At 39.2% G+C, this 261,242-nt stretch overlaps 1 protein-coding gene across 15 annotated transcripts; it reads right to left on the bottom strand.

Moving 5' to 3' along the window:
- Positions 1-36,657: 36,657 nt before the first annotated feature.
- mef2aa (myocyte enhancer factor 2aa) lies at positions 36,658-260,428 on the bottom strand. 15 transcript variants are annotated; one of them, XM_087981267.1, is made up of 12 exons: positions 260,285-260,381; positions 223,829-223,969; positions 168,035-168,215; positions 158,701-158,904; positions 85,097-85,234; positions 80,754-80,973; positions 77,441-77,494; positions 55,812-55,996; positions 54,348-54,371; positions 51,873-51,987; positions 49,478-49,604; positions 36,658-41,712 (listed from the first exon to the last, which is right to left on the bottom strand). In XM_087981267.1, the coding sequence occupies exons 3-12, from the start codon at positions 168,086-168,088 to the stop codon at positions 41,403-41,405; spliced, it is 1,431 nt and encodes a 476-aa protein (XP_087837393.1). In that variant the 5' UTR covers positions 168,089-168,215; positions 223,829-223,969; positions 260,285-260,381; the 3' UTR covers positions 36,658-41,402. The 15 variants fall into 15 exon arrangements, with proteins under 15 accessions (XP_087837393.1, XP_087837390.1, XP_087837392.1 ...); XM_087981264.1 differs by lacking the exon at positions 260,285-260,381 and adding an exon at positions 259,697-260,201; XM_087981266.1 differs by lacking the exon at positions 260,285-260,381 and adding an exon at positions 243,097-243,189.
- Between the last annotated feature and the right edge of the window lie 814 nt (positions 260,429-261,242).

Raw genomic sequence — 261,242 nt, 5'->3', positions numbered from 1 at the left:
TAGCCATGTTATTAAAATAAACCCGGCGCTCGTTAATATAGGCAGGTTTTCATTAGCTAAGGTGAGCATGAGTCACACATTGGCCCAGTTGTAAAAGCAAGCTAAAATGTCTTTGTGAATAAATAGGCTAAAGTTCTGTTGCAGCACCTTTTAAGTAATATTCTCTTCTTGCCTTTGGCTCTCTGAATTCTTTTTGGCAATTGAGATATTGCAAGGTAATTCTTTTATCCAGCTCTGCATCAATCGGCGTTATTGAACATTCTGCCAATCCAAAGCAACTTTTTTCTGAATTTGACTCGAGATTTCTTGTTGCAATAAAAACTATTCCTATAATATTCAATTAGTTTCAAGGATTTACTCCAGACAACAGAGAAACATTTCTCTGAACATTTATCAGAATCTGCAATTCATCAAATTCATAACAATCTGTTCCAATTTCCCTCCCATCTCAGCTTCTAGAGGAGATCAAATCATCTGATGTTAATTAACTGCATCAATAAATAATTTGTTGCATTGAAAAAAAATTATTTGATTATCAATGGCCTTAATAAAACCTCCATCACTGAATCAGTTTAGATGTGGAACAATATAGATGCTTGAATATGTTGCTCCTTTACAACATCAGTACATTTTATTGTATGGTGGTTGTTTATAATGTAACAGAACACCAGATAAAGAGAAATCTGAAGTAAGTGTTATGGACCAGACCAAACTACACCACCTCAAAAAATATTAAGAGGATAGCCTAGACCCTAACCTTTCATTTTAAAGGCAATGTGTTACATTCCAGATGCAACACGATTGGAGAAACTACCACTCTTGAAGTAAATCACACTTTATTTGTATACTATAATTGAAAAAAGGAATTGGAATAACAATAGAATTGGAAAGCTTAATAGAATAATAGATAATTTAACTATTAAACAGTAACTGCTCCAATATAGTAAAAACTCAGAGATAGCGTGGCAGGAAGAGATGTACTGCATTTTTCAAAGCCAGCTTCAAGAACCCAGCAACTTCCACTGAAAAATCAAAACTAAAAATCCTACCTCTGGGCGAGCTGGACTCCACCCACTCAGGCTGCTTCTATTGTTCCAACTTTTAAAAACCCCAAGCCCTCTGAAGCTGTTTGTTGGAATCAAATAATAGCTCGGTGCCCCTTAAAAACCTCCCTTCAAATTAAACCAGGACAAAATATACATCTTAAAGCCATGTTATCATCATACAAGTCAAGTATTAATGTGGAAATTGAAAGTGAATGCAGCCCAATTTATATATGATTATATTTTTAATTTTGCTTCATTAAAAAGACTGGAAGATTTTGAGATCTGCCAGGTAGAGCCTGCAGAGATTCCATTCAAAACCTATATCTGACTGGCATATACTTTAAACATGTAAATCAAAATCATACAATGCCCACAGGGCACCAACTGCCACTTTGGAGGCAATACAGGATTGAGTGTGTTCTCTGTCTTTTTGCATAGTTTCAGATGATTAGCCAGCTAAATTCAGAAGCTTATAGTTCATTTAATGTTGTGTTGGGCAGGGCAGAAGTTAACTTCCGACATTTTGGAAGTCTTCACTCTTACCATTGACCAATTTTGTTGGTGTGACGGATCCAAGACTGCATTGTGTTTTGCTTGTAGCTGAGCAAACCTACACTTACAAGCCCCAGGTTCCCCGAACACTTCAGGAAATTGGATAGTGAATCTGCCTGATAATTATATCAGACTGTTGTTCAGATGACACTGGCTGCTGGTGAGACAAAGCAGCAACTACTCTTGACGTAATTTCTTGGATCACAAACCACCAACAGTGTATTGGTCATGTAAGATACAACACAAAGACTGGGTTCTCATGAAAACAAATGATTAGATTACTTACAATGTGGAAACAGGCCCTTTGGCCCAACAAGTCCACACTGACCCTCCAAAGAGCAACCCACCCAGACCTATTCCCCTACACCTAACACTACAGGCAATTTAACATTGCCAATTCACCTAATCTGCACATTTTTGGACTGTGGGAGGAAACCCACACAGACACAGGGAGAATGTGCAAACTCCACACAGACAGTTGCCTGAGGCAGGAATTGAACCCAGGTCTCTGGCGGTGTGAGGCAGCAGTGCTAACCACTGTGCCATGTCTTGAACATTTGTTAGTAAGACCAATTGGCTGAATTTCATTCATTCAGAAGACTTGGCACAGGAGTAATTAACAATGTCCAAGTTCTGAACATGTTGGATAAAGTGGAATTCTCTGTTGTGGTAGCATCAACACTATCTGAAAATTAGGTGATCAACTATCTCACAACTCTGATCAAACCACTCAGCATTTTACAGAACATTTTGGATTTGGAATTGAAATCTTTAAAAAATGAAACTGACTATGCCATTGGACTCTCCCTATTCTACATGCCTGATACAAGTTTACAATATATCTGCTATCGGTTGAGTGTTTATTAAAGTTGAAAACAGAATGTGAAGTTCCTGCTTTTTTAATATCTGACAGGTTGGCATGAAGATATGACATAACTTTTCACTAAATTTCGCACTGTGAACTTTCTAGATTTATTTTTGCAGTTTATTCCCAAAGGCTTGTCTTCCAGGATCTGTTTTTTGGTTTGCAGAAATCTTCTGTAATAAAAACAGATCTGCCTAGCAATGCAATGCTAACTTTAATAAAAATGGCTTCAGAATGTTACAACATTAATCAGTAAATGTCTAACTTCTGTCGGCAGATGGCTGTGGTGTTCTCTGAACTGTTCTACCTCCATCTGGTGGTAAACTCTGAAATCAAGTTAATTTATTCTGATTTAACAGACAATGAAGATTGTTATGTCTAAAATGAAAAACATAATCATTTCATGATTTGGAGGTTAACTAATATTTTTAGATTAGAATCAGTTTAAACATTATGGCACAGACAACAGCACACGGGCTAACACCTTCAACATATTATCTGGCTGACATCAATTGTTAAAAGTTAACCTGAGAATGTAACTTTTTTAAAAAAAGTTTTGTGATTTACATATGAAAGAAGTGAAACTAACATGCGAGACTTAACAAACAATCAAGGTGTTTTTCAATGTATAATTTCAGTTACATCACACTAAACATTCGCTATAAATTCTGTATCTTGCAATTGTGTACTCCACAACCACTTGATGAAGGGGCAGTGCTCTGAAAGCTAGTGCTTCCAATTAAACCTGTTGGACTATAACCTAGTGTTATGTGATTTTTAACATTATTATTTCAAGTGTTGATCCTGAACTTTGAAAGTCTAATCAGTGAAAGTAGCCGTTTTGTTTGAAACATAAGAGTTAATTAATGCAGATATGGCACGACCAAACTAATCTGCCTTTTATAATCACGTTACAGCCATAATGAACTTAATCATCAAATTATTCTCAATCAATTAATCCAATACTGACATGGATATGAAAGAAGGAGAATGTCACGAGTAGAGGACTCTTGACGTAGTTTCTTGGATCACAAATCACCAACAGTGTATTAGTACAAACCAGACAACACAAAGACTGGGATCTCATGACATTTATTAGCAATACTAACTGTGATCAGTTAAGGATTTATTATAGATGAAAACTGAAAGTGAAGTTTGTGCCCTTTTAATAGCAGGCAGGTTGGCATAAACATATAACAACTTTTCATTAAATTATGAAGTTCAGTGAAATTTTCATAACTGGTCTGGAGCTCATGCAATGACAACATAGTCCCCTTTTCCCTTTAAAGAAAGGGAATCTTTTATTCTGATAACATGTGCAAGGATGCACACAAATACATTGAGTTCATTTTCATTAAAATTCATGTAAATATGAATCTTGTGAGGACGTTGATGGGGGCTTTCTCTCTGTGAACTCTAGTGAGTGATCCCACACAGTTTTATACTGCTCACCTTGTTATGTGGGCACCATGACTATCATGCCACTCTCACATTCGCCAGTGGTGGAGGACTCACCTTTCTGCTGGCAGGATTTTTGATTATGGCATCATGTTTAAAGTCCGACTGTGCACCAGGTCAGTCGCTGCCAGTCAGGAACAGCCTTTCATAGTTGAGAGAAAAACGAAAGAGAAAGGCTTATGAGGGCACATCCGTGGCACAGGTGCAGATTCGTAAATATATTGTTACTTTTCATTATCACCTTTCTGATCGACTCATTGTAACTGCAGCTTCAAGAATCAAGCTATACATGTGATGCATTCTTAGAGCCAAACCCAGTTGGAAACCTGTCAAAGGGCACGCTACTCTTTCCCTAATGCCTTTTGTAGCATAAAATATCATCATTGTTCAGGACTGACCATGACTCACCACCCCCAACCCACTTGGAATGACAACCCTGAATGACATGTGACCAGACCCTAAACTGATCTGTATGCAGCTCCGACTGACATGGAACCAATCCCCCTCCAACTCCACCCACCTCTAACGCCTGACCAACGGTGTGCAAGTCCCTGGACTGATATTGGACAATGCCTTGACTTAATGTGCCCAACTGATGACAGTCCCCCTTGATTAAAGACGATCTCCTTAGGCTTTGAGACACAGCCATGTAGTTGAAGCACATTCACTGTGTACGTCATGTAGAGGCTGGCACATGTGGTAGGTCTGACACTGATCTAACGCAGTGCCTATCAGAACATATCTACTCCCTTTGACCAAGGAACCAGAGGATCAAAACTGTACACAATATTCCAGATACAGTTCAAATCATGCCCTTGTATAATTTTAAAGAGCCTTTCCTATTGTTATACTCCATTCCCTCTTAAATAAAGAACAGTATTAATTTTGCCTTGTCCACTACCTGATCATAGAGTCATATAGCACAGAAATAGACCCGTTGATCCCTTAGCTTTTAAGTTTTATGTGTGAGGGCTCCCATATCCCTCTGTGGTACAGCTTTCTGCAGTCTATCTCCATTTCTAAGGGTGGATGGTGGCTCAGTGGTTAGCACTGCTGCCTCACAGTGCCAGGGACCTGGGTTCAATTCCAGCCTCGGGCAACTGTCTGTGTGGAGTTTGCACATTCTCCTTGTGTATGTCCAAGTGCTCCAGTTTCCTCCCATAGTCCAAAGATGTGCAGGTTAGGTGAATTGGTCATGCTAAATTGCCCACAGAGTTAGTTGCCTCATTCAGGGGGAATGGGTCAGGGTGGGTTGCTCTTCGGAGGGTCAGCATGGACTGGTTGGACCAAAGGGCCTGTTTCCACACTGTTGGGAATCTAATCATTTTAATAATATTTAGCTCCTCTCTTCCTCCTGCCAAAGTGTATAATCTCACATTTTCCTACATTGTATTCTGCCTGTCATAGGGTTCTCCTCCATTGGGATGACTATCTTTCAGTATAGATTGTGCTTTGGTCTTATTGTTAAAACATCAACTTTGAACTCAGGTGGATAATGAGGAATGCCTTCACAACCACCAAGAAGAGTGTGGTTTGCTCACATAACGTATATCATATATTTGATGAAGAGTCACTGGACTTGAAATGTTAATTCTGCTTTCTTGCCACAGATGCTGCCAGACCTGTTGAGTTTCACCAGCAATTTCTGTTTTGTTTCAGATATACCGTCTGCCTTTCTGTCCAGTCTTTATGTTTATTAACAATGCTAACTATTTACATTGTTGCAATATCACAGACTTGCACACAGTCTGGGTGCTGTGCTCACAGATGTCACGCTAGATTATGCGTACATAACTGACTGTTTGTACGCACTATATTGACTCCATTGCACTGAGAGCCTGACTGAAAACGAGGGGAATACCTTTACATTGCCCATCACAAAATGTGATATGATATAACTGTCTTAGAGGTGCACTGCCGAACTTGTCTAGAATCTAGGCAATAACGCAACAGCTATTAGAGCTTTGTTTTATTGAGTAGAACAAAGAACAACGAACAAAACAGCACAGGAACAGGCCCTTCTGCCCTCCATGCCTGTGCCAACACATTTTGCCCTTCCATACTAAAACTGGCTTCACTTACAGGATCCATATCCCTCCATTCTATTCCTATTTATGTATACGTCCAAGTGTTTTCTTGAATGCTGCTATTGTGTCTGCTTCCACTGCCATCTCTGGCAGTATGTTCTAGGCACTCACCAACCTCGGTGTGAAAAACCTGCCTTGCACATCTCTTTTAAACTTCTCCCCCTCGCTCCTTGCAATTGTGTCCTCTAGTAATTGACCCCTCCACCCTGGGAAAAAGTCTCATACGTTCCACTCTATCCAGGCCATTCACAATCTTATAAACTTCTTTCAGGTTGCCCCGCAGCCTCCAGCATTCCAGTGAAAACAAACCCAGTCTATCCAACTTTTCTTCATCGCTAAAATTGCCCATACCAGACAATATCCTGGTAAACCTTTTCTGTACCTCCTCCAAAGCATCAACATTCTTCTGGTGGTGTGGTGACCAGATCTGTACACAATATTCCCAAGAGTGGCCTAATTAAAGTTCTATAAAGCTGCAGCATAACTTGTCTATGCTTATATACTCAATGCACGTTGCATTGAAGACAAGCATGCCATAGACCTTTTTCACTACCTTATCTAGCTGCAGTCACACCTTCAGCGAACTGTGAATCTGTACACCCAGATGCCTCTGCATATCAATACTCCTAAGGGTTGCGCCATTCTCTGTAAAAAGTTCCACCTGTCCTTGACCTTTCAAAATGCATCACTTCACATTTGTTGGGATTAAATTCCATCTGTCATTTTTCTGCCCATGCATCCAGCTGATCTATATCCTGTTGTATCCTTTAACAATCCTCCTCACTATCCACAACTCCACCAATCTTTGTTTCATCTACAAACTTACTAATTAGACCAGCTACATTTTCCTCCAAAACCTTGATGTAGATCACGAACAGCAGAGGTCCCAGCACTGATCCCTGTGGAACATCACTAATCACAGCCCAGCATTCCGAAAAGCATCCTTCCACCACTACCCTCTGTCTCCTATGACTAAGCCAGTTCTGTATCCATCTTGCCAGTTCACCCCTGATACCATGTGACTTCAGCTTTGGTACCAATTTGCCATGAGGAATCTTGTCAAAGGCTTTACTGAAGTCCATGTAAACAACATCAGCTGCTTTTCCCTCATCAATCACCTTCGTCACCTCCTCAAAAATCCCGATCACGTTAGTGAGGCACGACCACCTCTGCACAAACCTGTCCATCGCAAATAAGACCATTTGCTTCTAAATGCATATAGATCTTGTCCCTGAGAATGTTTTCCAATAATTTCCCTACCACGGATGTGAGGATCACAGGCCTGTAATTTCCTGGGTTGTTCCTGTTTCTCTTCTTAAACAATGGGATAACATTGGTTATTCTCCAGTCCTCTGGGACCTCACCTATGGCCAAAGAGGATACAAAGGTGTCTGTCAATGCTCCAGCAATTTGTTTTCTTGCATCCCTCATTATGCTGGGATAGATCCCATCAAGGAGGAGAAAGTGAGGTCTGCAGATGCTGGAGATCAAAGTTGAAACTTTATTGCTGGAACAGCACAGCAGGTCAGGCAGCATCCAGGGAACAGGAGATTCGACGTTTCGGGCACAGGCCCTTCTTCAGGAATGAGCAGAGAGTGTTCAGCAGGAGAAGATAAAAGGTAGGGAGGAGGGACTTGGAGGAGGGGCGTTGGAAATGTGATAGGTAGAAAGAGGTCAAGGTGAGGGTGATAGGTCGGAGTAGGATGGAGGCGGAGAGGTCAAGAAGAAGACTGCAGGTCAGGAAGGCGGTGCCGGGCTGGAGGGATTCGGCTGAGACAAGGTGGGGGGAGGGGGGATGAAGAAACTGGTGAAGTCCAAGTTCATCCCCTGTGGTTGGAGGGTTCCCTTCTTCAAGGACCGCAATTTCCCCCCCGACGTGGTCGACGGTGCCCTCCACCGCATCTCCTCCACTTCCCGCTCCTCCGCCCTTGAGCCCCGCCCCTCCAACCGCCACCAGGACAGAACCCCACTGGTCCTCACCTACCACCCCACCAATCTCCATGTACAGCGCATCATCCGCCGTCACTTCCGCCACCTCCAAACAGACCCCAGCACCAAGGATATATTTCCCTCCCCTCCCCTATCAGCTTTCCGTAGAGACCACTCCCTCCACGACTCCCTTGTCAGATCCACACCCCCCACCGACCCAACCTCCACTCCCGGCACCTTCCCTTGCAACCGCAGGAGTTGCAACACTTGCGCCCACACCTCCCCCCTCACTTCTCTCCAAGGCCCCAAAGGAAACTTCCATATCCGCCACAGATTCACCTGCACCTCCACCCACATCATCTACTGCATCCGCTGCAGCCGGTGTGGCCTCCTCTATATTGGGGAGACAGGCCGCCTACTTGCGGAGCGATTCAGAGAGCACCTCTGGGCCACCCGGACGAACCAACCCAACCACCCTGTAGCACAGCATTTCAACTCCCCCTCCCACTCCACCGAGGATATGCAGGTCATTGGACTCATCCACCGCCAAACCACAACAACGCGACGGTCGGAGGAGGAGCGTCTTATCTTCCGACTGGGAACCCTCCAACCACAGGGGATGAACTTGGACTTCACCAGTTTCTTCATCCCCCCTCCCCCCACCTTGTCTCAGCCGAATCCCTCCAGCCCGGCACCGCCTTCCTGACCTGCAGTCTTCTTCTTGACCTCTCCGCCTCCATCCTACTCCGACCTATCACCCTCACCTTGACCTCTTTCCACCTATCACATTTCCAACGCCCCTCCTCCAAGTCCCTCCTCCCTACCTTTTATCTTCTCCTGCTGAACACTCTCTGCTCATTCCTGAAGAAGGGCCTGTGCCCGAAACGTCGAATCTCCTGTTCCCTGGATGCTGCCTGACCTGCTAGATCCCATCAAGACCCAGGAACTTATCTACCTTAATAAGTTATAAGATGCATAACACCTCTTCCTTTTTAATAGCAACTTAGCTTAGAAATTTGACACTCCTTTCCCTGAGATCACCCACCACCAATCCCTTTTCTTTGGTGAATACCAACAGGATGTATTCATTCAGGACTTCACCTACCTCTTCTGGCTCTGCACATGTAGATTCCCTCCTTTGTCTTTGAGTGGACTAACCCTTTCAATGGCTACCCCTATTGTCAAAGAGCCTTGGGATTCTCCTTCCTCCTCTTTGCTAATGACTTTTCATGATTTGTTTTAGCCCTTCTAATTCTTTGTTTAAATTCTTAGCTACTTTCCTTATATACTTCAAGGGCTTCATCAGTTCTCATCCTCCTAGATTTTATTTATGGTTCCCTTTTCTTTTTGACCAAGGTCACATCCCCGGCCATCCAAGGTTCACGTAACTTGCCAAACCTATCCTTCATTCTCGCAGGAATGTGCCACTCCTGAACTCTTATCAACTGCTGTTTGAAATACTCCCACACGTCCAAGGTGCATTTCCGCTCAAACAGCCACCTCCGATCAACATTCTCCAGTTCCTGCCTCATTGTTGTAGTTCACCTTCCTCCAATTTAACACCTTCACCCAAGCCCTGCTGTTATCGCAATCCATGAGTAATTCAGCTTCTTGAGCTTATTCTGCCATTTAATGCAATCATGGCTGATCTCATCTCAGCCCCAAATTCACTTTTCTGCCTGTGCCACCTAACCCTTTAACCCATTAATAATTAAAAATCTGTCTATTCCCTCGTTAAATTTATTCTATTCCGTAGATTCACCACGCTTTGAGAGAAGAAATTTCTTGCCATCTCTGTCTTAAGTTGACTAATACTTATCCTAAAACTATGATCTCTCATTTTAGATTGCCCCACAGGAAGAAATATCCTTTCTATATCTAATTCATCAATCCCTCTTGGCATTTTATATACCTCAATTAGATCTCCATTCATTCTACTAAACTCCAAAGAATATAGAGTCAAGATTAGAGTGGTGCTGGAAAAGCACAGCAGGTCAGGCAGCATCGGAGGAGCAGGAAAATCGATATTTCGGGCAAAAGCCCTTCATCAAGAATTCCAAAACGTTGATTTTCCTGCTCTTCGGATGCTGCCTGAATTGCTGTGCTTTTCCAGCACCACTCTAATCTTGACTCTAATCCCCAGTATCTGCAGTACCCACTTTCGCCTCCGAAGAGTATAGACCTAAATTGTTCAATCTCTCTTCAGAAGACAACCCCTTCATCTCTGAAATTTATGAAAATCTGGCCCAAAATGTCACAAGAATTATTCTCACGATGTCTGCACATAAAGGGAAAACTGGCCAATCATGGAAGCTCATGATTTATTGTTAATATGGTGAGTTGCAGTTTACTGTGTTAGAATATATGCCTTCATTTAGTGCACTTTATCTGCTAAATCCACTTGGAAACAGTCTTCCATGCTAAAGGAAGAAATAATGGTGTTGTATTAGTCTGCATTGCCTGTTTGGTCATGACTCTAATAAGAAAGAAACCATTCATCTTTTTAACATTAGTTGTAAAAATACTGGAGCAGAAATTAAAAGTTGTTTACTGAGGAAGGTGCTTGAAGGCAGAGAGTCATAACCTGAAACCTTCGGCAATACATTCAGATAGAATTGACAATCCTAAATTCACAGCCTTGTCTGAATTCATCATTGGATTATTTCTGTGTAACCCATCCCATGTATCACTCAGTGACAGGAGTTAGCGTAACTAGCACAGATTGTTTAAAACCTTTTAGACGATAAAAAGAAACCTTTTGAAAAGCACAACATTAACTAATACATTTGATAAGCCAAAACTAATAAACTTAATCTGTCAAACATTTAACAATCCCTCAACAAATCATTTCAATTCCTTCAAAACATTTGTAGAGAACACTTTCTTTATTTCACCAGCAGGAAATTCCTCGCAGTTTTCCAGACGTGCATTCCTTGCCTTTGGCCTTGCATCAAACATGGTCCAGATTTATTTAAGATGCAATCAAAATGCATACACACACTAAAACCTTTTTTTTTTGCCAACAGATATCTGTTTTGAAGTTAAATTTCTGTGCAGGTCTGGATTTTAGCAAACAGCTTTTTGAAAACAAATTACCTTAATGTGTTGGAGAAAGTGGCATTTCTTTCTTCAGCAAATTCCAAAAGGCCCGGTGACCTTGAGACTGGCATTTTACAGATCGAGCCAGTGATGCTATTACTAAAATAAACAACATTAGGAATGTTCACTTTCTAATGGGCTAAACACATTCCAAAGTAAACAGACTGAATAGGCTTCAATGTTTAAAAAGTCTTGAACAAATGCAGCAAAGGAATGTGACCCACTTAACAGCAGGAAGCTTCTTCCAATGTGGGCTAAGATGCAATAGCACCAAGAAGGATAGCCACTGAGATCTGTAGTATCTGGCTGCTACTCAGTATGGTACTGGGGATTTGAGAAAGAGCCATTTTTCTATGTATGATTAATCAGAGAAGGAGTGGCACCAACAAATGTGGGGTGTTGTTATAACTACATTTGCCCTTTTGCAATGCTTTTATTTAACAAAAACTGTAGGGCACACTTCTAATGGAGTATGAATGTGCACAGAGCTATTTAAAGTCTTGCTCCTTTTCACTAGAAACTGCATGCATGCTGCATTGTCACACCATCATGTTGGGAGGTATGTGAACATGTTGGTTATCTGATTAACCTTATGAGACTCCATAAACTGTGTATGTGAGCATGTTCCATATTTACTATGATTGTACTACGGTAACAATCACAGATTAAAGCACTTTAGAAAAAAGGTGTTATTAAATTATCAGTAACATCACATGACCAATGTTATTTGAAGTTTACCTAAGTGCTTTTAGACTATCCACATTCTCGTTACCTCACAATATGAAATATATCACTGTTCTCTGGTTATAGAGATTCATAAATAACATTTTATGCTTTTTCTATTTGTTTTGTGGAAGATAGCTTGAATATTTGGTAAAATTGGCTTCAATATTTTTGCTGATAACTGCGAAGTCATTTCCAATTTGTACTTTGTAAATACATCTAAATTGAGTTATACAAATTAATTCCCATTAGTAACAATACATTGCACCTGAACAGAAATAATTAAATAGGAGCCATTCCTTGCCTTTGGCCTTGCATCAAACATGGTCCAGATTTATTTAAGCTGCAATCAAAATGCATACACACACTAAAACCTCAACAGGTTATAAAGCTCAACAGTAATTTCTCACGTTTTTTTCCCCACTCACTTTTATTTTTTACAACTTTTGATAATTATTTGCAAATTCTTTTTTTCTTGTATAAATATGGATTTTCTACTATGGTTTTATCTACTTCCCCCTACCTGGGATCATGGAACATTAATGCAATCATAACTGGCAGTTTGACTTCATTAAATTCATATGCGTGAGCTCCAGGAGATGGAAAGGAGAACAAAATAAGATTCCCCCTCAGAGGTTCTGCAGGATCTACATGTTGCTACTTTCATAATGAAGAACTAGAAATTAGTAAGGCATTTGTATAGTCTTACCACACCTCCTTAGGGTTAGTGGCGCAGTAGATGGTGCTCCTACCTTTGAGCAATTAAGTCCAGGATTGGGTTACCCTTCAGGACTTGATGGTTAAGGAAGGTACCCTCAAAATAAGGCCAAACAGGTCAACCATTAGCCTGTACATCCTTCTGACATTCATCAATGACTGGCAGTAGGAGTGGGAAAGATTCCTGGCCAGCGACATGATAGAAAGAAAATTGCAATTGTAAGGCTACAATTACTGTTCTTGGATACACTCTACAACATAAATATTGTCACAATAACTCCAATGTCCTGAATGAACTCTGACTCACCACTACTATCAAACTTCCCAGGACATCATAATGCACCTCTTAGCTAATGAATTAGCTTTTGAAGTAGAATTACTGTAATTTATTTAAACTCATTTATAAGAAATATATAAACATATCTTTGCCTCTATCATGAAGGGATAACTCCTGGTCTTGATTACTTATCAGTTAAGAAGATGGTGTTTTTCAGATAAATAAAATTTAAGAACAGGAAACTAATTTCCTACCTTAAGACGATGGGTTATGGGTTAGAATAAGGTATTAAGCATCCACTTCTTGCCCACTCTTGAACAGTGCCTCATAACATCGTGGATGAGTAAAGCATCAACAAACTTGATGACTGGCCCTTAGGCCTATTAAGGCCCTATCTGCCTAAATAATTGGCAATTATGGGCTTCAATCTGCCTTGGTGGCCATAAAATGCTGGGGTAAACAAGGAAGAAAAACAAAAAACATGCTGGGGTGGCTGCACAGGTGATTACTGGTGGTGGTTCATTTCAAAAAACTCAAGAGTCACAGTAACTTTGATGGTGGGAAAGCTGCTCATTTGTGCACGATAACACTTCTGAATATAAAAGAAAATGAAATGCTGCAGATCAGCAGGCAGGCAGCCCACAGCGTAATAGCCTTTCATTGAAAAAGTGGGATTTGGGGGTTAAGCACTAACATTGTGAAGTCTACACTCTTATAATGAATGTTAGCAGACATTATTAAACAGAACTATTTATAAGGCGTGGTAAACGAGGAAATCCTGCTGAAACCTTACTATCTCAGGTACCCAGTTCCGTGTCATCCAGCATTATTCTGACACAGTTTACTTTGAACATGCTCAATGTTCATTCATAGAATAAAGGTATAATTAACCTTTTACTCCACAGGTTCTTTTATGGTGTTCCATTTAACCATGAATGTTGAACTCTTTACTCATAGTTGCCCTCTTCTCCCCACCCAATATGTCTCTTTGGCTCAATGCATTAATCTCAAACAGCGTTTTAGGTCTCTTGAAGGTTGTATACAAAGTATGTCCTCCCTGTTATTGTCTGGGAAAGTGAGACAGTGTGGGAGGGGAGGGAGTGCGGGTAGGGTGAGATGACAGACTTGCTGCAAGCAAGAACATTTCTGGAACTCAAACAGCAAGTAGAATTGCATCATCATTGGAGAGCAAAAATCCAAAATAAGTTTCTGTTATTCACTTTGTTCTGCAGGCTGAATGATTATTTGGTTTATTTTCCCATATATTTCTAAGTCTTTTCTTCAAAAGATCATCCTCATTTTGCAGGGTATCGCTATCCTTAACAAGAACTTGCTAGTGCATGATAGTCTCCTGCAAAGTTAAACAAAGATTATTGTTCTCTCTTCTAAGACTTTTTTTTCAACTGTTAAAGCCATCACATGCTGACTGTAGCAGAATAGCTTCCTTAGCCAGTAATGCCTAATGGCCTTTTAGCTCTGAGTTTGTTTGGATCAAATGTGTAAAAACATTGCCCCTATCATGGGTTTTTTGGAAATCTGATGTAGTCTTTTGTTTTCATGTTGTATGACTGCTCATAGCTGGACTCATGTCTCTTTGAGGTAATTGCTTATGTGTATGACAGTTCCCAATGTTGCTTGAGTTTAAAACATTCTAGGGCAAGTTGGTCAGCTCCAAAACCTCTTAATTATCAAAATGGACTTAATCCAAATTTCTCTTCAGTCCCTATTTTTCCTCAGAGAGTTTCTTTTATTAACTGTTTGAATGTCCTCTTGAAAGGCATTTTAAAGGTTTGAGTTTGTTTTTTCTCCAAACATGTCAAGTTTGTGGGTTCTTTTTTTCTCTGTGCCTGTTGGTAATGGTGGATTGAATAGAATTGACTTCAGATCTCCAGCTGCCTGAAGCTCCAACGTTCATGTGTCTGTGTTGGAGCTGTGAGAGCTCTTTCTTCAATGACTAATTATCTCTTCCTAACTTTGTTCAATGATACTAAACTAATCTACTTAATTAGATTTGTTCACGATTGAAGCTTTGTTCAAGCTTTCAGAGAACTTGTACAATGACACATTCATTTCAGAATTCTCACTGTTTCACTCATTTTATTTATGGAACCTTTATTTGGAGGTCTGTCTAAGATCTTCACAAATAAAATATATTCATTATGCTCATTTCAAATTCATGACAAAATGAAAAATGCCAAATTTCAAAGTGCAAAGTTTAATTTGTCTCATTACATTCCCAAGTCAATCATCTCTTGAAAGTAGTTACATGTTCTGCTGTATTTACTTCAGAATGAAGTTAGAGCTGTGTGTAACTGTATTTGATGCTTAATATTTCCACTGCAACTGGAAATTGTGGACCAATAAGTTTTCACCATCAGTAATTTTCCACTAAAAAACAGACATGGTGGGGGAGTGGGGCTGCGTTGGCCAATTCAAAGTCCAGGCAGATTCCATAAATGATCAGCCTTCTTGACTATTGTCCACAGTGGGAAATCTTCTTAATACTCTGGTAACAGTTCCACTGATGAACTTGGGGGAGCTTTAGCCTGTTCCCTTTTTGTGACTTCTTTTGAACTCCTGGACTTGAGCCTAAGGCTGTTCGAAGAGCCACTGACATGCCTGACGTTCCACATATCATTCTAAAGGTAAGCGTAATAATGTTCTCATAAATGTTGTAAGTTTTGATGTTGTTGTGTGTCATTATACACCTTGTTTCTTACTGTAGATTAGTCAGGAAAATAAAATATAAGGGGAATCAAGAATTCCACAAAACTAACCAAAATGATGACATTAGTGTGTCTACTGGTCTCTTATGTTGGGACGTGAAGGTAAAGGGATAAATTTCCTGCAGGGTCATAAAGTAATCGAGAAGCAGAAGTTTATTGAAATCATGTATGCTATATTACTTTTCAATCACTGATGTAGTATGTCACAGAATAATAGAATCCCTACAGTGTGGAAGCAGGCCATTCTGCCCATTGAGTCCACACCAATTCTCTGAAGAGCATCCCATCCAGATGCACCATACTACACTACCCCTGTAACACTACATTTCCCATGGCCTACCCACTACACTGCACATCCCTGGGCAATTTAGCATGGTCAATCCACCTAATCTGCACATCTTTGGACTGTGAGAGGAAACCAGAGCACCCAGAGGAAATGCAGACATGGGGAGAATGTGCAAACTCTACATAGGCAGTTACCTGAGACTGGAATCCAACCCGGGTCCCTGGCACCGTGAAACAGCAGTGCTAACCACTGAGCCACTGTGTCACTCTTACAGTTGTGTGTGGTATCAATAACTATAGTAATAACTAGACTACATTATCAGTGATCACAGCAGATGCCAGATCACATGGAAGAAGGACAAGAGTGAAACAGATTCTAGTGAAGTCCTGCTCTATCCATTTTATAAATAGTTTATATAATGTTCGTCACTAGAATGGTATAGAGCCCCCTTCCGTCAAAAAAAACAAATCCATTCATGATATTTACTTGAATGATTATATCTTGCAAATGAGCAAACACAAACACTTCATTAAACCATGTATATCGCAGAGTTAAACCATCTCACATAAAATGTTAGTTTTCATACAAACACAACTTGGGATAAGAGGTGGCATTGCAGTAATGTCACAGGACATGTAATCTAGAGCACCAGGTCAGCGTGATGGGGACAAGGGTTAAAATCCCACCAAGGCAGATGGTGACATTTGAATTCACTAACAATCTGGAATAAGAAGTTAACCAAATGGAGATCATGTGATTACTGTCAATTTGTAAAAACCATCTGGTTCAGTAATAGGGAAGGACATTTGCCTAAATGTGACTCAAGACCCACAGCAATGTGGTTGACTCTTAACTGCCCACTGGGCAATTAGGGATGGCCAATAAATGCTATCTTAACCTGTGTTGTCCAAACCATATGAACAAATAAAAAACTTAAAGTTTAACCATGAACTGCCATTCAGAAAGGTGTGGTTAGTGATTTGTTAGAGGCTCTTTAAGATAAAGTTTGATATCTATCCTTTCATGAGTTTAGTTAGTTTAAGCACACAGCCGCTAAAACAATGTTGGATAGACATTAGTTGATCTCACATCTGAAGGCCTGGTTGAAGCTTTCGTACCACATCTAACTTCTGAGGACAACACTTTCATTTCACAACATACCACAAATCCCTTTAGGTGATGCAATCAATGAAGGAATGCTTTAAGTTTCAACAATGTCTCCTTCACAGCAGTTCACAATTCTTCATATTCAATATCAACTCTGTATAATAAAATGGAAATGTGCATCTCCTTCTCCCCCAGGGATATGCCAAAAGGTGATTTTAAGTGAAATGAGATCTTTTACAGGGTCTATTTGGTTCCTTTGTGCAAAGGTTGTGCAGTTAGCTCAGCTTTTATCATGAATAAAACCTAACAGCTTGTCACAGTGCTCACTGAGCCAAGTGGAGTAAAGATCAAACATAACTTGCAAGCTGCCCCAGCACATCTGAAACCAACAATCAACATCCTGAGTGAACAGGCTCCTCATTGTAGGCTTACGATAATAATGGTTCACGTATTTAATATACCGCTGTAATTTCTTTCCAACCTCCGGCAGTTCACTGATATAATCCTTTGTAAACAGCCTGCTGCAATGAAAGATTTAAAGCACACAGGACATCGTAATCATGACACAGAGCTGCTTTGCCATAAAGGAGGTTATTTTTCTTACCAGATGCATAACTTAGTGGCACAAAATCATATTTTTGAATATGCAAGTCTTTGAATCAACAAATGCCTGTCTAATTAACGCTTCATTGATTTATGAATATGTTTTATGAAGTTCTCTCAGACTGTAGCAAATTGAATTCTCCTTAAAAAGAGCACATTGATTAATTCAATCAAACTTCAAGTACTGCCAACATAATTAAGGTAAAGATTACAAACCTTTTTATACATTGTATGAAAATCACACATCTGAGATCTATTTTAATGACTTGGACATTTCTGGCTAAGGTGTGCTTATTATCAGAATAATTACAGTTCAGGCTTGAGACTGGTGAACTTCAGCTTAACACTTGCATGAATTGAGGAGTGACCTTATAGAGGTTTATAAAATCATGAAGGGCATGGAGAGGATAAATAGACAAAGTCTTTTCCCTGGGGTGGGGGAGTCCAGAACTAGAGGGCATAGCTTTACGGTGAGAGGGGAAAGATATAAGAGGGACCTAAGGGGCAACTTTTCACGCAGAGGGTGGTACATGTATGAAATAAGCTGCCAGAGGAGGTGGTGGAGCCTTGTACAATTACAACATTCAAAAGGCTTCTGGATGGGTATATGAATAGGAAGGGTTTGGAGGGATATGGGCCGGGTGCTGGCAGGTGGGACTAGATTGGGTTGGGATATCTGGTCGACATGGACAAGTTGGACCGAAGGGTCTGTTTCCATACTGTGCATTTCTGTGACTCTATGACTCTAATTGGGTAATGGTTCCTTTGATGTGGAGGTGCCGGTGTAAGACTCAGGTGGACAGAGTCAGAGGTCAGATGACATGAGCTTATAGTCCACCTATAGGTCTGTTTGAAATCATAAGCTTTCAGGTTAAACTGACAAAGGAGCAGCACTTCAAAAGCTTGTGATTTCAAAGAGATCTGTCGGACTATATCTAGTCAGAGGTCACATGACACCAAGTTAATAGTTGATCACGCCAGGTCATCTGTCTTTCATCTATGATTGTGGTTTCGACATTATTCTGTGATTTCACCAAAGGGCAGCAGATGAATATTTGCCAATTGCATTGGAAGCAGGTCAGAGAAGGTTCACTTGACTTATTCCTGGGATGAACAGGTTATCCCATGAGGAAATGTCGGATAGGCTGGGTCTTCACCAACTGTAAATTAGACAAATCAGAGGCAATCCCATTCAAATGGTCTGGAGGGGGCTCGACATTCTGATACTGAAAGGATGTCTCCATTTTGGAAGAGACGAGAGCAAGGGGGCTACAGTTTGAAAATAAACAGGCGTTGCCTGTTTAGGAGAAATGAGAAGAAAGTCTTCCTCTCAGAGGGTTGAGAGTCTGTGGAGCTCTTTCTCAGAGAGCAGGAGAGGCATTAAATGTTTTCTAAGAAAGAAGCGATAGATTTTTAACTGATAAGGTAGAGTCATAGAGTCATAGAGATGTACAGCATGGAAACAGACCCTTTGGTCTAACCTGTCCATGCCGACCAGATATCCCAACCCAATCTAGTCCCACCTGCCAACACCCGGCCCATATCCCTCCAAATCCTTCCTATTCATATACCCATCCAAATGCCTCTTAAATGTTGCAATTGTACCAGCCTCCACCAGTTCCTCTGGCAGTTCATTCCATACACGTACCACCCTCAGCATGAAAAAGTTGCCCCTTACCCTAAACCTATGCCCTCTAGTTCTGGTCTTCAGAGAGTATCAGACAAGAGGAATTGAGCACACAATTATGAATGAATGGCAGATCAGGGTCAATGGGCCAAATGGCCTAATTACTATGTAGAATCCCGACAGTGTGGAAACAGGCCATTCAGCCCATTAATTCCACACTGACCCTCTGAGGTGCATCCCAACCAGACCCTACTCAATCCCTGTAGCCTTTCATTTCCCCATAGTTAATTCACCTAGCCTGCATATCCCTTGACACTATGGGCAGTTTAGCATGGCCAGTCTACCTAACCTGCACATCTTTGGACTGTGGGAGGAAACCGGAGCACCCAGAGGAAACCCACGCAGACACAGGGAGAATGTCGAAAGTCCGCACAGACAGTTGCCCGAGGCTGGAATCGAACCGGGGTCCGCAGCGCTATCAAGCAGTAGTGCTTCCACCGAGCCATTTTTATATGTTTCTCACAGAGTCAGTGGGGTTGGGGGGGGGGGGGGGGGGGGGAGAGGGGTTTCAAGGGCAAAGCAATTGCCTTTCATTGGCCGCCTTTTTGAATCCATCCATGGATTTCCACAGTCGGGGTAATTGGAGGCCCTCACAGCAGATGGATTAAACTAGTTTCTTCGACCAAAAACTAGCCTCCAAGGCCACCCGTTTAGGAGGCAGGTGATTGGGAAGCTCACAGTTAAGGTTGGATGTTTAAGTTAGCAAACCCAAGGGGTGAAGTCAGGATCTTAAGGATGCAGCCACTTAAAATAAAATGTCCACATGGGGAATTAGTTTGCCCACTGCCATTCCAAAGACAGTATTGGTTCATACTCTTCTTGGTAGCTTGTGAGGAAAACTGGGATCCTGTTTGATGGGTGGCAGGTGCAGATGCTGCTGCATGAAGTGAGCATGAAAGATTGCTCCTTTGGATTTCTTAAAAATTCATTCATTCACAGGATAAGGGTATCACTGGCTAGGCCAGCACTTATTGCCTATCCTTTAGTTGCCCAGGGGGCAGTTAAGAGGCAATCACATTGCCGTGGATCTGGAGTCACATGTAAGCCAGACCAGGAAAGGATGACAGTTTCCTGTCATGAAGGAGATTACTGAACCAGATCAGATTTTCCTGACAATTGACACTGGTTTTGTGGTCATCGCTACACTCATAATTCCAGATTTTTAATTGAATCCAAATTCCACAATCTGGCAGGGTGGGATTCAAACCCAGACCATTACCGGAGTCTCTGAATTTATAGTTTGGTGATAATATCACCAGGCCTTTGCCTCCCCACGTGTCTCCTCACTCTGAAGGGCAGCAGTAGATGGTGGCCAAAGACCTTTAAGACCTGGGTTGAAGATGGCAAACACCAAGGAAGCTGTAACATGCTTTGGCTACACACTATACCTGAGACAGGACAACAGACACAAGCTTCTGTTCCACAGAATGCTGTTTCTAATCTGATAATAACATTCAACGGTGATGGATGCAATTAAGACCTCATGCATCCTTTATTGTTCACCATGTGTATAATACTCCAGCACTGTATTTGTTCAAAATGGAAATATATCAGTGGGCTATGTGTGAAGGCTACAAGTGTCAATGGGACATTGTGTCAGCAATGAAGCCCTAATTTATGAATATTACAAATGACCATTTAATTACACCTTGTGGCAAACATCTGAAAGCACTATGAAGCAATTTTCAAACAAGTTCATTGTTACATAGATATTTGGAGTGGAATTGTTGACAGATACTGCTTAATCTGCATTGTCTCAACATTGTCGTGATGATAGGTGTCTGGTCAGCTGACTGGAGAGTTAGTGAGGAGCCCATACCAACACTTTAACGCAACACCCACTGAATCTAACACCAGACAAGCATTGACATGGCCTCCAGATGGAGGCCATGTCAATGGAGAATCACCCACCCTCTGACTGCTACTGACCAATCAGGAGCTGGTTACTGCTGCTGCAAGGCTACTGGGATCATGGAGGATCAACAACATGGGTGGGGATTGTAGGAGGATGGCTGGGGCTTGGGCATCAGAAGTTGGTTGGTTCTAGCCCTGCTCGAGAAGATATTTATAGTCACCCTGTTCAGACAAGTTATGATACACCTCTGGAGCAGGTATGACTTGCTAGCCCAGAGGTATGGACACTGCTAATACACTACAAGAGCCCCCAGCCCCTGCTCTATGTCCAAAATCTCAATCAGGCTAATAGCCTTTGATCAGTAGACACCCCAACAGCACACACCCCATCTCTCTCTCGCTCTGATAAGCTGCAAACAAGTCTGACTTTGCAGGGGGTCTCAGGCCAGTGGATCCATTTGCAGTGTGATTAATCCCAACAACAGCGATCTGATGCTGTTGGTTTTTTAATTTAGCATGTTAGAGGATGCCCCATATTATTCCATGGATACATACTATGTTTGCAGATGTGTTGAATCAAGTCAAGTGACCATAATCTTACCACATAGGGCTGTTCTCTCTTGGAGAGAGAAAACTCATGGTGGTTTAACCTGAGGGTCACCATACCTCAGGTGAGGGAAGAGATTGAGAAGGAGAATCCTTTCATGGTAACCTCAGCCAGTAACAGTAATTGAACCCATGCTGTTAGCATCACACTGCTTTGCAAACCAACTATCCAGCCAATTGAGCTAAACCACTCCGACACTCTTTAATTTTTGGTAATCAGCCACTTAAGGGTCTCAATTTGTGGTGAGGCAGTAGTATCAATCATTGGTCTTCCAACCATAACTTAAGTCTCTTCTCGGTCAGGTGGGACTTGGACAAGGTGGACAGGTTGCTGGTAAACTGGAGGAACACTATTATTGTGGTTCTGTTCGCCGAGCTGGAAAGTTTTGTTGCAAACGTTTCGTCCCCTGTCTAGGTGACATCCTCAGTGCTTGGGAGCCTCCTGTGAAGCGCTTCTGTGGTGTTTCCTCCGGCATTTATAGTGGCCTGTCCCTGCCGCTTCCGGTTGTCAGTTTCAGCTGTCCGCTGTAGTGGCCGGTATATTGGGTCCAGGTCGATGTGTTTGTTGATGGAGTTTGTGGACAGCTGAAACTGACAACTGGAAGCGGCAGGGACAGGCCACTATAAATGCCGGAGGAAACACCACAGAAGCGCTTCACAGGAGGCTCCCAAGCACTGAGGATGTCACCTAGACAGGGACGAAACGTTTGCAACAAAAATTTCCAGCTCGGCAAACAGAACCACAACAACGAGCACCCGAGCTAAAAATCTTCACCCAAACTTTGAACACTATTATCCTTGCAAGGAGTTCTGTTGTTCCACTTGGGAGAGTTTAAACTACTACAGCACGAGGTTAGGAACCAGAGCAGTAGGTCAGCATGTGAAGAGAAGGTAGAGATTATTAGGCTGATCAAGCTGGACCAGTTTAACAAACAAGGCAGCCCTATAAAAAGTGTATTGAGTAAGACAGCAGGGAGAAACAATAAAAAGGATGAAGGACAGAATGGTGAAGAAAGCCTTTGGGCTATGTGACTCAATACTCTGACTAATAAAAGGCAGCATACTAAACACCTTCTTCACTATCCTACCTACCTGCGACTTCACTTTCAAGGTGCCATGAACCTGCATTCCAAGGTCTCTTTGTTCAGCAACACTCCCTAGGACCTTACCATTAAGTGTATAAGTCCTGCTAAGATTTGCTTACCCAAAATGCAGCACTTCGCATTTATCTGAATTAAACTCCATCAGCCATTTCTCAGCCCATTGGCCCTTTCAATTCTGTACATCTCTATGACTCTATGTTTGCCTTCATTAGTCAGAGTATTGAGTATTGGACTTGGGAGGTCATGTTGTGGCTGTACAGGACATTGGTTAGGCTACTTTTGGAAAATTGCATGCAATTCTGGCCTCGCTCCTATCAGAAAGAGGTTGTGAAACTTGAAAGGGTTCAGAAAAGATTTACAAGGATGTTGCCAGGGTTGGAGGGTTTCAGCTATAGGGAGAGGCTGAACAGGCTGGGGCTGTTTTCCCTGGAGCATCAAAGGCTGAGGGGTGACCTTATAGAGGTTTATAAAATCATAAGGGGCATGGATAGGATAAATAGACAAGGTTTTTTTTCCCCCAGAGTAGGGAAGTCCAGAACTAGAAGGCATAGGTTTAAGTTGAGAGAGGAAAGATTTAAAAAGGACCGGAGGGGCAACATTTTCACACAGAAAGTTGTGCGTGTATATAATGAGCTGCCAGAGGAAGTGGTGCTCGTTGGTACAATTACAGCATCAAAGAGGTATTTGGATGGGTACATGAATAGGTAGGGTTTAGAGGGATATGGGCCAAATGCTGGCACATGGAATGAGATCAGTTTAGGATATCTGGTCATCATGGACTTGTTGGACTGAAGAGTCTGTTTCCTATTCTGTACAACTCTATCCTGCCGTAGAGCATTTAGCCAAAATTAGCATTCTTTATACAAATGCATGGAGTGTAAGGAAAAATTAAGTGAACTATAGACACAGATTCAAATTGGAAACAATGATACAGTTGGCATTATGGAGACATGGTCATGACTAGATCTAAACATACCGGGTGAATAGGTTTACAGGAGGGATAGAGAAAACGGCAGAGGAGATGGATTACCATTAAAGCTTAGAAACAGAATCACTTCTATGGTGAGGGAGGATGTAATGAGGGGAAAGAACCCAATGGAGACCTTATGGAACCATAAAGGAACTAAAACCATGATAGGTATCATATATAGATAGCCTGGTAGCAGTTCAGAAGTAGCCAATTATATAAATGCTGAAATTAGGCAACTATGTAGCAAAGGCAGCGCAGTATTAATGGGGGATTTTAATCTTAAATTTGCCTAGCGGAGACTGACAATCACCTGCAGAAAGGCTGTGAATCTCTACAGTGTTAGGATAGTTTCCTATGGCAATACATCTCTGATGCAACAAGGGGACAAGAGGTATTAGATCTAGTATTGAGCATTGAGTTGATTTAATCAATGACATGGTCGTTTGTGAGCATTTATCAAATAGTGATCATAATATAGTCGAGTTTCATGTAGCATTTGTAGGAGATAAGCCATGAATTTTAGATTTAAGTAAGGCAGACTTTAATGGGATGAGACAGAAACTGTCCACAGTAAACGGGAAAGCTCTGCTAATAGATAAAACAACCGAAGAAGAGTGAAGTGTGTTCAAAGGAATATTTAATGCTATTCAGAAGCTGTGTGTACCCATGAAAAGGAAAAGTTCCACATCACAAAGGAAATGGCCACAGACACCCAAAGAGGTAAGGGACAGCATAAAATTCAAACAAAGGGCTTGTGGAATTGCAAAGAACAGTCCCGAAGACTGGGACAAATACAACGACCAACAAACGGCCACAAAGCAGCTTAAAAGAGCAACTCGAAAGGATTATGAAAGGAAACTGCAAGGGGCATAAAAGATTTTATAGTTATAGAAAGAGAAAGCAACTAGTTAAGAGTACTATTGTCCCACTGAAGCCTGAGAGTGGGGATGTGGTAAATGACCATGGGGAAATGGCAAACATCCCAGATGCTTATTTTGTTTCAGTATTCACAGCAGAATTCTGAAACTTGCCATAAATTCCAAAGAAATTAAGAGAGGAGCAAGGACAGAGTCTAAATAAAATAAGTTTAGTTAAATCGTCAGTCATGGGCGCACCAATGGAAGTAAAATGTGACAAATCCCCAGAACATAATGGTTCCCATCCAGAGGTGTTAAAGGAGGTAGGAGAGCACATTGTCAGTGTCCTCACCATAATCTTTCAGAGTTCCCTGGATTTGGGAGTTGTACCTCCGGTTTAGAAATTTGCTCATGTCACTCTGCTCTTTAAGAAGGGTGATAGTGGGAAACCTGGGATTTCCAGATGAGTTAGCCTGACATTTGTGGTGGGGAAACTGTTGGAGTCGATAACCAGAGTACAGTAACCAATCACCTTGTAAATTTTCAGTTAATCAAGGAAAGCCAATATGGATTCATGACAGGTAGATCATGCCTGACAAATCTCAGAGATTTTTGAACAGGTACCAAAGGTGGTAGACAGTGGTAAGTTGATGGATAGCATTGATATGGGCTTCCCACACAGGAGACTATTAGCAAAGATGGAAGCCCATAGAACTGAGGACACATTACAAAAATGGATAGGAAATTGGTCCAGTGACACAAAACAGAGTTGGAATAATGGGTAAGAACTCAAATTGACAGGATGTGACTAGTGGTGTCCCACAGAGAACAGTGCTGGAGCCTCAGTTTTTCACAATATTCATTAATGGCCTGGATAATTGCATAAAATGTCAAATATCCAAATTTGCTGATCCAAATGGGCAGCGTTACAGCCAGTGTTGACAACAGCATTAAATTACAACACAATATTCATAAGTTAGTTGAATGGGCAATGCTGTGGCAGATGCATTTTAATATAAGCAAATGTTAGATTATCCTTTTCAAATCAAGAAAGGATAGAGCAATGCATTTTTTAGAAGGTACAGAGTTAAATCCAATAGATGTCCAATTAGATTTGGGGGTTCAAGTGCATAAATCTTTAAAATGCCACAAATAGGTTTTAAGTAGTCAAGATGACTAAAGGCATGCTGGCCTTCTGATGTAATTAGAATTCTGAATTACAGGGAGGCCGATGTTATTCTGCAGTTATACAAAACCATAAATCATACTCCACTTAGAGTCCAATGAGCAGATCTGGGCACTGCACTTTGGGAAGGATGTTTTGGCTCTGGAAGGAGTTCAGTGCAGGTTTGCAAAGATGATATCTGGACTTCAGAGGTTACATAATGAGGAGAGATTAAACAAATAAGGTCTGTATTCTTTGGAATATTGAAGGTTAAGGAGTGATCAAGTCTAGATCTTCAGGAATATTAACAGGGAAAGACAAGGCAGATAAAGATAAACTATTTCTACTGGTTGAAGATTCCAGAACTGGGGCAAGGTCTAAGAATTGGGGGCCAGGAAATTCAGGAAACATGTTAGAAAGAACTTCTACGCACAAAAATATTGGAGGTTTGGAACTCCCTTCCTTAAATGGAGAATGGTGAAAATTAAATTATTAAATTTAAATCTGAGATAGAGCTTTTTATTAAGCAAGGGTATCAAGGGATATGGGTCCAAGGCAGGCATATAGAGTTATCACCTTAATGAATGGTAGAGCAGGCCCAAGAGGCAGAATGGCCTATTCCTGTTCCTATATTACCATGTACCTGATTCTAGAGGAGCTGTGAAGTCAGAGGGGTTCAAGATTAACACAAACCCCATTTAATCTTAATCCACATAATTCAAATCATCTGAAAATTCAGCGTTTGAGCTTTAAAAGCCCACTTTGCTGTGGATTGTTGTTACTCAATCCAAACCCTTGGTGATAATTGAATTATCAAGAGTAGGTTGAAAAAATCCAATAATATATATTGAAATTCAGATAAAAAGTGTCAGTGACAGTATCTGGTGGTTTTCACATAGTTTTGAAGTGTTTGCATATAATTAGAAAAGATATGCAGCCAATGGCTCAGAATATTCTCGAATCAGATGTTTTTTTGGATGTAAGAATGCGGTCTTTCCAAAGAGTGACACTTCATGCACAGATGAAACATTGCAACCCTGCCAGGTCTATCTACACAAGGGCCAATCTATGTTGACGCTAACTTGTGAAAAACAAATCATGTTCAATATTATGAAAAGTCTTTGTAGATGACAGCAAACAAAGATGTCTAAATGCCTACAGAACTATATGGATGTCAATGAGTATTTACTAAAACTCCTGCACATATTCTACTGATAATTTATAAATGTTGAATGTTGTGGGATGATTAAATATTCTTGGTATTTACCTGCTAACTATTATGGTATAAGGTAATGATTCTGAAGGAGTTATTGTCGATGTTACATTGAGCTCCTCCCAATGTGGTGTCACACAGTCTTTGGGTGAAGACAGGTGAGTATAGAACAAGTACCTGAAGAGAGCAAATGTATTCTGTCCAGCTCCTGAAAGACCTTAGTAAGTATGTCCACCAAGTTAATGTCCATCATGCAATAAATTACCATGTTAAGTAAAACAAATACCTCTTTTGTTTACTCTCATCCTCTACTATTGAGACTGAGAGATGCTGTTGACTCAGCCTAGAGAAAGGAGAATTAGTGGTAGCAAATTAACCCAAACCCCAGGTTAGCTGTGGTGGTATCTGAAAACACAGCATGGTGCCAACTGTGAGAGTGTAAAGACTTCTGGAACCCCATGAAATGACAACTGTTATCAAATTTGAGAGATGCAACACAAGAAAAAGGAATCTAGATACAATGACAAGCTTAACACTTTATTAATTCTTAGTCCATAAGTTAACTAACTCTTGCTGTATTAGAATTTGGAGGTGCCGGTGTTGGACTGGGGTATACAAAGTTAACAATCACACAACATCAGGTTATAGTCTAACAGGTGTATTTGGAAGCACTAGCTTTCAGAGTGCTGCTCCTTCATCAGGTGACAACCACCTGTTGTGTTATTTTTAAGTTTGCTGTATTAGTTTATCTTCCTGATGTTCAAAGACTGTTTGACAAGGCAGCAAAAGTCAAATACCGACTTCAATTTGCAAATGATCCAATTGCAAGAATCGGGAAATTTTCCAGTCACCTACAAACATTGATGTAGACAAAGACAGTAAAAGCAAAGGAGGAAACGCTTGCTTCTGAATTTAACAATGTGCATGAATGAACCTTCCTTATGCATCACAAGTTGGAGAGCTTCCAATATTTCTGAAGGACAGAGATAATGTTGCCTCGAGATAAGGCAGCACCTGGAAGAAAGAAGAGAGAAGCCCAAACTTCATCACCACTTTTGTTTACACCAGGACCATTTCCTTGGCTGGATGAAATGGTGCAGAATTTCATCATTTGTGCCAACATTTCAGCATAAACAACACACTACATTTTAGATCTTAGGAAAGTTCCCACAGGACCATTTAGAACACAACTGGTATCAGTTTGTCAATTCTACAATTAAATTAAAAATAAATATTTCCAACAGTAGATACAGTTTTATGTTGTGAGAAAGTTCATTTTAGCACATTTTAATGTACTTAGAGTTTGGATATCTTCATCAATATCTGATTTAGAACATTAGACTGCTATTTTCATTTGGACCATTCCCCCGTGCCTTTGTTCCTGGCACATCTTCGGAGGAAACGCTGTCATAACAGAGTTCAGATGGAATTAGTGACTGCATTGCAAAGTAATCCATTCTGTGAAACACTTTGGGCACTTCAGAGAAACATAAAAATGCACTTTTAAGTTTGATTTTCCAACAACACCCACTATGCTAATGACCTATGTCTTTGCTATCCAGATGCCAAGAGGTTACAAAGTTTGCTGATTACTAAATTGCAGTAATTTGGTAACCTTGTGTGAACAGGAGATTATGTACTGGCATAAAACATTCCAACTAGGGAGCCAAAAGTTCCAGCTTGCAGAATTTTGAGACCAAGAAGTTTAGAAGTCAGGATTTATGGTCTTTGGATATCAGCAGCAAATATTTATAAATAGAGCAACTCCTGCTGTGGTTATTTAGCTAAATCAATGCTTTTGTCATTGCAGCAGCCAGTTGTTAATGATTTATTGGCAAAATTACATGAAGAGGGAATGATGTGATTCTTGACACTTTGATAATCTCCATAAACATTGGAAGCTCATGTAAAAGTTACGGATGGGCAACAAATGCTATCTGTTGCCAATGATGCTTGCATCCCACACAGAAGGGAAACGCGCAACTTTTCGGGAATAGATTTAGGAATATTATGTGTGCATATTTTTACAGACTTTTACACACAAACTGAGGAGTGAAGGATAAGGTATTGTTTATCCCAGAACACAAGATCAGACATGACCTTACTGAATGAGTGAACAGACGCGAGGGGGTTACATAGTCTGGTCCTACTCCTGGGTTCCTGAAACTTGAGTCAAAATCCTTTCAAGTTCTGCCCTAAATCTCCAGAAAACATTCAAGTGAGCTGAAGGATCAAGTCCTGAACTACACTGGCTCCATCAGATGCCCAAACCCTGGTGGATGCAGACTGTTCAATCTAAGATGCAATGCAAGACCCAGCGATTCACTTTGTTTATCAGTGCAAGCTGCCTCCTTCCATCTGTTGAGCCATCTCTGCTCCTCCTAACCAGCTGACAGCAAAACACACGCACGGCTTGGTGTTAAGTTGCGATTTTTTCCCATGTTCATTTTAAATCATTTCCACTTCCAAGTATATATTCATTTAAACTGACATTGACCTTAAAACATGCTCATTAGTTAGAATATCCCACAGAGAAGCAGAGAGATGAGGGGTTTTAGAAATCCATAGTTTTCTACAGTAATTCACAATCTGCCGATAGCTGGAGGTTGATGGTATTGGAATTCCACATAGTAAATTAATAAGGTAATAAAAATGCTTTGTACAAAATGGAATGCCAGAAGCAGTTACTATTTTGAATAAAGGTATTAAAGCCTCTGCCTTTGTTGAATTTATGAGAGATGTGTTCGCATACAAAACTCAAAAAATAATCCAGTCCCTTTTGTTTTTTTATTGCCCTCTATGCTGCACCACCTTCATTATTATTTGATAATGCAGTGTATAATCTATTCGGTGGATGAGTCAAGAGTGAATCTTGCTTCCAACTTCAAATACCATTGATTTGCACATTCAGAGAGAAAATTGCCAAATGTTCTTGTGTCGAACAGCAAATTAAATCCTTCCAAACATATTGCTGCCAGCTGGACAAAGGTTAGCTTATGAAGGAAGAGGGACTGAAGTTTTTTACTTATGAGGTAACTCCAGTTCCTCAGACAACATTACAACTTATGATTTTGAGGTATTTAGCTTCATATTGCGTTTATGAGCCAAGCAATTGCAAAACCGAGAGTCTGTATTTGGATTCTCTGTCAGGATTAAAGAACTCAATTCAAACAAGGAATTCTGCTGTTAGATGTTGATACTAGGTTTTGTATTAGTTATGATACCAAGATTTATTTGGAAGATGTCACAAAACCAGTTAATAAAAATCACATTTCTTCTAATAAAAATAGTACCTCATATACTTTGAGACACAAGTGATAGATCAGAGTATGTAAGCTGACCCACCATTGTATGACAATGTATGACAACACCATTCTCTGTACTAAAAATCATACTTTTGATTATAATTGGTAAATCCTCTTTTCAACAGCAACATGCTATAATTGTATTAGTAGTCAGCCTCACTTTTCACCCTTGAAATGGATACATTACTTCCTGGTATGTTAAAACTGGGTGGAAGGAGATGATATGTACTGTTTATAAAGATTCGAGGAGTATGAGACACATCCACCCTCTGTGACAAATGACGAGGATGCTGGCTATTCAAATCCATCCTGATGGTCACTTTTCTACTCAGCAAATAAGTCAACCCCAATTTGAGGGTTTTTGAGACCATTGCAAAGGTCAACATATATACCCAGAATTATAGCAAATTTCAAGTCATAATCACCATTCGATCATTCTATTTCAACAGGGACTGGTGTAATAGATCTGCTGGCAAGGACTGCAGCAGATTAAGGTAAGGAGCACACCAGCACCTTCTCCACAGCAATCTGGAATAGAGAATAGTAGACTAAACCAATCCAGAGGTGGGAAGTTCTATGGAATGGTAGCACCAGCTGTGATACTGTCCTGAGACCAAAGATTAATGTTGGATCTCAGGCTAGAATGGGCTGTAGTGGAACTGGGCGGGGGGGGGGGGGCGCACAGGGAGGCAGTAACAAGAGAACCACACGGCCCTCAACAGGAGTGCAAACATCGGACCCTGTGCAACTAGGAAACCGCAAACAACTTCTCAAAAGTATCAAGGGGTACTACAGTTCTCTTGTTGCCACCCTGCACTGGGAGTTCACAGCTGCTGCTGGATTAACACCGGTGGAGGCAGGATAAGGAAACAATGGTCATTAATTGACCACTTATGGCCCATATCAGGTGGCAGGGTGGTGGGAAGGCTGACCACAGGCCTTCCTGTCCTAGACATAACCAGGTGAAGGCAAAAAGATGGTGAGATCCCTTTTCCAGCCTTCTGCATGATTGAATGGACCCTGCCACAGAACCTGTCACCATGTGCGCGCGGGTGGTGGTGGTCTTTGGGGAGTGGGGGGGGAGGAGGAGGAGGTTGGAGTCCAGTGGGGAGTCCTCTTCAATGTCCACACCATTATTACTCTCCAACAACACCACTAAAACTGAGAATCCCACTGCCTGCTATACAACCTTTCTCTCTGCAAATTGGCGAGCAAAGTGTAAACAACTTTGGAGTGGTCTGAGAAAAAGCAAATACAAGCTGATCTTTATCTTCAAATCAAATGCTGCAGGTGAAAGTAGTGGCTAATGGGCAATCTGACCCAAGACATAGAGATTACTCAGTCTCTATTTGAAAGATAGATGTTTTCATCCTATTTTGATATATCTCTGAAAAACCTCCATCCTCATACTTTAAAAGTAACTGCAGAAATAAATTGGGCATGCTGCAATGACACCCTTCGGCTATTGATGGCGCTGTAATACCTCCACTGAGAAGCTGACAAATAGAATGCCACAGGGGGGCCCTAAATGTCAAAATAGGAATTAATGATGGGAAAATTAAGTGGAATATTTGTACACAGGTGTATTTTTTTTTACTTTTGCAACATATTCCTGTTATTTACAGCAACTCAATGTTTAAAGGTCAGTTGCTGATTCATGTACGAGTCTTAACCCCACAAATTATACAAGCCCTATCTGAAATGTTAGCCTCCTCTTCTTATTTAGGTGCTGACCTTGGTGTCCCACATCGAGATCAGTGATTCTTTCAATGGTTGACCATGAATCATGTGATTATGTTTATAATGTAATGCACTCTATCAAATCCTTATGGTGCTGTGCTGCAGGCTTCCACCACTTACCTCCATTATAGTGTGCCTTGTAAGCGGAGTATAAAAGAATGGTCATGTTAAAGAACTATGAGCTGGTCTCAGGTTGCATGGGATAGCAGCAATTGTGCTCCATGTTGGCGGTTAACATTTTGTGGTGTCCATATCTGTGCTGCCATAGCATTATATCTCAGCAACTTACTTAATGAGCCAGCTTCTGCATTCATTACTGCTAGGTGTGCTCACTTTAGTGTGCTCTCTATGAAGGATACCTGGAGTGTGAGGTAATGACAACAATCCTTGTAGCAGCTCATTAAATAGTACCTCAACTTCAGGATGCATCAACTGTGGTACATACACATTGTTTCCTATCTTCATTTTGATTTTGCAAAGCAATCTGTGACGTACTCATCATCAATTCTGTCAACATTTTTAAAACGTTGGCGCATATATGGTGACATTAACCTTTATATAGTTCATTCCTTCAAAAGCACGGCAGCCAGGATTAAAAGGATTTGGCAGAGGTGGACAGACTCCTTCTCCCATTTCAGTAGCACCTTTACTTAAGTTCTGAATTGAAAGGTCTAAAGGCATTTATTACACGTTTAAAAAAAAATCATGAGATATAGAACGGAAGGGGAAAGTGAGTACTGCAGATGCTGGAGATTGAGTAGAGTGTGTGGTGCTGGAAAATCACAGCTGGTAAGGCAGCATCCGAGGACCAGGAGAGTCAACATTTTGAGCATAAAAACTCTTCATCAGGAAGGTTGCGGCTCAGTCTTTTTCTATTATATTTGATAACATGCTTCAGTACATGTTGAAGAATCAATCACTTAGAATATTTACCTGTACTTTTCACATGGTTGCTTATGTGGTAAGTCCTATCATATCAGTTACAGCTCACTTTATGAAAATACATAAGAAAGACCAGTAAGCAGCTCTAAGGCGGGGATTGCAGAAACATTTGTCCTGTGAAGGATAAAAGCGTAAAAGGTTTCACACATTACCTCATGTATCCGATGGTAAACTCTTGAAGCACTTTAAGGGGGGGGGGGGGGGGTATTTGTGGTGATGGAGTGCCCCGGTACCTTGGAAATTGTGCCACGTCAAATGAAGAAGTACTGTCCGAACCCTGAGTCACCTGCACGTTTGCTGCCCTAGGTCACTGCCTTCAGCTAGCCTCACCACGTCCCATTGAGCCTCTGCGTTCAGCCCCAAATAAGAGTTCTCCCAAGCTCTTTAGCCCCTTCCTCCCTTTGTCCCCTCTCCATTATCTTGCAGATTTGTCTTCCATTCACCAAAGAGGCTCTTGACTTTCAAAAACATTCAAAGATTTCAATATAATTTCAGTCTCTAACATTAGAAAGCTCCCTAAACGTTTAATGCTGCAAGATTTCTCATAATATTCAAATGAAGTTAGCCACAGAGCAGGGCTGAGGCAGTAGCAATGAGGTTATTTGTCCTATTTTATGATTATAATGAAGCCACAGTGGAAATCCAGATATGAGAATATTACAAGGATCCAAAATACCCTCAATTATTAATGATACTAAAATACTGTGAAATATAAATGATTAGTCCATCAGTGCACAATTATCAATCGCACCATCAAATTCCACAGAACAGCCATCACAGGTGGCTGTGAATCTCAGCATTCATCAAAACAATTGAATGTTTGAAAGCTTGTAAAAGACATCTGCACGTTTCTTTGAAATGGACAATTGTCACATTGGCAATGGAGAAACATGTACATGTGTCTGGCTTCACTTAAGCTCAACTGACATTTGGAAGTGATGCAATGGTTAAGGAGCTATAAATCCAGCTCTTCTCCATGATACATTTACATCAAAAGAATACTGGTGTTCAACTGTAGCAGGTGGTTTCATTTATAGATTGGCAAAGGATAAAGCATTTTTAAAACTTAGCTTTTGGGTGGTGGTCCGCAGCAGTCAACCAGATGCAGATGATATTCCCCTCTTCAGGACAGTCCAATTGTGCGAAGGACCTGTATCAGAGGCACCTGGGTCTGCTTCTTTATAGGTGTAGCAGAATTCCTGTATAGCATCAGCCTGTGTGCCCTAACCAACACCTTGGTGCATATTTTAAACATGAGAATCTGATACAATTTTGGCTTTTAAACATTACTTCCTGTGGTGGACACCCCAAGTATACCTAAGTGCCTTCTTAAAAAATGTCACAGTCCACCTGGTACAGCTAGACTCTCAGCACAGGTTAGGAAGGGCACTCCAGCTACAGAGAAGGAATGGCTACATACTTGCAAGGCAGGATGATGCCTGACTCAGATAGGAAATTGTCATGATGCTCCTTATGTCTACTTCCTTTGTCTTGGTGGTAGAGACAGCAGGAGAAGCTATTGCGAGTTGCCGCATCTTGTAGACAATACACAGAGCTGCCACTGTGTATCAGTGGTGGATGGAATGATAGGCGCAGACTTAGCAAGTTTCTGGGTCCTGGATGGTATGGAGTGTCTTGAGTGTTGTTGAAACTATTCTCCTTCAATACTCCCATTATCCCTCCATCACATTCTTAACTGGAGTTGGAGCCATTTTGATGCTCCAAACTTGAAAACAGGTCTGTAAAAGCAGTTATTAGAGTCAATTAGGGAATTAGAATTAATCTTTCTCTGAACCTTCACAGTAACTGTAACACTATATTTTGCATTCTGTTCTATTACGCTTTATGTAATGATTTAATGTCCCCTTCATTACTAGTATACTGACTATAGTGTGGGCCATCTACACAATGCATTACAGCAAGCTTCAGTTGACTGTATTTTCCCAAACCTGTGATCTCAGTGAGCTAGAACAACAGCAGTAAGCACATGAAACACCTCCAAAGTCATACACCATCCTGTCGCCAAAATATAAAGTTGCTGAGTCCAAACCTGAAACTTCCTGCCGAACAGCTCTGTGGTGTACTGCACCAAATGAGTGCAGCAGTTTAGAAAGGTGACTCAGCATTCATCGCCAAGGAAACTTAGGAGGGACAATAGTGGAGAGGCAAGCAATGCCCACATCCCATAACTGAGTAGCAAAATAAGATGGCAGTCACCAAATGCTGACGTTCTAGATTTTGTTCACTGCCAATAAATGATGGAATGAAATTAACAGTTAATATTTACCGTCAAGAGTGTGGTGCTGGAAAAGCACAGCAGGTCAGGCAGCATCCAAGGAGCAGGAGAATCAATGTTTCGGGCATAAGCCCTTCATCAGGAATCAGATTGATAGAATCTCTGGTCCTGATCCCAAAGGCACAATGTACGCAAACTCTTAACAAGATGGAACGCTGCAGGAGTCCATTCCTTTGTAGCTAGCCAGTTAAACCCAGATGGATCCACTAAGTTAGCACTCAAGTGAAACTGAGTTCCTCGTAGGTTACACCTAGGGATGCCTGTAAGTGGTGGAAGCACTCTTAAGTTGGGAAGCCTATGATTTTCTTATGAGACCATGAGGAGCATGTACCTCACATTCCTTCCATTCCAGCCACTGCTCTACCACTTGGCCCTCAAACTCGAGGTGGGGGGAAAATTCAGGTCTGTATCTGCACTTGGAACAACTCTATGGTCTTCTGACTGGCTTGCTTACTTACTCAAAAAACAAGGGCTCACCATTGAAATCATATCAGAAGGGGGTTAGTTACGTTGCTTATTTTAACAGTCACACCAAAACTATTCCCCTGCCCTCAGCTTCCATCAGGTAGGTGGATTGGAAATTAGAGTACACTTCTACATGGATAATTCCCACTCAGAGCACCATTGATCAGCTGGCTGTAACAAACCCTTTGTTACCAAGCTAGCTGCTCCTCTGTAGTCTAGGGAAAATAAATTGCAGCTGTAATCTTTGAAAGCAATGAGGTATAGTACTTAGGCACTACAAAATAATTCACATTGCGATCTTCACCCTTGTTAACCTGTCCTCACGAACACTAGTATAACAACAGCATATTAGTTGTTTAAGATCAGCACAAAAGTGTTCGACAAATTTAGTCCTATTAACTTCTGTTCATTCTTGCTTTTTTTTATTTGTATATAGGCCACTCTCCTTAAAGCAAAGAGTTAGAACAATTAGGTTATCTCTAATGTGGCTTGGTGGTTCATTACAGGTTTTTAAATATATTCTGTATTGAACTTCAATTAGAAACACACACCCTACTCTTTGACTGACATGTTCCTGAAGCAGAGTCTATATTGAACTTGATTGGATAGGTTTATATTTATGCGGTGCTGTAGCAGAAATTAGAAATTCTAACTTCTTGCTTTGTTTTTAATATTTGATCATTTATTATATACGTTTCTGCGAGTCAATTCAAAAAATGAACTATTATGCTCTTTAATGGAGACTATCAGAGCAATCAAAAGATACACTATTGTGACAAAGTGTGTTATGAAAGGGTGGCCAGCCAAGATTATTTACAATTGAGAGGATGACCACAATTGAAATATTTACTCCATAATGTATCCTAAATAATTCTAATTCTTAAATAAACACATTCAAGGGATAAAACACATGTAAATTTAAATTATTAATCCTACTGATTTCAACTTTACACTGAATAACTGACATGGACTCGCAATACACAGTAAAAGCCAATATCTTTACTTGAGTGAGTGCAGGGTACAAATTTTTACAACAATCTCTAGCATAATTGTTATCATCCGATAAAAAGTTCACTTATTTTTGTATAATGAAGAAAAAAACAACACATTCAGGGAAATTGCAGGTTAACTTAAAGTCTCATCAATATTTGTTTCAATGATGGCAACAAAGTCCAGCTTGTGCTGCCAACAGGCTTAAAGTTTAAACCGTGAACAGCTCCGGTGATCTCTACAAGTAACAAACAATTACCAAATACAGGTACATCAGTTTTATAAAAGCCATTTTAAATATTTTGCAAAGCAGTGTCTTGCACAGCAGAGGGTAGAAAGTCTGTGCAAAAGAAAATCATGTCTCTTCCCTTTCTCTTTGCATACTTTGTTTAGTTTTCCATAAACAGTGTCCAGAGACAGGAAGTTTGAGTTCTCGTCTACTGTCTCTTGTGTGCAAATAAACATTGCCTTCATATATCCCTGGATTCCACAGATAAGCACTGCATTTAGGGATTGCTCTGGGCTGCATTAACCCAAATTATGCCATTTACACCTTTTTAGTTTCATAAAATATTTGAAGCATAATAGGCCCAGTACATCAGTAACCGATTAAATCTAAAGTAAAGGGTGTTTTTTTTTTAATTTACTCCTTCACATTCGTTGCCTGATATTAGGATTTAAATTTAAGTCCTATTTAAATTTCTACAAAACCCCAAGGGATTGTGACACCATTGAAGCTGATGGTAAATAAACATTATTTAAAATTTACCCTGAGAGTGATTAGTACTTTCTTACTGCCCACAGTATTGACATTTTACACAATTGAATAAAAATGTGACAAGTCTAAATTAAAATGTAATGGTTGGCAGTAATCCATTGTTATTGAAATCCCAGTTTCTACCAGGATGTGTGTGTTCAATATGTAGACTCAAATTCAAGGTATTCTCTGAATGTGCTGAAAAGCCATCCTAAGGTAATTCTGCATGCTGCACTTCAGTGTTACTGGACTTTTATACTCATAAAATCAACTGCTGTAGCTCATATTCCAGGTAAAAAATCTCTACAGTATTCAGCTGTATGTTTGTTACTGCTTAGGATACAATAACAAATCTATCACATGCATCTAGAGAAGTTAATTACATAATGCTTTCATCTCTACTATCTTGAAAAATCGACCTCAAAAGGTAAAGTTCTACTTTTCTCAGGAAACTGGTCACATGACTGTTTTTAAAAACCAGTAGATAAACAGTGAACTCCAACAGTTTAATGACTTGAGAATAGTGCAAAAGGTGTGCTAAAATTTCAGAACCTAACATGGGTGTTTCCAAACAAAATCCTTTTGGTTAGCAGGGGGAAAAAAAAAACCCCAAAACCTGGAGGATTAAGAATGGGCAGAAATTTGGCCTTGAATTTGCTGCAGAACCTATTTTCTGAGATTGCAGGATTCCCTCTCCTTACAAATATTAGATGGCAAGTAACACCAAAAAACATTTGAATCTCGCTGCAAGTTATTTGCTGTACCTTCCAGTAGCTGCAGTTTGCTACCACGTTAGCTCAAAAGTCCTTAAAGGTGTTACATGGGAAACGGCCAGCTCTTTTAAGTTTTATGCTTTTAAGAAGGGACAATGGCCATCAACAACAGAACTGACATGGTCTTTCAATAGAGTATTTCCCTTTATTTAGGTGACCACTTCCTCAAAGCAGCCCACAAACCTGCATTGCACTGGCTGAAAAAGGAGACCCTATTCCAACTTGATTATAAATCCAAACTAAAACTTTTTGAGTGTCTGTACAAATCATCAGGAGTTATGTGGGAAATTGTCTTAAGAAGTGATACATTTAAATAAGTTCTTTTTAAAAAGACTGATAATTAAACTAGTAAATATTTCTTAATGTAGACATAAAGATATCAACTAATAGCAATGTAATTCTTATACTAAACCATGCATGCCACTGACACAATTATGCAACACTGATGCCCACTACATAGGACACTGGTTATCATTTGTGAACAAAAGGTAAATGATGCCATCATGTAAGGCAAATTGCACACAAGGAGACACAGTAAATGTGAAGCAAACTTCCTACCAAATGTACAGAAAATTTCCTCTAACATGCATAATTCAATAAAGCCTATTTCTTTTCAGTCCTGCAGATTACACAACTCAGCTGCTTTTCTGCAGCTTAAAAGAGGTCTGTTCAGCAGTGAGTGAGCAAATTATAATTCCTACCATTGCCTCAGTAGCATTAGTCTCATTTCATCTATCTTTGAACACATTTTCAACGAGTTAATATGTGTAGGAACAAAAAAAAAAGTGGGTAGAAAGAAGTTAGAATGAAAAATATCATACTACTTTCAGTGTCAAATTCTATTGGAGGTCCAAACAGAATAAAATCAGCTTAAAACACACCTTAGACAAAATAATGAATTGATATTTGAGGGAAACTTGAAAATTCTTATCTACAAAAATTACCTAACCAAAAATGTTAGATATCCCTCTTAAAAATAATCAAATAATGAATATCATGCCTATATTTATTGCTAAGAACCGAAAAGCAGTATGGTCATATCATGAGTACATTTTGTAGGAATACAAGTCACTCAAAACAATTTTTGTAAATCCAGCATGAACCTTGATAGCCCGTCATGCTTACACACATTCTGCTTCACTCTTTTTATAAAATAAAGGAATGGAGTCTGTTATAAACCATGTAAAATGTCAATTCAGCTAAGTTTTCCCTATTATATGTTGGTAGATATTGATTGGCATGGATTCAATGCGACAAATGACCTCATATGTATTAATGACTCTGAACAAAACTGCCAAAGCCAAATTGCCCATTTTACATTAATAACTGGCAATCTATTAGCAGAAATTTAATAAGTACAATGTCATACCCTTGAAAGTTTCTCAAGCCGTTTGGAGATGGTTTTATAATGGAGAACATATGGCAGAATAAAGGGACCAGTTCTGACGGTGATGTCCCTAGAACCTGTTTGCAAACTGCATGTCTCCATGTAATATATTTTTAAAGGTATATTCACTAAATTACAATGGATGAACTAGCCATGAAATGACAGATTTTGGTTCCCTTTGGTGCCATTAGCATTGGCTCATTTGGGAGTCGTCAAGTCAGTCCATTCAAGGGGTAAAAACCTTACTCTATTGCTCTATTTCTACAAGTGTGCACTCAGGCCTTTCCCCTTTGATTGTCAAATCTATTGCACTCACCACTGAACAATCCTTTTTTTTAAAATATATAAAAGAAACCTTTTACATTTTATTACTCTCAAAAGGTACTCACCTGCACTACTCCCCTGCAGGTTTTTTTTTTATTAAGAACCACAAGTGTCTACTGTCAGTGAATTATCACAAAAGGCAGCTTATATCAGAAAAGTGTAATTGAATAAAGCAGTGAAATTCCATCCACAACAGTCTACAATATAAGGAACTTGTTTTCAAGTTTGTGCATGACAAATATAACATCAGGATTTAGGATCTGCTTTTTATATGTATAGTAAAGCATTACCATACAGCACAGAAATAACAATTATTGTACACATTCACTGCCATTGAGGAAAATAAAACTTTTACTACTTTTTGCAAATGCCATATATAATAATTAAAACCCAAGGAAGTACAGCATATTAAACAAAATAGTAATTACCAGTGGATACTCTACTCATAAGGATCTTGCCCTGTCAAGTTGGTGATAATCCACAAAAATATACTTTAATCTGGTGAACGTACAATACATTGTACACTGACACCAAAGGTGATATAGTTAAGATGCTATATACACAACATTTGGCTCAAATTCTCTTTACAATAGGTTAGCAAGTGTTCATGGCTTTTAAAGGTTTAGCCTGCATTTTAAAAAAGCAAAAATCTAAGCCAAGGTAACAAGATAAAACCATATCTATAGAGAGCATCAACATGCAACTTTGGCATACATAAATAATTTCATAGCTGAATGTGTTTAAAATTATACAGTTCTATATAGTCAATAATAAGTTGGGGTATTAGTTTTCTTTTAATAAAAATATATAGGTGATCTGAATCAAATTTGGATTTCAGACATTAACATAAAAGAGCTTTAACTAAATTCCAATTATAACTTAATATATTAAGTTTCTCTTAATGCTATATTCACCAACAGTCTCCTCATTTCTCATGCAGGTACTTAATGCATGTTTTCAAGGTACTTAATAAATTGTGTTGCCACTTTTACAATTTGTTTTTGCACATGCAAGAAGAACTGCTCACCTCAGCTCCATACCGTGCAATTTATAACACTTCTTCAAGAGACGGAGACCCATGCCAGCTTCAATATCATAAATTTATTTTATGTACAGTATTGCTCTCTTGTTTCTTTCTACAGCTTCAATGCTACAAAGCAGAAAGTTTAACTAGCCACACCATTTTTATACACGCACACAGGACACTGTCTGAATTGACAACCAACTGTCTTGTTTTTGCAAGCATGGTAGGGTTGAATATAAATTTTTTTTTTTTTTTTGCAAACCAGTATAAGATAACAGCTAATACAAATAAGTGCCAGACTGGGACAGTGACTAAAATTTAAATGTGGGACACCTGCAAATATACAATTAATTTGCACTGTAGAGTACCTGATTAACTTATATATTTTCCATGTCCTTGTCTTAGATATGTAAGGACAGTTTCTCTTGTAACAAAAGAGATACTACAAAACGGCAGCAAAAAGGGGGCTTTATGTCACCCATGTGTCCATCCGCATGCGTTTTACGGATGGGCTTTCTCGATCATCTGTGGATGGTCTTGCGAGTCCAATGGGTGAGTGAAAGTCACCCCGAGGGTCCTCGCGGTCACTTCCGTCGTACGAGCTGCTGGAGCTGCTCAGGCTATCGACGGGCGAACGTCCCGTGTCATGTCGGGACTGCTGAGGGAAACCTGAAGGTGTCATCCGGTCTCGAGGGGGCGAGGTTGGCTCCGATTTGATGTTAACGTTCTGGTTGGTATGGATCGAGAGGTTCGAACCCTGAAGTGACTGACTGTTAACTCTGCAGAAAATTAACAATAGGAGAGGTGAGCTTGATGACTCTTGCACATGATAAGCAAATAATACATTTCAAAGTTTGATCTGGCTCAAACTGCTTTTTTTGGTTAAGTGCTGCAAATCTCACAATTTTCATTTTCAGTTATATTTCTCCATTGAATGATAATAAGCTGAATATATGTTGGTCTACAAATTCTTGATCTCAAGTCATTCCACTGTGAGGACTAGGCATGTACCATCTACACACTTCCCCTCTGGAATAGTGAAATCAAACTGCAGACCTGAGATGTTCAATTTTTCAAAATTGTTCAACCTATGTATGTAAACTGAAATTACATTGACCCCCCGCTCCAACTTATTGCAGACCAAGATTTATAAAAGCAGCAGCAGTCAGTAAGCAAGCCCACCACCAGACAAGTGATAATCGGAGCCCAGAAGCATATCATATAATCATCGAATCCCTGCTGCAGTGTGGAAGCAGGCTATTTGGTCTATCGAGTGCACATCAATCCTCAGGACAGCATCCCACCCAGACCCACTGCCTGACCCTATATCCCTAATAATAGGCATTTTCTATGGCTAATCCACCTGGCCTGCACATCCCTGGACATCTTCGGACAATTTAGTAAGGCCAATCCACCTACCCTGTACATCTTTGGACTGTGGGAAGAACCCCCACAGACATGGGGAGAATGTACAAATTCCACACAGACAGTTGCCAGAGGCTGGAAACGAAGCTGGGCCCCTTGCGCTGTCAGGCAGCAATGCTAACCACTGAGCCACCATACCACTCAAAGTGGAGCAGCAAGGTCACAAAGACCCACAAGTGTAGGGGAGTTGAATCTTGAAATGACCCCTTGCAGACTAATATGATTGTAGTATTCAGAACTAAACAGGGAAAATGTAGCTGTCATGGTGATGCAGTACACTGGCTCCCTGCTGGGAGATTTCACATGTCATGAACTTACACTTTCAGCAGGAACTGGCTAAAAAAGCCACTAGGGGAGTGAGGAAAATAGCACAGCCTATTTGCCTGCTACAGGAATTTTCCAGCTTTGCACCAGTGCAATCTAAGAACAGATTAGTTATTGACTGTTTCTCAGTCATAGGGCAAAGGATCGGTTCAGGGGAAGATGACAGGGGATTAATTACCACAGGTAGAGCTTCCCCCTTTATACATACCAATAGGAAATTCTTGCAGTCCACTTGGAGAAACCTCATGAATAATTGTTCCTTTAAGCTTCCATGCTAAGTCAGACGATCTTACCTCTGTTTCTCTCCCTGAAGCAGATCATCAGTATCATTCATTGGCCTCAAAATTGCTAAATTGCATCAGTTTAATTCTGGTGCAATTACTTAAAAATGATTACAATGTCAAGAAACTAAGATTCTGGTGTTTCAGATAATAACCCACACTTTAACAGCTTTGCTCTCAGAACAGATGGAAGCTAGGTTTGAACTGGTCCATGTCATGAATGGTGGGTGAGTAGTGAGTACAGTTTGTGTCCAAGCTCTCTATATAGGCACTTCATTCCTGACAGGAAGGAAATGCATCAGTTATATATGTTTGTAAGCGTCTGTAAGGGTTAATACTGAAGAGTGCATTAAGCACAACCCAATATGATGATCTCACATAGACTAAGTGGGGGATACTCACACTAACAATATCTAACGTACTAATGTAACTGGTAACTAGTTGCTATATGCAATAAACTGCATCTTGTTTAAAATAAGAACCTCATCTCATTAGACTGTCAGGTGGTTTCTCTCCAACACAACAGACCAAGTAGATTCCTATCAGGGAAAAGGAATTTAGCAGAAAATCTTCATGGATCTTCCACCATGATGAGCTGTAGTGAGTAATCATATTACAATATCAACTGACCTTTAGAAGTTGGCACCTCAAGCATTTCACTTCTCAACACATTTTCATCCTAGGTCTACGACTTTACAACCTCAAAAAGCACACTATAAGGTTTAACTGGATTAAAATCTTTTATAAAGGATGTGTGGAACAACATGGAATCTGCTGCTGCAGAATTATCAGATACATTTCCTTTCCTTCATTCCTTTAAGGGATGTGGGCATCTCTGGCAAGGTCAGTACAGAGGAACCTCGATTATCCGAATTTCAGACTATCCGGACAAGACCGCACTGTCCTGATGCTTGGCTAAATTGTCTGTTATCCAGCGTTCAATTATCTGAACATTTGATTATTTGAACAAATTACTCCCTGCCTGTGTCGTTCAGATAATCGAGGTTCATCTGTATTTATGACCCACACCTTAGTGAGCTTGTACTGAGTAGATTACTAGTCAATTTCAAAGGACTGTTAAGAGTCAACCACAATGGAGAGAGTCTGAAGACACTTTAGGCCAGATCAGTTAAGCTAACAAATTTCCATGAACACCATTAATAAATGGTCACCATTGCTGAGACTACTCTCCAATAGCCCTCATTAATTAAATTTAATTAAAATTTAAATTGCACCAACTGATATGGTGGGATTTGAACCCATGTCCCCACAATGACCTTGACCTCTGGATCACTAATCTAGTAACCTTACCATTCAGCCATCATCTCCTCCTTACACAAGGAGGTAGGATTATTCTGGTCATGCAGTGATGTTATAACTGTAGCCTTTTATGAGCAGGTTTCAGACCATAACATTCTGCCTACAAATAACAAAGCAGAAAGCACTGTGTAAAATCTAAAGCCAGAAAGTACCTGCATTGGGTTTCCTTCAAGAGTTCTTCAAGAATAAGTAACAGAATCATATCGATTGCCATTTTTTTCCACCATTTTTTTATGAATATATTGTAACAAACCAAGACATATTGTAATATCACAAGACATTTATGTTGTCTGAGCTCAAACTGAACTTGATCAGTAGAATTAATTATAATCTTCTTACTGTTTCTTTATAATCCACGTGAGTGTAACATGGCTACTGTTGGATTTCTTCACAACTTTGGAGAAGGTTTCAGATTAAAATTATACTAAACTGCAGCTTTGGTTCTTGGAGACTAGTTTTCATGTCAAATCATGCAGGGTGATTTGTGACACTCACAGACAGCCATCAACCAAATTCCAGTTACCAAAAAGAAACGTTCGACTGTTCACAGTGTTTCAATCACACATTTATGGATGTTGCTAATTTTGTTTGGATAAAAATGATTTCCAATATTCTGTGGTCCTCACTGAAAATGTTGGGGATTTTTTCAGCCACTGCGCCACCTGATAAGATCAGAAATGGAACCAGAGAATGGCAGAAATGATTCGAAATAGCGTGGTGTCCCATTAGCCAATCCTAAGTTTCCAATCACAAAAAGACTGAGGCAATTGATTAGATTAGATTCCCGACAGTGTGGAAGCTGGCCCTTCGGCCCAACAAGTCCACACCAACCCTCCGAAGAGTGACCCACCCAGATTCACTCCCCTACATTACCTATGGGTAATTCAGCATGGCCAATTCACCTAACCTGCACATCTTTGGACTGTGGGAGGAAATCGGAGGAAACCCACACAGACACTGGGAGAATGTGCAAACTCCACACAGACAGTTGCCCGAGATGGGAACTGAACCCGGGTCCATGGCGCTTGAGGCAGCAGTACTAACCAGTGAGCCACCATGCCGCCCCTTTTGCATTGCAAATCTCTAGAACACAGCGATTTAAACAACGTGATTTAATTGGGTAACTGAGCAAGTTGCTCATGCCTGTTATCTAGCTAGACCCCACCAAAGTAAGGCAGAAGGCCAAAGACACAGACCCTCATTCAGGCCATGTATTGGCCAGAAGTTTATTTTGACTGCTTAGGCTGAGTTTTGGTAGTACTGACTATCATTGTCCAAGTGCTTTGTTGATGCTTTTCATTGTTTTAATTTGCTGTTGAACAGAAGATTAATCAGCCTATTCTATAGCTGAGTGGAATTCTGAAATGATTACCCTTTAGACATCATGTACACAAGCTTGTATGACTGAATCTTATATGTAATTACTTATAAATTTTATCCACAGTGCATTTAACACAGAATTAGCTCTCAGTACTTTATGTAACCAATTTCCTTTCAATGATGATCATCATGTTATCAAACATGTCAGTCATTCAAAATCACACAATTGTATGATGAAGCTGATCAGTTTGATCAGTTTACTTGCTGGGATTTGTTTGGAATAATCAACCAGGACATGGAAAAATTCCCTGCTCTCAGAATATTCCAATGAAATCTCTGCGCCCACCTGAGGGGGCAGTCAGCTGTATTCCTAGTTAGGTATCTACTTTGAAACAAAGTACTTTCAACAATGCAACATGCCTTCGTGCACAGCAGTGAACAGTTCGTCTAGATTCTGTACTCAAGCCCTGAGGTAGGTTTAAGTCACAACTCTCTGACCCAGAATTAAAAACGGCTCTAGAATACCCAATTTTAACCGGGAGAGTACCTAGAATGTACAATATCTCCATTCAAGTGTTATTCAATTATAACCACTTTTCAGGAGACACTCCATTTCTATTTATTTGACCTTGGAACACAGAGAAATGGAAAATAAAGACTTGAAGAAAGATATCAAATGTGAGGATTGTATAATACATTAGTTGAAGTGGATATTCCCTTAGGGTTCTTCCTCCTAATGATTGAATCCGAAGTGACATGAAGGCAATAAATATCTAGTGAACAGTCATACCCATCAGTCAAAGATTATTATTTACACCTGCATGTGGGGATGCAGTAAGTTGAGTACTGATATCAGATTGCAATACTTCTATTAAACAAAGGAAATGTCCAGCAACTTGGTTTTATTTTCAGAGCTCTTGGAGGAAGCCAAGGGTCTCTCATCTGTCAACCTGTACAGCTGATGTTAGAACACCGACTTATGCATTAAGACCACATACCTTATGTGGTGCTGAGATCTCATTCATAATGAAAACACTTATCAACAAAGTTAATCATCATTTGAGAGAACCTTATAGATTAAAAAATGGCACTTGGCCATTTTCTTTTACAAATTACTTCCATGATAGATACCAGATCACCCAAGGTGCCCTTAAATAAGATCCCATTACAAGTGTGCCAGGTGTTTGACTTTCAGATCATTTTCTTCAAGGAAAGCATTTTGGTTTCAAGTTTTATTGAAGCATGTTCCAAAGGAAATCAGTAATGTTGCAGCTCTAATCTCTGGAATTGAATTAATAGAATAATCGGAGACATAGGGGCAGGCTATATTTGAGCTAGCAACAGTGAAATGCAACCCATGCCCCAGATGGGAAAACTGAAAGTACAGGGAGTGAGCTTTGTCGCTATGAGCAATCTGGAAGAAAATCCACCATTTGTTAGGCCACCATTGAAAAGAAGAGAGAAGAAATGTGCAGGTATTTTGTGATGAATGCAGGACTTTACAAGACAATGACATATTAAAATTGATGCTCTGACTTAAACTGCAGCAGAATGTCCTGAAACAGGGGATGGGGGAAGCTCATACCAAACATCTGCCCAGCCTATATGATCTGGTTGTTATCAGGAAAGAAACCCAAACCAAAGCCAATTGAAATCAATTGCATTGTGTGTTTGTTCCTTCTTTTAATCTAGTCTGCTGTGTTTGCTGTTCACAATGCAGTCTCCATTACACTGGCAAGACCAACCACAGCAGGTGACTACTTTGTGAAGTAATTCAACTATTGGGTAAGAATGATCCTGACCCACTGCTTGTAATTTCAACGAGCCATTTTACTTCCAGATGAACATTTCTAGTAGAGGTTTGGAAAGAGGTTCCAAATCTCAATGCAAGCCGGAGGAATAGCATCTCATTACCCACGTACGTATTTTACAGCCTTCAGAATTCAAAAGTTAAGAGTCACACAACACCAGGTTACAGTCTAACAGATTTATTTGGAAGCACTAGCTTTTGGAGCACTGCTCTTTCATCAGGTGGTTGTGATTCACTCAACATTGAGTTCAACAACAGCAGGGTTTGATTTCTGTCCTACATTTTAATTACAAACCCTTTGACTACATGTTTTGTCTGTGTTGTTGGCTTTGCTTGCAGCAAACCAGACCAATTTTCTTCTTTTCACACCTAGCATTTACCCCTTTCCCTCTCCTTCATCACATTAGTATGCCCTTTGTCAGAGATTTACAGATCGGAAACAGACCCTTCGGTCCAACTCGTCCATGCTGATCAAATATCCTAACCTAATCTAGCCCCATTTGCCAGCACTTGACCGATATCCCTCTCAACCCTTCCTATACATGTACCCATTCAGATGCCTTTTAAATGCTGTAATTGTACTAGCCTCCACCACTTCCTCTGGCAGCTCATTCCATACACGCACCACCCTCTGTGTGAAAACGTTGCCCATTAGATCCCTTTTATATCTTTCCCCTCTCACCCTAAACTTATTCCCTCTAGTTCTGGACTTGAACACCTCAGGGAAAAGACCTTGACTATTTATCCTATCCATGCCCCTCATGATTTTATAAATCTCTAAAAAGGTCACCACTCAGCATTCGAAGCTCCAGGGAAAACAGCTCCAGCCTGTTCAGCCTCCCCCAATAGTTCAAATCCTCCAATCCTGGCAACATTCCTGTAAATCCTTTCTGAACCCTTTCAAGTTTCACAACATTCTTCCCATAGGAAGGAGACTAGAATTGCACATAATATTCCAAAAGTGGCCTAACCAATGTCCTGTAGAGCTGTAACATGACCTCCCAACTCCTATAGTCAATGCTCTGACCAATAAAGGCAGGCATACCAAAAGCCTTCTTCACTATCCTATTTACCTGCCACTCTACTTTCAAGAAACTATGAATCTGTGTTCAGCAACACTCCCAGGACCTTATATTTAAGTGTATAAGTCATGCTCTGATTTGCTTTTCCAAAATGCAGCACCTCGCATTTATCTAAATTAAACTCCATCTGTCACTCCCCAGCCTCTCTTGCTCGAGGTACCATCACACCATCTGTTCCACTCGCTCATCCTTCCCACTCTGTCAACAGTATAAAAAACACATTTTTCCAGCCCCTTTCAACATCGAAGTGTCATATTAGACTTGAGCACTGACTCTGACTCTCTCATCGCAGAAGCTGCCAGGCCTGCTGAGCTTTCCTTGCAAAACCCTTTTCTTGATGGGAGAATACTACATTCAAATGATCACAAAGGTCTCCTCCAGAGTCGGGAAATATGGAGGAAGGCTAAATGAGCTGAGCTCTGATCAGTTTAAGAGACTTTCAATGATATTGCTTACTATTAGAGAGTAGTTTCTAAGAAGATTGCACATTTTCTTTAAAGTAGATTTAAAGTAATTCCTATTTTGGAAAACATGGGCTAATGAAGACTCACAAAAGTATAGTGATTACAAATAGTGATTTATTTATGCATAGACTCAGTGTCTGTAGCCTTTAGGACTCTTGCAGCATCAAAGCTAAGCTCAATCATATCCTCATCCTTTATCCCACTTGGTATTCAAGCCAAGAGTTGCTGGCTGAGACCCAGCCACAGAAACCCTGCATATTTCTCCACATCTGTAGGCCAGGTACAAAGGCTTCTTGTAATGCTGCCAGTCTTTCCTAGTTAAGATCAGCTAACTCATCATGGACTAGGAATCAAACCCTAGGTCCATCTGGATCTGCATAGCTTAATATCACATTGCACTTAGCTAAAGATCACAGACATACCAATAATAATAGTTTTCAGGTTTTATTTTCTACTTACAAAGTTATCTGCAATATGAACAGGAATCTATAAAGCTGTATTAGCAAGGCCTGACTTACATTAGTGAGCTGAGGGTAGCTGGTCCAAGATGATGTTGCTGCCAAGCAGACACTGGCCCTAATGACAATGTCCCTGGTGAGCTGAATCCTGATAGTGTAGACAAGTCAGCGCTGGTTAGTGAATAATCTGCAAACGAAATGGAGGTAGGTGGGGGGGGGGGGGGGGGGGGGAAATCATTTTGTTACTTTTGGCTTCACATGAATGTGTACCTTTAAATAGCAACTACTCCAGTGAGTACTGAAAGGCAGAAGCTTAATTTCATTTCTTGTTCCCGATGAAGAATTATCTTGCAATATGACTGTGCATTAAATAACTTCATCAATTGTTAATTAACAGAAATGATTTGAAAAGGCAGTTCTACGGCTTAGCAGATAGAAAAAAACTAGAGACAATTCAGTCAAATTTCCAGGAGACTACTCCTGTATTTATATATTTATATATAATGAACAATTTGACTCATTAACAATTTTATTTCACTAGATTTTGGCTAAAATTGAATCTAACTTGTTACACATTATGCAGCTGAGAAAAATTGAGCTTTGTTAAAACAAAATGAAAGCAAGGTAACAACCCAATTTTATGAATATGTCTGATCTGAATGCTTTAGATGTAATAAGACTTCCACATTGAAAAGCTGCATACATGCCCGCAACTATGTTATCATAAACACATTCACCGTACCGTTCCCGAGACAATCAGGAACTCAGTCACTTAAAATGAACCTCTAAAAGATGGGTCTTGAACTGAAAAGGTCAGTGTAGCCAGCATTTAGTGCAAGATGCAATCTTTGTAAAAGGAGCAGAAACTCTTGTTGGGAGCGTTGATGTTGTCAATCAACTGACACTTAAATTGCCTGCTAATTTTCATAAAACAAATGGCCAAGTGTTTAGGCCCAGGAGATGTATGGAAGGTGATGGAAGGTGAGAGGGGACTGATTTGGGGGTCCCCAATTCCAGGTCACTTGACAAGGAGACAAAATTTATTGTGTTACCTTTCAGGAGCACAAGCAACAATCTTGTAGCTTTTGTTAATTTCCTGAAGCCCCATTAAGTTATGGTGGGCTCAGGATAATGGGTGTCAACTGAGTTAATGAGTCTAACTGGAATAATGCCAGCAGGAGATAGGAAGCCCAAACTCAGTCCTTCTCACAGTGATTAAGTGGGTCTGGTCACTATATTTCCAGCCACAATGGACTTCAATAAATTCAGCCCTTTGCCTGATCAGCAGTTGAATGCTAAACCCATTTCTGTTTAATCATCAGGTTGGTTTACATTATGGTAATCAACAGCCAGTACTAAAATATTATGCTAAAATCAGACATTAAACAGGTTTGTCTCACCAGCGTGTACATTTGATCATTCAACCACATAGAAGTGCTGTACTATTGTTGATCAGTAATATGATTGATCTTAGTAATAGGATAGAAAATTTGCACTAGTTTCACACTTTTTAGTTTTACAGCACTTAAGCACTTAACGAGCACCCGAGCTACAAATCTTCTCACAAACTTAAGCCTATGATTTATTTTAATATTTTTTAACAACATGTCAACATCATAACTTTAGAAAAATAGCATTTACTTTCCACAGCTCCATAGTCTGTAATATGCCAATTAAAAAATCAATGGAGAGTTATTTTTTGTAGAAATCCACCTATACACATTTTTAAAAAATTTTAAAGAGTATTTACAGAAAATTGGGGGTCAGAATTGAAAAAATGGCCATCCTTCTCCAGAAATTAGAGCATATTAATTTTCTCTTTTGCTAAGTTGGTTAATTAATGTTGGACTCTTTCTGACCTGGAGGCAGACATTTACAAGCAATGATTTGTATTTAGCTGGTGTAATTTATCATAGAATCATCATGGAATCCCTACAGTGTGGAAACAGGCCCTTCGACCCAACAGGTTCACTCTGACCTTCTGAAGAATATCCCACCCAAACCCAATCCCCATTACTCTACATTTACCCCTGACTCATGCACCTAACCTACACATCCCTGAACACTATGGGCAATTTAGCATGGCCAATTCACCCAGCCAGAACATCTTTGGGTTATATGTAGTACTGAGTACCTGAGTTCATCCATTTAGATCATCATTCCACAAGACATATCAATACTATAACTTTCCAATGATAATTTTTCAGATTTAGTTCACCTACACTATAAATCACCAGAATCAGCAGATCCCACATCAAAACCTTAACATGTTCATAGATAGATCCTCTCAGACCTAATAGCTAAATCACCAAAACATTCCATTTCTATATCTTGACTGAATACAAAATTCAAGCAGTGTCACTTACATTAATATTTACATTTGAAAAAGCTAATTTCTTTGTAGCTATACTTCAGTGTAGACAATAATGAATAAGCATGAATATTGTTTGATTACCAGTGTTGTATGTCGAGTACAACAGACCATGTGGTGGTAGACTTGGAGTAGTAACAGACACTACTGGAGTTGCAAGAGCCTGTGTTGACTGTGAACTGCTTATCCTCTGTACGTTCTAGAAATAAAAAAAAGTTATTTAACACAAGCATATGCCACTGAAGCACTTTCACGTAACATAGGCTTTTCTATGTGCAAAGCTGTGCAACAATTATTGGAAAAGCAAATATATTTGTTTCCTTCATTAAAAAAGTTGTTTTTGATCTACATTTCATTAGCCCACATTAAGTTACAGGATGAAGAGGCTCATTACAGAAGCAAGAAAACAGATTTGCATACTGAAGTTGAACGCCATTAAGGATTAATAATAAATGGAAATGTTGGATTGGGGATTGGTCATAGCATAAATCACCATTACATCTCATTTTGGACAATCAAGTTAAAAACCCATATGTAAGAGGGACCTAAATGTTTTAATGTTTACTCTGCATCTCATTTATTTGACTTGTAATATAGAAGAATTAAAGGTCACACTCCAATTCTGCTCAGCCTTACAAGCTATTTTAACAGAAACCGAAATAGCCTGAGTATTTAATTCTAGAACAGAAAGCTGCGAGAGTTGGAGACCATCATACTTTCACTGGTTTTGTCAACTCTCCACCAGACCACCAGGTGGAATGGTACACAGAGTAAAGATCAAGGGAAAGGAAATCCTTCCTCATGAAGATTTCTTCAATTGCAGAGCATCTTTGAAAGCATCCCATAACAGGCTTTTGTTGAATTGATAATGCTACCACTAGGACAATATTTCTAATGGAGAACAGAAGAAAATACAAGACCATAAAGAGAGCCAGAGCTTTGTTTTTGATCTGTGCTGGTTCTTTGCAGGAGTGATACAATCATGTGGCGGCTTCCATATTAGGCCTACTTTAATCTTTCATTATGTAGATATGCTGGAGTTGGAATGGGGTGGACAAAGTCAAAAGTCATACCACACCAGGTTATAGTGCCAACGGGTTTATTTGAAATCACAAGCTTTTGGATCGCTGCTCCTTCATCAGGTGAAGCTCTTGGGATTTCAAATAAACCTGTTAGATTATAACCTAGTGTTGCATGACTTCTAATTTTTCATTAACTCTGCATAAACAGCCCATACTGTTTTATTGGGACAGAATACTGCAATATAACTGAGGTTACTTCCAGAGTCCTGGAAAGAATACAGAATTGCAATATTCCATTAGCAGTTATGGCCATTGTGAAACAGCAGCACTAGGACTCCAAGTAACATGCAGTCAGCTGCTTGATAAGTTCAAACGGCAATTAGAAGATCCAAAAGCTAGTCTGTGCTGAGTCGACTGGACTCTGCATGGACAACACAGTCGTATTATCATTAGCTTCAGGTTTAACCTGGTTCCTGCTGAGCAACCCATGTCACTAAGGCTCACACAGGAATAATGGTCTACGCAGGAAAAGTATCAAACTGAAAGGAGGAAGTGGGGATAGAGTACTTAAAAAGTCTTTTTAAAACAATAATGAATGGTCAAAATACCTTATTAACAGTTAAACAGCAAAGACATTATTCCTGTAAATTATGTTAAATAAAATATCAATTCTAAAACAAAAACAGAATGAGTTATCATTAAACAAATTATTCTGTTGTAGTTGTTGGCTCAGTTGTTAAATCAAGTATTTATATACTGAAAATCACAAACAGCCCAACAGCGTGAAGAAAAAAGATTATGAAATATTTCATAATAAGTTTCAAAATGCCACATCCATTTAAACTGATAATCCTTCATGAAAAGGAAGGTATAAGCTGTCAAAAACCTTAAAGCTACTGATGGTGACAGAACCTAGTACTGACTAATAAGTACAACTGTATTTAGCAGATAAACAGCGTTATTTAATGGTGATAATAAATAATTATATTGAGGAACAAATCCAGCACTTTTAATCAAGTCCAAATGAATTTGATTTTACAATCAAAATACATTGATAGGACTTGAGCAAGACAACCGAGCAACATAATAATGGACATGCGTAAGGAAGAAGGGTGTCAATAACTCAAGCAAGCTGCACTATTAAATCTGGACAAAAGGAACTTACATTCTGACGTGTTAATGAATGCTATTTATACACAGAAATTAGTAAATAGGTGTTAATGAAGATTCTCTTACATGTTTTGAGCTCTGTTTACACTCAATAGCTAAAGAGTAATGAGGTATAGTTTCAAACTTTTGAGAGATTTAAAATTAACAGCTACTTCAAAAAACAGTGATTGAAATATTTTCTTTATGTGAGGGAACAATGCACTGACTTTCCACACAAACACTGAAATTAAAATGACTTTTCACTTCAAACACAAAGCCATGCGGTACTACAGTTGACAAGACTATATCGTACAAAAATTAATATTAGTTAAAATCTCTTCAAGACCAAGTATAATCACACATTTCTCCAAGGTGCAATCAGACTTACCATATCCAATTCATCCTCCTCTGACTGCAGAAAGCAGATATAAAATAAACATACTGTGTTATTGGAAGTGAAAATGACCCTGACACTACTCACAAAGAACTGCAGATGCTGGGAATCTGAAGCAAAAACTCAAATCAGTCACAGTGGATTCAAAGTGTGAACTCTGCTTTTCTCCTCAGAAGCTGTCAGACCTGCTGAGTTTCTCCAGCAATTTCTGTTTTTGTTTCTGATATTACTCATAATTGATCATCTAACAATACAAAGGTATTGATATCAAAATCTTAATTATTAGATTTTTTAAAAAAAATGGATCGATTGTTATACTGAAATGGAATTGCAGCACTAACATTTGGTGTTTGTTTTAGATTTTCATGGGACCCAGACACACTCCCTGGATTCCTTTACATCTTTTCCAATGTAGTCAGTTAATTTTCTCTATTAGACTCATATCCCTCAATTACAGCACCTGGGGTGTTCCATCCACAGTCTCCTCCTATTCAAACTTTATAAGCTGTCCCTCAAAGCTGTCATTTTCAAACAATAAAGTCAGCATTAACAGCACCAACCTTAACTTTCTGTTTTACCCTAAATTTGATGATAGTCATAGTATAAACTAGTCAATGTAAGTCCTGCACAAAGCAAAATACTGCAATAGTTCAACTTTAGAAAGGTGTATTGAGTAAAAGGTTAACTGAAAATGTACATGAGAACCTGTGTGTCATGCTCTCACTACAAAGCATATGCTGTTGCTTGCCTTCTGCTACCTTCAGGTTGTAGTTCTGTGTCCCATTCGGGCATTTGCTTTCAGCGAATCTGTACATGTGCTTTTGTGTTCCCTTTAACCCCACTTTGAATACGTTGCCAAGATTGCTTGCTTCCAGCTCCTGAGCATTGTCTTGACCATGTCCTAGTACCACTGTAACTAACTGCTGTTCCCAGATCCAAGATAGGATCTTGTCTTTCAGGAGATCTTGCATAACCATCTGTTTTGTTGTTGCCAATTCCTCTCGGACCTCTTCCTCTAACCTGCCCATGCAACTTTTCACATGCATCCACATCCAATGCTGGCTTATTTGGTCTACTATTATCCAGCTTCACCATCCTGTCCCCTCAATCCTGGACTCTTCTCAATTCATCACAAGCCTTTATCTTGGGCGTTATTTTGACTACTTTTCCTAGCCAAGCTCCCAAAAAATCTCAGGGTATTATGGTGCATGAAAGATACAATTGTGATGTAAGCCGATGTGCTATTAAAGAAGATCACAATTATTTTGCTGCATAACATCTTAAACATTCAATGGCATGACTTCTAAACCATTCTCATAACCTTGGAGCCAAAAGACAGAACATTTCCTTGTGAGGCATTCTGTCTATGATTTCCAAAGTAGCACAATAAAATGGAGTCACACAGCTATGGATGATGACACTGATATAATTTACACTTTTGTTTTCTAATGGACTCACCAGAGGTGGCATCATGCCTTTGCTTGTTGGTGGAATGACCACGCGTAGGTCTGGTTTACGATTGTTCATTGCAACATTTCCACCAGGAGGGGGCGGAGACTTTGTGGGCATGACTTTTCCTAATCCATTCCCACCTGTGGAGCACAGCAAGCCAGGCGAAGCACGAGGGTTAACAAAACCATTTCCTGAAATGGAATTTTAGAAAAAGATACATTCTTATATTATATTTTGATGCACTTGGGAGTTTTTCTTGCTTAAATCCAAAGATGTGCAGGTTAGGTGAATTGTCATGCTAAATTGCTCAGTGTTCAGGATGTGTAGGCTAGGTGCACTTGCTTGGCCGAAGGGGCGTGTTTCCACACTGTAGGGATTCTATGATAAATGTAAATTATTGATGGTCAAGAATCACCAGGCACATGATATACCCGGCTAGGTTAGATCAACACTGACTTGGGCTCAAATATTGAATGCATCAATGAGTGCATTTAGTGACACCATTGTTCCCAGCCAAGGTGGTGGTGTTAGCACAATTGCCTGTGAATCACATTTCGGGACCACACTGCTGCAAATGATTATTAACTTTGTGCACATTGTGTGCTGTTAATTATCATCTACTCCTGCATTTTGCTGGAGAATTCACACTGCTTTTAACAGGAAACGTTGCTATGCTCTCTTCCTAAATAGATTCCTAAAAAATAGACACTGCTTTTTAAAAGAGACCAAAAATAGATCTTGCTTGCTGCAAAATCCAACATTTGCAGCAAAACTCGCCAAAAGTTCTGTTCTGCCTCCAGCCCGTTAAGTGAGAAATAACGTCACAGACACTATCAAAATATTACATCTTGACTGGAATTAAAAATCTAACCGAGAATGGAACAAGAGAAATTTTCAATTGAAGTGACAAGGATTTGGTTTCACTTGCTGGTGAGTGTGCAAGCTTACTTTTGTTTACTTTCAGGGAAAGTGTGCTAATTTCTGGCACTTGGACATCGAGGGTCTTCCCCAGGATCCCGGAAGCTGACGTTCTACTCTCTGGGAGCTCTACCTGACAGAGGCATGGCTGGTAACGCAATGAGTCCCACCCACCCAAGGTTGGGAATGATTGCTGCATCCCACAATGCTGAGTGAATGATGGGGTGTGGGGGATAGTACACCTCAATTCCTCGTCAGTCCCTGGATCAGCACTGTGCTTTTGAATGACAGACCATCCGAAAAGGAGCTTGCAACGAAACCCCTGCAAGCACTTACCCATTATACCTCCCTCACGATGAAAACCCCCAACCATTGCTGGGTTAATGCCAGCAGCAACAGGATGAGAGTATGAAATGGGTGTTAATTGCCCAGTTTAAAAGGTCTCAATTTGTGACAGGTAGGAGGGCTGTCCATTGGACGTTCAGGCATGGCTGGAGAAGAGATGGTATCAGGGTCCCACACACCTGACTAAAATGCTCACCCCCACAAATGGCATTAAATGTCACCTGAGGTGCCTTGACTATCACTTTACATTGGTAACTTGCTACAAGGTCTTCTGCATTTGATGGCTTAAAAAAATTGGACCGTTCCTTTAAAGTTCAGCAAATGAATTCAATAAATCAAAAACAAATCTTTTCTGACTGCATCTGGCTGCCGACTACCTGTCAGAAAATAGCTGAGCTCCCCAGAAACTGTGTCCAAGGATCAATGGGAGGTTAGACTGTGGCTTTTAAACCAAACATTATCCCCAAAGTTAATTAGAAGGGGCATTCTCTAGCAGGGGAGCTTTCTCTTTTAAAATTAGCAATAATTAATTCTCTTTCTTAACTGAAGGTTTTGCCTTTTTTTTTTCCCCAAATAAAATGCTGTGTAGAACATTTTAGTTCATTCCTTAAAGATATACATCTATATCTGAACGTAATTTTATATCCCAGCTCTTCAGGGATGGAAAAGGTACAAATTAGAAGTTTAAGTGTTATTCTCACCTATGTCACTTTCAATGGGACAACAGTTAGATTAGAAAACTACCAACATTGATTTCGCACACATGACAGTACCAAACAACATCTTTCATTTAAAAAAAATCATTTATCACAGCAAACAAACAGTCAGTCACCAAATGAGATACTGCCAGGTCAAGAATTCCATAAACAAAATAACCCTTTGGCAAATGACGACAATTATGAGAATTCTGTGCTTCCCCCAGTGTTGGTATAAGTGAAGAAGCCTTTTTTTTAAAAAAAGGGAGCTGTCAACTATATAAAGAACAGATACATTAAGATTCTATTTCAATTCCTCAGTAATCTAAATTTCCTTTCTTTACAGAAATCATTTCAGTACGGAGCGTGTTACTGTTTCTAGTTTACATTTAAAATACAATGGTTTACATTCAGCAACTCAACAATAAATGGCTACAATTGCAAAAGAATGGTAAGTGAAGTTGGGGGGGGTGGGGGGTCAGTGAAATTAAAACAGGCAGCCTAAATCTTGCCAAAGAGATTTGAAACAAGTCTGAAATATTAATGTGGGAAAATGTAACTTTCTTCACCGGACAGGGAACATGGACAACAAGTTTATGTTGTGAATGACACTGAAGTAACAAAGAATGCAGACAGAGTTTTGTGCAATCGAAAGACAGAAAGGGCTGGAAAACTCAACTAATCTGGAGAAGTTGTGGAGAGAGACAGTGAGTTAACATTTTGAATCCAATATGACTCACAATCTTAACTCTCTTTCTCTCCCCATAGAAGCTGCCAGGTGCACTGAACTTTTCCAGCACTTACTTTGTTTTCATTTCAGATTCCTGGCATTCACAGTATTTTGCTCTAACTACAGACATTGACATTCAACAAATGTTGAACAACAAAGACCAATAGAATGTCAAAGCAATAGCAAAGTACAAGTCCAAGGAAGTCCTGGCTAACTTCAAGAACAGAGCTCTAGTCAAGCCACACCTTCAGCACCACGGTCAGACCTGGATTCAAAGAAGCACGGGAGAAAATACAAAAAGTGCCACAAAATAAATTATTTGTGTCAGAGGGCCGATTTACTCGGAAGGTCTGGAGAGAATTTTGCTTTTCAATCTGGGTAAGGGGTGTCCGATCTTACCATGGTACAAGGTTAATTTGCAATACCAATTTAAAGCGCACAGTGCAAGCAGGGATGAGGAGTACGTACTTGAACTGATAATAGATGATTTGCTATCAGCAAGTTCTTCATCTACTAAAGTATCTACAGAACAACGACTGCATGTTTAGCTCCAGTGAGCCACAGAATGACAATGCTCTAAAACCCCAAGCACCTTCGTGATTAAATCCCATCTACATATCCTATTTCTTTCTTCCTCCAATCTTTTGCTAGCTTTCAATTAGTATTCACCTCAACTGCTCCCTGTGGCTGCGAGTTACACTGTTTTCATTGAAATATTGCCTGAACTCCATATTGAATTTATTAGTTATTGCATTTATGGCCAATTTTTGCTCTTGGCCACAAGTGGAAACACCTTCTTTGCATCTACACTATTAAATCCCATCAAACTGGCTTCCATCAGGGCCTTCCTCAGTCTTCACTCTTCTAGAGAAAACAGCCCTAGCCTAGTAAACATTACTGTGTAGTTCAGGTGATCAAGTCTTAGTACAGACTTTTAGATGCACTGGTGCAGGCAATAACCCCAGAACTAAGATGCGCTGAATGTAGTTAGGAACTGTGATTACTTTGTGGTCTGGAATTCATTCAGAGTTCCCCTATTAAAATTTCACTATGTTTGTACAGCATAGTCTGAAAGAAGAGTGTGAGCTTCCTTAAAAGAAAGTTCAATTTATTTACATGAGCTACAATGAACAATCAACCATCAACATAATTGAACACTTGTTTGGTTGAAATGAACTGCACGACAAATGCAGGTTTGGTCAATTAAAAATGGCCTTCTTTTCCCCCCTAGACTATAACACTATGTAGATGTTTCATTTTTCCTTTTAGGAATCCATGTTTCAGGGTAGTAGGCACTAGTGTATTTGGATTCCTGGACTGGTTTGTTTTTTTTAAAAAAAAAACAGGTCATGAAAAGAACAATGTAACATTCTTTTCAAAAGACACTTTTTCAAAGGCATACGTCTTAAGCTAATACTTGGACTCCAACTGGAAACCACCTGACTTGGCTAACATTTTTTTTTAAACAATCATTTGGATTTCAGTTGGGCCATAGCTTATTGAGAGAGAGAGAGAAGCTATCCAGTTCAGGCTCTGCTTTTCCAAAAAACCCTTGCTGAGAGAACTGAAACCCTGATCTAGTTTCTCTCCCTGAAAAGTATCCAAAATAAAGCCCTCTGCAACAATTTCTAAGTTCAAGGTTCCAGAGACACATACCTGTGTTTGGTGACATCCACCTACATATCTCAGGACATCAACTGAAAACCATCTTGGTCATTTTTTTCTTTATTCATGTTTCCTTCAAAAGTTAAACAGTGAATAATTTCCACCTCCCACCCCACGCCAAAGTCAATCTCTGCAGAGAATGTTTCTTTTTGCTACCCAGTGCCTGTTTGCATGTGTACATGTTGGGTTATTTAGACTACTATATTTCAAACTTTGTGTTAACCAGCTCCGCATCTTTGCTAAATAACTCTTTTATGATAAGTCAATTGCCTTTTTTTTATTAAAGAAACCTGGCTGATAGATCTTTTATTCAGAATCTAAAATAGAGAAGATATATAATTGGCTAAATTACTTAAATATATGTTGTGACCAGTTCAGTAGAGAGGGGCAGTGAATCTCAGTTGTAGCAACAGGGTAGTGATCTCATTATACCATACCATACCATATATCATAGTGGAAGTGATGCATTTTGCTGGGATTGTGTTGCACTAAGCTCTAATATGAAACAGCAATTAGCAGCTTAGTCTTAACATCTTACGATGACCAAAACTAATCTGTATTGCTCACTGAGGTTCAAGCAAGTGGAAACAACAGCAATAAAATTTTATTATTTTGATGCTTGCTGCATTAATGCATCTTGCTAGACCCATTTGGGACCACAATAATAAACAAACATGAATATAATACGGGCCTGCTTAATAATAAAGCTGATCTGCATCATGCAATGAAGCATGAAAATAGAAACCTTCAAAAATATGCTGATTTTGATCTACACAACTACACACTAAAAAGGACAACGTATTGGTCAATTAAAAGATTTCAGTTCCAGGAAAAGCTACCCAGTATAATGAACACAACAATGCGTTTTTAAATAGTGATATTTGTTTGTATGTGTTAGCCCTTCATAGATCGCAAGCTATCAATATCTGGAAGGCAAAAGATTAATCATTTGAATTACTGAAGTGTAAAACAGGTAACATTATTTTCACAATGGGCTGCGCTGCATAAAATCTTATGCTAGTCCAGTTCTTAAATATCAAACTGTTTCTCTTTTAAATGCAATTTAGCATTTAAATGCAATGTCTATAGCTTTGCAACTCAAATGATCAGGACTTCTAATTTAACAGTTTTAAAACCAAGAACACCCTCAAGCATAGTTGGGCTTCATCAGTCTGTGGGGAGAGTGATTGTGAATCAATGCCATGCACTTTACTGCCATCTAGTGATCAAGATAGTGATCAGATCAAATTTCAAGAAAGTCACTAGAACTTAAACTTTAGTAAATTGAATGCTTTCTCACCTTCCCTTGTGATTTGATTTTTTTTAAATGGGGATTAGATCAACTATAATGTGAAGGCCTTTCTGATCTTGTTTATATATTTCTATAAAGTATGTTTTACATAGTAGAGGTTGGAGTATGGAGTACAAATCTCAATTATTGCTGAAATAAAAGACATTTTGTTAAAGCTATTCATCTTGCAATCATCATAACAATTTACAAGACATATCCAAGTAAAGGGAAAACAACATTTATAATGTATGAGGAGAGTGTTGATTGATGGTCAAGTAAAGATGCTGCTATAGAAATACATCTAGTCATGCACCAAATTTACATAGTCCTTTCTGCTTGGCAAATATTAACTAACAATATCTCAAGGTTGGGTATGATTTCAGATTTTCTTTTGCCCATTCTGTCAAGGAAAGTATATGTTGCCTGTTTGGACTGTCCTGAGCTTTTCTCATTTGCCTTTCCCAGAAGAGGCAGGACTAGCTCAAAGACAGAAAATAAAGTTTATCCTGTCGGTTGGGAGGAAAACTAATTGCGTCTGAGAGCACCCAAGGAGTAAATGGCAACATTAAATTCAATATTTATTTTCAACATCACTAATTAAAAAAAAAAATGAACAAGGTCAGGGTCCTCGCAAAATAATTTTGCCCAAGTCTCTGTTTTTGAACAGAGCAGTAATTTTATTTTATCATTGTAAACAACTGGTGCCCAAAAGAGATCATTGTCTTGATTAGTTTGGGTCTTTTAAGCAAACAAACAATCCATGATTTCCAACATCAGGGACAATTTTCAATTGTTTCTTCATCTTCTCGTAGAGTTGGCCCCAATCTCAAATTGAGTGACAACATTTAGGTTCTGATCCAACACAATCTAGCCTATCCCCAACCCTGCTTTGCACACTCCAACAGCATAACTGTCTACTGGATGTAAGTTTGCTCTGAGCTGGAAGGTTTGTTTTCTGATGTTTTGTCACCATACTAGGTAACACCATCAGTGAGCCTCCAGTGAAGGTTTCACCAGAGGCTCACTAATAATGTTACAGAGTATGGTGATGAAATGTCCGAAAACAAACCTTCCAGCTCAGTGAGCAAACTTACATCCAGAACCTCAACCTGAGCTACAAATCTTCTCAAAACTCAATAACTGTCTACTTCATGGTAATTCCCTCTAACCCTATAAACTCTGCCTTCCATTCACTCTAAGTGATTGTATTTCATCCTACTATGATCCACCTTCAATCGCCCACATCCCATGTGATGGAGTTTGCTTTGATTCCTGCACATAATATATGCATTGTTGTTGCTGCAACTTCAACCAATTATTGTATAACCAAACAGGATGGCATTAAAAATCAGCTCAGAGCAAACTTACATCCAGTAGACAGTTATGCTGTTGGAGTGTGCAAAGCAGGGTTGGGGATAGGCTAGATTGTGTTGGATCAGAACCTAAAGGTTGTCACTCATATTGAGATTGGGGCCAACTCTACTAGAAGATGAAGAAACAACTGAAAAATGTCCCTGATGTTGGAAATCATGGATTATCTGTTTGCTTGAAAGACCCAAACTAATCAAGACAATGACCTCTTCTGGGCACCAGTTGTTTACAACGATAAAATAAAATTACTTTTCCTTTCACAGAGCTGTTAACGACATTTTTCACCTTTAAACCAAACAATTATGAATTAATTGGCCACCAATTTTCTGAATTCACTTCTCACTATGCAAAACAGAATAGCAGCTCATCAAACAGTAGCACAGATCCCACAAACAGTCTTAATTTTAATGTTCTTCAATCTGCACACTACCTAACAAACCATACTTTCTACCCCCACCAAACTATATAGCCATGCTAACAGCCAAATCTTTACAGCATGCTACCCAACTAAAATGCTTGGACACTATCTATATATAATTCAAACAGACCTGCTGTTATTCTAGAATTTACAAAAAATGAACTATAATGCTCCTTGAACTGTTGATCAATCATTTTTATTCATGCAACTCCTTTTAGGATTAATTGTATTCTTACCTATTCACTCAGATATCAACTAATAGCACTTGGCTGAGTTTGAAGGTGTCTGTTTCACAAATCAGATATTTATTGGAGAACAAAGCCTTGGGGGATAGTGTCCTTACCTCTTGGCCAGGAGAACTGGGCTTGAGTCCCACCTGCCTGGTTGTGTATCATAAAAAATCTGAACAAATTGATTAAAATAACGACAGTGACATTCCTCAAGCTCTTGCAACACAGTGGTGGTGTCCCTGCCTCTATGCCAGAGGTCTGAGTTCAAGTCTCATCTGTGCAGGAAGTATCTTACAACATGCCTGAGCAGGTTAACTAAAACAGACACTTTCCTGAATGACAAAGCAAGGCTCAGTAGGCAAACGGAGGGACTAAAGATTGTAAAGTTCTCACTGATAGTGAGCTGCAGTTGCTGGACCAATTACCTTGTGTGAATTATTCCTTAAAAAAGGTTAAAATATAAAGATGCAATTGTACAAATAACTAATGAATAATTTCAAAAGACACATGTCTTTTTACATTAGCTTATATTTTCAGAGCTCAGGCCTGAGCTGGTGTGCCATGGAAATCTTGCATAGCGTTTACTCAGGTTAGAGAATTTTATTTTTAGACTGGTTTAATTTTGTGGCCTGGAAGGAGGACAGGGCAAACTGAACTGAAAAGAGTCCAAGATCAGCAGACAGTGGAGGCTGGGATGTAGACAAAATGGTACATGCTGAGTGAAGATTAGAGGCACAGAGGGGTAATCAGGCCACGTCCTGAACGTTGGCAAGTTTAGAGGTCAGGAAGTAGGCCAAGGATGCATGTTAAAAAGCAGTGTAAGGAAGGAAGCTAAGAAATAGGCCAGGTCTTTGCCAACAGATGACCACTATACATAAGCTTCTGTGAAGATGGCAGGGATGAAATATCAGAAATTTTCAGAAGCAGGAGAGAGGCAATTAACATTGAACAATGAGGGAAGCTTAATGTGGGTGAATGTATTGGCCAACGACATTTTGCAAGCAACTGGTTTTCAGTCAAATAGAGCAGATCTTATTGAAAGATGGCAGATCCTGAGGGGGCTTGCTAGAGAATCTAGATCCAGGGGCACAGTTTAAAAATAAATGGTTTCCTATTCAAGACCAAGATGTGGAGAAATCTCTTCTCTCAAAAGGGTCAATCAGTGAGAATCTCTTCTACAGACAGTAGGGGAGTCTGGGTCATTGAACATATTCATGCCGAGTTAGACTAGGCATTGTTTGATGAACGAATCAAAAATTTTGGAGGGAGGCCTTTATTTATTTGTGTATTCATTCATTGGTACACCGAAGAAAGAGTTAATTAGTAGACACAAACTTAAACTTTGAATCTCTCATCATTTCTGCGCACATTCAAGCAAATCACTTCTGCTTCCAAGCACCGGACCTCAGGATAAGGCTGAAACAAGAGCTTAAGCTTTCAACAATAAATGTCTAATAGCAATTCTATATTTATAGAATTTAGTTGGTCTTCCTTTGGAAGCCATTTGCTGCACACTCCGTTCCGAACAGGACAACCACCTACACTGCAAAGGTTCCCGCCAAAGTTACTGTACAATGGTTGGCAGAGGGGAAGACTCCAGCAGGGTGATCTAATAAAAATAACTGTAGCTCTAAAATTTGTTTTGTTTATTATCTTTGCTTGGTGACAATATAAACTCTAAAGATTACTTCATGTTCAGCCTTTCCATGCTGACCCACTCCTCTAACCGCTCTGTGGAAGTACCTTCACCACATGGGACTGCCGCAGTTCAAGGAGGCACCGTCCCAAGGGCAACAGGGGATCTGCAATAAATGCTGGCCTGACTAGTGATACCCACATCCCATGAAAGAATAAATAAAATGCCCCCACCATACAAGAAATCCTTTCACAGCTATCAACCAATGTTACAAATATAAAACAGTTGGCAGTAAACAATTACACAATAAAGTATTGATGTGCAGATAATCTGCTGATCGGAGTTTTTTTTCTGATGCTCAATTATGGTTCAAATGAGTCAGACTAGTTTTGATTGCAATTCACTTCATAATGAACTCTCTATCCAGGCACTGGATAAACCTGAAATGGTTCTCTACAGGACCTTATAGAGGGTATTATTGTGGAACCTAGGAATAAGTGAGGACTGCAGATGCTGGAGGCCAGAGTTGAAAAATGTGATGCTGGAAAAACACAGCAGGCCAGGCAGCATCCGAGGAGCAGGGGAAATTGACGTTTCGGGCATAAGCCCTTCTTCAGGAATGAGGCTGGTGTGCCAGGTGGGCCGAGATAAAAGGTAGGGGGGAGGGGATTTGGGGGAGAGGTGCTGGGAATACGATAGGTGGAAGGAGGTGAGGGTGAGGGTGATAGGCCGGAGAGGGGGTGGGGGCGGAGAGGTCGGGAAGAAGATTGCAGGTCAAGACGGCGGCGCTGCATCCGGGAGTTGGGACTGAGATTAGGTGGGGGAGGGGAAATGAGGAAGCTGGAGAAATCTACATTTATCCCGTGTGGTTGGAGGGTTCCTAGGCGGAAGATGAGGCGCTCTTCCTCCAGGCGTCGCGTGGTCAGGGTCTGGCGATGGAGGAGGCCAAGGACCTGCATGTCCTTGGCGGAGTGGGAGGGGGAGTTAAAGTGTTCAGCCAATGGACGGTTGGTGCAGTTGTCCCAGAGGTGTTCCCTGAAACGTTCCGCAAGTAGGCGGCCTGTCTCCCCAATGTAGAGGAGACCACATCGGGTGCAATGGATACAGTAAGTGATGTGTGTGGAGGTGCAGATGAATTTGCAATGGATATGGAAGGATCCCTTGGGGCCTTGGAGGGAGGTGAGGGGGAAAGTGTGGGCGCAAGTTTTGCACTTCTTGCGGTTGCAGGGGAAGGTGCTGGGAGTGGAGGTTGGGTTGGTGGGGGGTGTGGACCTGACGAGGGAGTTTTGGAGGGATTGGTCTCTCCTGAACGCTGATAGGGGTGGGGAGGGAAATATATCCCTGGTGGTGGGGTCTGTTTGGAGGTGGCGGAAATGACGGAGGATGATACGATGTATCCGGAGGTTGGTGGAGTGGAAGGGGAGGACCAGTTGGGTTCTGTCCTGGTGGCAATTGGAGGGGCGGGTTCAAGGGCAGAGGTGCGGGAAGTGGAGGAGATGCGGTGGAGAGCATCACCGACCATGTCGGAGGGGAAATTGCGGTCTTTGAAGAAGGAGGCCATTTGGGTTGAAGGCAAATACAATGTTAGCATTCATTTTGAGAGGGCTAGAATACAAGAGTACAGATGTACTGCTGAGGCTGTATATGGCTCTGGTCAGACTACATGTCGAATATCGTGAGCAATTTTGGGCCCTGTATCCAAGGAAAGATGTACGGACCTGGAGGAGGTTCAGAGAAAGTTTACAAGAATGATCCTGGGGGTAAGAGCTTGTCATATGAGGTGCAATTGAGGACTCTAAGTCTGTACTCAATGGAGTTTATAAGGATAAGGTGGATCTCACTGAAACTTAAAGAATACGGAGAGGTCTGGATAGAGCAAATGTAGAGAAGATATTTCCACTACTGAGAGAGACTTGGAGCTGGGGTGATCTAAAGTGAAGCCTTTAGAACTGAAATGTCTTCAGCTAGAGTGTAGAGAATCTGGAACCCGTTGCCACAGAAAACTGTGGAAACCAAGTCATTGAGTATAATTAAGACAAAGATAGATAGGCTCTTGATTAGTAAGGGAATCAAAAGGTTACAGGAACAAAGCAGGAGAAAGGGGTTGAGAAACATATCAACCATGATTGAATGGAACAGCAGACATAGTGGACCAAGAGATTTAATGCTGCTCCTACATCTTATAGTTCCCTCTCAAAAGTGAGATCAGCAAGGAGCTTATCAAGTTTCCCAGTCAAGACACAAGTAGTCTTCTATGGACAACTGAATGCATGCTAGGCCCAAATCAGGACAGAATGCAGGGTCAACAGCACAGTGGCAATACTACTGGACTATTTACTCTAGAGGTCTGGAATAATGCTCCATAGATAGCAGTTCAAAACCCACAATGGCAGCTAGGGAAATTTAGATTCAGTTAAAGAACAAATCTGGAATATAATGCCACAGAAAAGCAGCTAACACCAAAGACCCCTCCTACCCTGTTATAATCTCTTCCAACCTCTCCCCTCAGGCAGAAGGTACCGAAGCTTAAACACATGCACCAATAGGTTCCCTGCTGTTATTAGACTGCTGAATGGATCTCTCAAATTTCAAAGCTAATGCTGATCTTGATTGAGGTGCCGGTGTTGGACTGGGGTGTACAAAGTTAAAAATCTCAACACCAGGTTATAGTCCAACAGGTTTAATTGTAAGCACTAGCTTTTGGAGCACTGCTCCTTCACCAGGTGGTTGTCTGATGAACTTAATGGAGGAGCGGTGCTCCGAAAGCTAGTGCTCCCAATCAAACCTGTTAGTCTATAACTTGGTGTTGTGTGATTTTTAAAGCTGATCTTGCTTTTGGACAGCTTGGGTGCAGCCATACTTTGTATGCCTCACTCTGTCTAAACACCTTACCATCTGTTTGTCCTTGAAGTTTATGATCTGCCTGTACTGCAGGCAAAACAAAACTTTTCACTGCACTTAGGTACATGTGACACCAATAAATTTAATCAAATCTTCTTAATACACACACCACCGATCCAGAGCTATATTACTAATTCTTAGCTGCTGTCTGAAATGACCCAAGAACATTAGGTGTGCAATCTGGGGTGTACCTTCACCAGAAAGACAGCAGCAGTAGCAGCAAACAGCTCATCATTACTTGAAGGACATTAAATGATGGCCCTGTTGGCAATTCTCACATGTCAAGGACAAAAAAAGATAAAGAAAAGGTGGATTTTACCAAACTAGTGTTACTTGTCCCATGGTTACTGGGGTAGAGGGGCAGGTAGAGTGTAAGGGCAAGTGGGGAGTGAATCATTTGACACTGTCATTATAAGGATTACCAAAAACGCTCAGTTGCACAGGAAAGCAAGTTGGCATTGAATCCAGTAACATGCTCTCTTTAAACAATTCCAAATATTTAGCTCTCAGATTCTGGACACTGTCTTCTCCACAGGCATGTCCTCTTTCACCAGGCTTTCACATATGTAGACAGGACTGGACACAACTGGAATCTACACTTTGATACAAAGAAGTAACAAAGAGGATTGATGAGGGCAGAGCAGTAGATGTGATCTATATGAACTTCAGAAAGGCATTCGACAAGGTTCTCCATGGGAGACTGACGGTTAGATCTCATGGAATACAGGGAGAACTAGACATTTGGATACAGAACTGGCTCAAAAGGTAGAAGACAGAGGGAGGTAGTGGAGGGTTATTTTTCAGACTGGAGGCCTGTGACCAGTGGACTGCCACAAGGATTGGTGCTGGGCCCGCTACTTTTTGTCATTTACATAAATGATTTGGATGCGAGCATAAGAGGTACAGTTAGTAAGTTTGCAGATGACACCAAAATTGGAGGTGCAGTGGACAGCAAAGAGGGTTACCTCAGATTACAACAGGATCTTGACCAGATGGGCCAATGGGCTGAGAAGTGGAAGATGGAGTTTAATTCAGCTAAATGCAGGGTGCTGCATTTTGGGAAAGCAAACCTTAGCAGGACTTATACACAATGGTAAGGTCCTAGGGAGTGTTGCTGAGCAAAGAGACCTTGGAGTGCAGGTTCATAGCTCCTTGAAAGTGGAGTCACAGGTAGATAGGATAGTGAAGGAGGCATTTGGTATGCTTTCCTTTATTGGTCAGAGTATTAAGTACAGGAGTTGGGAGGTCATGTTGCGGCCGTACAGGACATTGGTTAGACCACTGTTGGAATATTGTGTGCAATTCTGGTCTCCTTCCTATCGGAAAGATGTTGTGAAACTTGAAAGGGTTCAGAGAAGATTTACAAGGATGTTGCCAGGGTTGGAGGATTTGGGCTATAAGGAGAGGCTGAACAGGCTGGAGCTGTTTTCCCTGGAGCGTCGGAGGCTGAGGGGTGGCCTTATAGAGGTTTACAAAATTATGAGGGGCATGGATAGAGTAAATAGACAAAGTCTTTTCCTTGGGGTTGAGAAGTCCAGAACTAGAGGGCATAGGTTTAGGGTGAGAGGGGAAAGATATAAAAGAGAACTAAGGGGCAACTTTTTCATGCAGAGGGTGGTACATGTATGGAACGAGCTGCCAGAGGAAGTGGTGGAGGCTGGTACAATTGCAATATTTAAGAGGTATTTGGATGGGTTTATGAATAGGAAGGGTTTGGAGGGATATGGGCTGGGTGCTGGCAGGTGGGACTAGATTAGGTTGGATATCTGGTCAGCATGGACGGGTTGGACCGAAGGGTCTGCTTCCATGCTGTACATCCCTATGACTCTCTAGGAGTTTCACTCTTCAAAAACAGCAACAAGGAAAATCCATGCTGGAAAAAATTTGAGGCAACAAAATTTAAATACAACTGAATCTAATTTATTTACTCAATGTCAATTTCTCACATCAATATAAAATTGAAGTAATTCTGAATGTGTAAATAAGATTTATTTGAATACTGCACACCCTTGGCAAATTTACTAAGCAAGTTGCAGCCAAAAGTGCAATTCACATAATAAAAATTTGCCACTGATATTAACCAAAAGTAGGGAATATTCTCTAAACTTTCAATCTGATAAAACATGGAATTTTCAGCTCAAAGCCAGAAGCACAAGTTTTGCCCAAAATTGGACTCGGGCCTCATCAGCATATTGCAGATGAGATGAGGAGGCAAATATACATTGCAAAGACAATTCTAAAGTTTCACAGAGACAAAGCTAGTTCTGGTAGGGGGGAAATAGGGTTTGTTCTCAGGCTGGAGGCTATGCCACAATTTCAACGGCAGCCTTCACAAACAGTGCTTCTCAAGTTGCACAGGGCCCTGTTTAACCTTAATGCAACAAGTCTGCTGAAGGTCATGTTCAGTGAAGGTCATGTTCACTCAAGTCCATTTTTGAGAAGAGGGCCTCAACTAAATGTTAGACCCCTTAATGCCATAGGGAAGGGGCTTAAAGCATTTTATTTAAGAGCAATCACCACACTTTTGGATTTTTTTTTCATATCTTCTACCCTATTGGATGTGTTTTAACCCACTAAATTTCGAGGTTTCTGCTTTACGGAAAATGATCATTCAACCCATTCGTGTGTTTTTGCAGGGGGATTTTACAATACTGAAATTATAAATTCCTCAATGAATCAGAAAGTCAAAACATTACTCAACTTGCTTCTCTCTTAAATCATGAGAGATTGATTTCTAGAGAACGAAAGAGCTGGGGTCTGTTTCTCAACAGCTCTGGCAATAAACAAGAACATGTGAATCTGACATCCCTGCTGACATACTGAGCAATTTTCAAAGGCTGCCTCTCCGTTCACTCGGAAGGTAAAAACAACAGCTGATGATCTACCAAGGTCTCACTGGGTCTCAGTTCCAGGATTCATCCTTAATCTGCACCTGCTGTTCCACTTCACATAGCATATAATGGGCACAGTCAGCTGGCAAGTTATTGTGTACCAGGAACGTAATGACATGACGTCACCCAAATGCTTGCTGGATGTTCAGAAGTTCTGCTCAGCTTACATGCTACTAGCTTCGCAATCAATAAAAGGCTTGGCATAGTCTAACACAAACCTGAAACCGTCATTTGAGTAAAGCAAATTCTGTTGAGTGTTTTAGAAAATACCATGTATATTAACTATATTAGTATGTTTATGCGTAACAACATTACCTTCTACTGGTCGGTCAATGTGAACAATTAACTATATAATGACTAACTTAAATAACAATGCTAATCCCCTTTATGCTGTAAATTTAATTACAGTATTAACAGAACATAAAAGTTGAGTTGCAAGGCTCAACCTTCAGAGTAAAAGTAAATGGAAGACAGGTGATATTGAAATGAACTTTGAATTTTGCCATTTCCTTTTTATTGTGGTAAAGTTGTCATTAATCTTACACAGCAGCTAAAATGAATACTGAACCAGTGCTTCCCAATTTCTTTTCTGCTGTGACCCAAATTTAATACTGCATGCTTGGTGCAACCGCAGAGAGAAAACTGCATTGGGGGTAAACAGTCAGTCATTTTGTGCTGCTGAGAGCTTGAACAGATTGCTGTTCATTCTGTGTCAGTGGGTTAAAATCCTGAACTCCTTTAGTAACGGTATTGTGGGCATACCTACACCAAATGGACTGCGACAGTTCAAGAACGCAGCTCCCCACCCCCTTCTAAAAGGAGGAGGGATGGGCAATAAATGCTGGCTCAGTCTGCAAAGCACACATCCTGTGAGTCAGTGAAATAAAAACAGAAAAGAGAAACAACAAAATCACCTCCCATGTTCTGGGTCTGTTGCTGTCAATGAGTTCACTGAATGAGGCCACAGGCACAAGCAAATAAAAAAAAACACATACATTTAAAGAGACCTCATAGCCAATCATGGACTGTCAAACTTGAGTCTCTGCTTCGCAACCACTGAGTGATGACCACTCTTTGGGAACCTCTCCTATGCGGTGTCCTGCTTCACTGTATTCTACAGACCTTTGATTAGCTTATTGAACTTTAGGGTTGTACTGAACATTAGATACAGGTAAAACAAGGATCTGTTTCACTCTGCTTCAGTACATTCAGGTCTTATTACTTGCTAGACTGACAAATTACATGATATAAGGTCAGAACAAACTTATTTTAAAATCAAGCTTGCCACTGGCTTGCAATGCAAGACTAAACTTATTAAATTCAGGTTATAACACCTAAAGATTTTCACTTCATGAGGTTTGCAGAGTTTTCACCAAAGGTTAACACTATGGATTTGGGGGTCAAATAGTTCAGATTTTACTGAATAATCACATTAAATAATCAAAACAGATCCATGTTAGACTCAAAGTGCTAGTCTCAAAACTTTGATCTGTTAAATGTCACTTTGCAGACATTCTAATTATAGAGCTTGCACCATCTGCCACATACCCATAAAAGTGCCAAACTTTATGATTACCTCCCTACAAATAAAGGCTCATTTTTAAAATGATCATATAATACTAGATGGAAAACACCAAATCCTCTTCCTAAGACAGACAACATCATTGGGTAACTTTCCAGGAAGAACAATTAGGTATTAGGCCATAGATGTTAAATAATTAGATGACTATTGGAGGTTAGGCCTCTGACACAATCTCAAGGCTGTGAACCCAGCTGAAGTTATGTTTGCAGTGTAAAATCACACTGACGTTAGCTTCTTTTAGCCTAGGATCCTGACCCAACTGCACTGAGTGGCCAACTTATAAGGCTCTGGACTGATATCAGAGGCTGCCCTTAACTTACAATACAGGGACACCCTGACTGAATGTGGTCTCCCTTGGTTTGAGTGATAACAGCTGATAACCATGACAAGTTTCTTGGCTTTGCAGCTAAATGGCAGGGCAAGACATAAGTGATGGGAGTTTGGTATTCTAGGTGCCAAAGTACAAAAATAAACGATAAGGCAGGGATGTTGTGAGCATCCAGATAGGCACAAAGTCAGTGAGTGCTAAGCGAGGAAGAGACCAGTGCTGAGATGCAGCATTGTCCAATCTGTGAGCTGTGCACAAAATGCCCTTGCTGCAAAATTTCAATACTAATTGTTAATGCATCCTAAACTGCCATGTTAAAATGCAGAAGCAGCCTGTAAGTGGATCAGTGAGATATCATGAAGATCCTGTGAAGTTGACAGGTGTCAGGCATTAGCAACTTTAGATTGTGGAAAGGTGGAGAGATGGAGATTTGGGGGGTGGGGGGGCCCTGGAATATCATTGCCTAATCTCCAAGATGGCAGCCTGGAGGGGCAAGAGATCAACTGAAGTTGCCAGGGGTACCTACTTATGTTTTTCACATGGGGTATTGTCAAAATCTAATTTTCTCATGGCAGGTTATAGAATAGGAAGCCGCACATTAAAGAGCAAATATGTTAACAAGAAATTTTTCCAGTTAAGAGCAATCTTGCCACTCACTAGACAGGATCTCATCTCAACAGCCAGAATTGTTTCAAAATGCAACAAGTTGCTCTCAACAACAAAAAAGTCTTGACTGACTTCTCATGATTCGCTCAGATTTCTTGCATCACCCACAGATCCTTTGCCGAAGCTGATAATGCTTCTCCAATAATTTCTGGGGTGTGTGGGTTTCTTCCATGCCATTATTGGAGTTCAGTTTATTAATGTATTGATAAAAATGGTTTACTTCTTCACAGGTGAAATGGAATTAATAAAGCAAATTTAAAATGTTTCTCTGCGTACCATTTTATAAAAAGTCAAAGTTAAATATGTGGCTTCCACATTTTTGTTCAAGTTTTCATGTGTTGATTTGGATTTTTATCTTCCCTAAAAGGCAATGGAAAAGTTGAGATTGGAAGCAGTGTGATAGAAACATTAATTAGATTCAAACACCTTATCTGAATTATAAAGAGGTTACATCCAAGAGAAAAATCCACCTGACATTAGCTAATGCAAAGCAGACCAGTGACTTAAGTAGTGCCTAGAAGTTTAAAGCATCAGCATAAAACTGAAAAAAGGTCTCTTACAAATGGTGGTGTGGAGTATTGCACTCTGCCGTTACAACATTTGGACTCCAATAATGCATATCTTTGGACTGTTGGAGGAAACCAGAGCACCCAGAGACAGGGAGAATGTGCAATGTCCACACAGACTGTTACCCAAGGATGAAATGAAATCTGAGAGGCAGCAGTGCTAACCACAGAGTCGCTGTGCCACCCCCTAGGATAACAGCTTTTGAAACATGGGTATGATGGAAGAAGCTTAGTATCCATTAAATGGACAGAAAGACAAGCTAATGGGTTGGATCACAAATAGAAAGTTCGGAATTGAAAATAAAAATTGCAAACTCAGAACAGAAAGAAAATTTGCGTGGGTGGTTACTTTTGACATGTGGACTCAGGGAAGCAAGATGATGCTACGGTGACTACTGATAAACAAAGCCAATGAAATGAGAGTAGAACAGTTTTTGTTTCATTTGAATCATATACTGATTGGAGGATAGGCTGTTAAACAAACTGAATTGATAGAGCCAGGTTGGGCAGCAAAAGATGCACAAATTAGGTTTTCAACAGATGGGTTGATATAGGGTAGGGAAGGACCACACAATGACGACTTAAAAAAATATGTAGTTCTGTTGACAGCAGAAATATACAATCAGCTTGGAAGGAAAAATAAATTACCAAGTCTATCAGCAGTTTCATTCAGTCTCAGGCAGCAGCTAGGGAGGAAGAGGGATCAGATCCGCATACAAAAATTTCTGCTGAGTCATGAAGTGAAATAGAAAATTGAACTAATGCCCAAAAACTGCAACATAAGTAGAACTTGATATTTTTACAGCTCATAAATAATGGCTGTCAACAGAAGAAACTTCAATTCATACAAATATTCTTACACAAGTTATGGAAATTTAGGCACAGATTTAGGCGCTGACATGTTCAAGGGGTTTTAAGGGAGAGGATAGTTGGAAATTTAGTGTGCAAACCTGATGCAATTAATACCTGGTATTGTAAGTTGCACATTATGGTATTGCACAAGGTTACATTGAATCCAGTTAAATGATTTCTGTAAGTAGGCCAACTGTTAATCATCAGGTTAGGAATGTTGATGACATAGGTTGCTGAAAAGGCACAAATTCTGGATATAATTGAGCAAGATCTGCCAATAGAAACTGCTGTGGAATCATTGGGTTGACTTTAATTATTTAGCTTTCATCCCTCGGGAGGGTAGAGCAGTGTAATACAATCAAGAGCCTTCGACTCTTTCCGATTGTCAAGGTAGAAAAGATTAAGGACAGTTTTCTTGTCTATCTCCTCCCAGTTGAAGCCCTTGAATGTCAAAGCAATGGCTACTTAAGAGCCTCCTGCCACCGCCACTGCTATGCAAAATCTACTGAACTTTAATGAGGGTGAGAGGTACCCTCCTGATCAGACACTCTGCCCACAGAAAGCACCCCTACTTGCAATTGGAGCTGTCCCTGAGAGGATGCCCCCTGCAACCCAAAACTGCTCTGGTCTGTATCAACTCATCTGCAATACAGGACCTTTGTTACAGTAACAGCAGAGGCTTTCAATGTGACTGAAGAATTGCTGGCTTCTGACTGGCAGTGACTCTTGGAGATGGAATGTTAAATAGTACAGAGGCTTTGACAGTAGGCAGAAATCTGCCCAAGTGATGCTTAACTGGGAATTAATCTGGGAGTTCCAAGAATGGCCACAGAAGGTTGTCCCAGTTTTCCAACCTATCACTGGCCACTATATAGCCATTACATCCAGTCCATTGATTGAGGTAACAAATCTATAAAAGACCCAAACCAAAGCTGTAAAATGCTGTGTTGAGAGACTGGGAAATATGGGACCATTTCAGATCTGAACTAAGGGAATCTTTGTGGTTGGAACGGTGCAGACTAGACGAAAGGCAGCAGAATCTGGATCAGCCGAAGCTTATGAAGGATGGAGAATGTGAGGCTAATGCAGCCAGGTTGGAGGCAAAAAAAGCTGGAATGTGATTTTCAACAACCAAACCATAATGACAAAAAATGGCCAAAGCGGTTTGTGGTGGCTGGTAATTTGACACTTCCATTGTCATTTTTCTTTTTTACACAAGGAAGTGATGCTGTGTTTCATGTATATTCTACTTTTAGACTGCCTATGTTGCCTGCGAGATGCCAACAGGGCAATATTCCAAACCAGACTTTGCATAAAAAATTACCGTGTGCAAACTGACTGCTACTGGCTATGAATGCTTTGTCTTATCCCAGAAATTTTAGCTGCAAATCTCTGCTTTTTAAAATTGGTATACCATGTATATGTAAAAGATCAATGGAGTGGAGCTTCCCTTATCAGAAACTAACAGTAGTACAGTAATAGTAGAGCAAGTGACATTGCTGCAGCTTTTCAGGTTTAGACCAGATGATGGTTGAAGATTTTGCAACAAAAGCTTACTGAGTACCATATTGAAGATACTTCATAAACCTTTTGAAGTTTAGAAGTGACTCTTCACATTCTCAAATGTGTATTTTCAAACAATAACTGTGCTTTCAAAATAAAGGTTAGTTAACAAAAGGCTTAAGCAGTAGAGGAATAGTAATTTCAATAATTTGTATACTGAACAAAAGTACATAATGAATGACAAACTGATTTGTTCTGATGTTACTTACAAACTCAAACTTTTACTTAAAAAGAACTGTACTTTGCATTTCTTCAGAAAATTATCACATCCTCAGTGTCCAACAGTGCTTTGAATGTGCAGGTTTTTTTTCTTTATTCATTTGTGGGATGTGGGTGTCATTAGCAAGGACAGCAATTGTTACCCACATCTAATTACCCTTGAACTGAGAGGCTTGAGGGACCATTTCAGATAGCAGTTAAGAGCCAACCATATTGCTGTTGATTTGGAGTCCTACGTAGGTCTGACCAAGTAAAGTAAACAGAATTCCTTCCCTTAAGGGCATCAATCAATCAGACATGTTTTACAACAAATCAATGCTAGTTGTCATGTTCCTCACTTATATTTTTAAATTTAATCACTATTATGGAGAGAGACAGAAAAAAAAGCATCGATTCTGAACAATTACCCAAACAAAATGGCAGCACAACAGCATAAATTTCTTAAACCAGAAGTTTCTGAATGCCTAATTCCAGCAGGTTTCAGCTTGCAGGTTGGAATTGAAAGGATGAGCAATATTTCATATAAACTTTGCATAGCAGAGTAAAATGGATGCTAGCAAGTCAGCTACTCATTTTATGCATTCTCCAGTTATGTCAAAGGAAATTAATGAAATTGCAGGAATTACAAAACAGACTACTGACTCATTATAACTCATGTAGTATTATCACCCAAAGTAGATACATAACCCTGAATGTAATAGAATTAATTCCCCTTTTCTACTGACAGTAGGTTACACTATTGAGCCCATTCCAGGTTTTTTTGCTTACCCACAGGGCTGGTGCCTGCACCATTCGGCATTGTAAGGTCACCCATCATTCCACCTATAATAAAACAGAGGACAGATCCAGTTATCAATCAAATGCATCAGAAACACATTCTCAATTTATTGGCAATAAAACTGTTCCTAAATGTACTTTATGAAGAGGTGTCAAAATAAATCAAGTTTTATATTATTGACTGAAAATACATTCCTCTTACAAAATCGAGTAAGGCTATTTAAAGTTGCATTGTGAATTGACAGCTTTTTAGTAGACTAGTACTTAATAGAATCTTCAAAAACAATGATATACGTTGAATAATATGTACGAGAAAACTCAAAGACACTATTTAGATTAGATTAGATTACAGTGTGGAAACAGGCCCTTCGGCCCAACAAGTCCACACCGACTCGCCGAAGCGAAACCCACCCATACCCCTACATTTACCCCTTACCTAACACTACAGGCAATTTAGCATGGCCAATTCACCTGACCTGCACATCTTTGGATGGTGGGAGGAAACCGGAGCACCCAGAGGAAACCCACGCAGACACGGGGAGAACGTGCAAACTCCACACAGTCAGTGTAATATATTTACTAATATATTACAGCTATATTTTAGACAGTGGATTTGGATCGGCTCAAGCTTGGAGGGCCGAAGGGCCTGTTCCTAGTCTGTAAATTTTCTTTACTCTTCTTTGCTCTTGTTCTATATACCAAAGTGCATGTACTACAAAATGGCTGTAATGTATCTAAGCTTTGCTTACAAAACTTCTTTTTTGATTAAATCACTATAAATTAACTGCAGATGTGAAATAAAATTAATATCACCAATTCTCTCCAACCGTTAGCTCTCATTACCACTTACTCAGCTTCTCTTCTGTCCTGGCCTCTTATCAATAATCCCCTTGTCTTCCTACCCCTTTCATACTTCTCTCTCTCCACACTCCATCTCTATCCACTTCTCACCCCACACCCTTTCCTAATCTTATCCTGCATAAATACCACTTTTCCCTATTTGTTATGTGTTCTGAAGAGCCACCAGACTTGAAACTTTAACTTTGCTTTCTCTCCACAGATGCTGCCAGACCTGAATTTCTCCAACAATTTCTCTCTATGTTGCATATCTCTAGCATCTGCAGTTGTTTGCTTTATTGGATTTGAATAGTTCACCTAATTTGATAATTTAAAAATCTACTGTACACCGACAGTGGGCGGCACAGTGGTTAGCACTGCTGCCTCACAGCGCCAAAGACCCGGGTTCAATTCCTGCCTCAGGCGACTGTGTGGAGTTTGTACGTTCTCCCTGTGTCTGCGTGGGTTTCTTCCGGGTGCTCCGGTTTCCTCCCACAATCCAAAAAAATGTGCAAGTCAGGTGAATTGGCCATGCTAAATTGCCTGTAGTGTTAGATGAAGGGATAAATGTAGGGGCATGGGTCTGGGTGGGTTGCACTTCGGTGGGTCGGTGTGGACTTGTTGAGCTGAACGGCCTGTTTCCACACTAAGTAATCTAAAAATAAACCTGTAATAGACTGTGCAGCTGTAATTTAAATATTCAAACATTTACTTAAAAAGAACTGTATTTTGCATTTCTTCGGAAACTTAGCACATCCTCATTATGTCCAATGGTACTTTTAATGCACAGTTTTTCTTTCTTTATTCATTTGTGAGGTGTGGGTGTCACTATAAGGACAGCAATTGTTACCCATGTCTAATTATCCTAGAACTGATTGGCTTGAGGGGCCATTTCAGATAGCAGTTAAGAGTCAACCATATTGCTGTGGATTTGGAGTCCTATGTAGGTCAGATCAGGTAAAGAAAACAGAATTCCTTCCCTTAAGGGCATCAAATCAATGCTAGTTGTCACATTACTAACTTTATATTTTTAGATTTAAATTGGAGAAAATGTTTGTACTTTTGTCCCACACCATTATCCTGGATATCTGGTTGAATGATGCCGTGACATAACTGCTACGTGACTGTCTCTTCTAACAATGGTGTTAAGTGACAGCTGTGGCAACTAAGTTTCTCACAAGATCCAAACATCATATGAATGACCAAATAATTGGATTTTTGATGGTGATTAAGGACACCACATAGCAGCACTGCACAGACTTGCATCAATTTCCAAAGTCTGTTCTGCTAACTGCATGTCAAGGATGTCACACATGTCATGGCCTGAGATGGTCAGTGCATTCTGGTGAACTGAACTAAGCCCATAAAAGTTGGGCTTGCAAAAGGACTGGTCCCATCTTACAAGGAGCCTTGGTTCCAAACCCACATATCAGTTTAAAAGGAAAGGCTGCAGCATGGCAATTATCACTTACTGGCAATCTAAAAGAACACTTCCAGCCCCTCAGTAGGAGGATCTGATCTGACACGATAGCTTGACATTTCTAGTAGTCCCACTAGGTCAACAGTAGGAGTCACTGGGACTGCAAACAGTCCCTCGGATGAAGAGGACATAGCAACAGAGATTGCAAGCCTGGCATTTGAATGGGGATGGATCAGGAGCCTGGAGGGGGAGGCTGTGGAATGCAGTGTGGCATTGCCTGAAATAGTTTTCGATTGTTAGCATTCTGGTTTCAAAGTTCAGCGTACATTCAGCTTGAAATATTACTCCAGTTCAAGTTTTAAAATGGAATAAAGCAGGGGGGGGGGGGGGGGCTTTTCTTCTGTCCCCATGCTCCCCCCATTCTGTTTTCTAGTCCCAAAGTTCTGGAAGTTCCTCCCTTCACTTGGCTTTTCCACACCATTTGCTTTACCACACCAAAATACTTTTTAAAACATACCTCCTTGACCAAACCTTTGATCATCTGACCTATCACCACCATGCATGGCTCAGCATCTAGTTTTGCGTTTTACTGCTCTCCCGCAAAGTGCTTTGGTTCTGTCCATTATGTTAAACATGTACAACTTCTTGTAGCTAAACCTTAATGGGCAGTTTTTCTAATACACAACCTTATCTGCTGGGAAGGCATATGAGAGATTAACTGTCCACAATTTTCTCAACTGATAGATGATGCATGAAAATTCATGCATGGCCCATGTCCAAATCTACCAATACTTCCCCCTCCAAAACTTTGGGCAAGGGACCAATGTTGTAAATGTGAAACCAGAAACTCACCTCATGACTTTTTTTGATGGGGATAGGATTTATGGCAATCTAAAACATTTTTTTTTTCTATTTCATATATTCACAAGTTCCTAATCCAAAGTAAAAGCTCGCTCATTGTGTGCCATCTTTCACAACACCTTCCAGAGATGTGGTCACATTCAATATCAATGTTTTGGCTGCAATAGTTAGATGTATAAAGTATACCTGCATTACCAGCACTGGGTGGTCTCTGTGGAGCCCCTGGTGACACAACGTTTCTGGGCAGTGTAGCTTGAGGAGGTGAAAGCATGCTGGTATCTGTTAGAGATGTGGTTACCAATGAATGAGTTACAAGAGAGCTGCTTGGGTGGCTGTAGGTTAGATTATTTGGGTTGCTCACTGGAACTGCAACTGGCATTGCAAAGTTTTGTGGCGGCAAACCAGGCTGCAAAGAAATCAAAAAACATGTTACTTCAATGCTAATATATGTCTCATTTCATTAAAAGAAATGGCAAAGATGGTCTGTGATTGAGTTTAGAGTGCTAAATGCTTTTAAACATTCAAAAATCTAGCATTTATGATGTAATCGCAATTTCCTAAAGTAGTATAATGAGCATGGATTTAAGCTCTGCCATACAGAAGTGAGCACAAAGGCAGAAACAAACACTTTTCATCTGCCCAGTCTTTTAAGGGTTGTTACTCCTGTCTCCATCTGATATGGGCGGCACAGTGGCACAGTGGTTAGCACTGCTGCCTCACAGCGCCAGAGACCCGGGTTCAATTCCCGCCTCGTGTGACTGACTGTGTGGAGTTTGCACATTCTCCCCGTGTCTGCGTGGGTTTCCTCCGGGTGCTCCGGTTTCCTCCCACAGTCCAAAGATGTGCAGGTCAGGTGAATTGACCATGCTAAATTGCCCGTAGAGTTAGGTAAAGGGGTAAATGTAGGGGAATGGGCCTGGGTGGGTTGCGCTTCGGCGGGTCGGTGTGGACTTGTTGGGCCGAAGGGCCTGTTTCCACACTGTAAGTAATCTAATCTAAAAATATAATCAACATAGCAATAACTTTATTCCTCCAAAATTGGTGTTAAGATGTACCTTTCCATTAATTCACAAGCACTGGCTACCTATACAACCAAGGGCAATTTTTTATTAAGTTCTCACAATTCAGGGAGTGACAACCAGCCTGTGTGTTTGCAATATGCTGTGGTGGCAGATGAGGTGCCCTTCCATTAATGAGCACTCTGGAAACTGACTTCCTAATATTTGAGCCAGAAATAAACATTCTGAAGGCATTTTCTCCTTTTGGTCTCAATCTTATAGAATTAAAAGTATGAAAACTGGAACAAAGATTTTATCTAATTACTGATCCAAGAACACTAGAACATGTGAGCTCCTGAACTGATGCACTTGATGTACCACTGATAATCAATGAACACCAATTTAAACCACAGAAATGGAAAAATGCATTTTATTACTGTCCTAGATATTTGTCAGATGTTATCAATAATTTATGGGCTAAACCTTTTCTAAAAGTGTGATGCTTCTTAAATGTTACACACTAGTTTTCATATCAGTGTACGTGTGGTTCAAAAGCATAGCATTTTTCCAGTTGTGATATTATCTATTTCCAAGAAAAGTCTTGATAAAGGACATTGATAATGTTCCATAAAATAAGGCCAATATTTAAAACAGAACTGAGAGTCTTCTAGTGCAGTGGTAGTGCTTCCCTTTCCCCCACCAGACCAGAAGGTCCAATTTCAACCTGCCATGAAGTTGTATTATAACATGTCTTAACAGGCTGATTAAAATAATGTAAAACAGAACTATACGTTGAATGAAATTATACAGAAGTTAGCAAGAATGGAAATGGACTAACTGAATAAAAACTCAACTTTGATATTAGTGCATTATTGTAACTTTACAGCACAGACGTGCTTGTTTCTCAAAAGCAGCACAGAAGTTAAATACAAAATGTGATATAGCACATGCCATTTGATAGACAACAGACAGATATTAAACTTCTTCACCAGGTCCTAAACAAGAAGTCTGCAATCATAAATACAATGAAATATTTTATGCAAATTTAAAATGGAATTTTTTTCTCAAGCAGTTTACAAGAATTTATGCAGAAATGAAAACTTTCCAAATAACCATTTGCAATTAAAATAATGAACATTTCAATACATCTGAGGAGGAAGATGGAGGTTCATTTGGATTTAATTGTATTTAGCCTGAAGGTAACTTTAATGGAATGAATTATATAGTAATTTTCTACAGTATTTTCAGAATTTGCAATAAAATCTGGAACAGTTGTTAAACTCCAATTTAAAAGCAAGTCACAGAGGCAATCCTAATTCTTCAAAACTTGGATTTAATGCATGCAATGAGGGTCTCACTTACTGACTGGAGAACCAGTGAGAGGTCCAAATCATTCTCACAGGGAGGCCAAACCACCATACTGAGTTGGCGCCTGAATCACTGGACTTTGAATTAACCCCATTCTTGCCCTGATTGGAGGCAAGGCGTGGGGGGGGGGGGGGGGACTTTAGGCATTCTCCCCTTTTTCCCCAATGAAGGGTTCCTTGTTCAGGCACAGACAGCAACCGCAATCCCCACCAACCACTCCAACACGGACATCCTGTCACGAGCTGGTGAGTTTTTCAGATCCGCTCCTCTCACCTCAGACTTAAATGCAAGAGGTTTTCTGCTAATGCAGGACTGAGGTGGAGCAACTTCTGGTGATAAAATGAGCCACGAGAGACTGGATTAACCTTGCCCTATGTTTCTAATGACAAAATTCTTGTGCTGAACCCTGGAAGTTAACTACATATTGCATTTGAGCACATTGTTACAAATTAAAATAACATTGCTTTGCTAATTTCCTTTTGCTTTTAGTCTTGCAGACAACAATTAAATAAACAGAAATATAAAATTGATATCGGAACATTGACAGATTTGTTTGGAAACTCCACATTCGAACTTCATTTAATTGCATCTTTAAACTTTGTTATACCGTGACATTTTTGATTACATTCTTTAAAAGATTGCTTTTGGATGAATCATTTTGAATGATATGAAATAAAATTTCACATTGGATCTCCTGGTCTGAAAACACCAACCTATGAGCAGCTGGCAATTTGACAACTATAAATCAATATCCCCTTGTCTTTGATGTCACGCCCAATCCCTACGATATTGCTTCCTCTTCTCCTGAGGAAGTGACTCATGCTGAAATGTAGATTTCCATACAACCACTTGGACTCAAGTATTTATTTCTCAAACATAAGGCAGGGCAATGAGTGTTAACAGATCCCAACCACATCCTCACTTCCCAGCCGCACATTTATAATCCCAACAATGGTTCGTGGATTCCAGAATCCTACCCGATATTTCCACATAATTTTACACCCTTGCCTGGCCCCTAGATTTGCTAGTTCAGCAAGAGATCAAATCCAGGAAATGAATGCTCTCGCAAAATTGATGCATTTATCCACTGAGCCAGAAGATATCATTTTGTGGTGTCAGGTGCAATTTAGATTCAGGAGTTATGTGAAAGTGCAGTCTTTTAGGTCAACTATTATGTAAACAAAATGACAATAATTGATAACCCCTACTTTATTGCAGAAAAGCAATCAAGATTTGAATACCAACTATTTGATTAACAAGATATACAACTGCACGAATTGTATTAAGTGTTGTTTTAACAAGGCCAATTATTTCAACACTTAGTTTTCAAAATATTGCCCCCTGATCAGCTAACACCTTTAACTTACATAAACAGAGGCAATCTTGGCTCAAAATAGTTTCTAAATATATTATTCTACCATCATGATCATTTGGCTCGTAACTTTTCACACAGCCAATACCATGGAATGTTTTATTCCGTTTTATATATAATCTAAGGGGCAGCAGCACAATTCAAGGACTCAGTACTACTTACAACTGATTCAACATTTGACTATGCATTCTCTGCTTCGCAAATGGGGTTTATGTGAAGGAATTTGGTGGAACAAGTTGAAATTTTACCATTGGATTTGTAAAACTTATCATTTACTGATTTTTAAATCAAGCCAGAAGTTGCAGCAGTTGAAGTTTCAAAGCCCAGGCTGGAGTTCCATAAATTTTCAGATGTGGTTGAGAAAAGACACATTCTCTCAAATGCAACACAACACCTTAAGGAAACTCTGGATCAGCTTGGCACACACTATGTTCAAACTATAAATGTTAGAGTGAATTATTCTGTATATTAATTCATAGGCGTTATTATACATTATAGAGATAATGAGTTGTGAGATGGAAAAATCACAATATTGCTGGAGGTGTGTAATAACTGAAATGACACAGTATGAACAGGGTGATTCATTCCAGCCACAGTAATTTGAATGAGTTAGTTCTGAATCAGCTCATGAAATTAGGTACGTGTTTTGTGAATTAGGTCTCATTCTGTGTTGCTTCACACTCCGTTCAGTTGTCTTCATGCAGCCTTCTTCAGTCAAAGAGCAGGCAATCAGGTAGCAAGGAAATCAAAGTCTTCTCAAGCAAAAGGACCACATGCCAAAATCTACTTACTGCGAGTTTGTGATTCCTCATCATGTTATCAAACTCTTCATTTATTTTTTTATATTTTTCCTCTGTGTGTGGAGTGAGCACGTATGATGAGTCAGGCTCTGGACTGTCGCAGCCTCTGTGTTCTTTCTTGTTAAGTGCCTAGCAGATTTAAAGAATCAACACAAAGAATACCAGATGAAGGTACTTACACCATAGCGCTTGAACATTACATCATTATCTTCATTAAGCTTTCTGTATTTGTCCTCCATGAGCGGACTGTGCTCAAAAGAATCATCTGGGTCTGGGCTATCACAGTCATTATGTCCTTTCTTTCTTAAGGTCTGAAATACAATTGGAAAATTCACACACAACTACAAACCTGCCATAACAATAACTGTTCACTGACAGAAATATAAAATTTACGATTCCCCCTTGCCACCACCGCAACGCACCCCAAAACTTATCCGATCTTAGTGGGCATCTTTATAAATCAGGAAGTAAGCCCGAAAGCAGCCACCTTTACAGTAAAGAGAAGAAAATGATATGACTACATCAAAATTAATTGTAGGAATGTTTTAACATTAAATAATAGAGCAATAAGTCAAAAACAGTTTTACCATCTTGCACTAATTTTCATTTAGGAAGCTGCAGAATGAAATTCATTCTATTCCCTTTCACTGAGCTATATGAAGATTACAGCAGCTGTTTAACAGTAGTTACCATAGTCCCAGAGGACCATAGGGCTGCTCCCTCATTAGAGGGAGACAACTGGTGAGGAGTTTAACCTGAGGGTCACCTCTGGTGAGGGGTGAGGTTGAAAAGGACTGACTTTCATGGTGACCTCAGCCAATGTGCGATTGATACCTGTTGGCATTACAGCAAACCAGGTGTAAACTGAGCCAACTGACGACACAGTTAAAACACAAATAAATTTACGAGTTCCCTTACTTTGGTCACATTTCACATCATGTGAAATTATATTCTTGGATTGTAGATGTGAATGGTTCAGAGTTGAAAGGACATGCTAAACACACTATTTAAGGAAGGGGCAAAATATATAGATGGTGAAGTCTGGTTTCTTGCTTTCAATATGCAAACTTGCTTTACACGGGTGAAATTCTTCATTATCGTACATTTTTAATACAAGCTGACAGCACCAAAATAGGTCACCACAAAATGGTTGGAGTCAATTATATGTACAACGGAGCATACTTGTAGCAGTCACAAATACAATTTTGAGTGATTGGAACTTATAAGCAAAAAGGAAAAAAAAAGTCATACATTAATAACTTATTCTGAAAGTTCTGGCAGTAGAGATTCAACTTGAACAGAAGTGAGAAAAGGTGACATCACATCAGGCTCCAATGATATATTCAAGCCAGTATATTCAGGCTCCGTATATTCAAGCCAGTGGAATTAAAACAAAGCATTGGGTGTTACATATACCAGACAAACCATATAACACTACCCATTTTTGCCTACTTTCTGAGACAAATTTCTACGCCTTGATGTCTTAATGCATACCAGAACTCTTTCGGAGTTCAGATAGCCCATAGTCTTCCCTTCCAGTCACTATGAACAGATGGAAAATGTAGTTAATGCCCACTATATTTATTTCCTTGATCTTGCAAATCAGACATAATTTACAAGAAAGGATTCTTTTTAAGAAAAAAGGCTACATACAATTTTGACATTTAGAAAGATTGCAGAGTTGGCAGCAGGTTGTTCCAGTTCCTGAACCACAAGAACTTGTATTTATTTAGCATAATGAATGCAGTAACAGAACAGAGTATTCCAAAAGAGTCTCACATGAGCACTAGCAACCAAAATTTGGCACTGGGAGATTAAGACAGGTAACAAAGCTTGGTCAAAAGGTTTCAAGGAGCTTCTTAACTGATGAGAGAAGAGGAGAAGTTTCAGGAGGCAAATCCAGAGATTGGCCAGCCAATGGCACAAAGATTAAATTTGGGATAAGTAACATTTGGGATAAGTAATATTTGGGAACAGAGGGTTGCAGAGATCTCGGACATAACAGATTGGGCTTTGGAATGGTGGGGGAGGCAAAGCCAAAAGCTTTGAAATTAAGGGCAACGATTTTAAACTTCAGGTGCATCCAAGCCATTGTATAAGACCAACTTCAGCAGGTAATTTGATGAATTTCAGAAAGCACATCCAGCATTTGCACAGCAATTCTAATTATTTAGGAGATAAATTATGAAGTTGGGTGGTTTATGATGGTTTGCAATGGGACAGAGTTTTTTTTGACAATAATAACCTCTTATTGTTTTGGGTATATAGCTATTATTTGGAAAACTGGATGTGCAGAATCAATAATACAGCCCAAGATGGAAGTAAAAATTAGTCCACTTTTAAAGGAAATATTTTCTCAATTTCCGTTGAAATGAATTGTTGAGGGAGATTCACAGCTCTGGATCTTGCCTGGTTTGAAGCCAGCTCTCTTGCTCAACCTCCCACTCTTCACCTCATTAATTGTACAGCTAGGCTAATGGACACTGTCCTTGTGGACTTGCACAGGCAGAGAAGTTGGTACTGCCCAGACCACGTGTCATTTAGAACTGTGGTGCCATATCTGAAGACCAGCTGCACACCATTTCAGATGCTCCAAGCTCGGATCTGACCATTGTTGCTTCTTTCCATTCATTTTGGATGTGGCTGTCTCTGACTAGGCCAGCATTTATTGCCCTTCCCAGTTGCCCAGAGGGTAGTTAAGAGTTAACCACATTATTGTGAGTCTGGAGCCACACATAGGCCAGACCAAGTGAGGATGAAGTTCCCTTCCCTAAAAGGGCATTAATAAAACAGATGGCATTTTCTGACAATGGATTCATGGTCATCATTAGATTCCAGATTTTTATTGAATTCAGCTGTCATGGTGGGATTTGAACCTGGGTCCCCAGAATATTCCCTGGGACTTTGTATTAACAGTCAATTGATAATATCACTAGGCAATCACCTTGTATTTTATTGTCATCACGAGGAATTGGCCTAGAGGAAAGCCGGCTCCCTGTTTTTCAGACATGGAGCTGAAGTGTTGGTAGTCAGGCTGATAGAGAGCAATACCTTTTCCTGTAAACAACCACAAGAGGCTACACCATCAGAGCAAGCCAGAATGGACCCAACTTGTCTGTATCCTGGGCGAAGCAGGATACCAAGCAGCTCAGGGAGAAGTTCAAAGATCTTCTGTGCTCCAGAAGTTAGTTCCACCATCTTCTCTGTTACCTCACACTCAAAAGGCCAACTAACTCTTCTACTGCACACACCTCTCCCTTTGGGTCATGGAATACAACTTTCACTATCGCATGCATCATTCCACTCAATGGCCCTCATCCACCTCATGCTCTGAAACTGCTAACCTATTCTGCCCTCAGTGCTTCCTGCTCACTCAATAAGGACACCTCAGCACCTCTCCTGCACCTAACACCACCACCAGCCACCATCTACCCACTTCTGACAAATTTAATCTCACCCTTTGTGGCATTACAGGAAAAGTTGGTCACCTCCCTGATTCGACATCTCCACAGGACTCCATCTGACTTACCTGGAATCCAGGCACTGGTAGCACTCAACTACAGGATTGACTGTGACCCAACTGCTTGGACATGAATTCCTGCAACCTGATAGGACCAAGTGCCTAAATGATTATGGATAACCTCCCAGACTGGAATAGGACGACCCACCTGACTGCTTGCATGGGGTCTCCAGACTGGGCACAGTACCCTTTCACCTTGATCTTTGCTCATAGCCATTTGCTTGAAGTACGTGCAGTGTTTGCATCAAGTAAACTGCTGGCACATGCTGCAGGTGTAATGTTGCTGCAATATAGTACTGTCTAATGGCATACCCACCCAATTGGCTGTTCAGTGCTCCCCACTGCAACAAGTTCCCTGCCTCACCATTTGCAGCTAAAGGCAATACAAGATGCAGAGCTGGCAGCCTGTGACTAGCACTAAAAACCCTGTGTGCTAACACAGCAATGTGAAGCAGACAGAAGTAGGTAGCGTTCAAGTGGATGAGCACTAAGAAAGCAGGCTAAGGGACACAAGATACATCCTGCACAGATGCGCAAGATGCAAGAATATCCCAATATACAAATCAACCTGGCGAAACATGCAAATCCATAGATATCCAGGAGCTCCAAAATAAAGAGTTAAAGGGGCGAAGTGATGTGAGACTTGGTCTGAGGGAGGTCATGATGATAGGTGGTGGCTGGTAGTTCACCAATGCCAACCTCTGTGGACAAAACAGTCAAGATCAGGGAGGATGATGGCCTTGGAGCAAGCAGGGACGTTGTGAGAAAGCAATAGCCGAAGAAGCAAATCAGTGAGCTGCAGCCACCAGGTATTCGTGCAGATTTATACATCAGGAATGTGTGCCATCTCATTTCTTGGCAGAGGAGAGAAGCACAGTGGTGCAGAAAATAAAATGAGTTGAGGCTTTTATCAGCTGCAAATGCATGGAAATAAGGTAACTGCTACTCAATGACGAAAGTCTAAAATTTCCTTAAGGTTCGGGGGGGGGGGGGGGGGGGGGGGGGGGCAGGGGAAAGAGGAGAAAAAAGGCTTGCAAATATTCTCAGTGGGATTTGAAGTTTTTTCATGCTCTCAGAATCTTCCCACCTTTCTTACCAATGTTCACCCCACACTGGCGAGGGGAAATATTTCTCCTCAATTTTTTTTTAAATGAGATACATTTCTTCACAGGAGACAAGATGAGAAATTGAAGGATTATGCTTTTCAAAGAAAAATTGGAAGATGAAGGGATCAAACAACAGAAGTTACAAAACAAAAGAACAGACACAGAGTTAGGAAAAGGACAAAAGAAACCGCTCTCCACATTGTAATCCAGGTAACCTACAAAACTCTCATTTCTGAACTCTGCATCTGAACCAATGGTGGCTCACTAATTAATATTAATTAGTATATTAGTAACAAGTGTTTTGTTTTGACCTCTTATTTGCATTACTGTGGAATATGAAGTTCCCTCTTCAGAATTCACCTTGTGCACACACAGCATAAGAAAATGGAATAAAAGTTAGCCATATTGAATGGAAAGAGCAAGCACTCCCCTCTATCTGCATAAATAATCAGATTATTGAGTGAATTTAATTCATAAAAGATGAGCTCAAATTTCAAGTACTTTATATTTGTCCTTATTCTTCTTTCCAAGAATCCTTTACATAATATGCAGAGAACACAGATTCCAGCTGTAATTTATGCAAATAAATGAACAAGATTTGCCAAGCTGCTCAGCTTGCTAGAGAGAACTAACTTGCAAGAGAGGTCAACAGCAGATTACCATAAAATAAAATCAGCTAGGCCTCCCTTCTAAATGAATATTGCGTTTCTCCTTTGCAGTGGGGATTTGACTTGTTGGCTTCTATTTTTAAAAAACAGAAAATCTACCTGTACATTGTCTCATTTTAACTTTGCAAAACCGAGAGCTGTCTCCAAAACATTACGAGCCAAATCCCAAATAAGTTCTGGAGCTAACCAATAGAGTAAAAGCATCAAACCAATGCAGTTAAATAGACATGTTTCCATACCACACCTGACCAACTTCACCTCCAACCTCTCCTTCCACCCTTTATCACAAACCTCACAACAGCCAATCCTCCACCCAGCTCCTGACCGTAGCTACTAATGCCCCCTTTGCCCCTTGAATACTCTGGTTCATCCTCAAGCATCCTATTCTTGATAACTTAGCCAGTAGCTCTGGGTCCCCAGACACTGGGTTCTGATGCCGTTTTTAGCCTTGCCTGCACATCCAACCAATCCCCAAATATTGAGAATTTAGTGTTCATTGGTAGAAACATAAATTTGATGCCGTGAGAAACTGCAAACTAATGGCTGGGGAACTGAATGGAATCAGACAGTACAGAAAAGGTTCATTGGTTCATTGAGTCTACACTGACAAAAGCTACTCTAAGATTGCCTTTTTAATTTACTTGTTTTTTCTGACCTACATTTACTGTGTACAGCTGTAATGTAACTTCTTTTCCTTCATTTCTCCATTCTGTAACTAAAGATTGTACCTAGGTACCTTTGTACCTAAGATGGCATTGTAAGTAGCAACTTGTAAATTTTTCATTTTACTCATTTGAGTACGTGTCAATAAAGCTAAGTCAATTCAATCTACACTAACTCCAGCAATTGACACATACCCTTGAAATGTGATGCCATTTCAATATTCATCCAAGTACTTGGTAAAGGTTGTGAGGTTTCCTGCCTCAAATACCCACCCAAGAGTATTGCTTCCAGATTACTTTTCACACAGATGCTGTTAGGAATGTCACCAAATCCCTTCCAAACCTCCTGCCTTTCACCTGAAAATTATGCTCTCCTGTTATTGAGCCTCCACTCAAGGGTCCCGGTCCAACAACTTTCCCTGTCTCCTTTGAACAGAAGGGAAGATCTCTCTATCTGAGGCTTCGATGCTTTTTTGCTTAGCAGTCTTGAGTCTGACACAGACTTAACATTATAGGAGTGGATTTCCCCCAGAGGTTTTATGGGTGTGGTAGACAGAAGGAGGAGTAGGTGGCAGGAAATGGGACATGTCTCACCCACTCGACTAATGTTTCACATGTAGTTTTGCAGACCCTTTAATATTAGTGCATAGTACTCAAATAAATGGTGCAAAAAAGTTAACTGATATTTGAATCAACCTGTGGCAATTAATAACAAGCGCCTGACTCACAGAGCATCCTACTTGAATGGCATAAAGGTTAATGGCCAATCCTATTCTTCTCTTTCAGCAGATTGTGAAAAGAAAAAGCTATGTAAATTTTGGTTGTTAGATAGTCATGGACAATTATTGTACACGCCATAGTTTTGCCATGCAGAAGGTCCTACTGTGAAACAAGAGGTCAACCTGAAGCCAGCAGCAAAGGCTACATAAAGAAGTGAGGACATGTTTACTGAAGCAGCTTTGCTGTCAGGAGCAGCTAGACAGCAGGCTCTCTGAGATTTCTTTTAGTTGGTTGGTCCACTCACTTCATTTATGGACATTAACTCAAAATGCAATTTCCAACATCATTCTTGCCAGCATTGCATATACTGCTACCTTAATCCCACACAAACGAAAAATTCGTTCTCTGCACAAAATGGAACTAATTTATATTCTTTTAAGTGGTCATTGTTTCTGTTCTGCGCACTTATTTCACTCAGGTTATTTTTGTATTAAAGAAAAATGTACATTTTCCCCTAATTTTGGCTTGGAAGCTTTATGACCCTGTGCTTGATTTGTTTTGAATAAAGCTTTTCAAATGTGATTGATCCTGCTTGTATCTAATTATATAGCACAGAAGACTAAGAAAAATGCAAATAAAGTAAACACTATTATAAATGCTGTTTGCAAAAGATTGAATGCATATTTATTGTTGCAAATGTTTTTCACAAATACCAGCTAAATCGAGTTAGATAAATTTTGACCTAACTGCTGCCTTGTGAGGAACGTACAAGACAGATCACTTTTCTTCCTCTTGCAATTTAATCAGCTGTTGCTGTAGCCATTTATACAATTGCTGCAGTTCTGGATATCCCACAATTCCATCAACACCCCTCAGCCCCCCCAAGGACTGAGTGACTTCCAGCAACAGCTCACTGTGGCAGTGCAAGAAGCAGGAAATCTGCATGTGCTTCTCAAGAGCTGATTGCACTGAGAGGGCCTGATTTAAATTGATTAATAACCTGTACCACTACATTTGTTTGGCCCAATATCTGCTAGTGTCTAAGGGGCACGTTGCCTGTATTTACTTCTTTAACCCCACATGGTAGTCAGATGGTAGTAGGAGCTGGGAAGAAAAGTTAATACCAAGGTTCATTGCTTGTAGTATGATCAAAGTTCACTAAAAGTTCTGCCTAGGCTAGTCATTATATTATTGCTGAAGAGCACAGCAATTCAGGCAGCATCCGACGAGCTCGTCGGATGCTGCCTGAATTGCTGTGCTCTTCCAGCACCACTGATCCAGAATCTGGTTTCCAGCATCTGCAGTCATTGTTTTTACCTGGTCATTATATTAGCCAGGACAAGCTTACGCAGGCGGTTATTCATGACAGACAGACAGGGAAGAGTTAAAGCTCTCTTTAATGAGATCCCAAACAGCTGCCTGATCACTCAATGCCTTGGCAGTTCCTCAGTCAAAATACTGTTTTTGCTTTGTGTCAGAGACTGGTGCTGGCATTGATGGGTCAGTTCTGAGTTTACTTACATTAGCAAAGGCATTAATGACCAGGCAGCTGTCCCAATTTGTATCCAGGACTCTACCTGATGGGGTAAAGCAATTGCTGGCACATTATTAACCAGTGCTTCGCTAGCTACATCATTGATCCCCAAAGAGGACTGCCCAGAGTTTAGGCCCAAACATGCTTTAACAGTATAAACTCTTTACACAATTGCTCAGAGTGAGATTGGTGGTCAGGACATTATCCCACTCGCATGTTTCAGAGCAGCATTGGTGATATCCTGGGAATAAGAGATCTGCTTCCCATTCACTGAAGTCAGAATCTGCTGGCACCTGCTATGTCTTGCAACTGTACCTACACAAAGACTAGGTCAAGTTGGAGAATTCCAATGATATCATACATAAAGGAACTGCACATACGCATATTATTGAAAATGTAGGAGTTCGGATCAATGTGGGGCTGGTGGGGGTGGATGCAAGTGAGGATGAGGGGGGTGCGACAGGAGAGTGAGGATCACAGGGTGGGCAGGAGATAAATTAGATGGGGTATAGCATGACGACGATGAGGAAAGGGGGAAAATGGGGGTGACTAAGGTGGGTAGTCCACATATGTGTAGTGTCAATAGACAACACACATCACTGAATGATCTAGGTGAAAAAAGAACAAAGAACTGCGGATACTGAAAATCAGAAATTGCTGAAAAAACTTAGGTCGTCTGGCAGCATTTAGCAGCTTGAAATCAGAACTGATTTCACTTCTGAAGGAGGATTCCTGGACCCAAAAGAGTCTGTGCTTTCTCTCCACAGGCACTGCCTGATGAGTTTTTCAGAATTCTCCAATTTCGAATGATCCAGGGAATCAGGGTAATGAGAAGAAAGTTAAATTCACTGACAGATTTGTTATCTATACAAAATATTTAATATAATACTAAGATAGTTAGCAGTGGGAGTTTTGGATCCTGGTTCTGACAACATTGATGTCTCAAGCTTGAATAAGCTATTGTCTATATTCAGTATTATGTAACTTGGATAACCCCCTAAAACATGGCAAACACTTTAAATTATTTTTGTAAACAGTGCCCCCCCTCACCTTTTTTTTAAAAACAAAGTTACGGATACGTATTTGTCTCGTGGAGATCTAAAATACTTTGTATTTGACATCACAGAATATCTTGCAGTCAGAAAAGATATCAAGACTGGTTTGTTTTATTTTGCGTGTTCCACCCATTGCCTGAAAACCATTCAAAAGCTCAGCTGTTTCTAAGGCACAGAACAGGCAGCCTTCCATTTTACAACACTGGTTCTCAAATTTCAAAGGCTCACGGTTGCAGCATATGGACAAAAATAAAAATTCCAGGGTGGGCAGGAGATAACGTAATTATGTAATACTATTTACACTCTTATCGGTTACTTACTTCTTAAAATAACAACCATTCTTTTGCTCAGTGCTAAATACTCATAGCTCCAATCTCAATACCAAACTGTATTTTAGAAAAATATGCATGACAATTTAACTCACTATAATCGCTAACAAAATTTTCAAGGCAAAAGCAATTCTATGCACATAAGTAATCCACCATGAGGAGCTGCATTCACAATCCACACACTGCATTGGTGTAAAGTACTTTGGTTTTGCACCAACTGTGCAATTACAGTGTAAATGTTGCTTGAATGTAACACCAGGAGCCGACACCAGAAGGAAGCTAAGACTCCCTACAGGAGGTTGCTTTGCTGTTGATCTGAGAGCCAGTTTGGACCTTGGCACCCAATTTACACTCCAAGATTAGCAGTCGTGTGAAGCTCTGCACAGACAATAAATTTATCGAGTGTGAAGGCACAGCGACTGAAAGCATAATTAACACCAACAGCAAGTACAGGCAATTCTTTGCAATTTGTTGACTCTTCTAAATTGCCATTTTAGGAGTGCTGGAAAGTGTCTAAGCCTGGTTACCCTTTAAGAGTACAGACTGCCTGCACATCATCCCATCACTCAACAAACACAATCTGGAATATTGTCGTCTCCTGTATATTATACTCATATCTCACACACATACATGATTATTTGAAATTACAGTAGTATATTATTAATTTTATTGACTCATTTTGTTGTACCAAATGCTTTATATTTTCCGGTTACTGATACCTGCCTGTTGTGTGGTTTTATTTGTGGTTTTGAGCCTCCAAAGCCTCCTTTCTTGCTAATTTCCTGTTTACTGATTCTCAAGCTGCCTTAGTCTCTGATGATTACTTGTTTATCATGCACCCTCTGTTCATGCCTAACAAAATATATTGTAACGTAACTGAAAATATGACATTTCACTAATTATGAATCACTTCTTGGTGTTTTTCGGGCATGCTGTTATGCATTTACAAAACATTACACCTGGCATAATTTCAATCATCTACAGAATTGTTTTCAAAAAGTTACTAGCGTTGCCTTTTGAACTGTCACTAAGATGGGGAGACATACATGGAGAATGTTAAACCTCCATGGTGGCAAGAGAAGGTCGGATCTTTGCAATTGCCAGGGACCACCCTCAGAGGCTGCCTCCTACCACAGGTTTTACCCTTCTTCCATCAAACTGGGGCCTCACAGCTCCACGAACCCAGGATCAATTCCAGCCTCCGATAATGTATGTGTGGAGTTTTCACATTCTCGCTGCGCCTATGAGGTTTCCTCGGAATGCACAGGTTTCCTCCAACAGTCCAAAGTTGTGCATGTTAGGTGAATTGGCCATGTTAAAGTGATGAAGGATGTAGACTGGATAGTGACGAAGGATGTAGTAGGTTGCAGAGAGACATAGATAGGATGCAGAGCTGGGCTGAGAGGTGGCAAACGGAGTTTAATGTGGACAAGTGTGAGGTCATACACTTTGGCCGGAGTAATCGGAATGCAAAGTACTGGGCTAATGGTAGGATTCTTGGGAGTGCAGATGAGCAGAGAGATCTCGGTGTCCATGTACACAGATGCCTGAAAGTTGCCACCCAGATTGACAGGGTTGTTAAGAAGGCATACAGTGTTTTAGCCTTTTATTAATAGAGGGATTGAGTTCCAGAACCAGGAGGTCATGCTGCAGTTGTACAAAGCTCTGGTACAGCCACACTTGGAGTATTTTGTACAGTTCTGGTCACCGCATAAGGAGGATGTGGAAGCTTTGGAAAGGGTGCAGAGGAGATTTACTAGGATGTTGCCTGGTATGGAAGGAATGTCTTACGAGGAAAGGCTGAGGGCCTTGAGGCTGTTCTCGTTAGAGAGAAGAAGGTTGAGAGGTGACTTAATAGAGACATACAAGATAATCAGAGGGTTAGATAGGGTGGACAGGGAGAGCCTTTTTCCAAGTATGGGGACGGCAAACACGAGGGGACACAACTTTAAGGTGAGGGGAGATAGGTATAAGACAGATGTCAGAGGTAGTTTCTTTACTCAGAGAGTAGTGAGGGTATGGAATGCTTTGCCTGCATTGGTAGTAGATCCGCCAAGTTTAAGTGCATTTAAGTCGTCATTGGACAAGCAAATGGACGTACATGGAATAGTGTAGGTGGGATGGGCTTCAGATTAGTATGACAGGGCGGCACAACATCGAGGGCCGAAGGGCCTGTACTGTGCTGTAATGTTCTATGTTCTATAAATTGCCCATATTGTCCAGAGATGTGCAGGCTAGGTGGATTAGGCACAGCAATACAGGGTTAGGGTAGGGGTGGGTCTGGATGGGATGCTAATCGGAAGGTCAGTGCGGACTCTATGTACTGAACGGTCTGCTTCCACACTGTAGGGATTCTACGATTCTATGAATTGCCTGGCAATCAGGTGGGAAACTGTGGAAAGCTTCAAATGAGAACCTGTGGTTACCTTCAGCAGGACCTCCACCTTACCAGGATCTACAGATTTCCTCAGTTGCTGTGGGACACCCCTTTCTCCCTTCCCCATAAGCAATGGGATTGTTGACTCTACTCCACATCCTTGACACTGTGTTAACAGGTTACTTCGATAATTAAAGATTTTTTACCCATTACCCAAAAAACTAAAGGGCAATTCAAATCTACCAATTCATCACAAAATAACTTCAATTTCTGTCAAATACACAATTAAGATTTCATGCAATAATCTGAAATGATTTGTCTACATGATTCAGTGAAAAGTCCAAATAGAAGGAAAATTAAGTAATTTTCAGAGATACTGGTCTAGATCTTCTGTTTCCTGTTGGGAGAAGGGCTTTTCCTCATTGCACGAGACCTGCTGCCACTCCAAACTTTCCCCTAGGTGCAAGCCAGGTCCTTATGCAGGATAGATGTTGGCAGAATCCCTGCAAAAGGCAGTCTACCTTTGCAGTTGTGCAAAGTTTAGCAGTGCAATTCTGGCCACTTGCTGTGGAAACAGAAGAGAATTGTTTATAACAGTGTGTCTGGCAGTGGCTATGCTGTGCTGAAAAGCTGCAAATGCCGTTTTTTCCCAACTTCAAAACAGGTTGTCTAAGAATGTGGGATCTCACCATAGGTTAAGCAGCTTTGACTAAAGGCAAGGAATATGGCAAAGAACTTTCTACAACATGCTAAGCCAGACTACTATCTTATCCTGAAGACAGCAATATTGTACCATTTACAAGCAGCGGGCAGTTAAGGCTCCCATCTGGCCTCCAACATCAAGATCCACTGAGTAGAGGCAAGCCCACTCTCAAATCTTTAATTGTTGTATTCCTGAGTCCTGAATGAATAATAACTGATAGAAGCTGATCTATCTTCATTCACATAAATGAAACTTCAAAAGGATTTGACTGACAGAGTACTGCTCCCACAATCATGTCCGATCTGCAGAACAGCTCAGCCACTGAGTCAATCCAACAACTTTAGAAGTCTGCCACAAAACTCAACCTAAACAAAATCAATCTGAATTTATGCAGTGCAGTTTTAAAACTGTGCACTTTTCCACTTGCTTAGTTGGATACCATTTCATACTTTCCCAACTTGATATTCACTTGATTAGATGAGAATAAATTCCCTACAGTGCAGAAACAGGCCCTTTGTCCCAACAAGCCCACACCGACCCTCCAGAGAGTAACCCACCCAGACTCATTTCCCTACATTTACCCTTGACTAAATGCACCTAACACTATGGGCGATTTAGCATGGCCAATTCACCTGACCTGCACATCTTTTGGAACATGGGAGGAAACCAGAGCACCTGGAGGAAACCCACACAGACACAGGGAGAATGTGCAAACTCCACACAGCCAGTTGCCCCAAGTGAGAATTGAACCAGAGTCCCTGGTGCTGTGAGGCAGCAGTGTTAACCACTGAGCCACTGTCATCCCTGACTAAAAAGATTCAATTCTTTTACTCTTCCATTCCCCCTCTGATCATTTCTCACTCTTCATTTTCCATGGAAGGTGATGCAAAGTAAATTGTGATTCCACAGGTGGAAAATAGCTCAGAGCAGCTATTTTTCACTTGAGCCTGTGGAGTATCAATTCCTTTTTGATCATAGGATCCTTTCACCATTTGATGTGCACAAATCCAAAGTGGTCCATGCACAGCACTGGACCATTGGAAGTCATGAACAAGTCTTTGGAAGTCAGGATCTTCTTGGTCCCTTATGCACAAACCAGGACCAACTAATTCAACACTAGCCAAAGATTTAGAATTCTGCAACATAAGGCCAGTATCACAAACCTGACTGTCCAAAAAGCAGGCATTTTACACTCTGGGCATTACTCAACATTTACAATTGTCTGTTGGTACACTGTCACATCAAATAACATGAGTCTCAAAAACTAGCATTCAGCAGCCATCCTGGACTGCACTCTTCATAATTCGACTCATGAATAGAATGGGCTTTTCAATTAAATTTTGACATGTAAATCCAAGCCCAGATGTTGGGGCTGCACAGTATATAATTTGTTTGGCGACAGGTTATGTCAAATCTGGGAATGGCACTAGTTTCCAGACACCCAACCTATAGCAAGTGTTAAAACACTTATAAACGTAAAACAGTCCATAAAATGTGATTTGAAGGAGATTGAGGGATCTTTGAACATTTTCTTAAATTATCAGTTCAGTATTATTTCAGTGTTTAATTAAAGTGATACCACAGTGCAAATGGAAAATCCAGCACTTCATAGGAACCTTGGGGGAATGGAAGGCACGGCCTGAGCGCACTCTGTCTAGTGATTATAATGGATAGAAAATCGTAGGCAATGTCCCTTTGATGAACATTCATGTCAAGAGCATTCACTTATGGTATCACCCCATATACAAAGTAGTCATACTAAAGTATGGAAAGATTGCGATGCGAAACGTTAAAGACTGAACCCCATCTCAATGCGCGGTTACTATAATCATCGTTAACTGTTTCACCAGACACAATTACATGGTCAACCTCAAGAAAACGACCCGAAAATCTTTCTAATCTGAAGCGGAAAGTCTGCAAAGAGTTTCTGCAAATACTTGGCATATGTTTTGTCTTCTATACGCCAACTCTGTCTAAACTTCCACTAATGTACAGGATCATTAAATCAGCACATGGTAAACAGGTGCTGTCATTTCTAACACCTGTCAGTCGTTCAAGGCCTTGATCTTCCATCTTAGCCAATCAGCTGAGTACTCCATACACCATAGCCATACATGGTTCTGTTATTTGGTACCCTGAAGGTCATGAAGTGTGAGCCCAGCTAGCTCTTGCTGCCAGCTCACAGTTCCCAGCACTGATACGAGTAAAGCAAATATTCACGCTCCACTGGGAAAAACACTCAGCAGACAGGCTTCTGCTACCGTTTCTGGAAGTCTTTTCTCACTGCAACTCCGGAGGGGCTGTTGTCACCACCAGGGAGCTTAAAACAACAGCACTCCATTAAAAGATAACATGCCATGAAGCCTTTCTGATATCGAAGTCCTGTCACCTTATCACTTCATTTGAGCTAGGGCTTTCAGCCCCAAAGCCGTGAAGTAATTTTGTCCTTTTTTTTATCATTAGTCAGTAACACAATAGCTTGAGCCTTGTACTCCTGTGCGTAGAACATCTGGAATGCTGTAATCTGTTAACAAAGCCCAGTGAGAGCTATGGGAAATATAGAAACCTTCATGTTCTCAGAGCTGGCTGCATTTTCACTTTGATAAGAGATGTGCTTGGTTACAAAACACTGGGGTGGGGGTTGGCAGTGGTGACTGCTTCTTGTGGCATTTACAGCTTGTTTAAAAAAACTCCACAATTCTCGGTCAGTCAAATCCTTTGACGTTTCATGAATGAAGACAGATCAGCTTCTCTAAGATACAGGGCTTGAATATTCATTCAGGGCTCAGGAATACAACAATTGAAGGTTTGGGAGTGGGCTTGCCTGCTATTCAGTGGATCCTGATGTTGGAGGCCAGATGGGAGACTCTGCAGAACTCTCAAATCAGACAAAAGGGGGGCAAGAAAAGGTGAGGGGGGGGGGGGGGGGGGTGCATGGAGCAGGAAAAAGCAGCGGGGAGGGACAGAAGGGAACAATGGAGTGGGGAGAGAGAGAAGGGAAAAGTGGGAGGTGTGGGGCAGTTGTTGATATAGGGTGCTTTCTCATGTAAATACAATGCCTCTCCACCAACACATTCCCACCCTCCGTGCAGCACCCAATGGCCAACCTCAACAGCCTGTGCTATGACTGAAAATCCCAGTTGGTGCAGGTATGGCCTTTAATTAAATGCAACTTGTAGTGGCCACCACTGCTTTCATCTGAACTGGATCCCAACCTTAATTAAACATTTGGCCCTGGTAGTTTTGAAATTACAAGGTTCTTTAATAGCTATAGTGAACTAACTTAAATTTGTCTGAATGGGAAAGGTCTGCATCAACAGCTTGGGACATATTCTGCACTTCATGATTAACTGGGAAAGGTTTGCAAGCCAGAAATAAAGTCACAATCATTATATCGATTCGTAAACTTAATGGTGTAAATACCATCAATAGTGTATCAAGGTTGCACTGTTATTTCCTCCAAGTATTCTATGCTTGTACTTTGTCACTATTTTACTTCTGTTTGCTGGAAGTAACCAAAACACGTTGCACAATGATGCCAACCACTCACATCCATTTCATCTGAGTGGTCAGTCTTCATATGCAGCAACGACTTCCATTTATATAGCACTTTAATGCAGGAGTAGACCCAAGGTGCCCTTTTCATAAAATAAAGTCAATATCTCAACTTAATGAAACACACAAAAAAAAAAATCAGGAATGGAAATGCTGGCAGTTTTGCTGATACTAGTTGAGAGAGCTGCTGCTAAATGCCAAATGCCCCTGGCCGAATTCACATAACCGATCACAGACCATGGATTGGACATGTGCCGTGCTCCGCCTGTGTGGTTCATTTCCACAATGGGCTGTGCTCATCACCAATTAAGCCACTGGAGGAACTAGAGTTTCTCAAACATACATCAAACTTGATCATTTGCCAGCCCTCAATTGACTGCCAACCTATGACTTCCAATGTACGTAGGCATCTGCTCCATGGGGTATACAGGTTGGACCTTGGTTATCCAGCAGCCTCAGAGCCAGGTCTTTGCCACACCACAGGAGGTTGAGTACATTCAATGTACAAAGACACAGTAAAAAGACCTCCCCTTGAGTTTACCAAATCACTTCTCTAATGGATAAATTATTTTCCAGTTGGACACCAAAAGCGAGGCAAAGTGAAACAAAAAGTATAATGAATAGTGTGTTGCAGAGTCACTCGAGAGAAAACTGGAAGTCCTGTGGGTGCCACCATCACAGAGGATGCCAGAAAGGACTACACTCAGAAGGTACAGACTGTACTAAAAGTTTAGCTGTTGATTTTTTTAATAAAAGTTAACTTAAATAGATATTTTACTATATTTTAGTTTATACTGACCAAACTGCAGTGGCCAAATTGATTATTTAGATTAGGTTAGATTACATTACAGTGTGGAAACAGGCCCTTCGGCCCAACAAGTCCACACTGCCCCGTCGAAGCGAAACCCATACCTCTACATTTACCCCTTACCTAACACTGCGGGCAATTTAGCATGGCCAATTCACCTGACCTGCACATCTTTGGACTGTGGGAGGAAACCGGAGCACCCGGAGGAAACCCACGCAGACACGGGGAGGATGTGCAAACTCCACACAGTCAGTCGCCTGAGGCGGGAATTGAACCCGGGTCTCCGGCGCTGTGAGGCAGCAGTGCTAACCACTGTGCCGCCCACAAATCATTACTTTTATTCCACACTGGCTGCTTGAAGGCAATGTTTTAAATAACTGAACAATTATGAAATGCTGTTTTGGGAAGTGCAAGAAACAATAAAAATCCAGGTAATGTTTTCCAACAATCTGATCTCTCCATCATCTACAAAAACCTCTTGTAAATAAATAACTGGGTTACCGTAAAACAAAAGCAGGGCGAGATGTGTCTTCATATTGTAAATCAACAAAACATTTTAAACTCCTGGCCTACCACAGAGGTAAACATCACTACTGCTGGCAAACATCGAATCATAGAATCCTTACGGTGTGGAAGCAGGCCATTTGGCCCATCAAGTCCACACCTACTCTCTGAAGGGCAACCCACCCATTCCCACCCTTCTATCTATCCCTGTAACCCTGCATTTTTCATGGCTAATCCACCTCACCTACACATCCCTGAACACAATGGGCAATTTAACATGGCCAATCCACCTAACCTGCACATATTTGGACTGGAGGAGGAAACTGAAGCACCCGAAGGAAATCCATGCAGACATGGGAAGAATGTGCAAACTCCACACAGACAGTGACCCAATCCCTGAGCCACTGTGCCACAAACCTCGTATTACACCAAATGAACTTTAAGAGACAAAGGCTGTGCCAAGGATTACACAAAATGCACTCAATTATTCGCCGAACTATAAAATCTTGCCACTAATCACAACAAACATGAGCTGTGATATAGTTTATTTTATTTATTTTGTCTGAGCACATATGCTAGTGAAAATCCCATTTGTGATTTCATGATTTCCAGACCCAACTATTCCAATTTACTACAAACTGATCACCCACATTCTACCCTCTGCAAACTTGAAGTCATCCAAGATTTTGCTATCTTTTTCTTGACTTAAATCACTTTCCTCTACCATCTCCATGCTCATTCACCTGTACTGGCTTCATGTCAAGGGGGGCCTTGATTTTAAAATTCTCATCCTTGTTTTTCAATCCCTCTAGGAGCCCTTCCATCCCTATCTCTAATTTCCTCCAGCCCTACAATCCTCATGTCAGCCCACTTGTGCATCTCCAATTCTAATAGTTCTTTGACTGGTTACTGTACTTTCAGGGTGCCTAGGCCCCAATCTCTGGAGTACCCTTCTGCCTATCGACCTTGCATTCATCCTATAAGAGTCTTTAAAACCTACCTTTTGCCCTGATATCTCAAGGATCTCTATCTCAAACCTACTTTTACAATGCCACATGAAAAGACTTAAGATATTTAATTACATTAAAAGGTGCTGTATCATCAATCTGATTCTATGTTGTTGTTACAGTTTAAAAAGGGAGAAGTGGTAAGAAGGTATTGATAAAATCTAGTGCAACTTAAGTGTTTAATGACCTGAAATGGACATGAGAAAAACTAACTTAACATATGCACAATTCAGTGTTTTAATAGGATTCAAATTCCCAGCTTTCACCTTTTGGCATTCAATCAGATTTTCCAACTCTTTGAAAACATTCTTCAGCTGCTGCTGAGGGAGCTCATGAAATATCTACTCAATACCAACATCAAAACAAAACTTTGTGAATGATGCTTCATATGCCATTTATGGACGTTCTAAACAACTTGCAATGCAAATTATAATGAACTTATTAAATAGCAAATAGATTGGAGTCAATATCAAAAGCATGCATTTAACTGCAATGCATTAATAGACAGTCAGAGAAGCAGATGCAAGGAAGTTTGCTAAAGCAACTATAAAATCACTGATTATGTTTCAGCTGAAGTACTGCATCCATTTCTGCACACGACATTTTAGGAAATACATCAGTGCCTTAAACAGGTGTAAAGGAGATTTACTCAGTTTATACCAGAAGTGAGGAACTTCATTTATGCATCCAAACCAGAGAAGATGAGATTATGTGTTTCCCTTACAACAGACAAGGATCATTGAATCCAGAGGTTCAAAATTATGAAGGGCTTTAACAGAATAAATAAGAAACAATTGGTTTCACAGGCAGAAGGTTGGCAAGGATGAGAAGGCAGTTAATTGTGTATCACTAATTTTAATTTTTATTTCAACACAAGTTATAATAATTTGGAATGCATTTTTTGATAATGGATAGGAGGATGAGTATCTTTCAAGAGGAAAACAGTTACCTGCTTGACAAGGAAGCAAATGGCAGGGCTGTACAGAAGGGACAGGCAGTTCCACTAATTGAACAACATGTTTAAAGAGCTGAATCAAGTACAATTAGTTGAATAGTTGCCTTCTGTGTTGTATGATCAAGACATCAAGTGTATCTTCGATCTTTTAAGTAACATTGATGACTTAAACTGATTGAATGATTTTGCATTACGAGAAATACTTTAGAGGACCAATAGTATTAAAGCTTCTAACTAACTGATAACATTTGAACTGAAACATAATGCTGTCTTTCCAGTTTTCTCATAAAATTTGTATTAGGAAATTTAGATGCATAATTAAGCACAATGAAATGAAAGCTTCTAGGACATCCCTAATGATCATTAATTCTGGGTTACTGTATATTCCCACTGAATGCAGTTTCTCATCAATTCGAGACTTTACTACGACAAAAAGATCTATAACTTGCAAGATTATCTTGGTGCCTTCTGCAAGTGGCTGTCTAGCAAAAACCACAGCCCATGAGCATAAGCTGGAGAGCAGCCAGCTTATGAAAAATATCAAGCCATTTTCTTCTCCCTGTGGATTATCATTCTGAAATACAAACATCATGATAAAAGAGAATTGTGCAGTTTGTTCACATTCACAGTGAACCAGGGCTTAGTCACTGCTTCATTTTTTTTAAAAAATGCAAATTCTGATGAGGAAGAACGGATGAGCATAATAAGCTGGCCAAAATCAGCTTCAATGGGGACTTAGAACTGTGAACAAAGTAACGTAGGTATCTTTTGTATTACCATGGGGCAGTGGAGTGATAATAACACGCGAAATGGAAAATATCTTTCAAAGCTTCTCACTTGTACTCTTTCTGTTCAGCACCCCACCTCAATAAACCTAAAATTCTGAAGGTTTAGCTGTTCAAGAAAAATCTCTTTGTTTTGAAGATAACAAACATATAGATTAAACACAATGGATCGTGCAGTAGCAATTACCATCTTCATTTACAGTTCATGTAAGTTTTGATGGCTTAATAGATCTTGGCAGTGAACCCATGCAAAGAGTCTCAGACTAAGAATAAATTACGATCTTTAATGCCCAAGTATTATTTTATTGAATGTGTGCCAATAATACCAAGTACCACAGATACACAGAACAGGCACAGTGCAACTATCACATTCCAAAATCATAGGGTCTTTCAGTCAGGACTGGAATCTCCACCGAATTTGAACACTTCCCTTACAAAAGATTGAGGATTAATGTGCATCCATATTGTCAGGAGTTAAATGGAAATTCTGGCTACACAGTCACTGAAAATGGGTCAATGGCATCGACCATATAGACAAGCAAGACCAAAATATTGTTAGTCTTTTATATAGCTGCACAATAACTGTTTAATTTTGTTCTTAAATTAATATCTAAGTGCCACACTTCATATCAAAGTTGTTAGAAATTACTCAGCCTTATTATTTCAATCCATCAAGTGTATAAATCATATAGCAAGCATTAGTGTTGCCATCCTCAAAACACCAAAATTGTCATGAAACCTGAGCCTACTCTATGGAGGGGGGGGGGGTGGGGGGGGGGGGGGGGGGGGGGGGGGGGAACTTTCCTCTTCCTTCCCTGATGATGACTCTCTCTTGACCCCACTCAACCTGCACTGACTCAGGTGGATTCTCTACAACTGTATGGAGTCACCCAAGAATCCCAGTTGCAGTCACTGGAGAGTTAAGGATTCCCACCACGTTTGACCTATGGCTAGTCAGCTGGGTGGTGGAGGAGAGTCCAGCAGGGGAGGAGGAGGAGCAGAAAGTGTGTTCTTCTGGGAATTTGCCACGCCCTCAGACTGTAATCCCACTACAGCTCCTCACGTCTTGATGTAAGCAGTTGAAATCTGAACAACTTGTTTTCAGGAGCACAGAACAAAAGCACATTAAATAATCAAATTTGCAGGCGTTTTAAAATAAAGGCAATCAATTATAAAAGCACGATTTAAAGATCGCACCTTTCTGAATGAAACCAAACAAACAGTTTGTTAGACAAGGGTACAGATTCATGCTGTCAAAAGATAACAGTGAAAGGTCACGCTACTCAATTACTTTCCACTGAGCAAATGGATTGGTAGAAGGATGACCTGGGTTTACGTTGGAGCAGCATTCCTGGTGTGTGGGCTACTTTCAGCTTAGGAACCCAATTCCAAGTTTCGTGAACAGCATCTTTAAACTTTCTTCCTCTTGTGCTATTATTTCCACAGCCAGGCTGAGTGATAAGACCAAATGCCCATGAGGCAGGAAATCCTGCATCACCTTTCTGCAGCCAAGCTAACAGCAAGTAGGGCTGAGGCAGTGAGGTTCGAGATTGACGGGGCAAAGGTTGGTGGGTGATCCAGATACTTGTCATGGAGGTGGGTGGTGGAGAAGGCAGAGTAGCTGAATGTGGTGCAGGAAGCAGATAACAACCAAGTGGGCAGGGCCTAATGGTTAGGCTTTGGGAATGAGGTGTGTGGATGTAGCCAGGAGAATGAGACATGTTTCAGTGATGGGGTGCATTCACTGGCTAGACACTCTGGCTTGAAGGAAGCTCTCCTGTGATCCTGACCCATAAGCAGAGCTGGAAAGGAACTTAGCTCATGGACTCAGACCTGGTTTCCTTTCACCTGCTCACCTTCCCCAGGCATGAGAAACCTGACTGACAGGCTAAAATAAGCAGACTTTTAAAGTGAAGGTACTTAGCCTCCTTGCAACACGTAACCCTGTCTATAGTCTGCTGATTGCTCACTCATTGTTCTTGCTTGCATTAAAACTGGATGTGGATAGGTTCAAGGATGGACCTCTAACCAAACCCCAACCTATCCATTTTTGGAGCTAAGACTTAGTCCAATGTTTCCACCACAATGGGATTAGTTTCATCAGTGATCAAGTTTAATGCTCCTTTATATTACTTTGCTAAGACTCTCAGCAGTGTTTGCCTTTTAGGGCCTAATATTGTTTTGAATTCCAAAGACTAACTCAGTCAAGACAAATGGATAAGAACAGTTATCCTCTTAGGTTCCACTACTTGAATGCAGCAGGTGGACATAGATAGCTCTAATAATTCAGCCCACCTAACAATAGCAGATCCGAGCAAAATTATCCCTGACAAGTTATAATTGACTTTCTAATAGCTAAAAGGGTAAATGCCTGTGAGGGACAATTTCAGTAAATAGGTTTTTTTTTTAATCCTTTGCTTGCAAAATTCACACTTGCTTTGTTGAATTAATTCCTAAATTTTAACCAAATAATATCCTGAACTTAAAAAGCACTTCTATAGCAAATTGATTTTAATGAATTTATCTGCACCACTTGATTTATTAACATTGTGATTTGAAGCAGGAGGTTGTTTTTAAGGATGACAAGTATTATACTGCACTTCTGAATTTAAAAAAAATGTTGTGTTTTCCCCCCACCCCAAAATCTCTACTCAGTGACTGGTACTCTTACGGTTGTGCAACTATTCTGAAGAACAGCTAATACCACTGAATGTTTGATACTTTAGGTCACAGAATACAATCAATCAGAGCTGTGCAATATAGATTACATTGCAAGCATTCAATCATTTGCCAGAGCAATTTCAAAGATGGTTATATAGCCCAATTCATTATACAACTCAAGACAGGTTTAGACACTGGGTAATTTTATGCATCCTCAGGTTACAGTGCACAGTTTTTATTTTAGTATTAGTCATTAACAATATAACATCGATACTGTCAATGAAGCCTTTGGTCACCGTTGAATCAGTGTCCAAAACTCAATTATTAAAAATAGATCACGTTGATTATTACTATAAAGTACTGCACACCCATTGCTGTTAAAATATTAAGATTCCCAGATTCTTTTTTCATCCCTCAAGTGAAATTCTACTCTAAATTTCTGTTACGTTTGCATTGTTCACTGCCCTTTTAAGTATTTAACCTAAGTCAGTCAATAAGGGTTTAACAAGTGTCTTATAAGTTTTCAACAATTTTTTCTAATTTCATGAAGTCAAAAAAGCAAAATGGTAACCTGTCGCTGAACAGACGAGTTCCAGTTATCAATGGATTATTGCTTCACTGTATTGCAGCAGAAATATATAAATGTCCCAACAATTTGGATTGAGTAGTAAAATGGGAAGCTCCATGTTCACCTACAGAACAATTACATTCTCAGAGCCTCTAACTATCAAGTTAGCCTTTTCTGCTGCTCGTTGCCTCAACCTTCCATGTTTTTGCTATCTAGTCTTGGCCTAGTCTTCCCTACTTGCTTCGGGTCTTGACACTCCATCACAATTCTTTTTAGCCTTGCTTATTTCCTATGGTCTGTACTCATCAGCTTGAGCAAAGGAAATAAATAAATCTTCAAATTACTTGTGAAAACAGAGATTTCAGGTAGCATGTGTACAGTCACATATTTGTACTGTACACTCAACAGTACAACTCAACGCTGAAACCATCAAAATCTCTGAACAATAAATCTGAAAATTTGTTCCATCAGTCAGTCTATTCCACCGAATAAAGGGCTGGTTTTGTAGAGATCATATTGCATGGAATGTACAGCACAGAAACAGAGGTAAAAACAATGACTGCAAATGCTGGAAACCAGATTCTGGATTAGTGGTGCTGGAAGAGCACAGCAGTTCAGGGGCAGCATCCAAGGAGCTTCAAAATCGACGTTTCGGGCAAAAGCCCTCCTGGTGAAGGGCTTTTGCCCGAAATGTCGATTTCGAAGCTCCTTGGATGCTGCCTGAACTGCTGTGCTCTTCCAGCACCACTAATCCAGCACAGAAACAGGCCATTCAGCTCAACTGGTCTAAGTGTAAGCAGTCAATAAATGTTCTCGCCACTCTATTTACTTCACCTCAACATATCCTTTTACTCGCGTTTCTAATCTAGCTTCTCATTAACTAGATCTATTCTACTCACCTCAAATCCTCCATTTGCAAGTGAGCTCAAAACCATCCTAACCACATTTCTAAACCACTTACTTTTGACCATCTTGAGATCATGTTACCTAGTTGTGAACCCTCCTACAAATGGAAACATATTTTTTATCTACCATACTCCTTCAGAATTTAAAAAAGGATATTTATCAGATCCCCTCCTACTTTTCTCTCCAAAATTTTCAGTCAAATATATTATCAGCAATAAGGGATCAGTTCACATTTATTCTGAACACAATTGTTCAAGTATAAATTTAAACATTAAGTTATGAATCAAAAATAAGCCTATTCAATCTAATACAGATTGTTACCAGGTAGTCTACAAGGGCAACATAAAGAAAAGCCACAACAATGTTTTGTGTGGCATTCAACAAAATCCTCCAGTTTCAACATACCAAAAGGAAACAGAAGGGGCGTTTTCAGCAGTTTCTTTTTATTGTTTGAAAATGTCACTTAGTTAGGACATTTGCATCTTTTCTCTTCTCATGCATACGAGGTAGATAGAACTTAGGTCTGTTCCCATAGCTAGCTTTTCCTGTAATTGATCACTAGGCTGTGACCAGAGGCGATAGCCTGAGAGGCGTCATTTAACATCAACCATGGTCAGGCAGCAGACTCTCCTGCTTTTATTGCTGCCAAAGGTGTATTGGAAGTGCTTACAAGGTTCTTTTACAAAACAAAACAGGGTTGATAAACAACGTACTTGGTAGGATTATGAAAGAACCTTTTGTGGCCATCAAGTCTCGAGTGGGACTCGATTTGGACATTAACGTGACAGAGATCAAGAAACTTATTGGAAAAGTAAAAGCCCTTTAAGTAATGAAAAATGTTTATCTTTACTCCTTGTTTAAGAAACAATGACCTGGAAAATAGAAACTTGTCTCATAACTAAAGCTAGCTACAATCGTTTTGCTGAAAAAAAAAGATCTTTCTGAATGGGTGCGGAACATCAAGTGACTCCAGACTCTAGCAACAATGTTGCATTACAAACATCCAAAAAGCAGTATTTTGGAAACAGACAAAAAGCGAACAAGAGATTTGGGGGGCATGATGAGGTTGAAAATGAACGTGCATAAAGCAGGGCAAAAAGAGTGCAAAAAAAAAGGTGCATTGTTACATAAATCGATTGATAGTTTTCAAAATTGTTCATATAGATATGAATTAATATTGGGATATTGATGACAATGTTCCTTATGTGAAGTTGCAAACCACTTAATGGCCACGTATATGAGCAAAGTAAATTAACATCAATGGCTAAAAAAACCTTTGTTTCAAGCAAATGTTTGATAAATTAATCAGATGGGTGAGTAAGATCATTACAAAAACAAAAGGGAAGTATTCTATTAGTTCTGAGATTCTCAACCTTGCTCATAATATAAAATGGTGGGAGAGGGAATTCAGTTAAAAAATCTATTACTGACACAAATATTTTAAGAATATTGTACATAATTGGGGGGGGGGGGGGGGGGGGGAAGAAGACGAAGATGAAAACAAAATGTTCAAAAAATCTTAATTTATCTTTCAATATCTATCAATCATTTATTTTTTTCTTAAGAAGCACAATAACTATAATTTTTATAAATAAGCAAAGCAGCCATTGTGCACACACCAACAGCATTGCAATGGGCAACCATACAATCAATTGACCACAGAACAGTGATTACGGTAACAAGTGAACTCCCCTGCTCTTCTTCAAAGTCAAGCAGGGTGACAGGACCTCAGTTTAATGCTTCATTCAACAATGTGCAGCTCTCTCACTATCGGCACTACACTGAAGTGTCAGCCAAGGGCATGTAATCAATTTCCAGAGTGGAATTTACACTTACGTCTCTGAAGCAAAAAGTACTACACCAAACTGATATGAAAAGCAAAGGGAGGCCCACAACAAGAATGAGGGCGAGTTATATAAAGGAAGAGGAAAATGTCCTCTTTAATCCCTTTAATAGCATTCCATTGATAATTATGATGCGTGGCTTGGAATCACTGCCAAGATATTCAATAACTATCTGAATTCCACCATATGACATTGAATGAGTGTGTGTCTTGTGTGTCAGTTTCACTGTAATAGTTCAGTCCTGGATATTTAATACAAAAATGCAGAAGAGATTCACCAGGATATTGCCGAGGCTGGATGATTCAGCTGTGAAAAGAGATTAAACAGATTGGAGGGTTGTTTTCTTTTGCCGAGGAGAGATCTGATAGAGGTATACAAAGTTCGCAGGGGCACAGGCAGGGTAAGTAGGAAGTAATGTTTCCTCTTTGTAGAGGAGTCAATAACCAGGGACCAGTTTTAAGGTATGGAGCAGGAGAGTTAGAAGAGATTTGAGGATTTGTTTGCCACCCAGACAGTTATGGATACCTGGAATTAATTGCCTAAAAGGATGAAGGAGGTGGTGGAATCCCTCAAGACATTCAACAACTATTTGGGCAAACATCTGAAATATCATAGCATAGGGGGCAATCGGCCAAGTGCTGGAAAATGGGATTCAGAAGAAACGGACTCTACTATCCGGAGCAGACATGATGGGTGAAGGGCATCTTTCTGTGCTGTAAAAACTTTGAGTCTAAGAGACACTGTAATTTTCAATAAATGCAAGCGGTTTCCTGGCATCATCAATCCTAATGCAAGACGGTTACAGGAAATGCAGACTCTCTGTGCAATATATCCACTGTCGAGGAGGTTGATTCAGCTTTGCGTTTGCTAGTAGGTGATTTCCCTGAACAGTTTTGTCTCACTTTTCAATTGCATCAGTGACAATAATGAAAAAAATTCTAATTCCGTCAGAATAGGTAAACAGTTTTCCAAGTACAAATTTCATTGGATAACTTGAACATTTTTGTGAACTTTTTTCTTGAAGAGAAACATCACAACTGAAATTACAAGCACCTTTTATGCAGAAGAACACTGCAGAGCATCATCATACTGAAAGACATGAAACGTATTGCATGTTGCCGGGTTATTTTTGCCCGTGTACCTGCAATGATTTATAAGTGAGCCCAATATTGGTTTGTGTAAAGAATTAAACTACACGTGCAGGAGAGATAGAACTTGTGACCACCTGTTACATGAACACTTAAAAATGTCATTCTGAATTTAATTGGGTATTAAAAATATATTAATTTCTGATCGCGCCACATTATTTAGTCTCAATATTGTTATCTAAAGGCTGAAATTGTCTTGTCTACATCATCCCAACTTTAACCGTTTAACAGAAGATTATTTACTGCAGCCAAATATTGGAAACTATTAAGCAGGTTAACATGAATCACTAAACTGTCTAACAAGCAGTTAGACTGTACTCTTTAAACTTAAATAATGGAATCACCTGCTCACAATAGGAGACCAGCAGCAGAAAATTGATTTTTATTTTGCAGAGAAACATATAATGTTATTACAGATAGTGCAATCAAAAACCTCACTGAATTTACACATGAATCATACAGATCCATCATTATCGTTTGGAACAGTGCCAGGCATGTTACAGCTCATTCTAGCTGACAAGAGGTAGAAATTTCTCACAGAAGCCAATGGACAAAGGAGGTGGTGACAGTGGTAAGGTTACTCGTAATCCAGAACCTCAGGCTAATGTTCTGAGGACATTGGTCAGAATCCCATTTTGGAAGATGGTCAAATTTAAATTCAATAAAAGCCTGGAAGCAAAATTAGCGACCAATGTAACCACATTTGATTCAAGATGGTGCCGATGCATTGCAACATTTTGCAACTTCTCTACAGCAGACCTTACACTCATTTACCTTACAACCATTCTGCTCTTTTAAATCTCAATTCTAAGTCTTTTAAAATGTCTAACAATGTCCTACAATCTCTTCCAACCTCAGGCAAGAGATACAAAAGCTTAAATACATGGTCCAACAGATTCAAGAGCAGCGTCTTCCTTGCTTTATTAGACTTCTTAATGGACCTTGTAAATTTCAAATTTAATGTTACCCTCACTCTTTGTGCACCTTCTCTGCAGCTGTAACATTGTATTCCTCACTGTTCTATTAACCTTATCCACTTAGCATGTTATCATCTGCCTGTACTGCACACAAAACAAACCTTTACACTCTGACTGGCATATGTGACAGCATTAAAGCAAATGGAATCAAAAGTCAATTGTCATGAGAACCCACCCAGTTCACTAACGTCCTTCAAGGAAAGATTTCTACCAGCTCTAACTGATCAGACAGTAATGCAGACTCTGAACTCCCACTGCACATTTAGGATGGACAATAATTGCTGGCCGGGCCAGCGATGCTCATATCCCATGAGCGAACAAATAAAAGGATTTGAAAAGATATATAAAAGCAGCATAGTTCAAATTGTCTCAATGTTTCTTTTCCCCTCATACCTTTGGCCCATTTTGAAGTCAATTTCACTCCCACATGCACCTGATTTTCTTTCATACAATGAGAAACTAAGCAGCTCAACACTATTCAAGCTCCATTCTGGTTTAAAGATGGGAAATACGAATCTTCGATGGTCAGGACAAAAACAATATCAAGACTGGCTAGTGGTTTTGTTTCCACAGGAAATCCTGCAGATCATATAATTTCAGGAATACCCCAATCCTCTCCATTTGTTAGAGATGCTTTTCCAAGCACCAGACAAATGAAATGCTGAAATTAAAATTAAGAAATAATTTAACAAACTGTAATCAGACTTCCAGTGGACTGAAAAATATGGCGGGCAAATATGAAGCAGGGTTGTACAAAATGCTCAATATTCTAACTGAACGCAGGGCCAACTATTGAAGCCGCCAAGCTCTTTTTTTACTCTTGTTTTTATAAAGAAATAGGAATGGTGAAAGGATAGAAGGAATATTTAGGCTTCTTACACTGGTTACTTGTCAAAACACCACACTGCACAACAAAAAAGTACAAATAATTACTTAGTTTTCAGCCAATGGAGTTTCAAAAGTCAAATGCTAAGATTTCCTTTCTGATTTGGTATTTTTATCTGACAATGGAAAGAAACCAAAAGTACAAATACACTTCTTCTCCATGTAGAATCGCTCCCATTGAAAGTAGGGCATGATAAGGATGGAAGGCTCCAAGGGAGCTTATTTTCCATTGCCTGCAGAGATAAAGCAGCACTGATGCACTGCAAAGTGGAACATTGGAATAACTTGCGTCTCACTGATAATGCTCAATCACTTCTTTCCAAGCACTATGGAAGCCACTTCCTAAAATGGATAGAAAGCCAAAACATGATGATTCCAGTCAATTAAGACTAGTGCCAAATGGAAAATAAAGTTGCTAGTCTCAGTTAGTTCAATGAGAAAACTTTCCTTCAAGTGTTTATTTAATACATGATACAACCTAAAGGCCCAATGGGTTTGAATGAATTGGTATATTTTTACTACTGTTCTTGAGCCAAACTAATGCTGTGTAGGCTACTTGGTAAATTACAAGGATTCTGGATGCAATAAGTTCAGAAATTCAGTCCCATTCTAGGATAAGAACACTCAGTGTAGTACCTATTGCTAAAAAATCCTAGGATCAATTTCTGGTCAGTATCAAGTTAGATCATTTATTGGGGGGGGGCGGGGGGGGTGATTGTGATAGGTCGGTGGGGAGGGTGGAGCAGATAGGTGAGAAGGAAGATGGATAGGTGGAACAGGTGAAGAATGCAGTGCCAAGTTGGGATGAAGTAGGGGGAAGGGAGATTTGGAAACTAGTGAAGTTGATGTTGATGCCATCTGGTTGAAGGGTCCCAAGGCAGAAGATGAGGTGTTCTTCCTCCAGTCATCATGTGGCTTGGATTTGGTGGTGGAGGCGGCCCAGAACTTGCACGTCATTGGTGGAATGGGAGGGGGAGACTCTCCTGCTCCTCAGACATAGCCTGACCTGCTGTACTTGTCGACTATGGCTCTCCAGCATCTGCAGTCTTCACTTTCTTTTAATTATCCCTGCTACCAGGATAAGGGACAAACCTTGCTCCTAGAGTGGTACACGTATGAAATGAGCTGCCAGAGAAAATGGTGGAGACTGGTACAATTGCAACATTTAAGAGGCATTTGGATGGGTGGATGAAGAGGAAGGGTTTGGAGGGATATGGGCCGGGTGCTGGCAGGTGGGACTAGATTGGGTTGGGATATCTAGTGGGCATGGGCGAGTTGGACCGAAGGGTCTGTTTCCATGCTGTACATCTCTATGACTCTAATTGTTACACTGTGAACTAGATCAAAACTAACTTCAAGGATTACTCTTCACAATTCTGTCCAAGACCTAACAGAAAGCATTTGCTCACCCAATTAGGTGGTTTGAAAAAAAATGAAAAGTAATTTCAAAATGATTTGGCTATAACTTGTCACAAACTAGTAAACTTACCACATCAGGAGTACTGATGTCAATTACTCTAAATGCACTTTAATTTTGATACTTGCACTCTGAAAAATGAAATATAACCTATATGGCCAGAGACCCAGATTCAATTCCCGCCTCAGGTGACTGTCTGTGTGGAGTTTGCACATTCTCCCCGTGTCTGCGTGGGTTTCCTCCGGGTGCTGCGGTTTCCTCCCACAGTCCAAAAATGTGCAGGTTAGGTGAATTGGCCAAGCTAAATTGCCCGTAGTGTTAGGTGAAGGGATAAATGTAGGGGAATGGGTCTGGGTGGGTTGCTCTTCGGAGGGTTGGTGTGGACTTGTTCGGCCAAAGGGCCTGTTTCCACACTAAGTAATCTAATCTAATCCATAAAATTTGTCACCGACTGTTTCAGAATGAGGCACAAGTGCTGCTATTCTGGCAATTTCACAATTTAAAAATGTGCCACTATGTTAAGAATTGTAACTTAAACACAGTTAATAGCATGGAAATTAATGGCGAGAATGCTTTTTCAATCCAACATTGCAAATAGTGTTAAATAAGATTGAAGAACTGAAATACAGATTATTATTGGTAGCTTGGTGCTTTTTAAATATTAGAAATAATTAAATATTAATTCCAATTGAGCAATTTAAAACAAGGAAAGACCTTGTATTAATATAGAAGGTTACCACATCTTCAGGCGCTTTCCTGTCAGTGAATTACTTTTAAAGTATATTCTCTCCTGTCAATTTACCAAAAGCAAGATCTCACAAATATTAAATGAGATGAAGGTCCAGAAGATCCATTTTTTGATGATGTTTAGCCTGACATGACGAGGGCTCGTCGTGGTGAAGCCATACCGTACAATCTTTTACATCTCACAATGAGTCAATATAACCTTTGTCTAAACAACAGAAGGCAAGAGTCTCCAAACAACGCTGCAGTCCCTTAGCTCTGTAGTGAAATTATCTGAGGGTCTTGAACTCACAATGTACTAATTCAGAGGAAGGAACCCTATTAAGTAAGCCAATAAAGAAACTTACAAATTTAAATGTATTCAAGTAATTTCTTCATTACTTTCAGACTTCTATCAGATTTTCAGATTATTCAAACACAATTTAACTTAAAATAAGCAATATGCCATGAAAGCGGAGTGTGCTTTTCATATGGATGGTATTTATGGTGAACAATATGTAATTCACAATACAACAGGAGCTAAACTACAAAAGTACTTAATTGGCAGCAAAGTACTATGGAATATCCCAAGATCATGAAACATGCTTTATAAGCATAAGCCTTTTCATCCTCCTCAGTACATCACTGTTGTGGGTCAAGCCTGCTTTTACCATTGTTGCTTTTTAATAAAAAAAACTTCAAACAGATATTTATTACAGATGTATTCTGAATATATCATTCATGCTGCAGTAAGGCGGAAAACTATCCTTTAATGTTAGATCTAGATTTTAGATAATGAGGTGAAAGAGAGTCAAGGATCTAGAGGTCATTCAATTTGTGTTAATTTTAATTAAGCACTCATACCTTCATGCTATTGGCTCTGGCTGTATATTTATTGATATCTCTCTTTAAATTTAAAAAGATTGAAATTGATAAATACTAGGTTCCATCCAATATTAATCAAATATATTAACTACTCCATTTGCCAATATTTCCATATTGTGACCATTTCAGTAAAAGGAAGATGTTCCTCCAAAAAACACTCGATCTATCCCCTGTACATTCTTTTAAAAGAAATAGCATTTGTAATCAAATTTAAATCAGATATTTACACCAGCCACAAATAATTCCAATCCATCTTAGAATTCAAGTACTGTTCTAATTTACTTTCACTTTATAGATCCAAGTGGAATTGCTTGTATGTTTTTATAAAGATTGCATTGCATCATAAATTTCTACTGCTCTTGAGTAAAGCTGTCTCAATGAGCTACTCAGGTTTGTTTCTCAACAGGACTTGTACTCAGTGACCATTATTCAATTTCTACACTCGGCAGTGAGGACTCAGATTACACCATTAAGAGATATTCTAGCTGATCAGATGGTGAAGTTCAGAATGATTTACAAGACTGTTTCATTGATCCACTTCCACGTCTTTACAAGCTTATGTCATGCTCATCAAAACTGTTTTCCATAGATTCATTTAAGTAAAGATATGGAATACTTTCAAATGCAAGGGATCCTCTGAATACTTAAAACCAAGCTTTACGAATGCTCATTTTGTGAGCTCACAACAATAATTATTAGTGAAATAAGTTTACTCTCAAATAATTTTGCTGAACAAGTGGGTATGCCTATAGGCTTGTATGGATATCGATTAGCTTTCTAGGCCAGGATTAATACCAGTCTGCGTTGAATTTATTAAGCAGATGATGGGGCCATTAGCCAAAATTAGCTAAACAGCTCTTTGACCAACTGAAAACCAAGAATGGGTGGAGTGCATTTCTGTGGAACTGGAGAAATTAATTAACATTGATACCATTTTCTATAAGACAGGAGACCCTTCACTTTCAACAAAAAACAAATTTTAAAAATGTAAACTGGATCAGCAGATGGGAAATTGGATTGAAGATATTTTCCTTTACATATTTTGTCTTGTTTATTTAAAGAATTTATACAGATTACATCGAACCAATATACAGCCAGGCAAGGTAAAATCACCAGGAGTACTGTAACCAAATCAGAAGTTGAGAGACAATGCAGGTGTTTCTCCCAACTTGCCTAAGCATGGTGGTGTTCAGTAGAAAGAAATGCTCAGAGTGCATGCTCAGTCACAGCTTATCTATTCATAGCTGGAACCAACTCCAGACACTTTCAGAGACACTGTTCTATGAAAAGGCTCCATGCCATCAAAACATCAAACATGCTCAATTATCTCTACTACTGGCATTTTGAAGAGAAGGTCACAGGGGCGGGCATTTCCTCCAGCATCTTATTGTGATTGTCTTTCTTGTGGCTGATGGTGTTTTGGTTTAGTGCAGGTTGAGACGGAAATTTACTTTTATTTCCAATAATGCCCGTACGATGAGTGATAGATACACAATGACTTCATATGTCCTGGTGTTTTGACATAAATGTATTGGTTTTCCACGTTAATGTGGAAACCATGCTGTTCAACGCATCATTACTCTCTCTCTTCAGTTGGACTTATCCGCTCACTTCACAGTTAGAGTCATAGAGATGTACAGCATGGAAAAAGACCCTTCGGTCCAACCCGTCCATGCCAACCAGATATCCCAACCCAATCTGATCCCACCTGCCAGCACCCGGCCCATATCCCTCCAAACCCTTCCTCTTCATATACCCATCCAAATGCCTCTTAAAATGTTGTAATTGTACCAGACTCCACCACATCCTCTGGCAGCTCATTCCATACATGTACCACTCTGTGTGAAAAAGTTGCCTCTTAGGTCTTTTATATCTTTCCCCTCTCACCCTAAACCTATGCCCTCTAGTTCTGGAATCCCCGACCCCAGGGAAAAGACTTTGCCTATTTAGCCTATCCATGCCCCTCAATTTTGTAAACCTCTATAAGGTCACCCCTCAGCCTCCAACACTCCAGGGAAAAACAGTCCCAGCCCGTTCAGCCTCTCCCTGTAGCTCAAATCCTCCAACCCTGGCAACATCCTTGTAAATCTTTTCTGAACCCTTGCAAGTTTCACAACATCTTTCCGATAGGAAGGAGACCAGAATTGCACACAATATTCCAACAGTGGCCTAACCAATGTCCTGTACAGCTGCAACATGACCTCCCAACTCCTGTACTCAATACTCTGACCAATAAAGGAAAGCATACCAAATGCCTTCTTCACTATCCTATCTACCTGTGACTCCACTTGCAAGGAGCTATGAACCTGCACTTCAAAGTCTCTTCTTATCTATTCACAATTGTCTCCTTGAAACATCTTTCCAGGTTCTTCTTAAATGATTTGATGAACTCTTCTCAATAAAACCTCTTGCTGTGAAGCATTCCATCTCCAGTACTGTTATGAAAAGTACTTCTTGCTTATCTTGGTTCACCCCAAAGAATGCACACAGATTAAAAACTATTTATTATTCATTAATGCTGCTGATAACTCCCTAGATTCTTTCATTCTGATATTCCCCAGTTTAGCATTCCTCTCTACCATTCCCTGGGCAGTCATTGTTCTCCAAACAATTGAAGATGATGTTTTTATGGGTTTAATATAGTTTTTAATAACACTGTATAATGCAATCTCTGGTATTACAGTTAACAGGGGGAGAATGCACTCCAACCACAACTCCATAAACAAACAGATCTAGATACCATCTATCAACCCCTCAGAAAATGAACAGGAAATTACATCACCACAAACCCCAGGAACCCCATCCAGGACAAACATCTAAATAGAAAGCAGGAGACAACAGCTTCGCTTCACTTGGAGGTCGCCACTGATGATGTTACCTAGCCAGGTAATGAAACGTCTGGATATCAAACCTACAGCTCAGCGAGCAAAGCTACACCCTAAACCTCAACCTGAGCTACAAACCTTCACAAACCTTGCATGTACTCATTGACTAAGAATAGAGGGTTGCAATCATCTCATGAATTCGAGATAATGTTCCAACGTCCTAGACCCAATTTCTCTAATCCTGTAAAGTCAGCTCCCTGCTAAAAGCACAGGATTCCCTCTGTTACACTGTCCTATCCTAACCAATGTCTTGTTCAATGCAAAACCACCTATTCAGTTCAATTCCCTGACAAAGCACCGAACCCTTTTTTTTAAAAAAACTGCACTTTCATTTTATGCAATGTATTTGCATTTCCAGAATTTTTTTCCTTTCTTTTGACAGACTTACTGTTTCACCTAAATCTTTTCCCTGTTAGGGGGTACTACACTAAAATGCATGAATCTCTTCTGAAGCCCCATCACAGAATCCCTAGTGTGGAAGCAGGCCATTCAGCCCATTGAGCCCACACCAATTCTGCGAAGAAGTTCCTCACCACCTCACCCTATGCCTATAACCCTACGTTTAGTATGGTTAATCCACCTAACCTGTGCATCTTTCAACTGTGGGAGGAAACCAGAGCACCCATAGGAAACCCACACAGACACAGGGATAGGGACAATGTGCAAACTCCACACAGACACAGTCACCACTGGAGGGTGGAATTGAACCCAGGTCCCTGATGCTGTGAGGCAGCAGTGCTAACCACTGAGCCAGTGCCTCTTGCATTCTTCAAGAATCATTGGGTTTCCAGTTAAACTTTATTTATTGCCTAGAAAAATAAATTTGAATTGCAATCTTGTATAAAAATAGACTGACTGCATTCTGTTAATCAACACACTACTTGATTCAAAATTTCCATTAGTTAGCTGCAAATTGTTCTTCTACAAATCTGGTATCACCTAGATCTTGAAAGAGTGTACAAATCATACGGAAGAGAACACAGCTTAATCCAAATTTCTCAGCATGTGCACATATATGGTAATTGGGGTAGGGGGTGAACATGGCAGCAGTGTCTTTGGAACAGGGTGGTGGGAGGGGGGGGGGGGGGGGGGGGAGAATGCTGGTGGGGATTGTTAACCTGGTCCAATGATAGGCCTGTTTGAAGGGCTGGTTTTAGCATAAAATTGCTATTACCATGATTTTAACCTTCCTGGTGCTCGTCAAACAGAGAAAGCTGCAGTTTTAGCCCTCAAGCACTAAATGGACATCAGTTCCATGGGACCATTTGTGTGTGCTCCATGTAACTGAAGAGTTTAGAAATGAGCACAGTTTCATGATAAGGGCTCAGCCGTTCAGCAGCTCGAAGTAATAGTTGTTCTTCACTCTGAAGATGGCGAGAGTTTGGCATTCTCTATCCACAAGAGGTGTGGACACTCAATTCATGAATGATATTCAAGACTGATGTCAACAGATCTTTGGGCATGAAGGAAATCAGGGATGAAAATCAGATATCAAAATGCATCGGCAATGTACGAGAGACCAAGCTCAAGGCTCAGGTAGCCTAATTCTGTTCCCATCTTGCTGATCTTAAATTGTACTATTGGAGTTTCAGGTACACAATTTAGCATGTTATTTAGGCATGGTTGTTACAATGCACAGTGTTTCCTACTTAGCAAAATCCTTACAGCAATAATCCTCGCCACCTATAGTGTGTTTTTTGGTCAAGCTGGACTCCCTAGTTGTTAGTTTCCTCTTCATCAAGCTTATTCCTTTGTAGTTATTAGACATTTGTGAATTGTTATTATCTCTTGATTATTTCCTCAACTGCTTTCTGCATCTTATGCAATGCTTTCTGAGCAAAGAACGGCTGGTTCAAACCATGTTACATATGTGAGCTAAGCTTGGCCTCAAACAATTCAAATTATCAATACGTAGGAAGAATGAAAAAGAAAAGGATGTAATAAAAGGACTGGACTAAAAGGCTGCTTGACAATGCCCATGACAAACAGAGATTTCACATTTTGGCTGCACATTTCAAGCAATCTCAGAAGTTTTAGACGATGGAAAATATTGTCTGATATTCCAAAGACAAAAGAACAGTCCTCAGTTGCCTCAAAGATATTGGTCTCAACCAGATCAAAATGCCATCATTGAACGGTTTTCAAAACTCTTTGCAACATGCAAATAAAGTTGTATAGGAGTGCACTTTCTGCATCATTACATTTGGAGAGAGTCAGGTAATTTTTCAAAAACTGATTAAAAGTCAAACAGCTCTCATATTCCTTCTGTATCAATACAAGGGAAAAGCCTTCCAAAATATCAAGGAAAATTACATCATCAACACTTTCTGAAAAGTGTGACTGTGCCAAGTTGAAGTCGAGAGAAAGTTCTGCATTCCATGTAAATATTTTGAATCATGGCAGGTAGCATATATGCAATACTAACTAATATGTGCAGCTGCACAAAATTGCATCTGTTAGCTAATTCAGTGATTGAAAGTGGGACACAATTCTTAACATAATAATAAAAACTTACAATATATACAACTGAAAATTTTACTTAACAGTTTTCTTTTACAACTCGGGACAAAATTCAACTGCTCCCCAATAAAAATAACACAGCTCCAGGGGATTAACAGAGATTAACCCATACATATTACCTTTGATGCAAGCAACATGCCAACTTCATATTACCTACTAATTTATATGATGCTCCATTTGGCCAGGTTTAAATGCACCACTAAACATCTCAGTCCAGATTTGTGCGTCATGAACACTATTTAAAAGACTAGAGAAACAAAAAGACAAAGATAAATGGTTCTATGTGCAAACTGTATGCGAACACTGGAGGAAAGTGATAGAGGAATTCAAAGACAATTTCTGGAATTGGATGCAAAGGAACAAGTTGTCTCATATGTCTCAAATCTCTCTCTTCAAGCAGAGATTGGTAGGCTGGTCACCATATTCAAACAGCTTTTTGATTTAAAAAGTAATTTTTAAATGAAGTTAACTACTGTGCAAAATAATATTCAGTTGAAATTATGGAAGGCAGTGGCATAGTGATAATGTCACTGGTCCAGCAATCCAGAACTCCAGGCTAATACTTAGGAGACATGGGTTCAAATGCCACCAAGACAGATGGTGAAATTTGAATTAATTACGTTTTTAAAATAGACAGCTTGCCTAATGGCAACTCTATTGCCATGGTCAACTATTGTAAACACCCACTTGGTTCACTAATGTCTATAATGGAAGGAAATCTACTATCCTTGCCTGGTTTGGTCAACATGCAACTCTAGATCAACAGTACTGTGGGCAATTAGGGATGGGCAATATATAGCGAAAGTGAGGACTGTAGATGCTGGAGATCAGAGTCAAGATTAGAGTGGTGCTAGAAAAGCACAGCAGGCCAGGCAGCATCCGAGGAGCAGGAAAATCGACGTTTCAGGCAACAGCCCTTCATCAGCAATATGTGCTGACTTAGCCAGCAATGCCCACATCCCACAAACAAATCAATGTCAGATCAAGAAATTTTTGGGGGACTTGTAAAGAGAAAAATATCCACTCCTAGCATCCTGTGCTTTTCAAGTGAAAGTTTACTTTGAGTCCCCAGACCCCTATGGTACAGAATTCTTCACAAATAAAAAGATAAGTCCAAGCATAAGTCAGGAATCCTTCATCCAAAAACCTCAGGGGCCAGTGGGTTTTCAAATAAAGGATGATGTTTTCAGTTTTTCGGTCCATTATAGTCCATTTGAGTCCACTTTTGTCCATCAGAAACAGCTTCACATCAACCAAATGGACCTAAAAGTGAAGCTTCTTTCCCACCCCTTCAGGACCTGCAGAAATTTGTAGACATGCTGAGTTTGGCCCTTTGCAAAAAAAACTAGGTCTGCTTGGGCCAAGAGATGTTGTTGTTTTCCCTAAAGGGCTGGAACTCTGTCTATAGCACTGTTTGGGTCTGTTTCTGAACAATCTTCAGTTTTTGCATGTAAGGATAATGGATACCCAACCTGTATCACACCAATCTCACAGATACCAACTTGATGGACTGGGTATGACTATTGTAGTCTCAAACTACAATCCAGATTTCAAGGCACTGGCAGATAACCTGCAGTTACAGGTGTCACACTGAGACTTAGTGAGCACAGATTAAAATGAATAATTATATAGACAATGTTTATTTTCAGTGTCATATAAATCTAAAACAAACACGTTATTATATACTTTCTTCAGGGCAAATCCTGGGTTAAATTCAAAGTGATCTTGTACTTAAAAAGATTGGAGACTTACTGGCGTACACACTTTGCTGCTTGGTCTGCACGTTCCCCATGGACATATCTACATTTAATGTTTCTAGTTTACTAGCACAGTGCTATCAAACAGAAATATGCAAGTTTTTAAGGTGACAGATCCAAGATGTCAACATTGCCTCCCACTTTACATATGCTGCCACACCTGTTGGCATCATCGGCACTTTTGTTTTGTTTTATTTCAGATTTTCAGTATCTGCAGTACACGGAAATCTTGGTTCAAATCAGCCTTGCATAAGGAATCACTCAAAGCGGCGAGCAGGGCTACATGTATCAGAGATTAAGCATCACGCTTTTCCACTTGGACTAAAAATAATGTTACATTTATATTCTTGCATACACCTGGGATGAATTGGTTTTATGTACTGCAAAAGTGCAACTTTAAGCCCTCAACAACAACAACAATGATAACGTCTCAGCAATGTGGTAAAATCAATATAACATTGTGAAACTAATGTAAGCACTGGTCGAAACAGACATCAGCTAACTGCAACAAAAAGGTGCAATGTCATCCGAAAGCATCAAAATCTAGCCACCATAAGCACTTTCGAAGGGATGGTGAATGCCAAACTGTCAGTTCTTTTCTAGGTCAATTAAAATGCTCACTCTTTCCATCTGAGACAGGTAGTTACGTTAATACCAAATAGTTTACTCTTTACATGTCTTGCCCAAGTCAATTAAAAGCTAAACTGCCTTTGCCTTTAAAATGGACATAGAAACATATATCATTGCTGGAGAAACTCAGCAGATGCGTGAAGAAAAGCAGAGTTGGCATTTCAAGTCCAGTGACCCTTCTTCAACCTGTGTATGGTGTGTTCCCTTAAATTTGATCACCAGATATATGATCATCACTGGAAAGGCATTTGCTGCCTATCCCTAGTTGTAATGGAGAATACGGTGATGAGATGATTTCTTGAACTGCTACAATCTCGATGTTGAGGACACTTCCATTGTAAAGGAAAGCATTGCTGCATTTTGACCCATTAACAAGGAAGGGAGAGCAACATTTCCAAGGCAGGATGGTATGAAAGTTTGAGTGAGATGTTTGTGCTCAAATGTGCCTCCTGCACTTATCCACCTAGGTGGTAGAGGTTTGGAAGGATTGTTGGAGCCGTGAATTATAAACTGAACACATTACAGCTCCATTAGCACTCAAGAGGTTCAAAACCATCCAGGGCTAAACAGTCCATCATCATAATCATTGACTGCCTCTGCAATAATGCAACAATGGTGTGCCTGCTGTTACGGCAAATGCTTCATGTGGAGGCTGATTGCATGCAGGCTATTTTGTCCTATATTAATATCAAACATCGAATGTTTGTAGAGTTATACTCATTCAGGCAAGGGAAGAATTTGCATCACACTCCTGGCTTGTGTCTTGTAGATAGTAGAAAGGCTCTGAAGAGTCATGAGGTGAGTCATTCACTGCACAGATATCATACCGTTTCAGATCAACCTTTGCAGTCACAGTACTATGTGGTTTCTCAGCTAAGTGTCTAGTCAGTGGTAACCCCAGGATATTAAATGGCACAGCAGTGGTAATATCTTTGAAGGTCAAAGGGAGGTGTTCAGAGAGACAGACAGAAGTCATGGCCTAGCACCTGTATGATGAAAATGCTACTTTCCATTAAGCAGCCGGATTAGTGGCTGCTTCAATAGAGAAGTTGAAAATGGAACTGAAGACTGTGCAATCATAAGGGGACACACCCACTTACGTTGTAATGGAAATCATTGACAATGCATCCAAGAGGGTTTCAACTGGGCACAATGCACAGAGGAACTCCAGCAGCAATGGCTTAGGCCGGAGATGACTAATTTTCAACAACCACAACCCATTTTCCTTTGTGCTAAGTATGACTCTAGCCAGTGGAGAGTTTTTTCCCCTCATTCCAATTTAACTGGGGCTTCTTGAAATGCCAGTAGTTACAGATCTACATTAACTGGACCTGTCCCCATTCAAATAATTTCACTTTTTTCTTTCATGAAATTGACCAAATCTTGTTGAACCAATTATGATCAGGGAAGATTGGTGGTGGTTTTGGGGGACGGGGGGGGGGGGGGGGGGGGGAGGAGGGAAGAGAGATGGGGGAAAGAGGAGAACTGTCAGGTAATAAAGGTAAGCTCTGCCTTTGCACCCACTATATATGCATACATTAATTTTTCAACTTAAGTATTAATATTTATAGAATCTGTCCATCTGTATAAAATATGAGAATATGAAATTAAATATAATACCTCATACAAGTGCAGCCGAAAACTGAATCACAGAAACCTAACAATCCTTCAGGAGGCCACTCAGCCCAGCCTGCCTATAGCACATCTTTGAAAGAACTAATTAGAGCAGCTCCCCAGCTCTATCCCCATAGCTCTGAGATTTTTTTTCCCCCACAGTTCCATCTACATTGCCAATTTCTTCTTTTGTTCCAACAAACAATTTCCTCCAAATTATTTGATTGCCTGTGGACAGGTTGCTGATGGGTTTTTTTTAACAGGCTAAAGTAAAGATGTGCATCAAGATTTTGAGAGAAAGCATTGTAATTTCTTTCTCTACAGTCCCCAATTAAAATCCTAGAAGGGGCAAATGTCCACGAGTGAGGCATGCATCAGATCCTGTAGACAGAAATACATGTATTTGTTATCATTCCCCAGAGAAAGAGTTCTGAAAAAAAAATTTCTCCCCACTGAAAAAGCTAGTTTATAGCATCCTTTATGTCATGACTGGTTGCATTACGACTGCATTTCCAATTTTTGTTTTGCTTGTTTTTCCATTTCAGAAAAAGTTGTGAAAACAGTGTCAAATTCCAAATGTTGTACATTTGAACCTAATTTCTAACAAAAAGATATATTTCAATATATAATATAATTATATTGTGTTATTGACACTCACAAACGCCAGAAATTCTTTTTAAGATGTTCTCCACTTCGGTGTCTAATCCCTCAGCAACTAATTTCCTGTCACTCTAGATATATTTATTCTAATTAACTCATATCTGGGGGCCAGAAGCTCTGCCTGAAGTGACATTCCCATTTTCACTCCTATATTGGAGACCTTCCTCAAGAATGGATACATTTTCACGCCCTGCTAAAACTCATTCCAGAATAGCTAAACGCAAGTGCAAAGCTAACGAGAAATGCAGTTAGTTAACATACCTACAATGTTTTTTGGACTGATGCCATTAAATAGAAGAATCTAGAGAATATCACTTTAGGAGAAAATTAAAAGTTAAGTGACTACATACAACGCTGTCAAATAATCTATCGGCAGCTTGAAAAGGCAGAAGAGAAAGCAGAAAGGGAATAGAAGTATAAATGGCACATCTTTGGTGCTCAACAGTACCCTCACTGAAGTAATGTAATATGCCTAGTTAAGGAACTCAGGGTTCAAACTATGGGAGCGAGAGGAGTTTCCAGTTTGGGAGACTTGTTTGAGGGGGAGGTTATGTATTTCAAGCAACTGAGCCACAAATAATGGGCTGCCCAGCAGAAATCTTTTCCATTTTTTTCAGGTTAGGGATTTCATTCTGAAGATGGCTACGCTTCTCATTAAGACCTGTAAGCCCGATACAGAGAGGTTGTTGCTACGTTCCACAAGCTCTTTTTTCATCAGTGCCCTCTATCATTGGTGAGACCTGGCAGGATATTAACCGGTAATGTGAGGTTTGGGAGTGGAATGGAGATCTCTTCTGAAATGTGGAAGAACATATGAGAGAATGTGTGAAAGATCTCAAATTTGTAATGGGACATGCTATGCAGTTAGAAGTTCTGCACAGGGTTCATCTGGCACTGGACCATCTGGCGAATTTTAAAAAAAGGGGCATCTCCAATGTGCCCCAAATATAAAATAAGTGTAGGTACTCTTAGTCATTGTTTCTGGACATGCCATAGGCTCCAGGTTATTGGAGCACTGAGGCAGGAGAGATACGGAGGATATTGAGGACCGAAGTTAAAGTAAATCCGATATCTCTGCTCCTAGGTCTCATGATTTTATCTTTAGATGGGCATGGGAAGAAACTATTAAATATTCTTACTTACTATGCATGGAAGAATATTCTGATGAATTGGGTGTCTGAGAACCCGCTGGGTTTGTTGGGATGGCAGGAATTAATTATGAAGCACATTCCCTTGGATTTTTTTCCAGAAATATGGTGCACCATACAACAGACCTTTTTTTTAAAAAAAAAGACATGGCAGCCCTTTTTGAGTTATTTGGATACAGATCTGCCTGCTATCTTAACTAGGGCATTCGTTTAACCAGGATGGTTAGGTTTGTTGAGCCCTGGGCCCTGGTCGGGGGGGCTCCTGAGTTAATACGGGTATACATACAACACTCCCGTTTTTTTGTTTGGGAGATTTGCGCTGAGCATTGTTATTGTGTTCTTGTGGGTTCTTTTGGTGTTTTGTTTTGTTTTATTAGTCACTTATTTATTGGTGTTGTTTCGCACAGGGTTTTGTTTTGTTTTGTATTATAGGGTAGGTTATTAGTTAGTAGATAGTAGTTGTATTGTAATTTGCTTTTTTTATTATACTGGTATCTGTTATATTTTCAAAAAGTTTATATTTTTGTAAAGCCAAAAAATGTTTTTTGCTAATAAATATATTTACAAAACAAAAGGGAGTAAAGGGAATGTCACAGTGACTGACAGTGCGACATTTATCCAAATAATACGGCCACGTTGTATTCTGCCAGTGCCTCCTCTAATGAATCAGAACCCTTCCACTTCACTCTGCTCAATGTCAAACAAAGACAGATTGATATCACCGAACCAATGTCCAAAATTTGTAGATCCTCAGCAAAGTGAGTGCTAGAGATCTTTAGAACAAAGGTGCTCCCCAGGAACTGGACAGATCAAGAAAATATGTGGCTTATTAAAAGGTTATTATAGAATGTGACTGTCGTGATTGGAATCATGGCCAGGTGGATCACATTGACTACGAGTTTCTTGATCGGGATTGTTACCCTGGGCCAATCAGGGGGCCCTGGCTTTCAGACATAAACAGGAGATTCAGAAGGTCTCTTCAGTCTGGGCCTAGCTTTGAGTGGGGTGGTCACCGCCCAAATACAATGCACATGTGAATAAAAGGTGACTTGGTGATGGGATTAACTGCTTCTGACCTTGTGACTTTTTCTTATTTAAATATGAAGTCTTCATTTTTAAAATTAGCAAGGATGTGTGTTTTGGGTGATTGTCGAAGAAATTATTTATTTCAAATATTGTGGATAAATTTTGACTATTCCTTTTTTAAAAAAAAATCCATGAAAAGACACTTTGAAATTTTTAAAAGACCTCTTGAAAAACCACACAATTTGAACTGATTGCTAGACTTGTTGGCTGGAGGTCATCAGACTGGGTTTTATGGCTGTTCTGTTTGAAAAGAAGGTTGCATGCAATTGGAGGTTTTCACTTTCATTTGGAGAAGGCCTGAAGAATAGGCTGTTCCTGAAGCACTTCTGTTATGAATCCAGACTGTCCTCTTGACGAGCAACTAGAAAACTCCTCAACACTGCATTTCTCCAATGAGTTGCATCTGCCAAGACTCCGGAGATAATTGTCTCACGTCTGGTGACCTGTCTACATGTGTCAGAATGCAAGATCAGCAACCATCAAAACATTCCATGCATTATCCATTTGTTTCTTTCAAGGGCTAAACATTATTGGCCACAAGTAATTTTTTCTTCAAAGTGAATCGAGCTGAGAGAAATCTATTTCTCCCCCCTCTATCGGGGTGCGTGTGTGCCTGGGTTTCGGATGATGTCATGGGGTAAATCTTCTTTTCATATGACAGTGTTAACCATTTCTGCAACTTTGCTGAATAAGTTTTGTTTTATAACAACTCAATCACTTCGTATTTATTAAAGAAACCTGGTTGATTTTTTTTTTACTCTAGACTAATATCGGGAAAAAAATGGGCCAAATTGGGAACTGGATGTAGCCTGAAGACACTTCTTGACCTTGCATTCTCCACCAGTCTGTCTTTAACCCAAATGCAGAAGTAGGCAAAAAAAAACACATTATGAAAAAGAAAACTTCCCCAAATCAAGAGAATGCTGTCAACAAAGCTAAACAATTAATCTGATTTTGAATTTTAATCTCAGCTGTTGGACTACGGTTTCTACCCTTACAATTAAGCACACGAAAAGAAAACTTCTACTCAACTACCACAGATAAATAACTACTTCCTACAATGTATTTATTTTATAAACTCAAACAAAATTACCCTGTTAAACATTTTATACAATTAACTGAAAAAGTGTACATTGAGAAAAATCTCAGTTCTTATGCCTCCTGACAAACTGTGCAGACTTGCATAAATGTTGGCCATTTGAATAAGATACTATATCAAGTGGACATATGTTTCAAGAGGCAGTAAATGCCATCGAGGCAAAGAGAATGAAGACTGAAGGAAAAAGAAATCAGGGATGATTTCAACTCAAAATCATCTCAATTACAATACAATTTCCACTCTTCAATTGAATTACCATTCTGATTATTTCTTAATTGCCTTTCCATTACTGCTCAGTTAATTCATTTAGTGAATCACATGAGCTTTCTCTGAAACTAATTGACAAGTACAGTGCTCAACGACAATTACTAGCATATCAAACTCACTATTTGCAAGCTATGAGGCTGCTGTTTAACGTTTGAGTTAAGAAACCAATCTCTACGCAGCTAAAAGTTCTGCACAGGGCTCATCTGGCACCAGACCGTCTAGCGAAGTTCAAAAACAGGGGGGGGGGCATCTTTAATGTGCCCCAAATGTAAAATAAGTGTAGGTACTCTAACCCATTGAGCCTGTGACATGTCCAGAAGCAGTGTTTACTGGAGCGCTGTGACAGGAGAGATAGGGAGGGTATTGAAGACTGAGGTCAAAGTAGACCAGATATCTCTCCTCTTAGGTCTACCGAATTTACCATCTTGAGACGGGCATGGGAAGAAACTATTTAACATTCTTGCATACTGCGCACAGAAGAATATTCTGATGAACTTGGTGTCTGAGAACCCGCCGGGCTTGCTGGGATGGCAGAAATTAATTATGGAGCACATTCCCTTGGACTTTTTTTTTTACAAAAATGGTGCACCACACAACAGACCATTTTTATAAGACATGGCAGCTCTACTGGAGTTATTGGGAAACAGATTTGTCAGTTGTCTTAACTAGGGCGTTTGTTTAACCAGGATGGTTAGATTTGTCAAGCCCTGGGCCCAGGAGGGGGTCTCCTCAGTTAATATGGGTATATATACAATGCTCCCATTCCTGTGTTTGGGAGCTTTATGCCGAGCATAGCCGTTCTGTATTTTGTGGAGTTTTACTGCTTTTTTTTTGGTGCTGCTTTGCACAGTGTTAGGGTTTGTTTTGTATTAGAGGGTAGGTTAATAGTTAGGAGACAGTAGTTGTATTGTAATTTGTGGGGGGGGGGGGGGGGGGTTCTGTTTATTATACTGATATTTGTTATTGATTGTATTTTTCAATAATTTTGTATGTTTGAAAAGTTAAAAAAATGTTGCTAATAAATATATTTACAAAAAAAAACAAACAATCTAATACAGAATGTTGTGAACCTAAAATTCTTGATTTATTAAATCAGTGGAGTATTCAATCAAAAGATGGAGCAGGAGGGGAATTTAAATATGTTCGACTGCAATTGACATTTTTTAAATTGTTCTTTGTCTGTTTATCATTGCACAACCCAAGCTCATTTCTACCATTTTTGAAAGACCTTTCAGTGATGGTCAACTGCTGGATTATATAACTTCCAGTAATGATAAAGCTCCCCTGCTAAAATATTGTACATAAAAACTCCAATGAGAAAGGGGGAAATAAAACTTGTATTTGCATAGTGCCTTTCACAACCACCAGACAAACGTAATGTTTTACAGACTTCCAAACACTTCTGAATGTGGTAACTGTTTCAATGTAGGAAAAGCAAAAGCCAAATTGTTTTTGCTGAGTTCCAACAAAGAGCTACGGAATAATGATAAAATAATCTGTTTCTTGTGATGTTGACAAAGTTAAATATTGACCAGGACCCTGGAGATAATCCCCAAATAGTAATTGCAATGTGCACCGCATAACCTTACCACTCTGAAGAATTGTTCATTTTTGCATTAGGCACCTTGGTATATTAGCAGCAGTAATTTTATTTCAAAAATAATACAATTGACTTATCCAAATACTGATCAAATTTCAGATCTCAGAAGCATGCAAAAATTTGCATTAACTAACACAAATTTTAAAAATGTTTCGCTAACTACAGTGCACACTGACTTGAATCATCTATTTTCGAGTTGGCTAAATTACACATTTTACTGAAGTGTGTCATTGCAAGAATGTGTTTACGAACTGAATGTTCCTGGGGATCTCACACTTTAGTGTGGATATCAAGACTATTTTTAAAAATCCTACCAAGGAAGGTGTTGGCAGAGGAGGCAATATAAGTCATTAGCTTTCCAAATCTAATGAGAACAAAATACATAGGAGAACTGATACTATTGCAAAATGTGTAATTTTTTGTAGTGCATCACACTCTGCAAGGCTTTTCAGATGGAAGAGATTGTAGAAACAGGGACGGGGTGCTATGATGTTGTGAAGATGTTTGACCATGAGCACAAGAAGTTTAAAATGAAGTTTAGATAGACTAGCAGTCAATGGAAGTCAATCAGCACAGGGATGATTGATGAGCAACCCTTGATGCATGCTGGAATACTGACAGAGTTTTGAAGTTCAAGTTATGGGAGGTCTGTCAAGAGAGACCTTAATAGTAGTCTGGAGAAGGAGTATCAGAGGTACAGAGGAGGACAGAAGTAGCAGCTGAGCCAAGGTAGAAACACACACAAGGATCTGATGTTTCAAGGACACTGAAATAAACTTTAGGTGGTCGCGCATTTACTAGCTGTTCATCAATACAAATAAATATAATAATTTCTTTTTAAAAAGAAAAGCTTCCTTACCATGAAGAAATTTTAATTTTCAGGACAATTTATAGATTTAGCTGCAGTTATCACAGCGAAAGGTGCTGCAATGTATGGTATATAATGACATTAACTATATCTACAAAGATAACATTTACACAGTCTGATGCAAGACTACAAATCCATTATGAAGTATCCAAAATAAAGTTTAAATAAGCTTCCAGCACATGCGGTTGTTGATTTCAGTGTTCTTTTTGTTCCAAGTGTAATGCACATCAGTAACCAAAGGGGAAAACAAATTCAGGACCTAGGGAATAATAGAGATGTAACTGAGGCACCATCATACTTGCACCATCATAACAAGACTGACCTCTAGTCTGCACATAAGTAGAGTCTGTACGACCTGTTTTTTTTTGATAGAATATTTTGCATGAAACTTATACTGTCAACTAAAATCCAAGGAATCTGACTAGCCTGTTGAATAGGGGAAACCAGAGTCAAAAGGACTGACCCATTCATTTTGAGAAACAAGGCAGAGTTAGTATCAAGCTTTCAAACTGAATTAATGAACATTCTTCTTGATTTCTCTATGAAAAGTCAATAAGGCCTAGAGTGCTGCAACCTTCATTCCTGCCAGATCAGGGATAAAGCACTGAACCGTCAGCCTCAATCTAATCCACACTGCTCATCCAGCTAACTGAACCAACTGGCTCCCCCAAGGACTTTATGGCAATGTACACTTCCACAAGCACACTGTGGCCCAGGGAGTGATGTTCCAATTTTCTTTCCATCATATGATTGACCAGGATTTTTTTCCCCCCTCTTTTATTGCCTCGGATGGTATATATTAACAGGATTTACATTACGTATGCAATTTCCTTAGCCATCAAGTTCTGGAATGGAATTTGAACTTAGAGCACCCACAGCTCTCTAATGTACCTTGAGACCATGTCCTCAGTGAAAACCAGTAAATAGAAAAAGACAAATGCACACTTTCAGATTTCCTTTAAAGATGCACTAAATTGTAGGCTTATTTATAATACCATAAATGGAATGGATTTTTATATTCTAATATCTACTTCTTACTACCACCTACTGTTCTTTCAAAATGATGTCTCTTCCTCTAATTAGTAGTGTGACAGGAGAGGAATGGGACAAAAATATTCTTGATTTGTTTCACCACCACTATCAATGCTACTTCACAACCTAAGCCAGGGTGAATGATCCAAGGTGAATGAGCTAGTTGATGTCACGTGTCTTCTCTCCTGAGATAGAAGGGCTACATAAGACCACTAGTATAGCAGCTTGGCCAAGAACAACTCGCTCAACCAAGAAACGAACTTGATGTAACTGGCAACTAAAACACAAGTTATGTTCAACTGGGTTGCCAACAATTCAAGTTATAAAAATACATTTATTCAGTACAAGACCTGTTGTCACTTCCTTTTGAAAGTCAATCAGTGCTGAAGTCTTCAAGACTGGCCAATCTTATTCCCACCTCTCTATCTTCTCTCCATCCCTTTACCCCCAAAAAAACCCACATTTGCAAACATTTCACAACCACAGATGAAGTCAAGTTTTGGTTTTAGAAGCAGCAATGTCATGGCAGGTAGGAAAACTCAATGAGGTAAGGTGGTCAATAGGTCACGTGTGCTGAAAATGTGTTGCTGGAAAAGCGCAGCAGGTCAGGCAGCATCCAAAGAGCAGGAGAATCGACGTTTCGGGCATGAGCCCTTCTTTCCAGCAACACATTTTCAGCTCTGATCTCCAGCATCTGCAGTCCTCACTTTCTCCTAATAGGTCGTGTGTGTCAGGAAAGGGTGAATTATAGTAATACGCAATGTGATGAGTATTAATTTCAACATAATTGGAGGAAAAAGTGGAATAGCATGTAAGAAAGTAATTTTGGAACATAAAATGAGAAAAGTTCCAAGGAACATTGATCACAGTTGCTTTAAAAGAAAAGGTTGAGTCCATCTTGAAGAACAGATAACCCATCTATAAATGAAAGATGCAACACAGTAATATAATAAAAAGCAGCATTTTTTTTCTGGTAGCTTGACCACAAATTGGGCATAGGCTGAACTGCTCTAGGTCTGGCAACAAATCCCCTATTCTTGGCATATTTTGGAGGATCAAACTATTTGGCAAAAAAGAGAAAAGTTAACTGCAGAGAATATTCACTCCACCTCAGTTACATAAAGAGCAGAAGTTGGCCACCCAGCCTATCGAGTCTGATTCCCATTTAGTGAGATCATGGCAGATTTGATAATCCTCAATATCACTTTCCTGCCTTATCCCAAAACATTTTATTCCCTTACAGATTCAAAATCCATCCATCTCAGCCTTGAATATAAATTAACAATGCAGCCTCAATAGCCCTCAGTGGTAAAGAATTCTGCAGTTACACTACCCTCAAAAAGAAAAAAATCCTCCCCATTGATCCTAAATGTACAACTCCTTATTCTGAGATTACTTACTCTAGTTTTTGACCCTCCCACAGGAGCAAAAACATTTTCACATTTATCCCAAACAGAATTGAACTTATTGTCAGGTATACTGAGGCGCGGTGAAAAGTTTCGTCTTGCGAGCAACACAGGCAGATCACAAAGTAGCATAGATTGTAAATAATAGGTAAAAACAAAAACACAGAGACAGGCAAATGTTAAGAGTTTGAGAGTCCATTCAGTATTCTAACAATAGGTCCTGTCAATTCCTCTAAGAATTTTCTATGTTTCTATAGGTTCGCCTCTCATTCTTCTGAATTCTGATGAGTACAGGCCCCACCTATTCAACCTCTCCACATAAAACAGTCCCTTCATACCTGGAAATCAGCAGAGTGAACCTTCTCTCAAATGCCCTCAACACCAATACATCTTTCCTTAGATAGGTATGTTAAACTGTTCAGTATTCCAACTGTGGCTTGACTAGTGTCTTACAAAACTTCCCTATTGTTAGACTTTTATTTCAGAAGATATGGAATATAACAGTTCATTTGCCTTCCTTATTACCTGCTGAACTTGGATGCTAATATTTTGTGATTCATGAATGAGGACTCTCAAATCCCTCATTCTTCAGCTTTCTGTAGACTTTCTCCATTTGAATAATATTCAGCTCCTCTATTCTCCCTGCCAAAGTACAAAACCGTACATTTTGCTCCATCATGGTTTCATTTGTCAAGTTTTTGCCCACTCAAATCTGTCAGTATCCTTCTGCAGACCCCTTGTGTCATCCTCACCACGTGGCTTCCCATCTACTTTGGTGTCTTTCACAAACTTTGCTATAGTACATTCACTTTCCTCATCCAAGTCATTAATATATATGTTGTAAGCAATTACGGCCCCAGCACTAATCCCTGTGGCACACTAAGAGTTACTGCCATCCTGAAAGTGACCCCTTGACTCTGTTCTACTAGTTAACTAATCCTCTAACCATGTTTATGTACTACCAACATGGGCTTTTATCTCATTTAGTAGACTAATATATAGTATCTGATCAAACCCCATCTGAAAATCTAAATCTGTCCTGCTTGACACCTTCTCAAAAAGGTCTGGTAGATTTGTCAGGCATGATTTCCCCTTTATGAAGCTCTGTTGGCTTTACGCTGTCATGTTATATATTTCTAAATGCTCTGCTATTAGAAGCTTTATAATAGGCTTGAACATTTTCCCAACAGCAGCTGTTAAGCTAACCAGCATGCAGTTAATGTTTAATTGCCTCCTTCCCTTTTTAAGGAAAAATGCTACATTGACAGTTTCCCAACCCTCAGACTTTTCTAGAATCTAAGGATTCTTGGAAGATTACTAACAGTCCATCCACTAACTCTGTTGCTATGCTTTAATAGCCTGAGGTGCACCCCATCAGGTCCAAGTCCTATCTGGGGCTTATCAGTCTTCAGCCCTTTCAGTTGTTCTAGTACTTTTTCCCCAAGTGACAATTACTGTATTTATTTTCTCTCCTCCTTTTACTCCATTAATTATTTAGTAATTTTGCTGTTGGTGTCTTGTACTGTGAAGACTGATGCCAATTATTTATTCAACTCTACTAGTTCCTGGTTTCCCATTTCCCTAGCCTTGTTCTCCAAAAGACCAAAGTTTACTTGGGCTTTTCATTTCCTTTTTTAGATATTTACAATTGAGCTTGTCATCCATCTTGATATTATTTGCAAGTTTACCCTCAAAGTTTACTTTCGCCCTCTTTATTATTCTCATTTAGTCACCTTTAGCTAGTTTTTAAAAACTTTCTCAATCCTCCAGCATACCGCTATTTTTTGCCAGGTTTATGCTTTTTCCTTTTAATTGGATGCTATTCTTACTTTTCTTGGTTAACCATAGTTGCTGTCTCCACCTCCTAGGATGCTTCTTTCTCATTGTGGTGAGGCATTTAAGTTCCATTTAATATCAGCAGTATGGCTAAAGATGAAACTATTAGAAGGCAAGTGATGCCAGTCTGAAGGACTGACAAAAACAAATACAACATGCAATTAAGGGCAGCCTAGACAAAAGCCAAGAGAAGAGACTGGGCTTTAATTCCCCGCTAGTCATCTCACAACAGAGTCCACAGCAATTTAGTTACACAGCTGCGGATATGCGAATAAATGTAGGTCCTATCAAACTGTTGCATATCATGCTGTAATTCTAACAAAACAGCTACTGCTACGTCTAGAATTCCTTAAAACACAATGTTATCAATTTCCACTGAGCACTTTACACATTCAGTTATGATTAAAATTCCTCTGCTGATTTCAGTAATTAGTCAGTTGCTTCATTCTAATTTTTATTCATTTCGCATTTAGAATTGTAATTGATCAATCAAACTAATTATAAAGTTTTATGTGACTTGCTTGTAATAGCAGCTGTGTCCCATTTGCCTTCATTACAAAAATATGAAATGGCAGATCTAATGATATTCATAAATATTACATAATAAGATTCAGTTCCAATTGCAGCAAGCAGTTATCTCCCAGGTATTTAACACACGACAATATTGCCCAGCTGGCAACAAAGTGACTTTTTAAAAATTGCATTGCTAGTCTCTTCTGGATCATTAATGATCCTATCATACTTATAAACATTATAAAAATCCATATTTCTAAAGACTTCACATTACCTCTATACATGAAACTAATATATCCAAATATGACAATAATCCCATAATGTAAATTCACAAGCATAATTGATCAGTGGTTTCCAGCCCAAATTTTGCTGCTATTCTGTAATAAGTGAACTGATAGCAACTTCTGGTATCCATACACAAGTAGTTACAGAAATTTGAAGAGTGCTTTCAGGGATACCCTGGTTTCTTCACAGCCTTGTAGAAGTCTTTGAAGATGCAGTCAACACAAAAACCAGTAATTTGACGTAAACTTCAATTCCTATTTTAAACAAATTATTCTTGCTGAAAAATTATTCTTAATTGAAATACAACAAAGTCATAATTCAAATAGTGCTGAAACAGTGGACACATTTTTAAATTGAGGATTTTTCTCCTGCACTCATGAGGGCAATTCGAAATAAACACCAAAGTGAAATCAATATTTATCCTGTACAAGAGGAGTGTGCTGATTGATTGTGAAGTAAACTCTGATTGGCAGGTGCATTGTCAAGAGGGAATACATCAGTTAATAAATGACTGATAGCTAGAATAACATGGTTTATTCTGGTTGGTGAGAGCATTGCCTGGAGAAACGAACCAGAGAATGGCTGTCACCTATTTTGAATCGAAACAGTTGCAGTTTACGAGCAAGTGTTTCTTGTGTGTAAACAACAGGATCTGACATAATGAAGTTTGTAGTTACCTCTACATGCAAGTCTGCCATGCTAATAAGCCCAATGACAATCCAAAATTGGTTGCCAGCATAATTATCTGCACAATCTAGATTATCCAGCAAATGCCATCCAATTGCGGAATCACATCTAAATGTTCAATGTAATAATTATTGCTAACCAACTTCCCTGTTCCAGAAAAAATAACTTTAGAAATCTGGAAAGCTATTTCCTTCATGCTATTTTGTCACAAAAAGAATATCTCGAAATAGCCAAGCTGTTAAGTGATGGATTAGAAATCCATTGGTGTTTCCATGCACAGGTTCGAATCTTGCCAACAATGGTTTCCTGACCTTGCAGACTTTAAATTATTTCCTGGTGGATTAGTTGTTGCTCAAACTCCAGAAAAGCTATCTTAACAAACTCTTATTTTGGGGTGGCATAGTAGTCAGCGCTGCTGCCTCTCAGCGCCAGGGACCTGGGCTTGATCCCATCCTTAGGTAATGACTGCGTGGAGTTTGCACATTCTCCCTGCGTCTGTGTGGGTTTTCTCCAGGTGGTCATGCCTGTGGAAATTTTTCCGTGTGATTGGCCACTTAGCCTGCTTGATGGTTTTGCCATTCCTGGAGGCCAGGGAATCCTTTCAGCTAGTAGAATGAAACTGAATTTATTGATAGCATAAAATTCACTCCAGATATTTCTGGCCAACTTTCTTCGAGGTCAGTAGCAAGTACTGTTCCTTTGCTCCTGACAACAGAATCATGACTTAGTAATGGAATTGTTTTAACTACATTGTTTAAGATAATCAAAACAATAGCTATTCTCGGCCAAAATATTATGCACATTCATATGACTAAGTTTACCCTTATTGTAATTACGCATGTTTTCACTGAGACAATTAGGACTACTGAAATATAACCATTTTTAAAAACTCAATTTTATTCATTAGGCTCTGTTGCAAAAAACACACAAGTTCATCCTTGTGTTTCTCATTCTAGTAAACAGGGCATGCAATTTGAAAGTCACAATGTCTAAATCATGAGACTTACCAAAAGATGTGTGCAAAAGTCAAATCATGTGATTCCACAAAATAAAGTTAAGTTTGGAAATATCAAAGTTGTAACCATCAAGCTTAAAAATGAACAATGATTGTGGCACTGCAAAACTTTTCCTTAAATTCTAGGGCTATGGCTGTCCTAATATAATGGTTTGCCTTTTTAAAATAGGCATATGATGATGAAATATGAAACAGTTATGAAACATCATTACACGCTTGCTTTTAAAAAGATTTTTCAGTTCATCTGCATTCTGTAAACAAACACAGAAGGCAATGTTAGTCACTTCTCTTCCCACAACATGTATGATCCCAGGTGTCTTTTTTTGTTAACAAAACTGCATGTTGTCATCGCTCTTGTAATACAGTGAATAAAAGATATATCTAGTAAGTTTGAAAACATGGATGTCAGTGTTGACTATAAGATCCTGGGATTTGAAAAATGGAATAGATTTTCTGTATGAATTTGTTTGAGTGTCTAGTTTGTATTACAATTTTTTTCATTCAAAGAGGTCAAAGAGTTGGGGATTGTTATTTTCCATTGTCCAGACTAATACTAGCTTCAATAATAATTTCAACCATCTAATTCACTGTGAGAAATTAAGATGTGGTCATTATAGCAAAACAAAAAAAAAGTGTTTATGGAATCCTTGGGACACAAGTATGCTCCAGATCTCCAAATGTCTCTTTTCCTTTCCAGCTCACATTTAAAGTCATTATTTGCACTAATGCTTCTACCCTGACCTGCTTAGTTTGTCTTCAGTAAAATCACTCTACTGATTAATAAAGTCAAGGACATCATTCCATGCTCAATGACATATTGTACTGGCTTACTGAAATTTACAACCACAAAAGAGAAATAGTGTCATTACAGGGGGTAATTTGATGAAACATTCCTCGAGGATTCCATCACTAAGATGCATTCAATTTAGATGGAATCAGCCACTTGCATCATCCAAAGTTATGCTTTGTAATGGCATGATGGGTATTCTCATATAGCAGTTGTGCAAGTTTTCTTAAGAGACTTCTTTCATGGGTATCCAAAACGAAGCCAGCAATTTTCAGCTACCCAACAAAAATTTAGGATTTTTACACAGGGTGGGGGTTTACTGACATCAAAATGGAGGATGGGGGTCAAATTCTGAAGCTGAAGATCTCAGCATAAACTCAGAGGTCATAAACTGTCTAAGCAGAAAATGCTTAGTTAATGTTGAGTTTCATTGGAACACAGTAGCAAAAGAGTAGGACCTAAATGTTAACATGGGATAAGGTAGTTTATTGATAAGACAAGACAAGTGCAAGGGTGCAGACACACAAACAGAATGGAGGTTTTTCCTTTAGTCACTACCTACACTTGGTCTCACTCATGTAAAGGGGATGGCATTGGGAGCAGCAAATATAGTAGACTAGATTGAACAAAGTAAAAGCAGGAAGCAGTTTCACCTGGAAGCTGTTTTTGGCACTTTGGACGAAGAAAGACAAGGAGGCAAAAGAACGCATTTTACACCTTCTGAGATTGCTGCAAAAGTAACTATGGGGTGGTAAGGAAGTGTTAGGAATAATGGAGGTGTGGACCACAGTTTCAAAACAAGGGAATGGTCCATATGGAACACAACACTATGTTTGATGATGGTATTCTGCTGGAGGTGGCAGAAAGTGATCTGTCTGAATATCATGTGTCAACTTCTTCCACTTAACATGAATAGCTCCATTGACTGATACCTGGAAAGAAGTGAACCCAACTTTTTGTAATTGATGCCTCACAAGCAGTCAGACTAATATTTACTATTGCTGACTTGTACGTTAATGGATAAGCAGCCTACTGGTGGAGATTGGACACTGCTAAAGCCACTTAAAACAGTGTCTAGCAATCCAGACATTAATCCGTGTTACGGATCAGCGAGATATTTAAGTACCAGATAAAGTACTTGGTCAATCAAATGCAAACTGATGTCCTCATGAGATGACTCTGGTGCAACCCGAACCCTCAGTAAATTTCTCCTATTAGTGCCTTGCAATACAGTTTCACAGGTAGAACTGAGTAATGTACTTCAAAAGAAGGACAAAGTGGCACAAGATACCTGTCAAAGGCAATTCCAAATAAAGGTCTTTCATATCTTTTCCCTTCTTCTGTCTTACGTTTTACATTGCTCCCAAAAAAAAGTTATGATTCTGTTTCTTCCTAAAACATCATGATGTGTGCGATATTGGAACAGAACATTAACCCAAGGTTATGGTAAAATAACAAGCTGTTGCTTGGATCTGTGCTCAGGGCCTTTTGCAAGGCATGAAAATAAAGCTAACAGATGGCTCAGTGTCATCCAATGTCATCTGAATGTGGCAGTTGCCATTTCAGAAAACATCACAATGATTGTATGTTCTCCCTAGAACATAAACTGACTGATCCTAACTCTAAGTATGTAGTGTATGTTGAATGAGAAAGAATCACAAAGATTAGCATCTTCATGTCTGCTAATTACTTAAAAGAAACTCAAATGGCAAGGATGCTGCAAGCCACTTCATTGCTCACATCATCAGAAAAACAAACTTTCACAGCAGGCACAATCCATCAATGCCTTGAAATCTATCTCCATCTGTCAATGGCTGCCACTGGCTCAGTGTTGATATACAGATAACATCTACCTACAACAGTTCGCACCCTGAACTGAACACTACAGTTGGAGCTCAAAATCATATTTTATTCTTCCTGCTATCCTGCTTAATTCTACATTTGCAAAATTGCAAGCTGTGATTTCCTGACAGCAAAACAGCAGCAATGTAATCCAAGAGACTTTCTCCATTTATTATTAGTTCTAAAAGAAAAAAAGGTCATAGTGCAGCTGTTCCCACAGTATTATTTATCAGCTTAGGTAAGCTCCAGCAGATGACGATATTGAAATAAACAGATCTCTCTGACCTCCCGCAGGTATTCGATGGAAGAACTCAGAAAATCCAGTGTTTTACTGAATATACCCTACATACAAATGTAACATGTGAGCCATCCTAACATGAAAGCTACTGATGGTTAAATCCTGGAAGCTCCAAGGGGCTTTGGAGCTGAGCCAGAATCAGCTGCAACTGGGTCATGCTGAATTATGAATGTAGATACAATATGTGTACATTTCTATGAAAAGACAGCAGTGAATAATTAATCCCAGGGGTTGATGTGCGCTTTGTGATCTATATTGTATTCCCGGAATTAAGCAATCTGTTTCTGTATACAACTGTAAAGGACAATTTGATAAATGCACAGGATGCAGACAGGATCTGGCATTGTAGAAGTGGTTGAATGCTAGGTGATGTAGTCAGATCCTTTGCTGTGCCTGGCCAAAGTGAGCCACTGGGACTAAATACATGACACTTTTTTCAACCTTGAAATGTTCATCTCATCCGGTAAATGCACAGACATGAAAACAAACCAAGTACTCAAACATACACACTGCCAAACAGCTCTAAACAAATCACTCAAACATTTAATCTAATCATTATTCTAATGCTCCATTTATACTGCATGTTTGTTATTAGTGTAATGCAAACCATAGTTAGTGTACTCATGTCCAACATTTTCTGTTTCCTAAAAGTCAGCTCAACTTAGAGCAGTAAACTAAAATTGTTATAAAAATCAACATTTCTTGAATTTAAAAATCGGAAAGTAACTCTCACAGTCCACTAAGCTGTCTTTATATTTTCTCTGATCATTTATTTTGAACAGTCAAACTACCATTGAGCATCAGAGGCCAATAAATAGAGTTCAAATGCATTGAGCTCTGCCCTCTTCAAGAGCAATGCAAGTAGACAATACAATTACTCCTATCTACATGCATTGCTTACAGAAACACCCCAGAGAACATAAATCACATGGTACAACGTATCTGGGGCGGAAAAGTCACAGGTTTGCCAAAGGGAATGTCACAAGGCAGTGAAAAAGTACATTTTTTCCTCATCAAGCTATTAGAAAATGTTCATGCCAAAGAGCTATTCACACCTATCACAGAAACTATGGCTTGCCCAGAGAAAAGAAAAGATAGATACACAGAGGTGGAGTAAACAAATTCAATTTTGCATTAGTGATAGAGATGCCATAACAAATGTCTTAAAGCTGTTAAATTATAAGTTAGGATCTTAACTCAGATTAATTGTAGTAGTGACTGGTAGACAAAAAAAAAAATCAAATTATGCACAAAGTATCAGGTAAATGAATGTCCATAGTCTTGCATCAATGACTATTTTGTATGTTCAGATTGAAGGAAAAGAGGAAAGGCAAAGAGAGAGGTGTGGAGTTTGAAATCACACTAGCTATATTATGGTATATTGTTTATCTTTAATTGCAAATCAAATAACTAATGTCAAAGTGGGTTTGGAAAAGCATTAAGCAACTTTGAAAAATAATATCCAGCATACAACACCTCACTTTGATTCACACAGAAAGTTGAAGGCAGTCAGTAGCTGAAAGTACATTTTGCACCTTCATAATCCAGCATTCCCGAGTTACTTCTATCATCCAGCACTTGCAGTATAGTTCCATTTCCAGTTTTGGTCAATGAAAAGTCACTGTTTATGTAACAAGGTCATGGTGTGCTTATGCCCAGACTACTATGACTTTTATTGGAGAGATTTTTTTTGTGCAGGATAGTTCAGATCATAGTCTTTTGCTGAATGGTCCAAAAACTATCTTGTTGCTCACACCTGAGTGTGCACGGGATATAGAACCAAATGTTTTAACCTCACATGAATTACTGACTCTGGAGCAGTTGGTGCTTATTTAAGTTTCCAGGTTCTAAATTCAATAATAAAATGCAGAAGGATCATGAACAACAGTGTACAGCACTTTTTAAAAGGGGATTAAAAATTCCTTTGCTGCCGTACGACCTCCCACAGTCCTGGAAATTCTCCGGTCCGACAAAGGCCTAGTCCATCCTTTGTGGTTTCAAAGTCCATCTTGAAAGATCTTAGAAACTGGGCTTTTAAGCACTGCCATGCATACTAGTAGATGAATGCTCACCTATGTTCGCTTTTCCCTAGGTCAGAATTTTTTTCAATTCTAACCAAGCAAAGAAATAACTGATATAAAATCTTATCCAATTGACTCATACAGCTGGTCTGTGAGTGGACACTGATTTATTAGAAAACCTGGGGGGCGGGGGTGGAGCAGGTCAGGCAGCATTTGTGAAAGAAAGAGTCGGGTTGTATGTGCTATACGTATAGATGTAGCAAAAAGGTGGTCAGAGCATTGAGTTGAGTTGGGAGGTCAGATTGTGGCTCTATACGACGCTAGTTTAGCCACTGTTGGAATATTGCATGCAATTCTGGTCTCCTTCCTATCGGAAATAAGTTGGGAAACTTGAAAGGGTTCAGCAAAGATTTACAAGGATGTTGCCAGGGTTGGAGGATTTGAGCTATAGGGAGAGGCTGAACAGGCTGGGGCTGTTCTCCCTGGAGCGTCAGAGGCTGAGGGGTGACCTCTTAGGAGGTTTATAAAATGATGAGGGGCATAGATAGGACAAATAGACAAAGTATTTTCCCTGTGGTGGGGGAGTCCAGAACTAGAGGTCATAGGTTTAGGAGGAGAAGGAAAAGATATAAAAAGAGACCTAAGGGGCAACTTTCTCATGCAGAGGGTGGTATGTGTATGGAATGAGCTGCCAGAGGAAGTGATGGAGGCTGGTATAATAGCAAAATTTAAAAGGCATCTGGATGGGTATATGAATAGGAAGAATTTAGAGAGATTTAGGCCAAGTGCTGGCAAATGGGACTAGATTAGGTTGGATTATTTGGTCAGCATGGACGAGTTGGACTGAAGGATCAGTTTCTGTGCTGTACATCTCTATGACAAAAAATTACAAGTTAGAAGGTGAAACAGAACAAGGGAACAGAGGCCCTTTCCTCAATCGGGTTACACCTTTTACAGGCTCCTCCTCAACAAGGAGTTTATAACAAGTATATAATTTTTTAAAAAAAATTTATGGTATGATCACTATCTTTATCTTGGAATGCACCCTGGAAACTCACATTTCAATAAAAGAGGATGCCTTTTGCACAAAAAAAATGAGTAATGTGTATCAGAAATATACACCTAACTCTTTTTTTTTAATCAAAGGAAAGCAAAGTTACAAAAACCATAGCTAGGTCCGGCAACAAGTTAGAGAAATCTAATCGGTGGGAAGGTCTATTATTGCAAAATTATGCTGTCCTTGAAATAATATATATAATTATTATAATAAAAATGTTTAAGTCTTTATCTCACATAGGTTATTGCTCACAAGTTAAAAACAATCTGGCCATGGGCATCTTTGACATTTTTTGATACAAATGATATAATGTCTAATTTCATTGCAAAATACAAAATACAACTGCTTTATGCCCATTTATGCTCTTTACCACATTTCCTTAATGTTTTCTGTTAATTCTGTAAAATTCTCCACTGCTCAGCAACAGATCCTCCCACATGCAAAGCAATGTCATGATGTATGGACGGAATGGGTAAAACAGTTGATCTTCTCCCATGAAACATTTCCTTATGCCTATGTGTAGGATCCTGGGGTTTAGTTCAGACTTTGCACAGCAATTTAAAACAGGTGATAATCAAAGTGATGGTTTCTTTTTTCATCTCTCCTATTTGTTATTTCCATTTACTTCAAGGGAATGAAAAGACCAAAGGGCACATACAACAGGCTATTGAGTCACTAGCACCTGTTTTACGCTATCATGCAAAGTCAAAATTAATCTCGTGTCTCTCAGCATCGAGTCAGAGTAAGACAGCACAGAAACAGAGCCTTCAGTCTAACTCATCTGCAGCGACCAGGGACCCTAATCTGATCTAGTCCCATTTGCAAACATTTGGCCCATATCCCTCTAAACCCTTCCTATTCACTTACCCCTCCAGATGCCTTTTAAACATTGTAATTGTACCAGCCTCCAACATCTACTCTGGCAACTTGTTACATATACGCATGCAGAGAGTGGTGCAAATGTTGCCTCTCAGGTCCCTTTCAAATATTTCCCCTCTCACATTAAACCTCTGCCCTCTATTTTTGGACTCCCCTCCCCCAGGAAAAAGACCTAGGCTATTCACCCTAACGATGTCCCTCATTATTTTATAAGCCTCCAACGCTCCAGGGAAAAATGCCCCAGCTTATTCAGCCTCTCCCTATAACTCAAACCCTCCAATCTGGCGACATCCCTGTAAATCGTTTCTGAACCTTTTCAAGTTTAACATAGCAGGGAGACCAGATTGAATGCTGTACTCCAAAAGCAGCCTCACCAGTGTCCTCCGCAGCCGCAACATGACATCCCAACTCCCATACTCAATGCACTGATCAATGAAGGTAAACATTTTCAGCATTCTCTAAGAAAATGATTTTATTCTGCAATATTGCTTCCAAAAATTGAATACCATTTTGTATATTTCATTATTTGCATTTCACATCTATTGAACCCTCATAGCTGCACATAAATTGATGAAATAACAAAAGGTTTGGGTTAGCATTCAACAACTACAGTGAGCAACAGCCTATGGGTACAGAATATGTTCCAGTGTTGCACTGAACAAATGTGGGTGGTGAATTATCGTCACTTGCTATTTTTTGAAGCAGGTGTATGGAAAGAAATAAATCAATACGTAAAAAATCTCATCCGTATCCAACAATCATGGTAAACACTGCTTGTTTAGATAATATTCATTCAGACTAAAATAAAAATATGATTCAAAAATAATAACTAAGACTATGTAGTCAGATTGTAGGGAATCAATTCTCCTATCAGAGAGGCATGGCCTGTCAAGATCAGTCAGTGTTTTATTCTAAATATTCACAATTAGATCGTTTTCACAATTATTAGGTATGGGGGCTAAATTCAATAGGGTCTGACAATTGGTATGTGATCATGAGAAGCAATTGATTAATTGGAATGCAAGCATGTAACTTGCATTAGGTACTAATTTGAAGTGATTGTTGTAAGCAGCATGCATAGACAAGCTGTTTGTCAACTATATGCAGCAGCCAGAGACCCAAAATAATAGAAATATGATGCAAGGCGGAGGTAAGCCACTCAGACCATTCTGGTCCACCATTCCACGAGACTATGACTGACCTGATAAGGCAGGAAGGAAAAGTTAGGTCTTATGTTTTTAACTCTGGATTTACTTACTGATGAAAAAAAGTTTATCCCACTCAACAACCCAACCTTGACAGCCCTCTGTGATAAAGAATTCCACAGATTGTGTACCCTCAGGAAAAATCATCCTCCTCACCTCTGCCTCAAATGGGTGACCCCCTTACTCTGAGACAATGCCCTCAGGTCCTAGACTCTCCCACAAGGGAGGATCAAGCTTTCCACTTCTACCCAGTCAAGCCTCCCCCACCCCACCCCCAACCCCAACCCCCAGGAATTTTGCATGTTTCAATAACGTTGCTCCTCATTCTTCAACTTCAAAGTGTACAGGTTCAATCTTCACAACCTGTCCTTACAGAATAGCTCCTCCATACCCAAGATCAATCAATTGAACATTCTCTGGACCACCTTATCTCAGTGTATCTTTCCTTAGCTAAAGAGATCAAAATGGTTCATGACTTTCTAGTTGTTTGCTAAAACTACACAAGGACTTCCAATTTTGCATTCCATTTCCTTTGAAACAGAGGCCAGCATTCCAGTTGCTTTCTATATTACCTGCTGAACGTGTGTGCTAGTTTTTCATAATTCAGGATCAAGGACTCCCAGTTCTCACTGAGCTGTAGCTTTCTGAAGACCTTCTCCTTTTAAATAATATTCAGATCCTCTATTCTTCTTGCCAAAGTGCATAACCTCACTATTTTTTTCCACATTATGTTCCATCTGCTAAGCTTTTGCCTCATCACTTAACTCATCAATATCCCTTTGCAAACTGCTTGTGTCATCTTCACCACTTGTCTTCCCATCTATTTTTGTGCTTTCAATAATAAGCTGCAGCACTAGCTAAAGCTAGTCCGTAACGCATGGTTGGAGCACGTATTGGCCTTTTTGGGGGAAATGAATAATTCCTATGATGTCCTAATCTTCAGGGGAACAGGAGACCTTCCAGGTGTGGTCAAAAAACAATGGGAGCAGATAACCATGAAAATCAATGCAGATGTCAAATCTCAAAGTCAAACACAATGCCAAAGAAATTGAATAACCTCACGTGAAATCTTAATACTTAGGCGGCCACTGTTGAGGCTGCATCCAGCAACAGGGCGGAAACTAGACAATAGGTGCAGGAGTAGGCCATTCTGCCCTTCGAGCCTGCACCACCATTCAATATGATTATGGCTGATCATCCTTAATCAGTATCCTGTTCCTGCCTTATCTCCATAACCCTTGATTCCATTATCCTTGAGAGCTCTATCCAACTCTTTCTTAAATGAATCCAGAGACTGGGCCTCCACTGCCCTCTGGGGCAGAGCATTCCACACATCGAAAACGATGGAACGAACCCTGAAATCTAATTCTCCTACTCATAGTCATCATTGGAATATCAAATCTCTTATTTATAAGCTGCAGATGTTACAAGCATATAAAAAGAATCAATGGTGACATAAATAAAAGGTTTTTTATTTTATAGTGAATAGTCAGAATCTGGAAAGCACTGCCAGAGAGCACTGGGAAGCAGATCAGATTCAAACAAGTCTTTCAAAAGAACATTTTAAACCTGCTCAGGAGGAAAGATGTGCAAGGGCACAAAGACATGGCCGAGGTATTGGACCAGCTGTCTGCTCTTCCAGAGGGCTGACCCAGACACAACTGAGTGACTGAGTGACCTATTTAATGATTCTGGTTTTTCCTCATTAATATGAAGCCCTTATGTCCTTTTCCTTTCAAAATATCCAATGTACAACCTAGCCAGATATTGCTGCGACCTCTGGGTTGCTGAAGACAACAAAGTACAGTCCACTTGATTTCACAGCCACAGCTACCATCTCAGGTACTGAAGAACACCTATCCTAAAGAATAGATCAGAGGCAGGATCTGCCTATGAGAAGAGGCTAGGCATGATGACACTACCAACAAAGGAAGAGAGCAAAGGCAGCACAGATCACCAGAGGTGTGGTTGCACACAGGCTGCAATAGATAATTCCATTAAGCACTTTGATGGGGTAGTCAATAAAAAAACCTCAAAGATTGCTGGTAGCTATATGTAATAAAATGCCTGGTGAATTGGGAAGCCTATTATAAAGCTTTTAGTCAATATGAAGGAGCATGGAGGACTCCAGTACCAACGTTACAGAGGGCTTTGCACCCTGCTTGGAGGCCATCCTTTCCAGCATGTAACAGTTAATCAATTTCACCAGAAAATGCATGGATCCAATCACAATCTAATCCAATCACAATCACCAGTTCTTAAATAGATTGCTAGGATTACTGAAGCCTCACTCTGGTTGAGTAGCACTTGCTTCATGCACCACCAACTTGCTGTGTCCTCGTTTAGCATAACATTGGGCTACCCATGCCCGCCACATTTCTGTGGTCTTGCTGATGCCTGTTAGCCAACCCAGCCACACTGTATCGTACTTATATAAACCTGTCACATGTTGCCAGGCGGAAGAAACTTGCTCAAGGTTGCCTGCTCCCTTTCTCTTCCCTCACTCACTCGTGGCACGGGCTGTTCCTTCATGATGGTGGAGTTGATTCACCATGCAATAGATCAGCATTAATCTTGGCACCTGCTCCATCAAGTTGCAGGGTTCATCCAGACAAGGTCCAGGAAGTGAAAGCACTATCTTAAAATCTGCAGAGTATTTAAAAACAAAAAGGTGGCCGATAATTTTTTGAAATATTGGGGCTGTGATGCACTGGCATGAAAGAGGAGCTGAGGCCTGGGGCAGATCAACCATGAACTTAATGAATGGTAGGACAGGCTAGAGAGGCCAAATAGCCTACTCATGCTCCTATTTCTTATGCTGTTATGCTCCCCCTCCTCCTGTTCTGCATCCCTTGGCTTCTATTTCCAAGATATGCAGTAACTCAGTAGACACATCTGCAGCAGCAGCTCTTTGTGGGAACAACTCATTTGTACAGGAGCCTCGAAGTCAGCAAAAACTCATTCAGCACCTGCCACACCACTCCCTGTGGACTTCCTACAACTTCAAACAATTACATAAAGCAACAAAAAAATTTGTAGACTCTTAACAATGGTCAGGAAACCAACCATAAACCAAGTATTTGATAATTCCTTTAAATCAAACTGGGGTGGGGCAGTCCTTCCTGTTCAATTGATTGGTTAAGAGAGGATGTTAACTGAAGCTTAAGCACCAGGAGTGATAAATCAGCACACAGAAGCTGCCTAGTCTGCCTCCTTCCAGTGTCTGCATGTTACATACACATTTATGATGGTATGTCATAATTTATCCTTTAAATGTGCAACCATGCAGAGGTTTCAAACCTCTCAAATAACTCAGTATCCACAAACAAAAATGCAAGTGAACACTATTTATTATCCAAAATCATAATATTTAAAGGACTTTCTCTGATGCGGTATTGTATTTTAGGTCTTTCAATGGCACACATGACAGCCTTGTTTAGCAGCCAGATCAGTCACAAGAAAGTTCACATGAGTGGCCCCAGAGGAACTTTGGCTCAACTTTCTCTCCCCATGAGGAAGTGTCTTGTCTTTGCTCGGCAGCCCTTTCTGACAATTAAACTTAAGTTCAGGACTTGCATCTGTGGGTAATCAAGTGGGAAAACTCATTCCCTTAAAATCACCACTGCCATACAAATCAAAAATATTGAATCATCAACCGGCCAACAACAAAAAAATAAACAACAAACTTCAGTAGTTTGTCTTGTGGGGTTGCCATTTTTAATGCAGACAGGTCTAGCTGCAGCTGCACACTCTCAGCCACCCACAGTCCATTCTACATTTCCATCTGCCAATGCGACAGATGCTACAGCCTCACTATCACAGTCTCCAGCTAATCTGTAGAGAGGTGAAAACCGCTGGTTTGGAGCAGGTGGTGAATCTACTTGACTAAAAATAAAACTGCACTTCTTGAAGGGATGCGGGTACAATAGACATTAAAATGTAATTTAAAAATATATATAATTTGCTGATGTAGCACAGTAAAATACCAGCAAGTAATACCACAGAGTGGCAGGATGTGGTTTTCACACTCAAGATCTCCTAACCTGGTGATTTTCTGATTAGTCATATTGCTACGCGGAAAACACCAAGTCGAGGTCAGGTGCTTCCTCACAGGAGGCAGAGATCATCAGGAGAACAATTATCAGGCTCACATTGCACACTTGTTGAGAGACTAGTACCTGGGAGGAGGTTGTTTGCTTGTCCTCTCAAAAATCACACCTGCTCTATGGCCCAGAGACACAGTGTAAGGAGCAAAACAGAAAGATGCCTTACACTGCAGTTACAGCAAAACACTGAAGGGTTCAGCTGCTTCTCAGCATTTACTGTTGATAACCTCTAGGTAGCAACCTCTCTACTCTCTAGGCTCCTTCTAAAACCTCCACATTTGGACAGTTGGCTTGATTAGAACCTTCCAGTGGTAGAAGCAGAAACAATAGCAAATGAGGGGCATTTAAACAGACACATGAACAGGCAGAGAATAGCGTCATGGTCAGCACAGACATGGTGGACTGAAGGGCCTGTTCCTTTGCTATACTGTTCTATGTTCGTGATTAATGAATAGAAAACACAAATCTATAGAAGAACAATACTTGCTTACTTAAATAAAAATAAAATTCCAGCACTGACAATGATCAGAATTCACCATCTTCTGACAAGCCCTGATATCAGTCAAAAACAAACAGCAAAGGGTACAAATCCAGCCCTATGATTGAAAGATGTTTCCCTATTTACTAACAAAATTACTGTGAAAAACATAGTAGTAACAACAGCAGGCATTAAGTCCCTTTCACCTGTTTTACAATAATTCATTTTGGTCACTGCTGGTCTTTTCCTCAGCTTCATTTATCCAATTGTAATCAATATCCTTCAATAACGTTATCTGTTAGCATTCATATTATGAATATTGCAATTGACACAGAATCCACAACACTTTGAGACCCGTTCTAGATTTCCACTGGCCTGTGTCAGAAAAATAATTCCTGATTAGAGTCCGAAATGCACAAACTCTGATTTTACCATAATGCTCTTTTGTTCTGGAATCCTCCACCAGAGAATATAGTTGCTCTGCATCAGCCCATTTGAACCCCTTTATTATTTTAAACACTATTCTTCGATCATTCCTCCAATGAAATTCCAAGGAAAACAAATTTATGCATCATCTTAATTCATCCCTTCAAATCTGCCAATTGTTCTGATCAATCTGTATGGTTTCTCTTCACTTTTCTGTAGTCCAAAAGAAGCCTGACCAAAATTCTAGACAACTGAAGCCTTACTTCCTCATTTGCATTTTCCAGTTCAAGAGAATGATCAGTATTTTAAGTTTTTTATTACTTCTTCCACAGAAACTGTACATTAACTTTTAGTGATTGGTGTAAATTGACACCTAAATCTCTTCACTTCTCCACAGCTCCTAATCTCTCACCCTAAAGAAATATATTCAGAATGGTCTTTCTTGAAGAGATTAGTGAAACAATGTTCAGTTCACAAATCAAAACAGGCACGGTTGATTCATGCGCTCATCCGCTTAGTCAGTCGGTCACTCAGTATCTGATGACAGATTCCAAACAAATCAAGTGACGTACAACCACATGATGAACTCAGTGAATTTTGGTTGGACCTGGACAGCATCACGACAGCATCATTTGTCAGTCTTTCAATCACTAGGTAATTAGTAGAAATTCTAACGTGTTTTTCCAGTTCCCATGTTGTGTTTCCCATCCTGACCTGGGCAAAATAAGAGCTTCAAGAACATTATCAACATTTGAAATTGTGTTTATTTACCCAACAAAAGCGGCCTTTGCATACAGAGTATAAACTTGACCAAAAAAAATCAAAGAGGGAAGATCCTGAACTAAGTCTTCTTCCAACAGAATAAGATGGAGTTCTTTTGTTTTCTATGTCTGAAATTCCATATAATGAAGAGATGCAGATAAAGGAAAAGAATGAGCATAAAGATATTTCTCATTCCAGGAAACCTACAGGTCATACAGGCAATGCAGCTTTGGCTCCTGCAGAAAATAAAGTACATAATATTTTAAACTGAAAATATTGCTATGAGGTCTACAGGATATAGTTCACTTGTGAGACTGGGTCTTGGGTAGAATACAGAGTGTCCACTCCTAGATTTTATACCTCAGTAAGGTGTTGAGGAGCAGTGTACTTTGAGGGCCTGACTGCAGCAGTACTCAGTTTGGATGCCAGTGATGTACAACCACCAGAATTATATTTTAAATCATTTATTTACATTGTCCATATCATGCCCAACTTATGGCAGATTTAACTTTTCAATTGCTCGCCATGTTCCTTAAATTGGAATTAGGTGAGCCCACAATATTCAAAGCCAGATGAAGAAGGAAGGTGACATACCCAACATCGGACAGATTAGGTACTAGACAAGAGTTAGGGACATGACAGCAGGCAAATTGCTGAATAAAAGCTGTCTCTTGAGACAACTACCTTAGGTTCTGAATACTATCAGTCACTAATGAATTCTCAAGGTGATATATCTGCCAATGACCACTACACAAATGATTTTTAAACTCTCAAACAATAGTGAGGTGTCAATTTGCATTGAGAGAGAGGGAGAGCGAGGGGGGAGGGAGAGCGAGGGGGGGGCGAGGGAGAGGGAGCACTGTAAAAAAGGATCGAAGCAAGAAAGTAGGAATGCTAATCTGCAGTAGTTTGTGGAGATAAGAAAAGCCATGGAGAACTTGGGAAAGAAAAGGATCTTAAAATATGATACATATGTGTCATTAAGGATAAGGTAATGGAGGAAAGGGAAGCAGATGGTTCCTTAAATTAAGAGGCTACAGAAAGTAGAGATCAGAAAGCCCTGTAGAAAGATTGCAAGGATAGCAAAGATATGGAAAGGGCAGAAGTAGGGAAAGAGGTAGTCAAGGTTGAATTGAAAAATATTGATGATATTGTTAATCCAACTCAGACAGGATGAAGTTGTAAACTTTGCTTCAGTCTGATCAACTAGCTGGGTAGTGTGACAATGCAACAGAATTATTGGGAGGTGTTTTAAACTTCAACCTGAGGAAATTCTAGCTCCTTATCTCAAAGTACAATAGCAAAGTTGGATACAATCAACAGACATCAGTAAATGATTCAGTACACTCCAATGATGCTGAATTCTGCATGATGTCTGATATTTTTACTTCTGTTAGAGTGTTTTATCTTATCCAGCAATGCTTATTTTACCCTAGTAGCTTAAGAAATTAGATTTGGATTTTTTTATACCACAATATCAAAAAGAGAGGATTCGTCACAGCTAACTAATATACAATAGGATATCTTCAGACACAGAGGGGTCTGAGTTAATACTAAACTATAGAAGAGAGTATTTCAAAGACTCATGATGGAAAAAAATTCTCATCTTTATCTTAAATGGGAGTGACTGTTCTATTTTCACAAAAATCTCTTCCTGGTGACTAGTTTCTATCCTCCCCACAAGAGAAAATACCTTCAGCATCCATCATATCAGGCCTCCTCTGAATATTATACTAAAAACCTCTCATTCTTCTAAACTTCAGTGGACACAGACCCAGCCTGATCAACATTTCCACACAAGGTCCCACCCCTTTTGCATGAAATAGTGTAGGGAAACGTCTTCAAATTATTTTCAATGCAGTTTATATTCTTCCTTAAATAAGGAAACAAACAGTATACTGATATGACCCCACCAATGCCAGCAAAACTAAGAAATCTTTTACATTCTGTTTTCCTTGTAAAATACCTTCAATATTCCATTTGAATTTCTAACATTGTTATGTTATAATCTTCATTCCATGAACAAAGTCAACTTGCTTGATTATATTCAAGCAGAACAAATGCTGGAGAAAATCAGCAACTCTGACAGCATTTGTAGGGAGAGAAACAGATTGTGAGACCTGTACGACTCTTTTTTTCAGAGCCCAGGCATACTGGGCCCAAAATGTTGATGCTGTTTTTCTCTCTAAAAGATACTGCCATACCTGCTGAGTTCCTCTGACATTGTGTGCTTGTTTCAGATTTCCAACATCAGGATTATTCTGCTTGTATTTACTCTGCATTGATTGAGACAAAACTACTTCTCAAGACTATTTGTCCTCAAATGCTTTTGTTAATAAATTAGGTTTCGTTTCCTCACATAGACATCAAGATGAAACCATTCTAGAGCTTGAACCATTTCACATCTTTACAAAGATCAGTTGCTTTAATTTGTCACTGGCAATGAAATTATTACACTGCACGATATTTGTTAACCAAATTTAGCCAGATTGAGGAGAGGGAAAGAGGTACAGCCTGTTTAGATCTCATTCACATGTGTAAAGGTGGGGTTCAACAACGCATTAGAAGTCAATTAGATATGGGATTGCACCAAACATACCTCATGTCAAGTTCCCATTCTCAGGCATATAGTTAGGGGGCAGGATAATGAGGAAGAAGCATTTCTTAAATAAACAGACAAGAGGAAATCACTGCAAGCTACTGTTATCCAGCTCGACTAATCATTTCCAAACTAACATAGTCAAGCATCTGGGAATCTGCCAACAAGCCATCCTTTCTGCAGAGCAAAGGTCCATTGTACGTAAGGAATTAAATCAAAAGATAAAAATAAACAAACTTGAAAACAGAGACAAAAACAAGTTCTTTTTAAATTAAAAACCAATGCCCTCAGGAAGGAAGAGGATACAGTAGAATTACAGTCCAGATAGTTGAAAAACAAGACACAGCACTGTTAATTGGAATGTACTACACCAAATGCTTATTATCATTCAACTAAATGACAGGGAGTATGTGAGGATAATAGCTACTGAGAAATAAACCTTCTGTGTATCATTTCGAACAATTTTAGAGCATCCTTACTACTGGACTGACGTGTGCAATGTATTTATTTTTCATTTATTTTTAGCTAGTAGCAGTAGTGGATAGTGCTGATGCAAGCAAACAGGATACACTGGCCTAATTTTGAAGCAGCAATGTCACTGTATGCATCCCTCAGTGGCTCTGTTCCTAAATGGATAACTCAATGACATGCTTCATGTTGTGAAGCACTGCATTGTTCGTTGCAAGAGATATATGTGACAGAAGAAAATACCAGACACAGGAGGACAGTTGTTGTTGTTCTGGAGGATTCCAAAGCAAAATTTAAGTCCTTTTAGTCAACTCTAGCCTGATCGAAGAATCCTAAAAAAAAAAATCAGTAATTTATTCAATTTACAATAATCGAATAAAGTCAGCTTTGGGAGTTTCTTGAACTCAATTAGCTGGAAGGATTACCAATTTGTGGTATTCCCTATGGAGCAGTTTTCTGACAATCCAGGAAAATGGCTTCCTTATTGAGAGCCCCCATAAAGACCCAAACAGAAAGCCAACCCCTCCTACACACAACATAATTTGAAGCCAACTGAAGCATAGTTCCTTTCCACATTTTCACTTCTTACTGAATACTGTAGAATAATACTATTCAACAGTAGAACCAAACTTCTACTGATAGTCAAACATCCAAGGAGAAACATCTCATATTACAAAAAGGTTGAATCCACATGTACAAATTTAATCTGGAATCCTGCCTTTCTGTTGTCTGCTTCCTCTCTCTAATCCTGGTTGTCAACCACTAATACCCAGGGATTTGTAGTATGCATCAGATACTCATCAATCTATCTTAATGGACAATGTGACTTTCACATCTCTACAAGGTACCTCCATGTCAAATGCTACATATTACTAATTGAAGGGGATCTTAACATTCCCCATGATCCACCATACTGGATTCAAACATTCACGTGCGCCAAATATCATAATACTGGAACATTAAAATAATTGTGCATTGAATCTTTTATACATGAACGTATTTCTTCATAAAAAACAAGATTCACGATTTTGTTCACTGCTTGCCATAACTTCTCTCTCGTTTGCAAATGGTAATTATGGGCTAGTGAGTGCAGAACTGCACTGAGAGCCTATGTGGACAGATAGAGCAACACAGCTTACTGCAATCAGAATAAAATAGCCATTCTCCAGCAATAGTATTTACATTGGCTCCAAAGACATCTGTACCATCTTGTTTACCTTGCAGCACTGCTGTTCAGACCAAGCTGCTGTCACGCGTGACATTACAAATTAAAAAGCCTCAACTCTCCTAAAAGACATAACTCAGCTCTCATTCTAGAGCACTTCCAAAATTTGAACAGTTTATTGGGAATTTTAACCTGCTGGTAGCCAAAAAAAGCCCCTTTAGTAAGCAAAATTTAAATGTTTTAATTGGGACACATATCAACCAAATCAAATTTATGCAATAATGGTACCTACCTCAACAATATCAGAGTTGGTTCTGCTTTCATGAGGTTCATTATACTCTGTGTACTTGAGTAAAACTTTGTCCATGTCAGTACTAGCATACTGAAACAATTTGTTTGAACTGTTGAATATTATCAAAGCAATCTCACAATCACACAGTACACTCAGTTCATAGGCTTTCTTCATTAATCCAAATTTTCGCTTTGTGAACGTCACCTGCATTAGAAAGAGGAAAAACAGAAAACTTATGTCCAAATCTGAAGTTTTGAAAATTTACATTGCACAACTTTACAATAACAGTGTGAATTCCTGGAGATGAAAGGAATGGTTTTAAAACTTATTCTATTGTTTTTTTGTTAAAAAGCAGAAATCAATTTAATACAAAACAGATATTTAATAATTATTTATCCCAAAATCTCATTCTTCAATGGCAGATTTCGTTTCCACTCCTTACCATATCTCCTTATTCTCCCTTTCTCAAAATGCATCTGGTCATCATTTAAACCCATCCAAAGTATTTGAAAATATGGTCTTTTCTATTTTACCTGGTATGTCTAATAAATTTTTGGAGAAATTTTCTAATTAAAATTGATCTATTTAGCTCCAGCTTCCTCGTGTCAAATCCCTACTATCGCTACATAAAATAATCAACTTCTATAATAATTTTTAAAACTTTCTTCCCATAGGTCAAATTTACATTTCCTCTTTTGAATTGAGAAAAAAGTGATCTTAAAACAGTGTGGCAAAAATGTTTACTAAAAATAGGAGATTCTGTAGAAACTCAGTTGGTCTGACAGCATCTAGTACAAAGAGAAAGAAAGTTAAAGTTGCATATTAATTGAGTTAAATATGCTTCAGAAGAAACTTTAACTCTTTCTTTTGAATTGCTGTATTTCTATATAGACTGTTGCTAGTAAGGCTGGCCCAAACTAAGTTACATGAATGAATTGCCCTCTGAAATGGCTAATCAACCACATTAGGGAAAGAAATTTCCTTATATGTGACTGCCGACCCCACACTAAACGACATTAGGGAACCAGATAGGCTTTTATAACAATCCACAATGGTTAAATGGTTCTCATTAGGCTAGCTTTTGCTTCATTCCAGATTTGTTTTTCTATTTAATTCAAATTTCACTATCTGCCATTGTGGGATTCAAACCCATGCCCCTAGTAAAAAAAAAAAATGGCTTCCGTACCACTGCCACCCCCTCTCCCACAGATGTTGTTAAACCTGCTGTGCTTCTCTTGCATTTTGCTTTAATTTCGGTTCTCGAACATTGGCAGTATTTTGTGTCAGCAAAAATGTTACTTCTATTTGACATCACATCCTATTCACGTAATTCAAAAATGGGAATTCAAGTTGCAAAACACAGCGACATTCAATCTATTACCTAATGAACAACTGACTCCCAAAAAGAAGTCCAAGATCTGGTCTATACTAAGTTTCAGTCAAGGTTAAGGATAAGAAAAATTAGATAAATTTATGCTTCAAAATGCTATCCAGTGACTGGTGGCAGAAATGTCAACATGTAGCCAGAGCTTGAAGTCAGCCTAGCTTCACACATGGTGAGTCCCACACCAACAGCATCCATTGTAAGCAGATCACACTAGATGATTGGGCAACATTGCAGAAAGTGACATGAGTAATGACTACATTTCAGGAAATAATATTAAGAGAAATTTTAAAAAGCAGTAACAACAACTAGCTTTCCTTATAAAATTTAATGCAAAAATCTTTTAACAAGCTTGCTGGATTGTGGCCAGTTTTACACAGACATCTATTTTACCATCACTGAACAAGCTCATTAGATGAGAAATTTAGAAAATGAATATAAAATTATAAAGTGGTTGATTCAAAACTTAATGCTCAATTTCCAGAAAAAGAGCACACTCGGCTCCTGCTATTCTTCCATTACACTTATATCAAATGAAACCTAACTTTCTGTATCCATGTATATTATAAGAAACTCAATGACAAATAAAAGTTTTTAAAAATTTTTTTTTAAAAAAAGGTACAAAGCTTTGTTTTAAGCACTACGTAAGAACATTGGGGGAGGTGATGGCTGAGTGGTATTATTTTTGGACTGTTAATCCAGAGACCCAGGTAATGATCTGGGGAGCCAGGTCAAACCCCTTCATGGCAGATGGTGGAATTTGGATTCAATAAAAATCTGGAATTAAATAGTCAACTGATTCCATTGTCAGTTGTCAAAAACACCCATCTCATTCACTAATGTGCTTTAGAGAAGGAAGGAAATGGCCATCCTTACCTGGTCAGGCCTAAAATGTGACTCCAAACACACAGCAATGTGGTTGACTCTTAACTGCCCTCTGGGCAATTAGAGATGGGCAATCAATGCTGGTCTAGCCGGCAATGACTTCGTCCCATGAAGGAATTTTTAAAAAAGCATAACTCAACCATATTAAATCTCTGTCCCCTCCCCTCCAACAAGTATGTGTTGCTATGATTGGATAATCTCAATCAGCTCTTTCTTCGATTTACCTCCTTGGTCCAAGCTTCCTGCAGGTTTACTGTTATTTCCCCAGCCCCTTCCATGATCAAACATGGACACAGGTACACATGCATAGACACCCACCATCTTGCCTCGCCCCGACCCCTCAATCTGCAGCTTTCCTCCTCTTTTCAGCACTTAAAGCCGATCATCTTTTGATCAACTGCTACAAAGTCTATGGTGGCTCGGTGTCAAATTTTGCTTTATAATGCTTGTGTTTGAGTATTTTATTAGATTTAGTGTTTATTAAAAAAAATGTAAGTTGTTATTGTTTGGGCAGAATTTGTACAATCTGAAACTCTTGACAGGCAGAATAATTTTAGGGACTTCTGACCAGACATCACAAAGTCCAATGGACACTATCTTTCAAACATATTTGGTAAGAAATCAGCTGTAAGAAAATAAAATGCCACTGGGTTCCTTTTAGAATGGATTGATTAATTCAGGTAGACACACAAAACTTCAAGTTATTTCATCTGTTGCCACAGGTAATAAAAATGAAAAGGATAGGATTGTATTCCTGCCCAAAAAACATGGTCTATCCCAGAATGAATGATCGATGAAGGAACCCAATCTAGAGGTTTTGCATGTGAGTATATGAAGAGTTTTGCTGTAGGAGACAAACAGTAGGAGATCCACACCAAGCTCAGGTTATGGAGCTTTAGCCTCAGTCTTATCAGGTCCTAGCTTCATTCAGTTACGGTATATTAAAAATAACTGTACATCATTATTATGCTACCAGGAAGGTTTTGAAAAGGTATTTAGTTAGCAGTTTAAGCAGCTTTCTTAACTTAAATATTATTAGTATCTTTAATGAAAAATAAAATAAGCTTTACCAAAAAGCGACAAACCATAACAAAGATCCCCCTGGCCTCACTCAATTATCATTCAATGCTAATTTTTCAGAAAGCAACTGATTGTTCTGGAAACCGGTAATTTCAATTTGAGGTTATCTTACTTAATGTGCTGATTTTACACATAGCCCAATTTTGACTCAAGCATTCTATGAAGTGCTGAACCCACCTCTTAGCTTGCTGTTTTCTTTCCTGTGTCAAGAGTTTAGACACGGAATTGTTTTTGACTGTGTATAATATTAGGTCAATGGATTTTCCAATGGGAACCCCAAATGGTAAGAGGAAAAAGAATAGAAATGTATCAGACAGGCAAGCAGACTATACCAATTCACATCAGGCCACACAGTGGTTAGAACTGTTACCTCCCTACACCAGGGACCTGGGTTCAATTATAGCCTCAGGTGATTCTGTGTGGAGTCAGAGAGTCATAGAGATGTACAGCATGGAAACAAACTGTTCGGTCCAACCCGTCCATGCCGACTAGATATCCCAACCCAATCTAGTCCCACATCCCACCAAACCCTTCCTATTCATATACACATCCAAATGCCTCTTAAAATGTTGTAATTGTACCAGACTCCGCCACTTCCTCTGGCAGCTCATTTCATACCCGTACCCCCCTCTGTATAAAACGTTTGCCTCTTAGGTCTCTTTTATATCTTTCCCCTCTCACTCTAAACCTATGCCCTCTATTTCTGGACTCCCTGACCCCAGGGAAAGGACTTTGCCTATTTACCCTATCAAGTGCCCTCAATTTTGTAAACCTCAAAAAGGTCACCCCTCAACCTCCAATGCTCCAGGGAAAAACAGCCCCAGCCTGTTTAGCCTCTCCCTATAGTCCAAATCTTTCTACCCCGGTAACATCCTTGTAAATCTTTTCTGAACCTTTCAAGTTTCATAACATCTTTCCGATAGGAAGGAGACCAGAATTGCACGCAATATTCCAACAGTGGCCTAACCAGTGTCCTGTACAGCCGCAACATGATCTCCCAACTCCTGTACTCAATACTCTGACCAATAAAAGAAAGCATACCAAACGCCTTCTTCACTATCCTATCTACCTGCAACTCCACTTGCAAGGAGCTATGAACCTGTACTCCAAGGTTTCTTTGTTCAGCAACACTCCCTAGGACCTTACCATTAAGTGTACAAGTCCTGCTAAGATTTGCTTTCCCAAAATGCAGCATCTCATTTATCTGAATTAAACTCCATCTGCCACTTCTCAGCCCATTGGCCCATCTGATCCAGATCCGGTTGTAATCTGAGGTAACCCTCTTCGCTGTCCACTACACCACCAATTTTGGTGTCATCTACAAACTTACTAACTGTACCTCTTATGCTCGTGTCCAAATCATCTATGTAAATGACAAAGCACAGGATCCAGTACCGATCCTTGTGGCACCCCACTGGTCACAGGCCTCCAGTCAAGTTCGAAAATTATGCCTTTGTCTCTGTGGGTTTCTTCCAGGTGCTCCAGTTTCCTCCCACAGACCAAAGACTTGCAGATTAGGCGGACTGGCCATGCTAAAATTGGCCATAATGTCCAGGGTAGGTAGATTTACAATGGGAAAATGTAGGCTTAAAGAATAGGGGTATGACTCTAGGTGGGATGTTCTTTGGAGGGTCGGTTTGAACTCGGTAGGCTGAATGGCCTGCCTCCATACTGTAGGGATTCTATGCTTCACAAGCATAGGCACACCTGCCTAGCAGTCAGTCATGTGGAACTGAGAACATGGGTCAGGATCAGCAGATACCCAAATGCAGAGTTGCATCATTTGCTGATGTCTGCTTTAGAGGTGACTGCCAGAGAACAGTTAGCTGCATCCATCAAGTTTCCTTTTGCTTTTTCCTAGCCCTGCTGCATGCTCTGCCCAGTAGAGATTTATACTTTGCACCAAAAAGCAAGGCTTCCTCCCTCCCTTGCTGTTCCATTTCATGCTCCTGCAAACCTAGGGTTAAAAGGATAGGCCATTGCATCACATGGATGCTCATATGCAGTTGCGCCTCCGCATCTACCGTATTCACCATCACCTCCCACCAAGCAATTTCCGTCAGCTCCATCCCAAACACAAACTTTGAATGGATTGATGCTCATTAAATATGTTATAAGCCTTAGTGATTGTAGTCAATGGTGCTCTCCCCAAACATGGCCAATTTGCATTTTTGAAACTTACTTGTCACCCCTTTAAAGCTGCTTGCATGTAATTTAATGTTGAGTTCTCATCATCAAAGCCGATGTGGACACTGTGCATACCAAAAGTTTAGTGAAGCGAACGAAACGGCAATGTTAGCACATTCTTGGTTGGGTATCAGAAAAAAATATCAACCCTCATGTACTTTCTCCATTTAAAGTAAACAAAGCAGCAGCAGGAGGGAGGGCAATGGTGATAAAAGGCACATGCTTTTAGTAACATCTTGTAACCAGGCCACAGCGCAGGCAAATCGTGGCTCCCAGCAACCGATTCTCGAGTAACATCATATTATTAGAAATACGCCTGCCCTTGCAGGAAGTGAATAATGTGATGTAAAATGAAACCTAATTAAGATACAACATTTACTACAACCATTTTGATTTTGTTTGTACAGCACGTGCGGGTACTGAATTGGATTGTAGAAGTCACAGTTGTGTGGATTCAAACCCAAATGAGTTGATACACCGGATGATTTTTTAAAAAAAAAGACAGCAGGAACATGAGTTGGAATCATTCATACAATGATGAAATGCTTTGAATCTCAATAAAAATTTATATTAGCATATAACTATATATATTTACAGGCCAAGTGCCTCTCAGATGACTTCTCATTTGCACTGGCTCTTTACAAAAGCAATCTAAAAATTAACCACATTGGCCCGCTTTCTCCCTAAGATCACTGCAAGTTTACCACCTGCCAAAACCACACATAATGCAACACCACAGATGATCTAAGCTATAAAAATGGTTGCACCAAGGAGGGACATATTTCCACTGACCATGTCAAGTTCATGCTGTTCTATTGATGCAAAGGAAAAAACACTGGTCGCTCATAACAGAAAATGTTTTATTTATTCTTTTCATGGGACATGGACGTCACTGGCAAAGCCAGCAATTATTCCGATCTCCTATTGACCTTTGCTCGGCCATGTCAGCAGTCAGTTAAAAATCAACCACATGGCTATGGGTTTAGAGTCACGTTTAGGCCAGACCAGGTAAGGATGGTGGATTTCCTTCCCTTAAAAAATATTAATGAATCAGATGAGTTTTGAAACAATTGGGGATAAGTTTGTGATCATTAGAGAGAATGGTTTTCAATTCCAGACTTCGTAAATTGAATCAAATTCCAACATTAACCTGGGCTTCTGGATTACTGGTTGAAGTAACAGCACAGAGGCAGGTAGCCAACCACTAAGTCACCAGTTATTTACATGTGCACAGCACAATGGCTCTGATCAGCCAGCTCAGAATCATTCCCTAGAAGGAGGAGACTTTCGAAACCTCCAGTTTATATTTTTTTTCCTCTGATTCATTCACTCATTGGATGTGGATGTTGCTGGTTGGCCAGCATTTACTTGTCCCTTAGGAAGGTGGCAATTCCCCAACTCCATACCCCGTTCCTGCTTTCTCCCTGTATGCTTTGATCCCTTTAACCCTAAGAACTATATCTAACTCCCTGAAAACATCCAATGTTTCTGAAACAATCCAAATTTTTTTTATTTTTATTAAACAAATTACAAAAACAGTTTACAACAAACAGTTACATTTACAGCTGCATACAAGAGACAGCAATTTTACAAGGGAGAGGAGCACAATCCAATTTGTGTGTGTTAGCTGGGGCTCCCTGACTGGCCCAGGTTAACAACCCCCAATCAAAAATCTCAGTCAGAGAGATCAACCTGGCTCTCATTCATTCACTACACTGGTCTAGCGATTATCTCTCTCCCTCCGCTCAACTATATTCACTTATTCTACAATCTTGAAACAACACAGAGGACTCACCATTAAAAGCTGGTCACATTAGTACTGAAAATGTGAATTATTCAGCTGTTGACAGTCTATATTAAAATTACTTGAAAACCAATTGAAGACCAAAGGTCTGTGACTATTATCCTAGAAGCAAGACATTAGGTAGTTCAGTACATGGTCATCAATGGCCTTAAAGGCAACTTCAGTGACATCAGGATCAAAGTCAAGAATCAAATGTAATTCCTATAATAGGCAAGTTTCTCTAAAGTTAAATTATACAGCATCTCTGTAAGGCAACTATCACTTCAGTTTGATGCAATGAGGGATATAACTGTCAAACAAACTTAAAGGGTACTTCATCCAAATAATGGAACTTCAGACAACAAATGTCCTCTAGGGAAGGAAACTGCTGCCCTTATCTGGTCTACATGTGACTCCAGACCCACAGCAACGTGTAGAGTCTTAATTGCCCTCTGGATAATTAGGAGTAGGCAAGAAATGCTGAGATAGTTAGTAATGCCCACATCCCATGAATTAATAAAAATCTAAATCAGCATTGAACTGCAATACTGCAAATGGGGACTGAACTCAAGGCATTTGAATTAAAGCATAGAGTAATTTCTGGCTGAAGGAGAGTGATTACACCAGGAGAAGAGATCTAACAAGGAAAAAAGTAAGTGTAATAATTTCAACACACTCCACTGGGTAAGAAGCAGGCCTGTTCAAGTGGTTGCCACATGTTTACCAGTTACAATTTCAGTGGAGAGTAAACACTGGAAGAGTGTAAAGTCAGGAGACTGACTTGAACGAGTTCATTTCCCATTATCAGGTTAGGTAAAAGTTACATCCAAAATGTTTCAGACATTGTTATTTCAGCATTGAAAAGGAAATCTACTTAGACAAGAATATGTTTGCAATACACTGACATTTCTGATTTTTAAAAAGGTCATGAGCACTTCCTAATAGATTGCAGGCACAGGAAAAGAAAAGAAAGTGGTAAAAGAATTCTAATTGATTCCAACCTTGTTGCAGTAGATGAATAAACATAATGACATACTGCTTTACACCATTTTTATGTCATGTTCCATTTCTTAGCATGCAATTCTGTATTGGCACAGAATGAAGCAATCTTGTTTATACTACTGGCTCCTGGTGTACAGCTCCCAAGGGCATCTTTGTGTAACCACACACACAGCCTTACGTACGCGTGTGTATCAGTTACAAACAATTTTTTTCAAAATCGCATGTACAATGAACAGAATGGATTGCAGAAATAACTGGCTCTCTGCAGGTGACTATTTAAATAGTTTATTTGAAATTGGGGCCAATTCAGAATCCAGAATTGAACACATCAACATGGATAATTAGACAGTGTAACTTAACAGCCCTGATCCTAATTCCAAGTGGTAATATTAGTGGGCTAATGACAATTTTACCCAGTTCACACATCAAAAGTAGAAATCATATTGAAGTATTAGCAGATCAGTTGGATACCAAGCCAATGTAATAAAGTTGTTCCACAATCATTGCTTGATGTGCAGAGAATTTTCAGTATCTTGTGATTATAATATGGTAAAATTGCTTTGTTTTTCGATTCTTTTATAAGATGTGGCAATGCTGGCTAGGACAGCTTTGATGCCCACCCCTAATTGCCCTTGAAACTGGATGACTTGTTTGGCTATTTCAGAGGACAGTTGAGACTCAACAATACTGCTATTGACGGGAAGTGACATGTAGACCAGTCCAGAAAAGGATGGCAGACTTCAATCCTCAGAAGACAGTCGTGAACCAGATGGGTGTTTACAAATAATTAATGATATTTTCAATTCCAGATTTTATTAATTGTGTTTATATCTCAATCTGCTCTCTTGAAATTTTCTAATCTGTGGCCCCAGAGCACTAGCCAGGATGATTAGTTCAGGCACATTACCATTACATCACCAAACCCCACGCCCAGGCAAAAGTAAACCTCGGAGACAACATAGTTTGAAAGTGCAATGAAACCCATTCTTCACAGTTCCAGATTACTTTCTTACCTGCCTGTTACGTTCATCCATAATCCTTGTGATCTGAATCTTTTTCCGCCCCATCTTCAATGTCCTCTAATATATCAGCTCACAATCCTAGCTCTGTCAGTACTTAGATTTTCTAGTTCATGGTACAAGACTTCTTTTGACGTTTTTGTAGACCTAGCTGGCTTAGCTCCTCTTTTAAAGCCTAGAGAGAAAGAGAATGAAAATGAACGATTATGATACATGAACATTTCTGATTTAAGGAAACCATTTCTGTTACAAGTTTAGTGTTAAATTTGTTTTCAAACAAAAAAAGCAACAGATAAAACTTATTCCAAAATGAATAACTCCAAAGGCAGAGCAAGTATACATGATATATTAAAGGATATCAAGACGATCGACATGACAGCATAGGTTCACTTGGTTGCTCCTTGATAAGAAAATACAAATACAAAAACCAACCTCAAAAATAATTGTGGCTACTTTCATTAGAAAAGAAATTAACGTGCAACTTGAACAAAGTTTGTAAAATTATGAGGGATGGGATCTGATGGGATGGAGTAAGTGGAAACAGATTCTCTCTCATGCCATATCTACCACGTGGAAATGATTCTCATTATTTACTTTATCAATGCCTCTCAATTTTGAATACCTCAATCAGTTTCCCCCATCAGGCTCCTCAGCTCTAAGGAAAACAAATCCAGCCTATCCAGGGTCTCCTCATAACAGAGACATTTCATCCCAGGCAACATCTTGGTGAATCTCCTCTTCACCCTCTCCAGTATAACCACACCACTCCAATAATGTGGTGACTAGAACTGCATACAATATTCCATCTGTGGCCTGACCATTTTATAACTTTTTAAAACAAAGACTTCCTCACTCTTATATTCTAGGCCCTGGCTAATGAAGGCAAGCATCCCAGACGCCTTTTTCACCAACCTAGCTACTTTGCTGACACCTTTCGGGATCTATGGACTTATACACCAAGGTCCCTTTGTTCCTCAGTGCTCCATGAGGATTCCCTTATTCAATCTCCCAAAATGCATTTATCAAAATTAAATTCCATCTGCCACGACTCTACCCAATTTACCAGCTGATAAATCTATCACTGTACCCTGTTGTCCTTCTTGAACAAAAGGAACAACATTAGCTATCCTCCAGTCATTTGGCATCTCACCTGTCACCAGCAAAATATTAAATATCTCCACCAGGGTCCCAGTCTCTTCCCTTCCTCCCATTATAGCCTATGATACATCTCATCATCTAATTTTACAACCACTGAAACATCTAATAATTCCTCCTCCTTATTAAGATTAATATGTTCTAGAACCTCACCAACCCAAATCAAAACGGAGAAAGATATTGTAACCACAGTTGTGAATACAGATAAGCATTCATTTAAGACCTCACCCACGTCCTCTGGCTCCATACACAAGATACCCCTTTGGTCTCAAATAGGTCCACTCTTTCCCTAGTAACTCAAGTCTTAGCATAGTTATAAAATGTCTTGGGATTTCTCTGCTCCTAGTGATGGCGGAGACTAGAACAACTGGCTGGCACAAAAATATGCCAAGATATCCCTGTATAATCTTTACAGCAGACAGAAATGTCTATTTTACATGTAGGGATACAAGCCTGTGAAACACAGTAAACAGTTACTGAAGCAGAGATTGTGCCAACAATTGAAATGTTAGATAGTTGGTCAAAAAGAAGGGAATACGTGAATATCGGAAGAGTTTGCATCTTGCTGTTTGTAAAAAGTTCTATTTATTCTAATGGAACATAGCAAGGCAATTTGTCCTGTAAGAATTTTCTCTGAATGGTAACAACATTCCATTAGCAAGCAGATAAAGACTGTGAAACATTGAAATCGCTGGTGCTGACAAGCAGGAACAAGCTTGCTTCAAGATTCCCCACTAATTTACCAGTGTTCCAAACATCAATTTGCGTCAGTATCTCTCAAACATGATCATCAAGCCAAACAGCCAAATGATCGCGATGGAACAAAGTTTTTCATTCTTATCAAGGAGTGAGCAAGCTACAGTGAAGTTAATCTTTCTTGCCAAGAAAGAATTGATTTAATTTTCACAGCACTGAAGTCATTTTTTCCAATCCACAATCCAATTCCTAATCATAAATGCCTCTACCCAACTTGGTTCCCTCTGATCTTTCAAATCAGATGTTCTATACTTACCACAACAACTTGCATTTATACAGCTCCTTGCATACAGAAAAAGTATCCCATGGAGATTTACAGGATAATTATCAACAAGTACCTAATACTGAGCTGTACAAGGGTATATTCAGATCAAGAAACAATAGCTCAAATAAAGCAGTAAACTTAAAGAAACATCTTAAAAGGAGAATAGAAAGGTGGTAAGACAGAGGTTCAGGCAGGCAATTCCAAGGCTAAAAGATGAAGCAGATAATAGCATGACCACCTGCAAGGAAAAATTAAAATCAGGATTGCATGGAGAGTCAGAATCGGGACAGTACCAAATTCCAGAAGGTTTGTAAGGCTGGGAGAGGAGGGAGAAGCCAGGTTACGCAGGAAGTTCAAAACAGGGCGAGCATTAGCTGTTGATAAAACTGGTAGTCACTGTCAGGCAGCAAGCACCAGGCCTTGCCGAGAGTTTGGATACAACAGCAAAGTTTTGCTTCAGTCGAAGGAGATTATACTGAAAACACTAAAATGGAAAAATCAAGGGTGGAATTTAGTACAATGTCAGTGTGCCATCAAGGGGTCCTGTTATCTCCTTTCACGATGTTCTGCAGTATTAAGATGCCAGTAGTTTCTCATTATCATCAGTGTCACTGGGGAGACTGTGGCCAATGTCCACATACACCCACAAGAGGAACAGGATCAGCAAGCATTTAGGGCCACTGCTGAACGAAGGTGTGATGGAGTCACTGTCTAGGGAGAAGTCAGAAGAGCGAGCAGGGTGAAGGCTCCCACCAGGTGCATGCTTCCTAATATTAGGTCTATCTCCCAAGTGTAGATTTCAGGTACCTGACAATGAAAGACAACACCTCTCCCACACTCCACTAGCCTCACCAATCCATGAGTTTTCCCCTCAAGGAAGAGGTGGAGAAGGAAAAAGTTGCTCCCCACTTGGCATCCTCCCACCTAATTAAATGCCCTCCCCACTCCAAACTTCAGACTCCCCTTTAGTGGAAGGCCATTACTAAATTCTGCCCCTATAATGTAACAAAGGCATGGATGACATGGATTAGAAGTTAAGCAATGTACAGAACTGGAAATAAGAGGTCACAAGTATACAAATTAGCAGCAGCTCTAGGCCATTCAAGGCCATCCGGGTGTCACAAAATGGAGCACATATGCAGGTGGAAACATACTTTGGTGTCAAATAACTCTGTTTGCAAATAGTTTGGTTTGGCCTCAGACAGCTATCAGTGAAGAGTGTAGTACACAGCTGGAGGAAACTTGTTAATTGTAATGAAAACAGTTTAACAATTTAAACAGAAGGGTCAGGAGTTGGTGAGTTTCAGCAAAGTGTCGTCAACATACTTGTGCAACTTGACATGGTATTTCTGAATGATGCTACCAAGAGGCAGCTGGTGGAAAGGAAACACAAAGATTTCCTTGGGAGACTCCCAAAGAGAAACCTTTACAGGTGAGTCATTGTGCAGGGAAGATACATAAGAGTAACTACTAGTTAAAAGGAGACACCTACAGCATAAGTGCAACTTTACATGACATCCCATTTATTCACAGGTTAACGGATGACCATATAGTCATCCAGGTAGTTAGATAAATATCCCTTTGTTATTATTTAAATTTTGAATCCTCTGATTAATAAAAAGTCACATATCCAATTAGACAGTTATAAAAACCCTATATCAGAATGCCAAATCTCAGTGTTTGAAATAGTCATTTATTAGTCCTAATTATTTTTCAGGCACCAAACAAATCATAAATTAAATAATTACCTCTGAAATAAAAGCTAATGACTGACGTGCTCCAACTTCCTTATTTCGTTAAGCAATAATATAATTAAAGGGAGGGAGTACATCAGGGTTCACTGAAATACTCCATGGGATGGTAAGATTGGTTTGAGGAAATATGAAGGAAACCGGACCTGCATGTTCTTGATTGTCAAAGAATGAGAGCTGATCTCATTGCACCATAGATTCTTAGAGGTGGGTCATAAATAGATTGTTTCCCCATCGCTAGTGACTTTAAAAAAATGGGGCATAAATTACTTTTAACCTGAGATTAACTAGAAGGAATTGCTTCCCTCAGAGGTGTTGAGGGGGTTCAAGACAGAAATCAATGGATGTCTGGAGACACTACAGAAAATGGCATTGATCCAGACTATGATCAGAATGGCAGGGCAGGCTTGATGGGCTAAATGGCCAAGTCCTGCTGCAAGTGTTCCTAAAAAGGAATACCTCTGTACTTGTGATTGTGACGTGATTAGGATTCCTTCTTACTAAAGTGAAGAGAAGACAGAACAGAATAATCCTCCCGAACCTCTACAATATAAAATAACAAAATGGATATGGGACAGTAATTTCAAAGTTGTAACCTTATTGGAGCTCATGTAACAATAAGTTAGGAGCTAGGGATTAATCACTAATGTTTAACCAAAGAAATAATTCCAAGTATCACCAATTGAAAAACTCCCCTCACAAACCTATTATGATTTATAGTCAACAATAAGGCAACCAATTTTCCCCTTCTCCACAATTGCCCAAGTATTTCCTGTTTCCTTCCACTAACACAACCACACAATTACCCCTTAATTCTGCTTATAGAAGAATAATAATTATCCTACCCACTGAATGAAATGCTTGTGAAACATTTTTATATCTCCTAAGAAAGGTACTAGCAAAATACAGGCCAGTCTTTCCCTAAATGCATTTACATGCGTGTCCCTTCATTGAATTTTTCCCAAAATGGGTAGATATACATAAACATGTCATTTAATTCGCCTTTCAAAGACTTCTGTCTCCTATTAAGGATATGACTGCCGGTTTCTTTTCCTTCTCATTATTCTTCCTAACCATATCAAGTCACGAATTCGTATCCTCTCTTGAGAAGACTCCTGACAATGTGCCTGTCACTTCTGGTTCAGAGTTTACTTTTACTTTCACCTTCACATAATACAATGCAATTACCAGACTTCCAAACAATATCTCACTTCCAAGAAAAATATTTACAAATCTTGTACATAACAGCACAGCAAATGATTTCTAACAGTGGGTGGAATTTTCATTTCAGTAGGAGCTTATTACTTGTCCATAGTGGATAGATAACTCATTAAACACCCCATTCAATTCTTCTCCCCAGTTAAGCAGATTTACTGACACCTGTTTTACATTCCTGCCAAAACCGAATATACTGTTCATGGGCACAGTCAAAATCGCTCAGTGAGAAGCGCGGTAGATTGAAGATTGAAAGGTCCCTGATTCAGTCCCATATTTCGGCAGTGAATAAAATTAGGTGTCTTGAGTAAATCTGATCCAGGTGGCCCTGGGTTCAAGTCTCAATTGCTCAAGAGGAGTTGTAACTTCTCTGAACAGGTTGATTCAGAAAATATCTGAACGCATTTCTGACACCTAATGGAATAAGGGAACATGGATATAATACTTGAGTGTTAACTGGGTTTGAATTGGTAGTATAAATATGGGGAACGAGTAATCTGTGGGTTGCCCTGTGCTTGGCAAGTAAGGTAATTTGCCCCCGTTTCCAGTTGAATGCAAGTGGTGGTTAATAGTTGAAAAAAAATCCCAGGCAATTTGGTAAGGACAAAACAAACCAAACCAGTTATGTGTAACAGCACTTCTGGGTGCAAGAAAGAAAATACTCTGTCTATACCTCTGAGCCTGGATTCAAATCCCACCTGCTTCAGAGTATTTAATAATACCTCTATAAAGGTTGATTTTTAAAAAAAGCTGTGTCCAGGTCTCTGAACAGGTCAATTAGAAAATTTTAATGCTCCGTCTAGTGTTCTGAATATTCTTCATCTCTATATGCAGCACAGGCAGGCATGAAGCTTCCACCTCACTACAACAGGTGCTAAAAGGTTGATAAGACTGGAATTCCATAAGAGGAGCAATCAAAGCATATGAACTGGCACCCAGCTTGTTCAAAGCAAGGTGAATTGGACAGTTCTTTTCTTTTAAAGTTACACCAGCAGCAATAAAAAGCAGATTTCCTCTGCATATTTCTGACTGCTGCTGATGTTAATGTGTATTTGGTGCAGCAAAAGTCTGGTGACATGAACAACACACTACAGAGTGACAGATCGTGAACAACTGTGCCTGCAAAATTTATATTGCAAATGACATTTTATGCACGTGCAATGGCTAATGTGTGACACTAAACTCAGGCATGAACTGGTTCCAAACATTACAATTACAATTCAGTCCAAAGATGTGCAGCACAGGTGGATTGGCCATGCTAAATTGCCCATAGTGTTAGGTTCTTTAGTCAGAGGGAAATGGGTCTGGATGGGTTACACTTCAGGAGGGTCAGTGTGGATTTGTTGGGACGAAGGGCCTGTTTCCACACTGTAGGGAAATCTAATCTTATCTAGGTAGTAAGCATCCTCAAACAGCTCTCTCTGGACCTAATACATAATGTAAAAAGTGGTCAAAACTGGGTGTGTTGATGGGAGAGGAAATACCCAAATTTGCTGAAATAGGCAGAATATCGGTTCAGAGCCTGCAACTGAGCAACAACTTAAATAATGTCATAGTGCATTACAAGGTCAGCCTGCAACATCACTGCCTTGTAACTACTTCCAACTGTCCATTATTCTTGACTTGATTTTCTTCAATTTACACTTGAAAAAATGTTTTAAATCAAGCTGGAAGTTTTGAACAGAAGATTGCAAGTGACAACTTGTAAAGGAGAACAAAGCCTTAAAAATATAACTTTTTAAAATGCTGTAAAATTATTTTAATGGAGTCAATAATAAATTATTTTAAATGCTCAGGAAACAATTCCTTTATGCATAAGCAGTTCACAATTATGTATTAATTCCAGTGGTATTACAAAATAGAATACCAATTCTGCACAAAAAGTAAGACGTTGCAAGAGAAACACAAATCAGTTAAGCTCGCCAGTCAATTCAGATAAGTGGTGCTCAGATAAAAACTTAAGATTGCAAAACATCAGAGTTGTTAATCAACTACATAACTTGAGATTTAAACAAAACCAAACTAGCATGCTGTTTATCACTTTCACTCCTAACTACATCCAGATTTAAAACAAAAACATATTGTTTTAGCAATATGATCACAATAGTTAGATAAGTTAGCACAGAATTAGAAAATGTGAGGACCATAGTGCCTACAAGATTCCAGTTACAATATATGGAAACAACGGTTTATTGCACCCAACAAAACACAGAACTGATTTTCTGCCCGCAACAGCAACTTTGGGTGTTATTTGGAAGCTGGAATCCAATAACTTGGTAATCTTTTATCTTTATTAATAACTGATCCTAGGAGCACTGTGCAAATGCATCACCTGGTGCGGTAGGGATTTAAAACTGTTAGCACTGAAGGCATCAAGCAGTATTTAGTCGTAAAATACCTACTAAAAAGGTGTTCAGAGGCAAAAGACAAATATATCATTCAACAAAATCAAATATTTTACCCATTAAGAATAAAGCAGCTACATGACAGGAGTTCCAAAGGCTTTATTAACAGTCTAGAGCTGGCATCATGAAGAAAATAATACTGGGGAGGCTATGAACGTAAATAAGAAACAAAATATCGGAATTAATACACAATCATCCAAGAGATCATTTGGATTGATCCTTACATAGAAAAAAAAATCCTTTAAAAAAATCTTACTTGTAAAATTAACCAATCTTCCTCTTTCAGAGTCTAGTTGCTGGGTTTTTCTTTTTACTTCAATTAAGTAATACAGATTCTGTTTTAAGGAAAAGCCAGCAATCTTGAAAGGTTAAGAACTGACTATCCACCTAACCTTTTTCATGCACATGGGATTCATTTATAAGTGGAGAAATAAAACATTCTATAATTATAAAGTTAGTTGATTCTGAATAGCAAACTTCCAAGAGCAGTAGTGATTTATCAGTTTTGATACCTTCATTACAAATGAAATGCTGACAATTTCTGGCATTGCACATGTGCAGTTAAACCTGGAAATCCAGAACTGCCAGAGGTTCCCCGCTCCTCCATTTAGTGCAGTGTTCATTATCTTCGCAGGTAGACTTCTTACAAGTCACAAGCTTCCCCTTGTTCCCCCCATAGCCTTACTATTAGGCCTTTAAGGGCGAATAAAGCTTGACTTAGGTGTAATTCATAATTATCACTGAAAAATCTCCTTGGAAAACAAGATTTTTTTGTGGAATGTTATACTTTCGTAACAATGGAGAAATAAATAAATAAATAAAAATTATTTTTGCGTGATATTGCTGCTTCTACTTTAATCCCCTATATATAAATGATTAAAAATTGATGTGCTTTTAAAATCTTCCAGGTTGCTGTCTACGAGATTTCTGCAATGCAATTTGTTGCTTAGACTGATGGCAGAATGGAATTAACACCGGGAAAAGGTGAAATCCACACCGACAAATCACAAGACCCTGGAGGGTGGTTTTCTTCAAGTTCAGCAGCAAGTTCCGTCACTTTGCAGCTGTCTGCAAAATCAAGGCTAATGTTAGCTAATGAACACAGAGATTAGATTTAGATTAGATTCCCTACAGTGTGGAAACAGGCCCTTCGGCCCAACAAGTCCACAGTGACCCTCCAAAGAATAACCCATCCAGACCCATTTCCCTCTGACTAATGCACCTAACACTATGGGCAATTTAGCATGGCCATTTCACCCGACCTGCACATCTTTGGACTGTGGGAGGAAGCCGGAGCACCCAGAGGAAACCCATGCAGACACGGGGAGAAATGTGCAAACTCCACACAGTTGCCCGAGACTGGAATCGAACCTGGGACCCTGGTGCTGTGAGGCAGCAGTGCTAACCACTGAGCCACCGTGCCACCCCACCTTGCAGTCCGAGAAAAGTGAAATGTTATTTTCTATAAAAGTCATTTGCAACCTTTTATTGAGAAGAATAACCTCTTCTGAATATAAACAATTTATTTGATATAAGCATGACTGCATTTTATTTGCGTTTAACATTTGGTGTTATCTTTGTGGCACTATATAAATGTTTTATTCTAAACTGATACTTTCATGAATATATTAATCCAAATCCAATATTCTGGTCGAGGCAACAGAGTGTATAAACAATAAATAGTAGAATTAACAACAGCTCAACAGTAGCAGACTGGTCTGAGTTTGTCTGGTTAATTACTAAATTTTTTTCCCTTTTAAGTAACAGAGGTCAAGGCTGTAAAAAAAAATTGGGATAGGAAATAAATCTCATCTAGGTTAATAGTTTCCATGAGCCTAATCCTAGCTCTTCAATAAAGTCAACTCCACCTCCTCAATGAGCACATAGACAGTAATCCCTATTATCCAAAGTTACTAAAACAGTAATTCTCATAGGGGTAGTTTCTTCTACGCACACGTACAATTCAATGTCAGAGAGCCACGGAGAGCTATTATTACAGGAGGACATACATTTATACAGCACTTTTAAGGCAATAAAATATCCCAAGGGTGTCCACAGGAACATTATAAAACATAATCTGTCACCAATCCATCTAAGCAGCTCTAAAATGTATTTTGAGGGGAGAGTGAAGTAGAGATGCATACAAGTTTAGGGAGCTAATTTCAGATCTTAGAGCCTAAAGCAGGTTAAGTTTCTGTCACCAAAAGAAACACAATTAAAAATCAAGGATACACAAGAGACCAGAGTTGGAGGAGCACAGATATTTTGGAGAGTTGTAGGGCTGCAGTAGATGAGAGAGATAAGGAGGGGCACATGACCACAGTAGATTTTAAAATCAAGGACAAGAATTGTAAGATTGAGACATTTCTGGAACCATAGCCAAAATATACTAGTGAGCAAAGGGGTGAAGGTTAATGGCACCTGAAATTTTAGACTGCAATGCATTTGAGGGCCAGGGGGTAGTGATTGCAGAGATCAGTGTGGTGGCTTCAACTGAACTCTGACTGTTTGCAGACATTGAATTGGAGTTGGCAGAGCTATCCACTTACAGGTTACAAGCCCATCAAAATCAATTAACAGAAGCTGACTGAAATTTTCCAAGAGTGTCCTGAGTCCAAAGTCTGGTTTTGGTAAAAGTTAAGACTTGAGTAGCTGTTCCAAATGGATTCCTGTTTAGAATGGAAAGTGGGGGAGCGTGCCATCAAGAGCATTGGAAGTAAAGGTATAGGGATCATTTCTTCAGTTGATGAGGTGGGCAGAAGAAGAGTTGAACAATGATCGAGGTAGAGCTAAACAATCTCAGATGAAGGAATTGATGTCTACACAAAAGCTTATCTCAGATTCAAACATAACTCAGAGCTCAGCCTTAGACACTTGCCAGAGAGAAGGATATGATGGGTGGTTAGGAAACAACATTTGCATTCGAGATCAAAGATCATGACTTCAAACTTTCCAATATTTCATTAGGGGGAATTTCTGCATGTCAAACTAGCAGTATGACAGAAGAAACAAGGTGTGGTAAATCTAGATGTCAACAGCACACATTTAGAACTGGATATTGATAATTTGAATGACAAATCAGCACAACACACAAAAGAGAAACAAAAACTGGCCAGAAAGACCAAATGGGGTCAAGTATCAGATCTTACAAAGAGACATTCATGCTTTACCTTAAGCAAATTACTGCAGATGCTCAAAATCTGAAACTTGCATGGAGAATCTCAGTAAGTCTGGCAGTATCTTCAGAACTCCAGAATAATACAGATCTAAGACACCGCCACCCCCTTAACACCTCTCCTGTCATACTGCTTGTCTGACACACAAATTCCCCAATGAAATATTGGAAAGTGTGGAGTCACTATCTTTGATCTCTAACACAAATATTATTTACTAATCACAAATCATATCCTTCTCCCTGGCAAGTGCTTAGGGCTCAACTAGGATCCTTGTTATATTTGAGTCTGAGATGAGCTTTCAAGCAATTATCGAACAAAGTTCTGAAGAAGAGTCAAACCAGAATCAAAATTTAACTTGGCTTCTCTTCACACTATGATGTGGAGATGCTGATGTTGGACTGGGGTGGACAAGGCTAGAGGTCAGACAACACCGGGTTATAGTATAGCAGGTTAGTTTGAAATCACAAGGAAAGCACACAGTGATGTCCTGAGGTTGTGAAAGGCATAATTTGACTTCAAGTCCCTTCTTAAATGGTGATATTATGCATTTGCTTATCAGTGAAATAAGAGATTCTAACCTATTTTCTCAAAATTCACATCATTTTGTTCATGTTTATAATTATTTTGTCTCATTATCAGAATGCAATCCCTGTTTAAAAATGTACATGTTCATGGTTGTCATTTCTCAGTAAGGTAGTAGTGAGTATTTTAAATAGTTAATCTACATGCCAGCATTTGCTGACAAAATTAAAATGCGGGTTGGAGGAGCTTTCTTGGCTTAGTGCCACTCGTCAGTTTCACAAACAAAAGAACTACAGTCAAATAAATACATCACAAGTAGAAATTCTCACAAAAATGGCCCAACACTTCAAACAAAATGAGAGAGACCATGGCACCATTTAAAGAAAATGAATTGCTGTACAGGCCAAGAGATAGAACAACTGGTTATTTATCACAGGCGTTGTTGTTTCTGGGTCTTTGTTGTGCATAGACTGTCGACTGTGCTTGCCTTCATAATAATGTCTTCACTTTGGAAAGGCCCGAAGGTCAGGTTAATGCTGCAATATAATTCAGTTGTTTTAATAGTGCCCAAAAGGAAGCAAATTGTGCAAACTCAGCAAGTGTAACACAAGAAAGGTTAGATTGTTTGGTCCGAGTGTACTGGTAAAATTTTGCTGAAAGAAATCAGCAACTACAGTGCTGTTGATGATATCATGGATACAAAGTTCAGTACCTTATTTGAATTATGTAGTTAGTTCAAGTCATTCCTACAGAACAGAACAAAAAATACTCTGATGTTTCAAATAATGTTGTTCTCTTTCTTCTGTTAACTAACCATCACCTATCTGTAAATTATTGTACTAGACCAATTTCTGCTTACTTTTCTATATATGTTCAACGTTGCTAATACAGACCTGAAATTTCAGTAAAAAAAATATAAATTGGATTGCAAATCGAATATTCAGCCGAAAAGATGACAGATTCCTTGCCACAAACCTGTTACACATTTAAGTACATTATGCCCATAATCTCCTAAAATCTTTCACAATAGTCCATTGAACCTTTTGCCTGAAGGCTTGCCTTCTCATAATAATGGGCTGAATCCACAGCTGCAAAGCCTAATGCATGCATTACCTGCATTTGCACGCATTCAGAGGCTTTAGGTTACATCCAGATGTTCAAATCCAGTAGAAAACAACTTTTTTTTTTACAGAAATAATTTTTCCATTTATCACAATAGCGACTAGCTATGTAGGTTCACAGCCTCAGCATGAGAGTCACCATACAAACTTTTAAAAAAAAATGCATCTCTGCAGGAACAAATTACTGCAGAAGCTGAAATCTGTACTGAAAACAACAAATGCTGGCGATCAGATTAGGCAGACAGCATCCCTGGAGAGCAAACTAACATTTCAAGTCTAGATAACTCTTCAGAGCTGAAGTGAAGTGTGGAGGGGGCAGCTTTTATGCTATAGTTTGGGACGGGATGGGGTAAGTGGGTGAGGGTTGGTGATGTATAAATGATGTTGATAGTTCACATTAGGCAATCGGAATGTGATAATGGCAGTACAATGGTGTGTCTAACTGCCAGACTTGAAAAGGTCAGACAGACCAACTGGGACGAGGGAAGAGAGACAGAACATGGGAGCTGGTTCACAATTTGAAGGTGGGGAACTCAATATTAAGTCCAGAAGGCTGTAAAGTGCCTAGTCTGAAGAGGAGATGTTGTTCGCGTAACGATGGTGCGCCTCCTGTAAAAAGGATCATAGCTGGTTATTTTAATACAACGCTTCCCATAGTCAGTCATTTTAAACAACGCTTCCTGTAGCCGGTCACTTTAGCACAGCATCCTGCTCGCATGTTCACACATCTGTCCTCAGCATGCTGCAGTGTTCCAGTGAATCACAGCACAAACTGGAGGAATAACAGCTCATGTTCAAACTGAGCACTTTTACAACATGGACTTAAATATTGAGTTCAACACCTTCAAATTGTGAACCAGATCCCATTTCTTCCCTTTCATTTAGCTTGTTATCATGTTCTCTTTTCCCTCCCCACATCCCAGTGATACCAGCTGTCCATAAGACCATAAGACATAGGAGTGGAAGTAAGGCCATTCAGCCTATCGAGTTCACTCCACCATTTAATCATGGCTGATGGGCATTTCAACTCCACTTACCCGCATTCTCCCTGTAGCCCTTAATTCCTTGTGACATCAAGAATTTATAAATCTCGGCCTTGAAGCCATTTAGCGTCCCAGCCTCCACTGCACTCCACGGCAATGAATTCCACAGGCCCACCACTCTCTGGCTGAAGAAAAGTCTCCACATTTCTGTTCCGAATTTACCCCCTCTAATTCTAAGGCTGTGTCCACGGGTCCTAGTCTCCTCGCCTAACGGAAACAATTTCTTAGCGTCCACCCATTCCAAGCCACGTATTATCTTGTAAGTTTCTATTAGATCTCCCCTTAACCTTCTAAACTCCAAAGAATACAATCCCAGGATCCTCAGCCATTCCTCATATGCTAGACCTGCCATTCCAGGGATTATCCGTGTGAATCTCCGCTGGACACGCTCTAGTGCCAGTATGCCCCTCCTGAGGTGTGGGGACCAAAACTGGACACAGTACTCCAGAGCTTTATATAGGCTCGCTGCTTTTATATTCCAACCCTCTTGAGATAAATGACAACATTGCATTCACTTTCTTAACCTGCATGTTTATCTTTAGAGAACCCTCAACTAGCACTCCCAGATCCCTTTGTACTTTGGCTTTACGAATTTTCTCACCGTTTAGAAAGTAGTCCATGCTTGTATTCTTTTTTCCAAAGTGCAAGACCTCACATTTGCTCACGTTGAATTCCAACAGCCATTTCCTGGACCACTCTCCCAAACTGTCTAGATCCTTCTGCAGCCTCCCGACCTACTCAGTGCTACCTGCCTGTCAACTTAACTTCATATCATCGGCAAACTTCGCTAGAATGCCCCCAGTCCCTTCATCCAGATCATTAATATATAACGTGAACAGCTGCGGCCCCAACACTGAACCCTGTGAGACACCGCTTGTCACCAGCTGCCATTCCGAAAAAGAACCTTTTATCCCAACTCTCTGCCTTCTGTCAGACAGCCAATCCTCAATCCATACCAGTAGCTCACCTCAAACACCATGGGCCCTCACCTTACTCAGCAGCCTCCCATGTGGCACCTTATCAAAGGCCTTTTGGAAGTCTAGATAGACCACATCCACTGGATTTTCTGGTCTAACCTACTTGTCACCTCTTCAAAGAACTCCAACAGGTTTGTCAGGCACAACCTCCCCTTACTAAATCCATGTTGACTTGTTCTAATCCAACCCTGCTCTTCCAAGAATTTAGAAACCTCATCCTTAACGATGGACTCTAGAATTTTACCAACAACCGAGGTCAGGCTAATTGGCCTATAATTTTCCATTTTTGTCTTGATCCTTTCTTGAACAGCGATCTTCCAATCATCTGGGACTTTCCCTGACTCCAGTGACTTTTGAAAGATCTCAACCAACGCCTCCGCTATTTCCTCAGCCACCTCCCTCAGAACTCTAGGATGGAGCCCATCGGGGCCAGGAGATTTATCAATTTTAAGACCTTTTAGCTTATCTCTTTTGTAATGGCAACCATACTCAACTCAGCCCCCTGACTCCCTTTAATTGTTGGGATATTACTTATGTCTTCCACTGTGAAGTCTGACGCAAAGTACTTATTAAGTTCTCTAGCCATTTCCTTATCTCCCATCACTAGCCTTCCAGCATCAGTTTGAAGTGGCCCAATGTCTACTTTTGCCTGTCGTTTGTTTCTTATGTATTGAAAGAAACTTTTACTATCATTTCTAATATTACTGGCTAGCCTACCTTCATATTTGATCCTCTCGTCCTTTATTTCTCTCTTTGTTATCCTCTGTTTGTTTTTGTAGCCTTCCCAATCTTCTGATTTCCCAGTGCTCTTGGCCACTTTATAGGATCTCTTTTTCTTTGATACAATTCCTGACTTCCTTTGTCAGCCATGGCTGTCTAATCCCTCCCCGGATAATCTTTCTTTTCTTGGGGATGAACCTCTGTACAGTGTCCTCCATTAAACCTACAAACTCCTGCCATTTTGCTCTACTGTCTTCCCCACTAGGCTCTCCAATCGATTTTCGTCAGTTCCTCTCTCATGCCCTCGTAATTACCTTTATTTAACTGTAACAACATTACATCCGATTTTGCCTTCTCTCTTTCAAACTGCAGACTGAACTCTACCATATTATGATCGCTGCTTCCTAAGTGTTCCCTTACTTTAAGATCTTTTATAAAGTCTGGTCCATTACATAGCACGAGGTCCAGAATAGCCTGCTCCCTTGTGGGCTCCATGACAAGCTGTTCCAAAAAGCCATCCTGTAAGCATTCCTTTTCTTTGGATCCACTGGCTACATTATTTACCCAGTCCACCTGCATATTGAAGTCCCCCATGACCTTGGCTTTCTGACATGCCTGTTCTATTTCCCAGTACATGTTGCACCCCTGGTCCTGACCACTGTTAGGAGGTCTGTACATAACTCCCATTATGGTTTGTCCTTTCAAATCTGCCATTGTTCTGCCATTCTCACTTTTCAATCACCTAATCTGAACTATCAACATATTTTCTCCATCACCACCCTACACCCACTACCCCCCACACTCCCCCCACCACCACACCCCCCACCCACTCCAGCATAAATGATGTCCCCTCCACACTTCACATCAACTCTGAAGAAGAGTCATCTCAACTGAAAACATTACCTTGCTCTCGCTCCATGGATGCTGTCTAACCCCCTGTGATCTCCAGCAATTGCTGTTTTCTATGCATTGTTGCAGCTTCTCAAAGCTTAAATTATGACATTCAACACAGAGTATTTGGCACTTTCCTTACTCTTTCCCAACTGCTAATGCTGATTCACAGCTAGCTTTACTCAGACATGCGCAAAGGAAATTTGAGCAATATTTGAGATTGGCTGCATGGGTGGATTTCAAAGCCAACTCCTTGAGTGGCATCTTTACTCAGCATATCTTGAAATCCAGACCCAGAAAAATTCAAGCCTTGAGCAGTCATCTTGACAATTCTTCAGAATGAATTGGATTCCCAAATGACTGATCTTAAGAAGTTTGCTCAACATTCTTACTGTCAGCTATTTATTACATTTTCTAAACAACCTGTTCAGAGATGTTACTGCACACCTCTGGAACAGGTGGGACTTGAATCTGGGGTGTCTCAGTCCAGGGGTAAGGACACTACCACTGAAACACAAGATGCTCCCCACCCGCAGCCATTTATCAAAACAGAAATACATATGTCACCTGTGGCTTATCAGGCAGGTTACCAGTGCTAGCGAGAACTTTGAAAAGTTTCTGGATAAAATTCAACAAAGAACATTTTTACTGATAAGTGACCCGAGACCAGACAAGGGGGAATCAACTCAAAATGTAATTGGCTTACAAATAACATAGGAAAAACAGCATTTGAAATGCAAGACTCAGGGGTGTGATTTATGTCAATCATATCATCTGTTAATTGGGCCTCTGATACGCCAACCCTCTAATCTTAAAAGAACAATTTTCAAAACATTTTGGCAAATAATCATGTTCTTTCCTGTATTTCCCATCGTGGCTCTCATTGGTATCAAATTCATTCTTACTCTTTAAACAGAAGAAATTTCCTTGAAATGCATAAACATGTTGAATGTCTAGCAAACAGAAAAAAATATTTATTGTTCACACAGTTTGCAAAGCCAGGAAAAAGAGGATTCCTCAACTTCAATTTAAAAATCAAACATAACACTCATTGATTACATAATCAATAGCTGCAACATGGGTGTTTAAAACTAAAATTATGAGTAATTAATTGGAGGTTTTGAAAGCTTTGCTCAAATGCCTTTGAAGCTGACCTAGATGTTTCTATGCTGCTCTGGGACACAGGCTGACCTTCAGGCCACATGCACAAGATCCCTTTCTTCATTCTGTTCATTTGATTTGCAATGACAACTTAAGCTGATTAGGTAGCTGTACGCTTCACAATCCTGGATACAGCAAAAATAACCAAACACAATGCCAATCTGACCTGGGGAATTGTCAAGACTTGAGTATTTCAGTAGCACTTTTATGTGCTCATTATGAGAACACCTACTCAATTACATAACCAAGTAACACCAGTTGCAAGTTCATTATTCAGGTCAATTGTTGCTATGTATTAACACTGATGGTAACAAAATAATCGCCATTAGCCTCACAGTCAGAGCCTACATAAACAACCCAATCTATTTTTCCACCATATGTGGTACAAGATTTCAAAAATCACAAGCAATCTGGTTAAAGTGTAAAGGGAGAAACAGTTCCCACATGTAAAAGAATCAAGAATAAGAGGGTACAGATTTAAAGTAAAGTAATCTGAAAACATAGCAAAATGTGATGAGAGAAAAAATTATTTTCACTCAACAGGTGTTTGCACTAGGAATGCACTGCTTGGAGTGGAGTAGAGGCAGAGACACTTCAAGCATTCAAGAAGCCTTTTTATAATTATGTGAATAGAAATAACATGCAAGAGTATGGGGAAAAGGTACTGAATCATAATGCTCATTGAAGAACTGGTGCAAATTCCATAGCTTGAACGGCTTCCTCCTGCACAATAACAATTCTGACAGATTCCTAAGCCCATTACGCTTTTCATTTCATAATGTAGCCCATACGGTAACTATCACAGCATTTGGAAGTTCCGCTGAACCTTGGCCAGTACTTCTAACATCCTTATTTTTAAAACTTGCTTGGTCAAAATTATAACTCAATCTTTTAAAAAAAAAAATCAACTGCCCCAGGAGTCTTTTTAGTGAGAAGAAATCAAAATTTTTTCATTTTCCTCAATATTTATTTTCCGATATCAAAAAGATTTATTATTTTTCTCCGCACTTCCCACCAAGAGCAACATCATCACAAAATGATCAGCACTACACAGTCATTACACCGACACAGTGGAGATTGCAAGATGGCACAAGTGGCAGTTTAAATATGCTGCATTGTCACAATAAAATAAAATGTTAAGGGGGAAAATTATGTTAATCTATTCTCAAGATCACTCCAACTTGTTGAGATTTCACCAGTCTTCATTCAGCATGGCACAACAATGTTCAAGTAAGGAAACAAACTTAAAAAGGGATTAAGCAAAAAGCAGCCAAAAAGTCTACTTACAGGTTTTTTAATCAATGTAAGCTTCCAATACAATTGAGGCTACGTACGATGGATTGTGGCACTGATCCAGGTGAAAGAGATTGTTTTAAATACTCGGCAAAAGAGATATATTCTCAAATTATTAAAAATTTGCTCGTTTAAATAAAAAGCAAACATAAGCAATTCAGACGAAACAGTTTCTTTTGGCTAACATCCAATAAGGTTAGAGTTTACAGAAAGGTTTAAAACAACTGTTAACAACTTTACAGTTGTACTTGTGAGTCTGTGACCTTCCTAACTGGTTTTGTTAACTAGGGCAGTAAGCTAGCTTCAGTCCTGAGCGATTACCACAGCAGAACCACAGCAACAGATTACACATGCACAGTACAGGAAAATCCAAGAATCAACTGGGAATAAACACACACAGACACACAACGTGCTCTACTAGATTGCATCATCATCTGCTTTAGAAGCTAAAACGTTGGAAATGTTTCCAACCCATATGGATCTCAACTAGACAGCACAAAAATGCCACCTCCCCCAACAAAGTAAGCCTAAAATAACAAAAGGATTAAAAGCTCATTTCCACAATTTTGTCACAAGTTGACTGAAGCCTTCAATGGGAAGTGGTTTAACAGCAATAGAACTCAATGTTCACTCCAGAACAGACAAATATGATGGTTTATATTCCTTTTAATCCATACTTGATAGGATAAGTCTCATCATTTTGTTCAAATAAAAGGAAGTATTAGCTTGCCCATAAAAAGGTATCATTGGCTTATGAGCCAGAACAATGGGAAAATATTCGAATCAGCAGCATAAAATACCCAGAGGAAAGAACTTTACATTATGTTCGAAAATGAGGTGCAATGTAGTTCAATCTGAAACCAGGGTGTCAAACTTGACTAAAGCATGTAATGAAAGTATGAGGCGTAAATTGGCTGAGGTGGTTAGGGACAATACATTAAAAGGAATGTTGTTACATAGTCCAGTGCTTCTCAATTCCATTCTTTTAAATGGTCTTTAAAAAGAATTATTACTTGGCTTACAGCAACTAAATCTTCCTTCAGGGCACAAAATCAGAAGAAAAGGTCAGTCAATGGTGCTAACAAAGGAAGTTAAGGATTTTATGAGATTTAAAGAAAAGACCTGTAAAATGTGTCAAAAATACTAATAAACCTGAGGATTGGGAGTATTTTAGAACGTGCAAAGGAGGACCAAAAAACTGACAAAGGGAAAATAAAGAATGTAAACTGGTAAAAGACATTTTAAAAATGGTCTATGAAATGTCTGTACCAAAGAAATTCTTGTCTGAAACAAATGCTAGTCCAATACAGGCAATGTTAGGAGAGCTTATAAGACTATAAGACATAGGAGTGGAAGGCCATTCAGCCCATCGAGTCCACTCCGCCATTCAATCATGGCTGATGGGCATTTCAACTCCACTTCCCTGCATGCTCCCTGTAGCCCTTAATTCCTTGTGACATCAAGAATTTATCAATCTCTGCCTTGAAGACATTTAGCGTCCCGGCCTCCACTGCACTCCACGGCAATGAATTCCACAGGCCCACCACTCGCTGGCTGAAGAAATGTCTCCACATTTCTGTTCCGAATTTACCCCCTCTAATTCTAAGGCTGTGTCCACGGGTCCTAGTCTCCTCACCTAATGGAAACAATTTCCTAGCGTCCACCTTTTCCAAGCCAAGTATTATCTTCTAAGTTTCTATTAGATCTCCCCTTAAATCTTCTAAACTCCAATGAATACAATCCCAGGATCCTCAGCTGTTCCAGGGATCATCCGTGCGAATCTCCACTGGACACGCTCCAGTGCCAGTATGTCCTTCCTGAGGTGTGGGGACCAAAACTGGACACAGTACTCCAAATGGGGCCTAACCAGAGCTTTATGAAGTCTGAAGAGCACAACGGTGCTTTTATATTCCAACCCTCTTGAGATAAATGACAACATTGCATTCGCTTTCTTAATCACGGACTCAACCTGCATGTTTACCTTTAGAGAATCACTGTGCTAACCACTGTGCCACCGTGCCGAGCGGAAGACAAGACATTCTTCCTCTAGGCATCGGGTGGCGAGGGACCGGCGGTGGAGGCGGCCCAGGACCTGCATGTCCTCGGTAGAGTGGGAGGGGAAAGTTGAAACGTTGGGCCACAGGAGTTGATTGGTGCGGGTGTCCCGGAGATGTTCCATAAAGTTCATCTTGCATTAATGATTTGGATACATGAACCAAATGAAACATTTCCAAGCTTGCAGATGACACAAAGTCAAGTAAGAAATGTATATTATGAAGATGATGCAAAGTGGCTTCAAGAAAAACTTGGACAGATTTAGTCAGTGGGCAAGAGTGTGGCAGATGGAATGTAATGTGGAAAACGTGAAAATAGTTGAAGAAAGTGTAGCCGTACTAAGAAACCTGGATGCCCTTGACAATAAGTCACTGAAGGCCAACATGCAGACGAGCAAGATTAATGGACATGTTAGCCTTTCTCACAGGAAAATGAGTACAGGAGTAGTGAAGCGTTGCTTCAGCTATGTAGAACCTTAGTAATGCCATACCTTGAGTACTGTTGCAACCTTGGTCCCCTTAGTTTAGGGAACAGAGGGTGAGCAATTAATGTTCACTGGACCTGGTCTCAAGTCGGCAGAACTTTAGTTCTATCTATTCATTCAAGGTATGGAGGCATTGCCGGCTTGGCCAGTATTTATTGCCCATTGCTAGTTGCCCTTCAGAACGTGATGGTGAGATGCCTTCTTGAACCTATGAAGGACTGTCCTTCAGAGGGAAAGTGGAAAACTGGATCTACATTCTCTGAAGTTTTGAAGAATGAGTGTTGATATCACTGAAATCTGTAAAATACTCAGAAAGGGAAAGATAGGATTGATGCAGGCAGGGTGCTTCTCCTTTTTAGGGAGTCTAGAATCAGGCGACAATTTAAAAATAAGGGGAAACCACTTCGGACAAAGATGAGGAGGTTTTTTCACTCAAATGGGTTAAGAATCTTTTGGGGGGGGGCTATGGAAACTCAATCACTGGGCATGTTAAAATAGACACTGATAAATTTCTAAATACCAATGACATAAATTATCATGGAAATTTTGGTAGATGATTATCCATTATCTTACTAAATGGCGTAGCAAGCTTGACAGGCAGAATGGTTTCCTCCTGCACCTATGTCCCTAGAATAATGCAAAAATCTTTTCTCCCAAAAAATATAGCAAGCATTATTGCAAGTTGTTATACGATTCTTGTCTCAATTCTGTCAGTCAGTCAGCAGTTTCTCAAAGGTTAGAAACACTTCTGTATCACTTTTGATAATGCATAAAAATGAAGATCATCTTTGTGCTGCGCCTCTGACACTTCATTTGCACCTTCAATTCAGTGTCAATATAGACCTGCTAGACAGGCATTTAAAATGGAGAAAGTTAATATATACTGTGACAAGTCATCGTTATCCTCAAAGGGAAAAAAGACATAGGAAATAGGAGGGTCTGAAAAGGAAACACAGCGTAGGTTTACAGGAATCACAAAAGGAAGTACTGCAGCTGAGATGCGCAAACATGTAATAATATGATTGGGTAATATAATTATATGTATCAATTTGAAATGATTGGATAATACAATCATCTGTACTAATTGGAATGTTAACTATGCGAACATGATTGGTTCAAGATAGGAGTGAACAAAGTACAACTTTCTGATTAGAAGCTGCTACTTATAGGAATACTGTATTCAATTGGATGCTTGCTATCTGTGAGACTAACAAAAATCTTTGTTCAAGCAATAAAGATTCGAGCTATGTCATTCTTAGATATGTACAACCCCAAAGCAGTATGAATAAACATTTAAACAAAAGAAACCCCGAGTCTTGTCTGATTCAAGAGGAAATGAAGGATTAAACTCACTCTTATCTACAAGGTTCTAGGTGTACTTAGATTTTACTGTAAGCAGTTTGAAGTTATACATTTAATTACCAGCAGTGTCTTTACTTCTTCCTCAAACTACTTATTAATAAATCTTGTATAATTTTAAAATACAAGCCCATTTTCAGTTCTCTACTTGTAGCTGAAAATAACCAGTGGTTTGTTAGATGTTTCAACAAGTCTCAACTTCTATATTAGCTTTTTAATTTCAAATTATCATATGCAACTTCATCTTATTATCTTTCCCTCAACTTGGAGAGCTAGAGACTCAAATTCAATTTAATTTTCTTAATAAAACAGTAAATGGCCCTTTCATGCTAGTAATCTTTTAAGTTCCAATTCCTTTTATCCCATCACCCTGTTTAAAAATGTCATTTTTTCTCATTTATTCTCTACAACTCAATATAACTCATCTTAAATATTCAGCTTGGTAATTTTGTTCTTTGATAACCCAATTACATGAATCACTTTTCTTAATGACAGTCAGAGTTCCTTTTCTGCTCTTCTTTTAAAAAGTCTTGATTTCAGATGGATCTCCCCAACTTAAAACATTTCAACCTTTACTGGAATGCTCTATTCAACAGCCAACACTGCTTTGTATTTAAATTTCCTATTCGCAATGAAAAACAATGCAGAAATCGAAAAACAGTTCTAGAATCAATACACTAATTGATTAATTCTTCCCGTCATACCAGGCTGCAAATAAATATCACTATACAAGGAGATTGAATAGTTAGGTAGAAATGACATTCTTCTTAATGGTAATGTATGTACACCATTGGTGATTTCCATACCTCCATTTCAGAGGATTTGAAGTAATCCTTAATGAAATTCAACACTAACACACCAGCTGCTTTCACAAAGTCCAAAAACCATTCGTGTTATATCATCCCACTGACCGTTCCTTTTCCACTTGAGGCTACCTTCAGTTTTCCAAGAGAAGAACACTTATTAGAACATACTGATTTATCTTATATTTGATTTCAGTTTGTGGTTAAATTGTGCGACTTTAAACAAACACAAAAAGCACTTGCTCTTTGAAAATTGTAATTAACCAATTGGATGTGAACCAATGAGGACCGAAATTTTTTATATGATTGCTTCAGAGAACAATGTTATGTTTCTTTTCAACTCAAGACTATAGTAAGATTGAGTCAATACCCAGGTAGGTAAACATTAACAAACTCTATTATACATTACATGGTGCAAATAAAATTAGACAGGAGAGAGCTTAGAGACCCCACACACAGTCCCAGGTTCTATTTTGTTCAGACATCACTGATGATATTATAATACAATAAAGTATCATGATCTTTAGGAATAAAGATCCAAAACTAAACTCAAAATTAAATCCACAAATCACTTCTCAATAATTTCATAATTTGATACCAGAAATTTTATGCCCAAAATCTACTTTTGGTTTTTCAAGATTTTGGCAAGTTCCTTCAGACATATGATGCTGGCTCCCGGATTACACTGAAAAAAAATTCCTAAAACTGGATCACAAGTTTTCCTGTTAAAAACCATACAAAGTCTGCCCTAATACTGGCTGCAGTTATATTACCACTCTGGAGAACAGTGGCTGCACTTGAAGTGTAACCAGCAAGACTCAATTATAACATGCTACTAACACTCAAATTCTGCTCATGGACAACATTATGTTCCCTGCTGTTTTTGTTATTAGAAGAATAAGCATCTGCATTCTCATTATGTTAACAGACTCAAAGTCAAGCTCATCAGAGCAGAGAAGATCAAATCAGCCAGCCAAGACATTTTTAAATTCAGCGTCATGTCAGACTGAAATTACATACCACCTTCTGGATAGGTGGCACACTGCTTAGTATTACTGCTTTCACAAGTTGGATTGTAACAAAAAAATTAAGACCAAAACCTTCACACTGACAAGGTAACACTCCACCCATTTTCAACTCCCGATGGACTATCTTACAAAGTACTCTCATTTCCAAAAACAATTAAGTAATTCATTTATGGTTAAGTCCTTGCGTAACTCTCCCATAGCATTAAGCCAGCACATGACTTATTTTTCAACTTCATTTAATTTCTTGACACACTTGAGACGTTTTACCCTGCATTTATATTTTCTAATTCTCTACTCAGTCAAATCAAATAAGTTGTTTATAGTTGCATTATCTATGCCTGTCCTGCCCTTTTCAATTTTCTTCAGTAGAACCAAGTGCACTCAGCAAACCTCTCTATGTTATCACACCTCAAAATTATTTATTTTTTTCTGAGCCCTCTTCAGGACATCAATATCCAAAAATCTAAATGTAACCTCAATGATCTGCACAAAGTTAATGCTTTGAATTGTAATCAAATATGCTACTGATGTGTTTATGTTACTGATTTAAATTGCCTAGACACTCAAAGCATGAGCAACAATGACATTTACATCATTTGTCTTAGTTAGCAGACATAACCATCTAAACTTGTTCAATTCACATTCTAATAAGCAATATGTTGTTTTGGTCTTCAGTTCAGAATCTATTTATTATTTTTTAGCACATTTCATTACTATAAATTAAGTGCTCCCAGGCCATGCTGTTAACATATTCATGGAATAGTCAGTAAATTGCCAATCATCCTTATGGAGAGTTTCATTAAAAACTTTCTACATAAAACTTTTGAAGCTATAGGTTTTAACTCCATATTAATTTAAAACATCCCAGGGCAGAAGGGCTTACATCATGTAAATTCGAATTCAGTTACACAATAAGAGAAAGTAAATGATTTTTTAAAAATGTTCTTAAAAATATAAGCAGTGAGTGAGCATGACTGCAAGCAACAATAAAACAGAAACAAATAATGTCACAGAAACTCAGTAGGTCTGGCAGCACCTCTGGAGGGAGAGAGAAACAGAGTTAATGTTTCACATCTGGTATGACTCTTAAGAAATGTTATATCAGACTCAAAACATTATCTCGGTTTCTCCTCTGCTGAGTTTCTCTGACATTGTTTGTGCTGGTTTTAGATTTCTGATATTTCGTTTTTAATAAAACACAAATGCTGGAATTGCTCAGAAGTCTGGTAACATCTGTGGAGAGAGAAGAGTTAATAGTTGTTGATCACAGCTGTTCTTGTAGGATTAAAAACAAGACAGATGAACAATTACTTGGTGGAAAAGGGTGGAACTTGTCAATATCCACGTAGCAATCATTTTCAGAAGGAGACAAAAAATCAGTTTGTGTTACACTTAAACTGCCTCCCATTTTGCTCAATGATTACAGTTCTGTTCAAATGGTCAAGGAAAACTTCAAAGATTATACATGAATCAAATGTGAAATAGATGTTAATTAGAACAGCATTAAAAAAAAAGTGAAGGAACCTTTCACAGACAGTTGGGGCAGCAGTTAGAGGCAATGAGGAATTTACAGGAGCTCACGTGTGCGATGGACAGCAGTTATATGAAGGGAGAAAAGTCACGGATACACTCAGGTAGATGGGTTAACACCAAGAAAGGTGGGAGGGGTAGGCAGGTAATGCAGGAGTCTTCTGTGGCTATCTCCATTTCAAACAAGTATGCCGGTTTTGGAAAATATAGGGGGTGGACGGACTATCAGGGGAGTGTAGCACGAACAGCCAAGTTTCTCGCATCGAGACTGGCCCTAATGTAATAAGGGGTACATCAGGTTCCAGGCAATCAATTGTGTTAAGGGACTCTCTAGTCAGAGGCACAGACAGACATTTCTGCGGCCAGCAGAGGAAAATCAGAATGGTGTGTTACCTCCCTGGCGCAAGGACCAAGCATGTCTCAGGGAGGGTGCAGAATGTTCTCAACAAGAGAAAGGGACCAGTAGGAGGTCATTGTACATATTGGAACTAATGACATAGGAAGGGAAAAGGATAAGATTCTGAAGAGAGAATATAGAAAGTTAGGCAAGAATTTATAAAGGAGGTTCTCAAGGATTGTAAATCTGGATTACTCCAGCTGCGAGCTAGCAAGGGTGGGAACAGAAGGATCGATCACATGAATCGAGGGGAGAAGGGTTCACATTTCTGGATCATTGGAATCTTTTCTGGGGTAGAAGTGACCTGTACAAGGAGGACAGATTGCACCCGAATTGGAAGGGCACTAATAGATTGACAGGGAGATTTGCTAGAGCTGCTCAGATGGATTTAAACCTAGTAAGGTGGGGGATGGGAAATAGTGAGCAAAGACTTCAATCTGAAACTGGTACAGTTAGGAAAAGGAGCAAGTCAAACATTCAGGGCAGGCAGGAACAAAGCAGAGAACAAGGTAGGACTAAAAATTTAAACTGCATTGACATTTTAGGAGATAAATGCTATAGAAAGGATAGAAAGGGGACCAAGAGAAGAGGGGGAGTGGCAGTTTTGATAAAGGATAGTACTTAGGGAGGATATTCCTGGGAATACATCCAGGGATGTTATTTGGATGGAACTGAGAAATAAGAAAAGGATGATCACCTTATGGGGATTGTTTTATTAACCCGTTAATAGTCAGCCGGAAATTGAGAAACAAATTTTTAAGGAGATTAATTTGTAAATTCTCTGTCGGAATAATAGGGTGGTTATGGCTGGGGGACATTAACTTTCCAAACACAGATTAGGACTGCCATAGTGTCAGGGGTTTAGTTGGAGAGGAATTTGTTAAGAGTGTACAACAAATTTTTCTGATTCACTATGTGGATGTTCCTACAAGAGGAGATACAAAACTTGACCTACTCTTGGGGAAATAAGGCAGGGCAGGTGCTGAGGTGTCAGTGAGGTAGCAATTTGGGACCAGCGACCATGATTCTATTGGTTTTATAATAGTTATGGAAGAGGATAGACTGGATCTAAAAGTTGAAATTCTAAATTGGATGGAGACTAATTTTGATGGTATTAGGCAAGAATTTTCAAAATCAGATTCAGCAGATGTTTGCAGGTAAAGGGACGGCTAGAAAATGGAAAGCCTTCAAAAATGAAATAACAAATCCAGAGACAGTATATTCCTGTTAGGGTGACAGGAAAGGCTGGTAGGTGTAGGAAAAGTTGGATAACCAGAGAAATCGAGGTTTTTGTTAAGAAAAACAAGGAAGCACATGTCAGGTATGGACTGCAGAGACTGAATGAATACTTACAAGAGTATAAAGGCAATAGGAGTATACTTAAGAGGGAAATTAGGAGGCAAAAAGGGGACATGAGATAGCTTTAGCAAATAGGGTTAAGGAAAATCCAAAAAGGTTTTTACAAGTACATTAAGGACAAAAGAGTAACTAGGGAGAGAATAGGGCCCCTCAAAGATCAGCAAGGCAGCCTTTGTGTGGAGCCAAAGAAAATGGGGGAGATACTAAACGAATATTTTGCATCAGTGTTTACTGTAGAGAAGGACATGGAAGATATACAATGTAGGGAAATAGATGGTGACACCTTGAAAACTGTTTATACTTCAGAGGTGGTGGTGCTGGATGCTTTGAAATGCATAAAAGTGGATAAAACCCCAGGATCTGATCAGGTGTACCTTAGAACTCTGTGGGAAGTTAGTAAAGTGATTGCTGGACCCCTTACAGAGATATTTGCATCATCAATAGTCACAGGTGAGGTGCCAGAAGACTAGGAGGTTAGTTAACAGGGTGCCACTGTTTAAGAAAGGTGGTTAAAAGAAAAGCCAGGGAACTATAGACCAGTGAGCCTGACATCGGTGGTGGACAAGTTGCTGGAGGGAATCCTGAGGGACAGGATCTACATGTATTTGGGAAGGCAAGGACTGATCAGGAATAGTCAGCATGGCTTTGTGCTTGGCAAATCATGTCTCACGAACGTGATTGAGTTTTCTGAAGCAGCAACAAAGAGGATTGATGAGGACAAAGTGGTAGACATGATCTATATGGACTTCAGTAGGGCGTTTGACCAGTTCTTCATGGGAGACTGGTTAGCAAGGTTAAATCTCATGGAATTAAGGAAGAACTAGCCATTTGAACACAGAACTGGTGGAGGGTTGTTTTTCAGACTGGAGGACTGTGACCAGTGGAGTACCATAAGGACCTGCTTTTTGTCAGGTATGTAAATGATGTGGATGGGAACATAGGAGGTATAGTTTGGAGATGACATCAAAATTGGAGCTGAAGTGGACAGCAAAGAAGGTTACCTCAGAGTGCACCAGGATCTTGATCAGATGGGCCAATGGGCTGAGAAGTGGCAGATGGAGTTTAACTTAGATAAATGCAAGGTACTGCATTTTGGAAAAGCAGATCAGAGCAGGACTTATCTATTTAATGGTAAGGTCCTGAGGAGTGTTGCTGAATAGAGACACTTTGGAATGCAGATTCATAGTTCCTTGAAAGTAGAGTCACAGGTACATAAGATAGTGAAGGTGCTTGGTATACTTTTCTTTATTGGTCAGAGCATTGAGTACAGGAGCTGGGAGGTCATGTTGCAACTGTACACATCATTGGTTAGACCACTGTTGGAATATTGCGTGCAAGTTTAGTCTCCTTCCTGTCAGAAGGATGTTGTGAAACTTGAAAGGGTTCAGAAAATATTTACAAAGATGTTGCCTTGGTTGGAGGATTTGAACGATAGAGAGATGCTGAATAGGCTGGGTCTGTTTCCCTGGAGTGTCAGAGGTTGAGGGGTGACCTTATCGAGGTTTATAAAATCATTAGGGGTGTGGATAGGATAAATAAACAAGGTCTTTTCCCTTGGGTGGGGGTGTCCAGAACTACAAGACATAGGTTTGGGATGACAGGGGAAAGATAAACGAGGGACTTAAGCAGCAACTTTTTCCACGCAGAGGGTGGTGTGTGTATGGAATGAGCTGGCAGAGAAAGTGGTGAAGGCTGGTACAAATACAGCATTTAAAATGCATCTGAATGGGTATATGAATTAGGATGCCAATATGAATGCCAAGTGCTGGCAAATGGGATTAGGTTAGGACATCTGCTCAGCATGGACAAGTTGGACCGAAGGGCCTGTTTCCATGCTGTACATCTCTATGACTCTATGACAAGAGTGAGAAAGCACCAATTCTGATGCTCATCAAAAGGAAATGAGTTGAATTTTATCTTGGCTGAGATGGCAATTACTCATTTCTGTTGCTCATAGTCAAGTTCTGTTGGTCTAATATTTAACTATTGCTTCAAATTTCCATAAGCAAAACACTTTTGAAGGCAAGATACACAGTATCATCAGGACTTAAAAACTTTCCCTGCAAGGAAAGCAATTCAAAAATTCAATTTTCAATGGGTTTTGTCAAACCACATATTGTATTAAACGACTTGCAATTCATTCTTGAAGTCAAAGTCGTCTAACAAGCCAGAGGTGCACTTCAAACACATTAGATCAGCTCCTCAATAAATCAAACTGCAAGCAACAAAATTAAAATCATAATTATTGAATGAGACACTAATGAATTTCATCCATTTACAGCAAACTAACATGATTAATATCTGCAATGCCAAACCAAGATCACATTACAGGTACAAAATTGCAATAAACACTGAAGTAATGTCAACAGCCATTGTAACAGAGCATGAAAAAGTATTAAAACGTTCCTCAATTTAAGCAGCAATCCCCTCTGTTAATTAACAGTAGCTGTATACTTTTGACAGTTGTTCAACATGTAAGCTTTGAAAATTATTTCTCAAGCAAATGATATACTTCAAGAATGTTTTACGAGAAATATAAGAGTGAAATGTAATACTGTCAGTTAAATAAGGAAATACTGAATAAAACAATCTTAAAAAAAACTGAACAAAATTCAGTTCATTTCCCCACCCTATTAAATATCCACTTCTAATTGGGATGAGCGCTTGGGCATTGAAGTTTTTGGCTGGTTGAGAACTGCAATGACAAGGCTAACATTAATATCTCTATGACTCTTGTGTATGATAAGATCAGGAAAGTGATCAAGTGTCTCATCTTATATGACAATAGATAAAAATCAATAATTTCATAGAAAAGTCACACTTTAATTCAGACGGACACTAAAGTTATTACAGAAAACAAAAAAAAAATGCTGGAACTCTCAGGTCAGCCAGCACCCATGGACAGAGTAAACTAAAGGTTTCAAGTCTAGACAAATTATTATAGATGGTCTCAAAGCATTCTGTTTTATGTTGAGTGACAGTACTTAACAACCCATTTTCAAAAGAAAAAAAAAATCACAAGATGTGACCCCAAAAAGACCAGAGGAAGAAACACACTTTAAGACAGATTTCAGACAGCGTGCTTACCCCAAGGCAGAAAGAAAACAACGAACAAGATAGAAAGCAAAGGCCCTGAAGAAGAAAATCAGACGTGGGCATTGTAAAACAAAAGTCAATGATATGAAAGAATTTCTGCACACTGATGCATATTCCTCTGATGTTAATAACAAAGTGACCAGTACTTTATGAATATCATCCAATGTCTTTGATCTGTTGAAGTTCAATCAACACTGGAATGAAGATGATATTAATCTGGAATTTGTGATCATAATTACAGCAAAACTATCAGCGCAGCCATTTCTGTATGAAACAAACTCCTGGCATCCACACATGCACGGTTACATGTGAAAAGCTGAATTATCATCAGTTTTTCATTATTCCTATTTGGGATGTGATGTTGAAAAACATTGCAGATGGAAATTTGATTAAAAACAAAAATCACTAAATTGATGTGAATTTCCACTTTTATGCTCTCAGTCCCATGACTCAAAAATGATCACTTTGCCAATGCACCCAGCTGATTTTCTTTTTGTTTCTAAATGAATGCCCAAGTCTTAGTTGGTTCTAAACACTGCCCTGGTTCCCAAGGGGGAAAAAAAAAACCAAATTTGGTACAATGACAACTACATTCTTCTATTTTACAAAAACATCTTCAATTTGCCGCCAATTTCTAGTCTTCCCTAATCATCCTATAGTCTATCCCTGACTTACCCTTCAAGGACTTCTCAATCTGTCAACATATATCCACTAAATTGTTAATGTGTGCTATTGGTATCATGACCGAACTTTGTCCCAAACCATTTCCTGTAAGGATTCCAATCTTTTGTCCCAGTTTCTGCCTGCAGCGTATTTGATAACAGTGTGTCTGATTGTATTCTTTTCCAAAAATCAGCAATATGCCTCCATGCTGGTTGGCAAGGAACTCAACTAATGTCACACCACCTCTTCTGCTCTCACCTCTTCCACTCCATCCCAGAACAAGGAAGGTTCGGTCCCACTCCATCATCATTAGCAATGACATACAATGCAATGCCCTCTACCACTGCATCACTTCTCAATCATGATGTCAGCATCAAAAATCCTTTACACTTGTCTCTATTTTAAGCATTCTGAAGGGCTCCCCAAGCCACAGATAGAACATGCAGGAACATGAAGTGCAACACCAATCTCTGTGTTCCTTTCTTTGCTCCTTCCAAAGCCCACACTTTCTCTTCCTCATTTTTAAATCTTTATATATTGTATTCACTACTCACGTGCACTCTCCTTTATGATGCAGAAACCGAACCATGAACTACTTGCTGGAACAACTTGATTAGTCTGCAAGTATAAAGCTGAACTTCCAGTTGCCTGTTATTTGATTCTTCACCCTACTCCCACACTGATGTTTTTGGTCCTTGGTCACCTAAAAGAACCCAATAAAGCTCAAACTTTAAGAGCATCTTCATACTTATTGAATGGGTACTTTATCAGCTTCTGGACTCAACATCGAGTTGTCAATGAAGGCTTTAATATTCTCATTAACATCTCCATTGTTTCAGTTTTCCTATTACCATTTTTTGCTTCTTGGGAACTCCTCAGATTCCCAGAGACTTGCTTCCACTGTGGGTTGATCGGTTCGGAGATGACTGATAAGTGCCGGTCATAATCTGCAGGTTCTGCCAAAATGTGTGGCAGGCAATGACCAGAATCCCAGGTTGGATATTCTAGTCCTCAGCTTTCCTCAGTCAGCTGAAGTCTGAGCTGGCACACTGGGTGAACTCTATGATAAAAGTCTGGACCCACTGAAACGAGGTTTCTAAAAATGAATCTCATCGTTCATCTTAAAATCAAGGGTGGGTGGTGGTGGTTGTGCTATGGGAACTAGTTAGAATTTCCTCAGCGTAAATACCCTGCACGTTTCTCGGACAAAGATGTAACACACGAGAAAGATGAGATGCCTTTCAAGAATATAAAATTGACAAAGTGAACAGAGTTTTCTATCAACAGGTTAACGTCACACACAAAAATGCAAGACCTGTGAAACCCACTGCCTCCCTCTTATTTTTAGAAGACATCTGTTCTAAAAGTTTTGATAAATTGATGCTCTGTTCCCAAAGTTAATGAATACAAATCCTAGAGCAATAAACTACTTATTGCTAACCGTAAAGCCAGAGTTTGGTAGCAACTATAAATAGCTGTCATTATGTCAGATTAATAAAGGATGCAAAAAAGAAATTTACAACAGATTGATGGAAAATTCATCAGTAAAAAGAATCACCAGTATAATATTGTACATTATTACAACTCAACAATCTAAAAAAGGACTCAGTGATTTAATGACAATTATATTTTAGCAACAATGTTACATATACCCAGGATATGGCACTTCAAAGCATTTTTAAACTCCCAACATATATTCAATAAAAATCTTTTGTATGAGACAGAATACACTATAAATGGAAGAACAATTACAATTCAAATAAACTTGACAGACAAGAATAAAATCAGTTTTCATGCTTTATTTGGAACCTTGCTTATATGGTGTGAAATTTAACACATTCTCAAAACTCCTGCAATATCAGTGTGATTAACAATAAAGTTGAAACTGACAGTAAAGTTATCTAGTGAAACCGACCCTGTTCCTTATATTTGAAGCTTCCAACCTCAACAATGATACAAGGAGATAACGAGTAAAGTCAGATGCTCATCGACTAGGGAGTTGTGGGTGCCACTGGCTAGGCCAGTATTTTCTGTCCTTGAGAAGGTAGCGATGAGCTACTTTCTGCAACTGCTCTAATCATTACTTTGTAACTGTGCTGTTAAGGTGGTACTTCCTGGATTTAGACAGTGCAACAATGAAGGAACAGTGACATAAAGCCAAATCAGGACGGCTTGAAGGTGTTCCTAAATATCTGCTGCCCTTGTCCAACCTACGTGGTAAAGGTTGCCAGTTTGGAGATTGCTGTTATAGGAGCCTTGGTTAGTTGCTACAGTGTATCGTATATATCTTGTACACACTGCTGCCAATGATGAAAGGAATGAAAAAGGTAGAAGATGGTGAATAGGATGCCTACCAAACAGATTGCTAATACTATAACTGTAATACAACAAAGCAAGGTATGCCTGAAAGGTAGACTATCGACTGCCCACAAATGGGAATTTGTACAATTTCTTTCTATAAATCTGATAATGTTGTCTTGGCTAGCAGAATTAAATTTACACACAAATAGTTAAAAATGGCAAGAAAGTATATCAATTACCTGTCTTAAGTGGACTGGCTCACAAAGTGATTTCAATGCACGTCAGGTCAACAATAGGTATGACAACATCCACAATAAGGGGTTTTGACAGGGGAAGGGGGGAGGGGGGGGGGCCACCTCTGGAAGCATTCTGTTTAAATGCCTCAGCTTTTTTCCTCCAGTCTCCGTGTCAGTCAGCTGCAGAAGACCTTTGGATATTTCACTTTGTGGAAAGACCTGTCAAAGCACATACTGCAGAATAAGCAGAAAACAAAATTCCCGTTGAGGCCATCCCAACTATTAACATTTTAACAGAAATTGTCCCCCCTAAAGACCATCAATTTGAGAAGAACATGCAAGCTCATATTGGCCAGAAGACGACATTAGAAGAATAGAAAAAGCTTTGAACTTGTGAAGAAACGTGACTGCTCCTTGGATGCTGCCTGAACTGCTGTGCTTTTCCAGCACCACTAATCAAGAAATGTTGCCGTCAATGCTTCAAAATCTTTCTAAGGCAATTGAGCACGTATGCTTGCAAACAGACAATTTAACATTTGTGTATTTGTGAAACCACGCACCAAAAGGTCATCCTATTACTTGAGGGAGGAAGAAAACAGAAAACTGTAGACCCACAGGTTTTACACAATTTAAATCAAAAAAGTTATGGAATCCGACATCCCATCATCAGGGACAACGTGATTGAGTATTTGGTCAAATATCAGGTGATCAATGAGAGTTGCATGGATTTAGAAAGCATCAGCTATCTTTGTGGGAGAGTTGGTGTGGAATTCAAACTGAAGTTTCTAAGATTTCAAACAGGATAATGTTCTATACTGAGCCAACAGAACAGCAGACAACCTTATGTGGGAATGGACTGTAGAAACCTGGGTTGTTAAAAAAAACACGAGTTAGTGCACTCAGGTTTAAATGAGTTTTCAAACATCATAAGTGATAATTACTTTTGAACAATTATTCTGGCCCTAAAAAATTAAAATTTCACAAGTATAACATCTCATTCTCTCAAAGATAAATTAACATTGAATTTGGTTTACAGTTTTGGTCTTGTGCTCTTTTGATTTCCTCTTTACTTCTCAATCTTTAGCTCTATTTCTATAGATGATTTAGATCTAATTTATAGTTCCTGATTTTACTTCCCAGTTTGTGTTTTGTATGCCTCAACAGACTAGTTCAAATATGAACGGTTACATAGACTCATTCATTGACACCATAGATAATTTGTAGAGGTACCAAGCCTAAAGAAAATAGAAAGATTTGAAATCCCTCCCAGCAAATCTACCAAAACTGATACTTAGTGTCTTTGCCGCATCCCTTCACGAACGCCAGAAATAAAATATCGAGATCGAACAGCATAGAACATAGAATAGAAATAAAGTGAACAGTTTCATAAATTGCCATACCATGGCATCTAAATAAATGACAGAAGCACCAGGGCCCCAGGTTAGATTCCAGCCTTGGACAACTGTCTGTGTGGAGTTTGCACATTTCCCAGTGTCTGCGTGGGTTTCCTCCAGATGGTCCGGTTTCCTCCCAATCCAAAGATGTGCAGCTCAGGTGAATTGGCCATACTAAGTTGCCCATAAGTTAGGTGCGTTAGTCAGAGGGAAATGGGTCTGGGTGGTTTACTCTTCGGAGGGTCGGTGTGGACTAGTTGAGCCGAAGGGCCTGTTTCCACTCGATAGAGAACCCAGTCTCATAATAAAATCTAATCTAAAAAGTTTATGATTATTAGAGTCAATTGAAATTTTCATTAATAACATCAACAGATTTGTATTAGGCAAGGATACCAAGCGATATCAAGCAAAGACAGGTAAATAAATATAGTGAGGAACAGAACAATAAATGGCAGGAAAAGTTAAATGGACTTAATAAATTTACTTCTGTTCCCACATTGCTCACAACACGAGGAGCTAGAAAGCTGTGCTGTTTACAAGGAAAGCAGAAATTGGGAAATGACAGCCATACTTCAAAAACTAATGCATCAGGAAGATCATGGCTCCACTTTGCTGGAGATATTTTGATTTTTTTGGATATATCGTAGAACTGCATCCATTGGAATATTTATCCAGATGGATATAACATTGGCAAGCCCTATCAGGTTTCTTCTTGTGGTTTCTGAAATTTGAATCCTTCAATGCATCTCTGCTTTGTTACATATACTAATGTTATCTATCATCTGGCACAGGAGCATGATTACTTCTTGTTGGTGGACTCCTCATTGCTGGAGTCATGACTGAGGACTCAGACACAGAATCAACATGGATGTCTGCAGAGCCAGAGTTCAAGTCATCAGTCTTGATGCTTGGGGAATTTTCTGTAGCCATGTCACTTGTAGCCTACCAGTGGGCATATGTGGGCTGCAGGTTTGGTATAGAGATATGCCGAATTAGCATTTACCTCGAGATGGATTGGTTAGTCTCAAACAAGCCTTCCATGCAGAAAATTACAATGCTCTCTTTGTGAAGGGTCTACGTATCTTTGTGCATCATGTAGTTTGAGTTTTTAAGCATGCTCTCCATAGAAGATTTGCTTTGCGATTCATTAGGCATATACATGGGAGAAATTAAAGTTCAATTTTCTGGACAGTGATCTTCATGCTACTGAATACAGCATAAAATGAAAAACAAAAACTTGTCTCTCTTTTGTGAAAGGCATTTCAGAGCTTTGTTACAGCACCTACACCAAACACTGGCTATTGCAACAGACAGGAGGGTGTTATGTCTTGATATAGTGTAATTTTAAAATCTGCAGTTTACTGCTATGCATTTTCTAGATATGAAAATGGAGTGTGCTAAAGACAGAACATGCTCGCATGGATATATTTGTTAATCCCTATATAGCACAGTCCCAAGGTAGGAGTTTTCCTTATAGGCTTGAGACAATACAATCAATGGTCTGATGGTTCGTAGCGTGGGGTCAATGTATACAGACATGCCTTTCAGTTACATGCTGCAGTTCAACGTCTTGTGTGTTTTATACAATCATTCTGAATTTCTCCTAGAACATGGAGTTGGTATTTAGTATTTTTATACACTTTTCAAACTCTGAACAATTATACAGAGAAATTGAGAGATAAAATACTCCAATGACCAACTGCTAATTTACAGTACAGCAGATCTTCACACCCTTTAGCAGCACGTTTATAAAAGGTTATGCAAAGATTGCACTGTGATCATATTTTGCCAAAACTATTCCCCAGCTTGAAATGAGTGATTAAATCCTAACAGAATAAGGTTGCATACCCGATGACTATAAAACAGTACAATAAAGAGCAGCAGATCAATGCAGGAGCATAATGTAAACTTCAATTCAAACTTTCATTCATGCAAATTATGCACAAGTAAAATGCATTCGGAATTTTTCTACTGTTAAATGAAATTTACACAATCACCTAAACAATGCATTAAAAAGATACAGAAAATACACAAAAAGTGGGATTGAGTAGGGGTATTCTTTCTTTAAAAGACTAAAAGAAATTCCATTAAAAGGCCAAAAAAATCTCTGCAATGTAAGAATACTTTCATTTGATGCGAGGAGCATGGACCATGATTGTTTCCAAAGTATTTGATGAATGTGCATAGAATAAAATCAAGACAAATTCAGCATACTGTAGTTAAATAATAGTTCACTGACTCAAGAAAAATGTGAAATCTTTTAAACTACAAAATTGGTTTTTGCCCAGATTGTAGATTTCAGACAGTAATAAGACCATTCAATCACAGTTGCTTTTCCCAAGAACAGGAAAGCAATGTTTAAACTATAATTTAAGTATCCAAGGATTCCGTTTCATTTAATTAGGAGCTCTCCTTATTAAATGTTTACACCACACTATATAAACACATACCAATATGTACGTATTATGTGCAAACAAATTATTCTATTAAATAAATGACAGCTAATATTAGGTCAATTTTTAATTTTAAATCAGTGATTGACAGTTTACTACTAACCAGAAGTACTGAGTGATACAAGCAAAGGTCAGAATGTAGAGTTGGTGCATAGACTAACCATGGTCGTCTTAAATCGATGAGATGTCTTGAGGAGCTAAATTGCCTATTTCTGTTCTAATGTTCCTCCTGAAGGAATATTTTAATTTAGGCATCAAGCACTAAAATGGTAATATTGCTAAGTAAGCATACTTAAAAATTACGAGCCTTTTAATTCAACAATTTTAGACAAAACGCAACTTCACAGCTCACCAGTCACAAATTACTACAATCAGGCATTAATCTTCTTCAGAAATTTCTAAGTATAGAATTTTAAGACTTTAAATAGAATATAAATTTAGCTTTCAAAGTGCAGTTTTCAGCACTCAACTAACTTGAAGCTTTTGACCGTCATTGTTTTCCTTTGTTTCTCCCTTTTCCAAATCTCCTATCACCAACTGCATCTTTGGTAAAATATAAGGGCTGTTCAGATGCTGCCTCCTCCAAATATTCCTTTCTTTGATGTCGTAAAGTGGCCAACCCTTCTATTGAAATTGAGAGATATCTTCTCATTCATTAACAATTACAAAATGTCTCATACCTTATAAAATTCCAAAGTACCTTTAGCAAAGATAAAAAAATCATGATTGAAGAAATTTATAAAAAGAGTCCAATGATACAAATTCTAGGTGGTTTGATTTTTTACCCTTCACCTAAGAATAGCATTTGCTGTTGGACAATCTTAAAAGTTGTAATAGTGATATTTTTCAGGAATCTACACTTAACATTTCTATAACGAATCAATGAGAAGGAGGCATAACTTCAAGCTCTGTACTAAAGCTCAAAATAATTCTTTTTGGACCGAGAAAGATTTTCAGAATATGAAATGCTTTAGTACAAATAGCCAGCTAAGTTAAAATCAAAAGACTACTTTTATGGAGGTAATTCGATAAAAAAAAAAAAGTGTTGAAGAAACGTTTGAAGCTTACAAAAGAACTCAATGCAGAAATGGATTTAGAAAACTAGATCTAATGGAAAAATTCTGGGTCCTCTGTAAATGGAGAAGACAGAAGTGAGAATATTACCAAAGATAATATGGGTTTGCTTGAAGCTTGTTCCAGGAAAACAATATTTTAATTTACACATTTGCTTGATGTTGTCTCAGTTTCACTCCTTATGCTTTCTTGAGCAGAAGCCTGTGTTAGTAATCTTTGCCTATTCCTGTGATTCCTGTGTGTTAGTAACCATGCAGAGACAAAAGTCAAAAGACAGTCTTTATAACAGAATGAACTAAAATGTCAGCTTAACTGTAAGTAAGTGACAAAGTCAGTGTCAAAAATACAACCACTAGATGCATCTGTATTTTTCCACTGCTGAGAAATACTATTTTTATCTATTCTCTATAGTGACCAGGCTCTACAAAAGCATACAATTGTCAATATCTTTTCCTTCATATTTGCATGAGAATTTTAAACAGAGTCTGACAGAACTGCTTTCAAATTTACAATCATCCCTTCAATTTATTTACCCAAATAAAAAGTTATTCTAGAAGTTATAAAACATTTGAAGCACAAATCTTCTGAAACAATACTATTATTTCAATAGAAATCTTCAGTAACTGAACAATGCCAAACTTTAGTTACATTGGGCATTGTCAAGTAAGTGAAAGTATATACACCTATCAGTAATATCCCTATAGTTTAGTTTAAAAAAACAGGGAAACATGAACACAGATCAAAACTTGTTAAATGCCCGGCACAATGTCATTATGCAACTGAACAGATAACTTAGACTCTATGAAATACATTCCAAATTTCAATTACTATTTTCCTGAACCCACACTAAACAAGCTTTCCCCAAGACACAGATCCTTAAACAGTTCCCCTGGAGGAATTCATTGGATATGCAAGAAAGAAACAAAAATAAATTGAGCAAACAAAATATTAAAATTTCAAAACGGGAGTAAACAATTAAGAGTTGAGATCAATAACTTCCTGAACATGAGCAAAACTGCCATCTTTTAATGATCTTGCAAAGGAGCTCACTAACAAATTACTGCAACATGATAATATTTAAGTAATATATAACTACCAAAGAAGTAACCTAGTCACTTTTAAATCTTGCAACACCATTGAGAGTCAAACTATTTATATTTATTCCAACCATTCACTGTCTATGAATCTCAAAAACACACTTGTGCTCCCAAATTTGTACAACTGACCCAAAAAGTAACATTTTGCCCAGATACGGAGTATTTGATATATATTTTTTTAAATGAAACTTTGACTGTAGTATATTTTATTACTAAACTGTTTTGAGTCATGAAAAGGAAAAAAGAAAAAGCCTACCTCAATTCTCTGGATTTCTTTTAAATAATATTTTAACAGGCCAAAAAGGAGACTGCAATCAATTTAATGCTCCAAAAATTAAAAAAAAAACAATGAACAATGTGCCAGTAGCAGTAACCAAAAGAATCTCGGTAGTACAAGTGACAGTATGCACAGTTTCCCTAGAGATTCATTTAGAAACTTGTTTTTCTGAGGCCCTGTAGCGCATTTTCCTAAGAGACTGTCAATTGTACATTTATTTTCTAGTTCCATTTTTGTGAGCGCGTACTATTTTGAATCTTATTATTACTCCAGTGCCCCCTTGCTCTACTTCTTTAAAGCAATCTGTTAATCTAAACTTCAGCGCTGCACAGAGGTGCAGTGCCAACTCCATAGCAAGTGAGAAGTCCCATGCTTCAAGGGTCAATAGCTTTGAGTAGTAAGCTCAGTAATTACACAAAATATTGTTTTCAGAGTGACTTGCCACTCATTTTTAAATGGACAGATCAATGGTGCTCAATCTAGAGTGTGACATTATGTATTATATGCTGAATTAGAGAAGATTGTATGGTGGCATTCATGGAATTCTTTTATTCAAATAAAGGGAGTGTGGGCAATGGTAGCTAGGCCTTTTGGATAATTCATTTACTTATTTATTGCCAGGATGTGATTGCTGCTGCCCGGGCCAGCGTTTATTTTCCATCGGTAGTTGTCCTTGCAGAGGTGGTGAGCGCTCTTGAATCGCTGCTGTCTGTGCATTGGTGTTATGGAGCAAATTCCAGGCGTTTGATCTCATGACAGCAAAGGGACAGGGACACATTTCCAAGTCAGGATGGTCTGTGACTTAGAGAGATACTTCCAAGTGGTGAGGTATTCACATGTATCTGGTGCCCTTTGTTCTTCTCGATTGTCGAGATTGCAGGTTTGGAATGTACTGTTCAAGCAGCCTTGGTGAGCTGCTGCAGTACATAGTGCCAAATGGTACACCAATGGGTTCCTTTGTCCTGGATGGATTGAGCTTTGAGACTTGTTAGAGCATTCATCTAGGCATGTGAAGAGTATTCTATCACACTCCTGACTTGTACCTTGTCAATGGTGGACAGGCAGTCAGAAGACAAGAGGCATGTTACTCATAGAACCCTGGCTTCTATAAGCTTTTGTTGGCACAGTATTATTATGGCTGGTCCAGGCCAAAGATCTCACTGTTACAGAACACTGGTTGCTGGCTAGATTATCATTTGTTAGAGATAACCACTACAATTGTGGGACAAGTAACATTTCTGCTGCACGTTAGTCCAAATCTGAATATTGTTCCATTCTTATGGCATAAAGATATGCTTTAGTAGCTTGGTCATTCTAATTAGTTCTAAACATTGTGCAAATCAGCGGATATCCCCACTCTGACCTTATGATAGAGAGAAGGTCATTGACAAAGCAACTGAAGACGTTTGGGCCCAGGACACCACCCTGAGGAATTCCTACAAAAGGTGCCCCCCCCCCAATTGAAATGATTGATCGCCAACAACCAGAACCATCATGTCTCCAACTCATGGCGAGTCTTCTCTGATCCTTACTGACACCAGATTTACCAGGATCCACTATGCAACACTCCATCAATGCTACTTTGATGTCAAGGGAAGTCACTTTCACTGCTGACGTTGAGCTCCTTTATTCAAGCTTGGACAATGTAATGTGGTCAGGATCAGAGTGGACCTGGCAGAAATCAAACTGACATCAGTGAGCAGTTTATTCTTTTGGAAGTGCTGATAGCACTTTTGACAACTACATTGTTCATTTTGCTGATTGAGAGTAGACAGACAGGGCAGTAATTAGCAGGGGTGGGGATTGTATGTGCCTTGCCTTTTGTGTGTTGAACAGCCATGAGCAATTTTCCACAGCATCAGTGTTCTAGGTGTACTGTAATAGTTTGGCTATGAGTTCAAGTCTTCACTATTATTGCTGGAATGTTGTCAGAGCCTGTAGCCTTTGGAGGGATGGAGTACCTTCAGCTGTTTCTTGATATCACAAGGATTGAACAGGATTGATTGAGGGCTGGCATTTGTGATGCTGAAGACATTAAGAAACCAGATGGATCATTTAGCTGGCACTTCTCCCTGAAGATGAAATTGTGATACCTCAGCCTTCACTTTTACACTGATATGCTGGGCTCCTCCATTCTTGAGGACAGGGGTATTGTGGATCACCCACCTCCTGTAGTAGTTTAATTATCCACAACTATTCACAATTGGATATAACAGGACTGCAAAGCTTAAATGTGATTTATTAACTGAAGGATTTTTTAGACATGTCCATCACCTGTGCTTTTTGCTGTTTTGCACACAAGTAGTTCATATGTATTGTAGTTTCATCGGTTTGACACCCCATTTTTAAGCATGCCTGACTTTGCTCCTAATATGCCCTTCCGTACACTATTAAATTAGGATTGATCCTCTGGCTAAATGGTAAAGGTAGTGGAATGGATAAGTCAGGCCATAAAGGTCACACATTGCTAACAGCAAACAGCCTGTCACAGATGTCCAGTTATGAGTTACTAGATCAGTTTGATGATCTGTTAGCATTTTACATTTTAGGTTTTTTTAAGGGAGTGCAAGGTCCACTCGTAGCAGTAGCTATGGAAGCTGAAATCAAGGAACTACTTAACACAAAAAGTTTAACCAAAAAAAAAAATCAGCTGGAACTTATCAGCAAAACACTTCCTATGTTATTAAATATGTAGGAAATTTCATTGGTCAAGAAATTGTATTATCCAACTGAAAACAGTCAACAAATAGTAAAAAGGTTCATTAAAGAAAAATTTCAAGCCATTTGTAGCAATACATAAAATTTCATCTCATGGCAACTTTAAAAGATCAGGAATCAAAATGTTTACTGAGAGCAAACTATGTTTCCACAACAACATATCTAAAGTGAAGAGAATGTTCTTGGCCAACTCTTCACATACACAGCTTGAATATCATCTTTCAGGTAATAATTAACGGCCAACAATCAGAAGCAGCTAATCTCTGGCCAAGCACACAATTGGTTCTTTTCTCATCCGTCCACAGTTCAGTAGTTTATCATAACATTTCTTGTCAAAAAGAAATAATAAGGGTCACCATCCACATACAGTCTGATAACCCTGGTCAATAATTTACAAAGGCTAAATTAATAATCTTAGTTATTAATTAATATAAACATTTTATTGGTAAAAGAAAGTTTACTAAAGTGTTCTTGCTCGTCATTGGCAATGATCATAGCAGGGTTTTGTCACAAGATGAGAAAAATCTCAGAGCAAGTCAGAATACCAGCTCCAACCCTATTAATTCCAGACTTCTCCAGAGGTGGCAGCCAAGCATTTGAAGGTTTCAGGAAACATGGCAGCAAGGGGAGGACAGCTCTGAGAAGGTGGTAAGCACTCCCTGTGGACCAGGAGGAGTTCTTCATGCAAGCCCCCTTCTCCCCACATCCCAAGGCTTCTTTTCCATCCCACCCCCATGGACGAATTGGTCAAATAAGCTACCTTGGGATGTCCTCCCTCTAGCTGGAAGCAGAACCTGTTAATCAAGTTCACTTCTTGGTCAGGATCCCATCACAATTAGAAGACACAGCATGAGCTATCTAGGTCGGATCTCATGCCCGACACTATTTTTGGTTCAAACACTTATTTGTAAGAGTTTAAAGAGGAAAGCATAAGAAACACTTTTCTCAAAATACATGTAAAACCTTTGAGCCATTAGCAGCACATTTCACTAGCTATGAAAATCTCCTGGGAGTATCTCATCACATCTTCCAGCCAATATGAAAATCTTACTCTTGTAAATACCAGAACCAGAAAAGGATGTGTTTAAAATAAACATGTATTATACCAATTACTTTTGGATTCTTTCCCATACTGACATGTGAACTTGATCACAATCACGTTCTCCTCAATCTTATGCCAAAAGATAATTTAAGATTCCCAAAGGCATTCAAAGAATAATAATTTTCCTAAAATTGACCAATCATAATGTGAAATCAACTCATCTTTAGCATATACCAATTCCTCTGAAAAGTCTGATTCAACCAAAAGGAGAAATAATGCCTGAAAAATTCATGCACTGTTAATTTAGAGTTTTATCCCCATTAGTGATTCTGGGACTTATGTTTCAATTTAGCCAAACTCTGAGCCACGGTGTCATGATTTGCCATTGTTAAAAACTAATAATTGAAACTGAGGATTAAGCTAAGCAGTTCCTGCTACGTATCTTTATTTTACAAATATTCTTCTTTGCTCGGTCCAATCTACTTTGGAAGAAGTTGTCATAATTTGGAAAGAAGATACAAACAACGTCATTATATAAACACAGTTAAAGTTTGCTTGTTACTCACCCTTGTGTTAAAATGACTGATTCAAATCCAGTTTGTTCCCAACACATTATTGGAAGCTATTAATAAATTTTTGTTAGAGAGTACAACTGCAGTGTAAAAAATGTGAAAATCATAACATTTGTTAAGTACAATCAGAACAAATGATCCGTGATTTTTTTTTTGTAAAACGTCACTGACATTGCTTTTAATCCTTAAATACAGTCCACACCTCCATTCCTTCAGCTACAGCACTATTGTTCTAATACTAGCAGCTGCACTTCAAACATTATTGGAGTGGGTGGCACTGTGAAAGTATTTTTGTTGCCCATGAGTCAACTATGTATTACAGCAATGGAGTTGCATGTAGACCAACACATAAATGGTAACAGGTCCGTCAGAAGTGGGGTTCACTCCAACCTTTTTGTCAAATACCAACGCAAAATTGCTGGAGTTACCAAATTCATTTTTCCAATTTAAGCATGATAGGATTTGATCCCAGGCATTTTGAATTGCTGCTCGTCGGATGCTGCCTGAATTGCTGTGCTCTTCCAGCACCACTGATCCAGAATTTATTTTGAATTGCTAGTCTAGTGCCATAAACACTGGATGCCCCTACCCCACCACAGCCTACAGAATCCATCACTTTGCTTCAAAGAGTAAAAGAATGTGATAGCCAACTCTGCTAGGGCCCTCAAACTACTGCATTCTACAGCTCCACTGGATTCTGTTTCTACAGTCAGAGTTCACCCGTCACGTCTGTGCTCCTGTGAAATAAGTAACAGAACAATTGTGCCCTTTGTTCCTCGTTATATTTCCTCATCATTCTTGCATTTCATTCGACATCATCTTCATTTCTTAATAACCTGCATATCTGTTTTAATGAGCAGAGTCCAAACAATTATAGGCTGAGTATGTAAGTGGAATGGAAACAAATCAAATTTCAGCACGGTTAATCATCAACAGCATAAAATCATCATTAAAGGGTATTACACAGATAAAAAAGCTGTATGTTTCGCACTGATACAAGCTGAGCATCAATTTTTTCACATTGTCCATGCTATGAATACAGAAAATAAAACCTTACTCCTGTTGGAATTGTAGTTTTTTTTTAAAAACATTCATTGACAGGATAAGAGCATCGATGGCTGAGGCAGCATTTATCACCCATCCGATTGCACAGAGAGCAGTTAAGAGTCAACCACATTGCTATGGGTCTGGAGTCACATGGAGGCCAGACTGGGTAAGGATGGCAAATTCCTTCCCTAAAGGACATTGGTAAACCAGATGGACTTTTGCTGGCAATCGACAGTTAATGTGTGGTCATCATTAGACTCTTAATTCAAATTCCACCATCTGCTTTGGTGGGATTCAAACCCAGGTCCCCAGAGAACATTACCAGAGTCTCTAGACTAACAGTCCAGCAATAATGTCTTATTAAAGGCTACTGGGGAGGCAATGTACCATCATTTCCTCTCCCTTATCCAGAATTATGCACACCCATATCATGGACTGTGAAGGCAAACAGCTAACTTCATGACTTTCACCAAGTCACATATAATCACTGCAAAGGATGCAGAGGGTTCAATAGAGACGCTTTTTGCAAAATTTCCATTCTTTGCACAGCCTGATGCCTGATTCGTATTTGCCTCCCCATCAGTGAAACAGATTTTGTGAAACAAACTTGGAGGATAGGAAAATGCAGCGACAACTTCAGATTTTGTTAATAACACAACAGTGCTGAATGTTACACTCCTCTACCAGTGGGTTTGAGGACCAAAGTATATAACCTAACATGAGGCCTTGCATCCTACTCAGACCAATGAATTTTTTTTTGTCACAGGAGATCACACAGGTATTAGAAACACCAACCTACCCTTCAGCCTATTGATGCCATTAAAATGGTCCATTAATGTCACTTAAGTGTTGTACCCCACCCCTGCTAATAGTATAGCTGTGGCTGGGCACGAGTAGGAGAAGGGTTGACACTATGCAGTAATCTAGTGGTATGTAGGGGGAGGGAAGGAGGGATACAGAATCCTTCTTTTCAGATCCTTTGGCTGCTGAAAGCTAAACATTCCCTTTTAATCACAAATCAACCCTCCACTTACTGAAACCAGCAATCACCCCAAACCCCCATCTTGTCCATTAGTCCATGTTCCTCAGTATTGGGGATTGTAGTGCTGCCAATAAATTCTCCGGAAACTTTCTTCCAACAAAAGGTTGGAAGTCTCTCCTTGACACCAGCATGACTTTGAGAAGGATAAATAATGCCTTACAAATTCTTTTAGCATTCCTTCAAGGACTAATAAGCAGGAACCATAAAAGGTAAAACTAGTTAATACATTTGTATTTCCGAAAGATGTTCAATAAGATACTGCATGTGAGGTTAGAGTCAAAGAGTGTGGTGCTAGAAAAGCACAGCCGGTCAGGCAGCATCCAAAAAGCAGGAGAATCGACGTTTTAAGTTTTTCATTGTGCTTACGCCCAAAACGGTGATTCTCCAGCTCCTCGGATGCTGCCTGACCGAGTTTGCTTTTCCAGCACTACATTCTCAACTCTGATCCCCAGTATCTGCAGTCCTCACTTTCTCCCTGCACATGAGGCTACTCAATAAGATATGGTATTGAGTGTAGTATATTAGCATAGACAGAGGACTGGCTAACAAACAGAAGGCAGGGTAGAGGATGAAGAGGATATTTTCATAGTATAAACTAATGGAGGATTAGTGCTGGTGGTTTGAAATTATTTACTATATATATTAATGACATAGATGAGGAAAGTGAACATACTTTCACTAAATATGTGGTTAACACAAGAATAGATGGGAAGGCAAGTGGTGAGAATGACACAGTCTGCAGAGGGATATAAACAGGTTGAGTGAGTGGGCTAAAACTTGGCAGATGGAATACAATATGGGAAAATACAAGGTTATGCATTTTGGTAGAAAGGAGACAGGTGTTGGCCCTCATGTGGTACAGAAGTAGTGTCTCTTCTGTTCCACAAGCACGTAATAACACCTCTGAACAGGTTAATTAGAAAAAAAAAGTTAAATAAAAATGGAGTTGAATTGCATTTAAATAAAGAAATACTAAAGAAAGCTACAGCACAGAGGGACATATAAATCACATACAGCTACCATACAGTTTCAGTAGGTGACAGGGAAGGCAATGAAATGTTGCTCTTTATTTAAAAAGAGAATGGAATATAACAACAGGGAAGTCTTGCTAAAGCAATACAAGGCAGTAATTAGACCACACCTGGAATATCTGAACAGGTTTGCTATGCTGACAGTGGTGATAGTCTGGAGAAGGGTCACTTGGTTGATCTTGGGAATACAGGGGTTTTCTTGTGAAGAAATGTTGAGCAAGTTAGATCTATATGAATTTGGACTGAAAAGAATAAGGGGTGACTACGTTGAAACGTAAAAGATTCTTACAGGGCTTATCTGGGGGAGTACATACAGCTTGCTTCCCTTACTGGGATGGTCTCATTTATGACTTTGTGAAGAGGAAATCATGTCTTACAATTTTTTTAAGCATTCTTTCAAAACTAATAATCATCAGATGGCATAATCTCAGATTATCTCCTTTCTAGACAGAGATAAAGATGAATTTCTACTTTCAGACGGTGGAAAATCTGTGAAATTCTTTATATAAAAAAGAGCTTCAGAGGCATTGTTAAAGAATATTCAAGGCCAAGACAGAAACAGACCGGTCTTACGGACAGTTGATCAAGCATTGTCGGGAGAAGGCAGGAAAGTGAAGTGGAGCATAAACAGTTCACCATGATTGCATTGGAATAGCAGAAGCAGACTAGATGGGCTGAATGGCCGAAATCTGCTCCTACATCTTAAGGAGCAGCTGTCAATAACTTGAGAGTGAGTTCCTCTCCCTATGTTTTAGCAAAGAGGGGTATGGGAGGATATAAAGACTGCTGTTGTTTCTGACATTATGTTTGGAAAAATTGTAGAGTTGTACATCAAGCTGTTGTCCACATGCTAGGAAACAGAAGCAAGACAGTGTGAGGAGGTGATTAACCAGACACATACAGTGAGCTGCAATACGCACGTGAACTTGCAGACTTCAATTTGCAAATTCATTTGATGACTGTTGCCAAAAATGTAATTCATATATCAGGTCCGTGAAGTCTGGGTCTGAGAGTTACAATGAGATTAAATGTTTGCGACTTGAACTAGACAAGCAAGACAGTGGGAGCAGTGCAGTGGGGTAGGAAGAAAGAGCATTCTGTAATAAATTGTTAAATACAACTTCTGTCGAGAAAGTAAAAGACTCAGCCATCTGTTAAGCTGAAATTTCAACTTCCTCTTGCAGGCTTCTTCATAAAACTAGGTAGAACATACATGACAAAATGTTCCCTCAATTGCATACCAAACTTAATTCAAAATAGCAGTCTGGAAACTAAAAGGAGGACCTACACAAGCAGCAGGATTGGCCATTCAAACATCTCAAACATTTCCAATAGTAAACAGCAAACAAAATATCATCCATATGAAGCACACCAACAGAGATCAAGCCATTCACCCTTAAAATGATACAAGTGCATACATTTATGCTACCCACTGGAACTCAAAAGAAATACAACAATTTAACAGCATTCGTTAAATATGACCATGATGTAGAACAGACCATTGAATTTCTGGGCTCAAGCAACACCAGGGCAATACAGAGAGAAATTTAATGCCTGAAGAGGTATTAATAAATATAAAAGACATTGCATACTATGAAAGCTTTAACCAACAAATCAAAATCCAATTCTGTGCATGCCATCATGCTCATTAATGTAGAACCATATAGTTCTCTAAAATATTACTATACCTGAAAATCTCATCAACAATTAATAATGTGGTATTAAATTTCTCCTCCCTGGAGGAACCTACCCTCTTATTTTGCATGGTTTGTTAATTAAGCAGGGAAGAATGCGATTCAAATGAAATTTAGAGTAATTGACTGTAAAGAAAATACTTGCCATCAGTGGTCAAGATTCAAGGAATGTTACACATGACAAAAGTTCAGCTCAAAGCAAAAAAGTCATCACTGAAATCTCTACCTTAGGGTGAAAAGAATAACTTCAATGATACATCTCTTTCTGATATCAGCAAAAGGAAGAGAATGGTGCACATGAACAGTACAAGTTATTTAACCAGATGGCCTTGTGTGCTGGTTTACAAATGGTGGTTGCGAAGAAAAATGCAATGCGATTACTATTAAAAAAAGATGCATAATTGTTGTTCAGTTTCCTCCAGTTTACTGAAAGGCTTTCATGGTAGTTGTGGTGCTCCTTACCCCTGAACCAAAACGTCCAGGGTTCAAGTCCCACCTGCTCCACAGGTCTGTAATAAAATCTCCGATTAAAATCATTAGGAAATATCAACTACTGACTGCTTATTCTGTATTGAACATTTGAATGAATTTTTTAAAAATGGTAACCAAATATTTAATATCCTCAAAATAACCACAAATCTGTTACTGTTGATGTCAGTTTCAATGCTTTCCAGCATGCTGTTCTTAATTGGACTTTCCAATGTGATTGGAGACACAGCTTTGGGAGTGTTTAGAAGGGATTTTCAGGGTCTTGACACAGCGATAGCAAAGCAAAAGTATTAAAGTTCTATGTCAGGATGTTATGTGGTTTGGAGGAAAATTTATGGGTGCTGGTCATCCCACGCACCTGCTGACCTTGTCCTTCCAGGTGGTGGACGGCATTTGCCAAGGAGGCTTGACAAATTACTACAGTGCATCTTATAGATGGAATCGCTGTTGCAGTTGTACTGTGGTGTATGGGGTGCCAATCAATCGAATTGCTGTGTCTCCCACTACCGAAGGATCGGTTTCCATGCTGTACATCTCTATGACTCTATGGTATTATAGCTTCTTGGTTGTTGGAGCTGCACTCAACAGTTGTTGCAGATCTGTCACTACAACATTTCACCTAGCAAAAAGTAACACTATAATGTGTGTATGTTTTTGAACACTTGAACAGAAGTCGACAGTATAGTCAGGAAATCCAAAGTTGTCATTGTTACACATACTTAAGCACTCCTTTCAAATTTTTATAACCAGTCAAAATAACACCACTCCTCCTCCTCCTCTCTTGCCTCCCTTTCTATCCTTCCTATAGCATTTGTATCCTGGAACATTAAGCTGCCAGTCCTATCCATCTCTGAGCCATGTTTCTGTAACTTCTATGATCCCCGTGCCATATTCCGAACCAGGCCCTGAGTTCAACTGCCTTCTGTGTTAGGCCTCTTGCATTGAAGTAAATGCAGTTTAAATTTATCAGTCCTACCTTGTTCTCCATTTTGTTCCTACCAACCCGGACTGTTTGACTCACTCCTTTTCCCAACTATATCAGTCTCAGACTGATCTCTTTGCTCACTATTTCCCTACCACCCACCCTCCAACCTTACTAGTTTAAATCCTTCCAAGCAGCTCTGGCAAATCTCCCTGCCAGTGTATTAGTCCCTTTCCAATGCAGGTGCAATCAGAGGATATTCCAGGAAATACATCCAGGGAAGTTATTTGTGTGAAACTGAGAAATAAGAAAGGGATGATCACCTTATTGGGACTGTACAATAGATGCCCTAATAATCAGCAGGAAATTGAGAAACAAATTTGTAAGGAGATTTCAGTTGTAAGAATAATAATAAGGTGATTATGGTAGGGGATTTTAACTTTCCATACATAGACTGGGACTGCCATAATGTTAAGGGTTTAGATGGAGAGGAATTTAGTGTGTACAAGAAAAGTTTCTGATTCAGTATGTGGATGTACCCACTAGAGAAGTTGCAAAACTTGACCTACTCTTGGGAAATAAGACAGGGCAGGTGACTGAGGTGTCAGTGGGAAAGCACTTTGGGGCCAATGACCATAATTCTATTAATTTTAAAATAGTGATGGAAAAGGATAGACCAAATCTAAAAATTGAAGTGCTAATTTGGAGGAAGGCCAATTTTGATTGTATCAGGCAAGAACTTTCAAAAGCTGATTCACAGACATTCACAGGTAAAGGGACGGCTGGAAAGTGGAAAGCCTTCAAAAATGAGATAACAAGAGTCCAGAGACAGTATACTCCTGTTAGGGTGAAAGGGAAGGTTGATAGATATAAATACATTAAGGACAAAAGGGTAACTGGGGAAAGAATAGGGTCACTCAAAGATCAGCAAGGCAGCCTTTGTGTGGAGCCACAGGAGATGGGGGGAGATATTAAACAAGTATTTTGCAATGTTTACTGTGAAGGAGGACATGGAAGATACAGAATGTGGGGAAATAGATAGTGACATCCCGAAAAATGTCCATATTATGGGGAAGGTAGTGCCGGATGTCTTAAAATGCATAGAATGGATAAGTACCCAACATTTGATCTGGTGTACCCTAGAACTCTGTGGGAAGCTAGGGAAGTGATTGTTGGGCCCCTTGCTGAGATATTCGTATCATCTATCGTCACAGGTGAGGTACGAGAAGACTAGAGATTGGCTAATGTGGTGCCACTATTTCAGAAAGGTAAAGGAAAGTCAGGGAACTATAGACCAGTGAGCAAGCTGTTGGAGGGAATCCTGAGGAACAGAATTTACATGCATTGGGAAGACAAGAACTGATTAGGGATAGTCAACATGGCTTTTTGCATGGGAAATTATGTCTCATGAAATTGATTGAGTTTTTAGAAGAAGCAAAGAGGATTGATGAGGGCAGAGCAGTAGATGTGATTTATATGGACTTCAGTAAGGCGTTCAGCAAGGTTCCTCATTGGAGACTGGTTAGCAAGATTTTCTCTCATGGAATACAGGGAGAACTAGCCATATGGACAGAGAACTGGCTCAAAGGTAGAAGGTAGAAGATAGAAGGATGATGGTGAAGGATTGCTGTTCAGACTGAAGGCCTGTGACCAGTGGTGTGCCACAAGGATCAGTGCTGGGTCCATTGCTATTTGACATTATATAAATAATTTGGATGTGAACATGGGAGGTATAGTTGGTAAGTTTGCAGATGACACCAAAATTGGAGGTGTAGTGGACAGCAAAGGCAGCAGTACGGTGGCTCAGTGGTTAGTACTGCTGCCTCACAGCACCAGGGACCCTGGTTCAATACCGGCCTCAGGCAAACTATCTGTATGGAATTTGCACATTTTCGCCATGTCTGCGTGGGTTTCCTCCGGGTTATCCAGTTTCCTCCCACAGTCCAAAGATGTGCAGGTTAGGCGAATTGGCCATGCTAAATTGCCAATGGTGTTCAGGGATGTTTAAGTTAGGTGCTTTAGTCAGGGATCAACGTAAATTAATGAGGTAGGGGAATGAGTTGCAGTGGGATACTCTTCAAAAGGTTTGTGTGGACTTTCTGGGCCGAAGGGCCTGTTTCCATACTGTAGGGATTCTAAGGTTACCTCAGAGTACCACGGGATCTTGATCAGATGGGCCAATGGGCTGAGGAGTGGCAGATGGAGTTTAATTCAGATAAAATGTGAGATGCTGCATTTTGGAAAAGCAAATCAGAGCAGGAATTATACACTTCATGGTAAGGTCCTGTGGAGTGTTGCTGAACAAAGAGACCTTGGAGTGCAGGCTCCTAGTTCCTTGAAAGTGAAGAAGGCATGTGGTATGTTTTCCTTTTTTGGTCAGAGCATGGAGTATAAGAGGTTAGGAGGTCATTTTGTGGCTATACAGGACATTGGTTAGGACACTTTTGGAATACTGCGTGCAATTCTGGTCTCTTTCCTATCAGAAGGATGTTGTGAAATTAGCAAGGGTTCAGAAATGATTTACAAGAGTTTTCAGGGTTGGAGGATTTGAGCTATAGGGAGAGACTAAATAGGCTGGGGCTGTTTTCCCCGGAGTGTCAGAGGCTGAGGGGTGACCTTACAGAGGTTTATAAATCATGAGGGGCATGGTTAGGATAAATAGACAAAGGTCTTTTCCCTGGGATGGGGGGAGTCTAGAACTAGAGGGCATAGGTTTAGGATGAGAGGGGAAAGATATAAAAAGGACCTAAGGGGCAACTTTTTCCCAGAGGGTGGTACATGTATGGAATGAGCTGCCAGAGGAAGAGTTGGAGGCTGGTACAATTACAGAATTTTAAAAAGGTATCTGGTTGGATATATGGATTGGAATGGTTAGAGGGATATGGCCAAGTGCTAGCAAACGTGACTAGATTTGGTTGGGATATCTGGTCAGCATGGACAGGTTGGACCGAAGGGTCTGTTTCCATGTTGTATACCTCTGACTTTAAAAGTCAGCTGAGTAAAGTATTTCACTGAACATATATAAAATGTACCATTATTAGTTTTGAAGAACCAATTTCAAATGACAAGCTTTCTGCCAATAACATTTATAATAGTTTTTTTTAAGCAATAGACTAAATTTTCAAGAAGATTCAAGATAACTCCAATATATGATAAACAAGGTATGTGAATTAAGCAGATAAAACTGTTGTGCAGTTAAAATTTTTGACTCTCTCATTGGCCGAGACTAGCATTTCAGAGCCAATAGTAGCTTTGATCTGTAAGCAGCAACATTTGAGAAAAATTTATATTTTGCATTCCAAGTTTGTGACCAGATAATTAATTCACTTAACTACATTTAAAAATAATCTACATGAAATCAGAACTGCAGTTTAAGTTTCTGTTGTGATAAAGTCATAAAAGTTTGTTGTTCTAAACAGAATGCAAACTCAAAACTATTATTCATGTTTCATTCAAATCTGTTTGCCTGCAAATAACATCTATTCTGTATATATTTTCTGGAATGTGATACCCCTGGCAATAGTTCAGTGTCTATCCCTAGATTTTCTTAACAAACATGGCACTGAGCCTTCTAAAACATCCACAAGTCTAATGTGGAGAAAGTACTTCCTATTGTTCAGCCAGAAGATCCAGAGTTTTGAATTGAATTAGCTTTACTGTCACATGATGCCAGTGAAAAGTATACAAATCCACCAATTACAGTGCCATCTTTAGGTACAAAGGTACCTAGGTACAGATTTTAGAATACAAATTCTTCAGAATAGAAAGTAAAGACATAAAAAGTCCAGCATTATAGATGTTCAAAAACACAAGACTACTGTAATAACTTAGAAAATGCAGACAGAAAACATTCAGACTAATACTTCCACAATAAAGAGAAAAAGAAAACAATTTTAAAAAGAGAGAATTTAAGATGAAGTCCACTTAGTCCATTTCATTCCTCTGGCTTGAGGACCCAATCCCCTCATTTTCGAACTCCTGGGCTGGACCCACCACAATGCTAAAGAAAAAGCTGCATGAAATCACAAACCAATAGAAGCCACCCCAAGGAGGTTTGACTGTGCAACCTTAAAGAGATGTTTAAATTGTAGTCATGAGGAAGCTTTAGTATTCCTTTGCTTTACATCAACATCAGTGCTGTCTGAACCATCTGTTGACTTTTCCTCCTGTCAGAAGCTGAATTAACAGGTGTAGCTTTCTTCTGTGCTCATACCCCTATTACCACAATCTACATCTTCTGTCATTAACAACTGAGCACTAATGAAACTGCTCAAAAGCAAACTAGAGTGTGTGAATATTTTTCTACAAATCTCTGCAAAGAACTGATTTGCACATCAGAAAGCAAATCTCAATACAAGGATATTTTAAGCTAACCAATTTCACATTCGTGTAACAATGCTGCAACTCATCAGCATCTTCACACATTTACATACATCGTTCAGATGCAGAGTCAACAGACTTGAAACATTAACTCTGCTTTCTTTCCACAGTTGCTGCTAGACCTGCTGAGGTTCTCCAGTAATTTTTGCAGCATTCACAGATTTTTGTGCATTTAATTTTATTTATGTTAATTAGCATTACTTCAAGGTTTAGGCTCCAAATTCCAGCAACTTGCTTATGTCAATCACTCCTTTGACAGATGCAAATCAAAGGGGCGGCACAGTGGCTCAGTGGTTAGCACTGCTGCCTCACAGCGCCAGAGTCCCAGGTTCAATTCCAGCCTTGAGTGACTGTCTGTGTGGAGTTTGTACATTTTCCCCAAGTCTGCATGGGTTTCCTCCGGGTGCTCCGGTTTCCTCCCACAGTCCAAAGATGTGCATGTCACGTGAATTAGCTATGCTAAATTGCCCATAGTGTTAGGTGCATTAGTCAGAGGGAAATGGGTCTGGGTGGGTTACTCTTCAGAGGGTCGGTGTGGACTTGCTGGGCCGAAGAGCCTGTTTCCACAATGGAGGGAATCTAATTTAAAAATCTAATCTAAATACTTTGCAACCCAGGAAATGGTCTTTGATTGATTCATGGCATATCGATGACACCAGCAAAGTCAGCATTTGTTGCGCACCCCCAAATGGTGTGGACAAGTGGTGGTGGACTGCTTTCATGAAACATGGTAGCCCAATTGTATTAACAAGTAAAAAGTAGAGTAAGTAGAATTCCGTAAGTAGAATACTTACGTTCTATTTGATTTCAACAATCTCTCTCACTAGAGGCAGGCGGTGAAGAGAAGGGTGGGTAGTTGGATAAAGCAGTATACAGGTCACCTTAGAGATTGCTCTCATGCAATGACTTTGCATCGGTACACTTCTCAACACCAACTGCAAGACATTTGGAAAGTATATTAGAGCACCACCATGGCTAGCAGGAAGAAAAAGCAAACTAAACTGCACCTTAGAGTAGACAAAAGTATATTATTCATTTGTACTAAATGTGATGAACAGGTTCATGTTTATTAAATCGCCGACATATGTTTATCACTATGCCATGGCTCACATTTCTAAAATATCATATTTGCTTTGCAATGTCAACATTAATAAATTAACTCAATAGCCATTTTAACTCAACCTATTCAAACAAGCTACAATACATGTCCATTGCAGGTGAGACTTCAACTCAGACCCTCCAGCCCAGAGGCAATGACAGTACCACTGTGTCACAGTCATGATTCATTCAATACGAGTATGGCGACTTAATTGTTCAAAAGTATTTATCTTCAGGTTAAACTGTTCAAAAATCAGGTTTTTAATCTGACAACAAAGCAACCATCACAGGATGCCTGCATTCCTATCGATGATGAGCAAAAACAAAGCAGATTTGTAGGCTAAAGAAATTTGTCAAAAAGTTCCGATTGTATTTTTTTTAAAAAGTGCTCTTCACTTGATACATTACTCGAAAAAGAAAAATCAATACTTGTATGAAAGTAAATGGCAATTTCCAGTATTTTAAATTAAACAAGAATGACAAGTTAGTGTGCAATTTTAGAAATAATGTTGTGCAACTTTCCCACCAACCAAGCTTCCTAAACCCCTCATCTCTTACTGCCCAAAAAATGAAAGCTCTACTTTTTCCAGAGGTGCTTTATTTAGAATGGATACCTATACATTCTCAAGCAGTTTTCCTGACAAAAGGTATCATATATTCAAATGACATTTCTTTTCCCGACTCATTAAACAATGAGTTATTCTTCACAGATTTAGGTAATGCTGAACAACATTGTTCTTTAAGAACTCTCTCTCTTTCCATTTCATATAGTCATTAAGGTTTACTTGTTATGGAAGATAGATACTATGCTTCTCGCAATCTACTATGTTTCTATAGGGGAAGTGAAGTTCACTGTACTATGCTTGAAGTTAGATATTAGCACTTGCAAAACACAAGAGATTAAAATATGCGTCTCATATAGGTCAGATCTGGATGAGAAGTCAAATTCCACAATCAGATTTGTCTTCTGCAATTCCACAGTATGAATTGTCTCAAGGAATTTTTGGCTACAAAATTACTGAGAAAATCAAAGAAAATCTGTGCTAGTGCAGCTGCAGACACTGTACAGACAGTAAGTGTGGCCCCTATTATAAATGGTTGTCACAGTTAAATAGGACTGCTGCTCTTATTTACAATCCAAGCCTTCATGAGTGATGTTAAACACTATTCTAATTGTTCCCACTGTTTTGAGCATCCTCCCACTTAATTTCAATTACTGGAAAACTTCATTCACGAACTTGCTAGTGGGCTATTCTGACTGCCGATTTTTTGAATACATTTAAGTATGACTTTTATAATTTGTCAGCTCAAAATGACCTACCTCTATGAAGAAAGCTGTGGATCTATTTCGTTCACAGCTACAGACCTTTCATAAAATCTCCCTCTCTTACAAAGACCGGTCAAATGGATTTCTAGCTAATTCTGAATCCCAATAAAAACGGTTCCTCAAACAAAACTTTAACAAAGAAATTTAGATGCAGAATAATGTTGTCTGAAGGAATAATTTTATATTTCAAATACAGTCCAAAAATATTTGAAAACATTTTAGACTATAAGACGTAGGAGCATTCAGCCCACGCAATCTGCTCAGTCATTCCGCATGATCACGTCTGATGTGATAATTCTCAACTTCATTTTCCTGCTTTTTCCCCATAACCCTGGATTCCCTTGCTTTTATAAATCTCTCAGCCTTGAATATTCTTAATGATATAGGCTTCACAGCCCTCTTCTGTAAAGAATTCCACAGAATCCACCCTCAGTAAATAATCCTCATCTGCCTAAAATGAGGTTATGCCTTCGGGTTCTAGACTCTCAAGGGGAAAATAGCCTCTCAACTTTTAATCTGTCAAGTATCCCAGAAATCTTTCAGTAAGGTCTCCTCTTACTCTAAAGTCTAATGATTACAAGCCCAACTTTCTCAACCACTCTTCATAAAGAGAATCCCTCCCTATCTAGGCTCAATCTCATGAATGTTTCTAAATTGCCTCCAATGCCGGCATCTGTTTTCTAGAACACACTAAAATTAATTTGAACTTGTATAAAAAGTTCAAAAGTTGTAGGGCATTTCCAAAGTGCTCTAAAATAGATCATTTGAAAAAGTGATCATCTGTTATGCAGGTAAAAGAAGTAGCCGATTTGTACTTCAGAAAAATCCCACAAATTCAAGTCATGCTAGCCTGGAAACATGAACTTTTTTTTTCCTCTCTCCACAGATGCTGTGAGAATTGCTGAGTGTCTCCAGCACGTTGTTTTTAAGCCATATCTTCAGCTGCTTTTACTTCAGGCAAAATATCCAAGTCGTCTATTTTCCATGTTTGTGACTTAGATGAACATCTCACAGCAGACAACGTCTGTACTGCATAAACACGTTAGCCTCGCGACCATGCATTACACAGCATTAGGTTTGAACCCACGACCTTCTGAATCAAACCTTTATGCAAAAAAAAACCCTGAACAAGCTGGTTATTCCCACCTGTGCACCTTTAGACACTGCTTTTAATCTGTCAGCAAGTTTCATTGGGTCCACTTTAAGCAACAGCATTCTGCACTAGTTTCCACAAATTGTGGCTGCAAACCCACTAAAAGCCTTTTGTATACATGCACTGTCAAGGGGTAATAATTTATTACCTCCTTCATTATTTGCACAATGCATGATTGTGATGCCCTTTTATTGCAATTAAGTTTATCCAATGATTTTTAACTACAACAAATATTTATATCATGCCTTTAACATAGTAAAATGGCCCAAAAACTTCACATTGCAAAATTGACACTGAGTGCACACACAAAGTTTAAAACTTTCCTTCAGACTTTTCTAAAGCAATTGTGATAACCAAGGAGGATTACAGAGAAGAATTTCAGAAGATTAACACTTAAGCAGTTAAAGGTGCAGCATCCGAACATGCAGCAGTGACAGTTGGGCATCTGCAAGAGACCAGAATTGCAGGAATCACTAAGCTCATAGGGTTAAAAAGAAGTTGCAGAGTTAGGATAGCATTGGTCAATAAAGGAATTTGCAAAGAAGGACAAGAAAATTAACAATTGAGGAGCTGCATTATATAGCATAAATGTAAATGAGCCAGCATCGGGGTGAAGAGTGAACAGGTTAGGTGCAAATCAGTTTTGGATTAGCTCAGATTTATAGAGGATACAAATATACATATGCCAAGAAAGAACTGAGAGTCTGGAGGTGCAAAACACATGCTGAAGGCTTCAACAGATAAACTGAGGGGCAGAAACAGGATATGTCATGGCAGGTGGAGGTAGGCAGTTTTGGTGTTGGGGGAAGGTTGGGTGTTAGGTGCTCCCTCTGACGGGTGGCCAAGCTTGGAGGTCAGGAGCATCGCCAATTGCATTTCAGCACTGACAACACATTTTCTGAACAACCTGCTCAGAGATGGCATTACACACCTCTGGAACAGGTGAAACCTGGACCTGACACTAATTACACAAATAATTCAGCAAAGAAAAACAAAAAACAAATGAAAAAAAAAGTCTGACCATCTCAGTTAGTCCATTCAAAAAAGGCAACTGTTTCTGAAACAATTCCAATTCATTCACATCGATTATCCCATTTGGGAAACAAGCCGATGTAATATGTGATGTACAAAAGGAACACCCTTAGGGTACCAGTTCTAAATTTACCTCTAACTCATTTAAAAGATCATCTTGTATTAATCTTGCAATGTAACTTCAATGGTTTTAAATTTTTTCATATATACCCCTTGAACATCAATTCCACATACACAAATGAAAGCTTTTCACTGTACTTTGAGAACGTTTATTTTACAATGAGAAATGCAACAATGAAAATTAAAATTCAAAACTCATCAAGGCTTAAAGGTTTACATTTGTCCAGTCTTTGTTGATAACTCAGACCTAAAACACAAGGAACCAGGCTCATGACTCTTCCCTTTAATGCCTCCAAAGGTCTTGTGCCTTCATGACAAAAGAGAGAATGCAGTACTTCAAGTTGACCAGTGTAGTACAAAACATTAGTGAGTACCAAACAAATGGGAGATTTTGTTCTGGATAAACTATTATTACAGTACATTTTAATTCTGTTTTGAATTGCACGAAGCATGGCTTGAGCTTGTTTTCAGCTGAATAAAAACAAGAAAGCAGAGTGGTTCCTAACATAACATCCACGCTGTTTCTTCCTTTGGACCTCCCCTTGTTCGAGTTGTGGGTGTGCAAAGATTTCACATCAGAAACTGCATAGCAGCAACTGGATGAATATCTGAAGTGCAGTTTAAACTGCAATTAATTAAAAGTGCATTGTATTTGGCAGATTAGGAACAAGCCTAGCAAATAAAAGCAACAGGTCTCATGAAAAGAAGCAAATACTTAAACTACACAATCATTTTCAGTTATATGATGTTCTTCATCAGTCAATAAAATCAAATGACAAAGTCTTCTCTGGCTCAGCAATATATGAAACATATTTTCCCCAACAGATTCCAGTAAAGTCTGCAATCTTTTGACTACATATTGTCACATAGTAACCACAGTCACATGTAACAAGAGTATTCACAGTAATTTAATTAGCAAGGGGTAAATACTATAGTTCCCCTCTGACAAGATTGAGGCTCTGCCTTGGGATCAGACTAAATTCACAAATACTTTGTTGTGATGTCTTTGCATCTTACTAGATTATGTTTTACTTGCATTTTAAGTGGCTGCATCTGCCACTCTTAACAGGACGTCAAAAGAAAAACAACTCAATTCCAGAAGCAACATGCATCCCCATTCTAAGTGATTAAAGACTTAACAGCAATCTAGGTTTGTTCAATATATTGCATCAGTTTTATGACACTTTGATCTTTTACTATAAATTCTGTGTCCTAGGATCCTGCTACCTGATGAAGGAGCAGCGCTCTGAAAGCTTGTATTTCCAAATAAACCTGTTGGACAATAACCTGGTGTTGTGAGATTTTTAAAACTTTGTCCATCCCAGTCCAACACCAGCAACTTTACATCAATTGCATGTCAGCACTGACAATAGATATTTTCTAAAATCAACCTATTCAGAGATGGTACTACACATCTCTGGAGCAAGTGGAACCTTACTCTGGTAGGGACACTACCACCATACTATTAGAATCCTTACATAGGTAATATGTCAATTCTAATCACATATAATGAAAGCAAAGCAAAAAGGAAAAGCAAACTGAACTGAATCACCTACCATCAGAATTATTCACCCACGTACGGAAGGTAGGCACTCAAATCTTTCCACTCAGCCACATTAATTCATTACACAAGGTAAAAGGTAAAGACAGAAGAGAAGTAGGAAAGTGTTAAGAGTTAATGAGAGGACAAGTAATGCACAGAAAAGTTAATCTGTGCTTCTCCTAGCTGCAGAAAATGGATATGAGAATTCATGGTCACTGCAAGAATCCAATAATACAAAATGAGCGATCAGAAAGAAGAATTGAGGAGGACGAGGACGCCCATAAATCATATAATATTAGCAAATTCCTCAAGGGCTGAATTATGGGAAGTGGGGGGTTTTGGGAGGAGATTAACCCATTAGAACTCACCACGGATGAAGATAGTTGGTAAAGAATTTGATTCATGATCAGAGTACATCAATAAAGACAATGTTGGATAGAGTCAGAGATGTACAGCTTGGAAACAGACCCTTCAGTCCAACCCGTCCATGCCAACTAGATATCTCAACACAATCTAGTCCCACCTGCCAGCACCCGGGCCATATCCCTCCAAACCCTTTCTAATCATATACCCATCCAGATGCCTCTTAAATGTAGCAGTTATACAGCAAATGTAAATTATGGAAATGCCTGGTAAACTGAATTTAATCTATCCAGAATTCTTGCAAATATGTTAAAAAGTCACTGTCAAGGAAGCAATAAAATCTTTTAAACCAACAGGTATTGAAGCTCCCTTTGTTCTCATGAATGAGCAGTGGAAATTGTTGAATCAAAAGATACATCCATGAAAGGTTATGATACATAGATCATCTATAGCTTTATCTCCTAATGAGCAAAGTTTTATCATTTTCCATTAGTGTTTTGTTGAATAAGATTTATAGTGCTCACTCTACCATGACTCACAATGACCTTTCTCTCTCACACAATCTTCGGCAATTCATCTCATTAGGTAACTAGGAGCCCGATTTGTGGAATCATATGGAGCTGTTCACCAATAACATGACCTTCCAGTTCTCACTTACATGGTGTCACATCAAAAGCTGAGCTGCACACTACATCAGATGCTGTAAGCCAGGATCTGCCCTTTGCAATGCAGCGCTTGACAATGGACACAGGGGACATGGGCCAGAAAGCAAAACTTGCTTCCCACTTTCCAGACAGGAACCTGAAGATGCAGAAGGATGACGTGGCATTATGTGTAAACCCCAGCCTGTATGCAGCCCTAACTCCAAACTGCAAGGATATAAATTGCTTGGTTTTGGTAGAGTCAAACACCAAGCTGATTGTTTCCAGTCCAGGAGGTTGGCTGCAGACAAGAATCTGGACTGACAGTGTCAGTAATCCTTGATTGACTTGAATCCCCTTTGACTCCAGTAAGGAAGTCCAACTTGCTGACAGGACTCTGTTAGACAACCGAATACCATAAATGCATTCTATCAGTTCGCAGCCATTCAATAGATGAAATTGTTCACAGTATACAACTTCCTCATACTCATTTCAAACCAGTTAACTCAACAACTTGCAACATTCTAAGAATCCTACATCAGCCTTCACCATAAAATTGTAAGATAAAGGGGTAGAAGTGAAAGGGGAAATTGCAGGTATATAGGATAGTGAAGTATACTTTCCTTTATATAGGAGTTGGGAGGTCACATTGTGGGTATACAGGACATGGTTAGGTCACTTTTGGAACAATGTGTACAGTTCTGGTCTCTGTCCTACAGGAAGGATGTTGTGAAATTTAAAAGGGCTCAGGAGATATTTACAAGGATGCTGCCAGGGTTGGAGGATTTGAGTTATAGGGAGAGGCTGAATAGGCTAGGGCTGTTTTCCCTGGAGCGTCAGAGGCTGAGGGGTTTAAAAAATCATGAGGGTATGGAAAGGGTAAACAAACAAGGTATTTTTTTCTTTTTTGGCCAGGCAGGGGAGGGGAGTATTTAGGGTGAGAGGGGAAGATTTTAAAATGGACCCAAGGGACAACCTTTTCACACAGAGGGTGGTACGTGGGTGGAATGAGCTGCCAGAGTAAGTGGTGTATCCTGGTACAAATACAACATTTTAAAAAGATATCTGGATGAGTACATGAATAGGAAGGGTTTGGAAGGATATGGGCCAAGTCTTGGCAAATGGGACTAGATTAATTTAGGATATATGGTCGATATGGAGGAGTTGGACTGAAGTTTCCACGTGTTTCCATGCTGTATATCTCTCTATGACTAAGTAGTCCATTCTGTCCATCAAGTGCCCTTTGCCATTTAATGAGATTATGACTTGACAACCCATTTTCTTACAACCCTACAACCCCTGATTTCCTTCAAAGGAAAATCTGTCTAACTCAGCCTTAAATGACCCAGCCCCCGGAGGTAGAGAATTGTACAGAAGAAATTTCTCCCAACTAATTATCTTTCTTACAAAGAAATTGATAGATCAGAGTTTCCAATATTAAGGTGGTGTTTCAAAAGATCTACAGGAAGTTCAATACAGCAACATGGAAAATTGGGGAAGCATTTTATTCAGCTTCTATGATTGCAAAAATGCACATGGGTCAAAATTGCACAATGCAAATTCATTGTGCCATGATGCAAATCTGGTTATTTAGAATCACAGTGCACCTCTTCTGTGGTGCAAAGTTGAGGAAGTGAAATCATTTTCATGTAGCATTTGAATTACACAATAGTAAAAGTTGTTTTATGATACTTTCCTGTCACAAGATGTATCTCGATTAGACCTGGAATCTAGACTTGAAACTAGTCCTGAAACTAGACTTACATCACACAACATCAAATGAAGCTCTCTTGATAATATTTGGATTAACCAATAGCTCAAATCAAATCCAAAACAAGATCAGCTGTGTTGATGCAGATCACCAGTATTGGCTATATACCAGCTCTCAAACACCACCACTACCCATTACAACTGCTGATGAAGATGATACTTCAAGCCTCCATATTGGCTACTCTGATCAGAAAACTAACACTTTAGCAACACTATTCTATTATGATACTCACTAATAATTTGTGTTACTCATGTTCTTTAATGAGGTCACAGCCATTTTCCCTACAGCTAAACAGAAACCGATATTGAGACAACAGTGAAATATTTGTTGTTTTAGATGCACCTTCAATTGATGCAAATCAATACCACTCCCATTGTTGATTCAACAAGTTATTCCATAGTTGGCTTTGGAGACTGCAAGGCCATTATTCATTAACAGCAATCCAGAGATACTGGTTATAACCAACTGCAAGAAATGCCTTTCTGCAAAACCTGAAATCACAAATACAAAATTAAAAGTCACAAGATACAATTTTTTGACAAGCCCAGTGAAGTACAATTTAAAGCACAAGAACGCATGCTTGCCTATCGGCTGAAACAAATATATATTGACAATTACAATTCATGTTACCAAAGAGAGAATAGTACAAAATATCAATAATTAAAAAACAACAAATGACAAGATGACCACAGGTTAACAAGAGTAAACAGAACCTGATTCTACTTGCTAAATATTTAAACAAATGCTGTATTTTCCTTCTGTCTTTGAAAGTAGCTGGAAAAGGATTTTAAATTTACTCTCAATTGATGAATACTCATATAGAAACTTGGTTTATGATTTACTGCTTCAGTTATTGGCTTAGAGACCAATAAAGCTTCCAGCTTTATCCCAATCACTTTTGGGCAGAAGAGACTAGAGATGGCAACAGTCCATCCATATACAGTAGGTGCATAGTAATGTTGTATAATTGACAAATTATTTGTCTGATTTTTCTTCTGCCATTTATAACATCACAATGCTGATTTTGAAGCAAGCAGGGTAATTTACTATATAATAATACTTTTTAAATAAAATTTAAAATTATGCCAATCCCAGATGGTACCAGTCGTTCCACATGTCATCATCCAAGCTTGATGTAACCATTTGCGAACACTAGGACAATCTCAAAACTGGACGATCAATCAGGCACAACCCTCAGAGATAGAACTGCTGCCTTAAACTGAGACACGGAAATTTTGGTTGCTTCATAAACAGGTGTAACTATAATAAAGTGCAATGTTCCAAAATGGTTTAATAGACGCCAAAGGTTTTATCAATTATCATAAGATCACACATTACTTGCATGTAAATTGTCTTTCTTGTCTGATCAACTGGAGGAGAAAGTGAGGTCTGCAGATGCTGGAGATCAAAGTTGAAACTTTATTGCTGGAACAGCACAGCAGGTCAGGCAGCATCCAGGGAACAGGAGATTCGACGTTTCGGGCACAGGCCCTTCTTCAGGATCAAATGTATGATCAACTGGGCTAACCTTGAAAAGTTTGACGGATTTATATTTATAAAATCACTTTTGCAGTCTCTCCTCTTCCATCCAATATCCCCACCAACTCGGTCAAGTAGTGAAAGGTTTCAATTTGCCATTATGCAAGATCAAGTTTTTGTTTTAAATACAAGCCGAACATATATTCATGTAACTTCAATTCCCATTTTATTCAAAAAGTCTTCAGATTTCGGTTGGGTTGACGCCGACAGTTGGCTTATTCTTTAAGCATCCAACTTGAGAGAAAATAGACAGACAAACAGGAGTAGGCCATTTATCCTCACTAACATGTTTGCCATTCAATGGGGTCATTACTCATCTGCAACTTAACTCCATAAGCACCACATATATCACAATTCTGCTATCTCCACTGTATATTCTCAGCCATAAAAGTTACTTCCCTCAATTACTCACTTCTTTACCTTCAACTTCTATCACATGTTCTGTACATACGTGCTTTTACATCTTTTTCCCCCCTTTCTTGCTTCCTCCACAAATGCCAAATCCTTAAGATATCCTAACTGCAAACTCACTTTATTTTTTCAGTTAATATTAGGTGCGAGATGTACATTAAAACAGAACCAGAGACGCAAAATATTTCTCCTTTCCCTCATTCTTCCCTCCAAAAACAGAGAGAAAGAAAATTAACTTTATTTCCTATTTCTTGGTAGCTCACTTATGCCAAGTAGAGGTTAAGAATTATCAATTTTTTTTTGCTTTGCAAACATCACCAAGGCTTTTGGTTCAAGGAAAGAAACAGAAACCCTGATATTCTTCATTAAAACACTAATAAAAATCCTGTAACCCATGTGGCGAACAAGAATGGTTCAAATCACTCTAAACCGTGAATAAAGTGATCATCATGAAGGGGTTAAACATTTGTCTTTGAGAGACCCCACCCACCCATCCAATATATAAATAATTGCCTCCTGGGTGGAGCTTGTCAGTGTGCAGTTACAGTCTCAACAAGCAACTTAAACACAGCTATCAGCTTGTAGGAGATAATATTTCTTCGTATTAATGTAGTTATCTCATCTTACGTAGAAGTAAAATTGGTGACGGTAGAGTAAAAGAGACAAATTCTTGAACAACAAGAAAGGTCTTTTGCCAAAAAGTTCACATGGCCATTGTTCCCTTACTATTCATAAGCCTTAAACCAATACAATAAGATCTCCGAATGCCTTTAACAATGTGATGACCAAGCAAACGTTTCACCTTCTAACAAGGTGTCAGCTGCACTATCTGCACAAATCAGTGCTTCAGATTCATCAAGTAATTGTGAACATATCACAAAAAAAAACTTTACTTCCTTTCATTGTAAAACTACCTTCTTGATCGTGCGTTTCACTGAGTTATGGATAACGACCAGCATTGAGCTCAGACTAAAAATGTGATCTTGTGATTCTCTGGGGAATGACTAAAGGGATTTCATTTCAGCAGATGCCCTGAAGATACTGTTGCTGTTATTGTGCAGAGTGCTGAATGCCATGATGATCACTATTTGGAAGGCTTTTCAAACTGAACATTCTCTCCTTTGCCTCTCCCTCTGTGATGCTGACTTATTTATTCCATATAGCTAAGACTTCATAAGTAGGAAACCTGTGTCCTTAGATAAAGAGCAAGTGCTACCTAGAAAGGTCATACACCACAACTTCTTCACATAAAATGCTGTACCAAAAATGTTGTGATCCTCAAAAGTTTATTCTTATTTAAAAATAATCAATTCTGCCCCCAAGATAACTAACTGCCAGTTTTTGTTCCATTCATTCACAGAGGCCACTGGAATCCTACACACAATCCGATCACTGAACAATACATGTTTATTTTGGTTCTACTGTAATAAAATTTATTTGACAGCAGATCTCTTCATAATACATTTAAAAAGCCAGAAACACATCACAGAGTCTCTGTATCATGGTGATAATGCTTTGATAAGACACAGAGATAAAAATTAAACCTCCACTTTATGTAGAAGGATAAGGTATCACAAACGTGGGGCTGAATCAGCTGAAGCCACAGCCTCCAATGTCAGGTTAAGAAAAGGAAAACAGGGTACAGAGCCATACAATGGTGATAGAGGGATGTAGAAGAGGTCAGATAGGAAGTATTGTGGAAGTGTGATCATGGATAGAAAAGGCAAAGTCAAGGACTGATCTCAAAACAAAGGCAAGAAAATGTTGAAGTTGTAGCATTAAGGGTCTGAGAGTCCACGTATCTCAGCAAAGTTTAGTGATCAAAATGATGGGGACTAGATTTGGATGACAAGACAAAAATGAACTGAATCTTTCAGAGTGTGACATAAAGGGTTGAGAGCTCTAGATTAAGTGACGAGCAGTAATAATTAGAGGATTGTGGCTGGAAAGAGAATGGAGGATATGTGGATAAGAAACAAATGGGATGCAAAGACTATGCAATTAACTTGGGTGAACAAAGTATTTTAAGTAATCAAATGTCTCCAAACATCTCGTGATTTAGTGAATTTCCTCTGAAACCTCAGTCTAAATTTTCCCATCCATTCATTCAGCTGAGTTCACTTCAATGTTTCTTAGGATTTACAGAAAAATTGTGTTTAACTAACTGGGTGGAGTTTTTTGAGGAAGTAGCAGATAGAATTGATATGGATAATGTTGTTGATATGGTGTACAGGAAGTTCCAAAACGTGGTTGACAGTATGTCACATGATAGAACTTTGAAAACAGTTAGAGGTCATGTAAGATGAATATGTAAATGGAGGAAACAGAGGTAATGGTTAGTGGACAGTTTTTGACAAGATCAAGGTTTGTAGCGGAGTTCCCCACGGGAAAGTATAGGGACCCTAGCTTTCTTCATATACAATAATGATCTAAACGTTTGTGCATAGGGGACAATATCAAAGTCTATGGATGATACAAAACTGAACAATGATGGGGGACAGTTTAGAACTCAAACAAAAAAGGACATGGATAAGTTGGTCGAGTGGGGATAAATAGGTGGCAGATAAGAGAGGGGATACATTTTGCTTGAAAGAACATAGAAACACAGTATAAAAGGGGACTACTCTAAAAATAGTGTGCAGGTGCAAAAAACCTGTATGTGTTAGTCATTAAAAGGTAGCACGGGAGGTGGAGAGAACTGATACGAAAGCAATAACAAAGCCTAACGTATTTTATTTGGGCAAAGAGATTAAGCTAGGCTTATATAAAACACTAGTTACACTTTAGCTGGGGTCTTGTTATAATTCTGAGACCTACATTTTAGGAATGATAGTTAAAAACAAGGGCAGCAGATGCTGGAAACCAGATTCTAGATTAGAGTGGTGCTGGAAAAGCACAGCAGTTTAGGCAGCATCCGAGGAGCAGGAAAATCCACGTTTCGGGCAAAAGCCCTTAGAAAACATTGATTTTCCTGCTCCTCGGATGCTGCCTGAACTGCTGTGCTTTTCCAGCATCATTCTGTCTAGGAATTTACATCATTCCTAAAATTCTCGACTAGAGTGCAGAAGAGGTTTACATGAACGGCTCCAGGGATGAGAAAAAACTTCAGTTATGAAAACAGAATGGAGATCTTGGGCTGATTTCTTCAGAAAAGAGAAGACTCGGGGAAATTAAAAACTTCTGTCCAAAATCAAGAGGGGACTGGACAGTAGATTGGAAAGTTTCTCTTCTTCATAATAGATCAAGAATGGGAGAGCACAGTCTTAAAATACCAAATGCAATGCAGGGAAAACAGGTGTTTTGCAAAATGAGCAGTTGGGGTGTGGAAAGCACTGCCTGGACCTATGGTGGAGGCAGGTTCAGTCAAGGAATCGATCAAGGATGTAAGACTATTATTTAAATAGAAAGAATGGGCAGCGTTATGGTGAAAAGGCAGGAGAAAGTAAACTCATTTGAAGAGTCTGTGCCTGAGCTGAGTGGCCTCCCTGCAAAACTTCTGTGATTATTCTTGCATAAATACTTGTTTTTGTATTGCCATATTAACACTTATTTGAATGGTTTTGTACTTCCTTAGAAATTACTTGCTCACTTTGTGTCACTGTCCAGAGTATTCAACATGGTGAGTTTGTTTGAAGTTGAAGCTGTTGTGTTAGGCATTGCCAATGATTTACTGTTTCTCTTGGCTGGCAACATTATTAAATACCAAACAGCAAAACAACATAGAATGTACCACTGTTGTGTATAATTACTTCTCTTCATAGAGAAGAATCCAGTTATGATCAAAACAGTTATTGCCAGAATTATTTTTATCCAATCCAGGTAGAAAGCTTACTAACAGATTGTGATTTTTGTTCTGTTCCCATAAAGAAAACAATGAAAATAAATGAGATTTTCTAAATATTCAATTATCATTTACCCAAGTTGTCTTTCAGTCTGAACCCATTAGGAAAATCTTCACGATTGTAGGACCAGCCTTCTTAGAATACTTAGAACCTCAACAATGTGGAAACAGGCCATTCAGCCCAACGAGTCCACACTGACCCACTGAAAAGCATCCCACCCAGACCCAGATCCCCATCTTATTCCTGTAACCCTGCATTTCCCATGGCTAAAAAAATCTTACCTACACATCCCTGGACACTATGGGCAATTTAGAATGGCCAATGCAACTAAGTGCATACCTTTGGACTGTGGGAGGAAACCTGAGCACCCAGTGGAAACCGACACAGACATGAGGAGAATGTGCAAATTCCAGACAGTTTCCCGAGGATGGAATAAAACCCGGATCCCTGGTGTTGTGAGGCAGTCATGCTAACCACCAAGCCGCCGTGCCACCCCCCGATTCTTCAAATCTTATTAAATAAATCTACTGTTTAAAATCAAATCCAAACAAAATGTTTTTAAACACTGCTTTAAAATTATTGCAACGAAGGACTAAGACATCTTAAATCTATGATGCTTCATGTTTTTGAAAATATTGTATGTGAAAAGGAATGTCGAATATTCCTACCAAAAAGCCTTCATTCAAAATTAACTTAGTACACAATAGCAATAGTGTTGACACTTTCCACTGAGCAACAACTTGCCTTTGTATACTACTCCACATAGTAAAAAAAAACCCTTTCATCCAGTATGTCCTAAACCAGAAAGCAAGACTTAACCAACCAATCAGATCAGATTACATTACATTACATTACATTACGTGTGAAAACAGGCCCTTCGGCCCAACAAGTCCACACCGACCCGCCAAAGCGTAACCCACCCATACCCCTACATTTATCCCTTACATAACACTATGGGCAATTTAGCATGGCCAATTCACCTGACCTGCACATCTTTTGGACTGAGGGAGGAAACCGGAGCACCCGGAGGAAACCCACACAGACACGGCGAAAATGTGCAAACTCCACACAGTCAGGCGCCTGAGGCGGGAATTGAACCCGGGTCTCTGGCGCTGTGAGGCAGCAGTGCTAACCACTGTGCCACCGTGCAGTCCACAATGGGCAGACAATGATGTTGGAAGGTAAAATCAAATTCATCATGAGAGAGAGACTGCTTTTAAAAAAAAAAGAAAATAATCTGAAGGCATGGAGGCAGGTCACAAGGAAGACAATGCTGCAAGAGTAGGATATGGAGACCAGATCAGAGATATGCAGCAATCAGGAGTCAGGGAATTTAAGATGGAAAGTATGAACAAGATTCCCAAATGAAACAGGCAAGATGGAAGCAAAGAGTTCAAACAGCTAAGCCCAAGATAACTTAATGGTATGCTTTCCTTTATTGGTCAGAGTATGGAGTACAGAAGTTGGGAGGTCTGCTTGCATTTCTGGTCTCCTTCATATCAGAAAGATGTTGTGAAACTTGCAAGGGTTCAGAAAAGATTTACAAGGATGTTGCCAGGGTTGGAGGATTTGAGCTATAGGGAGAGGCTAAACAGGCTGGGGCTGTTCTCCCTGGAGCAGAGGCTGAGGGGTGACCTTATAGAGGTTTACAAAATTATGAGGGGCATGGATAGGATAAATAGGCAAAGTCTTTTCCCTGGGATCGGGGAGTCCAGAACTAGAGGGTGTGGGTTTAGGGTGAGAGGGAAAAGATATAAAAGAGACCTACGGGGAAACTTTTTCCCCACACAGAGGGATCTAGCTGAAGCTTTTTTCTTCATTCAAGAGGAACATTACTGTAGCAGTTATACAGCAAATGTAAATTATGCAAATGCCTGGTAAACTGAATTTAATCTATCCAGAATTCTTGCAAATATGTTAAAAAGTCACTGTCAAGGAAGCAATAAAATCTTTTGAACCAACAGGTATTGAAGCTCCCTTTGTTCTCATGAATGTTTAGGGTGAGAGGGGAAGATATAAAAGAGACCGAAGTGGCAACTTTTTCACGCAGAGAGTGGTACGTGTATGGAATGAGCTGCCAGAGGAAGCGGTGGAGGCTGGTACAATTGCAACATTTAAGAGGCATTTGGATGGGTAGATGAATAGGAAGGGTTTGGAGGGATATGGGTCAGGTGCTGGCAGGTGGGACTCGATTGGGTTGGGATATCTGGTCAGCTTGGACAGATTGGACCGAAGGGTCTGTTTCCATGCTGTATAGCTCTATGACTCTAAATAAATGATGGATGAGGGAGTTAGTAGAGAAGATAGTGACAGTGGGTAATTAGGAAATGAGCCAGAGGCTGGTATAAAACAGAATGACATGGCAGAGCTACACCACATTTCACACCCCACTACTCATTAAGCTACCAAGAAGCTTGATGAAGTTAAATTTTTTGGGGGGAGTTCAAATTTAGAACAATATAAAACCTCAAAAAAGGTAGACATTCCATATGAAAATGCATCGTTAATAAAATAACATTGATACAGAAGATTGTGGAGCGCATTTAAAATTCATGCAAAACTAGTCAGAATAAAAACAAAAGACAAAAAAAATCCAAATATCAAAACATACACATAAAAAAAGTTGACCACAAATGATTTATAGCACCTTAACACAGTTAATGTTTGTTATAATTCTGCATTTCTACACTCCTACAAGTACAAAGTCTCTGCTAAAAATCAGTATTTTGTTATTTTTGAAGATCAATAAATTTTAATGAAAATGTTGAACGTGATTGGATGTTTAGGCTTGTTGGAAACAAAGATGCAAATTTTGTTCAGTGACCATTTTTCCAATGAATGAATCGCTATAGGACAGAAGGTTCATCATTGTGGCCACAAATCAATGAGGCAGCAATTGCTTTGGTGAAAAATAGGTGGCCAAGGAGCAAACTATGCAAAAGACTTGCTCTTTGAACAATGGTACTTTAAAGGGAAAATGGCATACAAAAGCAAACAAAGTCTTCCAGTGAATACTTTCCTTCTTAAGCATCCAATTGCCAATACAATTACTACCTCATTAATTTGTGGCCTCAATAAACCCTTAGGCATTAAGCAAACTTTTAATCAACTTCCTTTACATTCACCCATCATTAGTTTGGCATAATAACTGAGAAATGTTATTTCAAGTTGCTTTCTGATTTTTTAGAATGATGTGCATTGACTAAATAGAAAATACCAGCGAGCTGGTCTGAAACCATCATTCATTCAAGTCATTTTACTGTGTTTTTTAAACAAATGGCCAATTGCACTGAAACTTCCATTCCCATCTCATTGTAGGGTGTTTGGAGCAGAGCTAATTAAAAATTTTTTGGGCAAAAGGAGGATTTAAGAAACTATATGCACAATTGTTGTTGGGCCGTTATACCAAAATGTAATAAATTACACTTCAGGACCACACCTTCATTACTTGTATGGCAAAACCTGTTTATAACCATGAAAACTACTTGACACTTAGATGCAAATAGTTTGTGTAGAGATATGAAAGGAGTAGTAAGCATGTTATCTGCAATACAACATGCCCTCTAATTTCAACACAAAATGAGTCACAAATCCTTTAAGCCTTTTTGACAGGTTCTTAATACAGATCTTGAAGGAATATCTAACTTCAGACCTCCCTTACAAGGACACTGGTCACTCATTCATACTTGCTGTGCAGCCTGGTTGGAGTTTTCTCCATGTTATAATTTTCACTGCACTGAATTTCAATTGCTTGAGTAAGCTTAATTTTATTTACAACAATTGTGCGTCACCTTACATCACTCTTTCCAATACATCAGTACTCATTCCAATGTAATAATCCTCTGTGAATGTTAAGTCACTTCCGTATGTTGATCTGGTATAATTAGGATCATAATGGATTCTATTTCTAAACAAGAAAGAAAGTAAATTGACCCCAACATCAAATACGCATCAATACTTTTGAAATCCCTGGGGTGGAACAGGAGATAATTACCATGTTTTTGCTACCAAAATAAAGATTTCCAAAGAATAAGAAAATACCCACCTGCATTCTATCACTTCACTAGGTTGGTTTTTGGAAGTCAGTTTAATTACCACCTATTTTAGCTGCTGCCCCATTTAGAATAATGAATTTTATATAAAACTTTTGAAAGCTTACTGGAAAATGCTAGTTGTAACATTTTAATAAATTTGACCGGAAAGCTGGTCATACCTAGCAAATTAATGGAGTTATGTAAAAGTAATAATGTTGGTATTTTACAAACCAATGCAAAACTCAAAATAAGGACTTTAAATGGACTTAAAATCTGTTAAATCAAAAATATTTTTAAAATCTATTTTAGTTAAACTTTTAAATTTTTAGAAAAACAGTGAGGTCCAAGCAATAATTCTGATGAGCAGTTTGAAGCTTGCACTCAGTGAATGCTGAGAAGCTCATGTCTAGTCAACAGTTAGCTTGTCTGAACAATGCAACATTTTATTATGCTAACTAAATTGGATTCAAACAAATTTATTGCATCCTCCTTTCACCTCCCCCCCCCAGAATTATATACTTCAGATATATTTTATGCAGCTTTAATAAAAATCTTATCACTATTTCTGATCACTGCCTTGTCCACTGCCTGAAGGACAGTTGACAAGGGTTCAATGCCGCTGTGAAAACTGTAGTGACACTTCATATTATTTGATTACATACTGTCAGGCCACAACAAGCACAACATAAAATGCAAGTAGCACATTTCAGTTGTCTTGTTACATTTGTACTCATCGTTTTTAAAGTCATCATAGATTCTGACTTAATTACAAGTTATCAAAATCAAAGTATGGAATCATATCATGTATTAATCACAATGTTTTCAGAACTTAAAAAGGTCACAGATCACATACATTTTCAATCTTATTTTGATCTACAAAGTCAGTGTCGCAGTCACAGTACCAGTTGTCCAAGTAATAATTAAACAAAGGACCCTATTATCAGATACAAATACATATATAGTGTAGTCCGAAATAAAATAGTCATAAATCTCAAAAGGAAAGTACATTTAATCCAACATACAACCCGAATGCATAGCTAAATAATGGCGCCTCTATCATTGTTTTTCCCTATATTAGCATTGTTTTTAAAGTTACAATACAAGACATTCACAAGGCTCACAGATTTTTGAAACATTTTAAATCAACACATTCAAGCCTGGGAAAAAAAAAAATCATATTTTACCTACACAAACATAATCAGAAGCAAAAGCCGAAACAGATCTGAAACCGCAGATCTTCCCAGTCATGCAGGTATGAAAAACAACTGTTCTATGATGGACTCTCAGGAACCAACTGTTTGTAGTCTATCACACAGGCTGACTAAGTCACTAACGCCTCTGGCCCAGTGGACACCTCACTCCTGTTTGAAAAGTGGTGGCAGCTGAAGGAAGAGATATTGATGGCTCACTAGTGGTTGAACAGCTGAGAAACCATTGCTGTCTTCTTCTATTACACCTACATCAGCAAAGTCACAGCTTGTAAAAGCCCACATGGTGAGGCCTTTCAGGCGAACTGCTCACTCAAAGTATGTGGCAACATTTTCCTCTGTTCTTTAAATTATCCACAATGAAAAGTTCTCAAATGAGAGTTTATCAGTGTCAGGTAAAGAAAAAAATCCAAACTCCAGCACTCAGTACTGTATCTAAAAATAAGACTTTCCAATGAAGTAAATGACAAAAGCAACAAGCTTTTGCAACAGTGGAATGATTTTAGTTATATGACATACACATGAGTATATGATGTTGTAACTGATGGGCTTTAAGCCATAGCGTCAAGAAACACAGGTGTGGGGTAACTTCTTGGATTAAAGAAAACGCAGTCAAAATAATGGTGTTTATTCACCACCTAATATATTTCCAAGGTCTCATGATTTACTACTGTATCTAAATGATACTCCCCATGTCCACATAAGGGGAAAGGTTTTTTGAAAAACAAAACATTACAGCAAGACAGTCATATTTCTAGTTTTAATTATGTACAAAAAACATTTAAATGAATTAAGTTTGATCAATATACTGAATTAATAGTTTTATGTCACAATAGGTCTAATTGAAAACTACTGAGTGGATTAACAGGATTATCAAATGCACTACTCTGCTGCTGGATCTTTTTAAGATTAACAATGAAAATTCCTAAAGCTCCTTGAGCTGTTCAAGGGTGTGTATGACATCAGTGGTTTATCGAGTAGAAAGATAATCAATGAGCATTATTAAAGCCTCGTCAGCAAGATCTTAAATAAAAGCACGAATTAGATTGCTCTCTGTGACAGCAGGAATCATGACCTACCCTATAATAATTAGGTTGATGACCGGCCATCGAAAGGATGAATCTGATCAATCTCACACGCTAGGGACTTACACATCCAAACTAAAACTCCAGGGAAAAAAAAACTAAATACTTCACATTTCTGACTTGCAGATTAGTATGTTACAAAAATAAGACAACACAAAAGAGAAAAAAAACCTATCACAAAAAACTCAAAAAAAGGCAAAGAGCAAGAACCTATTTACTGTGAATAACTGCAAACAAAGGCAAAACCAAATCAATTCTTGCATTCCATGAGTGAATATTTGTGCACTAATGATAGTTAAAATGTACATACATTAAAAAGAATGTTATGATTTTGCTATAGAAGTTAGAAGGAGGAAATCATCTCCCACAGCTCCAGTATGCAATTCTATTTTTTTGAACCACAGATTGTGGGGGTGGCATGGAAGGGAGGGAAGATGGAGGAAGGAATAAACAAACCTGAGCAAATGGAAATCCAGAGAGTGAAATGTATTAGCCAGGGCTCTACCCAGGAGTTCAGTAAATGACATTCACTACAAGTGCATTATCAAAAAGCATGCTGTGCAGATCCACCCTTACAAAACCTGCTCATTTGGAGGTCTTTCATGAGAAATGCTGTTATTTGCCACTGTGAGGACTCCCACCAACACAGCTGCAACATTCCCCAGTTGAGCAGGTGGGAATCCATCTACCAATACAAATGGACACCAGGAGGTTTTGAAGCCCACCCAGCTTTTCAGAGAAATGCTTCCACCACCTCCCCCAGAACTTAACAGGATGGTGATATTTTTGGCACAAACCCAGGCTGATGAGGAGAGCTATTTATTGGACCAGGAATCACCTACAAAAAGAATTTTTTCTTTTTTTTTTAAAAAAGTGATCAACCAAAAAAGGTTTACTTTGTCATTTTGCTTTCTAAAAAAAAAATTGCCCCTTCTGGTCAATCCAGTCCAATCCTCTTCCTTATCCTTGTAACCTATGATTCATAGTTAATGCTCAACCTTAAAAACTGCAAAATCCACAAGTCCCTCCACAAAGTTTGCAATCTCATTGTCTAATTAATATTTGAGCTGCTTTCCCATCTTCAGTCAACCAAACAAAAGGGAGATTTTATTTTCTCTCTGGTCACAGAGTAGCTCAAAGTATTGTCAAATGCAGTCTCCAAAGTTAGTTGTCAATTAAAGCTTTGCAGCCTAATCCTCTCAGACACAGCACTTTGGAATCTATAATAACAAATAGCATGATCACAGGTTTGCCAAACAGACTTAGAATCAGGTGGTTCAGTAATGAATAATAAAAACAGGACTTGCATTTTAAAATAAAGAACAAAGTCAAATTGTATTGCCGATTTAAAAACAGCTTTAACTGGAAACAATCAAATAATCCAGAATCAAAACTACTTTCAAAGTTAGGAAGATTTAACCAGTAAAAAAAAACAACACTGGAGAGTTAAATTCCATTGGTGCCTAAACTGAGGGGTGGCCTTATAGAGGTTCACAAAATTAGGAGAGGCATGGATAGGATAAATAGACAAAGTCTTTTCCCTGGGGTCAGGGAGTCCAGAGCTAGAGGGCATAGGTTTAGGGCGAGAGGGGAAAGATATAAAACAGACCCAAAGGGCAACTTTTTCACATTGAGGGTGATACGTGTATGGAATGAGCTGCCAGAGGATGTGGTGGAGGCTGGTACAATTGCAACATTTAAGAGGCATTTGGATGGGTATATGAATAGGAAGGATTTGGAGGGATACGGGCTGGGTGCTGGCAGGTGGGACTGGATTGGGTTGGGATATCTGGTCGGCATGGACGAGTTGGACCGAAGGGTCTGTTTCCATGCTGTACATCTCTATGACTCTATGATAATACCTAAAGATAAAAAGATAATTTCAATGCCAGAGAGCTATTGAAAGATAAGCAAAATGAAAATAAATACAATAACTTGCATTGATACACACTGCCTTTGATTGGGTCAAAATGAGCACAGAAAAATAAATATTTGATGCCTTTAAAACAAAGCAAAGCATTGAAGTTAGTATTAATGCACTTAGTTATTCTATGTTTTGCAACATATATGTTAAACAGTCCACTTGATGCAGAGTTTAAAATCCATAAAATAAGTGAGAGATTTAACAGCAATCTATTGAGAATTTAGGTTATGCATTAGGTAGCGGCACTGCTTTAAAAAAAAATAGGTTTTACAATAAAAATTCTAAATTTGTGAATAATCCAAGCTTGGTGTGGTTTTCTGCATCAGTTTAAAAGTTCAAGCCAAGCAGCAGTACAATTAAGTTATCAACTTCCAAATAAAGCAATTTGAAATATTGGAAGAGCTTACATAAAAATATGACATTCCAGATTCTCAGACACTAGCCATTGTCGAAAGGTTTAGGAAAGGAGCAATACTGCCAAATGAAATCTAAAATTTACATTCCGCAGTGAAGCTCACACAGCTCATTAGTCTTAATTCAATTCAGGAGTATTAAAAAAAATTCCAAACTGCAGTTTGCAGCTGTGTACTCTTCAAATATGATCAGTTCATATATTTTATAAATACAGTACTTTGCAGTAATATAGGACATTGCACAAGGGACTTTCAGTTGTGCAGCTGTGCTAGGTCAATTCTGAAACTCATCTTCGTAAAAGATCTAGTGCCATAAAAGGTAAGGAAATAAATCTAGTGCCATGGTGGCAGGAAAATAAATGGACTATGTTCTGAAGTAAGCCTATTTGCTGCATGCAGAGTAACTGTTTTAAAGTGGTCACCCATCATACTTTTGAACAGAATAAACTAGCCACTTTTTTTAAAGTCTTCAGTACATTCTGCATATATGCAATCACATTGTCAGACTTGAGACTTTTAATGGATTTTCAACAATTCAACAATACAACACAGCCCGTACCCAATCCCAAAATCCTGTGGGTTTTGGACTTGTCTGAAGTGGTAGCCTTGAATTATTAGAATTAAAACTTTTGATTCTTCTGCTTTGGTTGGCATCACACTCTAACGCTCATATTCCTTCAAGATGTTTGAATGATGCGAAATAGCAGTGTGATTATGACCAGTATTTTTTGGGTTGTTTTTTGAGACACATATTGGCCGGGATAACTCCCCCCCCATCCCACTGTTGTTTGAAATAATGCTATATGGAATCTTTTACATCAGTCCATATGGGACCCATGTTTAACATCTAATCTGAAAAATGCAACTTCCACAGAGCAGAGCTTCCTTAATGCAATCATGTGTCAGTTTTGAATTTTTTTAGTACCCAAATCCAAAGACTTGAATTCAAAATGCCTGTGTGTGTGCACCCATGTATGTCTCTGTGTGTGTGCACGTATGTGGTGTAAGAGGGTATTAGCAACTGAACCAGCTAATACAGAGATTGAGATGTGGCCTTAGCCAAATAAATAACCTTAACTATTTGCCTACACTAATCTATTTAACAAAATAAAAGGCAGCTAAAGTACACTATTCAGCTGCAACACACGAGGGGAGGGGGATTCCAAAACTGTCACAACCTCAAAAGATCAGACAGTCAAGCTAAATGGAAATAATGTGGTCATTTCTGAAAACTGGCCATACACTTTTAAAGAGATGCAAGGCAGCTCAAGCATAAGGTGGAAATTATGAGAACTCTCAAGTTGGAAATGCTGGTGAATATGTGTAGCGTAATTGAATGGTGTTTGGAGTGGAGGTGTCGGGGGGAGAAAAGAGATGGAGAACTGATACTGATCAATGTTGATAGGTTTTAATATGTTGTACTGCTCAATATGCTCAAGAATGTCAGCAGGTCTGGCAACATCTGTGGAGAGAAATCAGAGTTGACGTTTCAGGTGCAGTTTTGAAAAAGGGTCACTGGACCCAAAACATTAACTTTGATTTTTCTCCACAGATGCTACCAGACCTGCTGAGATTTTTCAGCTATTTCTTTTCGTTACAGACTTCCAGCACCTGCAGATTTTTTGTTTAAGTTTTTGTCTTTTTGTAAATGAACTGATCACCTAATGTTGTGTGCATAGTCCTGTCACAGATGCTGTTCACTACAATATGTTATAGATGACTTGTGTTACAAAACAGCAACATATTTTTCCAATCATAAACGTGACCTGGGTGCTGATGAATTACACATTTACCTGTGATAATTACAACAATTAACACAGCCGAGTGAAAGTTCACAGAATTCAGGCACTTGTGTTTTACCAACTGACAGAAGATGCATCAGTGATATCCTGCATGATTTTTGCACTCATGCCATCACTGAACAGATCATTACAAAGTCTTTCCACAACATATCTTGGAGATGCCAGTGTTGGACTGGGGTGGAAAAAGTTAAAAATCTCAACACCAGCTTATAGTCCAACCCATTTATTTGGAAGTACTAGCTTTCAGAGCACTGCTCCTGCATCTCCTCAACCACCTGATGAAGGATCGGCGCTCTGAAAGCTAGCCCTTCCAAATAAACCTGTTGGACTATAACCTGGTGTTGTGTGATTAACTTTTTCCACAACATAATTCTTCAAAAAGTACTTAGAAATTGTCATTAAGCCCCTAACCAAACACATAGCTCCCAATGTGATAATCACACCCAGGTAACTGAGACAATAAATGTGTTCATTTGAAATGTGAGCCAGAGCATGGAAATTATTCTAATGTTAACCTTAATGTGAAAAATTGGTGAAAAAGCACACAATTCTTTTTTGTTTCTGTTACAAGTAACAGAAGTACTCAAAAATCCCTGTTATGTGAAGGTACTGTACATACATTCTGAAACTATCCTACAATGAACTGCAGAGGCAAATGGTATTATAAGCAAAACTTTGAAGATTTGGAATAACCCAGAAAAGAGGTAACACAAGGCTCCCCAGACAGGAGACAGGACCCCATTAAATACCATGCTATGAATATAAATTGTGCCCATGTCACTTTTGAACAAAACATGGTTAAAAACCCTGCAAACTAAGCTGTGATTCAGTTGAAGACTAAAATGGACTAATGATTGTTATCTGCACTAGTGGATGGCAGTGTAAGAAAATATGAAAAATGCTAAGCAGAGGACACAGCAGATTCAAATAAGCTTAGCTGACCCTGCTCCATGGCATACAGGAAAGCTGCATCAATGACAATAATTGATCAGATGGACCAATGGACCAGAGAATGGCAGATGGAGTTTAATTCAGATTAATGTATGACGTTGCATTATAGTAAGGCAAACCAAAGCAAGACTTCTACAGTTAGCAGGAGAGCACTGGGGAATGTTGCCAAACAAAGACCGAGAGATGCAGGTGCATAGCTCCTTGAAAGTGGAGTCGCAGGTAGACAGGGTAGTGAAGGTAGTGTTTGGCCCACTGATCATAACATTGAGGATAGGGAGGTGATGTTGCAGCATTACAGGACATTGGTGAGGCCACTTTTGGAATACTGTGTACAATTCTGTTTACCTTTCCATAGGAAGGATGTTGATAAACTTGAGCGTGCAGAAAGGAATTATAAAGGATGCAGCTAGAGTTGGAAAGTTTGAAATATAGGGAGGGGCTGAAATGCCTGGGTCTGTTTTCCCTGGAGCACAGGCTCAGGGGTGACCTAATAGAAGTTTATAAAATCATGGGGGGGCATGGATAGGGTGAATAGCCCTGGCCTTTTCCCGGTGGTGGTGATGATTGGGGGAAAGAGTCCAAAACAAAAGGGCATACAGCATGAGGGAGCAAAAGGTTTAAAAAGGACTGATGGGTAGCTTTTTCATGCAGCAGGTGGTCAGTAAACTGTATATGGAATGAGCGGTCAAAAGGAACTGGCAGAGGCAGAGACAATCACAACGTTTAAAAAGGAATCTGGATGGGTATATGAAACTGGAAGAGTTTAGATGGTTATGGGCAAAATGCTGGCAAATGGAATTACATTTGATTGAGATATCTGATCGGTGCACATGAGTTGGACTGAAGGGTCTGTTTCTATGCTGTATTACTCTGACTCTACTGCTCTAACTGACTTTAAAATTGATGCCTAATTTGAATGATGTGATAATTAAAGCAGTAGGTTCTACACAGACGGATTCCAAAGTGGAAATATAAAGAACAGCCAGCAGTGGCTTGCATTTATCATGAAGCAAAAAGGATTTGGACATGGTCAAATATATGTTTTCTGAATAACATCCACATCCTACAATAATATTTTTATAAAACCTTTAAAAATAATGCAATATCACAAGACACTTCACAGAAGCATTACAAAACAAAAACTGAGCAACAAGGATTTCATCAGACAACCAAAAACTTGGTCAAAGGAATAGATAAAATGTGGAAAGTTAGATTGAGATGTTCAGACATGAATTTCAAAACTAATGTCCAAGGCATTGAAATGATGGAGTGATTAAAAAAAAGTCAGGAACACACAGATCTCAGACTGTTATTAGGAGATGGATGGAGTCAGTACCTAGGATTTGGAATTGGAATGGGAACTTTAAATAATGAGGTCTTCAAACAAAAAAGGTCAGCATTGTTGACCGCAAGATTTTCCAAACGGTTCAATTAGACTTTGAAATTTCAAATAAAATTTTGAAAATAATACAGATATATCCAGTTCAAATGGAGGAAACTTCTGCTCATCTAGTATTGAATGTCTGATGAGCAGTCTGGTAACTTAGCATCAGTGGAGACATTGAGAAGCTGTAATGGGTCACCATGTGGTCATTTACCCTATGCTTTAGGATGTTCCCAAGGGAGCCCATGGTGATGAGAAACTAAAAAGTGACAATGAAAAAAAAGAGACCCCTGAGAACACCAGAGTTTATGTTCCACAGTGATTCTGTGGTTATGATTAAACTGAAAAGAATGGAACCAGATGAGAAAATGTCTCATTCAGCTGGATGACTGTGAAGAAAGGTTGAAGGAGGATTTTAGTTGGCTCTCTCAAACGATCCAGAGAGGCAATCTTTAACACAGTCAAATAGAATGCCATTTGTAACTTCAATAAGAGTCATTTTGAAACTGTGACAGGGAGAAAACCCGACTGATAAGATTCAGTACAGAGTTCTGGGAAAGATGGCCAGCAACATGGTCAAAAGACTTGGGAGGGGAAGAGAGATTGGTGATTGAGTATTGGTTTGCAAGATCACTGAAGTTGATTCATGTTTTTGGAGAAGGGATCCTGGCTACACTTCCGATTTGCAAGTTGAAGTTCAACGCCTAAAGCTATACAAATCCTGAGTGTAAAAATAATTCCTATTTTCACCACAGGTGGCGTGATGGAAGATTATCTGGCACAGCTGGGCTAGAAAGAACCTAACCATGCTGTGCATTATGAAGGGAAGCCGAGGCCTTCAACAGCTTTCCCAACAAGATGTAAACCATATGAAAACACAGGGGAGGCCAGAAAAAGGGACAGCATTAAAGACTGAAATAGAACTATGATCTGTGGAGTGCAACATCATAAATGAAAAGTTATTTGGCTCTGATCTTGCTAAATGAAATCAAAATGAATTTCACATTAAAAAACGTTCCACTGCATTCCCCTCACCCCCTCCCAGTATTGAAGGCAGGTTTAGGTAATTACTAATGAAGTGTCTAAATAGTAGCTCACAATCCTAAAAGTAGACAAGACAGTCTGATTTACAGTACAATACTGTACTGAATTCTGTATTCCCAAATAGTGCATGTTACATTACTTTCAAAAAAGACACATCATTGCTTTTAAAAAAAAACAGACTATGTTACACATTGAGACAACACAAGTTTATGAATTTTTTTTCAAGCATAAGTAGAGCTTTGCAGATATCACAGAATGTCATTTATGGTTTTATCATAAGCCAAGTGAATAAGCACAATCCAAAATAAAATAAAGCTGAAATGGCAAGTTCCAATCAGAACCCAATGTTCCAACACTATTTCATTATGATCGCAAAATTAAAAAAAAAGACAAAGGCTCGAAAATACACAGATGCATTCAGCAAAGGGACCAATTTTAAACTGCGTAAGTGAATAAAGTTTTGAGAGAATAAATTCTCACCCAACATGTCAGTTGAGGATGTTGTTTTTATTTTTAAGTCAAACTGTCCTCTTCTCAGCTGACACAAGAACATGGTCTGTCAGCCAGATCTTCAAAATCTTGCTTTCCTTCTTAAAAGGATTTCTCCCCACCCCCACAATGATGGAAACCCATGTGGTAAAATTTAATAGACACAATGGCAGCAGTAACAGGAAGAACTAACTGTGGACTGAAGTTTGAAATTCAGCACTAAAATACAACATATCAAAAAATTAAAGACAGACTTTTCAGGATTAGTGATTAAAAGATATTCTGAAGGTTTAACAAAAATTTTAACTGATTTCAAAAACAATGTAAATGAATTGAAACTCAATAGAATTTGTGCCTTATAACTCTGTAACCCATTCTCAACTACCTGTTATCCTCAATGCAAATTCAAGACAATTTCTGTCATTAAAGATGCAGCCACAATATTTCCTCAACAATCCCAGTGTTATCCATTGAAATTGACAAAGCTTAAGAAAAATTTTTCACCACACTAGCAGCTTAAACAAAAATCTATCCAAGGTTAGTCCCATACTTTGCTTTGAATGGAGGATGATTGTCAAAGACTAAGAATTTGCATTTACACAGGTAGAAAATCACAAAGCATTCTACAATCAATGAATTATACAGTCAACATGGTCAGCCAATTTTAAAGAGTAAGATCCCATAAACAGAAACTTAAATAATACATGCTTTGGTCAGGTTAGCAAAGGAGAAATATTGGTCAACACACCCAGAAAAGCCTCTCCTCTTCAAGCAGATTGATTGAACAGGCAGGCAGGGCTTGAATCAATTTCTAACCCAATAGACACACTGCACTGACATGTCAATTTGGGTTGTTTCCTCAAGTCTTGAATAAGGATCAAGTCCACAATATTCAAAACAGTACAGGAAGAAAGGCAGGGATCTAAGTTTCTGTGCCAAAATAATCCAATAAACATACTGATTTAGGTTGGAGTATAGAGATAATGAAATGTCACATGCTCCATTTAAAAAAAACGGAAGCATCAGAACTTATTGGATGAAAAGAGGTTAATGGAAATCACATTGTTGTGCTTAATTCATTATATCTCATGTTCAGGCAGCAAATTAGCAATTGTTATCTTAAGTAGCAAGTGTGTCAAATTAATTAATGCTGCATCACTGTCTCAACCAATGGTGGTCAGCCAAAGTAACTGCTTTGAGCCACTAAACAAATTAAAATCAACACTCACTGCTGAGAAAGCATTCTTTGCAATGGTTCAATTTTTGTAAGATTGCTTCATTGGCCAGTTACTCTCTCAATTAGCAGCAGTCTCATCACAGAATCAGAAAATTGTGGTCTCAAGTCAGAGTCATTCAGCATGGAAACAGACCCTCTCCCCCCCCCCTTCACTGTTTTGATCACACAGCATTGCCCTTCGATGTGAAGGGCACTGCTTGTCACTGGCCACCCGGGTGTTTTCCTATCTTCCTGGTGGTGGAAATTGAATAAAAGATTCTGCACTTTGTGTCTTTCACTTTCACTGTGTCTCACACCGTTTCACTGCGTGCTGGGGAAAAAATAAGCACTACTGCACTTAGGTGGTAGTGTGGGGGTTAAATTTTTAAAAAAACAAAAAAAAGAAGAAAAAAAAAGAAAAAAATGGAAACAGACCCTTCAGTCCAACTCATCTATGTTAACCAGACATCCCAATCTGTCCTAGTCCCATTTGACAGCATTCGGACCATACCCCTCTAAACCTTTCCTAATCATGCTTTTTAAGTGCTGTAATTTTTCTGCCTTTCTCTGGCAGCTCATTCTGTTCATCCACCATCCTCTATGAAAAAGTTACTCCTCAGGCACAATGTCAAAAGTCGAAAGAACCTGTACTGTTCAGCCTCTCCCTATAACTCAAACCCTCCAGTCCTGAAAACATTCTTGTAAATCTTTGCTGCAGCCTCTAATGTTTATTGACATCTTTCCTGTAGAAGAACAACCAGAATTGTACATAGTATTCTAAAAGCAGTTTCATCAATGTCCAACTGCAACATGGCATACGCAATGTTATGACTGACAAACGAAAGCATGCTAAATGTCTTTTTCACCACCCTGTATACCTGTGACTCCAATTTCAAGGAACGTGCGCGTGCATCCCTCGGTTCCTTTGTTCAATGCCACTCCCCAAGGCCCTACCATTAATTGCTCAAGTCCTGCCCTGGTTTGCCTTTCCAAATGCAACATCCCACATTTATCAGAATTAAACTCCATCTGTCACTCTTTGGCCCAACTAATCAAAATTCCATTGTACTTGAAAATAATTTTCTTCACTGTCCACTACACCACCTATTTTGGTGCCTACTGCAGAGACATGAGCATGTAATTTAGGCTGCCACTACAAAATAGTTCCAAGAGCTGCTGCACTCTTGGATGTGCCAGAATTCAGATGAGAGGTTAAATCATGGCCATGTCCAATGTTGGTGCAACAGATACCATAATGTTATTTTAAAGATAAACAGGGGAGTTATAGAAGTATCCTGGCCAAAATGTATCCAATCGACATTAAAACAGGTTATCTATTCATTGTGCTCTACACAAAAGGAATACTGCATGTCCAACATTATAACAGTGATTACATTTTGATAGTACTTCATTTACTTGCATTGTCTGGAGACACTTTGGATGTATCAAGGTGACGAGAGGGACTAAAGATGTTTCTTCTTTCTAACTAGACTGATTCTTTATCACAGAATTATTCAAGTGCAGAAGGAGGCCATTCAGCCCATCATACCTGCACCAGCTCTTCAAACATGCACAATTTTTATACCTCAATAGTTAGTCAATCTTCTATTCAGGGGCCAAACATTCTATTTCTGTTCCTATTTCACATAATCATCTTCAAACCACACTTCATATAGGGTGGATTAGGAAGCTTTTCACTTCTGCTCTCATGAGTAATCATGTGGTATAAATACACAAATAGAAAACCATTACACCTTCACCCAAAATCTAAACTTGCACACGTTTTAAACAGCTATCCGAGTATAATCGGAAATGGGAAACCTAAACAAAGTGTTAGGGCCAATTGTAACACCTCACTGCACCCAGGCTGTGATTAAATAAAAAGTGAAGTCTGGTGATCCACTCTGAAAATATCTTGACTACACTACTCACTTCCACACTATTTAATTTTTAAACACTGTGCATCAGGATAGTTTAAAAAAGTACATTTTATTCTGAAGTAACTGTCCATCTGAAGAGCAGCAAATTAAAACAAATTGACACAGCATGCATGGGAAGACAAATGCAGAAGATGAGCATGTCCATCAATAAAAGAGAGAGCACGCACGCGCGAGATTGAGAAGAACTACAATTGGAGGTGGAGTGAAGTGCCTTGTACTCTTGATGACTTTGCATTAAAACAGCCACTGTGATACAAGCCCTCAAAAGGGCTTCTAATCGGTATCCCACATTTAAAAACATAAATTAAAGGTTTTTCTTTTTCTGTTTAATGGTGTTTGTAGAGAAGGGCAGCTCTTGCATATTCTTTACTGTTCGACCAGAAGATAATTCATAGTGCAAAGATTATTTCAGACCTAGCAGACTAGACCTTACTAGTTCCAATTTCCAAATCATAGATTACCAATCAATTTAATTTGGCTGGTTAAATATGCTGCAGAGACATCATCTTGTCCCTCAGGAATATAAATGCAAGTTTTCCATTGTGTACCAACAAAGTGTTGCAGCATTTCTTTAGAATACTCTTGCTAGTTTGCAGTATGCATTACAGTAATCATGCAAGAGGTGTTGTATTGGGTCCACACAAGCAGATTTTTTTTTAAAAAGGCACCTAAAGCACAATAAACATTATTTATTCTTTCACTTTTGAGTTCTGTTTTTGGAGGGCATCTTAAATTATAATTAACACTAGTTGATTACAGACTGTGACTAGTAACTGACTAACTGAGTGATTATGAATTTAAGAATGCTACACAGGAATTAAATGCTGTTTTGGTGAAATATTGGAGCATATTGGATTGAATTGTAATTTCTAAACTATCCAAATATTGCTATGGGTAAAGGAAATGAGCTCAGCTATAATCCCATATTGCTCAATAATTTTTTTCATCTGTATTATTTGAGTGTTGTACAGACAATTAGAACACATTTGTTCTGAAAGTCAGTACTGCAAAGAAACAGGCTCTTGATATCACACATTTTCTTAACATTATTGATGGAAAAATGAACTCTTATTCCTTAGAATGATATTGCAATTTATATGCATTTAAAACTAAGACAAGAAAAACAGGAAAATCCTAATTTCACTGCCTGCTGTAACCTCTATCTTTGGGTTAATATTTGGTAGCTGGTCCTAATTGCTGCTTCCCTTTTCTATTTCCTCCATTCCATTTCAGCTGCAGTTTAGGATTTTTTTTTTAAAAAGCATTGCTTTGTGTCTTTGCTCCTCCATTTTCATCTTAATCCTTGACCTTACTGTCCATTTGTCTCAACAATATCTTGTCACAATAACAGGTATACAAAGCCTTAGCTTGAAATGTGCCTTGCCAGACAAGTGTGCACTCAGATGCAAAGGCTTTCTTACTGAAGTTTATTGCTTTAGCGTCTCATCAAATATCATAGAAATCTCAAAAGATCTAATCTACCAGCCTTGCAGTTCGATAAACCCACTGAACATGCTAGCTGCAAGCTTCAGACTACATATATATGGAACCCCAAATGACACTGACATATTGCTTAAGATATAATACAAAGTAGGAGTACAAAATAGCTACTTCAATTGGTTAACAAAAGAGTTATCACTGATTGCTAGCTGCCACCTGTGCACAAAAATTAAGACCATCAAAACAAAAAAAACTCCCATTTAAAGTACAACATACAAAAATCTTCATATTCAGTGCTTAAACATATGAAAATCCTATGAACAACAAAGCGTGTTCCTAAGCTGAGCACAAAGTATTCCAGCTGCACTTATTCTACAAGAATCATTACTGCAGATGAGAAAACATAGACCAAAGTAGTATTTACAAAGCACAGCTAAAAGTCAGTATCATTCAGCTGTAGATAAGAACCTCGAATTGTGACAGGAATTAACAACTACAAACTTCACCACAATCTATGATTCAAACACACCAGATGCAGGTGCAAAAAGTTAAATCCACAGCCAAGCTGTACAGTAAAAAACCATATGCCCTGTTACAAACATATGAACTTGCAAGCCAACACTGGTTGCATTATTATTTTGTATTTCCAGTATGTACGTTACAGGAGGATCTGCATATCAGTGGTTTGCAAAGTATAAATGCTGATTTACAGTGTGTTACACATCCTTTACATTGATTCTATGCTACCAGAGTATGGTTACTCTACTTAAAATAATTGAATCTTTTTTACAGATGGTCCAAGCATCACATCAATAAAATTGTGCAACCTTCCAACAGTAGAGTTAATTATATTTATAACACAACTTAATTTCTTAAGTACTTTTAATTAGCAAAAAGCATTTTGCAATTGTCTCCCCACCACCAACCCCATCCCCGGTGCATACATGTGTCAAACATTCACAACTGACTACAGTTTGGAGTAAATAACTATTTGCATTTGTATTGCAACTGTCACATCCCGAAAGAGCTCACAAGACAAACACCACACAAAAAAAATAATAAATCAGGAATGTCAGGTAAATGTTTATACAGAATTATACATATACTTTTTTTTAATTTTGCTTTTGTGTGCAAGATTCTAGTCCATAAATGAAAATATTACCCAGTTGGTTCCTTAATATATTCTTCAAACAAAATTATTTGCTTTGCTGCAATAGTTGCCAGTTCTGACACTAAAGTTGCATGAAACCTAGATAATATTCAGTCATGACCGATAGGCTCTATTCTACAATTAGCTTTCAGTGAATGGTAAATTTTCTGCAACTGTTTCCAAAGTATCACAAAAAAAATTTCTTGGACATTTAATCCCTCAATTTAACCAGCTACTTTTAAATCAAGGGATGCTCGTATTTAGGATTCATGGTGAGGGAGCTGTTAGATCGTAATTATGTGTTGAAGGACAAGTTACACATGTATATTATTGTAGCAAGGTAGTATTGATCAAACACTTAACTTTACACAATCTTTCCATTGATCTGCACAAGGTTCGAACTCACTATTTGCTTCTTGCATCCAAATATAACATTCTGCTTCATAATAAATTGAACAGAGAAATTAATCTGATTGTAGCTAATACCATGTAAGCCATTATTTCTCATGTTTTCAGGAATACTTAATGAACTCAAAAGAAATTTGTCTGCATTTTGCAATCTGAAGTGTATCACAGGAATTGCAGTTTTGTATGCTGTACCTTCATACAGCTTAGTACAAAATAATGAGTACAATTGCACAATCAAAATATTGTATTTGATCCTTTTACATAATGCAATTTATTATAGGTCAGAATTTGTACATTAAAAACTGACAAGAGTAGCATCTAGCCAAATAAACATGAAAATATTATAGAAAGACAGCTATAACCTATTTCATTGCAAAACTTTTGCAGCATAATACCACATTTATCCAATCTCATAAAACAAACCACAAATAGAAAATAAAAGTTGAAATCATTGACTGTTAAAAGGTCATCATACTAACTTTTGATCACTAAGTTCACAATATTGCGTTACACAACAGACAATGAAATAAACAGGCAATGTATCAAGTAACACATTTGGACAAGTAATGCCATGACACCATCCATCAAGAATCGAAAACAGTCTTTTAACTGCCCATTTTTCAAAGTGCAGTTAAAAAGTTACTTTCGAATCAGGAAACCCACTTATTTAAACAACAATGAAGTCCACGCAAGGAATATTTTTGAAATATTGTTTACATCTAATCTTATGCCAAATAAATGCTACTTGGAATTTATAATGTATTCTATATTTCAAATATACCGAAAGGAATTAAACTGTGCTGAACATACCAGCGGAAACATGCTTGACAAAACAAACGAAATGTCTTCACATTCAGAACTGTTATAAGCAGTTTGAAATTAACTACCCTACTCACTGATGACTAAGCTGAGCTGTCAAACTATTAGGTTAATCTAGGACTTCCATCCTACTGTCAATCGCACGCTAAACAATATATTTCTGCATTTTCAATATTAACACTATTAATACATTCAGCTAGACCCCTCGACCCCGCGCACGCAGCTGAATATTTTGGAAACTAGATGAATACTTCCAAACAGGGCATTTTTCATGGCTCCCTTCAGTGTACATATGACAGCCATTAATCGACTCAGGACGAAGTTATTCTGCTAATTCACTGATCCATCCGTAGACTAAGGATGTGAAAGAACACATTTTCTGGGTCCAAAATTACACAACACTTGAAATAGTTCACAAAATAAAACAAGCATGCACGTTTTTAGAAAAAAAACAGACATCATTCTCAAAATAAACATGTTTAGCCAGTCAATAAAAAAAAGTTGACTGAACTTACCACAGAAAAAAACTCACTAAATCCTGCCTCTGTGACTGTGGGCCTAACAATCCAGCTTCAAACTTTTCTTAAAAATAAAAAAAACGTGTACGTTCGCCGCACACTTCCAACTATACGCTTTCCCCTGCCCTTAATCAGAAAAATCCTTCAAGAAGGGATGAAGGTTGGGGAGGAGGAGTGGGGGTAGAATAAGAACAAACATGCCAGAATATTTCCGGGTTAATTTAAGCGATCAAGGCACTCACCCCCACTGTAACATCCCCCTCAAGAAATAAAAGCCAAGATGAAGAGGTTTGGGGAGGGAACGGGAAACAGCCACGACTCAAATATAGTTTTTTTAACCCCCCCTTATTTAAAAAAAAAACAAACATATAAAATAAAAGTGAAGTGAAAGGTTGCAAAGGATTATTCACGCTGCTATTATATCCAGTCTGCCCCCTGAAAGCTCTGGTGCTGCTGCTGCTGTTTCTGTCATTTGCTGTGAGGCTGGAAAAGCGAATAATCCACTTCAAACAAACTCAGATTTCCCTGCCAAGCAGATACATTCGGGTGGCTAAGGGAAGCAGAAATGTTGCTATTTTTACTCACCACTCAGAGGATACTGTATCAGCCGCGAAATGAATAATTGTATCAAAAAGACACAATGTTGCTATTTTTAGTCTCCCACAGACAGACCTGCCCCTTCGCTCACAGCAGCAATCCTCCTTTATCCTTCCGCCCACCCAGGACATGGGGGGGGGGTGGTGAATCAAACACACACATCCCCCCCAACCAAAAATACAAGATCCACCCCTCCAGCCATCCACATTACCAACCCCCCCTCCTCCCCCCCAAGGTTGTTGACAGCTGAACCCCACTACATACACGCTGCCCCCACTCTAATAACAACAACAACAACACCAAAAGTGAGGCCTACTTTTCTGCCAGAGCCGCAGCACTGCGCGGAGTAGCACACAGCAGGCTAATGGTCTGACGTCAAACGCCCCCCTCCTTAAGGAGATTTCACAGCCGCCACCTCCTTTAAAGGAGGGTATTACTCCTTCAAATACGCACTTTTATGTTGACTACGCCTCTGTTGCATTGAAGCAGTTTGGAGGAAAGGACTGAAGGTCTCGGCACCCCGAGATGGTGGTGTTTTTGACCCTCTGGGCTCCGAGAATGTTTCCAGTTTGGGTCTAAATTCTCCCTACCTGCTATTGACGTCATGGCAGGGAGTGTGTGGGCGGACCCTCTCTGGACAGACCCTCTCTCTGATTGGCCGCGCCCCCATGACTGACGGGCGCCTAACCAATAGTAAGCCGGTCGGCTGGCAGGGTGGGGCCAATGGGCGAAGAGGAAGTGCAGTGTTTGGTTGAGCTGGGCGTTGGGCGTGATGAGGTTTGGTTGAGGGAACATCGCAGGATCTGGTTCTTCAGGAAGAGGGTGGGGTGTGGGAAGCATGGGCTTTACTCATTCATTTGTGTCTGTTGCTGGAAATATCTGGAGTGTAACTATGTACTTTGTCCGGAGTGTCTGAGGAGAGCTTCAGTTGTACACACAAACGCAG

Source organism: Chiloscyllium plagiosum, unplaced genomic scaffold (genome assembly GCF_037043375.1).
Source record: "Chiloscyllium plagiosum isolate Xiang-an unplaced genomic scaffold, Cpla_swu_hap1 HiC_scaffold_39, whole genome shotgun sequence".
Lineage (NCBI taxonomy): Eukaryota > Metazoa > Chordata > Chondrichthyes > Orectolobiformes > Hemiscylliidae > Chiloscyllium > Chiloscyllium plagiosum.
The sequence above is the reverse complement of the archived record's forward strand: the minus strand, read 5'-3'. Positions and strand labels throughout refer to the sequence as shown.

What these genes read in the sequence shown, in the direction of transcription:
- mef2aa (XM_087981277.1), bottom strand. Translation starts at nt 168,088, where the DNA reads ATGGGGCGGAAAAAGATTCAGATCACAAGGATTATGGATGAACGTAAC. An exon ending in TAATGTTCAAGCGCTATGGT is followed by an intron (nt 85,235 to 85,284) that starts GTAAGTACCTTC and finishes TAAATCTGCTAG; the next exon opens with GCACTTAACAAGAAAGAACA. An exon ending in TGAGGAATCACAAACTCGCA is followed by an intron (nt 80,974 to 85,096) that starts GTAAGTAGATTT and finishes ATTTCTTTGCAG; the next exon opens with CCTGGTTTGCCGCCACAAAA.